The following is a 288,358-nucleotide window of genomic DNA, read 5'->3' as shown; positions in this document are numbered from 1 at the left end:
TACAAAACCAACAGCAAGCACATTGCTTCTGTTTAGGAGGGACTCTCCATGTGATGTAGATGCAAGAATATTTCCCTGCTTCAAAACACACGCTTTATCTATGCAAGATCATGGTCCCATAATTCCTTGCAGCATTTCAATGGCACTTACATAGAAAATGGATTGTTCACTCACAGAACAAGCAAGACCAGGAGGCTAACTGCACTGATTCCAGGCAGTATTTTGCCAGTGCAAACTTGTGAACTGTTCGCAGCCAAATGCTCTTAAGATTTATTCAAGCCAGAGAACTGCTACCTAACAGTTCAGGTCGTGTTTTTTCTTCTGTTCCTCTTTAAATCATGAGCTTCCACGGGGCCAAGTTGCTTGCATGTTTATTTTCTTTAACACAGCAAGCCTGCAGCTGGCAATAATTTTTTGGATTGTCTGGCTGTGAACTTCGTATTTCAGCTCCTGTGTTGCCCACTGTTGTTTCTAATCAATGTAAGTCAAAACACCAAAGTGTGTTTCTGCCATCTCTCAGAGCGGAACTATTCTTATGCAGACCTCTAACAGTACAAACAATGCAGCAATAATAGTTGATTAAAAAAAAAAAAAGTACTGCTATAAATACTTTATTGCTGGCCTAGATGATTTACTGCCCACTTAGTTAATCCCTATAAAATAGCACAGCTGAACGCCTTTAAGTTGCATGCATACAGATGACTAATTAAATACACAGTTAAATGCCTTGACCTGGCACAACTCTGACCATTAAAATCATTAAAGAAATAGAACTTGCAGTTCCCTCAAGGCAAATTCTTCCAATGACTAATTTTTGTTTTGCAATGGCTTGGGGCAGTTTGGGACGAACACAGTACTCACAAGCCAAAGAGAACAGACAGCACCTTGGGAACTGGCTACCTGAGCCCACCTCTCAGCCCACGACCCCAGCTCCTTGCTTTGTGCCATGGAGACCAGGGCAGCAGGACACAGGGGACACTGGGACTGGGGCAAAAGTTAAAAGAAACAAGCCAGAAAGACCAATTAATATTTTTACAAGGTTCCAGCTGAATGCGAGCCTGTTGGTATAATGCCCTGGTGCAACTGCAGTAGAGGACTAGCCAGCACTAGAAATACAAATCTCTCTGCTCCTGCCCCACAGCCCTTGGTGCTTCCAGCAGGACCTCAGGGACAGGTCAAGGGCATGATGTGGTCCAGACTGGGGCATCATAGCTGACCACACAGGATCCTCCACCAGCACCTAACACCTTTGCAGACTAAGCCGTGGCCCTGGGCTGAAACTTCAATCTGGCTTGGACTATTTGGATAACTACATTCTGGTGACAAGAAGGAGAATTTCATTGAAACAGGAGCACCTTTGAAAGGATGTCAGTCTGTGCCTTCATTGGAAAGTTTTCTCTCCAGTTTCCATCCTGAAGAGTCCGCAGCTCACCCTCATGTTCACTGCTGCTGCGTTCATGTGCGCTAGGCTGGAGTAGGCATTTTGTTGTTGCTAAGTGCAGTTTAGCCTCAGAAATTACTGTACTTCTACTTACTTAAACAGACCTAATGCTTTAACAGAGGTACTATTTCAAGAGAAGCACTTTAAAAGCTCTGTCATTGTAGCAAGGCATCTGCTTCTACCAAAATTTCGTTTCACTTATCATTCTTCTTGACTTTCTGGAGTAATTTTTGAGCAGGCAGGTTTTTTTTGTTCTACTAAGATCATTTCTCTTTGAGAAATAGTAGTATTAATTAGACATGTTCTTGTGTCTTACAGTTTGTAAAACCAAGCTACCTTTAAATTTGTGACTTTATTTCAAAGGACAGCAAGGTGAAGTCCTCTCATTTTCACACACTAATTACCAGGGGAAAAGAAGTATGACATGTAAAAATTTTACTGAACTTAGACATAGCAAGCTATGCCATGGTTGCACGGGTGATAATGGCATTAATATAGACTAAGCCAAATAACAAAGCTATTGTAGCTGTAGCCTATATAAAGCATGGGCATGTAGGGGGAAACAAAAGCAAATGGAAGTCTGATTTATGTTTACTGAACTCAGCAAGAAGTGTTGTTTTCCTTTCATATTGAATTCACTCTTTTTGCAAATAGTCACACTAATAAATGAGGCATTGGATGGAAGTTTGACTGACAGCAGCTTGCTGGGATTCTTTGTAAACAGAAGACACAAGGAAATGTGACTACATGTTTAGTTGCTCACATTCCTATTTATTCACCTGCCTGCATGGCTCAGGTGGTGAAGCCATGGGTGGATATGCCAGCAACCACCACCCATCCCATGTCTCAGCTACTGATGAAGACAGACATTGCGGACATACCCCTTGTCCTGCTCCACTGCAAGTAACGACAGTGATTGGTTTTCATGGGGATTTGGCAGACACAACCTCCAACATAGTTCTGAAATCAGTACTTCTTTAAACATTGATATTCCATGAAATTACGTGCTAAACCACAGCCAGCAAACATTTTCTTCTGCTTTCCCATTTCAGGATAAGTCTTCTATTTCTCTCCAGGGGAAGGGTATTGACTCTAGACATTTCAGTGACTGGCCAAATGGTGGCCATGTGGGCAAGGTGCGCGAGGAGCCTCTCTGAAATGTTTAGCAGTGACACGTCAGGTGAGGAGAGCCCACGGCAGTGGTTTCTCTGCACAAGGGCAGAGCAACAGCAGCTGCAGCTGCAGAGTCACCTCAGGCCAAAAGCACTGAGTCTATTACAGACCACATGCAGCATTTTGACTTACAACCTGAAGTGAGCTGACATCCAGCATAAAGTATGTGGAGCCTCGATTCTTTTATGGGTCAGCCGTTTTTACAAGCATCCACTTACTCCTTTAAACAGGAAACCCTGTCCTTGATGTTCTGGGCACTGCACAGCCAAAACATTTATTTCTCCCAGCTTTACTGCTGCTCTGATAGCTCCAGAGACTTTTTTTCCAAATGTGCTCAGTCTTTTCTCAGAAACATAATAAAAGGTACTTTGTGGAAACTATTTACCTCTGAAACAGCCTGGGCTAAAGTAAGTAACAGAAAAGTTGAGAATGAGAAGGGAAAAACACCTTTCACCAGCGTCACATGAGGCCACGGACTCATCAGAAGGCAATGGGTTGGAGCTGACATCGATCTCCCACCCAATGCCCAGTCCTCAGTTTATGAGCAGGAATTAAGGATACTGTGAAAGGTTTCCTCTGAACACAAGAGTGCCATGGAGCAGACCTGGAGGAAGAACTCAGTGTCTGCAGGTAGAAACCATACTCTGCAGCCTCCCAAAGAAGATAATTATATTACTGACTAGCCAGCATACAGGAACAATATCTCATTAGCTACATGGCCAACCGCAGCTATATATCACATCACAATGGCATGCCCAGATAATGACCAGAGGCATCTGTGTGCAAAACCTTGTGATTCACTCATTTTATATCAGTCTTTCCTTTCACCAGAGTGGTTGAACATACGTAAATAAATGAATCACATTAATGGGGATGTTCACAAGGCATCGATGAAGAGCAGTCAGTAAATGTTTGCAAAGGCGTTTGCACCAAAAGCGGCCTTCTGTTTCTTGTCTGAATTGTAAATTAATTGAATGTTTATGAATATTAGCTGATATTTCATTAATGTAAACAGACTATATGTGATGCTCATCATCTGGTCAAGAAGCTGACACAGTACTGCACTGCTGAAATGAGAATAAATGAATACCAAATATTCATACCTGTCCTTCTTTGGAGGTCATTCTTGGTTGTGTCTGCATAGAAGGTGAAAAACAACCCCACAAAAACCTGACTTCACTGGGGATAATTTGCAAACAGAAATTAGACTGCATTTTTTAAATAAGTTGTGTCTAGTTCAACTGTGAATAGTTGCATGACTCTAATAATAACTGGCCAACAGAGATCAAATAGCAAGTATCATATTCAGTCATTAATCCAGTCTAAAAATAATACCCTTAAAACCCTTTGGGAGTAAACTCCAATACATTCAAGGGAATCACAATTGTCTCCTGGACAATCTAGGAGAAGAAAATTGTACAAAATGTGCTGAATAAATTGTTCGCTGTGAATTGTCCCCTTGCCTCTAACTTTGACAAGATGCTTCTCAGGGAAGTTCCTTTTAAAATACATAATGTAGAGCTACATATCTGAAAATGGGGTCTGTCAAGAGTCTTCTTTTAACAATGAAGAGCCCTGAATTTTCTGCAGACCTGAAGTTTATTAAATGACTATTTCAAGGGATGATGGGGAGAAAGCAGAACTGAAAAAAAAACACAGAGTTTTTTTTTCACCTTATAATCTCCCCCTTTTTCCTTCTCACTCACTCACAGTGAGTGCCCTATATTATTGGTTCCAGATTTGGGATAGTTCCAAGTCATAATTTCTATTTGATGTTTTTGTTTTTCCCTGTTCACATAATTTTGCTGATTGTCCTCTCTGCCAGTAGATTTGGGCTTTTTCCAGAGTATTTCTATTTCCCAAATTTTTTTCCTACCAGTTGAATTTTAGTATAGTCTCACAAGTACAATCACAAAGAACAAAACAAATGCCACAATTTATTGCGAAAACATTTTAAAATTTTTGCCACAAAGCTTTAATTCCATCTCAAAATTCAGAATTTGAAACAGCATCGGGTTGAATAAAGATTGGAAAATGTAACGTGGTGAAGAGCTGACGCGGAGTCGTGCCTCGTTAACAAGTCTTCTTATAGTTACGTGTGCTTTTTATGCCTGTCACGAGGCTCGGGGTTCCATGCGAGGGAGGCTGCAGTGGAGGGAACTGCCACCGCGGGTGGGACCGAGGCCTCTGGCATGTGTTGCGCTGGCTGCTGGAGCGACAGGCATCCCACGCACCTGCCCCGTGGCCGCGGCACGGTGCGGGCCAGCGCTGGCACGGTCCGGCTCGCGGCATACCGCCGGCCAGGGGAGGCACGCCAGACGCCGGGTCCCCTGCCACACGCCCCGACCGCCGGGGCCCCCGACCTCCTCCTCAACTTCCCGACACCGCCAGCTGCTGACAAGACGCAGGGGTAGATGGAAAGCTCAAGCGAGATGTTTTGTGATCTTTCACCTACTTGTCAGTTCTAACTTTAGGAAAAAGAAAGTGGTAGGCTGTTAACCTAGACTATAAAATAATTACATTATTAATATGAGACGTGCTACTGAGGATACTGTTTCCACAGAATCACCGAATGTCAGGGATTGGAAGGGACCTCAAAAGATCATCTAGTCCAATCCCCCTGCCACAGCAGGAACACTTAGATGAGGTTACCCAGGAACGCTTTCAGGTGGGTTTGAATGTCTCCAGAGAAGGAGACTCCACAACCTCCCTGGGCAGCCTGTTCCAGTGTCTGTCACCCTCACTGAGAAGTTGTTTACTCTCATATTTAAGTGGAACCTCTTGTGTTCCAGTTTGCACCTATTACCCCTTGTCTTACCATTGATTTTCAATATTCCAGTTGCATATGCCAGTCTCTTTTAACACCTACTCTTGACTTTTGTGGAAACATTTCATGCATGTTATAGAAAGTTGCCTTTGAACTTGCTGTACCAATGGCCCTGGAAGGATTTAGTGTGGTGCAGAGCTGCTGGACAGCTCAGGCTGCCGACACTCGACTGCAACATGGGCAAAACACATCTGTCTTCCCAAGGCTTCTCCTCGCCAGGGTTGTTACTGGTACAAGAACTGAAGAAGTCTTATGTCATATGTGGGGAAACATAATTTGGGAAAGAGATTTTGAGATTTGGCTCTGAAAAATCATATTTTTTAATTATTTTTTTTCCCCTAGCCTTAAAAAAGTTGCTTTTTTATTAAATCTTTGGGGCTGATCTTCAGACAGTAATCTAGATTTTGACTCTGTTGAACGCCCCTGAAATGGTAAGTCATCTGAGAGCAAACACTAAGAAGTACTGTGAGTAAATAATGGCAAATTTAGCAAAACTTTGATGGTGTGTATACAGTTCAGGTTGTATGAGTATGACTGTCTGCACCTTACTATATCCAGGCTCTCAGGATCCTCACTTTACATGCTAAAAACCCGTTAATTGTTCTGGGTCTGTCTGTAGTGTATAACGTAATGCAGCTTACTATTTTAGCTTACTATTTTATGGTAGTAGTGCAGCTACTTCAGCCTCCATTGGGTGAACAGTGTGGTTGGTGGACAACACCACAAAAGTCATGTTAACTATACAGGAATTGCTGCAGTTCAGTCATGAGATTAAACAAATCAGTATACTAAGGCCCCAAGCCCACACATGTTCAGGGGAGATGTGGAAAAGTCTGCCATAGGAGGAAATCATGGGAAAAGACAACGTGTTCATAAAAACGTGTCCAAATGCAGGAGGAAGGTAGCAGTAGAAGAACTTTTCAAATTGAACTTCTGGTACTACTCCCACAGGAGCACCAGCTCACCTGCCTGCATCCCCCAAAGAACAGGAAGCAGCTCATTTTCTGCTATGCTTATTTCTAGGGCAAAAGGGATATAAGAGCTTCCTGTATCAAAAGAGACTCTTAGAAATGCCAGACATTGCCCAACCTCATTCCTGCATCCTCAGCAAGGAGAAGGCGAGTCCTGCCAGGGTCCAGCCTGTTGCTTGGCAGCCGGCAGCTGCATCCTCTGCTGGAGATGCACCCACACCAGGTGCCAGAAGTGTCATGACACTCATCTGATTTCATCTCAGCCCTCGCCTGTCTAACTTTTATTTCTTGTAGTGTATCAGATTTCAGTAGACCTGTAACTAGAGGAGAAAAAATGTGTGGGTTTTTGCCTAGAAAAGCCATTCTGCATGAAGAATGAGAAAGGTTGTGTGAATGATAGGGAGGTGGATACTGTGGAGCTGCCCACACCTCACCCGAAGGAAGGGCTCTCTCTATACGTTACTGACCAAGAGAGAGGGGGTCTGCCGCTCCTGTAGCTGGGACCCCAGTACATGTGAGGTCCTTAATACCTCTGGTTTCTTCTTTACTGCAGTACTGAGCTCACTGGAACAATCACTGGTGATCTGATCTGGCCCAGGTGTTCCTGCACAGCACTGCATTGAATGCTCAGGGTTTTTTTCAGTTAGTTCTTGTATTCAGTTAATCCTTTTTCCCACCTTTGCTGTACAGGGACTCCTCTTGCACCTAGTAGGACACACCATCTAGTTAACCAGAGAAGAAGAGCAGGCTGGATTTTGTCCCTTGCTTGTGACAGTGCCGTAAGTAGCTGGGTGAGACAAAGGATGAACTTCAGCTCCTCTTACAACAACTGTCATAATTTCATCCTCTATTCCAGAGCCACGGATTTTCCCACAGGCTGGCGACAGAACAATCTTGCAGCAGCAGGTTTCTGACACTGTTTGTTTGCTAGAGCTTGGTATTCGGGCGTCTCAGCTAAATCCTCACCCAAGACAAGCCTGCAAGTCCTTCTGAATAACACAGCTAAATGGGGAGCCGTTTTTAATGCAGTGAGAGCGATGACGGCTGTGATGTGGGAGAAAGTAGTTATATATGTTGATTCTCCTAAAACAGACCAAAAGGACAAGCTGTTCAAGACAATGCTGCTTTGATCTATAAAGAGATAAATTACACCCAAATCTGCTTTGGCACTGACAGAACAAGAACATTTACAACCCTTAATCTTCTCACTTTGAGTTACCTGAGAAGGTACCAGATGAGTGTCCACAGCCACCACCCTTCTTCACCCCTGGCAGCACTGCCAGATGCCTCCAGCACACAGTCTGTCTGCTGACATGAACATGCTGGTATATACTGGAAAGCCAAGTCCTGACCCCTGTTGCGTACAACCAGCCCCCAAACAAAATTCAAAGTTGCTGGGAAGCTCGGAGGCAGATCAGTGGGATGCTGCCCAGTGGACATTGCTGCATGTGAGAAGCTGGCTGCACGGCACCACTCCAGCTTGGTTTGGTGCCTCTGCTGTCTTTTCCACCCCACTCTGGCTGGAACAGGCTGGCTTTGACCCCAGTACTGACACCCTGCAGCCCCTATGGCTCCCCAAAGCCCTGGCCATGCCAGCAGCAGGACCAGCCATCACTTGTCAGCTGATGTCTCCTGTCCCTGAAGCAAGGACATGACTCCTATGTTTCTCTCCCTTCCCTTCCACAGTAGTATACATTTTTCATGCAATCTAATTGTTATTATTTTTAAATGACCACTGGCTTGCCTGTGAGCTCATTGCTACTACACAGACATTGCCTTTCTTCGCTGTTTTTCACAGCCATATTTCTCTGAAATCACATTCTTTATTTCTTAATCCAAAAAGCAATATCTCAGTGTTATTACTTGAAATATGGCAAAACATGGTGCCTCAGCTGTTCACAGCATATGACAAGCAAGAGAAAGAGAGGAAAGAAGGCAGAGGGATTTAACTTGGAAAGCCAAGGAAATACAGCTAAAAACTCAATATTTTATATGCACCTCATCTCTCTGGAACAGCCAGAATAATTTGTCACACTGTCACTATCAGCCCAGATAACCTGTATCCAGCAGACCATGTGAGACCCACCAGAGGGGACCCCTGGGCATCCCACAGCCACCCTGTGGGACCAATGGCCTCCCTGCAACACCCCTATCTCCTTGCTCTGGCTAGAAACAAAGGTCTTGAAAACAGGGGTGTCCCAAGGTCAGGGCTGCAGCTGCTGGGTAGCTTCCAGAGTCCTGGACAGTGTGCTTACACCCCCAGGATCAGTCAGAAGAAAAGGAGACCAAATGCCATTTTTCTCCATTGATGTGGGATCTCCTGGGATGAGAAACGCATGTGGAAATCAGTGTCCTCTCACTCTCCCCAGGTCAAATGTCCAGGGAGATCATGTTGTGTCCCAGGAAAGATCTGAGACATGGAGTCTCATGGGTATTAAAAAATAAATAAAATAAAGATGAGCTTGAAATGACAAAATAACATTCTTAGGCTCTCCATCTCCTTCCTCTCTTCCCCTCCCACATACTACTCCTCTATTAGGTTTTCCAATAAAATCAGATCTTTTTCATCCCCTGCAGCCCAGATCTCCAGACACAACACTCAGCGTTTCTGATGATCTCATAGCAGTCTCCAGAGAAAATTATAATTGCCACAGAATTCACCATTTTTTTCTAGAATCATTCCCTTGTCATTCAGCATCAGAGAATCAAATCATGGCTCTGAAGCAGCACAAGGACCTCGGAGATGTCCCTCCTTTCATTTTCTCTTCCAGGGCTGCAGCTTTGTCACCAAAAGGGCAGGGCCCACTTTTTCTCTCCATCTGCCTTTATAGCATTCCATCCCTCCTGGTCCTGCCTAGACACAAGCAGCAGGTTCAAAGCTCTTTTTAATATTTTCATGATACAGAACCAAATCAGGGACCTGCCACCTTGAACTTTGTGGGAACACTGATACAAATCCAAGAGGCTTCATGCCAGGAGGTATGAATCCAGGCTAAACGTGACTGTCTATCCTGACTGTCAGTCCATGAGAAAGTCAGATCTTCAGAAAAAGTAAAGAATTTACAAAAAAAAGCTCTGCTCAACATATCTCAGCTTCCACAGACTTCATTTTCTGAGACAAGAAAGCAGTATGTTGATATGCTTTGAACTGCATCAATTTAGTTACTATTTTCACTAATTACTAAAATAAATTTTACGTGCCCCAGGATGTGCATTATTCAATCAATGCCAGATAAGTCTGACAGAGAAACTCTTCCAGCTCATTGACACATTAATTATACGTTTTCAGACTGCAGCAATTTGAATTGAATTTTTTTTCAAATTTAAAAGTTGTTTCAAAATAGACATTTCTGAAAGATTTATTTGTCTGATATTCAGTAGAACAGTAGGAATCTTGGGTCAGATCTGTAGTGTTTCTGTCTCATCTCTCTTCAGCCACAGGCAATAAGGAACTGAGTAAAAGAAGACATGCTGATCACAAGGAAATGACTGGGAAGCTACCTTGGGGAATACGCCAATTCTCTAAGGAAGTTAAACAGGAGTACTGCATGAACTGGTTTTTTGCTTCATTGGCCAAGACAAGAAATTAGGTCTGGCTTGACCCAAAATATATTTATATTTTTGTCCACTGAAATCAACATTTAAAAGAATTATTTCTCCTGGACAAACCAATGACTTTGATATTGAGCATGTTGACATTCCTGTGGTTTACTTGGGCTTTTACAAGCCAACAGAAAGTGGAAATCAGGGTTTCTGTCGCACGGGAGGAGGATGTTGGTGCATCGTCCTCGGCTCCAGCCGGTTCTGCCGTGCCGTGGCCTGCAGGCCCTGCCACATTTCCCCACAGAAGGCACACAAGCTTCTCCATGTTATTTCATTTATTTCATTCAGTAAATGGAGCTAAGTTCCATTACCTTTACAAGGTGAACTTGGTGTTTTCATCAGCGCAAGCATACTGCTTTTTAAAGGTGACAAAGGTTTTTACACCAAGAGTGTGCTAATGACAGGGCAGGGACTTGAGCTAGGCAAGGGCTTCATCCAGCAGGACAGTTTTATATTCGAGAACATAAAGCAGAAGAAAATGGAAACTGAACACCAAAAAAAAGATTCAGTTGATACTACGGCAAGCCTGGTCCCTTGGGTCAAAGGAGTGTGGGTTAAAATATACTCTGCATATTAGCACAGGGAATAGCAGAAGGATGGGATACAGTATGTAGATGTTTTACATTTCACTTCTCTGTGATGCTATGAAATCCTTATCTGGAACAGTTTAATAGGCCAGAATTAATATTGCAGTTTCCCACAAAAATGCAAGACCAATTTCCTTGCTAAGGTTGTTTGAAAAAGAAGAACTCCCCCTGAGCAAATCACACGAGACAGCAAAACTGGAAACTTTAGCCGCAACATTGTCAAAGTTTAAAAGTTAAATAACTTCTTTAGGGTTTTTTTATGCCGTATGTCAAAGATGTACAAGGCTTTTCCTCAAAATAGCTTGCCTGTACTCTTTGTAACACATGCTGGAATTTCCCTTCTCCTCCTCCACACTTATTTCATCTCTAAATTTGCACACTGATGAGCACAATCTGTACAAGACTGTGATATTATAGTAATACTTTGGATAAATCTGTTGTGTAGTTTAAAAATATCTGTGTTTTAAAAGATACTTAAATGAATGTGGTAGATTTGCAAACCACCTTGTGATGTATATTGCCTTCATTGTGTTACAGGATTTTTAAGTTTTTTAGACAAATATATTTCCCAGTGGTTACAACAGGGTAAAATCATGCTGCTGACAGCATCTCTCATTCATTTAATTACTTAAAGGAACCTTTTAAAAATCCTGTCTCCCATTACTTGGACCTTATTTTCTTCAGTCCCCTTGGTAACCAAAGCCAGAGAGCTGCAAATGACACACAGGCCAGAAAACAAGAGCATGTCTTTGACTGCAAGCATCTAGCAGACCCTCTGACTTACATTTTTTCATTTTAACATTATGGGTCTTTATAGCCATTTTTATTTTATTACAAGATCCTAAATTTCTCTGAAATTAGAACAAGTAATACAGTGTTAGCTAGGATGTATTGCACAGTTGCAACATTACCTATGAAGTCTAAGGTGATTGTCCTCCTCTGTCTTTGCCTGAGGTCTTACTCTGTTTGTTCTTACAGTTACAAGCTTTTGAGCTTTCCTTTGTCCAGACAATTTTTACCTGATTGTTACTTGTTAAATTGTTCCAGGGTCATCTACTATTAGCAGTCTTTGTCTCAAAAAACTGTCTTTTCTCTCTAGCTGGTGCCTTGCATAGCAGTTGCTGTCTGTTTAATCACACAACTGTTATTAAAGTAGTCTCAAGATTTAGTTGCTTTGACAAGCCTGTCTGCATCTATAAATGACTGTAGAGTTTTGAAAGACATAGTTTGTATGTATCTTCCCTTAAATGTCGCTGCCATTTGCACTTCGTCCATCCAGGTACACAGAATTCTTTTTCTTCCTTATAAATATCACTGCTTCTTTCGACGCAGTCACTCTTGCTCAGCACCCGTGTTGTATCAGCGCCAGGCATGCGGATCCACTCCCAACCTCAGTCCTGCGCTGCTGCAGATAAAAAGCTCCAGGCATGCAGCTACTGATATCAACCACCAAACCCAGGCTGCCATCATGGCCCATCCTTCAAGCTGTGCTGAGTATTTAAGAGATAAGGGCTAAGCAGTCAATGTATTCCCCAAGTCCTAGTCTCTCTGCTTCAAGGATTTGCAGTAAAGCTACCACTTATTGCCAATATTGATTGACTGTTTTGATACTGATACCCACTTAGGATCAGCTACTGCCTTCATGTAAGTTGTCTCAAGGCACCAGGAAGAAATGTCAGTCTCCGTCAAACTGGGCTGGCTAGTAACCAGTAAACTAAATGTAGAAAACTGCATGTCCTGATGACTCAGCCTGTGTGCTGCCCAGGTCCTCAAAATAGCACCTAAATGTGCTGGGTGTTTAAAAATATACCATCTCATTTGGGTGTTTGACTGGGCAAGGGCATTTTTCCCAATTAATTTAGGCCCTTCTGATTTAAGACTGATTTTAAGGTACCTTTGGTAAGCTTGCATTTTTAACACATTACTTTCCTTAATATGAATAGTCATGCTCTCAAAGAGAGACTGTTTTCTTCATGGCTACTGGACTTTCAGATATTTCCTCTTAGTTAAAATAGTGGCCAGTGAGGAGACAAAGTGGATTAAGCACTCCAGCTAAAGCTCTTTTAAGACACTTAGCAGTGTATCTGGATCACACTAAATCATACTTGAGTCAGAATATTTCCCTCCACTCCAAATAACCATAATCTTAGTAGGAAAATAAACAATAATGTTGCCATGTAGGTCTGTGACTGTATACAAGTAAAACCAGGATGTGCATTGGATTAAGTTATCTGAGTTTCAAAAAAGCTCCACTCTAAATCTCAGTCAGATAGTTTTCTATATGTGTGTCTTATTTTCTTTATTCATTCATTCACCTACAGTTCTTGTTAATTTAGACTATCATTTGCAGGGTTTTGGAAGCCATCCCTAATTACACATCCGTTATTCTTGAAGATATGTTATCCTGGTACCTTCAGTGTTAGCAGCCACCTCGACATCAAAGGCTTGGATTTGGCACAAGCAACTGTGAAACCAAACGAGTTGCTTAGAAATCACAATAATACCAGGCAACACTATTAAAACTGCTGTTGGATACAAAGTTTGTGAAAAGTTTTGGAGCAAACATTGCTAAACAAAAGAGCATTGTCATAACACTTAACTGGGAATGCAAACACCGCTTACGTGAAAGCTTTGAAAGCAGCTGATGTGGTCGCACATTTACATAGCTGTGGTCTGTTAAAACCTCCTAGTAATAAGCAAAATAAAATTGCTAGCACAGTTGTCTTAAAATAATATTTTGTAGTATTATTATCACTATCATAGTTCAGAATGAATGTGAGCCTTAAATCTCCTGGTACAATACACGGCGATCGTACTTGCATGACCCTCCCTGGCAGTGCCAATTATCTGAGCTCACAAATTTGATGAAGTACCCATTGGAAGGCCATAAGCTTGGACTTCTGCTGGCTTTATGAAAATGATTATTTTCTATTTTGGAGACTTTATGCTGCACGGAAAAGACGTGCATTTCATACTAGAGTCAACAGAAAGTCTGTGCATTCTGCTGTACATAGGGACTTTCAGGATGATATGATTTAACCTGCTGTTCTCGTGGAGCTGCATTAAATTTGGACTTACTTGTGTCTCCTTCAAGGCACTGTACATCTCCCTTACTTCTTCCTTCTCTGCTACCCAATTATTTTTCTGATTCTCCCAGTGTACATTTTAATCCATGAGGCCTTTGGCTGTTGCATCACTTTCTGACTACCCTGAAATTTTATTTCATCAGCCTTTTACTGAACCAAGAGGAGTGTGGAGCAATGAGGCTGTCCCTTTCTCTCAAGCCCATTTAGATCAAACAGACACATATTTACTTGCACTTGCCAGTTCAGGTTCTCTGCTTCTATTATTGCTGACTGCACTAAGCACCACCAGGCAGGAGGCTCTGTCTAGTTTGAGGAATGTGCCTTATGTTGCCATTGCTAGGTGAAAGATCTGAAGTTTTTGGAAAAATCCACCTGAGCACCTTTTCTGTCTCCTCCTGACCCTGCTATACAGCATTGGACAAAGCTCTACAGAAGGAGAAGCAACTCCTTTCCATGACGCAGAATGAATGCTGATCTGCACTGCCACATGTGTGGGAAAAGGATCCATATTATCCAGCCATATTTCTAATAGCGTTGTGCAACTGAGAGGAAAAATTCCCAGCACTGTGATACCAAATACACTGAACTGCACATATCTGTAACAAACATAGCATCTTCACAACACTCTACAGAAACCAACATAACCTTTTCCATTCACCTGTTTCCTCCTGCATGCACAGGAGAGAAGGTGGGTCTTGCAGGCTCTCTGAAGGCCTGACATCTGTGACACCAGTGAAGGAGTGACCCCAAGGTCAGTGATGGAATGCAGAGAGGCACTGTCCAGCACTCCTCCCCTCTTGACTTGAGCTTGAGCCTTCAGTTGCCTAAACCATGCATGGCTCCCAGTCAGCTGACATGCTCCTTATCCTTTCTGGGCTGCTGGTGGAGCTGGTGTGTGCTGAGGAAGGAGTCAGAGACCTACTGAGATGTGCAGCCAGACCTGTGACTCTGGAGTGATCCTATGCTGACCAGTACACATGTAGGAACATCCATGTAGGCACAGAGCCTTAAATAAACTGGTCCCCAGGTCGCTCGAGGGTTTGAGCATGCGCACTGGCCAGCTGGTGCATATACGCTTCTCCACAAGAGTTGCTGTGTGGTGAGGCAGGGACATGCTGAGAAACAGCCTCTCTGTCAGGGTTATTTACCCTCAGAAGGAATCTAAAATTCCCAGAAATCTGTGCTTTAATAGGGGCTATTGTGAAAGGGAGATCGAATTTGCAAAATTAAATTGGAGGAATAAGGATATGCAATGGTTTTAGTACTGTATAATTCAAAAGATATCAGAAAAACATAACCAAACATAAAGGTTCCTGGTCAGATTTGTGAAGTCTGTTAAGCAATAGCAGGCATTTCACCCAGTGCATAGACAACACAGAGCAGGAATATTACAACACATTACACCTGTGTTGTTACTAATGCTTGGGTCCACCTTTTTGTCTCCTGAGATGCTGTTTCCACTGCACCTTCTGAACTGCATGGCTGTAGATGTTTACATTTAATGCAGAGGAGGGCTGTCAGAGTCGTGTGATGTTTCTGAGTTTGACAGCCTGCACAATTCACATCAGGATTTTCTTTTTCTGTACAGTAGCTGCTAACAAGAACATAACAACCTCCTACTGGTTTCGTGCATGTTTAGTCTCTGAACAGCAGGAAGACATTGATGAGTGATGAATACAAGTTCCTTTGCTATTGCTCTGAAACTTCATTGATGTACTTTAAGTCACGGAACAGAATTTTTTCTGGCTGATACCCCATGGTTAGGGAACCTGAACGTGGGATGCAACATAAATGGGAGGAGCTGTACAAGAGTTAGATATACACATTTCCCATGCTATGAGTTTATTAGTGAGGTCAAAAGCATGACACCGTATTATTGCAGCTTAATTTTTAACACTTAAAGCTGTCAGGCACTAAAAAAACAGGGGCACGATGTGTTTCATCTATCTATAAAGAAGTGGGCAGTACAGAATCTGTGTAGTTTTGGTGCCTAAGCAGGAGTCATGAGGCCAACCCCTGCAACCCAGTCCCAGACATACTGGCAAAGCAGGTCTTCAGAAAAGAAAAAAGATTTCTCTTGCTATGAACAGAGTATCCAGTAATATTCAAAGGGTGCATATAGTCTTTTCTGGAAATTAAAAAAATGCATGTATAAAATTATACAAGGTAAATCAAACTAGTTGTGATAGCTTGGGTTTGGATTAGATATCTCGTCATCTGGTCTGGGGTTTGGGTTTGGTTTGGGGGTTTTTGGTACCAAAACCAACTTAGTTCTGATCTTAAAACTGGACAAATTTATTAAATTTCACGTGCTCTGAATTAAGTGAATTCAAGGAAACTAGCTAAAATTGTCATTTGATTTCCTCTTTTACACTAAACACTATAACATAAACTACAGTTGTTTTGTCTTCAACTTTTACAAAAATTCTGAGAATAGTTTCCCAATAGCAATTATAAATTCACTGAAAAACAGTAGGGACTGAATCTCACCTGTAGGGTCCAAAAGCCTCTTTAAGAACACTCACAATCTTTTTCTTTGTGCATCAACCACCAAAAGTTTGCCAAATTTATATCAAATAAGATGGCAATATGCTCGGTGTTGGGACTTTTTAACTTCTTTGGTTACTGTAAGGAGTGCTGAAAATAGGTTCATACCTCTGAAAGCTGCTCTGAAGTCCCTTTAATTCCCTACAAATACAGTGTCTGCACTACGCGCTGTGTCAGTGGTGTCAGCTGCTGACAGTGGTGCAGGACAAGGATGCAGAGCTGGAAGAAGTGGGCTGGGAGAGACCCTCACACGAAACCTCTTGTCTGTAGGGCTGAGGGTAAGAGGTTTTGTTCCCATCTTCAGGCCATAACTGAGCAAGGAAATGTGGTAGTGTTTTGATAGAGGGGTATTTTTCAGCTTCTACTACAAGAAAATAGGATCTAATTTTTTATTTTTTATTTAACTAGTGAAGTTTCATTAATTTCCAGCAGTTGGGTAAAAATTGAAAGGAAATTTATGCAAATGGAGGCTCATCTGCTTTGTGTTCCAGTGGTATCTGGAAATTAGAGGTTTAAGCATTGCAACCTAAAGGGAGATAAGCAAAAGTCCCCATTCTGGAAAAGAAAGATAAATCCCTGCATCTAATCATTTTTACTCATCAGTCTTGTCTGTGCCTGAGATGGCATTTTGAGTATGACACAAATACATTCTGAACTTATTATAAGGCTCTCTGCTATAATAGGCTTTGATATAAATCTGTTCTATCATGCTTTCCTGTGCCATTAAAACTCACGACATCCTTGTTATAACAACATTGTTTACACTGTTCCAAAGTAAACTGCAGATTTTGCTGTAAAGAGATGTTTGCCATTATTTTCATGTTCTGTCAGATTGAAGACCTAATGTGATTCTGGTCTCTAGATATCTGACTAAAAAAAAAAAAAAAAGGCGGGTTTTCGTTTTATTTTTTAATGATTGAACATTATTTAATTTTTCAAGTCAGATTCTTTCACACAATTCCAAAAGCCATTGAGAGAGAATGGCAGAAACATCCTTATCCACATCAAAACCTGTAAAGCTTGGTCATTTGTATCTGGATTGTGCCTCCTTTACCTATGCCCCACATGTAAGTAACCTCATCTGCAGCACAGGCCTCCGCCCCCAGGATCACCAGCCCTTTGCAATCCCTTTGAAAATCAAGCTCTCTTGGCAGTGTCTCCCACCTACACACTGCTCATTCAGCTACAAATCCTGAAGTCTTATTAGCCCCCCTTTATACCTTCTTTTATACTTAGCCCAAATAAGATCAAGATGCAGAAATCCAAGTAAGATCCAGAAGAAAGAAGAGACAATACGTTTTTGCTGATTTTGAAAGCCTTTCCATGGAAATTTTGTGGGACTGACAAATCTTTTTTAAAATGCGACCTTTTAAGAATTCCAGGGTTTATTATGGGAGGGAGAGAAAACAGGTGCCCCAAAACTCATGGTGCCTGAGAAGAGGAACAAGAGTTTTAAAAGACTGGGAGAAACCTGCTTCCTTTAGTCCTGCCTTTTTTCTTGTGGAGAAAGCAGGGAAACAATTCTGCTGCTTCTCCATTTCCCCTCCCCATTCTGTAAGTGGCCGCTGGAAAAAGGTGAGGATCTTTTGGAATACTACAGGAAAACAAAGTCTATTTCTTTAAGATAGACATCTTCTTGCAAAATCCTTTCTGTGTGCCACAGAGTTCAGTGTTGGCCAGCTGCAGCACAGACACATGAAGCACATGAGGGAGGAAGGACAGTCACTGTGCAGCATTTCTCAGCCCTCTATGAGCCTGAGAAGATCCTTCTGAAGCAAACCACTGGCCACCTGAGGGTATGTTGCCATGGCGGTTTTCCTTTGCAACTAGATGTAAACGCATTTCATGTTTTGAATGCTTTCACATTTCACTTTGATTGTCTCCCCCGTTTTAGGGAGAGAGGATTATCCATGCAGGGTTTGATTTAGCTTTTTTTTTTTTTTTTTCCCAATGGTTGCATGAACAGGTTTTTCAGATACAGATGTTACAGATGAAGCATGGCTACCCTTTGGAAGGGCATCTGCCCTCTGTAACCAGCTCACCTCAGCCAGGGGGCTGGAGGTGCCCGAAGCCTCACGCTGTGATGTGGGAGTGCACCCTTGTTTTTGTTTCTCAGGGTACCAAGCCAGCTCCTCAGAGAGACAGAGCAGCCTTGCTTGTCTCCTGTTTCATCTTTCTCATCTGGATGTGACATTCAGTTAAAGGGGTCAATATGATAGTGCAGGGCCAAGCAAGCTCCATAAACACCCTATTATGTGATGCGTCTGAAGAAGGGTAGAAAAAGACTCCTTTAGACAAAACATGCAGAGGACTGTGCACAAACGGAAAGGCAGTGCTGGTAAGGGCACGCAAAAGGTGGGACTACTCATGCATGTTGGTCCCACCAACTTGTCGGCATGCTGGGACCTGCAGGCAGCATCAACCTCAGCCAGAACTACGTGGCTGTGCTGTACAAAAAATAAAACACAAAAGGGGATAGATAGCACCTTCTACTTGACCTGATCACTTTGCTCAGGACATGGTGCTCTTTAGAGCTGCCATGGCTAAGCTTGGCATCTCCTAGCTGTTTTCCATATGACTAGCTACTCCAAACCCAGTTTCAGAGACTGATCAGGTCAAACATGTAAAAGTGCTGTAAATCCCCTTGATTTGTGGGGGGGAATTAACAGAGGGTAAAACTGGAAAGTCCTGTTGAGTTCCTTCAGTTTTTCAGCTGCAGAAGAGAGGCTCCTGGGCAAAGGTGTGTCTCCAGCTGGATGCAGCCTGGCAGGTACTGTGGCTGGCCAGCCCACCCAAGGTTTTCTCCATTGTACTCAAAGTGCCTCACGAAAGCACAAGGTAGGTGGTGAGCGCTAGAGAAGAACTGGCACCACTAAGCTAGTTTAAAATATGCTGCAAATATTTCATGAAGTGTCCAAAGTGAGATTTACAGTCGCCATCCTTTCCAAAGTATATATAACAATTCATCCAATGTCATACACTAGAAGCTAGCATTTTTTTCAGAGGAAATTGGTCTGCTTTTGCTCAAAATCTGTGGACTGCTTAAGATCACAGAGTATCTCATAAACAATTCATTCCAATGTGAGTCCTGTATGCTGGAAATGATTTATTAAACCTAATTCACGGTATTTTGTGATGCAGAAAACAGAAGAGTTTGGTGCGGTTCTTCTTGCTGATTTTTCACATGTTAATAGAGCTGAGTCTGCAAAGACATATATGCATATAGCGTAAGTATGTATATATAAACATATGAGGCCCTAAGCAGGTCTTGAAATATTTAGGAAAGAACCAAAAGCATGATCGTTCACTTTCAAATCTGCATAATTTTCTTTTTTATTTAGAGGTCATGTTCTAGTTCAATCCCAATCATAATCAATCAACATAAGCCCCAGATAAGGGCTGCCTGACAGCTGGATATTAGAAGAAAGCTCTTCTCCATGCATGTTTTAAAAACTTCACCATTAATCTTGCCGAGAAATCTCAGTTAAATAATTGCAGAATATTACATCAAAGTTATCCAGTGATCAGCAATGTGGCTTATTTTCTGACAAGTACAACTTTGTCATTTTTATCTGATGGTCATCATATTTTCACACAAAAATAGCTCTCCTTTTTTCTTCACTCCCTTTTTTCCCCAAGCTTGACTACAACTCATATTTGTATTCTTGGCATTCTAATCCTGTTTGATGAGTTTTAGGAAAGTCCAATTGTCGTTTTGTCCCCAGAAGCAAAGCAAACACTGCCCTAAACTGATAAGAACACAATTTAGCTGCCCTATAAACAGTCATTTTAACTCCATGATACGTGGCTGCCACTTCAACATTCAAGCAATGGAAATGACATCATTATCAGGCAAGTCTAGATGATGAAAAATGGCCTATATTAGGGTACACTCTGAACCTGAGAAATCTTCAACTATCAATCATCACCATTATAATGTATTTGCCTCTATCTGCAAATTTAGACCTTGGATGAGGCTGAACTTGCAAGGGAAAGAAATACACTTTCCACAAGTTGTTTGTATAATTGAGCAGATAAATCACCTCAGAGATTCTGCATTTCTGAGGAGGATCTTTGAGCAGGGGCCTACAAAAAATTGAAGGCTAAGAGATCTCAGCCATGCAAGAAATTTAATGTTCCCTGAGGAATATGGTCCTCAAGATGCTCTGTGGCTGTTAAACTAGAAATTTGGGGTGATTTTTTTTTTTCAGAATGAAATGTTCTATTTTACGTCCAAATTTTCCCACTGGTTTCCTGTGTACCATAAGCAACAGGTTGAAGAGGCGTTGTGCAGCGGAAGCCTATTCCCTGCAGTAGCTCTCATTCCAAAGGTAACGCCAAAGTGTAAGACCTCCCAAAACCAGAGCTGTAAAGGAGAACGCTATCAAAGGCAGGAGCTGAGGAAAAGCTTGTATGAATTGTGCTGAGAGCACACAACAAGACTTAACCTCTCAAAGAGCTACCATGCACCTGGGAGGACTGTAGAGTAAGGAGGGGGATTTCAAACTGCGCCCAAGAGCTGGTTGGCTCAGGAGATGGTGCATGAGTTCTGGGGAGAGAAGGATGATTTCTGAGTAGTGAGAGCTAGATGATGACAGAAAGCAACATCCTGAGATTCACCAACCTGTCTAAAACTACTCCTGTGCTACCTATGCTGTGAGCTTGTTGCTTCCCAGCTGTGCCTATATGGGACAGAGGAGGAGAAGCATTGAGGAGAAAAGAGAATGTAGCCCTCAGAGCATCTGCCTGTCCAAGACAGGGAACCCTGGAAAGACAGAATGGTCTGGAGTTTTAAATCAGTGTCCCCATGTTGGTACAGTAGAAATGGGACTTTGGAAATCTCTCAGTAACTCAAGCGTCCATATATATTGCAGAAATATTTTAACTATTGAGTGGTTTAGGGCAAGGCAAATCAAAGAATCCTGGTATCTGTGAGAGCAGGAACTTGCTGCTGTTTCCTTTGCCCTGTCCCGCTCTCAGGTGCTTGTTTCTATATCCACCTGCAGTGTCAGCTCTCCTTGTTCTATGAGACCAGGATTAAGTCTCCAATGTTTACCTTTCTGTGACATTTCGCCTCCTGCACAGACCAGGGGTATTTGAACACTCTTGTCCTGCAAGCGATAGGAGGTCATGTTAACTCTTTTCTCCTTCTGGCCATCTTTTACATCACAGGAAACAAATCAAAACTTGCGTCTCTGCAGTGTCTAGGTATTGTACCTTAGCTAAAAAGAAGTTGCTCTAGGGTCAGCTGTGAAGGGGTACAACGAAAACTGGGTGATGAAATTCCATGTCTCCTGGAAGGACATTATTAAAGCAGCTCTGGACACCATTTTTCAAGGTGCAAGGGATGAATCTCTTTCAAAATGAAAGGGGAGAAAGAGACATTTCCCCCTTTACAAATATTAAATGAAATATTTTGTCAACATTTTCTGCCATATAAATATAAAGTCATTACCGTCAGTCTTAGCAACTTGTTTAGGTGCCAACATAAAAGTTTTTCACTAATTAAATGGGTCTATGACCCTTCTATGAAGGGTGCCAATAACATCTTATTAAAAAAAAAGTTACGTAGATTTCAAAACAAGATTGTTTCAGCTATTTCCTTAGAGAAACTACTTATAAATTTCAGAATGTTTCTTCCTTCTACCTTCCTAATAGCTTGAATGGGACTACTGTATAATCATGAAGTGCAGGCAAAGCATAATTTCTGTGCCATACCCTGCTTCCACATTCTTAGCACATCTTCCTAGGTTTTATGTTCTTAAAGTTTCTCTACCCAAAGCAGGAAATTACAGTGGAATTGCAGTTGTCATTTGGGTTTTGCTTTGTTTTGTCTCTTTAAGAACATTTCAAGAATGTCTTTTATCCCCATGTTTATTAAGAAAAGCTTAAGAATGTGACTCATAGTGGTTCAGAAGCTGGCAATTAAATAAAAGGAAACAGAGATTTACAGCTCCATTATTCCAAAGCCACTGCTGTGCATGGTGAGATGGGACAGGAGGAGGTTGACACATGGTTTTTGCATGCAGGAGCTCTAGCTGGGGCTTCACTTCACAGCCCAGGGCAGGAGTCAAGCATAACCCGAGGTTCTTGCCCAGGGCCAGCGCCAGGGCTTGGACTCCCAAAGCTGAGAATAGCCACAAACACAGGAGCCACAGCTTGGCCAAGCACTTCCAGAACAAACCCTTATGTTCCTTTCTCCATATTTAATTTTTCCTCTGCCATAAACATGGGCAGAACTTCTGTCATTTGTTCAGAAAAGTAAGGATGTGCTCCTGCAGTCTTTACATGCTGAGCTTTAATATGGAGTTTCACCTATTACGGCCACACTTAATGGTTCTGTAACCTCACCATTGCAGAGTGAAGATACCTCACAGAGGGAGCCTGAGAAGCAGACGGGGGCTCAGTCATATGCCTAATGAGGGTTAATCCAGGTCTGCTGACTACTGTTTGGTTCTACCCTTTGGCTGTAGAGGGGACTTCTAGGAAAGAGTTCGGGCAAGTGCTTGCTTCTCTGCCTAAATCTCTGATCTCCTAGTTGTGACACTGTTTGGGAGAACAATCAATAGGGCTGGCTAATTGCAAGCCCAGGGAAGCCTTTTCCAGTGGTTTGGATCAGGTTGAGCACCATGGCAGAAGTACAGCCTCTCTGGGTAGGAAGGTGTGAAATTCTCTAATCACTATGGCTTTCAGCAAATATGAATAAGTGAGACAAACCTGGACTGTCATGTATACTAGCATGGAGGAGAAAAGAAATACAGAGCAGTGAATGCAAACAGGAAGAACTGTCTGCTTAGTAAAAATACTGAGACAGTAGCAAATGGTCAGAAAAGGATTCACAGGGGCTGGTAGAGAGGTGATGGAAACCTCCTCAGCTTCATGCATTGAAATGATTGTTCCAACTGCTTTCTTGATCCATTATGGGCTTTGAGATTCCCATTGGAAATCTAATGCTAGGAAATCTTTCAAAGGGTGAAGATCTTAGAAAACATTGCTTCCCAGAGGGAAGGACTCCTGACTGCGCCTTTGGTCTGACATGGTGTTTCTCCCAGAGAAAGGTGACCATGTTCCTGACAAACTGGAGGTAGCTTTGGATGGTGGGGTGCACCCAGAACAACCACTCCCAGGCTGCAGCTCACTGCATATTCCTCCATCTGATATTGAACAGAATTTGAAAATTTGCCAAGGCTTATCTTGCTGATTCACCATCTCCACTTAATAGAATCATGATGGAGGAGCTACTGGCCATGAAGAAGTGCCTTTGATAACATCTCCTAACCCCCACAGCGGGGATCGCTACTCCAGGCTACTCACCTCGCTTCACCTCACCTGTAGAGCCCAGGCAGCTCACATGTCCAACACTGCTGGGAACAAGGACAAATGCATGTGCTAGAGCTGTCTGGCTATCAGCAAGGGCAGAGGCTCCCCTGTCAACCAGTGCAGCTCATGTGATGTCTCTCCTTTATCTCCCTCGTCATCTTTCCTCCATGCTGCTGAAGTTCCTAGGCAGGTATCAAAACAAACGGCCAAGAGGTGCGAAATGCTTTGTAGATAAAACAAATGCTCCACTTTTAAGGGTGCTGCAAAATGGTAGGCTAAAGCCACACAGATCCATGGAGGTTTTGAGCCCAAACACTTAAAAGCCTGATATTCCCCTGCCCTCTAAGGACTCATATCAGTAAGGTCTTGGTAGTCAAACTCTCCTCCATCTCATTAATCAGAAGGAAAAGGTTTTCAACTTGGTTCTTGAAGCTATAATCTATCTGTCATTAACAAGAATGAGAGTTGGAATACATTTAGGTATGCATAGAGTTAAACAGGCTTTGGGCTTTAATAGGTTTCAGCAAGGAGGCATTATTGAAGAAGAGTGGATATTAATGCATACTGGCATATAAGCACTCATGAAGCTGATGGAAACAGGGAATTCTGTGAGCAGAAATACGAAAACCATTGACCGGACCACTGACCACAATGGGGTTATGACAATATCCAGTAAGTAAAGAAGACCCACAACTCTGTGTTAAAAAGACCACAATTTCCTTCTCCGATTTATTCTCAGACCTCCTATTCCTCATAGCAACAATAATTCCTGTCCACAAGAATAACACCAGCTAATAGGTTTTGTGGCTGGTCTGTTCTGAAAGATAATAAGAAGGACAGTAACTTGAGTTTGCCACATGCTATCAATATTCAGAGAGAGCAAGGATCCCTTAACTGTTAAAGCTATGTCAAATGCAAGTGAGGGAAATAAAAACACAGGGTAGATTTCTTCAGTGACAGGCAGAGAGCAGAGATTCAAAGCTTAAAACTCTTTGCACAATCTCTAAATGAGTCACAGAAATCCAAAATAACCAAGAAATCATGTGAAAGCTTTTTTTAAGTTTAAAAAAAAAAATCATCTGTAGGAAACAATCTCAGGGAAATTATTCCAGGAAAGAATTTGTACACTATACATACAGAATTATATGTCACATGGTCTAATTATAGGAATGAAAGCAACATAGGAATTAGATGGTCTTTTCAAGCCTGTAAGGAGTGTGAACAAAGAATATAATTACACATCGAGCCTGTTGATTAACCAATTACTAGTTAAAGCAGATTTAGACTTTAAATTAATTTGGTTCTGAATTCTGGGGATTTTTGGGCTAAGATAAACAGTGTTTGAAGATTAATTATCCTTGTCTAAGATGAAGGAACTCATTTCAATTTTGTTAGCGTGTCAGAAGACTCTGGCTGCTGCATGGGAGAGGGCAGACTGCAAATCTCAGCAGTATTGAACTGACTGATTAAAGTGAATTCTGAGACTCCTAATCACTCTAATCCTCACAGAGAGTGGCGATATTACACACTATGTCGTGCCAGCCCAAATTAATATTTAAATGAAAAGCAGACCAGCATTTACCTAGAGGAGAAAGTGCACTGTCTCTGAAGGACCAAAGTCTGGCCATCAAGTTACGAACCCAATACTGAGGAAAAAGTGGAGTACAGCTCTCCATGCACCTTTGCCCGAAGAATAATAACAGGGAAACCAAAGGTGTTATTGTGGCACCTGCCATTTTTCTGTACTGTGGCAGCAGCACACCATAGCATCCTGATTGAACTGTGTGGGAGTGGTAATATGACATTTTAGTTCTCTGTCAGTAGTCCAGCTATAGCCCCAGGCAAGCATTTGAGAAAGGAAAGACTTCACATTTCAATAGCTGACCTGGAGTGCAGATAGGTTTCCTGATCAGCATGCATAGCAAGGTACTCAGCTTCCAAAAGTCCCCTGGCATACAGGGCACCAGAGCCTCCCTGTTCCCCACCTGGGCTTCTCCACTAAAGGTTCCCAGTTTGCCTCCATCAGGGGTCAGCCTTTAGCTTCATGCTGGGACTATGTTGGAAAAGATGGATTTCCACAGCAAGAAGGAGCACAAACCCTAGCCTAAATGCCAGCTTTGTGTGTAGGTTCGTAATTGCAATCAGTAAAGGTCACCTTTTGGGAAGCCCCTGCTGAGCACAGTTGTACCACTGCCCACTGAACACTCACTCCTCACCAAAGTAAAGCATTAGTTTCACTAAACTTTGGTGCAATCCAGTAAGATTATTCCTTATGGCCACGCATTCCTTATGCAGCGAATTTCCCATGCAATCAGTGTAAGGCATTGCAGTTTACGAAAACAAACAGAAGGGACAATAAGATTTTTGAAACACAAGAGCTCACATGAGGTCTGGACCTCCTTGTGCTATGTGCTGTAGCAGCACAGGGGGAGACAGCCTGTACCTCAGACAACACAGTAAAATAGATGCAAGATGGCAGAAAATGATGAAACAGATCAAATACTGCAGATTGCCTGCAGAACAAGGGAGGTCTGATGGAGTTTCCAGAGTCCAGAGAAGCAAAGCAGAACTTGCAAAAGCTAGGACTGCAAGGATGAGGGAAAAAAAGCATCAGCCACTGTCACTGAATAATGTCCCTTCATGTCTTTCTGCTTCCAGCTCAGGTTGAGCCTGACTTGCACATTTCCTTCTGCAGGCCAGCAAGTGGCTATTGGCCACCCAGAGCTGAGCTAAATAGGGAGATGCAAGCCTCACCCAGGTGAAGGTGAAACATCTGCCCTGGAGTGGAGTGCACTGCCCCTCTTGTCCCATTTTCTGCATGAGTTGGGTTGTGGGAGTACTGACAACTACTTCTACTCATAAAACGTTCAGTGTGGAGGGTCCAGGACTTTACCAGTGAAATATAAGTATGTCCAGTCTCTTGCCACCAAAACCCTTTCCTTGAAACATTTGGTGCTTCCACGGCCAGTGCAACCAAATCCAGCAAGCATGGAATTCTGCAGCATGAACTCCTGCTGGTTGTAGGTAAACTTGGAGCCCTGGATTTATTCCCTTTAAGGTTGACTCTGCCTTTCAGTCGCTAGAAGATTAATGATGTTTTAGGCTTGTGACTGTGTGTGTGTGAGAGAGAGATAAGATAAAGGCACAAGAAATATCTGGTGTGCAAACTTATGGAGTCTGATGTCATTTTCAAATGATGGGTGACTTAAATGTACCCTTGGCTAAAATTATTGATTTTTATAATATTACCATTTTTATTTCTTCAATTTCAGTCTGACTAGGAGCTCAAACTTGGAGTAAACCTCGTTTTACTAGGTGCTGGACAAACACATGGCTACAACATCCCTGACTTATTGCACTGATGTCCCTAATTCCCAGCTGGGGGGCAATGCACTTACTTACCCCCCACTTCCAGACCCCAGAAGTAGCTGCCTTTTGGTCATGCAGATGTGATAAACATGAGAGATATATTATAGGCTTCAGGTGAAACCTAAACTGAGCTGCAAAATGGCAGAGATTTGTGTCTTTGTGTATGAGAACATCTTCAAAAATAGGATTCTGGGCAACTACTGTTGTATGCACCCCTCCAGTCTGAAGTTTGATTGTTTCTTAGCACAGACGCTGTTGGGATAACACATGTATCTTACATGCAGGTTTCACTTACGTCCAGAAAATTCATCCTTTTTAAATAAACCCTGTCTCTGTAAACCCAAAACCTTAGATCTTCAAGAGTGAGCTAAGCAAGCTTTCTTTCCCAAATAATTTTCAGAAGTAGAGGAGCCAGGTTTTTTTCCTTCCTCCTTCTCCTTTCTGAGTCACACTCTGACATTCCCTCTAGTGCCTGCTGGCTCCCACGCTACTCAGCCAAAGGCAGTGGAAATTAAACTCCTGTTTCCAGAAGCCCCTCTGCAAGCTGCAGGACTCACCAGCCCTGGTGTCCCATGGGCAGACATACTGCAGCAAAGCCTCAGCTGCCCCTTTTCCCTCTGATTTTAACTCCCTTTCAAAATCTCCTCCACCACTTTCAGTCCCTGCTGGTGCCCCATCTCCGTTGGGCTGGTAAAAAACCTGTGGCTGGGTGTGGAGTAGGGCCATGCAGCTAGTAGGTGTGCACAGATCGCTTACAGCAAAGACAAGGAAAAGAGATAATCAGGGCAGGAGGAGCGTCAGGTGGATCAGAGGTACGGCAGGAGTGGGGAGGCTGTGCCACGCTCCCCCCATTTCCTGCTGAGCGTGGGTCTGGTGGGCTCAGCGCAGCTGGTGCCACAGGAAGCCAGGTCTGCACAGCTTCAGGAGGTCCTACCTGAGCCAGGGTGAACAGGGCTTGCAGCTTGGGTGGGTTTGCACAGGAAAGGTGGAGTTCCCTGTACTGATTGCCTGCACTCCCATTCCAGAGTGCACAACACAAAGTTATAGCCAGATTTTACATACACATGTATATATACACTCAGTTACATATGGATTTTTTTTTAAAGTATTTTCCACTCCCTTCACTTCAAGAGACAGACATTGTTTTGGATGAAATGTAAATAAAACAGCAGCTTGAGGCAGATACACTTGGCAAAAAGAAGTGCAACTAGAAATAGACTCCTACAATGGAAAATATTGTGCAGGCCTCCTAATGGGATATGCCACCAACTCTGCCTGAAGCCAGGAATTACTCATTTCAGCACTTATATCTGAGCTTCACGGGACTGGTGGTACAACACCTGATGGGGAATGGTCAGGCAGTGGGTGCCCTGAAAGGTTGTCAGGTACTTGATCACTAGGTGATGGTTTTGGATAGGGAGGCCCAAGGGCTGGCAGCTGCAGCTGCCCAGCTCTCACAGCCAGAAACCTCAGCAGCCTGCAGCAGTGGTGGACAGCACAGCTCTCCCTCAGCTGAAGGCATCCAAAGTATTTATTCGATCATTGGCATGCAGGTGAGAGCCATCATGCCCTCAGAGGCCACAGTCTGTGCCAGGGGCTCAGAAACATACATTTTTCCTCCATGTTGTATACCAGGGCTGACACTTCTGCTTCACTCGCAGCTGGTTGCATTGCAGCATCTTGTGGCTTGGGTGTGCTCAACTCTTCCAAGTACCCACCAGAAACATGAAATGAAAACATAGCTTGTCAGAGCATCGCTGCAGGACCAGGAACAGAATCTGCTTTGTGAAATTAAAGGAGTGCTCAAAGGTGTCTTGAGCTGCTACTGTCACCGAATCCTGCCTGCCAAGGACATGGGGTCTTGGGAGGCTGTGCTCTGCTCAGTCCTGGGGCTGCTGCCCTCAGCACTGCTGTCTGTAGCTGCAGCTGTGATTTATTTATTCTGCAGAGCTGGAGCCGGGTGAGTCACCCTGCAGAGGAGTGAGAGGCCAGGCCCGTCATTGGCAATGCCCAGGTATACCCAGGAGGTCTCCATTGCTTTCAGGCAGCTTCCCTGGCAGCCAGAAGCCATCATTTCAGTGTCATGCAATAGGGGAAAAGCAACCATTCCACTGACAGCCCCTTTCTGGGCACCAGAGGGTGCACAGAGTGTTCAGGTGTGAATCACTCTTGTCTCAGCAGCGAGAAACTGGAAGCCACTGAAACAGTGATAGTAACAGAGAGTAACAGACATTGCAACATTTCGCATTTCCAGACACTCTGCACGCAACAGCACAGAGCTCCCAGACCCCTCTGTGGTGGCTTCTGAAGGGCTTTGCTCTCTGGAAGGGGAAAGTGGGTGGATCGGTGTGCTGAGTTACACTTAGGCACTGCACAAGAGCAAGACGGGCTCTCCACAGCTCCAAAGGAGGAAGGTTGTCCTGACCAAGCACGACCTCAAGGTCTCCATCACCCCCTCGCCTCACTCCACATTGCAGCAAGTGTGTGGAGAGGCAGGGAACAGCCTGCTCCTGCACGTCAGCAGCCCTTCACCTTTCCAAGAAGATATCTATGCTGTCTTGCTACTCCTCAGCTGGCTTTCTCTTAAGATGATCCAGAAAGACAGGAGGTCAGTAAGGAGGAAATTCAGGCACAGAGTGGGGAGTGGCTCAAATTCCAAAGTTAGCACCAGAGACAGTGGGGACAGTCAGTTCCAGCCATGTGGCACACCAAAATCGACTGTGAGCATGGGCACACCTAACAAAAGACAGTAGAAATTTCACCTGCAGGATCATTGCAGTGGAGGCACCTTAAAAAATATTTCTCAAGGTGCCTTCAAAGTTATAGTAGCTGATGTTCTAAGTTCCCAGGGAGCAAAGACAACAGTAATCACTTTCCTTTGTGTCTCAGTCATGTAGAGTCCAGGCATTACACAGCTGTCTCTTTAACCAATAAGATCAGACCTACCAAGACACTGAGGTGCTAACTTCCTACTGAGTTCAATGCCAAGCTGGATGTGGAAACAAGAAAGTTTAAATCCCAGATTCCTTTTTGGATCTGAGTTTTAGCTTTGGATGTTGTTATTCCAATGTTATTCCATTTGCTTCAGCCTCATGTCTCTGGAGATCTTATAAATAAAAACTTAGAGAAGAAAAAAAACTTGGATCCTCTCAGCCAGTTGTGCAGTGGTCCCACACAGGCACACCACTACCCCAGAGGCAGTCAGTTGCAAGACTGTAGGGTGAAATCCAACCCTGAATTACCTTAGCGCATCAAGTGGTAGCCAGTGGTGATCAAATTAGCCAATGTTTTTTGAAGATACATCCATACATGCTTGACATCGAATGCCTGTATTAGTGAAAACCATAGGCTGTCTATTTAGAGTGCAAAACAATATCCTTTGTAATTCCTTCTAAATTTGTTGCCTTTAATGTCATGGAGACCTGTTGTTCTCGTACTCTGTGATAGGGTCAGAAGGGAGGAACTGACAAGTTCTTGCTGTGCCCTGAAGAATTAGGAATATCTCACTCAAATACTTTCTAACTCCGCTCCTTGCTTGGCTAGGAAGACTTCTCTGGCCACAACTTTTGCAATTTCTCATCCTAAGCGCGCTAGTTCTTCTTCCTTAGCAGATAGCACTGGAACAGGCTGCCCAGGGAGGTTGTGGAGTCCCCTTCTCTGGAGACATTCAAAACCCACCTGGACATGTCCCTGTGCGACCTCACCTAGGCGTTCCTGCTCCAGCAGGGGGATTGGACTAGATGATCTTCTGAGGTCCCTTCCAATCCCAAACATATTGTGATACTGTGATCTCACTGTATCTTTGAAACAGGATTAAGTGGCTCCTAGGCCTTATTACTCCTTAAGGTGGAAATGAGAGACTCAGTGCATGGGCAGCCTTTGAGACGCAGAAATGAGAAGCGTTAGAAGTACAGTAAAAGTTCAGGTAGAAGAGCAGGATGGCAGGACTGAACCCCAAGCTCTCCTCCAAGCAGTGCTGCCAAGAGAGCAAGGCTACACGGCACATGTCTGCAGCCGTGGCACATGTCTGCAGCCCTGGCACACAGAGACCCCGGGTAGCTCAAAGAGAGTTTTAGCATCAGAGATGCCAGGGAGGCCACTGCACCTGGGCTGACTTACCCAAGGCTAGGCAGTTCACCACACTAGCCCTGTACTGTTCTGGGAATATATTCTTTTCCTTCATCTGCTAGCCCAACAGAGACTACCCTCCACCAAATATTAGGTTGCAATAGGAGGGAAGCTTCCCACACCATACCAATGCCATTGAAAGTGCCACTTGTAAACTCAAGGCATTTCTACACCAGGCAAGATGCTTCACTCAGTACTACGTAACATAGCTGTTGAGATTAATTAGGTGCACAAAGCAATAGGCTCACAGCAGATTATCGGGGTACAGGCACTACACTGGCTGCATCTGTGAACACCTCTGGGACAGAAGACAGCTTGCCAGGTCTTTTGGCTGAAGTGGTAGCAGTAGCTGTAAAGATATGGGATATGGGTAAACAGGAAAGCAGTATCAACGGATACCCAGGGCTCCAGGACATCCTAGACCAGTTCATACTGTAAAAACAGAGTTTTGTTACTCCCTGACTCACCCTGCGCTGATCAGATATACAACATGTTGCACTCAGTTTATAGCTGTAGATATATCACAAACCTGGTCCTGTGCTTCTCTTTCCTCAGCTCTTATCAAAACTAGTCCTATGTGGTTGACTCTAGCAGCTACATTGTTTTCTATGTGGTTTCAAGATAACTGACATGCGGCAATTTCACAGCATGCCCGGGTGCTAGCTGCAATGGTCTTAAGTCGTGCAGTGCCTCCTTTGCCAATGTAATCCTGGTCACTGAGTTCAAGTCAGCTGGGACTGCATATGTATAAGTATGCATAAAGGCAAATGGGAAAAGCCAAAATAGGTTACAAATGCTTCAGTCCTTATACAAAACTTCGTCTTCAGGGTAGTTTGGTTACTTACCCCTGGAAGTATGAGAGGTCCCATGTTAGAGTGAAGGTTAAACAACTTGGCCCAACAGTCACATGCGGCTGAGGCAAGGTCAGGATTAGAGAGATGGGTCCCTGTGTCGCTGGCCCACCAGCAGGCTGATAGGCCATATTGATGCTATAATTATACATTCCCCTTTTGCCCCTAGAGATTTTTGCTAGAGCAAGATAATTAAGCTCTCCTTCTGGCTATCCTCTTTTAATGAAATGGTGCACATAACACAGCTTGGTATTTATTAACGATAATGAGTTTTTAAAACAATTTGAGGTAGCAACTCACCTTTCACTTGTGTGGTTGTTGCACATGTCCGGCATCATTCCCAATTTAATGATGCCATGCGTCTCGGATCACTCTCCTTTAGAAGGCAGTCTGTAACATAAAACACAGCAGCGTCCATTTGCAGTCAGGTCATTCTGAATGAAAAGCAGGTCCAGGCTTGAACTAACAGGAACAGATGCCAGCTTCCCCCCCTCCTTTGAGGTACTGATGATGGTTTATTAATTTTTAGAACAAGGTCACAAGTTTATTTGCCTACCAAATCTCAGTTAGCAACCTTGCATCTCATAATCAAGTAAACACAAGCCTTTGATATCTGACATTCCCAGTGTTTCTTAACACGACAAAGCAAAAATGTAAACCTCAAGTCTACAAGAGCCAGCTGAGGTTACATATCAATACCTCAGTTGCTTGAGATGAGATGGCTTGATTAGCACGGATCGGCTCCCTGTCACAGACACCAGGGAAGCCAAAATCATGCTGGCATCTACCTGCCATGGTATAGGGCTGCAGTGCGTGAACTATCTTACCCATCATTTTTAAGGATTCTTGTTTTCAGTGCAAACACTCTTGAATTGACTCTGCTATTCAGGATTCATCCTGGGGAAGGTCTCCATCAGCTGACATGAGAGGCTGCAACACAATTGTTCTTTCCTGGGAGATCAGGTTGTGGCCCAGAGACCCCTGCCCTGACTGTGATGGGACCTCTGAAAAGTCCCTGGTCTGTGGTCTCAACATAGGAACTGGAGGCACAACCCCAGTCAGGGCTGGTTCTGGAAAACTGGAGGTATTTTGAAAGCATGTGAGGTCTGATTCCAATAATTTGACATTTGTGAGGTGAAGACACAGCGAAGGTTCATATATTGCCACACTATGGCTGTAGGGTGATGTGGCTGCACAGGCAGCCAAGGTGAGATCCTGCCTGGTATGGGCTGTTGCCATCTGCTCCAATGCCAGAAACCACCATGGCTTTCCCCAACTTGCAGAGCCAGACCCACAGCTTTGTCCTATCTCCAAAGGGCAGAGACAGCCAGTGGCAGCAGCTCCTGCCCTCACCCCACAAGGGTGCATGAGGGTTGCAGGGCCACAGCTCCAAAGGCAGCCATGTCCCTGGGAATCACCATGGTCTCCTTACCGCAGACCATGAGTGGGCCAAGGTGATGGTGAGACCCTCCAGAACATCCCACCACTTGTCCAGGGGCTGGAGTCAGGGCAGGCGCAGAACCCAGGCAGGGCTGCTCAGAAATGCCCTGCCTGGAAACAAACCCTGCAGCATCTCCCAGTACACCAGTCCCGCTGGCTCAGGCGTACTGAGCAGCAGGCTAGTCCTGCTGCTCTGGCAGCGTGGTTATTAATAAAAGACAAGAAAACTAAACAGGATGGTTTATAAACTGCATGGTCCCAAATCTGTCTCACCTTACTCAGGGGAGCAACTCCACCAAGGACTGAGGATTTGCAGTGGCTGAAGCCCAAGCTGAGCTTAGCACAAATACTGTTTAACTTTTCCATGAGACCTTAGTGAGTCTAATAAATCCCTGCACAACACCTTCATTAAGCAGGATTTACCGTAATATGCTATATACGCTTTATGCCTCACCTGCATAAACAGCCATGTTAACGCTATAAATTACAGTGTTACATATTGCAGGCACCTCAACCAAGGTGAAATGCTTAATGGCTTTCAGTAAGCAGTTGAACTGCAAGAAAGTGCAGAACAAGGGAGAGGCTTCCCCAGTAACTGAGGCAGACTGCACAAATGCAGTAAGCTTTACAAAATTATTCTTTAAAAAAATGAAAAACAAACAAACAAACAAAAATCTAAACCCCATAAGTTTTGTATATTGCAGAATTAGTGCTAGACTTCAAGCCTTTCTAACAGAAATTGGCTCTGATTTTTTAGATATGCATTACATCATACTCTTCTTTTAGGGCATTATGTCATTCCTGCTGAGACGCATTATCTCGGCTTGGCCCAGCATTAGCGATTTTTGCAGGCCTACTGCAGTGTTTCCAAAGCACTGCTGGGAACCACAGATTGAAATCTGAAACGTTTATCTTTTACAAAGCTGAAAAAGAGGGAAGACGTTAACATCAGGCATCACTGACTTCCTTAACCCTCTCCTGACTCTGCTTCTTACTGGAGCTTGGTTTTGATGCCTTTGAACATACTGCATAAATGACGTAACCTTTAAAAACTCACATTAGAGGGGGAATAACACAGTGTTTCTTTCCACTCTCTGAGAAGTGCCCTTGCAGCTGCCTGCATAACACCTCCCCAGTCTTTACAAGATGTCAACATGAATCAGATTATACCTACATACGCTGACAAGCTATGTTCCTGAGACATGGCTAGAACGTATATTAAGAATGAAAGGGGAAGGCAGTGAAAAACTTTATGTGACTCACCTCTTATTAGAATTTTTACATAGTATAGAGCAACCATTATATTCTGTTTTTCAGCATATACAGAGATCATACACAGCCAGAGGGATCCTCACATCCTGATCCTTCTGAGGACACAAAAGCAGAATTCCAAGAGGCTTATGCTAGAAAGCAATTTTTAGACAGGGAACTGAGCCGATATTATGTCTTCCAACTTCAAGCATGAAATTAGAAGCCCATTTTTTCCTTGCTGTATCCAGAGTAGTATTAGCGGCTGTGTCATGGAGGGAACAGACAGGTGCATTCAGGATAAAGCAAAGAAATTCCTGAAACCCCAGAGAATCCCAGCACCTCTCTCTCCACAAAAGCACAATTATAAAAAGGAGCTGTGAACACTGAGAGAAAATGGGAAACATTCAACCATGACTAAATTACAATTTCCTCTCTTGTTATAAACTAACACTGTTGATTAGAGGGCTTTAATTTGTCTGCTCCATTTTTTACTTAGATTGTGTGTTTCAGTGAGTTGTCACATTTTGCTGCTTTAAGACTCTCTCCCACAGCCACAGCATATTTTCTAGAAAGATTGCAGTGGCAACTGTTTCCGTCACAGAGGAATGATTAGCAGCATAGCCAGAACTCAAGAGGCAGGGTACAATTTAATCCTGCCAGAGATCTCTTTCCCACTTGGACTGAAAGCTTTTCCTTTCCTTCATTTCCATTTGGATCACAGAGCCTGAATAACAAAGCATCAGGAAGGAAAACAATTCCTCACATGTACTTGACACCTGCTCTCCCCATCTCCATATCTGCAAGGTGACTTTTCTGGCCCTGGCAGTCTCCTTTCACAGGGAGAAATTTTATGGTTTGGGGGGCAAGTGCTTTTAATACTTAATGTTCCCAAAGGGCTGCACATGGCAAGTCCTCATCCTGCTACACTTTGCAGGTAATGTCTCATTAGAATGTAGAACTGCTATCCACAGGAGGGAAAACCCAGCTTGTTTTGTTAGAGGAATGGTCATGCGAGGTGAAAAATATGGGTTTATAGCTATTTTCACCAAAAATACACTCATGGGCTTTTTGGCAATAATTTCTTTCACAAAGAAAAGGTGATGATGTGCTATGATTCCTTATCCAAGGAAAACACGCATGTCACAACAAGACAATGAGTTGTCCACCACCTGAAGTTGCAACAAGTCAGTCCACAGACAGGTGGGCCTGCTGGCTGCTGAGCCCTTTGAAAGGTCAGGGACTAATTTTGTACACAACACAGTGGGAGCTGCTAGATTCACTGAGGTGAAATGCTATTATAGGCCGGTACTTTATGGGTCCTGTATGCCTTGGGACGTTAGACCACAATTCACCGACAGAGGAGAATACATTGATCTGAGAGGTCCACTGTTCTGAAAGATGCTTTATTTAAGGTATCACAGCAAAATGCACTTGGAGTTCAGAGGAAGTAAATAAAAATACTTTTGCTCTGCACTCCCAGGACTAGTAAAACTGCAGCCACGGAATTATAAAGTAACAGGATCAAACTCTACTGCTAATCAGTGTAGCATAAATCTGCATTATACCTTGGCCTCTAGTGGAGCTACTTTAGTTTTACGCAGGTTTAAAGAAAAGCATCGTTTGGTCAATGGCATCAAGAAATGGCTTAATACCAGACTGAGCTTATTAGGGGCGACTCACACAGGTTACATGCACCCTCCTGGCTGTGCAAAGAAGCCTTCCTCTAGCACAAGGTGCTGGATGGTGGCTGGTGCCAGCTGGCATCACCCCAGCAGAAAAACAGCACCTGTGTGCACTGGGGATGCTCTAACCCGCAGCTTCCCCGCAGATGGAGGTCCACCCAGTCCCCTGCTCCTGTCCTCAGCGGTTCCCTCTGCCCACACATGACCCACAGCAAGGAGGTGCAGGTCTGGTCCCATACCCCATGGACACCTTTCCGTCCCCAGCTGTCTGTGTCTGCATGAGTGGCAGTCTGCAGCATGCACACCTGAAGCACCTGCGATGCCAGCCTGGGACTTTCCCCTTGCCAGCACCCTGCCAAACATCACAGGCAGCAGGGAGCAGCCAGGAGTCCTCTTCAGCACCCAGCCTGAGGCAGTGCACAAACTCTGCAGTGATTTCACACCCATCAAGCTACAGAGAGCCCTAGACCCCCCCATGCACATCAGGAGCAGACCCTGCATGAACAACTGCCCTTAACTGCAAGAAAGACAATGAGGCCAAAGGTGAGACACATCAGCTTCTACCAGGGCTAGTTAAGTTCCCCACCTTAAATATTCATTTGCCTTCTGTCCTTTTCACTCCAGCATCCTCAGACATAATTTATAGAGGGATTCTTTTGATTTTAATTAACTTTAGACTCCATTTTTTTCCCCAATGGTGTGAAATTAGCAGCCTATGCCTGATTCCCTGCTGCATGGCTCCGGTTTTACAGCTGCATAGCTCAACTGATTTTATACTTCCCTGAGTTATGAGGCTCACTGGTGAATTTATGTCAGGAGAAGACACCAGCCTGCTACAGCCCCAGTGAGAAAGCCTTAACTCACAGAGCTGCAGCTCAGAGCTTTAACTCTGGATTAGACAGGGAAGGAACTTTTTGCCAACGAGTGAATCTCTTAAACAGTTATTTAAAAAAAAAAAAAAAAAGCCAAACCTGAAAAGTTTCCAAGGGAAAAAAATGGCAGAAGTATATTAAAGCTCAAGATTTTTGTGGGTTTTAGCATGAGGGAATTTATTTTAGAAATGCTGCATCATTTTAATTCGACAGTGAAGAACAAAACTTCCCTACTCCTTATTTTGAAACACCATTATCCACTTCAAAACTAATCCAGGCCTCCCCCTAAAATGGGAAAAAGGTTTTGGAGAGTACTAAGTAAAGTCAAAATGAAGCTGAACTATCTTTAACAGGTCAGCCAGCCTTTGGACATTAATTTGATGAAATTCTTCATGCTTTCTTATTTTTCACTCGGTATTTTTCCCATAGTTTTTGGTTTTAATTGCCCACACAGTTACAAAGCCTGTTTTTCACTCAGCTGTACTGAGCAGGTCATGGGCAAATAGGCATTCATTCAGCACATCCAGTCTGGGCTGAAAATGGTGGGACTCAATGAAAGCCCAGGCCCTTACAATGGGCACAAGTGCTATAGGCATTCAGACCATGGGCACAGAAATCTCTTTTTGGGGTACTCACAGCTTTGGACTTCCCATGCACCTTCATGAACACGTTGTAACCCAGCCATGCCCTGAATCCCGAGGGACACACATACTCATTCATCCCCCATCCAATCTTATAGGTAATCCGGCAGAATTGTCTCTGACTGCTGAGCTGTTCTTATCTACTGAGCATACAAGAGTTTAGGCAATTCTTTAAATTTTTAATTTTAACCCCTCATTGCAGTCTAGTTCCTATGTTCACTGTCTTACGGGTTCCCCTCTTTACCCATTAATTTATTTTCAAATCATGCTATTTATAAAATAAATTCATCTTCTGTGCAGTTAGTCCTGATTGTGTAGGGAATCTGTGTAAAGTCACTGGTGGCCATCTATGGCCAACACCTTCATTTTGTCTTATTCACATGAGAATCAACATGCATCTCTCTCAGAGCCCACTGAAGCCATTCCATCAGTCAGCCTGTCTTGAAGAGCAGGCTCTCATCTGCTCTACTGAAGCATTACAGGTTTGGGTGTGGTCTCTTTTTTGGTGAGGCTTCCTGACTCCTAGTAAGGGTAATTTTAAATTGGCTGCATGTGAGCAAAATTACAATTTTGTAAGTTTACCTGTGATGGACTACATCTGTCTCTCATTTTATAGCCTTGCAACTTAAAGACTTTTAATTTTCAGACTATCAAGGAAAGTTCACTCCAACTGAGTGTTAACACAGTCCAGTTGTCCAGACTGAGCTTCCAAGTCCTGGTATAAGGCTTTGCGTGATACTGCTCTCTGCTTAGCATGACATATCTAGACAAGGATGTTCTGGTATTTCTGTGGCTATCCTGGAGGCAGAAGTTGCTGCAATATTATATTTCAATGTAATACTTACCGTTAAGTAGGCATGTGTTCCCTGTTGCATCAGCTTGCTGTTGGCACAAGGTAGGCAGCCAGAGCTACAGCAGAAGGTGAATTTGGGTGATACTCAGAGAGACAGCACTGAGGACCTGGTGATGCAAAGCCTTGAGAGCCTTGCTCTTTATTAGGAAATCATTAACACATAATTAGGAATAGCTGTTTGTAGTCAGTGGCAAAACATGGAGAATACTCTCCACTCTTTCTTATCTCAATTACAGGGAATAGCAAGGGGATGTTGAGTGATACCACAGATAGATACAAACAGGGACAGGCTTACACCTGAGAGAGGGAAGGGTTCCAGGCATCCTCATGATGTGCAGAGATAGTTAACAAAGCACAGTGATATTTAGACTCTGTTGCCGCCAGTAAACCTGCAAGTTCAGTGGGCAGCCAGCATTTTCATATGCTCAGTATTCTCAGGGCTGCAAAAGGACAGGGAGAGGGAGCAAAAGGAGTATGTCCCATGTCCCCAGCTGCACTCCACTCCAAAAAGGGTGCCAGATTTGAAGCAGGTGCTGGGGCTTTGGGGTGATATATCAGGTTTTGAAGCGCTGTCTGGGACTGCCTTGCCCCGGTGCCCAGGTCCCACACTGCTGCTGCAAGGGCTGCTGAAATGCCAGGAGGTCAGGCACTTGCTGCATTGCCCAAGCTTCCATGGCAGCAGAGACTGCACCCTTGCCCTCCCCGGGGACACAGAGAGTAATTTCAAAGATGGTGGAGGGGCCAAACTATCATGCTACAGCTCTTGTCCTGGCTGAGTTGCCTTGTTGCAAAGTCTGAGAGATGCCCCACTGCTTTCTCCTCTTTACATCTGACAACCTGTCCATCCTTGCTCTGGCATCTCCTGAAAAGGAGAGGCTCCAAGAGTATATCTGAACCACAGGGCCAGAGGAGAGTCACCTGGGTGCAGCAGCACTGGGGCATGGCTTGTGGGAAAGAACAGGTCTCAGCCATGAAGCAAGTGACAACCAAGGCCTGGCTCTAAAGGCCAATGCAAGCAAGAACCACATGTAGCAGTTTCTGGAGATTCACAGGTCCTCCTTGAGCAAAGGAGGATCAATAAAAGGTCTTTTTCCTCATTTTTCCCTCTATCTGTGTGTTCAATGGCCATAGTGCATGCCCCCAGCAGAGCTGCAGGCTGGCTATATGGGACCAGAGTGAGCTCAGCTAACACAGTTTTAAAAATGAACTCAGTGAGGTGAAAAGATCATTTTTCTCTCCTGACATTTTCAAATGCTTAGTTGCTTAATTATCTGTTACCAGAATATCTCCCTATAAGCACCTGCACAGGACAGGTTCCCAGTTGGAGCAGGCTGACTTAGCATTATTTACATTAACATTTTACTTTTATATTTAAAAATCAATTTGAAAAGGACATATATATGTATATATTTTGTTTTCAAGAAGGAGGACTTTGTTCCTGTTTGGATGTTCTAGCAACCACATACTCTTTTGTCATGCAAATAATTTCAGATGCATATGTGCCTAGCCCATATTCTGGCTATTGAGATACACATTTTTAGAAAGAGCAGAGAGTAGAATTCCCCTGAAATATGCAGGCTTAGAGTGAGCTTTAAGGAAAGCACCTTCACATTACTTCTTCCAGCTCCAAATATACGTAACGATTTTTAAAAAGATAACTTCTCATGGTGTTACATCACAAGCTATAACTACACTGGACCATTAAAACTTGCCAATGAAAGATTCATACTACAAATGTGATATTGTAATTAGATATATTTCATCACCTACAGATAAAACATCCATCTCCCTCCAGAAACTAAGCAAACAGGTCCTATCTTTCAAAGACTGCGCAATAGAGTAAATTCACTGTTTCGATGTTAGGAGTTCCTGTATTAAGAACAGTAGAAGACTGAAAAAGAGGGCTGACATATATTTTAAAAGAAAAGAAAGATTCTTTTGAAATGTCTTCAGAAAAAAAAAAAAATAGAGAAGTCCCTTTCTCTGGGTTTTACCTTGCAGTTTTGGTGAGGCATTTGTAATCACATCCCCAAGAACTGATGTGTCTTATTTTAAAATGGTTTCAACTTTGTGCAAGTATGCATCAATTCTATTGCTAATTCACAAGGTTTCCTTTCCTAAGAACTGCTTCCTTATTACAGGAACATAGCCCTTTTTTTTTTTTTTCTCCTTTTTTTTTCCTTTTTTTTTTTTTTTTTAAATTCTTAGGCCTCCAGAGATCTTCATGTGATTTCAACTAAGGTCAGGAGCCACGTCTGTGCTCGTGTCTGTGATTACAGAGCAGCTCCTCGCTGCCATTGCCCGTCGGGCAGCACGGGTGAGACAGAAACCGGCCAATGGGTGTGTGTGGTTCCAGCAGAGAAACATGAGATAACTGATCAGATGTCTCACAGCCCGAGGTGCAACCTAGCCTGACACACTTCTGCCATTAACTGTTTCTGCACATCATGCCCGGGCATCTGAGGGCGGCCACCGGGTGTCCGAGACCTGCAAGATATTCAGTCCCTGCACTGCCCAGGGCAAGTGCGACACATGCTGCCCACCACACGTGTCTGGTTGCCACGGCACAGACCTTGCATGGCTTCTGGGAACCTGCCTCCACCCTGGACCATTCTGCAAGACTGCCTGGGCCATGTCACCTCTGCAGCCAGCTGAGATGCTGAAGGCAAATATAGATTTTAGAATTACATTTAGGCAACTACAGAAGCAGACTTGATATTTTCTACCAACCCCTCCACAAGGTACTTAACAGAAGATTCAAGCCCACCCTGCTGCCTTTACGGCAATAGCTGGAGGAGCTTAGCCTCCACCCAGAGGCGGCTTCTCTTTCAGATGTGGAGGAAAAAAAGTCCAGGGAGGCCATGGGCACACAGAAAGAATAAATACAAAGTCCGGTAAGGAAGATGGTAAGTGTGAGTCCACAAGCTGCTCTCCTTAAGAAGCCACCAGAGAAAGGCTCCGTGGGATCAGCAGTGACCTGGAAGGAGCATGCCTGGCTGGTGCCCAGCCCCGGAGATCCTGGCTTGTTCCAAGGGAGTCACATTATTCTGGGTCTTCCTCTCCAAGTGTGGTTCAGTTGCCTCTAAACAGGACATTCACACTATTAATAACCACTCACTGAAGGTTATTTATTTACAAGTGGCCCATGTTATTTTAACACTTAATGCTGGGAGTCTCTCTGTGTGCCCTGCCTCCTCTCAGTGTCAGCACCAGGGTGAGCATAACGCAGGTGTAACATGGAAGCAAACAACACTTTTCCATAGATTAAAACTTTTAGGTCTCACATGGATTAAAACTTTTAACAGAAGGACACAGTGCTTTCACTCAGCAGTACGGCGCATGCACATGGCGGCCTTCTTTATTTCTAAGGAAAGTCACCATTTCCAGATGGATGTGCAAGATTATGCACAGAAACTGTGAAAAGCAGCTCCTGGAAGCAGCACTTGAGTGTAGAAACCAGGTTTTCAGAATAACCAGTAGCTAAGTAATGCAAGCTAAAGAAAAAGAGCTCATGTGCCTTTAAGGTCATGGTAGCCTTTAAGAGGGAGTACATAAAGAGGCATGGTTATAAATCATGAGCTGCATTCCTTGTACTGGTTACCTGAAAACCTCTTCCAAAATTTAAAAGATTTCTTCTGTTTTGTTGTTGCTCCCTGAATATAAACATCTTTGCTCACAGTGCAGTTCTGTCTCCCTTTGGCATTCACATTTCTAAAAAGATGCTGAAAACCTGAAAAAACAGGAAAAAGCTGCATAAACTATTTCAAGGCTGGAAGAAGAGTGGTACAGGGAAAATCTTCAGGAGTTTGGTTTGCACACTTTAGCAAAGCAAAATGCTTTGCTGTGGCTCCTTTAGGCAATGAAAATGCTGAGTCCTAGAGGCCCTTTTAAGCTCAAGGAGAAAGGCACAAGCAAAACTAGTGGGTGGAAATTTAAGAAGGAAATGCAGTTAAGGAATAGGTCACCATTTTTAACAAGTGTAGGTGGCAATTTTTGGGCAAGCTACCAAGGAAAATGATAGCTTCTAATCAGGAGCAGGTAGCTTTACAGAAAGTTTATTTTCATCTAGCAGAGTCAGAAGAACATGTGGATAGCATGTTACGTCCCTCAGTGTAGAGGAAATAGAAGAGTCTGGGGAAAATAGCCATTTCTTGCTTTAACGTTTGCAATTAAAAAGCACATGTTCTGCAAATGTGAAAAACAAGTTCGGACATACCTCCTTAACATGTTCTTATGCTTACTGCAAAGCCCTGGAAAAATTCATCTAGTAATGCCTCTGATACACTGAAAATCATCGGGTTTTGCACCAGAAAGGAAGGAAGATAGTTTTATAAAGGTCAAATACTCATATCTGTCTGCCACAAGCAGCCTCATCTGCTCATCTCACTTATTATAAGAAATTAATAAAACCATTACCTCATAAAGGCTGCTCTGGACAGATTATTATCATGCTAAATAGATGGCTTAATACAGCAGATCGGCTTCATGCTGAGGCAGGAGTCCAGAACACTTTTGATCTCTCATCCAGAAGCTGCTGCAACCACTTTCCCTCCCTTCTAGGAATAGCAGGACTTTTCTGTTCAGTCAAGTTATGATGGAAAAGATTGTCCAACAGAAGCAGGCACTTGGCTCATGAGTAAAGTGGACATCAGCTACTTCTGCCGCAAAAATTAGAAGCTACCACACCAAATCTGTGATTTAGGACCACCAAGAGGAGATGTTCTTTCTTTGTTTTTATAGTACTTTAATGATCACAGGCAAGTACAGTTGCAACTATTTTCCGTTGCTGTTCCTTGGAACTATTATTTATAGCCTGTTTTTTTGGCAATGCAAGGAAGTAGCTAGGCCAGGAGTTAAAGATTATGAGATAAGCATTTATCTCACTTGGTGCCATGTCGGCTTGTTCTACTTTCAAATATTATTTGCTCTTATGCATGCTGTTCTTCTGCCAAAGCTGAGGACAAATTACTATTATTTTTCCAAAAAAGAAAGCACTGTGACTCGATTCCAATTAACAGTGTGGGTTTTAAGTATAATCTTTGTATTGCTCCCCCTTTTTTTTTTACACTCCCATTTATCACTATTGCATACTTGTCATCTGTTACTCTGTACCCTTCCAACTTTTTCCTCATGTCTGAAGATATACTTGTGGCAGAGACATCTTGAGCAAAAATGAATGTTTAGGCTCTCATCTGAAAAGACAGGGCCCCAGCGGTTATATTGATTTCTCTAGTGTGCTTATGCACAGTCAAGAACTGTCCTACTTACAAACATTTACTAAATAGCTTTTCTCTTGCACTGTACCCTGCATTCTTTTGAATTTGTCCTTAAGTTTCATTTTTTGTTCTGTATGATGGAGCCTCAGGTTACTGTCAGGCGGCCAAAGCTGTTTATTGCTTCACAAGTGTTGCTGTTTGCTGTGCAACTGGAGATGGCAACAGTGTGAAGGACCAAAAAAAAAATGTAAGTGGGTTGAACGAAGGATCAAAATGGAAGGTATTTTTCTCTATAGAATACTTTCTGCTTTAAGATAATACTTCTCTCCAAAGTTAGAAGTTGACTGCAGAGCCACTGTCATATGCAAGACATTATACAGCAAAACAACGTTCAAGCAGTATATCCCATAAACCACCTGTGTTTATTATTTGGTATTTGACTGAAAATTGGAGTTTGGGTAAAACTCAAAAGCTGAGATATTTAGATTGCTTGGTTCTTTAATATATTGAATACGTAGTGAGAAATGCAGAATACAGGCAGGTACTTCCCCTTGTGAAGATATTAATCAGAAAATCCATTAAAAAATTAAACCACTCTAAGTATCCTCATGCTCTGTCTTTCCTGATCAACGCCTTCCAGAAGCAGGGTCCACCTTTGTTTGGGTTTCACAAGGAAAGGGGTGTTAGTCCATAGCTTATATTTTCTTGTTTCACTGATCTGTTGTTTCTATAAGATTAATTCTGGGTTCTAGTCTACATTTTGTTTTGTTGTACTTTTATACTGGCCAAATGAACACATTTTTTAATTAAAAAGAAATCACTTTTGCTGTAACTAGATTTTTATTCTTACTTCTATATCTCAACATATTTTACAGACGTTAATTAACTCTTCTAACTGGTATTCCTGGGACATGAATCTAACTTTTTCATTTTTCCCTTGGCATTTAACATTTTCTGCAGTCCAAACTGAACAGTAGTTTATGGTTTCAAGTTTTCAGTAGCTATGATATTTACCCAGACCACTACCTCCACCAGCCTCAAACAAATACTGGCTAAAATTTCTTCATCAGGTTTTTGCTCCTGGGTCATCAGGTAACATGATACAGATGGTAAAGTCTGCTAGTAACTTCACTCATTATGCATTCATCAAACCACAGTACCTACAAATATATTAAAATCTGCAGAATTGGATTAACTGTTGTGACTCATAAAAGAGCGTTCCTCAGAAAATTAACTTGATGTTTAACTCCATACACAAATTTGTCAATCCATTAATCCATGCTTATGTCTTTCCAAAACTGGATAATAAAGAGAATGTGCTTTGACTTTTGCAGCAAGTGGAAATCAGAATGAAAAATAAATAGTAGTATTTCTAGTAATGAATGTCAAACATTTAGAAACCACAGCAGATAAAACCATTTTACTAAGAGAGGCTATGTACTAAATTATAGACCCTAAAAATATTTTTTTTTCCTTTTTAATTTCCTCTGAAAAAATAGCAATAGGAATCAAGGAAATCATCTAAATTTCATCGCTCGTTTGATAAAAAAAATCTGCTTTAGCTAGTTTTCTGCCTCAAGGTGTACCATCAAAAGTAAAAAACACATCATAAAATCTCAGCAAGAATATAAGAAATAAGCACATCTCACTGCTATTTATGTCTGCTTCTTCATCCCCTCTTGCTTATACGATGATGTCTAAAATAAGAAAATCAGTTGGCTAGAAATGTTGCAGCTTATTCTTACTTTTTAGGAATAAATAAAACCCTCTGAGCAGCTAGCATTTTGCTAGTTGTACCCGGAGCCACCGAAGGGTACGCTGGCTTCCTTTTATTAACTAAACTTCAGGATGAGTCAAAACATTGAAGGCTTATTTGCATAGGAAAGTAATCTGTAAAGACAAAGCACATTTCACCCAAATCTGCAGTATTCCCTCAGCAGAGAGTGGGTTTGTACCTGTGCAGTGAGGCACTCCGCTCACAGCAGCACACGAGCACCCCATGGATGTGTGTTTGCGGATGAGTCTATTAACTGCTAGTCTGAAAAAAAATCAGGCAATCAAAGAATGGTTGGTGTTGGAAGGGACCTCTGGAGATTATCTAGTCAAATCCACCTGCTAAAGCAGGTTCACCTAGAGCAGATCACACAGGAACGTGTCCAGGTGGGTTTTGAGTGTCTCCAGAGAAGAAGACTCCACAACCTCTCTGGGCAGCCTGTTCCAGTGCTCTGGCACACTCTAAGTAAAGAAATTTCTCCTCATATTCAGATGGAACCTCCTGTGCTTCAGTCTATACCTGTTGCCCCCCGTCCTGTCACTGGGCGCCACTGAAAGGAGTCTCGTCCCATCTTCTTGACACCCACCCTTGAGACAATTACAAACATTGATGAGATCCCCTCTCAGCCTTCTCTTCTGCAGGCTGCACCGGCCCAGCTCTCTCAGTCTCTCCTCATAAGAAAGATGTTCCAGGTGCCTCACCATCTTTGTAGCCCTAAAAATGTTTGAACTTAGAGAGCAGCATCTAAACTGCCTGACCTACCAGCCTGTCAAATGTAAGGTGCCTAACAAAGCAGAATCTGGAAGCCAATACCCATGCTCTGTGGAGCAGACAAAACAGGGCTGTGGAAAGCCTCCATGAGCAGCCTGCCTGCCTCAGCCCGCACTGTGGGCAGGGAGCAGACACTCAGCGAGTCTGCTTCACTGGGGGCCTGAAGCCTCAGTGTGAGTTAGGTGCCAGAGCCAGACACACAAGTTAGCACAGGTCTAAGCCCAAGAGGTGAATGATCTGTTATGCCCGTTCTTCCCAAGAGTTCAGGGCCCTGTGGCACGCCGGGCTCCCCTGCAGCCTCTGTGCAGCACACGCCGCTCACACAGGCTGAGCCCAGGATGCTTTTTCCAAATGCTGCTGAGCGCAGAACTGTGCGACCCCTTCACATGAGGGTGTGTTTTTTTAAAGGCATCAAGGAGATTGTCCCCTCAGGACTGAGGAGCACAGAGTCACCTCGCACATGTGCGTTCCAGCCATCTGAGCCTGAGGTGAAGGTGTATTAGTGTATCAGTGATGGTATACCGAAGGCATGCAGTGTCATATTCTGCTTCAGACTGGCTCCAACACTCTGATATATATACGTGCTGAAGAGCTTTCTAGGTAGACACTTTTGCCATTCTCTTTTTAAAGAAGCTCCTTGTAATATCATATAATCCTTGCATCAGGCCATCAGACCCAGCTCTGCTGCATTTGTCAGTGGCTCATGTCTGTCATGGACATGGCAGACAGTGACATCAACTGTCCACTGGTGCAATCCCAGCTGGTGGAGTTCTAGTTCTGCATTTTCTCCCCAAACTTTCTTTCCTTCTGCCTAATGCTTCTTCTCTGTGGTAGCCAAAGCCTGAGACAGGAGGTGGCAATGGAGCTGACAGTGCACGACAAAGCATGTGGCTTCCACTGTTGCACTTCAGTCAGCCCAGAGTCACCATGGGATTCAGCTCTGTGCACAGCATCCATTCCTCATGTTTGAAGCTGCATGGGTCACGCAAGAAGACACAAGTGTGGCCAATCTTGTCAGTGCAACCATCTGTTAATAAACTTCCTTCTTCCATGAAATGTGCAGGAACCTAACCTCTTGACTTCCTGCAAATTTGATTTAAATCTGCAAACTGGTTCAAAAGTCACCAGAGTGACCGACAGAGGCTGAGACTGCATAAGCTCAGGAAAGTAAGGTAAACAATGGAGAAATGAGAGAGAGAAAGAGGATAAAGATTTTGCTGGGACCTTACAGATTGAATATATGTAGACCCTCATAATCATCCCGCTGAGCAACATCAGTCATCTGTCAGTAAATGGATTCTGACTTCCATAATGCAGAGAAAGGGTGCTTAAGAAACCCTGAAAATCCAAAGGATGCCCTAAAAAGATCACATTTAACACCAACTCTGAGACAATAAATGGAGAAAACAATACTGTGGTACAAGGAAATTATTATTTTTATTATTATTATTAATAATAATAAGAAGAAGAAGAAGAAGAAGAATGCCAAACATCCTTCTGCTTCTAAAATAAACTTGGACTGCTTTTGAAGTCTCTTTCCATTTCCCAGACCCAAAAATGAACAGAAGGGAAAATATGCAAATGCTAAGAGAACATTTATTTTTAAAATTGTCTGGCTATTTGCTACAACATCAGAGAACTGAATAGCTAAATATTGTGTGTCAACCAAAAAAGGAAATGACAACTGAGCAAAAGTTATTTTTGGTGGCAACTATATGTATAAACAACAACAAAAACAAAGACCTGTCATATCGAAAACAGAGTTTATTGTGTTTTACCTTCTGACCCAATAAGGAAAGCAGTTCTGTTTCCCAGCTGTTTAGTTAGCCCGACCTACCACCTAAGTAGATGACAGAGCAAGCTGCAACCATTATACCATCTTCTGGGAAGGATTATTGTCACTGCAGAAGAAACAGTGGTAAAATACTGAGAAGCAGTGATGAGGTTTAAAAAAAATAAGCATAATTATTTTGTACACTCTTCCTCAGCAATCAGATATAATCCTTCAAAGCTGAACAGCTTCCCTAAGCAGAGGACAAACCAAACTCCATAACCCATTTGCCTACTGGCTCCCCTCTGCGCTTCCTCCCCTTCGCTCTTTCCAGGATGTGACCAATGTTGCCAAGAATGGCTGAGACTAAAGACAGAACACGATAAACTTGTTTTTCCATGTACCATGGAGTGAAGACACATTTCCATCTGGCCAGCTCACGACGCCATTCCACAATTTTTGGTTCAAAACTCTCTATGACCATCACAGAAGAATTATTGCACTCCTGTCTCACTCCAGCACCATGTTCGAGCCTGCTCTCTCTGCTGCTAAGGGCCTCTTTCTAAGAAGTCCTCCCGCCTTCCTCTCTTTCTCTTTCAGACAACATGAAAATCTGCAAGAGAGATGGTGTGAGGTCCCAAGAGCACAGTAGTTCACATTGGTGTGCACATCCTATTCTGTGTGCAGGTAACAAACTCTGTGTAAAACACTTCAGTGTGTTCTTCAGGAGGATATTTCATCTTTAATTTTCTTTTTCTCTTCTTTCTTAAAAAAAAAAAAATACAAAAGAAAAAAGAAAAAAACAAACAACAACAAAACTCATCTGCTGTGAGGTACCACCACCTGAGGTTTTCTTCAGTCTTCTCCTTTCTATGGCTGGTTAATGAGGTTGAACCTCTTCAGGTTCTGAGCCAATACCACATCTGATTTCCCGTCTTCCAGATTAGGTCAAATGGTGAGTATGGCACTACTTTGGTGGGAAAAACTAGAAGCTGCAAGGCAAAAAAATAATCAGGAACTAACCAAAAGAGATGAAATGGAGGGAGGTCTATTTAATGATGGGACTAGTATTGTGAAATGAAACTAGGTCAGATGTGGAGACCCAGACAGCTATTTATATCCGCACTTGTTAAAGCAGATGGAAGCAACCAATAAGGCAGCCACATACAGGCTGCAGCCAAGACATGGGGATTTGTACAGACTGTTATCAGTACTAACTATGTGCCTTCCGCAACCCAAATCTCCTGTGCCTGGACAAGTAAGCCTGAGCTGTATCTCAAGCTAAGCATTTTCTAAAGGTCCTGGGGTTTCCAGGGCTTTCTCTAAGTGGCTGAAGCTCATTTAAGTCAGAGCCATAAGTTGACACAGAGCCCGAGCTGAACATATTGAAGTAAAGGCTTCATATTTTTGCTCTGCAGTTCCTATAATCTACTACCTCTGTCCATATAGCAGGCAGCTCCACATTGCCCCAGCCAGAGCTGAAGAAGAGAGAGGGTCCCTGACACACGTTAGATGAGGGTGAAGTGGTTCCGTTACAGCAGACGTGGATTCAGAGGGCGCAGACAGAGGATGCACACAACAGGCTGCAGGAGGAGTGCTCACAGTGAAAAAAACCTGCAAAACTGAGAGAGGAAAATTGTACAACTACCTGGGTTTACAGATCACTTGGATCAGAGAGAAGAAAAGCTGAGTATGAGAAGCAGTACTGTTCCTCTCTTCCTTGCCTGCTGATGTAGTTAGTGCTCCTGAGGTATCAGCCAGGCAGGGAGCCTGAGCAGGGGAATTGGTAGAGATTCCTCTTCCCCACACAGGCAAGAATTTCTAGGTTTGAGCCTGGCCAAGGCAAGGGAGCAGACAGAAAAAGCTCCTGTGAAAACAAGCAATAGCTGGAAGGCTCCTCAGGGAGGAATCAGCAACAGTGGCGAGCTCCAGTGGGTTTTAATGAGAAGCTCAGGGACTAGGTGTAATTTGTGACTGGTCTGGACACAGCTCCCTCAGCACTGCCCTGTACCAGCCCAAACCAGATTTTTCTGATTTCCGTTCAATATTGCAAGTGTTTTCACATGATATAAAATCTTTAAAAACATGGGAAGGAAAGACAAAGGCTTGAGCCAACTTCCCACCCACCAGATATCAAATTTCCAGCAATCTTTTTCTACTTCCAAAATTGTTCTCCAGTGTGTTCAGAATCACCTTTAGTGCCCAAAGCCTGTTACTAGTGCCTAAACAACCAGCAACACTCATTTGACACACTGGTGTTTAAATGTGTGTGTTGGAATGTATTGTATTTACCACTGTACTTCTGCTGCCAATGTCCAGCTTTCTCAGCACCAATCATCTGCAAAATATGAAAGAAGAATCATCTACATGTAATGCTTTAAGCTGATAACAGGTTCAGGGTCAACAACTCTTAACATATCAGGATTACTGTGCTGATCATAATTGCCTTTAGGTTTTTTACACTGCTCTGCCAAAATTATCCTTTTTCTTTTTCCTGATTATTTGACACTGATCTAGAACCTTCGGCACCTAATGTTTTTGTTGCCAGAAAAGTAACAAGAGGTACTGCCTTATTACTTTACCACTTTTGTTGTCCAAATCAAAATATTCTGCCATTTCCCACTAGGAGAAATAACATTACAACACTTTCCCTCACAGTTTAAAGAGGAACTTATATCGGTGCAGTGCTCATGTACCTACTCCATGCAAAACAGGAAGGACTATGTTTGAGGTATGTCTTTATATAAATGTACCTTGTGTCCTATGTGATCTCATATGTACGTGGGTTGAAACATAGCCATGCCACTGTTCAGTTGCCCACAACTAACCTATGTAAAGCATAAGGATGATATCAGGTTCTTAGCTGATAAAAACCACCATCATTCTGTCGTCTTCCATGTTTTTTCCATCATCCCCACTGTATGCACCTTAAGTACAGAGAAGGAAATCTAGGAAGGGTCTGCCCCTTCTAGAAGCCTCATATTTCCTTTCCCAGTGATGCTTCTTCCATTGAATTTCTCATCCCTTCCTACCCAAAACACCTGTTTTGAACTCCAGACACAAAGCTTTGTTTCAGAATGAGATGGAATTACACCTACAGGAAGGCCTGGTGGTTTGCTGTGCTGCACAACATATAATTAGCATTAACAGCAAAAACAAAATTAACCGAAGGACAGTTTATTCTGAGTAACTACGTATCTGGTGGAATATGAACTTAAACATATTGAGTCTAAGATGGATGTTTTTAACACTGAGTTTGATTGCCTATGTAACAATTTATCAAAGACTGCTATAGATTCACTATGACTTGAAGTCTTTAAAACATGATAGGATAGTCTTTGCAAAGTCATGCTACAGCCAAGCATCAACTGCTTCATGCAAAAAGCACTTTGTAGCAGTCTGTATTGGCTGTATATGAGAGGTCTGACCCAAAGGTCAGCCATGGTCCCATCTAGTTTCAGGTCTACAAACCGATCATGTGGAATGCCCCAAGCTGGATTCAATGCCATTGAAGACTTAAACCAATAGACACTCTGGCCCAGAGAGTGAGCTCAATATGCCCAAGTCCAAGATGCAGTTAAGATGTGTGGAAAGGCTCCCTTTGACATCTGTGAGTTTTGAATGATATCCTGAGAGGGTGGGTGCAGTGCAGACAGTATGCAATGACCAGGCATTTCACTTCTAGCAAGTATTAGGGGACACTGCCCTCAGACGGTCAAGATGGAGTAGGTAAACACTTCCTAATTCTTAAAACACACTTTAAGGCATGGCTTAACAACTAGCTAAATACATTTCAAGTAATGCACCATAAATAAATTTCTCCGTCATACTGGACTGTGGAGGAAAATGGTCATTTCTTTGTCCACAGCCACCAGTAACCCAGAATGCATATATTTGACCTTAGAAAACATGAAGACTTACAACAAAGGTCGAATGCATATACTTGACCTTAGAAAAATGAAGACTTACAACAAAGGTCAGGGTGAGAGACAAGAAGCCCTATCACTCTGCCAGCTTCTTGCCATTTTTGCTGAGTTCAACCAAGCAAGGACAACAATGTGCACTACAGAATCAGGCCTTCACCTGAAGAGGAAGAACGGGGAGGAAATAAAAAGGAAAACTCCTGCTCCACATAAAACCTTTGTACCATAGCTAAATTTGTCTAAAAAGTTAACGTTAGAGAAATGAAATGGGCACTGAAAATTCCTCCATTAGTTGAGAGAATATGAATTAATATCAGATATAGAATATAATTACATTTTTATAGCATCTTTTATGCTCAAGGTATGAGAGTGCTCTGCACAGTGTGATACTGAGGATGCAGTAATAGGTTATGCCACAGCTCAGTGAGAACACAGGGCACTGGGGAAGAAGTCAAATTAGACAAGGCTACAGGAGCAGATTTAGGCTCCTTCTACAGGTCTGGTATTTATACATTTTCTGCATAATATATATTGTTGTGTCATTCCAGAAACAGCAACACAGTACCTCGAAGATGCATCAGACCAGGTATCTCCTCCCAGGCTGTCGTGGCAGCCACAGGCTCCCACAGCCACACCAAGGAGGGCTGGTGGCTCTGCCCATGGGAGGGGGACAGGATCCCACCACCCTTGCTCAGCCACCAGCTGAACTGGCAGGACAGCAGCACCTGACCACAGGATGAGCTACATCACTGATCCTGTCCCAGCTCCCAACTGGCAATCCATGTTGACAATCTTGCCAACCTCTGTGCCCCCAGCTCCTGCTCTCCACCAAAGGGGATGGCGAGGCCCCCTTCCTCATGGTGGGCTGGAATGGGGTGCTGGGCAGTGGGCAGGATGGGGGGAAGACCCACGGCCAGGTCGCCAGGGACATCAGAGCTGTGACCACTCTCAGAGGACTGATACAGTGTGACACCAACATTTGGGCCAAACACACGAAGTATCCAGAGTTGTCTAAGCTGAGACTCAGGCTGCAATTCATCTGAGCTAATCTAAGTTTGTACTTCAAGATGGGATGAATCATGCTCCCAGAAGCCCCGCTCACCTCCCCTGGCTGTGCATGAGCCCCAGGTGAGCAATTCAGACAGAGGCATCTGCACCAGTACGTCGAAGTTAGAGAAACTGTAGACAGCTGAGAAGTTACCAACTCCTTCAGCTCTATTTAGGACAATGTAAGTTAGAAAGATGATTCACATTTCCTAAGATAGGGACCAGGAACTCCTCCACACAGGTAGCAACGCAATGGGACTCTCCTGAAGAGCTGGGTTGTTTAATCTGCAGTGGGAGAGGTCAGAAACAAGCTCAGAGGGCACACTGCACTGTAGTAAGGAACCAACATTTTCCCTTCCTTACTGGTAAAGTGTCCCTCACTACCTTCCCGCTTGTCCAGTCTAAACCAAAAAGATGTTTCAATCCTCTAAATTTCCGTGGAAGGTTTTAATACAAACCTAAGGAAAACCAAGGCCCAAAATCCTTTTCATATATCTTCTGAGAAAACAGGTAAATAAAATCTCATCTTCTGCTTAAGCATATTTATGGTAGAAAACATGGTTGATGACAGGCAAAAAGCACCTCTTTCAAACACTCTCTATAAGGTCATTAAAGGAAAACTAATCTTCTTCCACTAGATAACAGGCTTAGCTAGGCAGTGATTTTACTAGCTTAGACAAAGGTTCTCAGAATTCAAAGATGAAAAGTTACAGTGATTTCAAAATGCTTGAAAATCACGAAGTAGAAAGCACTTGGGGGAAAAAAATAACAACAACAACAACACACACCAACACCTTTTTTCTCTCTTTCTCTTTCTTTTTCAATTGGAAAAAAAAAATTAAAAAAAAAAAAAGTAATTCCTGAGAGAAGGACATTTTTTCTACGTAGACTTTCTGCTATCACTGGTTGTATGCTGGTCTGTCATTCAGAGACTGAGCCAGCTTTTGCAAGCAGCCACTTGGAAAGTATTACAGAGGGGCAACTGTGCAAAAGACACCATGCAGGATATAAACTGGCTGTTTTCACAAGCTGTCCTTTCTGTTGCAGTGGTGCCTGCTTTGGCTGTGGTGTATTGAAGAAATTCTGAGCTAGGCTGCAAAAAATTCCAAACTTTCCCAATGCTAAGCAAATGCCTACGAACCTTCTTGCAGGGGCTTTTCACCTAGTTTAATTGACCGAGAAATATAAAGGACAAACAGCCTTCTCATTAAAAAGACAAAATGGTTGATTAAACTGAAGAAGCAATGCCTAGTAATTCCAGCAGACTTTCTTTGTGACTTCTGCCACCTCTTTGGAACAAAAAGTTTAAGACTTTTCTAATCCAAATGCAGATTTAAGGCAGAAATATATTTTCTAATGTTTGAAAATTATGGTCTTGGTAAATCCATTCTTCAGCATCTCTGTGATATAGGGATCATAGTCTGTCTCCCACAGAAGGATTATGGCAATGAAACAGTATATTATGTTCCAATGCACTTGAAATCCTGGACAATTAAGAAAACAATTGTCCCTTGCAGAAAGCCCCCCTCCTTAGGTTTCTCAGGCAGCTCTCCCCCATGCACTGCCCCCACACAAAGACATATTCACGCCATCACCTCCAGTGCTGCCATTTGGCTACTGTTGGCTCTCTTAACCCCAGCCCATGCTGGCCAGGCTGCTGTGGTGCTGGGCTGGTGCTTCCCAGAGGGAGATAAGCAGTCTAATAGGAACAGCATCACATGAGCCCAGACCCTGAGGTGCCAAGGATGGATCTCTATAGCAGATAGCACTGCCATGATAGATCCTATAAACACACCTGAAGGCAGCTCATTTAGCCAAGCCAGTTCAGGTATTATTGCAAGCAGTGTAACAATGCCCAAATGCCTTTTTTGCATTTCTACGAAGGTTTCTGTGCTGAGCATATGTTGCTTTTTGTCAGGTGCCCAGCTGTCATTTTAATGTAACTACAAAATGTAAAGCCAGATTGTAGCTGGCTCCTGCCCCATGACTGATCCAGCAACACACATGCAAACCCAGAGATACCACTAGCAGTAATGGCATTTTACCAGATCCATGGTCATGGAAAATCAAAACAGAATCTAATCTGTATAAATTGCTTCTTAAATATTGTATTATTCTCAAAGTTGGAAATGTGTTACACAGACTCCAGTGAATTTATTCCAGATCTAACAAAGACCAGGATCAGTGCCTGGAACTCCTCTCCTGCGAACTCATCCAACTCTATTCAGAAAGCTATTATCCAATGTGTTAATATTTTTTCTTATCTTTTCTTCAACTGATGAGAAATTAGAATGCTTTCTCACTCTCCTATCTTTTATAAGTTAACAGCCTGCAATATGGTTTTGTATAGATAGAACACCATGTACATAGGCAGTGAATTATTCTAAAGCAAATGTTGAAATGTGGAACTCTAGTGAAATATAACAAGGTTTACCTTGTAAATTAGTTGAATCTCTTTAATGTAACCTGTGACAAAACTTGTAGTGTGTTGAAGCGTGGTTCTACAGCCCACAGACTGAATGACATGAAGGAATTGTGTTTTCCAGTACACCCATGCAGTCCTATGAATTTATCCTCCTACCCTATGCTTGTTAGGCTTTGTCTTTTCTTTTTTAACTCAACTAAAATGTAACAATGACATGAGAAGGAAAATTGCATTTTGAAAAAGGGTAAGCTGGCAATTAAAAAAAATAAATTAAAAAAAAAACAGCTCCTGATATCAAGTTATTGAACAACCCTTTAAAACAAACCTGCGCCAGTGCAATCTTGCCAGCTAGGAGGGTGGCTGGTACTGAGTTTGATTAATGATAGGTAGGTGAATATATATGTGAGGAAAGAAGAGAAAATACTAGGTTATTCCTTGGCTTGGCTAACACAAAACTGCTGACTAGATTGGCCATAGATAATACTCATGATCTCCCTTGGTGATTCCAAGCTTGCTTTTAGGTGGCTGGTCTCTCCTGCTGTGTATTCCATTTAAAAGCAATTTCCTAAATGTTTCTGCTGAGTATCACCGTCAACAGTGGCAGCTATAGAAAGCAGCAGCTGGGACAGAGACTAACCACCACAGACTACCTCTGTACCAGATCATGTACCCCACATACCTCTGTTTGAGAAGCTTTGAAGTGAACCCTACGGTCTAAGTTGTACTCATCATCTTTTCATTATATTCACAGTGAAGGCTGAGTAACTGCTGCTCCTAAGGCTATGCTGGGACATCTGATCCACGTATCTTCACCTGATACAAGAACTCGGACTGACGGAGAAAGATAGCTCTAAACCAAGATCTTTGAGTTGCTTCAGCCTAGTACAGCTCATAGCTGATCTTTGACCAAGGTTTTTTCCCTAGCCAAATGCAGCACCTTGGCAAGGGCAAGGCAAGAGGTCTTGGCTGCTCATGTGAGGAGGCTGCCCAACGAGGGCTAAGTTTCTGTGTTCTCCCTAAGTAGGGAAGGTGAGCAGTGAAATTACCATAACGGTATGCTTTCCCCCTTAATTGCCCAGGAAGGTCTCCTCCAAATAAAAGGACAGCCAAGAGAGTGCCCTTACACTATTGTGGCATGCAAGGGCCCTCTACATCTTAGAGCCTAAAACAGCCTAGCTCTCAGGCTATGCTCAGCTGGGCTTTAAGCTAGCACCCACTGTTCTTGTAACTTCCAAGTGCTCTTGCTTCCAGGTTTTTTACTCAGGCTTGTCAGAAATTTGTCCTAAGTGTCCAGACAATTGTTATATACTATGGATTTGGAGCTATATTCTTGATTTCATTGCAGTGATATGTGCCTTCTCTAACCTGAGGACCTTGCAAGTTTGTTTTGTTTTGTGGGAAGGAATGAGGGCTTTTACTTAATAGCCATTTTTAATGTCTTATTTGAGTACTGGTTTTCTTTCAGATTTGCAGACACCACTGGAGCCCTAGTAAATAAGCAGTCTGAGCAGTACATCAGCAGACATTTACCTGATCTGGGAATCTCAGTTTTTGCAGTTTCTGAGGGGAACTTCCCTATTTCAAAGCCACAAGCCCCAGGTGCAGAGCAAATGCTTGTAGTTTGATCTCTGCCTTCAAGCACTGTGCCACTAGCTCTCACTGGTTTGCAACATGCAGCAGCACACTGATGGGCAATATAATAGATAGAAAAATGAAGGAGCAAAACATATGCAAGGCTTCAGTGGCGGTGCAGAGAGTTGGAAAATACCTTGTATAGTACATCATTTGACTGGAATTTCTGATTTTCAGGACATTGGTTCTAATATTACTGCAGTCATGGTGTTTAATGTCCCCATAGCAGAATTCCAACTTTAAAAATTGTGCCAGGAATTTGTACCTTACTGCTTTTGACCAGGCTGGTTGTTTTGGGAGCTACATCTATCATAAGAAAAGGTCTCCTCCATACAAATTCACACTTAAAAATGCTGTTACAGATAACAAAAATACTCTTGAGGGACAGCACATATTGCTTAAAAATTTTGCCTCTATCCTTTCCTCTTTTTGTATTTAGCTACTGTGAAGTTGTCATGGCTGCAGGAAGACTTTTCTTTATGAGAGGCAGACCTCTCAGTAGCTCCTCAGACCAGCCTGTTAATTGCAACTCATTCTTTTTATTTAGGGACATCTCTGCCTGCATTGTCTCTTTATGCATATCCTTATCTGGCCAGTATTAATTGACGTTGGTCTGCTGTGCTGAGGCTGGTGCTGTACATCTTAGGGGGATGTTTAGAAGGGATTCAAATGACACACTCATTCTGATTATACCATTTTCACTGTTGTAAATGGGCTTTGGAAAACCAGGCACCATTATCCACTCCAGGAAGCACAGCTTCTTTCCCACAGCCGCTTCTTAGACAGCACAGACTATTACAAACGCTTTGTGAGCCTGCAGGGACAAGATAATGCAAAATGTCAAAAATAACTGTTCCTGAGGATTTCTGTGGATGTGTCATCCCTCTCCTCAGGAACACATCAGGAGGCAGGTAGAAAATCCATGGATGAGGGTTTCAGCTCCACCACTAAACCATTGGATTTGCAAAATACAATGTTTTGTTCTAAGTTTCAGTGCTCCCGTATGCTTGCCTCAGACCTGCTGCTGTGCCTCAGCTGTTTATGAGCATATATCCTGAGGCCATGGCTGATTCCCACCCAGAAGATGTCTAGCAGAGCTACAGACCTAGTGTCAGACTCCAGGAGAAGCTCACGCTGTTGGTCTGAGGAACAGGTGTCTCCAAGGCCTTTCTGCCAGTTCTCCTCTCTCTGAACTTGGGAGATGTCTTCACCTGAATAAAATCAACCTGTTCAAAAGACAGAGCAAACTTAGTTTTGCCCTGCCTTGTGCTGCCAAACAACAGATGCTGAGGAGATGAAGTAACAAGCCATAGCATGGTAGAAGTGTCTCCCGCCTACTCCTCATTGTTCCCCTGTGCTGGGGACACCCTATACCATATGGTAAACTTAGGAGCCAATACAACTATAATCCCACTGCCAGCACTGTGTAGTGCAGCAAGCAGTCTGGATCCTCAAACGCTGTCAAACTGCTGTGCAGACCAACCCCAAAAACTCCTGCAGAGAAGACATATGCATCCCTCCCCTCCTGTATCAGCCTGCAGGTTCTCATGCTAAGGAAAACTTTGTGTGCTTGCTCAAGTTAGTATTTAAGCCATTCTCCTCAGCTGGATTTGAAATCTCACGTATGACTTAAGCAGTTGTTATTTTTGTCATTGTTTATAAAATCCTTATGTATTTAACTTGAGCCTGATCAGGGAGACCTTCACCTGAGCAAAATGCAAGGGTACCCAGAGGCTCACCCTGTTCATACCAACACTGGTGCAAAAAGTTATTCCTTCCACATCCACTTGTTTGATTTCTAAAATACAGAGAGTAGCTTTACCTGTTCAAAAAACTTATGAAAATTCTTCAGTACTTGGAGTAAAATTTTCCTTTATCCTGGATGTGGACTGAAAAAACAATGTCATGAGATGCAATAAATATTCAGATACCAGAATATCCAAGGGGATGGCTTGTGGGTCTTTTTTTTTTTTTTACAATATACTTTAAACCATTTAACAGAGCAAATACTTTGGCACAAAGTATCTCTGTGTTTCGGCAGTATTGCTCTTTATTATGTTCCATGCAGACTCACCTTAATCTAAAACAGAGAAGCTCAGGCAGTTACAGGAGGGAAAGTACTGAGGACCAGAGGCAATTCATGTGAGTGGGCAACAAGCATCTAAATATCTTTGTCTGAGCCTCAAAATGGCGATACCAACTTTTGGAAGAAAAAAAAAAAACAAGTGTCCTGATGGAGCAGCTGAAGGGAGGACTCAGAGACCTGTGCTGGGATTAATGAGAGGCATCTGTGCCCCTGCAAGGAGCTCAGCAGTGCCCACAGGGGAGAGACCTCATGCAGTCCCAGATCCACAACACACTGCAGGAGGAAACCTCCACCAACTCCTTCTCACACGTGCAAGCCCACCTGGGGCTTTCTTAACCCAAGGTCACTATTATGCCCATTATCACCAAATAATGCAATGTGTGGGTCTGTGCAGGGAAGGAGCCACGCAGACTTTTAGCCAATTAATTTCAGAATTGGTTCTTTCTGCTGCTGGCATCCTCTACAGCTAGCAGGGCTCTTCGCTGCAATCCAGTACAATGCACACACCTTTGAAAAATGATGCTTTCAAGCCTGCCCTGTGGTGCAGTAAATTTGAAAGTGTTCTTAATAATAATAAGGATCAACATTGACTTTAATGGTCTTCAAACCCTTCGTGTAATTTCATTAGCTACCCAACACAGATGCAAGCAGGGGTGATGTCATACTTTTTCCCTCGCTCTGAAACCTGAGTCAGGCGCCAGAGATGGAAACCAGTTTTATTTCCTGTAATCAGATTAATGTTTCTGACGGCTGGTGATCGATAGGTGTTTGCTGGAGTAATCTAGAAATACAGAAGGTTCTTGTGAAGACGCAGCACAGCTCAGACTGGGGCAAGGGTCTTGCAGACTGCATGCAGAGTTGTGGATGCCATCAGATGTCTGTAAGCACTTTGAATCAGCACGGTTATTTTGGCATTTAATAGCATTTCTGCCAGCGCAAGCACCAGAAGATGGTGAGTTTCACAGCATGGAGCAACCTGTGTTTTCACAAAATGCAAAGCCGCAAATGCATTCACAAAATGCAAATCGGCATAAATACTTCATGTAAGTACTATGCCAGCTTCACATGATCAACCCAACACTCACCTGTGCATGCAAGTTCCCTCCTGAGCCAAACTCATATTCTCTTCCTCTGCATGGCATAGTGAACACCACTGAAGGTCTGAGTTTGTCGGCACCTCACTGCAGGCTATCTTTGCCGAGAACAGGAAACAATAGTGAAGCGCAGAAATTACTTTACAACCTGTGACTGTAAAGAAGGTATGTATTTACAGTGCACTGGACACATAGGGGAATAATTCCACCTAAGACATGTGTGAATTTCCCGTAGCTGTGAGCTTGGTTAAATGCTGTAAAGTATTACATATTCACGAAAGTTCTAGGAACTCCTATACATATTCATAACCTGTCCCTGAGAGGCGGTTCTTATTACAATGAGTTCCAGGAGACTGTTTCCATAGTCTCCACCTCCAGCTACTCCTGGTTGTGCCTGCGCAGTGATCGTGAACTGGGGTCTTCTTCACTGTACGCAGTCACCTTTGGCCTGGTGTGATGAGTTGGCTGGGACTCAGACTGCTGAGTTGGTTAGAACTGGTGTATCTCCTGTCCTGTGCCCAAGTTTCTGTTATCTAGTTCACCCAAGAATGCACCCAAGGTTTTTTTGTCTTTGCAAGGCCTGTGAAGTCATCAGCAAACTCCTGTCTCTCATACAAGTTACACAAAACTAAGCAAAGCTAGGCAATTAGTTAATTCCCTATATCAATAGTGGTAACCTTGTGATACCTGTGGATGCAGAGCAATGCCATGACCTGCACCACACCTTGCAGAACTCAGATTCAATGGATTAAAAAAACAAAACCAAACAAACACACAAACAAACAAACAAAACCAACAAAACAAAACAACAGAACAGCAACCAAAGGGAAATGAGGAAGCTGTATAAGTCCATGAGCACTGACTGCTTTAACAAGACTTTTTCAATAAGCTGATAAGATGCAATTACCTCATCATCTGAATATTGCAGCAGCAAAATCAATGCTACTCAAGGAGTCTGACAATCAGTTGGGTACTCTCTCGATATTTGTGAAAGTCAAGACAAATCCGTGTAAAACATTGATTCATGAAGAGATATCATTAAAGCACCATAATACTAGTCCCCTAATGGGTACCGAGAAAATTAATTTATTCCAGCTATGGAATTCTGATAAAATCAGACCTCTCAACCTTCCTCTTTGACTGAATAAGGTTTTTTTTTCCCTAGGTGAGAACTCTTCAACGATATCATTGGTGTCAAGTAAGATATGTTCACACAAGACCCAGCACATACCTGCCTAACAAGAAGTTAGGATATAGAACATCTCTCTGGATGCGCTCATTGTATATGAACATCATTATCCAGTGCAAAATGCTACACAATAGGATTTTGGCTTTGTCTCAATGTATCTGATTAGCAAATAGACCTGCAAATGTGTAACAAATGAAAATCAGGGTCACAAATACCCAAATAATCAAAATTATCTAAGTCCCTAATGTTGTTTGATAGGCAAAAGAGACAGGCATCCAGCTGCCTTTCAGCATCCCTGAATGTCCTGTGATTTGCATACACTACATATGTCAAGCAGGAGAACAGATTACTGTGAAAGGATGTAGAATCTCCATCATGCATGATTTCTCCAGAGCAGATTAGGCAAACACGTGCCAGGAATAACCTAGATATCACTGGTCATGTGTTCCAGGCAAGAAATGGGCTGCACAACCTCTTGAGGACCTCCAGCTCTACAGCCCTAAAAAAGCCCCTGATACTAATGTTGTGGTTTTCTGATTGTATAGAAAGTTCGTCTGGGTTTTTATAGATACTTAGTTAGTAAATCAGTATTAATTTAGTCATAACAATCATACCTAGAATAACATGGATCATTCATATTTCTGTCATGATTTGACTTCCTGGTAATTATATAAGGGATTAATTTAGTTCAGCATTTGGATAATCAATAATCTATCAATGTCTTACATTAATGTGCATATTGAGTGATTCTACCATCATTTAAAACGGTGGCATCACTAATGAGACCATTAACTATAGAGATCATCAAGTCACATTGGATTCATGTTTTCATTATTTCTATCTAAGGTTAGTTTTTAGCTCAGTCAGTTAATAAATGCCAGGGTGATGCTGGCACAGAAAATATGCATCTCTTAATTTTCATAAAGGTGTCATGAAGAATGGTAGCAAACAAACAGATGTGACTGCTCTGTATCGCAGGGTCCTGCTGGACAGAGGAAAGCTTAAAGGTATATTCTCATTTAGAACATGATACATAGCTGCTTTTCACATATTATCTTTCAATTTATTTGAGCTGTACCAAATTCAGAAGCTAATTAGGATCTAGTTCTGGAAAACAGATAAGCTCCTGCTGAACTTTAAATAGACGGGTAGCTTCACTGAAAACAATTTAAGCTCACACCTGAGTATTTGCAGGGTAGATTACCATACCTCCTCAAGTGTGATTACAAACACAAATTTTATGCTATCTCCCCAACAAATTAACAGAGATTTACAACCTTCTCAAATTAAATTTGGGTCAGACAGAATTCCCACTGGAAGCTCCATTTCAGACTAGTCAAACATCAGATCAAACCATTACAATTTTCTTTAATTTGGGGCTTCTTAAAACTCAAACTTTAAGACTGACATTGTCAGCTGGCACAAACTGGAATGCAGAAAAAATTATTGCAAAAACCTTAGTGAAGTGGAACTTTTAGGGCAAGATTTAGAAATGATGTCATTTGGGGATGGTTTTGCTATTATGTCTCTAGGAAAAATGAAGTAGACTTTGAAAGATCAAACTGACACCTCAGTGCATCATATTATGTGCCAGACTGGCAACATAGAGTCAGATTATAACTAACTGGGCATCAGGCCCATTCTCCATTGACACTCATAAAGAATAAATATTAAGAGATCAAGAACACAGCAGCAGTCAAGATAAAGAACAATCTGATCCCTGCTGCACAGGGTCGTTCTTGAAATACTCAGAATATATCCCAGTAGTCACATCAGCCAGACCAAATGAAGTATTCTCTTCAGCCAACTAAAGAAAAAATATAACCACAGCTGAAAAAACATCCCCAAATAGTAGGGGCAGCAGTGGTCATTGGTAGCCATGCATCTGTTCAGATTCAGACTCAGTGAAGTGGTTTGCACCAGTTGCAGCCATGTTTTAGGCCTAAGCTTGCCTCTGGCTTATGCCAGCTCCTTCCTCACCATCCTTGGTCCCCTGCTTTTCTACTGATTTGCTTTCCACTAATAAGGCCATCTAGCCAGCAAACCTTCTCTCATGTTTCCCTGGCCCACACATCCTTGTGTGTTCTCCTGTAGGATGAAAAATTACAGGAAAGAGGTTGTACTGATCTAGAGAGCAGCAGTTCCAACACCGTCCAGGGTGTATTAGTGTGAAAAAAATGAGAAGACAGAAATAGGGTGTCCTCCAGCGATTTTTCTTTCCATTCATGTTTTTCGATTCTTGTCCCCTTTTTCTGACTCTCATCCCCTTTTGATGACCTCTGCTGGTAATGAATCAACATGAGCTGACTGACACTGGGCACATGGGTAGAGACTCTGGGAAGAATCACTTTCTTTACTTCCTTGCCCTGTCACAACCTCTCAGTGCAAGGCACAAGTTGCTTGTTTTATCCCAAATCCCATCCCCAGAGACATTTTGCAGTGATATGCAGCAGGAAAGTCCCACTAATGAGCAAACAGATTCCTTGTCCTTGCTATTCCTTCTGTATGCTGCACTGTAAGTCTACATGGAGCTTCATTGACTGGTAAAATCTGAGATACCTAATATCTTCCACTTGTTTTCACAGATGGAGGTGACACAGGCCCCCATGCACCCCCCACAGCCTCACTCCTTGCTGCAGAGCAAGAAGATCTGGGGGAAGGACCCCCCTGTTTGGTCCTCCTGAGATATGAAGAAATCCTGTGTAACACAGCATTGTAGATAACAACTGGGTGAGTAGTGCCCTTCAGCTGGAAAACATAACACCTCAAGCTTTCATGGCATCCTGATTAATAGTCTTTAAGCCTAATTTAAGAGTGCAGAGAGCAAATGAGTGTTACTAGTTACACTGTTTACACAGGAAAGTGAAACTGTCCAAGTGCTAGTACCTTGTATAAAATTAATTGGCTTATTAACATCAAACAAGGTCACATATAAGAACCAAAGTGTGTACATCTTCCTTACTTGTTCCTGCAGAAAAGTGACTGTTCTTGATAGCAGGAGAGATTTAAGAGAAATGTAGAAGATACAAAGTGAGAGAAGAATATCAGTAGGTAAACCCAAGTGGGAAAACATGAGAAAGTGCGATGTCTGTGTTGGGGGGCACACTGACTCCCCTGCTGTGCTGGTGGGGACCATGAGGGTGCACCAAAACATCCAGGCTCTGCTGTTCCAAAGAGAGTTTGGATAAGCCTTAGAAAAGCCTGATGAAATCATAGATTTATCATCTCTCATGGTGCCTGGATCTCACCTTCAACCCTGAGGTACTTATTAAAGCCCATAAGAGCTCAAGATCCCTTTTCTTGGGCTTTTCCAGGGAAGACAATAGATAAACAAGCTAAAAAGCTACAGCAGAAGAATGATGTTGCTCTGCTTCCTTAGTGACTTCAAGAACTGGGTAGTAGATACAGCCAGACACACCATGCATTGCAGGATCTTCCCCATACACAACACAAAAAATGTTATGTAATCTGTCAGCAGGCAGGTGATCCACTGTCGGTGGAGTTAGGCTTACTCCTGGGTTCATCTCCTGGTCTCTTCAATAGGGCAGAAGCAATTACCTCTTAGTGTGAGCAATTTCAACTATGGAACAAAGAAGCATTTAAAAATTAAGACTTCAAATATGGAATCACTGTAATAAGGTCCTTTCATGTCCTCATGATGCTCAGACTTCATCCTGGTGTGTGTAAGTGCACAGAAGGTAGCCTGACTCTGCTCTCAGTACACTCTTTAATGTTGTTACATCTCACACCATATGCACGAAAGGACAAGACAAGAGAAATATTACAATTATACAATTATTACAATTGCTGGACAAACTGAAATTCAAAATGCTGATAGCTGATGCCCAGTAGTAACAATGAAGTCCAGCAGGGAGTGATAATTGGGCCATAAGTAGCCATTTCGGACATGATTAGCGGACGTGTGCTCAGATACTGGGTAAGAGGAAAATCATAGGTTTGCGTGGGCTGCTGGCTGGGCAGCACTACTGAGCAGAACCACCTCAGCACCATCACAGCAGCCTGACAGATCCACAGGTGACCATTCTCACCCAACCAAGGAAAAGCCAGGGTCTGTGTCAAAGGGGCTTTCCATCTCCAACATTGCACTGCATGTGCCATCAGACAGCCCAGGGCTGAGAGTGGGAAGTTTATTAGCAGTGGCTGAAAGAGTTTGGACAGCTGTTGCTTTTCACTGCTTTTCTGAAAGCCTCGGAGCACCCAACATGTGGAGGATGTTATCTCCAAAACACTGATCAAGAATGCATCTGCAGGGAATTCAACTTCAAACACATAAAAAGTTACAGGAAAGAGGAATGTTCCGCCTATGTCCATGGTGGAACAAACCAGACAGAGTGGGCGTACTGCAGCAGGCTAACTGGATGTAAGCTAGACATTGTGAGAAGCTCTCCAGGAGCGAGGATGGCAAAGCCCTGGCACAACTCATTTGCAAAAGCTGCCTGCAAAGCCTCCTATGGAGGGGTGCTAACAAAAGTAACCCATCCTGTAACAGTGGAAACAGATGAGCTTGGTTAGCTCATGAGGGTCTTTCCAGACTTGCAAATTTCACAGGTTTCACAGGCTGTAAATCCACACAAATATGAGTGTCATAGCATGTTAATAGTTGCACACATCTTCATTAAATCAGACCAGAAACAGAAAGTTTGTTTCAGAGAAGTTGCCCAGAATGCGTGTGCTTGACGTCAGCGTATCTCAAATGGCTGCTGTACCTCTACCTCTGAGCAATATGCTGAAATACTCCTTTTCCCTGGTCTCTATGGAGTTACTAGATCTCTCCTTCTGTGTCCATGGAGGCTCCAGCTAGCTTGGACTGCCAGTGCAGGCAGCTTCAAACCTTTAGCGGGTATTGAAGAAATCTGGCAGAGTATTTTGCCTGGACTCTGTATTCCCCTACAACTCAACGGAGACACCTCAAAACCCTGTTAGTATCTCTTTTTTCCTTTTGGATAAGAAGCTTTCATCTTCCGATGAACAGCACTAGTGATCATTATCAAAGTAGACCTATTGGCACGTTTTCAGAAAGTACATAGCAAAAATCATTCTGTGGCAGGACATATTTGAGATTTGACTTTATAAGCAGCTGGAGTTGAGCAAAGAGTCTGAAGGGAATGCTGTGTCCTAACACAAGGCTTAAATATGGGAGAAAGTGAGAAGTTTGAAGCAAAAAGGACTTCCAGGGAAAGACCAGAGACAGTGCTAATAGGAATCCCTGGAGGGACCAGGACCAGCACAAGGCACAGCAGCCTTGCTGAGCTTATATATCTCAGTTTCCTTGAAAGGTTGGAACAATCCTTGACCAGTTATATTTTTAGAGAAAGTCTTTTTAATTGAAGCCGTTTTTTTCCAGTGCTAATGAAAACTCCTTCATGATTAATTCAGTATCATGATGTTTGAAGAGCACTGATGTTATGGCATTATACAGCTATCACAGAAAATTACCACTTCAGGACAGATGGTGCAATGGTGTTGATGATTAACAATTAAGCCCAGTCATTAAGGGCTCTTTCGCTTGTTGAAGACATCCACTGAAGACATGTATATGAAATGTAGATGTGACTTTTTTTCTGCCAGCAATATCCTTGTAGACTTTATAGAGGACCCTTTTCTATCTTTACATGAATTCACTGAAGGGGCTGTATTTGAATTATGACTTTTGATTCTCTTTCCTAAGTGTTAAATGGTTTTAGAAAAAGTTCCATGTCTTACCTTAGAGTTACATAGTACTTGTAATCATTGAAGACCGATCCATTTCAACTCGCTTTTAAGTTTCTAATTTTGAACAAGTACATGAATCAGATCTTTAAAACTTTGCATCAAATGAACTCCACAAAGTCGCAAGGAAGACTGTCCCAACTCCACCCCCAAAAGGTACAAATATGTTGTTATTTCAGTGCAATATAATTCGGGTAATCTGTGAAGCAAGGTGAGTAGCATGGATAGTTTAATGAGCAAGGGCATTTGGTATTTTCTCAATAAAAGAAGAAGAGAAGGATGATTGAAACGTCCCATAAAAGGGATAACAGTGATTGGATACAGACTTAAACACAGTAGGAGCCAAAGTCTAAGAGCAGATGGGTGACAGATGTCTCCTTGCCAAGACAAAGCTAGTTGGTCTGACCTCAGCCTGGTCAAAATGGCTGCCTACACCATGCAAGTCTTCATTTACCTTCTCTAATACACCTCTCAGGTCCTGCCCTCCAGCCACACATGCCGGATCAGTAGCCCATCCCATTTTCGGCCCATGGCAGGATTCCCTCCATATGTTGCATTCCCTGCCTGTCTGGAGTCCTCTGAAGGAAAGGCCTGGTGGGAACACGGAGAATGGTCAGCGTGCTGCGTCCCTCACTGTGCAACAGCCACAACTGACACTGGGAGCAATGGTGCAGCTGATCCAAACTCTAAGAGGGTCATCACAGTCCATCACCTTCACCAGGATCTGCAACAAGCCAGGTAGCTGAAGGGGCAGCCAAGGCAGTGGTCTCATAGATTATAACCAGAAAAAATACACGTGCAGAGGGAAATCGCTGAACTTTGTTGTGGTGACAGGCTTGAAATCCAGCACACGGACTGAGGCCTTTGGAGACATAGTCTCCAAACAAGACACAGCCAGGAGCCCCCCAGCGAGACAAACACAGCAGTGTTGCAGACTGTAGTGGCAGCATATTAAACGGGTGCACTTGGACAAATCTGCATCAGAAGACAAGAACTGCTCACACTGGGCCAAATGATGGAGAGCAGAGCACGGCTTTTGGTGGCTTGCACAGGGCTTGGAGGGAAGAGCAGATCCTAGAGGTCCTGGGTAGAGATGCTGGTGGGAAGACCAGGTTCAACTGCAGGCTCTCTGCAACCAGGTGCCTTAATGAAAGAGACAAGTTTACACTCAGGGGCTCCTCTGTGCCATGTGTGCTGGTAATAACACAAAATACTGCTGGAGGAAGACGTGAATACAAAGCTGCGTGAAAAAAACATTCAGATATTTACAGACTTAGAGCAAAATCATGATTGCTTCATAGATTACAGTGACTATTCATCCCGAATTTTCTGATATGAACATATAGCCTACACCAGAGTCATACTAACACATTCCCCTCTTCTCCCAAGATAAAAGAATGCAGGATACCAAGGGTAGAGAAAGCACAGGTTAAAGAGCTGACTTGCACCTTGCTATTATCCTCCTCCTTCCTACATAATAACCTCCTCTTCTCTATTTATATTCACATCTATATTTAATACTCAGTGAAGACTTCAGACTTGTGTTTGATGTTCAGCTGAAGACATGATTCATCACAATCTTCATTTTTAGTAATGGAAAAAGGATGTGTTAGAAAAAAACAGATGAGACTGCTTTTCATCTCGGTAGCCATGTAACCTTTATGTGAACTTGGGAAGTCATACAAAGAATGGCAGCCTCAGCCTATCGCGGGTGATTCACAAAGTTTTTTGAATGCCGCATGATCTCCCCTAGCAGTGTCTGATCTCTTCTTCTTTAAAGAGCGCTTGTTAAAAATAGACAGCAAATCACCCATTCCCTGACCTACTATTTCTGCTGTTGTTTTTAACAGAGATATAAAGAAACATTCTATTGATTATAAAAAAGTTTTTTTTGAAAAACAGATGTTATCATTTCTATGTCTGTAGTCCTAAGAATGAAAAACAAGGAGCACAGGTCAATTATTAACTTGTTTTTCATGATCTGCACTGCAGCCAGAGCCACCAGTGTTGTGACTCCCAGCCAGGTGGCTGGAGGGGAGCATGGCACTCCCTCCCCAGCTACCAACAACAACCATCTGACAACAACCTACTGCGGGGTCACTGCAAACAGACTGCAAACAACCAAAGAGCCCCTGATACCAACTCACAACAAAAAATATCCTAGTGCTCTTCCTTACAAGAACAACTGGAGCACAGGACCATTTTGTGTCATGCAATATACATGCTTAGACTCTCCTATACATCCTCACATGGAGAATGCCCGTTTTGTTGGGGTTAAAAATATTCCTACGCACAGAAGCTACTTACTAGCTATCATTCAGCCACAACTTGATAAAACTTTGCACAGAAAATAGATTTACCTCACTCTTTTCTAAACTACCTAGTTTGACTTAAAATAAGTGACATTGGCCTATTAGAGATCAGACAGAGCTGAGTTAGATGACACTATAATTTAAGGAAATCATTTAATGCTAACTTTTAATACCGATGTGTAAGATTGAAATTCCACTGGAATAAGTTGAATTCATTAAACTGAATTTATATTCATTCTTCAGAATGCATTCTTTACAGAAATAAGAAATAGTATTAATGACCTCCAAGTTCACAGTTGCTGTTAGAGATAATGCAGTTTTGTTTGAATTAAAAACTCTTTTAATTTCTGGAAAAGAAAAAGCATGCATCCTTCATCTCTCTAATTCCTGCCTTCCTCAAAGGAGCTTCAGTCAAAGGGGCAGTTATGGTGAGCAACTAATCCAAAGACATGGCTGAATCTGTTCCTGCATGGTGGTGAAGTCAAACCAGGAGATGTGGTTTGCAGGCCTGAAGTGCTACCCCTGAAAGAGCAAGTGACTGAGACAGGCTCATCTGATAACTTCAAACCATGCCCCAGCACCATTTGTTTGCCAAAAATTATTCTTCAGGTCCAAAACATCCCAAAGGTGCTCCCATGTCAAGGAATCAACAGCCAGTTCTCAAACGCAGCTCCTCCTGGCAGAGAAGTGGAGCAGAGCCTCATCCCTGGACACTGTGGTGGTGACGGGGCAGGGCCGAGGGCAGCATGGGTGCTCGCTCAGGCAGACCACCCTGACATTGGGAAGGGGCCGTGCCCAGGAACATGAAGAGCTGAGCACCCATGCTCCTCACACCACCGCCTGGGAGCATTTTGGTAAGTGTGCCCACACAGCCTGGCCCTTCAACCTCGCCATGTGTCCCCCTCCTCATAGCAATTCCCAATTTGCAACATCCACAGATGTTCAGGTCCCCCAGAGAGCCAGCCTGTGATGGCCCTCTGGCCCGAATGTCCATCACTGGTAGTCGTCAGTAAAAGCCGTTTCTGCCCAACATGTAGCCCTCGCAGCTCCTGATGTCAGTGCCAGTCCCAGCCACACTTTCCTCGTCCTGCTGAGGCTCCCAGCCCTCGCACAGCCTCTCACCTGCACCAGGGCAGCTGGTTGGGATGGGCACAATTGGATTGTGAGACCAGCCTGACTTCAGCTGATCCATTTTGCTGGGCTGTGTGTTGGGGCGCTGGTTTTGTGATGCCCTGCTGGCCAAGAGAGCTGAGACAACAAAAGCAGGAGGTCAGAGTTGCTGAGCTGGTTCTGCTGCCAAAAGAAAGCCTTGTCCAAGTTTAGCCTCAGTGATACCATTAACTGGGATGTTTGGGACTGGGTGTCTCATCCAACTTATTAATCTGTGTTGCCACTTACACAGGTGCTTATAGCAACAGTGGAGGATCCTTTTTGCATGCATATGCTGTACCTCCGGACTTCTTTCTAAAGAGAATGCCATTTGCCACCTCTCCTCTCTCCTTCCCAGCAGCCTTACCTCTTCCCTTCACCTTGCCATGGCTGCCTGCGTGCCTGACCGGTGGGGCATGGGAGCTGGCAGCCAAGCAAGTGCTGCGGAGAGGCCCAGCAGGGCACCTGGGCAATGCAGGACAGCACTGAAACGGCTGTGCTAGAAAGCAGGGAGGTCACATTCTACCTGTGAAGACAATCACCACTCCCTGTCCCACTCTTCCTTCCATCAGCATGGGCATTGCAGCACCGCAGAAGAGGAAATCTGGCCCAGGCACCCCAGAAAATCTTCCCCCAGATGCATGAAGAGACTAAAACTAGAAGGGCAGATCAGGTGCAGCTCTGTTTCCTACAACCCCTATCCCTCATCACATCCCTATTAAAAAGCTATGATTGAAACCCATTTCCCTCCTTGTTATTCCTGCATTATAATTGTTTGTAAATGCCATTTTTTCTTTAATTACCACTTCGTACATATACACTAGAATGATAGTGTAAAGAACAATCCAACTTTGCAATTGAATTAAAAAAGCATTGCACACAGTTGTCCTATTAGCTTCATAGCAGTGATGTGTTATAAAATGCAAAGCACAGAAAAGGGGGTAGTAATTTGTTTATAAATATGTTAATTAGGTTGAGCAAATACCTATTGCCTGAGAAAAGAAAATCGCTGATTGCAAAGTGTGCCTTCTAGCATGGATTTCACAGGGCAAAATGTAGTTAATAAAACTACCTTTATGCTTTGTATTACAGCTTTTTAGCATAAATACCCGATAACCAATTTACATTAATGGTATTGGCACAAATGTAAATTAGCGTCTTTTTGTTTGTATTGCTGAAGTGCAATTCTATTGCCAGATGATTGTATTTGGCCATTTCATTAACTGGAGAGATCTAAGAAACAGATACAGTTCCAGGGCCTGCCCAAGGGATATTAATATGGAAAAGAAATTGCACCACACACCTGGTCACAAGCACAAGTTCATGTGCTTTTCACACCCAAGCCTGTCCCTCCATAGCGCACATTGGCATAGAGAGACCACATCTCCATCAGGATGGTACGATCTCAAATCAGGTTTGGAAACAAGGCTTTCCAGTCTCATGTGGCATTTCAAGGTTTCGGTTGTTTTCCTGTCCCGAGTCACAAGCAACAACATCTTTCTTGGGAAGATGGTTGCCACCTGCCCTAACAAAAAGGGAGGGCTGGAAGAGTGTGACAGTAGTCTGGGGTCATTCGCTTAAAAGAGGGGGAACTTGCCGCTGCAGGCATGGGAGATGCACTGGGGGCAAAGCCAGAAACATGTCAGAAATGGGGCTGTCTCCTCCCTAATGGGGCTGCACTTTCTGGGTCTGCTTTCCTCTGCCAGAAAATACTCCTCCATCCTGACTGATTTAGAGCACCCTCCACCTCGTTACAGAGAAACAGCTCTCCTGTAGCCGAGAGACACACCTTGTATTTTCCCTGGAACAGTCAGTGATGTGGAATCTTGCATGGGATTTACACCACAGCTCCTCCCCATTCCCCAGGTGATGGCTTTCCTGCTTGATACACAGAAAAAGGGATGGTTGCAACATAATGATTTTTGACAGTTTAGATGGCAGGTGGAGAAAGGAGCCTCTACAGCCTACAAAATCAATGCTTCTGCTAGCCGAAGATCAAATGGAAATGTTGGCAAATTACTGGCAAGACATGTGAATGCCACACAATCCTGTCTGCTATAGCAATAGAGGTTTTCCATTTCAGGCCTCATTCATCTGGGACCTTTCATATTCACAGGCTCCTTCTTTAGTCATGCTATGTAAGCAGCTACTGTATATACTGAAAGCAAATTTTCCCATATACCTAACTGTGTTCCTGGAGGAACAATAAATCACGAATCTATTTCCAATTTCATTATGCTTTGTGTGATATTGATACCAAAGCATCCTTTCCCCTCACCTGCTTGTTTCTTAGATGAAGAGTAGAAAAAGGCTTCTTCTCTTCATACAAATTCACAGTTAGCTGTTTTCCTTCTTTCAATACAGAAGGCGACAGATATTTTCTACAGTAAAAGGAATTGGGAAAAGGGATGCATGTATTGTTTATGTGTTGTTTTGCTTCCGGGAATGCAATACACTGTGCTAAATTTTGCTGCCATCGACACCAGTATCACATCTCCAGCAAATCCTTGATGAACACATTTTTTCCTTTTGAGCATGAACAGCCATTTTAAAGAACCATTATGTAAATCTTCATATATCAACCACAGCTCCCTCCCGTCCTCACTGTGAACAATGCCATTCTAGCAGATCAACAGAATTACGGTAAATCTCAGCCTTGTACTTATGCTGAGCAGCTATAAATCAAGAATAATTTCATTAAAGTTCATCAAATTCTATTGAAGCGACTCCAGTGTAAATGAGGTCAGAAACAGGCTCCATGACCTCTGGGTCCTCCTGCTCATGACATGCACAGAACATAATGAACTAAGCAAACATAGTAGGCAAGAAAATGCTACTCCTGTAGCATACAAAACATTAAAAGCAATTAACAACATCAGCATTGCAAGATGGGTGTTATGAATGGCCAAGACTTAACGAGAAGTAAAAAAAGATAATTACTTCTCCGGAGACCCGGCAGCAGGAGACAGAACTCATCATGTGAGGTCAGTGCCCCAAGCTTGTTCTTGCTCGGTAACTACCTTAAGTAGTTACCATCTGATTGCAATTAGGTGGACTAAGTGAAAGACTTCATGATTTCAGTTCCATTCTAAGCAACAAGACCTATCCTCTAGCTGGCTCGTGTGGCTCTCTCGGATATTACGAGCCATACAAATACCAAATTGAGCTAATTATAATTCCTGTTAAACTTATACCATTCAATCCAAGTCCCATTTCACAAAGATTCCCAAGGGGTTCCACAGGTTTTGGATCAGATCTGCAATGAAAATGCCAAGTTTGTAGGGCCAAAACGAGCTGACTACACCAGCATGATTTCAGCATGTCTATTAAAATCAATGGGGCTACTCTGATTTGTGAGAGTCTGAGAGGAGAATTTAACCATTACTGGTTTGCACTGGAATGCAGTGTCCTCCTCATTTTATAGTAGCCCTAAACATTTTGCGTTTACTTTACTTTAAAAATAGAAATTTAAAGGAAAAAACAACAACAAAAACAAAAAACACCACCACACACTTAATTATTTTTTCTTTCAACTGATTTTTCAGAGTTAAGATATCCCATTTCCTGAGATCATGATTCCTTCCAGTAAGAAGGCAAGAACGGGAGGACAAAAAATCACCACAAGAGCTACAACCTGGTGTGAAGCAGTGTGTTTATGAGTATATGGCTATTATATAAACTCATAGGCTGGCATTTCTGCATGAATAATGTCTCGAAGCTTTATGCAGTGGCTGCAGCCCCAGCTCACATTTAATGAGAAGGCACCACCTGCTGCTCTGAAGCACTGAATGGGCCAAAAAGCCAGATAAAACCATGTTGGGCTTTCCAGAAACTGGCTGGTTGAGGCAGCTCTGATAGCTGGGGAGCTGATGGGTGGTCCTTCCCTGCTGTTGGTGTCAACATCCCCGCAGGCACGGAGGAAGAAAGGGCGACAGCGGGCTCCCCGTGGGGTGCAGCAGCCACCTCTACGCCTCCCGACACGCAGAAGTCACAGGTAAACAAAGCTGTCTGGGAGGAAATGGAGTTGCCGTGTGTTTTCTGTTTACAAGAAAAGGGCATGAAATCACGCCAGTCTTCCCAAAGAGGCCCTATGGACAGGCAAAGCCCAGCAGAGTTTGGCTGCTGATTTGATGCTTCTTACAAGCACTCTGAAGCTTGAATGCCTTGGTGTCATTATTAGGGGATCAAAACTGCATATTCCATAAACCTACCTTAATCTGGCAACGTTAACAAGTGTTAAATTCCCTTTTAAAAAGGTATTTAAGAAAAGGATCAAGGCACAGATTTAATAGCTTGGATTTAGTCGGTCAAAATCAAGGGCAGGTACAGAATAGCTATTAAAAAAGATCAAAGCACATGCCCATCACAGGCAGCGGAGGTGGGTGCAGTGATATATGGTGCAGTTCAGACTGCCCCATTTCCCTACAGTCATTGTATTGCCAGCACTATATCCTAACTTAACTGCTCCGTAAAAGTGCTTTGCAATAAAGAAGTGCGAGAGGAGCCATATAAAACCAAATTCTCTTCCATTCTATTTAAAAGTTAAAGGCACCAGTAAAAAGAGAATAAATATCACTCCTCGCTTTATGCAGATGAGAACATCTATCACAAAATGACTGATAAGACCTATTGCAAAGGCAGCCTTCAGCATGCTGCTCTGTGCCCACTCACCATGGCACCACGGCACCTCCTGCCCACTCTCCTGGGCAGTTCTGCCTTTACCTGCTGACACTCTCATCTGCAGCCATAACAGGGCAACGCAGGCACTTTGCAGTGCCCCTGAGGACCGAAGCATCACCAGACGCAGCCCCAGGTGACCAACAGCATTGGGCACAATTGAAAAAAGTAAATTACTTGGGTAAATACCAGACTGAAATAGTGTTGAATTTTGTGTCTGTGTTACCCTTAGCTCCTGTCAAACGTGATGACATTTTCTTTGTGCTAGCTTGGGCAGCCAGTGCTGCTGCATGCTGCTAGCCCTCCTCCTTGCAGGGGGAAGCGAGCCTGTTGGACCTGCACACCCAGACACATCCCACCTGCACGCATGGGGCACGGCCACCAGCCTGTGCTCACCCCTGACCAGAGGCTCTGCTCCGGGTTCAGCTCTTCCGTTCAGGAAGAAGTTTCTGGAGGGTCTGTCTGATCGCTGGCTGATGAGCTGACCCCTGCTGCATGCTTTTTAATCTCCTCTAATTGCTAGGTGGTGGAATATTTAAAACAGCTTATTTTGTGACTGGTTTGTTGCCTGCAGCGTACATTTTGGTTGCATTGTTTGTGTGGGGATGTTTACTTCTAAACTTTATTGTTTTCTACCCATGTCTGTATATGGACTGGTATAAAAGAAATCTCTTATTCGATGTTATTTATGGGTATGTTTGTTAGAAATGAGAGTGATTAAAGAAACTGACCCCATATGTGTGCCAGTCTTGAAATTAAAATCACAACCATAACAAATTAAACTCATTGCAAGTTAAAACTCAAAACATAAAAAGTTAAAATACATTAAACCACACACATTACGAGTTTAATTGATAAAGATGCCAAATTATTTCTTGAGAGGCTCCCTTCAAAGTCGGAAGCAGGGCAGCAGCCCCAGCAGACCAGCACAGTGAGTTGTCACCTGGAGGGACGGTGAGGTTGGTCTGTGCAGGGCACCATGCAGGATGACAGCACAGCTGCCTGTGGTTGCCACATCTGGCAGATGGGATGTTTGAGCAGCTGCTGGGGTGCAAACAGAAACATTGTCCGTTAGAGGATGTGTCTGAGCAGGAACAGATACAACTTGGTTTATAAAAAAAAGTTGTACCAATTTAATTTGAACCATCTTCTCTACAGAGTATGCTAGGCAAGATTCATTTCACTACCAGTAAGTCCCCAAGATCCTCAAGGTAGTCAGATCCTCCACTTCACTTCTCTGCCCCACAGAGCCCCACAGCTGCATCTGACCAAAGAACAGCTTGTTGTGGCCTGACTGAGACGTTTTGGTCTGCCTGGGTATCCAGTCTTGGTATGAAAACATCAGGACACCCATCTCCTGCTTCCATGGTTTACTCCAACTATGCCACCCGCCCTGCACTACAGCTCCAGACAGTTATGCCTTTCTCTGCTACATTAAATACTCTTTTAATAGCTACTACTCTCTCCCCACAGAGGCGTAAGTCACCAAAAGTAAATCACCTCTCTGATAGATAACAAAGACAGTAAATGCTTTGATCCCGGATTCTGCAAGCACTAAAGTGAGGGAGCCTGTTGGGAACAGCTTCTCCGTAACCTTTTGAGTAGATTAAGTCCTTCAGGTGAGCCATCTCCTTAACTTTGCCCAGGTCAAATCTGGTGTCTGAGATGTCCCGTTTGGTAAGAAAGGACATCAGCCCTCTGCCTTTGATGTATGACTTAGATTTAATACTTTGAAACTTACTTGGTTTAAATGGATGCACTTCTGAGCGTGCTCTTCTCAGGAGTAATTACCAACCCTTGTGGTGTCCACTAATCTTTGTGGTGGCATAAAAATTTAAAAATAAGCTATTTTACCTTTGGAAAAAGGGTTACTGATAAAAATATTGAATGTTGAAAATGTTTAGGACAGACCACAGCATTACAGTCACCACAACTTGGGAAAGTTTCCCCATGGCCAACCACTCTTCCAGTCCACGAGCTTTCCAAATATTAAAAAAAAAAAAAAAAAAAAAAAGCAGGCGGCTTAGAAGACTTTCATGAAGTGTGAAGTCAACCTATATGTGCTATATCTTCACAGACAGGCCTCACTGCAGAATCTGTCCTCTCATCCAAGGACTGTCTCAGAAAATCTTGGTTAGACCCAACTCTGGCAATCGGGTGGTTGTGACCATTCAAATTGGTGACTACTTCTGCTACTTCCCAATGAGAGATGGGTGAACAAGCACAGCTTTGTTTGCTGCTACAGAATTATCAGGAGGTAATAAAAGTGCAGCCAGCAAATATGATCCAATGCATGGAAAATGCCTATATCTCACACCTGTGGCTACAAATAGTCTAGTGAAAACACACCAAAGCTCTTGTTGCTGATTGTTGCCTCCAATCACATTTCCTCAGAAGCAGAACCATGGAGGAAAATAAGTTTTCTTCCACTGAATGGCTCTGTTCAAGAGCTGGAAGCACTGCCCAAGGGCTCAGCCAAGTCACACCAGTCCCACAAGGCAAACACATTCATGTGTTATCAGCCTGTTGGCAAGGCTGTCCCTCACTGTCGGAAAGTGTCTCTTTACACAGTCTCGGAGGAAGGATGATATAATTGTTACCATATGCATTTCGGATTTAGGATTTCCCAGTCTACAATAGCTCTGTGATCTTCAGCAAGTCACTTAATACCTTCCCTGCAATTCTTCACTCTTTAAAAAATGTAAGGATAAAAATGCTTCCCTATTTGCAGCAGGCTGTGAGGATAAACACAGCTCAGAATCTGGAGTTCTGAGATAGTTTGATAATGTATGTGCCATAAAAAGGAAATGCCTCATGAATACATTGAAGAACAGAGAAAACAGGTTAGACTTCAAGGAACAGCATATGTCATTTCTAGTAAGGTACAGTCAGACACTTCTACAGCTTTCTCCTTTTCTGATGGGAAAGACTAAAACCATGGCCCACTAGCATTATCTGTTTGCCATCAAAGCAACAGTGCTCAGTCAACAGCATCAAAAGCTTCACACACGATCTTAACTGTGCACTAAAAATTAATAGTAAAACCTGCCTGGTGCCTGTGTAGCCAGTTACACAGAATCAATGGTGCGTGGGGAACCATTTGCAACAGAACTAACTTTGTATCGTGATCTCTGACAAAATCTCAAAGTCAAGAAGGTGCATTTGTTGTGAAAGAGAAGACTACCCAAATTTATCACAAAGGTAAGTCTTTCTGGCAAGTCGTATCTGCTTACCATAATGGCTGGGTCCAAATTTGGCTTGGCTCTGGGGAAAGGTTTAGGGCTTGTTTCAAAAGAGGAGAAGTGCTGGAAGGCCACAATGTTCTAGGCAGCCTGAAGTAAAATGGGTAATGCTGGTCAAAAGCAACCTCAGGTACACTCTCTTGGAACTTTGTGTCCAAAAATTACCTCCAAGTGTTACCCACTCAGGTTATTCTTGGCCCCTACAGTGCTGTACATAGTCCGCCTAGGGCAGTACCTATAGGCTTGGCCTCTACAATGCAGCATCTCTACAACTTCCTAAATTGCCCTTTTTGCTATGACCTTCACAGTAATATTGATATCAAAATTGTTGTCATGGTTGGAGATAAGAGTCATGTTCCCAAACAAAACAGTCCGTGACAGCTTATAGTATCAAAAGATAAATAGAAAGCCTAAGTAGGGAAAAGAAAAATTTCATGAACCCGTAGCAGAGCTTGGTACTAAGAGGCTTGTAAAACCTTCAATAGAGGTACAGAAAATAAGTTCTTGAAAGTTTCTGGGATAAGCCCAGGAAAAAGACAAAAACAGTTTTGGGATAAACATGATGACAAAATTGGATGGACTGAACATACAACTGATGTTAGAAGAAGAGTGTATGAACCAGGAAGAATAAAAGATAAAAAGCAAGATCAGAACTGATACTCCACTGATACAAGAATGTCCTTCTAGGAGCAGCATTTAACTGTCAGAATTTTACCTAAGTGGAGCAAATCTATGTGTTCGTTGTCATGAAAACCATGAGGAAGATAAATACAATGAAGAACAGCACAGAATAGTGGGCTGCACAGTCAGACACAAACACCTACACCGAGGCTGTTCCTGCATCTTGATCAGGGCAGGAACTGAATTCCTCTGGATAAACTAACCCCATGTTATATACTGATGTACGGCAATACTTTTGCCTGCCTTCTGTTTTTATCAGAAATACACAAGAAAACAGACAACGCCCTCAGACACTTGGTGTGAACTGTGGGGCTGTCATATGCAAGGACTGGAGTTGGACTTAATGATCCTTGTGGGTCCCTTCCAACTGAGGACATTCTGTGATTCTATGACTAGCAAAACAACAAATCTTCTGGAAAAAAGTTTTCTTCTGATTCTCTGCACAGAAAAAGACAGTCGTATTCTCTCGGGAAGCAGATATATTTGGATCACACTTCTTCTTTTTCTTTCTCCTAAAGAGGAGAGGTGTTTAAAAATAGTACGGCATCATTTAAAAATAGATTCTATCATCCAGTTTTCCTTTAGGCTTTTATAGCTGTGGAACTATGATCATGGGGGGGATGCTCTGTGCTACGTAAAGAAGGCACCTCGCTGGGGACCCAGGCATGGCCGTCTCCCCTGCCCACGCCTCAGGCTCGTGGCTTCTCCCTACCAGAGCACTCCAAAAACTTACAGTCGTGGTTACCTTTGTGCCTTAATTTTCAGAACAAAGGTTGAAAAATGCGAACAAATGACCTCCAACCTTAATTCACACAATGGTCTGGTTTTACTTTTCTGGAATTTTAAAGGACCTTTCAAGGAGATTTGTATCTAACATTCGCTGCCTTTCCAGCACACGCTACTGTCTGGAGCCTTGACTTAACAAGACTCATTATTTGTCCATAAAGATGTCTTTCTAAATGAGCTTTTTGATCTTCTTGTCTGTGTTTGTGATTGAAAGTGCAACATCCTCAACTGCCAGTGTAAATCATTAGAGTTTAATTATCAAAACTGTTTTCTCCTCCAAGTAATCTTTAGCTAAGCAAGTCAATGTGACAAGCAAAGAAAGCAGGAGCTTTTACACCCAGCTTGTACATACCCATGTAATGTGGACGGTGTGTAAGGTTCTTATTTCAGGAAGCTCTGCAGGATCAGGATAACATCCTTCATACTAGAACAGGAAAAACGTGGTTCACAAATGCAGGCATCACTCCTTTGTCTTCAGATGAATGTTTCAACACAGGACCAACAAACAAACTCACACAAACTCACACAAACTCCCACAAACTCATCTGCATGAGGACGCTCTCAAGGGACAGCTGGATGCAGACTCCCGCGTCCACAGTGGAACTGATGACAACATATTTAACTCTGTATGTATGTTATTCAAGAGGTAACGTGGCCCTGCAAGAAATTCAGCAGTTTGGATCTGTGACCTTGACAGACTGACGTGCTGAATCTCTCTGTTCAGGCAGTTAAAGGCCAAAAATGTGTACATTTGCCAGAACTGTAAGAATATTTCCAGTTAATAGGCTGCATTAATGTCTAAAAGTTAAATTACAGTCTTTACACTTTCTCTCTCTTTCCTCTGAATACTCAGCTCCATTTGTGCATGTACAGACAAGAGAGATTTTGAATTAATAAATGTGGTATTATGGCATGATTCTTTAAGCAACTGAGAGATGAAAGGCTGATTTTTGTTTCAGTCCTAAGCACGCTGACATCAGGGGTAAATTTGGAGCTTGATGCAACTGACATTAAAGCTGATAGGATCCACCAGAAAAACAAAATGACATTCTCTTCCTTGGACAAGAAATTAAATACAGATTGCAACTTATTCAAAGAGTTCAAAGTCAATTACTTTTTCCAGTGAAATCAATGAGAAGGACTTTCAATTTCAGTTCATCAGACTTGCTGCCCGCTGAGAAGAGTGACTTTATCTGGGATCTTTATCACCATTTGCTTTCCTGGGTTGCTGGGTTTTCTTCTTTCTCTCTTTGCCTGATTGATGGTCGGTATCATACACAGAACATCCATTTTTTTTCCAAAGGCAATTCCACCACTCTCAATAACTGGCTAGGATTTTGAAAAATCACTGGTATTTTACTTTAAGACATTGTAAATGCCACAACGAAGACCCATATTAGTCAGATGGATAAAATATCCAAAGCACACATCCCATTCCCCAACAGTCTTGTTAAAGAGGGGCTACAGATCTGTGGAGGCACTCTGACTAGAATCAGCTTTCATCCAGTGACCTCTTTAAAACTAGTGTGCATATTTTGACTTGGTCTTCATTTGTCACTGTTCGATTAAGGTGGGTTTTACTTGAACGGATTTGATCTTTCTCTGTCAGCAGTAGCAGTACGCACAACCAGACACTCACTTATAAAACCACCACAGAACATGGAGTAGATGTGCCCAAGGGAGATAAAGTTGATGTCTATGCTCCATTCATTCAGAGATGTTAACTCTATCTGCTTACACGTACCGATCCCAAATTTTGTTCTAGGGGATTTGGTGTAGGCACTGCAATCTCTGAGATCTGTCTGGTTCCCAGACTGACAGCTGTCATTCATTCTTAAAACCACAGGTCCACACAAACATATCTCTTCCCTTAATTTTCCATAGGAGGTTTGTAGCTGATCTGGCACCGGTATAAAATTAGTGCACCCTCCCAGCTATGCCAGCCCAGGCAAGCTGAGGATCTGGCAGCCAAATCACCAGGGCCCAATTTCTAACATTATTTAATAACCATCATATCATTTAGCTGCTAAGCAGCCAAAGTGATTAACCACATCGCTCTCGAGGTCCCATGCCCCATAGTTATCTTGCTCCCGATGGCCTTTGCCCCGCAGCCTGGCCAGTGCCCATAGCGATGTTTGTGCCAGATCACACAAGGCCTCTGCCCACCTGATTTCACCCCTGGTCGTTTGTACCCCAAGTCTGTGCTTGTGAAGATGGATGTGCAAGATGCAGCAGGGACACACATGCTGGTGGGCCAGGGCTGGGAGCTCATGGTGCAGCTAACACCGCCAGAGCTGTGGTGGCCGTGCTGTCCCCGAGGGAAGGGACATGGGGAAAAGGGGGTTTGTCTGCATATACTTTCCCTCCCCCTCCTTGGTACTACTATATCTAAGTTCTAAATATATACAATGTATGCAGGGCTTGCTATCAGTTGGCTGAAGGAAGCTCTTATTTTAATGTGTTTAAAGGATTGTTCTTCTCATGGTGGATTTGTTTTACTCTTGAATTACAATTTGCTGCATAAGGAAAAAAAAAACAGATCTATGCTTTAACTAAAAATCTTGGTTTAGACTAGGAGAGAGAGAAAGAGGGAGAGACACAGATTGTTTTGGAGAAAGAGCAAAGAGCATGAGATATCCCAAGTGGACAGGCAACATGTTTATCACCATGACTGAGGCATTGTACAATAACAACTGTATCTGCCACCCAAACAAAACTGCTCAAAATGTTTTCTGAGAGCCAACATTGTGATAAGAGGTTGCGTCTGTCATTTAGCAAATACCCATGCGGGACACATGCTGGGCACCAGTATCAGGTCTCCACCAGTTCCGGAAAGAGGAGCTTATCTTGCTGGGTTGAACTGTGAGCCGCAACCAGTCCCAGCCAAGGGCCACCCGTCTGCCAAGGGTGGGCTCAGCCCCAGTGCCACCAGCACAGCCCTGCTGACCATCTGACAATGCTTACGCTCCGGTGAGGCATTTTTTCAAGGCATCCAAGGCAGTAAATTTCACCCCAAATGAGAAGCGATCTTCCTGATTAAGTGGTAGTGGGCGTTTGTTTGCCCATAGGCAGGGAATTGCCCGTGGCAGGGAACTGCCTTCCCATCGCAGGAACTCGCCACTTCTGGTGTGCACCCAAAAGGCCTGGATGCACCAAGCAGCCATGAAGAAACTTTATTTTGATCATATTGTCTGTGAAAATACAGTGCTTCCAAGCAACAGTGGTGATTACACAGGTTGTAGGCATCTAATAATCATGTTTTGGGCACCACACAGCTGTCCAGGACAGCCTAGTGCCTTACAGGCTGTTATGGGGCATTAGAGACATGAGTCTTGCTCAGCCACAAACTTCCTGGAGACAAACTCCTCAGCCTGATCTGTGACTCATCCTCCACCCATGCAAACAGAGCTGCTATCTCACAGGGATGTCCAGGGACCTACACCAGTGCTGAAGGCCAGGAAAGCCCCCAGAGCTCCCAGCCTCACTATGCAGCCAGGAACTGGTCCAGAGCTGACCACCACCCCTCAAAGTTCCAAGTATTTAGGCCTAGTTATATCCTGACAGAGTTTTTACATGTGCTTGTACAGCTGAAGTTATAATACAGGTTCTGGTATCATTAGGGCAAGTTATAACATCATTAAAAATACATTTAATTTCATTGCTTTTCACATTTCATAAATAAAAATAATAAAGTGATTTTTTTTTCCTGAACTGTCAGTTTAATTGATAAATTAAATTCCTGTTGTTCAGCTCCACTCTAGATATAGTCCTGCATGTACCAAAAGGATAAAGAGGACGGAAGTGGAAATCTGTCTACACTACAAACATGAAAAGAATAAACATTGTGATCTCTGCAAACCCCCTGAAAACCCTAGTTTTTTTCATTATTTTGTTTCTGCTCTGTATTTTTAAGAACTCGGTTGAAATAGCAAGAATCCCACCTTCTACCACTGGAAAAATCACTGCATTCCATAAGATATAAAACAGATGTCCTGTTTATATAGAGAGTTCACACAGCTTATTTTTCGAACAGATTCATATATATTCACACAGATTATTAACCTGTAATCATTTGAGATCATATTCATGTGCATGTGCCTGTACATATGCTTTTCTTTCACTATTTATATTATCAGCAAATAGACATGTTTAAGTTACAAAAGTACAACAGCTGGATCACAACAGAATCCCAATATCCACTACCTCATGGGATTTTTATAGGGAACTATTACAGCAAAATCATTTGCAGTGCTTAATATACCATCAACAGTGCAGCCAAGAACACGAAGAACTGCCAGAAGCAGTGAAGGCAAGGGAAACAGCCCTCCCGCCACACCAGCAAGGGGCAAAAATACAACTACTCCAGTAATAAAAGCTATTCACAGACAGTATTTAGTGTTTGCAGTGTGTTAGCATCAGTATTTACTGTGAGAATGCAGATGTTGCATCTGAGCACTCAGCAAAGAGCAGGAGGTGCTGAGTGTTGGGTTTCCATCAGAGGGCTCGATGGGGGAAGAGAGGAGACCCCACGCAGGCCTCATTTCCCTGCCTGCTGTGAAGAGAGGCAGTCCCGGGAGCCCTGGGGACAGGGTATCTTACCAGGAGTTCCCAGGGGACATCACTGCTCCCACTGCTGCTCGCTGGGTCATTTGGCTCTGGCGGGTGAGCTGCTGGCTGCAGCCACCCTGTCACCCTCCCTCAACTGTCCATGGGACTTGTGCTTGGCAGTCCTCTCCACAGGGTGCTGGCTGGAGCCCAGGTCAGGTTTGGAAAGATTCCACCCTGCAATGTGTTTTCCAAAATCCTGCTCTCCATTCCAGCAGCAGCCTCATCAGCTGCCTTATCCCTGGCGTGCAAACCAGCAGGAGAGCACTGGTCCCACAGCCAAGTGCTGCCCCACACCTCCCCAAGATGTCCCTCATGAAGAAACAAGACCCCTGGAACACTCAGAGAGCCAGACCCCACATCGACCCTGCCTCTGCCCTGAATTCTGGGGATATGGACAGCTTCATACCTTCTCTATCCTCTTGTTTCTAAGCTTTGTGGTAACTTTGGCAGAGGCGGGGGGAGGGGGGAAGAGAGCCCTCTGCTGGTAAATTAACTTCTGTCTGGAGAAGAAATGACAAAATTTAAAAGTTTGGCTTGTGTAGGGTTTATGCTCTACCCTGTCAGCAGATCTGTAAGGTTATACAGAACAGTGTCCTTTCATAACTGCATTAAAGGAACACGGACGTCTGAAAACCTGTGTGCTTGGAAGACAGTAGTGAACGAGGTACACAGGTTAGGGAAGTGCAGTTAGGACAGTTTGCTGCTGATTTCCAGTGGCAAATACAACTATTGATTTTAAACCCACCAATATTAAAGGTGACATTACAATGTAAGTCAAATGCTGGGAGCAGAGAAGGAGAGGGCATGGTCCCCATCCCCGTCCACACACTTATTACCCAGGTGCATTAAGTATGAGATGAGTTTGAGATGAGATGAGTTCTCATGCAAGGCACACATCTGTCCTGCCATTTGTGCCACACGGTCTGTCATCCAAGTGTTGGGTATGAACACTGCTCTCCCCAGTCTCTGCATTTCAGCCCTGCTACAGCAGATGTACTGATGTACCAATTCCGTCAAGACAATACTATCACCTTTGAAAATGCACTTGGCATTGAAATAAACACAGGGGAGAGCAGAGAGCCGATTAGGTGTAGGTTGGTGGCAGTTTGTGGCTGGAAGGCAATCAGTGCAGGGTCCATCTGCGAGCAAGGACGATCATATTCCAGGGAAGGAGGGCAATTCTTCCTTCCCTATGCAGCTTTATCATAACCCTCCCTGGGATTTTGCCATCAGTCCTGACCATTCGGTTATCCATGATGGACAATACAGAAAGAGAAAAGCACAAAAAAGCACAGGTGAGGGATACAACACTTCAGGTATTTCTATTGCCTTTCTCCATCAAGTCCATTCAATTTTAAAAGTGCCCCCAGCAGCCTTTTTCCCACTCCAGCCAATGGCTGTGAACACCACGCCATGGTGGACGTCCCTTGTCACTGGCCACATGTGGGAGATAGCAGCACATCTGTATGGGACTGCCCCTGAGGAGGGAGGGACTCCTCAAAGCCAGGAGTCTGTGAGCCCCTTCAATATTTATAAGATGCATTAACCCTGAGCACCAAATGTTAGGATATTGATCTAAAAGCCACTTAACATGCAGAGAAATACTATATTGACTATATATGGCAAGGGGAAATACATCTGAGAGATCATGACACCTTGTTGCAGTTTGAAACAGCAACAAAATGTGATTATCTGAGGTAAAAATATGGTACTAATCATTTGGTGAGAGGTCGAGCATACTTCAAATTCGTGGTTCCCCTGCAAAGCCTCATAATAAAATGCAGAGGGAACAAATGGCAGGAAGGCTTTTTTGTCACCAAGATCAGCTTTTTATGTTGATCTATTGAATTTTTAAACAGCCAATTTGGAGAGGGACCCTTAATAAACTGACCTATTCTCTGCAACACTGGTTTCATATTTTTCATTTCTTTCCTAATATAATCGATAATAAAGGAAAGATTGGGCTGTAAGTAAAATTGCTCGTGTGGGCAGTCAATGGCAAGCACTGAGAGGATGCTTTAAACACTGTTAGTAACAATTAACATCTTGAAGAGGGTGTTGCAGCCATCAGCAAGGCCAGGGTTAGTGTACTGTCAGTGAGAACCGCTTCTGTCAAACTGCATATCTCTGTCACACCACAAACTTCTCAGTTTTTTGGAAAAATGTAGTACACAGGGTACCAACTTAGGAGCAGTTCACTTCTTTTCTCAGGGAGAGTACAGGATGCCCAGTTCTTTCTTCAGAGAGGGAAGCTGAGCCCCACTGTAGAGAGGATAGGACAAACGGGACAGAAGTATCAAGTGGACCCCAAATCTCCTGTGTCATGAATATCTTTTGCCAATGGAACCCAGGCAGGGTGCCTTTCCTGATCATCCTCTGCCGAGCACACTTTCCCCTTTGGTGGATTTGTGAAGGGGTCACCAAACCATCAGAAATTATCTCCTGATCACCAAAGCTCCTGGCCACTGGCCAGCAGACAGGTTTGTTTGATACTCCAAGCAGGCACAAGGTTACTTCATACCTCCCAGGAATGCCTGCCGCACCTGGCAGGAACTGCCCTCCAGGAAAAATACCAAGAGCCTCTTTTTACATGTCTATGCCAGGAGTTCAGAGTTCACCTAAGTACGATTTGCAGGTAATCAATTTCAATTTCAATCAATTTTTAATCAATCTCATTCCAAGAATTACAGTTCAGACCTCAAAATGGATTTTATTATTATTATTTTATTTATTTAGTAAAATGTAAGGTTTGCATTTAAAACAGAACACTCTCCAACTGTCAGCTATTTCATGCCAGTTCTTTAATCATAATCTTGATATTAATTTTTCAGATGTTAAGCTATTGTCCAGTAGCTGGTTGTGACATTTCAGAGAAGAGGGAATTGGAAATGAATGCTTTTGCAGTGTGACAGACTCACTGTACTGGAATTGCAATTGCAATTACCCCTCACTGGCCCACACTCCTCTTCTGCAAGGTGATTTCTTGGACCCAGTAATGCACCGCGACAACCTCCTTTGCACCCATTTGTCTACCAATGCATGTGAAAGGGACACAAGTTACAAAGGGATTAGTAGATCCCTCCTGTGGAAGCTGGAAAGAGGTACTAAATGACACCAGACTGGAATCAGGTACTTCCACAACCTTTTAACTGTGCCTTGAGTTACGAGCAAGTCGGGATTTGCGCCATCTAAGCAACAGTCAATCTCAGTAACGTGCAAGGAGTCAGCCGGGCTATGGTTTAACTGTGTCCCAAGCCCTGAGAAACTGGGAAGGTTTCATGCAGACTCTGCTAGGACCAGAAGCACTGTGGTCCTGTTCTGCACCGGCATACCTCTCCGTCCCGTAGCTTGGAGAACTCAGTTCTTTGCCTGAACTGATGTGATCCGAGATTTCTTTTCACCCTCACACCTTCACTATATATCCTTGGGCTTATTTTCTGTATAGCTTGCTTTAGCCAGCTTGTTTCAAACTACCCTCTGCTCCAAGTGACAAAGAATTGTCACTGAAATAATGACACAAGAACAAGGGAGGAGATATTCAAAAGCACAGATGAGCATGAGAGTCTGTCTTCGAAAATTCCTCACATTAATATTACAAGAGTATCTTGATAAGGATGTCTGATCACGGCAGCCCATATGGTGAAAAGAAAGGCAATGTTCAAATAACAGGAGACATATTTGCCAAAAGCCAGCACAGAAGCATCACCAGATTACAACCCAGGTGTTAGGTACATTCCCCAGACACCCTCTGCTCATACATCCTTGCTGTATGTCAGACCCTCTTCAGCATCTTCTTCAAAGAGAATAAATAAAACCCTTTAGAGAGTCTGGTGAGACACCCAGAATCCATGTTGTAACACAGCACCCACTTTGCAGTGCCTCCCAGCAAATGTGATATTCCTCTTGCTTTCTCATTCTGGTTTCTACTTGTTTCATGAAACTAACATCTTGTCTCTACACAAGCTTTGCTCTACAATTCACTCTTCAGTCTCTGTTTGAAACAGACCAGATTCCAGCTATAAACTGCTTGAAATATTCTGAGAACTTTTGCAAAGCACAATGCAAATTTGCAAAGTTCAAGCCTGGTGCTAATGCAATAAAAGAAGGCGAATATGATTCCAGATATACAGTTGGTGTAATGCCTTTAGGAACTGCTCCATCAGTTTGATTTAGAAAATGATTGTATTATGTTAAAACAACTAAATTGGATAAGAGAGAAAGGGATTTGTTGACCCCTCCAAGTAAATGCAAATAAGAAAATATATAAAGAGAGAACTGCCAATTTCCCTAGAGGAGATCTTTTTTCAAGGAAGTAAAAGTCCATATTGGAAATCAATCCAGTTGTTTATAAAGCAAGAAACCTCTATTGGAAGTCAGCAGGAAGGAACATTGGAAGCAAACCATCAAATAGCAGAGAACAAAGGGAAAAAATACCAAAACTATATATCCCAAACCTTTTTTTTTTTTTTCAAATAATGGTTCTGATTCTGTCCTCATCTGCAATAAATCAGTAATAACTTGGCGTGTCAGCCCAACATCACCAGCTCAAAGCAAACAAAACACAATAGAAGAGCAATCAGGAATAGGCCAATAGCTTTAGTAAGGGTCACCGTGAATGACCAGCACAGGGAAGAAACAAGGCAGGAATGATATTTGGCAGCAAAAATTCTTTGGATATTTTGCATGGACATGACATGGTGTGCTGGTGGCAATCTTCAGCCTACCAACTGACAATGATAGCTATTTACTTTAATATTTCTCCTGCCAGAAGAGGCTTGCCAAACAATATCAGCCTAGAGGGAACAGGGAGCCTGGGCAGAGGCCAGGGTAGGACATAAAGGATTTGCCTCCCTTCTGTTTTCCCTTGTTCCCACAGCTCCTCAAAATCGGGAGGAAGGAAGGCAGGGGATAAAGACTGCTGGAGGCACCTTTCCACAGCCAGCTGTGCTTTCACCAATCGATTCATCTTCCAGCCCAACTGTGTTTGTCCCCAACCTCCTGCTTAAATAGGTAATTGAATATTGTTTTACTGAATTGAATAGAAGATCTGGGAAATAAGTGCAGCTTCATGCTGTAGAAAGGGTGAGAAAACTTATTGATACAGATCTGTGTAATGCTGAACAGGTGTTACAAATCTGCAATGACACTGTTACGCATCCCCATACAAAATTCGTGCCCTGTAACCATTGCTGTTCCTTCAGCCATTTGGTCAGCAGGGAAATATTTGCTAGGTGCTGAATTAACTCATTAAGATTATTCAGAGTTTAGATTGCTGAGCGATGGCCAAAGGCTGGTTGGACACTGTCCCTCTGCCCACAGGCTAGTATGGCCTCAACAGTCACTCGCAGCCCTTTGTCTGGGCAGACAGCGGTGGCAGTGCCAGTGACAGCTGCTGCAGGTGAGGGGGACATCAAGCCATGCTTGGGCATTGGCTTTGGGGAGGCCGATCCATTTTAAGGGCTGCCAGCCCGGAGGTGCCTGGATCCCAACCTCAACTCACCCTTAACTTGAACCAAGTCATCATGCAAACAAATGTGAGTAAGATAGTTGAAAATCCCAACAGACAGCATGGTCGCAAAGCTTATTACAGACAGAGGCTGAAAGAAACAGAAAAACTCATGTTTTATCTCCTCCTGTGCAGAGTGAAATCGCAAGGGCATCTTGTGCTTGCTGCAAAGCCACGAGGCCTTGGTGACTGTGGGGACAGGGACTTGTCCCTGGGCTGGCAGCATGAGTGAGCCGGCCCTGGCGCCTCTGCCCACCCAGGCACTTCTGCTCCTTGGCCCGTTTCAGCCTCTCCCCAGCAAGTGGCTGCGCTTGCTTCGCCAGAAATACTATCATTTCTTGGCAGACCGGGCATACTCATTTTTTTGTCCCTGTGGTACGTTACCACCTGCCCTAGTGCTTGACTAAATCTAGAGCACATTACTGATCCGTTAAAAAAGTAAAATGCTCTTTCCTGCTCGGCACATTAACGGACTGCCTGAAAGCCTTGCCGTACGCTGAATCGGACATGGTTTGTGACCACATAGACCAATGTCCATATATCAGGGGTGTCAAACATTTATACAGTCCTAAAATTACTTTTGGCCCTTTGAAGGCAACTGCGAGGCTGATGTTGCACCCGGTGAAAATGAGTTAGACACCCCTGCCATATGTTGTTTGGGCATTTAAGTTAGAACAGTGATGCCAACCAGGATCACCTGTTCCACCACCAAGACAAAATAGAAGTGTGCATGGCAATCCGCTTGGAAGAGTCTGATCCCACCCTCATTTATCAGGAAGGCAGGGGCAATTATTCTGAGAAAGCAGAAAACAGCAACAGTTCCTTATCAGCTCATGCCCTTTCCATGGGCGAAATAAAGAACAGCAACAGAGAGGGTCTTTTCATTCTCTTTTACTGACATAGAGCTTAGTCTTCAACAAGAGGGCATGTCCTCACGCCAGGGCTCTGATCCCATGGGGACAGGGATGTAGGTAAGGGCCAGCACTCCTGGCTACCGAACTACTGGAGGAATGGGTTTACGCATGGAGGAGAAAGCAAGCTGCGAGCCTTCCCTTGGACTTTGTTGTTTAAAACCAGGAGATCCTGAACTGCTGTATGACTACAGCATCTCAGCCCAGGAGAGGTCGCAGGTTTCCTCACAGGCAGGGCTGCAGAAAGTAATGCAATCAGCAATCAAAAAAATCTCACCTGCCATTTGGCCAATATTTATCAAATAAGAACTCTTCTCCTTGAGAGCCAGTTCTCACTGATGCTTACAGTTATTCTTGCATTGTCAGTTCATATTTTTGTGATCCTTCCCAAGGGACTGAAAGAACCTTATTAGCATTAGATAATTTAGTCTTCCATTACCCTGTTTAAATTGTGGCTGTGACATAGCATGAGGGGCACAGGTACAAACTGTAAGTGCAAAGGAGCCGCTAAGTTCATTGGAGATCTCACCTCTTGTCTTGCAGAAATCCCTGTGGAGAGGCATCATCTACTGCTACCTCACTGAAAAGGCTTGTCACTCAAGCCATGGCAATTCATTTTGCATCATGGGAGAGGGAGATGGTTGACATGGCATCATCACAACTCCATTTTCACCCGGAGATAAGCTTAGCCTCCACCAGCACTTGTTCTCAAACCTTACCCTGCTCCTGCCTGGTACCATCCTGATGCGACAGTCTGCTTCCACTCCTGCAATGTCCATAGTCAAAAACATCATGGACATGTCTCTGAGATGTCAAAATGCCTCTCCTTCCCCTTGGAAATCCCTAGGTTCACTGTGCATTGCCATCACACTCCTGTAAGAAGGTGAAAAACACGCTCATCCAAAAACCCCAGGTGCTAGAAAGAGGGGGTTTCATCCTAAAATGTCCTACTGCTGCCCCTGCTGCTAGTAAGTGCCTGTGTATGTCCAGCTTTCAGCCCTGATAGTGGATTATTTTCCTAAAGAAAATCAGGAAAATCAGAAATAGGAATAAGACATCTCAACTCCAAATCTTACACTTCAATCACATGGCCATTGCCTTCCTCTTTTCCCTTAGCCAATCTTGTATTGTCCTGCTTGCAAAAACATTCGTGCTTTATCAGCGCCCCTCTCCTCCAAATGAAAACCAGAAGTCACCACTGGTTTAAAACAATGAAGCAAACAAACTTTTCAGTGACTCTAACCATCTCTCAGAAAGGACCAAAGCATTCCAGGCACCTACACTGCATCAGGTTCCTACAGCAGTAGCTGTTGTATTCAGGCTGTTCTGCTTCGCCCTGCCATTTCCACCATGAAAAGCCAAAGTCTTATATCGCACTTTACTCAAGAGCATATCAAGACCTATCATTCTGTACCAATCTGGGGAAAATACAGAGGGGGAGTATAATAGCTATAACGACTATCTCTATGTGTGTGTCAGCCATACCTATACTGCTGGACAAATATACCATATGAAAATCCCTGGGAGAAGAGCAATTATAGTAGCAGTGGCTTATCTGCATGACATTCGATTAACTGAAAAGGAGCTAAACAAGCAGTGATTTGGCAACCTGTCCTATTTCCTCCTTGAGCGGTGGAGAACTGAAAAAGATAAAGCAAAAATCCTATTTTTAGACACAGCAAGTTCTTGCCAATGCTACATTCCCACGCCCTCCGAATGTTTGGGGAAGGAGAGGGTCACAGCTGCTGGGGGGCTGGTAGCCCATGCCCTTACCGCACCATACACAGCACCGCAGCCACCGCAATGGGGGCTTCAGAGGCAAAACCCAGGTCTCCTTGAATTCACAGCAAAACTTCAGCCAAATTCAGGCGTCATCCAGAGACTTTTGTGGCAGACACCTCTATTTCTGACTTCATTGACTGCAACAGTTAATTGAATACATTTCAGCTAACATACACAGCAGTGGCACATCATGTCGACCTTGCGTGGCACCCTGGGTGAACCTGAGCACAGCGTTTCCCCCCAGGGACAAGGGAGACTCTGCCTGCAGCCTGGGTGGAGGAGTCCGCACTACAGGAGCACCCGCATGTCTGTGTGAGACAGGACGGGGAGTCCACAATGGCAGAAAGATAATTCAGTTCTCCTCGAAAAAAAATCCCTATGGAAAACACTCAAGTTCATATAATTCACACCTGTTTTTTCACAAGAAGCCTTGCCCCAGGGCATGTCTAATGATGCAAATCAGAAGACTTCTAATTTGCAGAAATTAACTGCACAATTTCAAAAAAAATCCCCTTCATGTTAAAGACATGTTTCGCTCATAAAATTGAAAAAAATCCTGCTTGGATGTTAACTATTTTGTAGGCATCTCAGACATTATATTATTTGCATGAAGATGGGGATGGCAAAACTTGTCGGGGGAATCTCATACAGATAGTGCAAAGATTTCCTCTTTTTTTAGTTGTTTTTTTTTTTTTCCAGTTTTCTATGCGTAAAACAGAATGGCTTGTTTTTGTCTTTTCTCAGAGAGAAAAAGTGATCCCGATTCAAAGCAGCACTAAAATACAAGGCACTGCCAGATGTTACATAAACGATGATGTAATGCTGAAGTATTTCATTACACATGCAGCTCTGTTCTTCAGCCCAGTGTGATTTATTACATTTTGTCAATCCCATTTTATGTACCTACATCATTTTTACGCCATTTTTCTTCATGACATTGTTACATTCTCACAGAAGCACATTGAGATAACATCGTAACAGTGCAGGCAATGAAGTTAGCATTTTACAAATAATGTTACTAATAAATAAGTATACCGGTGAGTGGGAAATGGTCTGTCTGAGAGAGCGAAAAGCAAAGTTACCTTTGAATAATCTGATGGGGGGAAGAGGCCATAGGTCCAATAAGAAAAGTGAGTTTGTATCTTCTCAGTGCATATTCTGCCTTCATGCAGAACGGTGAGGAAATGCTGTTCTTCCATTTTTTCAGTTTAATCTCACATTCCCTTTGTTTTGCTCATGTGTTCTGCGTGCTGCTGGCTAGATCTCATACAGCGGCTGCTCAGTCAAACAGATTCATCAGCAAGAGCCAAAAGATCAGCACTTAAAATCTATTTTGACCCTGAAATTATCAAGCCATCAGGTATATTAGGCTTTTTTTCCTGATCTTGCATCAAGGTTTGTTAGAAAGTCACACCCAGCAACATCGCTTCTTGTCAGGAGAAAAAGAATACCAGAAACTACAAGCTGAAAATATAGGAACATCGTGTCAAAATAATACAGCAGGATGCTTAAAAGATGCATTCCTATAGCAATATGGTTAAAGAAAATAACCCTTCTAACAAGCAGGATGCCATAAATCCTGTTAGATGACTGAAACAGAGAAGTCCTCTTTCCTAGCAGACAGCCCTTAACCTGCATCATGCAAGATGTTGCAGTGAGAAGCTGCAGTTGATAATAATTTAAAATTTCCCTCTTCCAAGGAGCACGGGGCTAAATTCTGGTTTTGCTATGTCACTAGAAAATCAAAGAAATATGCTATTCTACATGGCATGCCCCCTTGGGCATACAAAAGGCATATCCCTGTTCTCTGCAGGTCAGTATTTGTTATTCAGTAGTTAGGGTACAGATCAGCAGAAGACTCAAGTATATGCTTAACCCTCATTAATTTCAATGGTTAAGCACTTGCTTAGAGATTTGGCTAAACCAAAGCTTCCTTCTCCTGTTGTTCAATGTATGTTTGGGCTCTCTTCCAAAGCTTGTTAAAATTTGTCTGAGGCCACCCACCAACAGCACTTTATCTGGGATTTCATTGCAGAGCACTCATTCTACTCTGAGATGTCGGTATTTCACAGAGACATGCTTCTACACTTACAAATAGCTGAGTGCTTCCCCAACCTGGATGTCAAAAACAAGCAGTCCAGAAAGGAAACTGCTTTCTGCTCCAGGACATCTCTGAGTAGCTGTCTGTTCTACAGACTGTCTAAAGTGAGTGAAGAGACAAGCTGGATTTATTTTGACCCCCTTCATGGTTTCAGACCCTTCGTAATTTATCCTCTAGTTGCATTGGCAGGTTGGGACACCTCTCCTGCTATTGTTTGTGTTCTCTGGCTTGTGACTGTAGGCTTCTCTTTCCACCAAAGGTAAGCAGATAGCAGAAGTGGAGAAGCCTCAACATACCACAATTTCTTCCTTCTCTAGTTAACACAATATCTTGCCAAGCAGAATCATTTTTTTAAAAAAATACACCATCTTGCCTTTATTGTTTATTTACTTGTGGAGACTCAACCTGCCACGGCACTGCAGTAAGTCACCTCTACTGCCGCTATGCAGTGCAGAAGAGGGGTGTGTGGGCAAGGGGAGGCACAGAGAAGAGAAAAGACTTACCTGAGGCCATGCAGAAGATGAATGTCAGACTCAGAAACAAAGCCAAGTCTCCCGAGCCTCAGTCTTCTTACTGGACCTCACTATCACAGTGAAATGCCAAATAAGAGCAGAGTTTCATCTTGTTTGGGTAACTTCAGGCAAAACAATTGTGGTTAGTTTTGGAGGTTCAGTCTCCCAACTGGCTCACATCTCCAGGGTTGCTCAGCAGCAGGTGTGATGCTGAGTGAATGGTGGGATGGCACGTTTATGAGCACCCGGCCTGGCTCAGGCATCACTCACAGAGCCCATCAGGCCTCGAGGACATTCCCATGGTTTGGCTTAGAAGCCAATATTGCTTTTGTTGACGGGGTAGGAGGAAGGACTGGGTGTTCAGTTGTCTCACAAAGACCAAACCATCTGCCAGCACCCCAGCAACACAACGTCGTCATCCTGTCAGCCCTGTCCTGTGTCAGGATACAAGGAAATGGAGAAAGAGCTTTTAAGGTTCCATGGCACACATGAGGATATAACCCCTTGGTGGGTGCAGGCTGCTTTTATCTTCTCATCAAAATGGGAAAAAAAAAAAAAAATCTAACTAGCCATGAGATTTAAACTGGGGCAAATAGGAGTTTGATTTCTTTTCAGATAAAAGAGACGTTACAAATGAGAATTTTATCTTGCATGGAGGTGTGACAAAGTATGAGACAGAATCCTTCTTGATTACAATCTTCCATCATTTTTATTTTATAATTACTGAATGGAATCAATCAGCTTTCAATTGTTACCTTGGCGAAAGATTAAAACATCATTACTTGTCATACATATTTCACACTTTAGCAAATTTTAATAAACTGAATGCATGAGAAATGGTCATATTATCTTTCACAGCACTGGGATGCTAATGACATTTCTATTGATTTTAATTCACATTTGTTGGTCAAAATAACTCAGATTCAGGCAAGGCATAGACTCTTATAATCAACACTAACAAATGAAGACTGCTGAGCACTGAAATGGCTAAAATGGAACCATTAATCAGAAATATCATAAAATAATTTCCAATGAGCTAGGGAGGTCTTATCTTCCTACTGATCATTCTTTATGGTCTATTGATCCGTTTATAAGGGTATGTGTTGGTGACCTCGCCATGAGAGGGTTAGGAAGGAGGTAAAGGAGAGCACCACAGAGCAGGTGACTCAAGACAAGCAGGGGAAGCCACCTCAGAGACAGCTGCCCATCAGCCATGACAGCTGTTTTCACCACTGCAGTATTTTGGTTGGAAGCTGGGATGCTTCCTCAGGAATCTAGCCTTGGAATGCTGTGGCAGAGAGCCTTTCCTCATGGTGCCCATCACTCAGGTCAGCCAGGACGAGCCCTTTGGACCCATTCAGCCTTTACAGCTGTGGCAGTCAGTCCCTGACATCATTTGTATGCCTGGTCTCATTCTTTCTGTGCATGCCCAGTCCATGCAAGGTAGCAACACTTCTTCCATGAATACAGTGATGGGGAGCAGGTTTGGGCCATTTTTGGTGGGTTCTGGATACCTTTAAAATACAAATTACAGACAGTTTGCTTCGTTCAACACAGATACCATGAGAAAACCAATACTCCAAGTTATCCAACTAACCTAAATAATCCCATCCATTAAGACAAGCAGAGATACTTACTACTCAATATTCCTGAAAGTTTTAGAAATCTAGTGCAAACAGCACTTTTTTGCTGATCAAATGTTGTTGTTTGAACTCATACTGGTGTTTTCTTTTCTACTCCTAAGCACGACTTAATAGCAAGATGATGTAATTGGATTCTGAATTACTCAGACTTCATTACTATTATCAATACATCACAGAACATGTACTAATATCCTCTGAAATGTTATAAATAATTAAAACTTAAATACATTTGTTGAATTAATACAGCTAGTTTTGTGATACATTTTTTTTCTTCTTGTCTTATGGTCAGATACTGGGATGCTATTAGCCTACAGACCTGCAAGCTTTTAAAAATCAACTCATCTCAAAGCCCTCGAGGAGTGTCATTTACACCAACAGAGCTAGACCTGGCTTTAAAGTTCAGTGCATGCAGAAGTGTTTGCAAGACCAAGATTTAGTTTTCCTGCCTACTACTGATCTCCTTGAGCTCCCATGTCAGTCTCTGGAATAAGCAGGTTTACCATCCCATAGGGCAAACCCAACAATACTGCCTCAAGTCTTTATTGTTTTGATGGATACACTCACAGACATATGCAATTCATAGATTTAGAGCAGAATTTTGCCAGTCATGAAGCACATTAGTGAAACCCTAACTTAGGTGAATTACCAGCCAGTCTCTACAATTAACACCAGAAACCTTAATTGTCTCTTTCTTTGTCATTGCCAAACATAAACATGGGTGGGTATGAGTACTATATGTCATGGTTTTAATGTGTGTAATGCAAAGCACAACGTTTACTAGTGCCCTCAAACAGACTGTATTTGTCATAGCGGTGCTGTGCTTTTTTATTTCAGAAGTCTCCCGCACAGAAGTAGGGATGTAGTGTTGCATCTCTTTAGTAAACGCTATGATTTAAGACCTGGCTTTGCCAGGTGTAGAGAATGTATACCTACTGTGGTAACTCTTAGAAACCACGTCCCGTCCTCTTAAACAGCATATGCACACACGTCACCATTCAACAGTCCCCACCCTAAAAATTGCTAGTGCATTTGCAATGCATCATACAATAGCAGATAAAGTGGATTATACATATAATTCACTGCAAGTCATTTAACTACATTAAAACAGTGAGTTATAGGTACATAGAAAACAAAAGATGGTGTGTTCTTTGGTATATTCCTGCTGGGAACAAAAGACTAATTCCCTGCATTCCCTCTGTCATAAAGATTATCAGTTACCCGATGAATTTGGCTCCCCAAGAACTGTGCTGTGAGCACAGACAACCCAGGGTTCTAGACCCACTTCTACACTGCACAGTACTGGATGAAATCCAAAGATATCAGGACAAACAGGGAGGGAGGCTCTTTAGATTTTGGCATGGAGGAACAGATGTTTACAGGCAACGTGGACTGGAAACATAAGAAAGAGCTACACAAAGCTGCATCAGCCGAGAGTTTGACTCTCAAGTGATCTAAAAATATATCAAGGGTGAGCACATGTCACTGGGTCATGTTACAGGCTTGGGCACCACATTTAAAGACTAGGCTGCTCAAGTCAATTTTTCCTGATAGTCTCCCTCTTACTATTAGACGCATCTGCTAGGTTAGCTAAGGCATTCTCATCAGCAGAAGAACCACCGCAAAGCCAATATTTATTTTAAGATCTAGCTCTTATAAAGGTAAAATACAAATATATATGCCAGGAAATTTGAATTGAGCTTGGGGCCACAAAGAAGGGAATCACAGAAGCAGAGAGTGCTCTGGACCAGCAAGGCCAAAAAACAATGGATTGTATACATTAATCTTCTTCCACCTCAAGATGATAAAATATGCTTCCCTTGTCCTCCTGCACCTCTTCAAAATGGGAGACATTGTAACCCTCAAATGCTTTAGCAGAAGCACGTACTACACTGTTTATTTATGCTTCTTTATGCTTAAAAACCTCTGCTCCAAATAAAGCTGCTCATGCACTTGTCTTTAGTTTGAGACTCCAGGAAACCTCTCCCAAACAATTTGTTCACATCTATAAAACCAAGAAATTCTGGCCTCTGAATTTCCTTGGCAACGGGTGGGCAGCCAGCAAAACATCCCCTGGTATCAGTCCACAGGACTCCACATGGTCACCAGGAAAACATGGTACCAGGAAAACAAAGCCACACTAACTCACCAGGAAGTCAGCAGCATTTTTCTCCTGATTATAGCAACTCGGGAACAATCGAGCGCTGTCCTTCACATCCAAAGGCATGAGAAGAGACACTAAGTTTTATCTTGTTGATGATTTGTTGATGAATGGCTTCCTAATAGTCGAGGTCATTTACTGCCTATCCAACATGACTGATGCAACACGCTGTAATAATCGCAAATCAGAGGGACATCCAAAAAGAGCCTCGAAGACTGAATTCTTCCTTTCCTATTCCCACCTAATGGCCATTTATAAAGCTACAACAAGCCTCAAAGTGCACCTTGAAACACCAAATTTAACAAGAGGACCCTGACTTGCAAAGTAAAATGAATGCAAAAGAGTTCACTAAATATATGTTTTAGCTTTAGAGGCCTCTTATGGTATCACTGTTTAAAAAAGAAATCTATAAAATTATGGCAGTGACACAAAACCAATAAACCAGATAAATTTGGAGTTGAGAAATCACTGCATCAGTCCTTAAGAGAATAAAATATGTTGCTAAACTAAAGCCTCGTTAAGATGTCATGTACTCTTCCTGTTTCCCTTTCCATGGTCACTGGTTACCAGGGTTTCTCCTTTCTAATCAGTTCCCTTTTATTATCTTGCTCATACTGGATGAATTATTGGCTCTGGAGACAGTGTGAGATTTTCCATTTACTTCAGCAGGACCAGGACCTCAGATTCGGATTTTATGGTGCCTGTGGCTTAGCATAGCCCTGCAGTGTCCCTTCTGCCCTGCACCTCTGCCTACCACCTGCCCTGCCCAGCCCTCTGCCCACCAGATAACCCCACAGCTCCATCAGAAGCAAAAAATTCCTGCCTGTTACTGAGCACGTGGCTCATATACATATGTGTATGGATATTGGTACAGATATGGATATGCATATGTATGAATGTATATCTCTGATTCTAAGGAGGGAAAGATAAAGTATATAGACCTAAGCTAGAGATTTTGAACATGCATAGTTTGCCCCGCAATAGTAGCTCACACAGTTATCCTGGTCAGGGATCCAGCTGCACAGCCCAGGCCACCTCGGAGTAACAGGACACCAAAGAACTGTCATCTCCTGGTCCCCAAGTTTTGCCTGCCCTTTGCTCTAAATTAGGTGGGACTTGGACTGTGGTTCCTGCAGGTCTGATGTGCCATCAGGGCCATGGGGACGTTCCTGTCCTCCCTTTACTGAGGGCCATGGTGCTCCTAGGGCTCTCATTTCATGTAGTTCTCTGCTTGTCTGGCCAGTGGCTGACATGGGTGAGACACCACTATGGGGATGAGAAACACACGGGTTTCAGAGCGTGGGAAGGGACTGCAGGTGAATGGGACTCTCTCTCATAACTTTTTGATTTTGCCCTTCCCTGTTTTAATGATAACATGCTTTTAACATCTTTATAGATGTATATGGAAGTGTCAATTCTGTCATTGTTATGTATTGTTAAAGAAGCTATAAACGCCTTATGACTCAAGGGTCTCCAGCCAGAAGAGAAGAGCTTAAAAATGGAGCAAAACTGCTATCCATAATTTAAATGGGCAGCTTTCCCACTGAAAAATGCTTTTCAATTTAAACTCTATTAACAGGAAATTAGGAGATCTCCCATCACAGTGTTATTGTTTATTTTAAAATGAAAACTAAGAACATAAAAATACTATCACAGAAATGTTTGATAGACCCAGAAATAAATTAAACCATTTTATCACACTTTTTACCCCAATGTTTATCTTATTGTCTCTGGCAATTTAAATTTAATAGGCAAAACTATTAAGAAGGTAGCATAAATTGAAATTTTGGCCCAAGTCCTCATTGCTTTGAAATCAATGACAGAACTGCCATTAATTTTCATATGATCAGGATTTAGACCACAAAAGGTAATTGGTCAGCAGCCTTGACTCTTAGCACGACCAATCTTCCACTAGTGTCAAGAGAAGAACACCACAATCATCCCATGTAAAACAGAAGTATCATATTTGCTGTCTGGATTAACTTGTAAAAAATATATCTAGATATACATGTGATATGTATGCATTTTAGGGAAAGATGCATGCACACATTTCTGTGTAGCTGCAGGTGTGGCTGTGTATACGTACGTATGTCAGCATAACTATGCGACTGAACTGCCAAGGTGGCAAAGAGACTGTAATGTAAATGGGAAATTGTCACTGGGAATTTAATCCCTGTTAAATAGTTACATATGCAATGTAGTGTTAACCAAAACAGGTAAGTCAATATTCCAGCATATGGAGTCCTGCATTTTTTTTTTGCAGAGCATCCAGTAGCCTAGGGCATAGTTTTCAAGTGTCCAAAAACTACCTGTTGTAGAAAAATTACATCATATGCCTTTTCTTCCATGAAAGGTTCTGAAAATTCCTCATTTCAGTGTGGCAAGAAATACAGTAACACCAATCTTTCTCATAACACTTTTTTTTTTTTTTTTTGGTGCTAATATCTGAAAACAAGAAGTGTAAATAAATGCAAAAAGGAGAACAGAAAGGCTAGCTATAATTTTGCAAACCTCAAGAAGAACACAAACTGTAATTGCATACACAATTAAAATGTTCCAAATCATTGCAAGACAGCCAAGAAAGCTCCTGACTCTATTTCGTTTTAGTATTATTTTTTATTTTCATATGAACTGTATTGGCTCAGTCATTCCTTGACCTAGTTTTCATCAAAGTTTGCTTTTCCCATATTGTGTTTTTAGCAAAGAATTTCCACCTGTTTACAGTAAAGAAACGTGACTTCTTGCAGTATGAGGCTGCTTGTTTTTCTAGCTCATATCCCTTATCATATGCCCTGAGGGCTTGGTCTCCATGAATCAACAAAACCCCAAAGAGCACCAATAAAACCTGATAACAACTAACAGTGTCAAAACATCTAGACAAATGGGACAATGCCCTTCAGTGAGCTACACATTACAGGAGCACTCCTGAAGAAGGAAACGAGTCTGTTGGATGGGGTTGGCTCTTCCGTGACTCCAGCAAAAGCTGCTCCAAGCCCTGGGCTCACCCCTGGCCCTGCCCTCCCTGCCAGCCCAGCTCACAGCACACCCTTGACGTGGCAGCATGCTGCAAAGGAGGAGAGATTTTCCACATAGCTCAGCTCCTCTGGTGCCAGCCAAACCTGTTCTCTGGTCTGTACATCTGGTAAAGGGAGCAAGGGATGAAGGGAGAAGTAGCACTGGGCTACTGGAGTCTGGTTCCCCACCGCTTTGCCCCTCAGGCTTGGGCTTTCTAATTGAGCGTAAACTCCAGGTGAAGCTTTCTTCTATAAGGAACATCTAAAATATCTCTTTCCCATGCAGGTTTTCTATGGGGTTCAACAAAGGATGAACACAGACAAGCACCAGCCCCCCAAAGGAGCCCTTCATGGAATCTCTCCTCTCTATCCAGGCCATCATTTTCATGACAGTTATTTGACATCAGTGCTTCTACACCTCTAGCTTAAATTAGCCCATAGGTCCAGGTGAGACATGCCAGCATACAGATATAGATGCACTCTGCATGGCTTCAACAGCCCACTTTTTTTTGTGGGGAAAAAGGGAGAAAAGGATGGGTCTTGGCCATTATTGGTACTGATGCCAAACCTCCTGTCAGGTACACGTACAAGCAAAGGCATGTTGGTCTCTTGGTGCTGCAAAGAACATCAAGCCATGAGATGTGTCAGTTGTCCCAATTAAATCCCTAGGCTTTTGCTCAGACCCTCTTGTGCAATGTGACTGCCATGAGAGCTGAAATCTCTCTCTCGTGGCAGCTCAGGAATCTATGTGGCTCTGAGCCCCGTCACCCTCCTCACTCCATCCCCTCTGCAGCTTGAGGTTCTCCAGTGGCTGCATCTCCAGAGGCTATAGGGTCAGCATGTCTCCTCAGAGAAGGTGCATTGCTCCTCTGACATCCCTGCCTGCATGGGGAAATCTGCAGCAGCTGCCAGGCTGAAGCCACTTTCACACCATTATCATCCCAGACACATTAAACATGTCTATGGGGCAGAGCAAAGGGAGGAACAGGACTGCTTTGCCTCCCTGGGAGGGCGTAAGCCATGCCATCTTGGGAAGCATGTGGCCAACAGTAGCCTGATGCTGAGCTGAGTAACTATCCTTCTACAGGCATGTAGCACACACTTGCTCTGGCTGAGCCTCCCACCACAGCATGCTCAGGCTGGGCTGCTGGTGTCTGACCAGCTCTGGGTTTGGGCAGAGATAGCACCATCCCTCTAACCTGCCCTGTGGCTGTGTTTTAGAGGCTGTGAGACTCAAGCTCTCCATGTCGTGGCACATTTCAAGCGCTTCCGTTTGCTCCAGACATGAGAAATATGAGCCTTGGTAATAGGTTGCACTAGAAGGACTGAGACATGGCATCTCCCTCAGCTCATAATACAAATCATTGTTTATCAGGAGACAGAGAGAAGCTTGACCATGTCCATTATGGACAAAATATTTAGCCCAGTGCTTGTTCCTGGGTTCTGGTAATCTCCTTCTTCCACATCCGATCTGTCTTTACACTCACTACCAAATCCAGACCTGGGACAAGAGGCCACTCTGACAGTTTAATTTGACCAGCACTTGTGAATGCCAGTGGCAGATCTTGCCCTTCATCATCCATGATCCCACAGGGCTAGCCATCAGCTGCTGCTCTCTGAGTGCAGACAAAGCAACCACTCAAGCAGGAGCATCCTCTCTGAGTGAGCTCAGTGAGCTCGGGCTGTCCCAATAACCTTGAACAAATCTTTTCTCTTTTTCTTTGCTAAATCCACCTACTGAAAGAAAGGCCACTTCAAAGGGAGACTCTCACCCTGCCTGACATCATGGCATGTTGAGATAATTCAGAGCAGTTATGATAAATGTTCTGACTACTGGCACCAAGAAACAAAAACGGGCTCACAGCAACATAAGATTTAACATGTTGCCACAATTATCTGGGGAATTGTCGTGCTGACCATGTTCTTCTTGCTATTTTTTACTGACCAGAAAAAAAACAGAGAACATTAGAGGGTTGTGTCAAATACAGCTGCAGTGCTTTAGACTCCCCCCCCCCCCCCCCCCCCCCCGCAAAGAAAACAAAAGGCAAGGAAGCTCTGGTAAAAGCAGGTTTTCACTTGTCAGGTATGGAAGGACATGTTTGTAGCCTCTGCACCACAGGCTCTTCTTAGCCCATTTGAGATGTAAGCGGTGCTGCTTACAAGGGCTAATTCTCTACTGCTGGGAGGGTAATGCTGCACCATCAGCTCGGTGGAGGGAAGCTGCACTCAGTCAGGAAAGAACAAGCCTGAGTGGCAAAAGCCAAGAGGATTTGCAGTGGGAGGAAGCACCGCCTGCCAAGCCAGAACGCAATGCAAGCCTTGATCCCAGCCACCAGCTGTGCCAAAGAGCCTGGCACTCTGTAGCCCAGCCATGAAAACACTCAGCCTTGCCAAAGAGCAAGTGGGAACAGATGGAGCAACAGGGGGAGTACAAAAACATGAGCTCAGGGCTGTAGGCAGGACCAGGTTATGAAAGAAAAAGAACCAAGAAGTAGTTCATCGGAGCACCTCCATCTTAATTCAACTTAATTCAACTGCTCCTTTCCTTGTGATCCCGCCCCGCTGCACTTCTTCCTTTGTATTCCATTTCCATTTTTTCTCCAACAAGGACTTAGAACGAAGGTTCCCTTCCTTCCACAACACCCAGACAAGCGACCTCTTCCGGCAGCCAGCATCTCAACACACCTTCCCCCTAGAGCCAGCCAGCCAACCTCCATTGTACCCTGTCCCCAACCCACGAGATCTCTCAGGGTAAATCAGCTGTGAGTAGTCACGCTGATGAATTTCCCTGGGGTGAGAACCAAACACATATCCCAATACAGCTAGAGGGAACCCACTGTCCACAGCCACATGTGCCAGAAGCCAGTCAAACCACTTCACAACCGCAGTCCAGTGTGTAAGCCTGTTCATCCTTTAGCTTGGTTCACTGCTGCTGATGTGTGCTTTTCTACCAGCTTTCTTCCCTAAGCATTGCCTACAGCTAATTTCATTGGCGTCGCATTCATCTCCTTCTAAGCTATTTTTACTTGTTGGCCAGCCTTAGCCACGGACAGACCAGTAGAGATCCTTGAGACATTCAGTTCCCAGAGTTTTGTGAAAATTTGCAGGCAGGTGGAGGAGAGAGACCTAAACTGGCATCCCACTAGGGAAAAGTCTTCAGTATGAGTTTAACGCAACTATCAGACAACAGAGCATCCAGATAGATTAAGACCATTCTAAATGCCTCAGCAGACGGTAAAGTTTCATTCAGGCTTAATTAATGATTCAGTGGTTAGAAAGTAATTTCAGATAACCTACATATCATTAATAGCTACATTTTTGGCAATAAAAATGTTCCTTTGTTCACAGTGCCTTTTTTAATTTCTCTTCCCCCTTCTCCTCACCTTACCTGCTTTCATAAATATGTTTTTTAAGTCAAAAAAAAAAAAAGTATTTTATTTAACCTTATGTTCCAGTATGGGCAAAAGTGTATCCTCAGCATAAGCCCTGGTCTGCAGGGACCAGGTCCTATTATACATCTTGTCAAAGCAAGACCTGAGGAATACCAGTATGGATGTTAACAAGTAACTGTATGGGGAAAAAAGCATGATATATCACAGGAAAACATAAAAGAAAACAACTGCCTGTTCAAGCAGTACATATACATACAGAAAACAGCTGAACAATGGTCAGAAACCCTACGCTCTGCATCCTGATAAAGCAGACCAGCTGTCCCCCAGGGGCCTGCAGAAGAGGAGATGAATGTGTAATGTGAATTCTGCCTTCAATTTATGGCTTAATTTTAAAATAACTGGAAATAAAACATGAAGAGGAATATCACCCACAGAGAGCAATCTGAACTCTGCTTTCTATCACTTTCTTACAGCTCCCATATATCTCTGTCAGCATGGAGAGCTTTCTGAATACATCTGTACTATGAGTTACGCAGCAGGCCAGGCCTGTTCCCAAGGCTGGGCTTGCCCACCATCCACATTGTTTCAAGCCCATACATTTGCAGTCTTGCACAGCCAGGAGCCTGAGGTCCAGGCGCTTCCTCATGGGCCATACACAGCTGACACCGGCACAAAGCCAAATAGGGTGAGGCACAGTTTAATAGAATGTAGCCCAAATATAGAATTTTCAAAGCACATTTTATTATCCTTTTCTTTTTTTTTTTTTTTTAAACACATGGCCAGGAGCTTGTTTTTGAAGTGTCTAGGCTGTATCTGGGGCCAAACAGGAGGGTGGTGTAGTAGGTCACAGAGCTTAGACCATCTGTTGCCTTGAATTCACCCCTTCCCCTCTACTCTGCCCTGGTGAGACCACACCTGGAATATTGTGTCCAGTTCTGGCCCCTCAGTTCCAGAAGGACAGGGAACTGCTGGAGAGAGTCCAGCGCAGGGCAACAAAGATGATGAAGTGAGTGGAGCATCTCCCTTATGAGAAAAGGCTGAGGGAGCTGGGGCTCTTTAGCTTGGAGGAGACTGAGGGGTGAACTCATTAATGTTTACAGATATATAAAGGGTGAGTGTCATGAGGATGGAGCCAGGCTCTTCTCGGTGACAACCAATGATAGGACAAGGGGTAATGGGTACAAACTGGAACACAAAAGGTTCCACTTAAATTTGAGAAGAAACTTCTTCTCAGTGAGGGTGACAGACACTGGAACAGGCTGCCCAGGGACGTTGTGGAGTCTCCTACTCTGGAGACATTCAAACCCGCCTGGGCACATTCCTGTGTAACCTCATCTGGGTGTTCCTCCTCTGGCAGGGGGATTGGACTAGATGATCTTTTGAGGTCCCTTCCAATCCCTGACATTCTGTGATTCTGTGATCTCCCCTGTCCACAGTACCAGCTCTCTTCAGTTTTCTGGTAGTGCTAGAAAACGTGGGTGGCCTGGTATAGACCAATCATTAATGTTTTCACATCATCCAGGAGGTTGAAGAGGACAATGTTTTTGTTGGTAACGTTCACATGATTGCGAGTCCATAATTGCTGCCTTCAGTCATGCTGGGGCAGGGGGAAATTTGAGGGAAAAAGCTGTTGAAAGAGGTTTCTGTGGTTCACCTTCTGAGCAGCATATGTTCCTTGTTACTCAGGACTCTCACAGGAGAGGGAAGGCAATACAAAATAAGAGTTAACTGAAGCTGCTGTTTTCAGACAGAAAGTTAGCAACGTGCATTTGTCTCTGCTCACACTAGCCATGCTTCATGGGCTTCCTAAAGCAGAATTCACTCTGTCAGCAAAACAGAACATGTGTTAATTTATGTCCTTAGGAAGGAAAGCAGTGAATCATTTCTAATGGTTCAGGTGGTCTACTCATAGCACCTAATTAATTTTGACTGGAAAGTTGCAAAAAATTCTCTGAGACAATTTCAAGTATTTATTTTAGCTTTATTATTAAATAAGTCATAATGAATGAGGAACTGACCTTGTGGTTAAACCACTGACCTAGGACTGAAGTTCAGTCCCTGACTCAGCTCCCTGTGGAACCACATCACTTTGTTGGCCCTAGCTGTACGTGTTCCCTCCACTAACTTTTTAGCAAACCACACACATGACCTCGGGAGACACTTGGTTCTCAGCATGCATCGCCACCACCACCAAGGGGGACATGGAAGGCAGGACTGGTCTCTGGGATTTCTTGCTGGTCTTGAGGAAGGCCCAGGTCAGATGCAGACTGGCTGTCTGCAGGGCCACGTACCTGAGAGTGGAGCAAGGTGAAAGAAGCTGACGGCCCTCCAGACCAGAGGTGCCAGAGCCAGACAGATCCCACCATCAGCCCCAGAACTGCACTGGGAAGACGGTGTCAGAACTGCAGGGATCACCACTGCTGGGTGCCGCCAGCATGCAGCGCTGACAGGAGGGAGAACCATCACCAGAGACCTGTCCTAACAAGTCCGAGTAACAAAAGCTGCTTATAGCTAAACAAAAGCTTTCTGATAATGCAAAATTAAACTGACAGGAAGCAATACACATGTTAGGATACAGTCTAACAGACGCTTCAGCATTTGTTTTATGTAAATTTGAACAGGCACCATCCTCTGTGACCTGTTTGATAAGGAACACGACTCTCATTCCAGAACAGCAACTCTGTGTATGTTTTCTCAACTTTTATTTTCTGCTACGCTGACCTCAGCTACAAATTTCCCAGCAAAAACACAATAGATGTTTTATGTCACATTACAGGAAATCACGAAAGCCTCTAAAGTGACCCTGATTTTCAGGCGCTTTTCTGATTTCCTATCAGTCTTTTTTTCCATTCTCATGCCCGCTACATAGTTAATATTGGAACTCTAAAAGGAAAATGTCATTTTTTAAGTCACAATAAGGCTTTCTTGCTATGTCACTTATTTTCTCTGAATTACTACAACAGAGGCTTTTTTTTCACTTTCTCTTCTGTCACTGTAATTTCACTAGTTTACAGTGATACACACAAAAATACAACAGGAAGAGACAAAGATTCACAGTAATCCAAGTCATTGCATTATTTCAGAGACTGCTGCCCTCCTTTCCTTGCTTCCTCAGACACCAATCCTGAAATTTTCTGCAAATTGCTGTGCGTCAGTTTAGTATCTTGACTGAACTGAAATCCATGGACCTCTGATGTCTGTGCACTTCCAAGTAATGCTGCCTTCTGCTCCGTTGTTCTTTGTTAGATGAAAAATGAAAGAGTACAGCCTGCATTAGAATCAGAAGAAATGCAGAAACCAAGTTTTAGCAAAGTCACCGTCCTCTCATACCTAAACAGAAAGAAAAGACATTTTCTGCCATTCCAATTATTTAGTTAATCCCAGTGAGCTTTTCCTGGAACAGATATCTGTGTTGCCATTATATTAAGATATTTTCTAAACAAAACTCTTAATGAAAGCACCATTTTGAATAAATAAATGCCTGTCAGCAGCACAGCTCTGCCAGAGCTCCCCAACCAGGACATTCGCCACTGTCCCGAGGGTGCTGCCAAGCAGGACCGAGCCCAGAGCCGGCTCCAGACACCGCTCCAGCCTCCTGTGGCACCCACACACTTTGCTTCCTTCCACTTGGGTGGAAAATGCTCTATCTTTCTCGACAGACCAAAAGCCCAAACTTGAAATAACTCTGCAGCTCTTCATGGAGCACAAATTTAAGTACTTTTGCTTTCAGAGGGAGGAGGTTTGTTTGTTTTGTTGTTTGTTTTGTTTTTTTTAATCTACCATAGTTAAGTGTAATCTTGAATAGCAAAAAGAAATACCCTACTCAGAAAGTGGCATGGCTCGTTTTTTGCTTCAATTGCACCAAGATCTCATTTAGTAGGAAAAAATAATCCTCCTAAATTTCTCCCAGCCTTCCTCTTCTGAGTTTCTGTTGGTCTCGCTAGGTTGCAGCAACAATCAGGTTTATTGTTTCATTTCTTAGGCATATGTTCTCCTACTTACCACATCACACTTTTATTGAGGAGTAATACAGATACCCTAGGACCACGGCTAACACTGCCCAAAGCTCTAACCTTTTAAATACTCTGATTTCACAACTCAAGTCTTCAGGAGCAAGCAATATTTAAGCAAAAAGAAACACAGGCTTCGCAAGGCTCCTCAAAAAACAAACAAACAAACACACACATACTAGCTTAGTACACATTTAGAACTGAAAGAAACAATCAGTGTTTCTACATGATTTTATGTCTTGATTTTCTCACAATTTCTGCATGTTTTGCAGGGTTTAAACAGAAGTCCTTTCAAACTCTACCTAAGAACCCCATATCCTCCTGTGTACAGCTTCTCTTTTCAATCATACAATCTCCAGGTTTGGGTCTATTCTTTCTGAGTGTTTAGCTTCTGTTTTCTTCAGCTGTCTCTGCAGACTCCAACTTTGTGCTAGTTAACAGTCATTTATTTTCACCATTCCCTTGAACAACCATAACCAGTTTCACCAGGTGGTTTTTCTTCTGCAATTTTGTTCTTTAGCTACCTGCCCTGTCTTTCCAACAGGGCAGTAGCCCTCTTTGCGTGCAGTGGTGCTCCACTGCAAACCATGAACATCCCCTTTTACCAGCCCTCACACTGACCACGCCACCCCTTCAGCCCAGGCCACCCAGTGCCACCAGCAGACAAGGAGATGCCACCAGCATGGGCGCTTGAGATGTGTGCGGAGGAGGTGCCCAGCGGGGGCCAGCTGAGGGAATCGGCAGGCCAGGGACCGCACAAGCCTTGTGTTTGTATCACCACCCAGGAGTCACAGAGAAGCCACTGCCAGGCAGCAGCCTGTCCTGGCATGCCACATACTCCCACCTTTGACAAGTGTTGAGGATCCACGACTGCGTCTCCTGGTTTTTGCAAAGCTGTCATTTAACTCACACCTCTTTTGTATTTCTCCCAATTTTGCTCTCAGAAAGCTCTCCCTGTGCCTCTCCAGCCTTCTTGTCTTTTCCCTTCTGCATGGCTCCGAGCCAACAGGCTGATTCTCACCCTTTGCCCGCTCCCACAGCACTTGGTATCCCTACTCAGCTCCTGGGCCACCCACTCACCCCTGCCCGGGCGTGCAGTCCTCTCCCTGTGCTGTTTGCCAACATCTCCATCTCCCGGACACAGCATACACGGCATGTTAACTAAACATCCTTTTTTAATTATTCCTGCCCACAAATGTTATCAACATCTTCTGGTTGATCCACGGGCTTCAGGTAACTTGAAGCTGTGAACTGACAGCTTTTGGACAGAAGGCAGAACCTGTGGATTAAACTTGGAAGGGATCTTCACAAGGTGGCTGAAACAGCAGGGCCAGCGCTTCTCTAACAGGCTTATGCTTGCCATGTGGAGGTCTCCACCTGCACTGGGAAAAATTTGCTAATCTGCAAATAACAAAACAAAACAAAACAAATGAACAAAAAATCCTTTGATTTGTGACCAGAGAAATTCTGAAATTTTCATTTGCCAGCAGCCACACTCCTCTGTGCTCCCATCTCTTCATCTTTTCCCAGTTAAACTCTAACCATGCTCGTTACTTCAAAGAAATCCAACACACAGCTGGCCATTGCCAAAATTCATTCAAAACATGATGCCAGCTCAAGCAGACTTGAAATAGGCAAGGCCAGTAGACAGAGCCCCCTTCTTCCCACCTCTCCAGTCTCTGCTTTGTATCCCTTTTCCTGCAACATTCCTCCCACACTCCACCTCTCTTTACATGAGTTCATTTCCAATTTCTTTGTCCTGCCTCAGTGCTGAACTGAGGACCAAAACGATCTATTCAAATGTCACGAAACCAGAGAGTTCAATACATGGCTGGAAGAGATTTGCTAGCTCACGCTACAGACATTTCCAACCTTTTGTCTTGATCTTCCCATTAGTTTCAGCCGGATATTTTAGTCCCTCTCCTCTTCTGTGGCACCTCCGTCAACCGTTACAAACTTTGTGTGTTACCCAGAATTCTGCTCCACTTTACCTGTGAGTGAAGCGATTCTTGTGCAAAGACCCTGCTGGTACACTGGAGGTGGGGTGAAACCAGCTGGGTTCCAGGCACTCCATCGATAAATACCGAAACTCTCCACTGTGGAGGACTTCCCAGCATCGTGACTGTTACCAGAAAATCCTAAGCAACCCAGTGCATGCGTGAAGAAACAACCATGCAACAGCTTCACAAGCAAGACCAGGCTTGGGTAGAAGCACGGTGATGCTGATGCCTTGTCCAAAAGGTGCGGGTATCAAGGCAGGGAGGCCAACTGCTACTGCTGCTACAGGCAGAAGCACCAAGAATCGGTTACTCAAAGCAATCAAAATGCTCAGGCAACTCACAAGGCACATATGCTGAGGTTTCTTGTTCATTCACCAAACCACCAGGCTGCTGGGGGTGGACTCCATTTCAGTTGCTATGTCTTAAATAAAAAACCTGACCCCAGCAATCTGTGTAATTATAAATTCATCTAGGAAACTCAGACCACACCAGACTGCTGAGGTGAAAGGAAAAAAGAAAGACATACTCAGTGAAGGATGTGCAGCAATCCTCCTGAGAAAACATCAAAGACTGGATGTATTTTTGGTGGAAACACGTACAGGCTTGGAGCCATCAGCAGGGAAATCCTCTCCTGATGGCCGTCAAGACAACAAGGCTTTGCACATAGTATTATTTAAGAGACTCCCATCAAAAACAAGCAAACTAAAAAAAACCCCATGCAATTCCATGGTTCACCTCTCCTCCTAACAGAAACAAGTTGCAAGGCCCTACACATTGACCCGACTTCTTCAGACAGAAAGGGGTGACACAACACACTGCAGCCAGGTCCTGCTGCCTATTCCATCCAATTCCTATAGCCTGCAAAAATCACATTCTGGTATTTATCATCATTTATTAGATAGAACAGCTGCAGTGTACTTCTGGCACTGTGATTCAGCCCCATTTTCAGACACCTTCTTGCTCTACAGCAACCTACATGAACCACCATGAGGCAAGAGCCGCACGCACCATGGACGAGGTGACCACAAACACGCTGCCTTTAACCACAGCAATGGAGAAAATTTCGGTATGGGCTGGGAGAGCCAGTCACGAAACGGGTGGCGAATCCCCCTGCACAATATGTGCGGCGTATTTTACCATTTTCAAAGCTCAGTTTCACCTGCACTTTCACAGAATGACAGAATCACAGAATGTCAGGGATTGGAATGGACCTTGAAAGATCATCCAGTCCAACCCCCCTGCTGGAGCAGGAACACCCAGATGAGGTTACACAGGAATGTGTCCAGGTGGGTTTTGAATGTCTGCAGAGAGGAGACTCCACAACCCCCCTGGGCAGCCTGTTCCAGTGTCTGTCACCCTCACCGTGAACAAGTTTCTTCTCGTATTTAAGCGGAACCTCCTGTGTTCCAGTTTGTACCCATTGCCACTTGTCCTATATTTGGTTGTCACCAAGAAGAGCCTGGCTCCATCCTCGTGACACTCACCCTTCACATATTGATAACCACGAATGAGGTCACCCCGCAGTCTCCCCTTCTCCAAGCTAAAGAGACCGAGGTCCCTCAACCCTTCCTCATACGGGAGAAGCTCCACCCCTTTCATCACCTCTGCGGTGTTTGTTCGCACCTGGCACCCAGGCCGGGCACGGGGCAGGACTCACCGGGGACGGACAACCCCGACCCCCAGCGGCGGGCAGAGCCGCCCGGCACACGGAGCCCCGCCCCCGCGCGCGGCCCGGCGATAACCCCGCCCCCAAGGGGTGGGGGCGCCCCTCCCGGGAGGGGAAGCGACCGCCCCCGCTCCGCCCTTTCCGCGCCTCTTCGCCACTTCCGGTGCCCGCGGACGTGACGGACCCCGTTTCCCCGCCCCGTCGCTGCGGCGCCTGCGCACTGCGGCCGGCGCCTGCGCGCAGAGCGGCGGCGGCTTCCCCCGGCTCCGTTCCCGCGGTGGCGGCCGGCGGGCCGCGCACCATGAGGTGGCGCCGCTGCGGGGCGGTCGGGCCGCGCCGCGCCTGAGCGCTCCACCCCTTCCCTCGCACTGGCGCCGGGCCGCGCCCGCTCCCCCGCCCCGGCATGGAGGAGAAGTACAGCGGGCAGGCCTTGGCCGGCGGCGGCATGCTGGGGCCCGTGGATGTGCCCAGCGCCCGGTAACGGCAGCGGGGGGGAGCGTCCGCTGCGGTGGGTGAGGGTGCCTCGGGCGAGCCCCGAGTCGTGCTCCTGTCGCCGTCCCGGCCGGGGGACAGCTGACGTGGCTCCGCAGGCTGCCGTGCGGGCCGCGGGGAACGAGAGGCGGCGGCGGGGCCGGGCCTGTGGCCGGGCTGGGCCGGGCCTGGGGCTGGGCCGGGCCTGGGGCTGGGCCGGGCCGGGCCGGGCCTGGGGCTGGGCCCGGGGGCGGCGTGTGCGCGGCCGCGCGTTCAAAGCGCCCTCTCTCCTTTTGCAGGCTGACCCGGTACATCGTGCTGCTGTGCTTCACCAAGTTTCTGAAAGCCGTGGGGCTGTTTGAATCTTACGACCTTCTGAAAGCAGTCCACCTCGTGCAGTTCATCTTTATAGTGCAGCTGGGGTGAGTGTAGGGGCTGGAGCCTTGTCCACTTGCTGCCGTGGCACGGTTCATCTGTGGTGGTCTTTGTCAGCACCAGGCTTGTACCTTGCCTTATGTTATTAGAGGTTAATTGAGGAGAAGGCGTAGCAGTGGATCCAGGAAATACTCTGTTCATAGCAGTTTGTCTTTCACATCTCTGCTCACTGTGATTTTAGAATCATGTCTCAAGTTGGAAGGGACCCACAAGGATCATGGAGTCCAACTCCTTGCTCCTCACAGGACTACCTAAAACTAAACCATATGACCAAGGGCGTTGTCCAGGCGCATGTTGAACTCTGACAGATTTAGTGCCATGACCGCTTCCCTTGGTAGCCTGTTCCAGTGATAGACTACCTTCTCCATGAAGAACCTCTTCCTAATTCATAATATGACTTTAGGCTGATGCAGCTTTGACCGATCCCTGCGTGTCCTGTCACTGGTCACCAGAGAGAGGAGATCAGCACCTCCCCATCCCCTGCTGCTGGTGAGGAAGGTGTAGGCTGTGATGATATCACACCTCAGCCTTCTCCAAGCTGAGCAAACCAAATGCCCTCAGCTGCTGCTCCTCATTCTTGCCCTCAAGACCTTTTTTCATTTTGGTCACCCTGCTCTGGACACACTCTAACAGTTTGATGTTCCTTGTTATACTGAGGTCCCCAAAACTGCACACAATACTGGAGGTGAGGCCGCACCAGTGCAGAGCGGGACAGTCACCTCCCTGCCCGGCTGGCAATGCTGTGTATGATGCAGCCAGGACACAGTTCCCTCTTGGCTGCCTGGACACACTGTTGGCTCATGGTCAACTTGCCACAAACCCAGACGCCCAGATCTCTTTCCATGGGGCTGCTCTCCAGCCTCTCATCACCCAGTTTGTATGTTTAACCAGGATTAGCCTGTACCAGGTGGACAATCCCACACTTGCCTGTGTCGAATTTCATGCGGTTGGTGATTGCCCAGTTGTCTAGTCCATCCAGGTCTCTCTGTAAAGCCTCTACCCTCAAGAAACTTAAATGGTTTTTCTGCACTGATATTGTTCATACCATGATAGCACTGATCACAGGAAGCTCAGGCATGTCCAAGTTGTCTTAAGAAGGGTATAGAAGACAAGTTTCTTCCTTATAGTTTATATTCCTGTAGTTCTTATGAGCTTCAACTGCTCTTTTTCCCTGATGGAGAAAAGTGTAGAAACTGATAGCAAATCTATAGAAACAACCTTTGCAGACACAATCGTGCTTCATGTTTGCCTTATATGTTGTGGAAGAGGATTTCTGTAATAAACCTGTCAGAGTTGGAATATTTGTAACCTCATTTTTTCCTTTTATTTCAAATTCGTTTGCATTTCTGGGCATCTGACTTGCATGTTCCCAAGCACCATAGTGTTCTTCCCCATCATTTACTCTTTATCCCAGTTGAGAAAGATGCATGGTGTTTCTCACCATTTCTAACAAGACTGTATTCAGCATTCCATATGTGAGTAAGCCTTTGGGTAGATGTATTATTTCTCCTGAAAACGTCTGAGATCAGTTACTTTGATTTTAGTAAATCACACGAGATGTCTCGTTAGCCATTCTCTGAAGAACTTGCATTTAAAACTGACCAGAACTGAAGTTCACTTACCTTTGTACTGGTATCTGACACATGTAATGCAACAGGGAAAATAAAACCAGTTAGTGTGATCAATGTGGCTTTTTAATGTAAAATGTAGAGGAAGCAGTTTTGTCAGCTGAGCCTCGTATGAGATACCTAGTTATTTAGAGCTGATTTGAATAAAAAGCTGACTGCTAACACACTAATAGAGAACTTTTTTCTTTTAACAGGTCTGCAATTTTTATGGTTTTGTTTCAAAAACCATTTTCTTCCGGAAAAGTTGTAACAAAGCGTCAGGTGAGTTGACATATGTAATAATGGTTCACATCTTTGTAGATAATTCTTGACAACATGGCTTTTGCCACAGAACAAAGTTTGCTTCGCTTGGAAGATGTGGTTGCAACTTCCAGAATTGTGCAACTAGCTTCATCTCTAGTGCGCTGTAAAAAACAATCAGCATTTTTAGCTTATGTCAGCTCCTTTTGAGAGTATCGTGAAAAGCTTGGTCCTTGGCTCCGTACGAGCCTCTGTTTTGAGGACTGGATTTTCAAAAAGAGTTTAGTCTATTTAGCCAACTTCGACAGATTCTGAGGTTGAATTCAGGACTACCGGAATGTTCAAGTGCTTCGGTCATGTCCTTCCTGCCAAAAGAGTGCTTTCTGCATGGTATACTGTAATGGGGAGTTAGTCTGTGCTCTTCAGACCTCTCTTGAGCTCCCAGTGTCTCAAGATGTCAGAGGAGGGCCAGGTTGGAACGTACTGCTTTATAAGAGATTAATTTTCTTCACCTGCTCCATATTCATCTTGGTTTTATGTAATTATGTGCACAAAAACTTGGCGCATGTACGATGTCATCAGTGTGTGTGCTAAGTCGAGAGAATCTGAAGGATAGCCTCAAAAATGTTCCAAATGTCAACTACTTTAAAGTGTGAACAGGAATAAATTTCGTCTTTGATTCATGTTCAGAAAAATCTCTCAATTTATGATTTCCCTCTTGCTAAAAAATTTAAAATTCTGGATTTTGAAGATGTGATTTTTGTGATGGGCACTTTTTCTTCTTTAATATATTTCCAAAATGAATTACTCTTCTTCAAAATCTTGCATTTACAGTTAATAATGTATTGAATAGCTGAATTATAACCTGCTTCCTGAAGAAAAAATTTAACACATACATAAGTATTTGTAGACTTAAGGTCTTGGTCTCTTTATCTTGGATGTTTTACCTAGTTCTACATATGCTTGTCAGATATATAAAATAGATTACAAAATAAACAGCGTCTTTGACAGATAAATGGACTTGCATTTTTTTCAGCATTTTTTCCAGGCCTTTTTTTAAAGAGATCTCAGACTATGCTATATAATCTAGTACTCTGCTAGAAAAGAAATCTAGTTCATAATGTGTCCAAACCGTACTTACTGGAAAAATAATTAAGAAGATAATCACACTCAAAATTTTGCAGAACTTGCAGAGCATTTGGTTTCCCCTCTATTTCTACAGCTACTGTGTTAAAGAATGCTTATAATGGGGTGTTTATTTTGAAACTGTGGAGAAAATGATAATGAAATACCTTTCTTTTGTAGTGGATCAAAATTTTTAAGCATGCTGTTGTGGGATGTATCATTTCGCTCTTGTGGTTTTTTGGCCTTACTCTTTGTGGACCACTGAGGTAATTATTTATTTACTGTAAAGAATGTTTTATCTTTTTAAGATTTTTTTTGTGATCTTTTCCTGTCTTCCTCCTTTGTTTTTTGTTTTGTGTCCATTAGTCCATAAAGCCAGCTTCTTGCTTTATTTTTTGCAATTTTAGTTGAATCTTTGCTTTTCCCTGTGAACTCGGTTGTGCTTGGGAAAAGGTACATAGAATTTTGTGTAGAACTTGTAATTTTCTTAATTGATTCTTTGACAAGATGCCAGTAAAATTCTTGATAGTGCTTAAACAATTGATGTGAGTGATTTAACAAGCTCACTGACTGCTGTACTAACTGTCATTTTCATTATTTCCCTAGTCTTATTAATGTAAACCACATTTTTTATTTGACTGTTTGAAGTCCATGGCTTGACTGCTGGTGATAACCACTTATATTCCTGTGCCAGGGGGCCATAATAAATTTCTGCATTTGTGACAGAGCATTGCTTTATCTGGTTGTATGCCTGTGCTGTGTTGGAGTTGGGTAGCATTAGTGCGTGTACTCCATGTAAAATCACTTTTGCTGTTTGTTAGCAGTACTGACTGACTAACTATGAAAGAATAACATTAGACTTCAAAAAATTGAAGTTAATGTATTAGCATCTTTCATTAGAGAGGGGAAGGTGAAGCCTTAAATGATACATTTTTTGATACTGAAGTCTTGTCCTCTATACAGCAAAAGGCATACCTGCAAGTAGCAGATTCCTTAATTCTGTATTGTGGATGCTGTCAGTCTTCCCAAACAGAACCAAGAACATGGGCCATAGCACATTGTGTGGCTATGCAGAGAATGGCAGAACCATTTGGTAATCTTGACAGGAATTGTTATTTTCATGTTATGCTCTGGAAGGCTGTCAATAAAGCCTATTAGTCAGTCTTTTCTGTCTGAAAGAGATAGTGTACCAGTTAGAAATTCTTACTTTCAGCAACTAAGAGGTTCTGATGTTGTAGACCATCAAGATCTCAGTAAACGGGCTGTAATGCAATAGAATAGGACCTTTTCTTTCTGTGAGCCAGAAACTTTGGTTTAGAGGGGGTGATGTAATGGTAATAATAATTTCATCTTGAGCAAATTAATATCTTGTTGTGTTACTAAAAGAAAGTACAATTTAAAGTAATCTATAAAAGAATGATTTTAATCTGTTCCTTGAGTCAGAACATTCTCTGTTTTGTGATATGTCTAGTTGTCCACAGCTAGATCTGTTGCTGGTGAAGGCAAATAGATTTGCATTTATCCTATTCAATTATTTAAACTTCCTGTTGAAATCACAGGATAAATCTTTGACTACTGTGTCATTGAATTTTAGGTGAAATAGCATGTATCAAGCTTGTGAGGTAAGTAAACTCCTAGTAAGTGGACATAATTGTTTATTTCACTTTTTTATAGGACATTGTTGCTGTTTGAACACAGTGATGTGGTTGTGATATCACTCCTTAGTGTCTTGTTCACAAGCTCAGGTGGAGGACCAGCAAAGGTATTTAAAATTTATTTTACCAAATGTAAAAAATACTGAATGTAAATTCAAGTACTTCTTTACCTCGAACAAACAGTGTTTCAGACCTGTGTTCATAGAAACTGTGTTGTTTTTTTAGCTTAGCTAGTGATGAAATGAGAAGATGTACTACTTGAAATAATAAATATGACATTAAGAGGAAAACTGGGAGGAGTTGTTGGAGAGCCATTGCAGATACCTGAGAAGTATTTTCTATTTGTAGGCACAAAAGGATCTTGAGAATGATATTTGCACATAAGGAATTTTAGGGTCAAACTGACAAAAGGAGATGTGTGCGTTGTAGTCATTCTGGTCTTTAGGCGCTGAAGTCCAGCAATACAGCGTCCAGATCCTTGCCTAGTCTCTTCAATATCTGTAGTTTTTCACATACTTTGGGTTTTTTTCTGCCAAAAAGCTATCTAAGTACTTTAATGACTGCAAGAGCTTATGTGTGCTGAATGCATGGGCCCAGTCCTTCACTCAGTCAGAGATCCACACTTGAGACATCCTTTGTTCAAGTTGCGTTACACACAATTTTGGAAGGTATTTTCTAACTGTGCCTAATCACCCCTGAACGGAATGAGCTCGTCCCACCACCTAGTAGTCTTGGCCACTTTGACTCAAAACCAGTGGTAGCTGGAGGAAGATACCCAAGGCCAGAGTACTTCCTGTGTAAGAGGAAGTATGGCTTTGGTGCCACCTCAGGCTGTGAGTTTTGAAATTTGTCTTGTAACTGCTGTTGGAGTCCCCTATTCGCTTTTAGGGTGGCCTTAGAGTGAAAAGCAGTCATCTCGTCTGACACTACACACGCCCTGCCTCAAATTGAGATGCTATGGGCATCCAACATGAAGCTCCTCATCTAGAAGGCAAATCTTTTATCCCACCAACCACCCACAGGGTAGATGTGGAGCTTGAGAGAGGTTCTGTATCTTAGTGTGCCATGCTTGGAAGTAAAGCTGAGTATCTCAAGTCCACAGAAACAAGGGAGCAAAACCCCTGTCCTCTGAATGTTTCAGCTTAATGAAGTGAACTGTGGCAAAGAGAAGTCAGCTGGCATTCCAAAGAGGATGTGATAGCTGTATTTTGCTTTGGAAGATGGATTGTAGCAGTATTCTTTAGCTGTAGAGCTCAGTGTCTTGCCAAGATAATATATACCAAAATTGTAGTGTCTTAAGTCAGGGTGGTGAAAGCTCTGGGAGCTGTTATTTCGTAGCTACCTCTCTGCCTTCCTCACAAAAGCACTGCAGAGCTCTTTATACAGTGCTCTAGTGTTTACTTTCCCTAAGGCAAAATTCTACAGTTTGTCCAATAGATCTTGTTTATAGTTCCTTAATGCTACAGGATATTAAATCATCAGGCTTAAGTAGCTGTGCATTTTGACAAGCAGAAACACCACGAAGAAGGAAGCAATCACACTTGAACTTCATAACATAGGGGCTTCTAGCTTGTTAGAGCAGTGATTTGGCCTGAGTTATCTAGTAAACCTGAAAATTAGAACAAATATAAAATTATATTGTCAAGGTCATTTGAAAAAAGAATGGGTATTTTCCTCATCCTTCATACTGAACTAAAATATGCTAACATTGATCAGGGAGGGAAAACGACTTCCTGGATTTTTTTTTTTGCATTAATCTGTTGCAGCACATTATAAAAATATTTGAGGTGTTTTTTTTGTTGTGTGTTGTGTTGTGTTTTGTTTTGTTTTTTACAGACAAGAGGTGCTGCATTTTTCATCATAGCTGTCATCTGCTTACTGCTCTTTGATAATGATGACCTCATGGCTAAAATAGCAGAACATCGTATCCTTTCTTGCTGCGTGTAAGAGCAAGTGCCTGTTATTACTGGACCATACAATGATAGGACAAGGGGTAATGGGATCAAGCTGGAACATAAGAGGTTCCACTTAAATTTGAGAAGAAACTTCTTCTCAGTGAGGGTGACAGACACTGGAACAGGCTGCCCAGGGGGGTTGTGGCGTCTCCTACTCTGGAGACATTCAAAACCTGCCTGGACATGTTCCTGTGCGACCTCACCTAGGCGTTCCTGCTCCAGCAGGGGGATTGGACTAGATGATCTTTTGAGGTCCCTTCCAATCCCAAACATACTGTGACACTGTAATGTGAAGTTCAGTGCACATAATTAAATAAGCTTGCATTTTTCTTTATAGGAATGTTATCTTTTGAGAATATTATAGAATAAGATTTTATTTTTATATCTAAATACTGATGTTTACACCAAAAGAATGGCATTGCTTACTTTGATGGCTTAGGACACAGCTATAGATTTTAAGTTGTAGTTAAAGGCTCCCTGCCCATTTACACATATCAGACCACTTAGGATTGCTAGAAGCCTGCGTACACATACACAGGCACGTCACAAGAAGAGCCAGAGGCCACAAATGCATTGTGAAGAGCAAGATTTATTTTAGTTACCTCTATACTGGGGGATCTCTGATGCCACACCTAAGCTCCCAGGCAGAGGTGACAAGCGTGGGACACAGGCGCTGGTCAGTTCAGCCCTGCTGGAAGATCGCCAGGCCTGCTGAGCTCGCCTGTATTTCAAGGCTTCAGGCAGGTGCAGCCTCCTGCTCTTTCTCACAACAAGGCAGGAATCTCAGACATAGTGATAAGGTGCCTAGAGTTTCTCACAGGCCTACGTTATCTAACACAGAGGTTCTACTCATCAAGCACACAAGGTCGGTAAAACAATTAGTGTGGTCTATGTGCTTTTTCTACACACAGGTGCAAGTCACTTGAGCGGATTTACATTTAACTAATCTCCTCGCCAAATCTTCTGCTATTTCCCCATACAAAGCCCTTTTGATAAGTCTCCTTTTCTTTTAGGAATTCTAGACGTAATGGCTGTAGCCTAAATGTGCGCAGTAAATGGTTGACAGCCTGGCTGGCAGTCTTTTCTGTATATCCAGAAAGATTCATAGAATCATAGAATAGTTTGGGTTTGAAGGGACCTTCAAAGCTCACCTAGTCCAACCCCCCTGCAATGAGCAGGGACATCTTCACCTAGATCAGGTTGCTCGGAGCCCCATCCAGCCTGGCCTTGAATGTCCCCAGGGATGGGGAATTGACCACCTCTCTGGGAAACCTGGGCCAGTGTTTCACCACCCTCATTGTAAAAAATGTCTTCCTCATGTCTAGCCTGAATGTCCCCTCATTTAGTTTAAAACCATTACCCTTGTCCTGTCATAACAGGCCCTGCTAAAAAGTCTGTCCCTCTCTTTCTCATAAGCCCCTTTTTAAGTACTGAAAAGCCACAATAAGGTCTCCCCGGAGCCTTCTCTTCTCCAGGCTGAACAACCCCAACTCTCTCAGCCTGTCCTCACAGCAGAGCTGTTCCAGCCTCTGGTCATTTTTGTGGCCTCCTCTGGTCCCTCTCCAACAGGTCCATGTCTTTCCTGTGCTGAGGGCTCCAGAGCTGGACACAGGACCCCAGGTGGGGTCTCACCAGAGCAGAGGGGCAGAATCACCTCCCTCAAGCCGCTCAACATGCTCCTTTTGATGCAGCCCGAGATACAGTAATCCCTTCATCCCCCAGCCTGGATTGATACTGGGGCGTTGCTCTGACCCAGGAGCAGGAACTTGTGAAAATGAACAAGGGCCAAGTAAACTTTCTGGAGGAAGGATGAAAACATGGAGTTACAGATGCAAATGGTATATTAGTATCAATTAACCCCCTGAGTTTTCAGTGAGTAAGTTCATTGTTCAAGTGACTCTCACAGTTTTTCCAGAAGCTATCATTATTTTAATATTTGCTGCATTGTGCTTGTAAATTACTATTTTTTTTCTAAAGTTTAAATAATTAGAAACTGGAAAGATATAAATATATTTCAGACACCTGACTGTTTTAGTGCTTTTAGTGAAAATCAATCTAATTTTTAAGGCTTTTGAGTATATTTTTTGAAGTCTGGTTGCCAAAACCAACATAAGACCTATATGAAGACTGCTGTTAGTATTTAAAAGTGACTATGTTCTCATGTTTTAAAACACTAATTTTTTCCCCTCAATATTTTTAACTATTTTCTGTGGAAATATATTCATCTTTCCTGAATTTTGAGGATCTGGCAAAACTTGAAGTTCAGTTTGCTTACTTCTACTTTCTGTGGTCTTCTGCTACCTCTGCCTTTTCCTTGTTTTAAAAAAAAAATCAATTGAAACTCTTCCTTAATGTTTTTATTTAGCTGAGGGGCATCATGACAGTGCTCTTACCCATGTTTTGTATACAATCATTGCTTTCCTTGGTGTTGCAGATCACAAGGTAAGTAACTTTGTTTTTAGTAGGTTGATGTTTATTTAAGTTTTGTAGGTAAGAATTTCACCACCTCAGAGCTAATCCAAGCCTGAATCGAAATTTTCAACATCCCCTCCCCATATTGGAACTGAACTATCACTGATTTTTACAACCTGATTATGAGCAGCTTCAATACAGCAAGCCAAACCATACAGTATTCAAATTGTGTAGCTGACAAGGACTTTGCAATGCGTAACCTAAAAAGTCTCATTAAAATTATCATGAAGTTTTCTGTCATCTAAGCCATTTCTTGCTCACTTTGGGGGTCTGTCTTTTGTTGCTGCTTCTATATCTTTATCCAGTCTTGCCTTTATGTTAGGTGCTTGTATTTGAAGATATGGTTTCTGATAGTTCTCAGTAGTATAGTCCCATTATAATAGGTTACATGAATGACTTGTGTATCAAAATCTTACCATATGGGGTTGAGCTGGCTGATGGAATTGTTCTGTTAGCTTAGTCTTGTTGCTAAAGTGGCTGCATTGATGACTAAAGTAGGAAAAAAAGTATATGGAGCAGCGGAGAAACTATTAACATAAAAATAAATCAAATGTTTAGACAGACGGGTTAACTGTGCGCAAAGCAAGTGTGATCTCGGGGAGATGAGGTGCTGCTTGTCTAGCTTGTGGTTCATTTATAGAACAGTTGTGAAAGAAAATATTGTGAAGAAACATGGCGCGATTAAAGGTAAGTGAAGGTAAAGGATATGCAAGGATTAGAGACCAAGATGACGTTACACTTTTGAGGTTTACCTATACTTTCAACACTTTCTTAATAATGGAAGATGGGAAACCCAGTTTTGTGTGATTTTTCTTCTTCCTCGTATGCTATTCACTACCAATTCACACTTTGAGGATTTTAAACTTCAGGTCATATTAGGCTGTTGTGAATAGTGCTGAGGTGTAACCATGTATGCCTAGTTACTGTTTATAACTAGAGTAACAATTAGAGAAAATATCCTGTCTTTGGCTTTTCTTGATAACTTAGAGAAAGCATGTTAATCTTCTTTCATGTAAGTGTCCCTTTGTTTGGAGTGAGGTATTTAGCTGTCAAGAAGGGCTAACGGGATCCCTCTGTGTTTCCAGGGAGGAGTGCTGCTTCTGGTACTGGCATTGTGCTGTAAGGTTGGTTTTCACATGGCTTCCCGAAAACTCTCAGTAGATGTAGGTGGAGCCAAGCGTCTTCAGGCTTTGTCTCATCTTGTTTCTGTGCTTCTGTTGTGCCCATGGGTCATTGTTCTCTCTCTGACAACAGAGGTAAGATAGCAAGTATAAAAATAAATAATTTTTTGTATTGCTTCTGCTTGTGAAGTGCAGTTTAAATCTTTTCTTCATAATAGTGCAGTTTAAATCTTTATGTTGTGATAGCTTTAAAATTACCAGAGTTGCCTTGTTTATTTTTCTAGTAAGCTCTGTTTGAAATTTTTCTTCTATATTTTGGCGTATATCTGTGTGGTACCATAATACCCTCTTTTGTGTGATAACTTTATTTCATCTTTCTGGCTCAGATGTATCCTACATTCATATACTAACATTGCACAAGTATTAATGAATTAATAAATACTGGGCTTTTTTGTTCCTGAGGAGTGGATTATTGTAATTTAAAAATGTGTTCGTTATGCCTTAGGGAGAGTAGACCATTGCAACCATGGCATTGTGTATGGCATTGCTTTTAAACACACTAAAGTATTTAAAATAAGGTACTGTAGTACATATTCGCTTTATGTGTCTTTCTATAGCTGGAAAATTGGTTTTATATTAATACATTGAAAGTGTAAAAGTATTAATGTTTCAATGGATAGCTGAAAACATTTGTAATGAAAATGAACTAGATTTAACGGTGTATGTAAAATCACATCTAATGGCAAACAATTCTGTTTGAAATGTGTTTTCTGTTGCAGAGTAAAGTAGAGTCTTGGTCTTCTCTCATCATGCCTTTTGTAACAGTCATCTTTTTTGTTGTGATCCTGGATTTCTACATGGAATCAATATGCTCTGTCAAGATGGAAGCTTCCACGTGTGCCCGATATGGGTCCTTTCTTATTTTCGTTAGTGCACTGCTTTTTGGCAATTTTTGGACACATCCAATAACAGACCAGCTTCGAGCTATGAACAAGCCACCGCACCATGAAAGCACAGAGCATGTTCTTTCTGGAGGGGTGGTAGTGAGTGCTGTCTTCTTCATTTTATGTACGTACTCTTATTTGTCTTTTAATAAATCTATTGTCTGTGTGACTAAGAAGCCCATCAGAAAATGGATGTGTGCAGAATTCTTTTGGATGAGCATTTATGGATTCTTTTGAGTAAAAAGGGCCTGTGACTGTTTGCTCCTTTACTGTCTGTCTACCAAAAAAAAAAAGTAATCTGTTCTATTGTGGCAGTGATGACCTAATCTTGCATAGCAATGACATCTAATTATAAACTCCAAGATAAAGCTGACAATCACTTTGCTGTCTGCAAATCTCATGTAAGCTTTGATTGCTGCTAAAACGCATTATAAAATAGCTGTGAAGCTTAGAAACAGCAACAAAAACTTCAATACTTTCCTTGCAGCTGCCAATATCCTGTCCTCCCCCTCCAGGAAAGGGCAGAAGGGTACCCTTATTGGCTATTCCCCTGAAGGCACCCCTCTCTATAACTTCATGGGTGATGCATTACAGCAGAGCTCTCAGTCATTACCTCGGTTTATTAAGGAGTCACTGAAACAAATCCTTGAGGAGTATGATTCCAGGCAGATCTTCTATTTCTTGTGCTTAAATCTGGTAAGTGCATCGTTTGTTTTTTGTTTTTTTTTTTCAGACCGAATCACAGTAGTACACACACAGTACAGTAAGAAGAGTTATTCTTTAAAAGGTTTCCCTGGTTGATTGTTTTTAAAGTGACCCTTGATGGAATAGATGGAATGTTAAAGTAGAAGATTCCTGTGCTAATCTTACAGTGGGTGGCAGGTCACTTTGATTTGTAGTCACAGTGTGGCAGTGTTTCTGTGTGTAACAATTATACCAGTAGCTAACTGCTTGTATGATGGTATATTTAAGATTGAGATATCTCAATATTACCAGCAGATGAGCTGAAACTAATAAGTCCTTCAAGGATGGGGACACCAAATAGTAAGTGTGGGACTGAGTAGCATCATTTTGGAGTCGGCCAGTTTTATTTCTAGCTTCACTCTTTCTCAGATAGGAAAAGATCATTCAGTAAGCAAGACTGGTAGAACCTCATTTGCAAAGATCTGTTTGTTCTTTGGCAATTATCCAAGAAATTATGGAAAGAAACTTGAAGTATCCGTGATGACTTTAAGGAATTCCATTATGAGTTATGAAAGGTGGGAAACAAAGTTTATAGGCAGACCAATTAATAGTAGTAAATTGTGCAGGGAAGATTTAAACAGTCAACCTACTGGTTGTTACACTGCTTAATAACAAAATGCTTAAAACTTGTTTGTACAACATCAGTTTAAAATTTTAAATTAAAAATCTGTTCCTTTTGGGGGTTCTTTTCTTAGGTCTGAGGCTTTTGTGGTGTGTAGGTTCAAAAATGTCTCTTCATAGACTTGGAATGTATCGGTTATTTTTGTTTGGTCGGAGAAGAGAGAAAATGGTCTAGAAATTCTTTGAACAATACCTTGAAAAACTATCAAGTGTCCTATGGAGTTTCCTGCTAGCTGCCAAGACATTAAATTACCAGTTAATGTTGAAGGAAAAATTCAAACTCTCTTTTGTTTTAGGCTTTCACTTTTGTAGAGCTTTTTTATGGAGTATGGACCAATAGCCTTGGTCTTATTTCTGATGGATTTCACATGCTTTTTGATTGTTCTGCGTTAGTGATGGGACTTTTTGCAGCTCTGATGACAAGATGGAAAGCAACTCGCATATTCTCCTATGGGTACGTATATTAGGTTCTTTAAGGACTGTCTGAAAATTATTCTACTTGCTCATTTTCAAAGTGCTCTGCCGTAAAGATATGTTCAGGTTATTTTAATGGTGCATGCTTCTGTGTGTTTTTTGCTGTGTGTCTTTTCTGCTCCATTTTTGTTCATGCTATTCCCCTCTTACCCAGCAAAAAAGTGCCTGAAATGTGATTTTCATTTACCTCCACAAATAAAGCTTTTTCACTGTTAAATTATGTAAAGATTGCCTTACTCTATGTATGTGTGTGTCTGTCAAACAAAAATGTCTTGCAAGTCGGTGTTTGTATGAGGATTTCAATAGTGCTAATATAATCAATATTTGTGTGGTTAAATTGCGTGGAAGTTGAGCAGTTTGAAACCTTGAATGTGCAGTATTTGTTTTTAAAAAATAGATTATTATAGCTTTGCACGGTTGCTGTGTGGACATTTGCAAACTAGCTACCTCTTGTTCAGAAATAAATAACCCAGAAATTAAGGCATGATTTTGTGGTGTTGAGGAAAAAAATCAAAGGAAACTTAATGCTGCATTAAATGTATTGTAACTTTATTTATTATGACTTTGCAATTTGTTCAGAGTACCAGTTGTTCATTCTCAAAAGTACATGCTTGCTTTCAGGTATGGACGTGTAGAAATCCTCTCTGGATTCATTAACGGCCTTTTTCTGATGGTAATTGCGTTCTTTGTCTTCCTGGAATCAGTGGCCAGACTGGTGGATCCTCCAGACATAGATACAAACATGCTAACGGTAAGTTTAGCCATTCTGTTTGAATGTTGTTCAGCAGTTAATGGTTCATTTATGTTGGTTTTAATTAAAAAAAAAAAAAGATAAGGAGACTAAAGTTGGGTACTCACAAGGTCTAAACCGTGCCTTGACTTTTTAAAATATGAAAATATACAGGGGTAAGTATAATTTAATTATAACAGTTAAATTGGATTTTTGTTTCTAAAATGTTACAACTCTAATCGCTTTAGATGGTGATCTTTCTTTTCTTCAAACAATTTTTTTAGATGGGATTCTGCAAATCCAAACCTTCATCTCTCACATTTCCAGCTTCACTTGTTTTCTTCCCCACATACGCTTAAATTTGTGCGCTCGTGCTCTCTTCAGTAGCAAAGAGAGAGATTTTTATGTAGCCACAAATAGAAATGCACATTGCTGGAACTGAGGCCTGATTTCTTTTTTTTCTCTTTAACATGCAATACTCACTTCATTTTCACTACTGATTTTGTTTCCTTGTGGTAGGAGGGGTTAATCCCTCAAAAGAAGCAAAGTCTGCATAGGAAAGGTCTAATAACCCCCAAGCAGGATTGTTTTAGTGCCTTAATTAGCTGGAATTACTCTTACACTTTTCTCATTTTTCAAGAGAAGAGCAGAAAAATATACAGACAGATAGAAAGCACGGCTCAGCCAATAAAGCAGTAGTTGCTGTCTTCACTTAAGTACAATTTTAGATGAGTGTATGTGTCCTAGATACAGTACATAAACTTTTTTTTTCCAATAAAAGCAAAGCAAAACTTGCATTTAAACCACTCCATCTCTTTTTGAAAGTAAATAAAACCAATCACCGCTTCTTAAAACTAGATTTCCTATTTTGCCCTGATTTGTGGATACTAGGTTATGCATTTTGGTGGTGGTTATTACATGAGGTTTTTGGGAATGTTAGGGATAATCACTTTTTTTTTTGAGAGAGAGGCGAAGAGAATTCCTCTGAAATCAGCTTTCATACTGAAATGAATATGATGAGGAACCCATGTTAGGATAATTGTTCTGTTGCTGTTAATGCTTCCGTGTTTTTTCCTTTATTAAGCATACATTGTGTCTGGTTACCATGTCCTGGAAAATGAACTTGAACGCTTGGGAAGACTTATGATGCTAAAGACTTCTCTCCCTCTCACAGCCAGTCTCTGTTGGAGGGCTGATCGTAAACCTGGTCGGTATCTGTGCCTTCAGCCACGCGCACTCCCATGGGGCGTCTCGGGGAGGTTGTCACTCGCACGATCACAGCCATTCTCACCACGGGCACAGCCACAGCCACGGGCACAGCCATTCCCACGCCGACCATGGGCACAGCCACGGGCATTCCCACGCGCCTTCTGGAGGAGGCATGAACACCAACATGAGAGGTGAGTACGGATTGCTGAATCAGAAATGATGTCTGTGGTTCCCAGCAGACTTTGAAGATTTTCAGAATCAGACCCTGTACTCTGCATAATGCTTAAAATCTCCAGAAGTCATCTAACAGCCATTTAATGTCATATATGTGAATTGCTCAAACTGTTTCTTCATTAATAGTTTAACTTGAAGAAACAGAACTTGAAATACTTCTTTGCTTGGCTTTCTCAGATGTGGGTAGTACCCTGTAAAAAGCATCAATTTGCATTCTTCGTTAACATTAATAAGCAGTCATTGTAAGCCTTATTGAAAGAACTTAAAAGTTCGTGGTTCTAAGTTCCATCTGGAAATGAAAGTACAAGATCTCTATCTGTAAAGATATTACCGTGCTTCTAGGTATTATGTGACAACTGGTGGTAAAAACACTGAGGGAGGCAATAAGAAAAATGCAGACCAACAGTCTAGACTATGCTCCTATTTGTGTTTCAAATTTAAAATCAGAATCTAACTAAGAAGGATAATTATATTAAAAATTTCAGCGTAGCTACTACTTGGAGTTTTTTTCCTCGGCAATTAGAAGGTTGTTGATCTACCAGCTGCCTGGCATATAAAAAAATCTATAAAAGATCCCATTTTTTTGCGTAAGCATGTCGGAGCATAAGCTTTTTTATTTCATTCGTTACTTTACATCTTAATTCAGCTGGCTGCTCTTTTTCTGGCATTTTTGTGAAATCTGCCCATATTCTTAACTATTTCAACATTCTTTCAAATCCTGACACTTAACGAGCACTAATCCTACAAATAGTTAGAGGTTATTTTCCTGTGCCCTTTGAGTTTACACTGAGAATGCTACCCACCATTAAAACAGTATAAAGGAATACTCCCAGCAGTAGCAGATCGACAACCTTCTTATAAAATTGGAGCAGAGTTGGCATACAAAAAACAAATGTTGCGTTAAAATCTGTCCACATTAGCAGGCCAAGGCATTTTCACTGATCTTTTTTTATCTTCTGTTAAGGATCAATGAGTCCCTCCCTATAGAGTTAAATGATTAAGCTATATAGTAAAAATCCCACTAACAATTTAACAAATAGTCACATTTGGTTTAATCTGTGAGTGCCTGCCTAGATCGTGGCACTGTAGAGTATAACTTTTTTTTTCTTGTGTTTGTGTTTGCTTTGTTTTTGTACATTGTTTTGTAATTGAACATTGGAAAAACTCTGTTTTGTTTCATTTTGCACCCAGTTAGGCAGATAGTTGCCTCTGTGTTTAGCTTGAGGGGTGTTCATTATATTTCATGAACCTTACTGTGTTTCCTCTGCTGAACGTGTACACATATTTTAAACAGAACTGTTCAACCTAATCACTTGGTTTATTTTGTTTTCAGGTGTGTTTCTGCATGTGTTAGCAGACACTCTTGGCAGCGTTGGTGTTATCATATCCACAATATTTATTCAGCAATTTGGATGGCTCATAGCTGATCCGCTCTGCTCTCTCTTTATTGCTACGCTGATATTTCTTAGTGTTATCCCACTATTGAAAGATGCCTGTCAGGTGCTTTTGTTGAGGATTCCTCCAGAACAGGAGAAAGATCTGCATGCTGCTTTAGAAAAGGTCAGAAAAAAAAATCTAAATGTTTTCATATACAAATATACAAAGCTATAACTGTTCTTGATAATTATTAAACTCAAGTAGTTCAGTCTGACAGCTTCCATTGTCTTAGATAACTTCATGGCTCAAGTTTTTTTAGATGAGTTTTGCAGAGATGAGACAGGTTTAGAATTTCCACTAATTAAAGTTGGTTTGCAACTGAAAAAAAAAAACTTGTACTGTTTTTTGCTGTTATGGGTAGCTCAGGATTACACACAAGTATGGTGACACTGTGGGAAAGGAACTTAGTACTAAGAAAGTAACATAGCAATTCCCAAAAGCTTGTGCCATTTTTAAACTGGATGTGTGCACTTCAGGCTACAGGATTGTACCTTGAGCCTGTAATTGCAGGTTTTCTTACTTGTTCATAACTCGAAGGGCATGCTGGTTCACAGTAGGTGAGGTGACAGGAGTAATGCTGTTTTTTCTAAATACTCTTTCATTCTGCTGCAGTACGGTGTCTGCTTTCAGATACCCACCCAGAGAGGGGTTTGAAACTAGATCATCATTAAGGTCCCCACCAACCCAAACTATCCCATGGTCCTATGATGTGGTGTGGGACACAATATCCCTCTGGCCAGCTTGGGTCCTCTGTCCCAGCTGTGTCCCCCCCCATCTTCTTTCGCACTCCAAGCCTGCTCACTGGGGTGAGGGCAGAGTGGGAAAAAGACAGCCTTGGCAGCACCCAAGCACTGTTCAGCAATAGCCAAAATACCAGTATGCTATCAAAACTGCCAGGCACAAGCGCAAAACACAGAACCTCACCAGCTGCTGTGAAAAAATAGTTAATCCATCCCAGCCAGAACTGCTACAAAGATAAATTTCAAAAAAATGATGTTATGGAAAGATACTATGTCTCTGAATTTAATCCAGCTATGATAACTAAACAGCTGCATATCCTGGATAGTCAGGTAACATGGCCTAGAAGTGTTTAAATATCCAGCAAGCTTTCTGGTTGGTCTGTCCATTGATTTTATTGGGATATGTACACTGAATGGTTTTGGTTTTTTTCTCATCCTGTTTTGCATTGCACTCTGCTGGGTTTTTCATATAGTTTGACTTTTAGTTTCTAGTCTTTGAGAGTAGTAGCAAGGTGACCTTTCAATACTACGTATTTCTGTATATGCCTTAGCTGGAAGGCTACTTCACTATACAGCTTTGTTTCCCTGTTAAATATGTGCTATCAATATCAATATACATACACAAGTTTTAAATGTGTTCTTAAATTAGTTGTTGTTAATGTAATTTATTTACAGATTCAAAAAATAGAGGGAGTCATATCCTACAGAGATCCTCATTTTTGGTGTCACTCTGCAAGCGTTGTGGCAGGTACAATACATGTGCAAGTGGTATCGGATGTGATGGAACAGAGAATTGTGCAGCAGGTAGGTGCAAGGTTTTTAGACCCTAATGTCTTCGTTTCTCACTCTGCAGCCGCTTTTCAGCCACAGACTGAAGCTTGAAGCTGCTGTTTGTGATTATTTCTGTAACTGCTAGTTACTGTCTCAGAGCTGGTCACTAATGCTGTACTTCCCCTTGCCTGCTAGCCAGGAATTAGTTGCCTAACGAGTAGTCTGCTGAAACATCTGCCAAAACAAAACAAAAGTCTGTTTTTTTCTCATTGTTGAAAGTGGCACTACGTCTGCTCTGAGAAAAGGAGAAGGAGGTGAATTTCACACTGCAAAACAGGCAGTAAACATGGGGGATATCTGGATGCTAAGCATGGGTTTACAACTGGCTTACTGATACCAGTCTGCCTTGGATTTTTCTTTTCCTTAAAGAGATAACTTATTTTGCTTATGCAAGACACTGATAATTACCCAGAAGTTGCAAAGCCATGCCATACCCTCTGAAGCTGGTCTCTGCTTTCCAGAAAATGTAGTCCTTTATGATGATATATTTTTAAGCTACAGTATCTCAGAGTCAGAATATTCCAAGTTACTGTGAGGTGCATATAAGGTGTGATACTAATGTTAGCCCTGCTGTTCTGTTCAGGTTACAGCAATTCTGAAAGATGCCGGCGTCAACAACCTAACTGTCCAAGTGGAGAAGGAGGCTTATTTTCAGCACATGTCTGGACTCAGTACAGGATTTCAGGATGTCCTTGCGATGACTCAGCAACTGGAATCCATGAAATACTACAAAGATGGTACTTACATCATGTGATGCAAAAAAAGGAGGTGTAAATGGTGAAGCTGTAGGATTCCATATTTGTATTACTTTTTCGTCAGAAGATCTTGCACAAACATGTACAGAAACAAATGTACTATATATTTGATTTTTTTAAAGCATACTTTCTTTATTAAAATTTGATCAAGATGCTTTTATAAAGGAAATAAGATGGACTCGAACATTTACTGTATGTGTGAAAATAATGGAAATCTTAAATACTGTACTTGGTCTTTATTAAACGGAAGTCTTGCAACTTGTGAATGAGCAGAGATGTATTCCATACTCTAAGTGTGGAACATCATGATTATGATTTCACGGAAGCAGTGGGAAATGGACACAGTTTATACTGGAATGCAAACATAAGCCGCTGAAAAATATTTTTTTCAAACATAGCTTGAAGACTCTTTGCATGAAAAAAAAATACACCTTTATTGTGGGGAGTAAAAAGCAACATCTAGTCATGTTTTTTTGCACACTTTATTATCTAATAGAAATACAGTTTTTATATTATGTGATTTCTAAACTTAATGCATCAGACCACATACATATTATCATTTTTAACCTAATTGGTTTTCTTAAGGAAAGAAATCCACAGGTGAGCACTGAGAAATTGTGAAGGGAAAAAACTGCAGACACTTTTCTGTTTCCTGGGAAGACACAGAATCAAAAATACACTATGTAAAATACTTTTTTTGTTGTTTACTTCTTGTATGAATAACTACAAATGCAATAATTTGAAGCTTAAAGTAATTAATCAGTGGTTATCCTCACACTCAGCTAAACTTCACCTCAGGCTTTTCTGTCACTTGATTCTTTTTTCATAATCACATAACACAGCTGCAGGTGTACTGTAGCCAGCAGTACCTTTGTGTATTACCCAAGAATGCGGTCCAGGTTGAGAATGCCAGATGGTGCCAGTAGTCTAGGACTTGGCAAGCTGCTGAAACAAACTGTAAATTGAGACTTCTAGACTGGAAAGAGAAAGTGTGTTTAACAAGGAATTAAGCATAAACAACTCTGTGTCTTCAGGGAAGACCTGTCAACGGGGTAATAACGTGTCTTCTGAGGCAGTTAACCTTACATCTGTCTGCAGTCTTCCCATGCCTCCCTTTTCTTCTTGTCTGAATCTTTTGAGTATTTTCCTTGGAGTTCAGCAAATCGATTCAGTGGTTAGCAAGAATAACTATGTCTTTAATCATTCCATGCATCACAGCGGTCTTATTTTGTCAGACTGTTTTCTTGTTCTGCTATGTGGGATCAGTACTTGAATAGAAATACGATTTTAAAGACCAGACTTGATGTCAGTGGAATTTGAGGATAGAGTGATGTAGGAATTAGGTTATCAGAATAATGAGCAACACAGTGTGAAATGTCCTTAAGCAATTCTGCTTCTCTTGCAGTAGGACTGTACAAACTGCATAGTTTCTTTTGTAACTGTTAAACAAGTTTCCATTCCCTTATCTTCCTCGGTGCTGTGTGAAAACACTGACTGCAGTGCAGGGCTGACTTGAAAAACTCTGGTCAGAAGGTCTCTGAAAGATGCATTGCTGTTACATGGAGTGATGAAAATCGACTACACAAATCACAGTCCCTCGTTTCTCAGGACAGCGCTGCAGAACCAACCATGTTCTCAAAGTTTGACCCTGTTTTCTTCTGATTTATGTCTTTGGAAGTGGTTTTCTCACCTTGCCTCCTCCAGAAGGCTCAGGTCAGTGCAATAACAGTGCTACAGTTACGCTCAGCCTATAAACAAGGTGGTGATCTGGTTCTGAAAACCATTTTCAAACAAAAATCTTCAGTTATTTACAGATGCCATGCATAGCTGAGGTGATTGTACTGGAGCTGACAGCATTTCACCAAACTGAGCATTAGCCCTATCGTGACAGGTAGATGAAAAGGGGGGTGATTCTTTTCAAACCAAATTAGCTTAATAGAGTTGAAACGCCTTGATGCTTGCCACAGCTTGTCCTGAGTAAAAGCTTGTTTCATACTCCAGCTGCTAGCAACAGGACCTGAAACAAGGTGGCTGGGACCACATTTGATGGTCATGGCAGTGACAGTCAGCTCGTACCTGGATACTTCACAGGCAGGTGCAAACCTGCATTTGAACACGCACTCTGCAGCTGCTTGTGTGTACCCAACAGATGTGCACCCTGTTTTCCTGGCTACCCTGGCAGGAAGACTATGGCAATAAACATCTGCCTTAAATTCATTGAACAAGAATGCCGTATCTGGCAATAATCCTCCCGAGAAGGGTTCAGGCTTCTGCCTCTGCAAGAACTGTTAAAACTGTGCTGTAAGGGAAGGGTTTGAAATCACAGGTACAGGCAAATTTATTTATGTTTTAGTGAATGCTATGGTAGGGGAGATCTTAGTCATTGGATTTGTATGCAGACAGCTGCAGCAAAACACTTTCAAAGATGAGACTAAGACTCAAAACAACATGGAGTAATGGTTTTGAACTGAAGGAGGGGAGATTCAGGCTAGACATGAAGAAATTTTTTACAATGAGGGTGGTGAAACACTGGCCCAGGTTGCCCAGGGCGGTGGTCGATGCCTCATCCCTGGAGACACTCCAGGCCAGGCTGGATGGGGCTCTGAGCAACCTGATCTACTTGAAGGTGTCCCTGCTCATTGCAGGGGGGGTGGAACTTTGGAGGTCCCTTCCGACCCAAACTATTCTGTGATTTTATCATTGTACATCTGGCAGCAAGCAATATATGTGTATACAAGGAGGGGAAAATAAACGTGTTTTTCAATAACTTTGTGTACTGCATCTTTTCTGGTTAAAAAAAACAACTGGGGTGCAAACAGGAAAGTCTGTCAAGAAGCAGCCGGTACCGGCATAGCCCCGGCACGGCCGCGGCACAGCCCGGGTACAGTCCAGGTACAGCCCTGGCGCAGCCCAGGTACAACCCCGGCACGGCCCGGATACAGCCCCGGCACGGCCCGGGTACGGCCCCGGCACAGCCCGGGTACGGCCCGGGTACGGCCCCGACACAGGCCGGCACAGCGCGGGTACAGCCCCGCCCCGGCCTGCGCTGCCGCAGTCGGGGGCAGGAGCCCCAGCCAGCCTGCAGCTCGCACACCTGTGGGTCACACACACCCTTTTCGAACACTCGTGGGCGTGCCCCGTCGGTCGCCACGACAACACATCAGGCGGGGCCGCCAGCAGCCAATAGGGAGGTAGCGGGCAGCCAATGAGCGGCCGGCGTTGGGCGCTCTAAAGCCGAGGCGGGTGGCGGAGCCCGCAGTGCTGTGTGATGACGCTCGGGGGCAGAAGGGTGGGTGTGGAACAGCCGCGGGTACCGTGCCGCGGGGGGGGGGGGGGGGGTCGCTGTGTGCCCGAACCTGGGGAGCCGGGAGAGAGAGAGGGAAGGTGGCCACGTCCTGCTCCCTCTTTCCCGAAACGCTCCCGCTCCGCGGACAGCGGCGAGCAGCAGGGCGGCCCTGCGCGGTTCTTTCATTCCATTTCTTCTTCGGGGGGAGGGCGGTGGCGGGTGTGCACGTTCTCCAGGGGTAGTCCCTCGGCTCCCCGACTTCACTCAGTCCTCAAGTTTGCAACCCGCCAGGTCCGCACCCGTGACCCTCCAGCGTCGGGGCGGGTGTAGCTGTGCAACCCTCCCTCCGGTTTCGGGTGGCAGGGTGGCAGTGCGCCCAGCCTTTCCCCGGTTCCTCTCCGCCAGCTCCGAGGTCCCGGGGGTGCAGCCGTGCGATCTCCCCCTCAGCGTTCGGGCTGCCGGGGGGCAGCCTGCAGCCCCCGCCGTACCCGCGTCGCGGTGCCGCTGACCGCCCGCCTCTCTCCCCGCGGCGGGGTCGTGCGGCAGCCAGGAGCCGCGGGGTGCCCGCCGACAGCTGCGGGCCGGCGGCGTGCAGGATGGAGCTGCGGCCCCGCACCGCCCCGGTGGACATCGGCAACCGCGTCGCTGAGCCGAGGACGCGGTCTGGCGGCAAGAAGGTGGCGGGTGCCCGCGGGCAGGAGTCGGGCACCAGACCCGTGCTCGCCAAGATCCCGGAGAAGAGGACGCGGGAGGCAGCTGTTAAGAAGGTGTTGTCGCCAGTCCCGGAGACACGGTCCCAGCCCGAGCCCATGCAAGTACCGACCGCGGCCTCCCTGCGGCTGTATGCACCCCCTGCCCTGGTCTGCACTGCCCCTGCGGGGGACACGGCTTCACTCTGTGCCCTGAAATAGGGCGGTGAGCCCCAGGAGCACTGCCAGTGCTGCAGGGTTGCTGGGTGCAGCTTTCCCCATGGAAGCCTTCACCTGGCCCACTCTGGGCTGTGAGGGGGAGTGCTGCCCACTGATCCCAAATTTTCTTGTAGTTGGAGCCTCAGTCTTCAGCCCCCATGGAGACATCTGGACGTGCCCCATCAGGTGACGTGCTGTGTCAGGCTTTTCTGATGTCTTGCTTGATATTGAAGACGTGGATGTGAAAGCCAACGCTGACCTGAACTCCTGCAGCAGCTACGCGAAGGACATCTACAATTATCTGAGAGACCTTGAGGTTGGTGGTAGTATGTCATAACTGTAAGTGGCACCTGCTGACACAGTGAACCTGTCATTGTAGATGTGCCTTGGACCTGCTATCCGCTTTCACCTATTGATTTTCCTTCACTTAAAAGGCAAGATTAAACTGAGCTGATAAGCAGATGCTGGTTGTTAGATTAATCAACCAGTAGTACTAGTGCCATGCTCATTCTAGCCCATCTCTAGTGAACACAGAAGCCTTGTGCCCTGTGGCTTACACCTATGGGCTATGCCAGTGCTGAACTCTTTGATAAGCATTTACATGCACCAGAGGTTGGGCACTGCAAATGCTTCAGCTAAGTGGCTACATCTATTGACACTATTCCTTCTCACAGGCAAGTCAGCCTGTCAGACCCAAACACCTGGATGGCCAGAAGATCGCTGGGAACGTGCGTGCCATACTAATAGATCGGATTGTGCGAGCAGAAATAAACCTCAAACTCCAGCAGGGGACTTTGTACATGACAGTTGCTATCACTGATCGCTTAATCCAGGTGAGTGTCTCTTGCCCAGTATCAGGTAATGCTTTTCCACTAAGCTAAAGCACAATGAGCACTGATCAGTAACACCACACATGGTTAGATACGTTACCCTTAACAAAATATAGCTGACCAACAAAGGGCATTTGGTATGTACCACGTAGCCCTCTCAGCCAAGAACAGTGACTTGATATATCAAAACTGCTGACTCCTCTTCCTCGTTTGGTCTCTAGGCCTTCTAATAACCTTGCAGATCCCAACAGAGGTAATAGATGGTGTACAGTTATTTTGTACATGCCAGTACATCCTGCCATATAACAAACCTTACATTGGCTACCTTGAAAAGCTGTGTCCTGAGCCAAGTAATTCAGATAAATCTCTAAATAAATAAATATCTTCCTTACTACAGGACAATGCTGTTACCAAGAGGACATTACAGCTGGTTGGTGTTGCAGCTATGTTTATTGTCAGCAAATATGAAGAGATATTGAGCCCAGCTGTTGAAGACTTTGCCTGTGTAACTAATCACAGTTACACAAAGCTCCAAATCTGCCAGATGGAGATGAAGATCCTGCAAGCCCTGGGCTTCTGTCTGGGTCACCCTCTCCCTCCACACTTCCTGAGGAGGGCTTCAATGATTGCAGAGGTAATGCTGAGAGCAGATGGCACTGTTAGCAGTATCTGGAAAACACAATGCCTGACCGTGGCAGCTTGTTAAAATGGTTCTAAATTTGTGAGTACTGCAGCAGTTTAGCAGCTGTGCCTGGTTGAGACCTCTCTCATGTAGAAACAGGTCTTGTTTGCCTGCCTTCAGCCACATAAGCCTAACCCACTCAAAACCAGAGTTAACCTGCCTGGTACTGCAGGTCACTGCTAGACTGCCATTGAAAGGGAGTGGTCCTAGAGTGTGCACAGCCTAATACAGCTCAGAACTGCTCTGTGATTAAACCACTTGAATTTCAAGCCTATAGGCCTGAAAATGTTTGCTAAGGAAGTATTTCTTCCTGCTTGACTAAATGAAGGCTTTGACAGGACACTCATGCCTCAGGCATAGCCAATGCTCTACTGTGACTTACTGCATGTTGACTTAGAACAGCACATTCTAGCCAAATACTTGATGGACTTGTCCATTGTGGACTATGATATGGTTCACTTCCCTCCATCCAAGATCACAGCGGCTGCTTCTTGTTTATCTCTGAAACTCAAAGGACACAAGTGGGTAAGCTACACTTGCCGGACCACCTCTTAGTTTTGGACTCGCTGTGCCTGTGCACCCGCTTAAAAGGCTGCTCTGGGCCAAGTGCATGCGTTCTGCTTCCCTTGTGGTATCTCAGCATGTTCCTGTCTCCCTGTGGTCCATTACAAGGAACAGAAGTTGGGCGGTAACTGTTAACCCTTCCCTGTGAAACAGGAGACTACAACTGCCCAAGGCCAGCAGAAGGCAAAGAATACAGTGTACTCAGGTTGTTCTAGCAGGCTTGTCTAATTACTACTTTTCCTTTCAGATACCAACTTTGCAATACCACATGTCTTACACAGAGAGAGACCTTCTGCCAGTTATGCAGCACATAGCAAAGAACGTAATTCTTGTGAATGAGGGCATTACCCAGCATGTGGTAAGAATCTCATGGTGCAGGCAGGGAGTATGCGTGATTAAGTGTCAGTAACTGGTGCTCTGAAGCTGCCTTGGCTGAGACACTGCCGTCAAACTTGGATCAGACCTGCTTATGGCAGCTGAAGATCTCTAGCTTGCCAAAGTGGCATAAGCTGGCTATGAACTGGTCTTGTGTGTTAGGGTGGGCTTGGCTTGACCACCAAGCCTCAGGTGAGCTGGGATAGCGTAAGTTTATGAAGTTTGAACTTATTTTTCTGCAGGCAATCAAGAAAAAATACTCCACGAACAAAAACATTGAGATAAGTGGCTCTGAAGAGCTGAAGTCTTCTATCACACAGCATCTAGCGCAACCTTTGATGCAAGAGTTAACTCCTCTGTGAGCTCAAGCAGCATCTTGGGACTATGTGCCCCTGTGTCTATATAATGTAATTTATTTGTGTGTTTTTAAAACAAAGTTGTTTTACCTTCAAGCTGTGTTTTCTGCGGTAGGACAGTTGTCGTCCACCTAGCGCTGAGCCAGCCCTGTGGAAGCCGTGAGCAGCGGAGGAGTGTGGCAGCCCGGGGGCAAGGCAGGCGCCGTGGCACAGGCAGCATCTGCCAGACTGGCCCCACTAGAGTGCAGCTCTATTAACTATTAATGTAGCATATTTTTGTTAATAACCTAACAACTATCAGCTTTTCTCTAGGGGAACGCCCAGCGACACACCAACGCCGCCGCGCTGCCCGCGGAACCCCCGTGTGTGGCACCGCCCCCGCCTGGCGGCCGAGCGCCGAATCGCCGATGTAGGAGAAGAGGCCTGGGATTGGCCGGCAACGCGCGGGCAACAGCCAGGAGCAATCGCCGGCCGCTCTGCCGAGCGGCGCGCGGGAGGTTTGAACAGGCGGCCATGGAGGCGCGGCGGCGGCGGCGGCGGCCAAAGGCGGTGGCCAGGGGCGGCGCGATCGCCGAGAACCGCCCGGTCGTCCGGTTGCTGAGGGCGGTGGATGTCAACACGCTGCTCCGGTCGGTGCTGGCGGGACGGGGAGCTGCTGGGGTGGCGCGAGGGGCGTTGCCGCCGTGACTGACCGTTGTCGCTTTGCTGTGCCCAGGCTGAGGAACCGCATCAGGCAGCAGCTCCAGGACTGCAGCGCCACGCTTCATATTGGTAGGTTGCTCCCTGCTCTGGCGCCCTCCAGCAGCCCCCTGCGCTTCCTCCTGGTGCCGTGTTGCGGTAGCGAGGGCTGGGAAGTGGTTCTGTCCGCCGGGCACCTCGCTGCGTTTTCTAGACGCGCCTCGGGGCACCTTTGAACTCTAACGGAGCCGCCAGGCGGGCGGTGCCGCCGCCTTTCCCCGCCCGGGGCCCGGGCCAGACCCCGCCCGGGGCCCGGGCCGGCCCCTCCGGCCCGCGGTGGCGGTTCTCAGGGCCTGACCACGGAGGCTGAAGTCTCACCAGATGTCTGCCGAAGCGATCGGCAACAATGCTGATTTAAGGGGTTTCTTCCTGTTCCTGGCTTGTCTCCGTGACTCGTGTCCCCTTGTGCTGAAACAGCTAGCAGAATGTCCAGAGCAATGCTGTGAGCCAGCTTTGGCGTGTCAAAAAGATGCTAAATTTAAGTATTTTAATGTCTAATCATTTCTCCAATGCAACTGATTGATAGCGTAGTCTCACTAACAGTGGAAGAAATAAGGTGTGGCTGTAGGAATACAAAGACTTGTCAGTATAGCCATTAAACTGCTTATCCTTTGTACTCTGTAGATTGTATTTAAAATTCTCTTGTGCCTGTTTTTTTAGTGACATTCTTTCTTTGCAGATCAAACACCTTGCCTTGACCACATCATTGAAGAAGAGTTTCTCCAGGAGTATGTAATTGGATAACTTCAAACATTTGATGTCTTTTAAAATATTTAAAATTTAAAATAAAGAGGTGAAGGGTTAAGAAATGAGCTTGGAGGTTCTCTTCTAGTCATTCCTCAGTAAATCTCTGGATCAACTATTAGTACTTTATAGGAGTCTGGTGAAAACAGAGAAAATCGAGAGAAAATATAGTAGCGCAGTATGTTTGGGATTGGAAGGGACCTCAAAAGATCATCTAGTCCAATCCCCCTGCTGGAGCAGGAACGCCTAGGTGAGGTCGCACAGGAACATGTCCAGGTGGGTTTTGAATGTCTCCAGAGAAGGAGACTCCACAACCTCCCTGGGCAGCCTGTTCCAGTGTCTGTCACCCAGACAGAGCTATTTTACTCATTCTCATAATGTAGCTCAGTATCTGATGTGGCTTCAAAATTTGCAGTCCTTCTTGTGACAGCTAGAATTCACTAATGTAGTTCCACATGTTAAAATATTCCTGGCCTTAATTTGTGGTTTACAGGAAAAATTCTTACTGTAGACACATAAAGAGCAAGTTAAAAGCGCGACATTGCTTTTACATTTTTTGTTATCTTCACACAGTTTGGGGTTGTATGTGGTTTTGTTTTTGTTTTATCCTTCAGTGCTGCAGACGATTTGGAAAGAATTACGGAGGAATTAAAACTTGCTTTCGAGAACAGGACATTAGCCTTGCAAAGGTAGGATTTTCTTCTTGTTTATTTGGAGGTTTAATGTTTGTTTCTGTGCACACATATCTGCACATATACATAATTCTGATTAAGACAGGATTTCACAGTGATATGGTGTGTGTTACAAACATAAGACATTTGAGCCAGTAGCAATGCAGATGGAGATACCACAGAGAACAACAACAAATTGCAAGTTAAAATGTGTAAACACACGGGTTCCTGCAAATTTGTGAAAATCTGACTATATACAGTAAATTGATTTATTGGCAGTGTTTTACAAATGCATGTGAAAAGACAGAGTTGATAGGTGTTATATGTCTCCTGTGTTACATGGCTCTTCAGTTGAAGTCCCATCTTTGCCCAGTTTGCCTTCTGCACCCTGTGGGTTTAATGGCGTCTGAGTGTGTGTGTGGCAAGAGAGAAAGGAGTTGTCACTCTCACAAATAATCATCGATAATGCCTTTCTTGTCCTGAGGGTTAAGCCCCGTTATTTACAAAATGTGATATTTAAAAGGTACTGAGTATTTTATATATATAATTACACTATGAAAGTGGATATAAATGGAACCTTGGAAATATCTCTTTTCTTACTTTTCTAAATCTCCTTATTTCAGTTTCTTATCCGTTCTCATCAATTACATTTCTTCCCCACGCTATGCAGGATGCAATTTGGGTTTCAGCTGAAAATCAATGTGAAGCAACATGATAACGAGTCACGGTGAGGTATTCTTGGGGAAAGGATGGCTAGAGAGGAATAGACTTTACACAGTTTAATGTGACATGTTCCTACATTACGTTATTGTACCTTTTTTAAAAGCAACCTTCCTTTTTCCAGTTTTGACTGAATGATATACAGTCTGCCTTCTGGCTAGAATCAGCATGCTCAGACCTCTCATGCCCAGAGTGCATTTACATTTGAGCTCTGAATTAACCAGCCCTTGATTCCAGAGATCATAATTTTTGATTCGCTAGTGAGAACTGTTTGTAGTTAAAGAGTTTTTTTTGTCTTCAATAATGCATGAGTAACCCTGAACTTAAAATAGCTGGGCATGTAATCGGACTTGTAACAGAGCCTTGCTTCTGCTGCCTTCATTGATTAATCATGTAGGAGTTTAATGTCTTTGAAAAAGAACTGAAAATTTCAGTCATATTTAAAATGAGATTTCATTTCCTGACCAATATTAATTGGTGCACACTTACAAAGTGTAATATAAGAAATTTAATTTCTTTCAGAAACACAGCTAAAAACATTGCATTTTCTTTGTGTCCCTGCCACACACTGGAATTCAGGAGCTTCAATTCTTAGCCATTCTCGAGTAGCTAGGCTTCCCTGATGCCTTCCAAGCTCTGTGATCTTAATTGTTAGACAGACTCAACTGAAACATTAGGAAAACCAAGAGGGGAATAAGGATACTATTTGGCCCCTACAACGATACTTACTATAATAACTGTAATAAAGAAAAGGTGCAGTTTGTTTTATTTTGGTTTTATGGGAAATGGAGATTTTTTTCTTTAATCCATGTAACTTGATTAAAACATTTATGCTGTTGACTCATAGTAATGCATGTTTCCTTCCTTAGCCTGATCATAGGAAGAATGAAACACATAACAATGCTCAGTGGGACAGTAATTGCATATCAGCAGGTAAGTGTCAGTTGTAGTTTCTCTTGCAGTTGTGCAGATCTGCCAACCTCAGCATGGCCAGGAGCACAATTTGAAAGTAGCAGGGTTGCACGAGTCATTTGAAGCTGAATACGTGGGTGGGGTTTCTACTGGTGTTAAAACTACTGAAATGATTACTTGAAGCGAGCATGTAAGAAAGTTAGCTGTCCTTAACTGCTTTATTAATTGAATTAGCATCTTTCCATATTTTTTTGACCCAAGAGTCAAGGAAGTACTTTTTTTTCTTTCAGCAAGCACGTGAGAAGGAATGTAAGTTGATGGACCTTAAAAGGAAAAGACTCAGTAAGTGTGTTAGCTATATTGACTTTGTTTTATATTTGAATGTACATTTCGCATTTTAAAGTTCTTGTAGCAATATTAATTTACATCTGAAGTAACTGAGAAACTCAGCATAGTTATGAAACTTCTGAAAGAGTAGGAAGTAATCTAAAAATAAGATGGTGTGTTGTCTACTAGAGCATGAAACTGATGTGTTAGAATGAGAGATGCAAGGAGATACTCAAAAAGAGCATGGTAGCGTTCTATTACTTAGTGTAAACTCCCCAGAAAACTACACATTATTTAGTAATTTAAATCAGTTCTACAACAGCTACAGTTTTGTTTGGTGGTGGTTTGGTTTTTTTGGTTCGGTTTGGTTTGGTTTTTGTTTTTGTTTTGTTTTGTTTTTTTTTTTGGTCAGACTGCACCTTTATGAAACGTTTGCAGAATATGGGATGGGATTTGCTTACAAAAAACTCTTACTGGCATGTATGTCAGTAGGCTTATTAGAGTGGGTCAAATTTAGAAGTGAAGTCATCTCCATAGGAAAAATGAACATCCCTAATATCTTTGGAAATATGTAAAGGAATGCTGTATGAGTTGTCTCTAAATGGTTTTATTCACTCTTGTTTTCAATCTGGTTTCCTATAAAAAAACAGTACTGTTCACTGGTGTTGTCCATAAGTTCCTTGTATGACTTTGGAATTTGGTTTTGATCGAATTTGAAAAACGGGAAAGGGCCTTAAACACCCTTGACCTTAAAAGTTGTGACAACCAAAGATGGGGTGTAGGACAGATGTTCAAATTGCAGTCCATGTCTGATGGAAATGCAGACGCATACAAAGTATTTCCTGTTTTGCTAGCAGCCAGGGAACCAATTGATGTACTTTGATACCAGGTTGCCACAGCATTTGTTGCCTCTTGTGTGAAAGGAATATCTTGAAACATGTTGGGGGGAAGGGATGGAATGTGAAGTTAGGGTTATTGCAGTGGAAGTGGAAGATGTCTGTGAGGGAAAAAGCATGTATTTAGTTCTACTGCTCATCTAACTACTTTGTAACACTTTTCCTAATAATGGAGCAGCACTGAAAAAAAACGGAGAACAGAAAATGCTGCAAATTCATACCATGATAAAAAAATTAAAGGAGAAACAAGGACATGGGAAAGAGAGCAGAGTGCTGGAGAAAATCCATCATAACATACAAAAAGAAAGACAGAGGATTGTACTACTTCAAAATGTCTTCCAGGTAACGTGTTGTAGCTTTCAGGAGCAAGTTTGCAGTTTTGCATTATAGTCAAAATAACGTAGCGTATGGTAAATACAACTTCAAACATAATTGTGTTTTCTAAAACCCTTAAGTAAGAATGGTAATGGAAAAACTGCTGTGTGAAAAGAAAACTGTGTTGCTTTAAAGGCTGAAAGCATGAAATTGTCACAAATTTCTTTGGAATAATTATTTACGAAGTTTAGAGATAGTCTATCAATCTGTCTTTATTCCTTTGTTCCCTTAAAGGTAGAAAAGTAGCAGTGACTGTATTTCCTTACACTGAGAGTCACCTCTCTACACCCCCCCAAAACAGTTCCCCAATCTCACGATTAGGAAAAAGAAGTACATTTTAATCCTGCGATACCGGTGAGCCAGACAGCTGCTCCTCACTGCCCCAAGTGTGGAGTCACACAGAGTGAGGGAGAAAACCTCACGATTTGGGACAGGCTGGAGGGGCCTCCTGCAGCATCCTGCGCCCAGCGTGCCCAGCCTGGTGCTGGTGCTCTGCCTCTGCCGTGCAGCCTGTGCTGCCTCCTGCCGCCGGGCCCCACGCAGCGCTGACTTCAGCTCTCAGATGGGAGGCGTGAACAGTGAACAGACCCAGCTGCGGTGCGCTTGAGTCTATCTGCAAATGGGTTACGAAATCCCAGTCGAGATGCACACGGTTTGTTTCGAAATGTAGACTGAGGAAGAGATAAAATATATTGAAGGGCTTCAGGTAGAAGACAAGAAATATAACCATGCTGTGAATTTGCACGATCGGGAGAATTTCGAGGGCAGGAAGAGAGCCACATGTTTTTGTATTGCATGCTATTTTAACTACTAGTGTGCATTTATAACAAGGCTGCATCTCAATTTTAGAACGAGAAATTAAACATGTTAGTGGGTTTTAGATTAGATTCCTAGAATTGTCTCCTGGTTTTGCATTTCTGAAATCTAATCTTCTTCAGTTAAATTTAATAATTCCCGTTTTCAGTGCAGAATGGCAGGGTGAGAATGTTAACTGTGTTATCTTGTGTTTAAGGCAAACTTTATTTCATGTGTTTAAAAAAAAATCAAACAACACCACCACAGAGGAGAAAACCACATCCTCTAAATTCATATGTTTAAAATAGAGACGATGTGCAAGCACCTTTAGGAAATTCAAAGCACGTTTTTTTGTGGTTTTTTTTTTTGCTTTGTCTGTGTATTGACAGTAGGATCTAAAACAATACTTGCCTTTCTGTCGCCCCTCGCCCATCCTGCCTGCTTCAAACCTTGCTGTGAATTTCAAGGGCTTCCAAATTAAAAGTTGAAAACCAGACAGCTTTTGAGATATTTTACCAGGAATAATCTTTAAAGGCTTTTTGTAACCAACGATCTTTCTTTCTTCATTACAGAATATCCTAATTGGGAGCAGAGTTAACTGGGCGAAAGATGCGTCTTTGAAGGCCATTGCTCTACAGCTTGAAAATAATGTCTGTTCTGCGTGAGCAAGGAGAAATTGCGTTTCATTTTATACAGTGTATGTGGTCATCGTTGTGACCTCTAGAGACTGAGAACCTGTCCACACAAGTCGTTGAAGTGAAATTTAACCCTGCTGCACGACAAATGTTTGAACAGGTAGCATAGGTGCTGAAGTTAGATGAAAACTCGCTTCATAGCTGTCCTGAAATAATAATAATTGATACATAAATAGCATAGCTTTAACAATTTTATTGTGTAAAAGGTAACAGTGGGCTTACACAAGGCTCTGCTGTTGCTGTTCTCTTCCCCTGGGCGCCAGTGGAGCTCGGACAGGATGCGTGACACTGCTCTGCCCATGGGGAAAGCTCAACCAGTTTGGTTTTTATTCTTTTAAAAGCCTTATGTATAATTTTAGTCTGAAAAGCTTTACATTTTATTGTACTGTAGAGGGCTTATTTAAGCAGAGCATGCTGCAGTAGATGCAACCCATGGATCCCATCTCCTGCAGCAAAACCCAAGGCAAACCTCGGGTAGGATGGAAGAGGTGGCACCACGCTCTCACTTACGCAGATAAGCAGTACTTTTAAATATATTATTAAACGAGCACTTGCATTTCTGCTTTGTGTTTGAAGAAAATTGATCAAGCTGCTAAAATTGTTAAGATATTGTAACATTAATGAGCGTGTTTTCCCTCAATAAAAATGAAACGTTTCCAGTTTTTTCACACCCTTCCGCGTGGCTCTTTTGGCGGGGGGCGGGGCCAGGCCTGCGGGAGGGGGGCGGGGCCAGGCCCGCGGGGCGGGACGGGGTCGCCATGGGCAGTAAGATGGCGGCAGCCGCCAGGGTCGTGCAGGTAGGAGCGCTCGGCAGGCGGCCCGGGGCGGGGGGAGGCGCGGCGGGGGCTGGCAGCCCGGCTCGGGCCGCGGGCCTTGCCCGCAGCGCGGCCGCCAGGGCGCGGGGTGGCTGGGGCCTGGGGGGCCGCCGCAGAGGCCGGTGTCCTTGGCGCGGGGAAGGAGGTGCCGGGGGGGCCCGCACGGTGCCGCCCGTCATTTGATGCCGGTGCCCGGTGCTTGTGCTGCCGAAGGGCGCTGCAGGGCGGCCCGCAGCCGTGTGTGCGCTCCTGCAGAGGGGAGGGCGCTGGCCGGCAGCTCCTTTCTAAGCCATCCCTCTTCAAGGTGAAAGTGAGGCGCGGAGTCTTCTTCTAAAGGCTTGTTTCAAAAATAAAATCTGTGCCTACGGCTACTAAGCTTTATAATTAATAGGGTTTTTTATCTGGATGGGATTTGCCAGCCCCAGCCCGGCCACCCGAACGCTGAGTTACAGGCAGAGCGCAGCTGACCGTTCCCTGTGCTGAAACTGCATAATTGCATTTCTGTTGGTGTGGCGGGTGTTTCTGCACACACACACAGACTGGTTGCCGAGAGGAAAGGAGGGGAGTAGAACCAGAACCCTTTTCCTGCTCAGGACACCACGGTGGAGGAATGGAATGCCTTTAAGGCAACACTTCTGCGTAGGCTGACATACGACGTTAATAAGCGGTAGTTGTATCCAGGTAGCGGTGCAGAAAGCAGTAGTATGCAAGTGGTTGTTTAATACACCGTATGTTCATTTTGTTATTGTGAAGCTGACGTGTGTCTAGAAATACATTTCACTGTGCCTGTTTCTCCTGCTACCTTGCCCTGTTTTAGGCAGTCAAGCCGCATACTCCGTTAATTAAGTTCCCGGACAGAAAAAGTAGCCCCAGACCAAAAAGTAAGTTGTGTAATCTCTAGATATAAGTTGCACCAGCTTTCTTTGCGTTAACTGCTTTATATAAGAATGAGCACACAATTTTCCTGCTTCAACTCTGTGTCTCAGCTGATTTGGAGCAGACTTTCTGCAACACGGTGGCCTGGTTTGAAGGCAACTCTGCTTTTTCAAGCTCTGTACAACTGTGGGATTACAAGTAATACACAAATGTCTTTATTTCTTGGTCAAGGCAAATCTCCAGAGATTTCCAGTGTTGTTTTTCTACTTACATAAAAAGCCTAATTTTTCCCAATACTGATATTTGCCTGAAATGATTCTGCCTAAGTCAGTTTGAAGCAGTTTTAGGTACTCAGTGATACTTGCAGAAATGATGTTGCATTTCCCTCATCTTGTCTTATTTGAAGTGTGTGATGTCTGCCATATTTAAAACCTTGATTATAGCTGGGAGAGCTGTTTCACTGTATATTTTAAGAAGTCTTTCCTTGTGCTACTAATTAATGCTGAGAAAAAATAATTTCATTGCAATCTTTGACATTATTTTTTTATGCCTATAGCTGTGTTGATATAGGATTCCAAATACCATTCCATTTAGACATCAGAGTTATGTAAGTGAAGTGTTGTTTTAATATTCCATTTGAGTCACCAAAGCCTTTGATACTAAAGTAGGACATGTCTTAGGAAGCTCTGATATGTTATCCTGACCTTTTTGGAAACGGTACCGTACCATGTTATTTGCCACAGCATTATCCTACTTGTGTTTTAGCTTTAAGTTTACTTTATCCATTAATATTACAGAGTATCTACAGGGCACATTAAGTGCCATGTCTGACTTCTCTGCAAACTCCTCAGAAACTACTTTTTGCTATGACTTTGTATGAGAATTCTGTATGTTGTGCACAGTTCAGCCAAACACACCACCTCTCATGCCAGTTAACTGTTTTTTCAAAGGCTTAAAAACATGTTACTCACCTCTTGTTATCTCTGCATCAGGAGATTTTTGTGACTGTATCTTTTACGTATGTTAGACTTTTCTAGGTTAATCAGGTTCTGTCGTCTCATTAGTAAATTGCAATCTACCTCATCATGCTTGAATGCTGTAGCAATAACTGCCTTTCCCTGTACCAGACTGTTGCTTCTGTGTAGCTAAACACAGCTCTGCAGATCTAAGACTAAACTTTAGGGATGTGAGTGCTTGAAAGGCCAGCCAAATTCTTTTACCATATTACTGCTGCAACATGGTGGTCTCAGACAGGAAAGGGAAAAATGTAGTAGAGACTGTATCTGATCTAAAGCAACGGCAGTATTAAGTCGGGTACATTTGACTTCTGATGTTTTTAATTGGCCAATACATCTCTTTCAAGTACACTTCAGACTTTGAAATATCCTGAGACATTTTTGTGGTGCATGAAACAAACTTGTAGAAACTATTTCTTGTTTTTCATATATAAGGTTTGTTATTTTTCAAAACAAAAATAGTTTGTATTCATTACCTGCCAAAACTGTTTCAGAGAGTCACAGAATGTTTGGGGTTGGAAGGCACCTGTGGAGATCATCTCGTCCAACCCACCTGCTAAAGCAGGCTCACCTAGATTAGATCACACAGGAATGTGTCCAGGTGTGTCTTGAACATCTCCAGAGAAGGAGACTCCACAGCCTCTCTGTCCAGGGCTGTGTCACCCTCAAAGAAGATTTTCCTCATATTCAGATGGAACCTCCTGTGCTTCAGTCTGTACCTGTTGTCCCTCGTCCTGTCGCTGGGCACTGCTGAAAAGAGTCTGGTCCATCCTCTTGACACCCACCCTTGAGATATTTATAAACATTGATGAGATCCCCTCTCAGCCTTCTCTTCTCCAGGCTGAATAGGCCCAGCTCTCTCAGTCTCTCCTCATCAGGAAGATGCTCCAAGCCCCTCATCATCATTGTAGGCCGCCTCTGGGCTCCCTCCAGTAGTTCCTTGTCCTTCTTAAACTGGGGAACCCAGAACTGGACGCAATACTCCAGACGTGGCCTCACCAGGGCAGAGTAGAGGGCGAGGATAAACTCCCTCGACCTGCTGGCCACGCTTTTCCTAATGCATCTTCTTGTCCACTAGGGCACGTTGTTGGCTCATGGTCAAGCTGTTGCCAACCAGAACTCCCAAGTACTCCTCTGCAGAGCTGCTTTCCAGCAGGTCCACCCCCAACCTGTACTTGTGTCCAGTGTTACTCCTCCCCAGGTGTAGGACCCTGCACTTGCCCTTGTTAAACTTCATCAGGTTCTTCTCTGCCCAGTCGTCCAGCCTGTCCAGGTCTCTCTGAATGGCAGCACAGCCTTCACCTGTGTATTGTCAGACAGTTGACAAACAACTGTGTCTTTTGGTTTTATCTTCTGTTCGCTTTGTTTTCTGCTCTTAAATTTTAAAATTTCAGCTCAATGGCATGCCCTGTGTTCACAATATGCTCCTTCTGATGGGATCTCTTCCTCCTTGCTCTGGTTTGGACCTTCCATTGTTCCTGAACCACCCGATCAACTTGGGACTTTCATATACAGTCTTCTGACTGAGAACCTCTGGATGTGCCTCTCAATGGTGCCTTCTTTTTTGCCAGCGGTGGTTTGATCACATTGCTGCAGGTGTTTGATGTCCCAATCCTGTCATCGACTCAGACTCACTATGGCTAAAACTGGCTACTCTCCTTTGTCCTCGCTGACGTCGTTGGGTGTAAGAGGGAGATAGGTGGGCAAAGCTCTAGTATTTTAACTCATCACATGCTTATTTTGTAATCATGTAGTCCCTCTGTCCCAGGTGTTTAGATGCTGCATTTGTCGTGCCCATTTTTCAGGAGCACTGAGAAGGGTTTCCTGTGGAAGCATTCTGCTTTGTCAGGTGTTTTAAACTTATACAGAGAAGTCAGAGTGCTTGTGAAGTAAACACATTGCTGTGAGACTCCATCCTGCCTGGTGGGGTAGCTGCGTATTTCCATTGTAAAATCAGCCATGGTGGGGCAGACCTAAGGTTCAGAATTTGTACTTAGGCAGCACTGCCCCTTTGTCTGTCCCGCTGTGCTCAAGGCACCTTATCTAGTGTGAATTCCTTAAGTCTGGCTCCTGGCATTCACTCGTGAAATATTTCACGCATGCCTTGGTCTCTGTGTTTCATTAACATTGGTTACTGATGCCCAACATTTGGTGGTCATTCTTGCACATCGGTAACAAAATTTTATATAATGCCATTTTGTAATATTAAAAATTTTACAACACTGTGTTGCACATCGTGGTATGTCATAGTTGAGAGCTTTATGTTTCTGTAAGCATCTTAACTCCTTTTCACCTCTGTCTTTACAGTCACAGTAACCAAAAAGCATCGTTTCAGTGGATCTTAGTTATTTATCTTATCTTTCTAAATAATTGCCGCCGTACACAGGTGTATGATACTTTATGCTTTTTCTGTAAGTACAGCTTCCCAGTGAAAAAGCCTTTGTTAGGATATATGCTGTTTATCTTGTCTATACATCAGTGTTTCTGCCAGTCCGACGTGCTTTTTTCAACTGTCAGAATTTTTTCACTGTGCTCTTGACATATTTGACAACAATAAGAACAGGCTGTAAGAAGTGGAATGTCTTTAATTCTTTTAAGTTTTTTTTATAATTGAGGAAATTGTCAATAACTGGCAACTTTTATTGGCTGCTTATTAATTAATTTTACATTCTTGTTATGTCTCTTTAAATGTTTTTTGCAATCTGGGTTTCAGTACAGGAATCTCTACAAGCAAGTGAGCCATCTCTCCATGCTTCAGCAGCACAGGAATCTGTAGGAGGCAGATCACTGGCCTTTCAAAATATTTCACCTGTTACTAGAGTACAAGGTACACCAGACACTTTTGAATTAGCAAGAACCTTACCTCAGAAATACAGAAGGAAACTTATGTCGGATGAAGAGATTGAACTTATTCAAGTAAGTTTCATTTATTGGTGTGTATTGCCTGTATTTACCTACCATTTAGCTTATTTCTACAACTTCTTCAAAGTTTCAAATCTGGTATTACAATATAATTCTGCAAGGGCGAAAATCATGGACTCCACACAATCCAATGTGAATCCAAGCAAAGCCGTTTATTGCTTGTTACAATTCTCCTTAAGTGTCTTTTTGCTTTGTCCACGCGTCTACAGGCTGCATGTGATTGGAGACTAACTACTGTCCACGTGCTTAAGGACTGCATATAATTGGATAACAACTACTGTCCACGTGCTGCAAACTAACAAGGGATTGGATCTTTTACAGTTAGCACGAGCTCTAACATTCAGCATTACCTCTCTACAAAATTTCTGGTTTGCTGACTCTTTATTTCTTCACTGGACACACTTTCTTTTGTTCTCACTCAAGGCTGCTTGAAGTCATGTAAGGCATGTAGGCTGCTCGACTGTTGCTCTCTTGCTGGACACATAGTCCTCAGAGGCCTGTTCAGTTCAGTTCAGTTCCATATAATGTCCGTTAGCTTCAAGAAGATCCCTCAAATCTCCCACAATTCTCCCTTTTTGTTTTTCAACCAACCATAGGCCTTTCATGGATTTTTCTACGGTACATTGTACACATTGTAAGACACAAGGGATAAGCATTAATATCACTAATACAACTGACAATAGAACTAGACCATTTTTTACTAGATCCTTAATCCGTCCTGTAATGCCCCAACTCTTTAACCATTTGTCTAAACCCCAATCTTCATAGGTTAATTTCCTGGTCATATTGTCTAACCTTCCGATTGCTTTTTGAGTTAATTCAGAATGATCAGACAAATTAATGCAGTGTATTCCATCGAAGTCTTCACAACCATGTCCTTGCGCTAACAACAAGAAATCTATGGCAGCATGATTTTGAAGCGCAGCATACCTAACTGAATCAACATCTGCTAAAAGCCCAGACAATGCTAAAGAGGTAGCGTTAGTCTGTTTTTCTCACCAGCATCCTATTTTGGTAAGCGTACTCAAAGCCTGTGCTGCCGCAACTCCAGGTGCAAAAGTGGGAGCTGATATAGTTTTGCCTTTTCCCCAAAATTTTAGATTATCCTTACAGTTTTTGTCGAAGGCATGAATACTTCCTTTTCCTCTCTTATGCATTAAAATGGTTGATGTATTTGAAGTCAATAGGGTCAATTTCCCTAAAGAGCATGGTCCTCCTTTTATGTAGGAAGGAATTCCTTGCCAGGCTCTATCACCACAAATTAGAAAAATGCCTGGGGGTAATTTCAAAGGGATGTTGGTAGCCCTACATACATTTGGACTGGTATAATTACACCAAAAACTCTAATTACATATACAGTTGATGAGGCGTTTACCACTTGCACAAGAGAGGTATTTTTTCCCTGAATAATTGAAATATAGACAGAAATCCATTTTTACTGATTCTAGTAACTCAGTTTCTTGGGATTCCACACCACTTTGTGGTAAGTCTACAACCCAGCTCTCCCAATTATTTGTCACATTTTGACCACCAGACAACTGTCTCTTGTTTTCAGGAATAGGCCAGGTGTCTAGCGGAACACCAGCCAAACACGTTGAAAAAGGATTGCTTGGAGATGCAGTAGCTAAACAAATAGAGTCTTGACCTGTCATGTTGGCTAAAGTTATCCAAATGTTAGTCTTTGACTGAGAGGGAAGCCACAAAGCATTGCTTATGTTTAGCAATATTAGAATGATGCCTACTATGCATTGCAAAATTTAGAACATCATTGAACTACCCTATGAATAATCAGAGCGGTTATGTTGTGTTGTCCTAACGGGTTTTGACTAGTCAGTCTTGAGTCACCCCCCGCCCTGTTTTTGTTGTGTAACTGTATGTCAGATATCTAATCAGCTTCACCACTAGATGACATTTCTGCTTCATGTGTCTTATTGTTCTTCTGGACTTCTGTGCTCTGGGCAGTGTTTTCTAGCTAAGGTTTGATCCACTTTGCTGGAACGCACCGCCATCCTGATCCTGTAACGACACAGGCATACCCCCGTTCCCACGTTATCAAATTCCATGGACCTTCCCATTGTCCTGTAACTCCAATTTTTACCCAAACTTTTGCTTGTCCCAAGCCTCCCGTTAAACTTGCACCGTGAGTTACTATTGGAGGGACTTTTTCCCCTTTTGGTAACCGAAGGTAGTTCAGAACATATATTGGTTTTTGTAATCGCTCTTGAGGTGCAATCTCCCCCTTTTTTTGTTTTAACAACAGCTGTTTTAGAGTGTGATGTGTACGTTCTACAGTAGCTTGTCTCGTTGGTTGATGTGGTGTGCCTGTCATATGGGTGACACCCCATAAGGATAAAAACTGATAGATTGCCCGAGCAATATAGCCAGGGCCATTGTTTGTTTTGATTTCTTTTGGAACGCCAAGATCAGCAAAAGCTGCCCTTAGGTGTCTTTGAACGTGTTTACTGGACTTTCCCGCCTGAGCAGTAGCCCAGACAGCATGAGAAAAGGCATCATCCGAGACATGGATGTATTTGAGACGTCCGGATTCTGCAAAATGCGTGACATCCATTAGCCATACTTCTAAAGGCCCAAGACCCTATGGGTTTTCGCTTCCTGAGAACCCACCAGCTCAGTTTTGACAATCAGCAGAGCAGAACAATGTTGTGTGCATCAGTCTCAGGGATGTGAAATTGTTTCTGTAAAACGCTAGCTGACTGATGAAAAGATCATGCAAACGACCAGCTTGAGCAAACCTGTCTATGGAGGGACCAGTCCAAGCAGGAGCAACTATCTTATCCGTGCACTGCTTGCCTTCAGCTAAGCTGCTAGCAATCCCTGTATGACTTCTGATATGAGTGATAAAGTAACGATGTGTTCGTTGATTCAGTAAATCCCATAAAACCTTAAATAGCCGGTACTATAGCAAAGTGTCAATGTTCTTCAACACTGCTTTTTCTAACCGCAATACAACTCCTACAACATACAGTGAGTCACACACTACATTGACAGGTTGCTAATCCGTATCTTAAAAACTTGAAATACTGCCTGCAGTTCTAAAAGCTGGACTGAACCTTCCAAATCAGTTAACACAAGATCCTTTCATTCTCCCGGTTCCTGCCATGTTATTGCAGCTTTGTGTGAGCAGCCTCACTGTAAAAACAGTGGTGCCTTTTACCGGGCTTGAAGATAGAAAAGGTATCTGTTCTATTTGAAATGTCGGCAACCACCCCATAAGCTTATATGGAGGATAATGTACTCAGATTGGTCCTGCATAGTCTAACATTGCAAATTGCAGTGCTATAGAATTCTGTAGTGCCCACTGCAGGTACTCAGCTGTCAAAGGTATCACTACATAATCTGGTTCTCTTCTGCTTATTTCCACTGTTCGGGACCGACCTTTTATTATCAATTGTGCAAACGTTTCTGTTCTGGTAACTATCGATTGTTTAGGTTGAATTGAGAGAAACAGCCACTCCAAAATATGGAGTGGATCAGGCTCTTTTGCCCACTGCATGATCAGGGCAAAGGATGTTCGGGGTTATTAATAATCATTAATCCAATTTCTTGATCCGGATCCCATCTATAGGTATAATGATTGGATTTTTTTTTGCATAATTTCTACTAACGCTCACTGTACTTCAGCATTTGCTGAGCGTGGAGCATCGACCCCACTTCCGCCCTGCAATAATTTAGCAATTGGCAGTAGATCATCATTTGTAATACCGCAACAGGTACAAATCCAATTCAAATCACCCGTTGCTTTTTCAACATCACTCAGGGTCTGAATGTCAGTCCGAATAGTCAGTTTCTGCGGATGAACTGTAGCCTTAGTAATTTCCCAACCTAAGTATTTCCAGGGCTGTGTTTGTTGAATTTTCTCTGGTGCAATTTTTAAACCTCTGGCTCCCAACTCTCCTTGTAGCTCTGCAACCATCAGTTCTGCTTGCAGTGACTTTCCAGCAATTAGAATATCATCTATGTAATAGTAAATAACTAATTCCCTGTGTTTGTCATGTAAAGGTGCTAACGCCCAAGCAACATATGACTGACACATGGTAGGTGAATTTTTCATACCTTGGGGTAGAACAATCTAATGATACCTTTCCATAGGTTCCTGCTTATTGACTGACAGGACCGAAAAAGCAAATTTTTCATAATCATCCTCATGCAACAGAATTGTAAAGAAACAATCTTTCAGATCTACTACTAACACATCCCATCCTTGTGGAATCATGTTGGGGGATGGCAGACCAGGCTGCAGCGCTCCCATGTTTTCCATTACCTCATTAACTTTCCTGAGGTCATGAAAAAGATGCCACTTCCCACTCTTTCTTGGAATTGTAAAAATTTGAGTGTTCCATGAGCTCATGGAAGGTTAAATATGTCCTAATTGTAACTGTTCTGAAGTTAAGTCATTGATTTGGGCGATCTTTTCAATTGATAGCAGCCACTGATCATCCTCTGTTTTCCATTTTAGTTTAAGGATTGGTCGCCCCTCAGTGGATGCCATCAAAAATTTTTTACTCCAGTCGTGATTACTGCTCTTAATTGACTAAGAACATCTCTTCCTAATAGGCAAATAGGAAGCGGCATGACGTGGGGTTGCACAGTGCAATGGCTGCCATCCTCCAACAGCACTTGAATGGGCTTTGCACTCACTGTCATAGCCTGTACACCACCCACACCATGACTGGCAAGCTTGGAGTTTCTAAAGGACAATTAGAGGGCCATTGTTCTAGGCTTACAATAGTGACATCTGCACCAGTGTCTATGAGCATTGATACACAACATTTTACTCCATTGGGATATGACAATGTCAGCTGTTGTGTAGGTTTTTTCTTTTGAATTTCCAGTGCCAAATAGAGTTCAGGAAGTCCGGTAGAACCAAAACTTCCATCACTGCGCTGCATACATCGAGCGTTTGGAACAGCCAGATAAAAAGGGACTAACTGACCAATTTTGGCCCCTTTTGGAATATGGACTGGGGGAAAAGGCGTCCGTACCATAATGGAAATCACTCCAGTAAAATCAGCATCTATTATTCCCAGTAATAAAAAACCTCATTTTCTGGATGTGGAAGATCTCCCTAGCAGTAGGGCACTCAATCCCCGACCCAAAGGTCCGTGCATCTCCATAGGGATGCAGCAGACCTGAGAGTCCACCAGGGTTGTCTCTACTGCTGTTGAGACATCCACTCCTGCACTCCCTGGGGTGGCGGCGATGCTGTCCAAGCAGCCTGCCGGTGGGGGCTGCTGGTTTGTGTCATCGCGCTGCCCCTCCCCGTGCTCAGTGCTCTGTTTCCCAAAGGCCTACCATCCTTGGTAAACTTTGATTTACAATCCACAGCTTTATGCCCAAACTTTTGACAACAATAACAAACACCTGCAAAATTTGTTCCATTTGCTCGTTGTCTTGGCTTGTTAACTTTGCACTGTACCTTTATGTGACCTGGTTTTCCACAATTACTGCACAAGAGTCCTGATCCCGGTTTTCTCTTTTGAAGCAAAGGCTTTATGGCTGCTGCAAAAGCGCTATCCATGAAACCAGCTTGTTGTTCTGATGTGCCAACTGTCAAACACGCCTCTAGCATATCAACCAGGGATGCGTTCTTTGGCAATGCCTGTAAAATGCGCTTACAAGCAGGATGAGCATTTTCCACTGCTAAGGACATGAGCAGTGCTTTGTGAACTGGATCGGTCAGTTGTGACTGTTCCAACACATTACACAAACGATCTAAAAAAGCCATGTAAGATTCATTTTGACCTTGTTTAACAGTAGTATAAGGTGGTATAATTTTCCCGTCCTCAGGCAGTGTTTTCATTGCTTCCCTGGCTAAAGTCATTGACTGGTGCAGGATTGGTGTATTTAATCTGGCTTGGTTTTGCACATCAGCAAACTCTCCCTGTCCTCTAAGCATATCAACAGTCGCTGTCCGTAGCGATCACCATCCCCCCTTTTTAAATTTTGCACTACTGCTTGTCCCGCCAGATCATACCAATGTGTCCGGCAAAGTAACTGCTGCATTGGTGTTAATATCATTTGCATCAACGTGCGTGAATCTAATGGAGTCATAAGATTAGTAGTAAAAATATTGTCAATAAACGCCTGAGTAAAACGTGACTATAACTCATGTTCTTTTACCAATTTCCTTGCTTCTTTGACTAATTCCCAGGGAAAAGGAGCCCAGTAATTAGGCTTTTGTCTCCCGTCATTCCCAGTACCCCCCAGCATTACTGGATATGCAGGCGGTAAAATTTCCCCCTCAAATAATGCATTTTTTATGACACCCTGCCACCTCATGGTAGGATTGCCACCTGCATCACCCCCCATTGCCCCCCCGGAACGTTTATCAGAGATATTCTGTTCTAATCTATCTATGTCCTCTCTACATTCTTGGTCTGCTTGTTGAATCCTCTGTTGTCTCTCCAAATCCTTCAGCTTCCGAATAAGCTCTTGGGCCCATTTTGGCTTATCCGGAAACCCAGGATGTGTTGGAGGCAAATCATGAGTAGGCGGTGTAGATGGCTGCAAAGGAGGATAAAATAGTTTCTTCTTTGTTGGGTTGGACGGCACATTTTGGTCAATTTCTGTATCCTCATTACACTGGTCCTGTCTTTCCAATGATTTTTCTTCCAGGAGAGGCACAGATGGTTCCTCTGACGGCACTTCTGGGAGCAAATACTTTGTTGGGTCAGGGGCAAACACTTGCAACTTAATTGGAAATTGAACTGGAAATGCCTGTTTTGAATCACTGAGGTTCATAACAGTCTTTTCGTCTTTTAATTTTTCATCTTTTAACTGTTGCAATGTCGGACTCAATGCCGGGAACCCACCTTTCGTAACAGTCTTTTCAGCTTTTAACTGTTGCAATGCAGTAGTTATCAATCGCCAGGCGGTTGCAAGGCCATTAGTATCTTTTTCACCACAGCTAATCGCCTCCTACAGCGCATTTCCCGCTTGTTCCCAAGTCTCTGTTTGAAAGGCTCCTGACTGGTTGGCAGGAAACGCATTGTCCCGGCACCAAATTAATAATCTTTTGAGGTTACTCTCCTCATACTTCACCCCTCTCCTACGAGAGTAGCTGCAGAATCGCCCTTTCTTCATTTGATACGTTCTGCCCTGTCTCACCCACGGCTACTGACCTTCTCTTCGAGTCCTCGTTGCACAACAATGTCAGATCCTCTATTTTCCTTGCAGCTCCATGAACTTCAGACCGGGTCACGGCCCAGCCGAGGCTCGTTTCTCACAGCAGTTGTCCCTTCGTCATAAATTCTCCTTGCGGGTCACATCGGGGTCACCACTTGCAAGGGCGAAAATCACGGACTCCACACAGTCCAATGTGAATCCAAGCGAAGCCGTTTATTGCTTGTTACAATTCTCCTTAAGTATCTTTTTGCTTTGTCCACGCGTCTACAGGCTGCATGTGATTGGAGAGTAACTACTGTCCACACGCTTACGGGCTGCGTATAATTGGATAACAACTACTGTCCACGTGCTGCAAACTAACAAGGGATTGGATCTTTTACGGTTAGCACGAGCTCTAGCATTCAGCATTACTTCACTACAAAATTTCTGATTTGCTGACTCTTTATTTCTTCACTGGACACACTTTCCTTTGTTCTCGCTCAAGGCTGCTCGAAGTCACGTAAAGCACATAGGCTGCTCAACTCTTGCTCCCTTGCTGGACACATAGTCCTCAGAGGCCTGTTCAGTTCAGTTCAGTTCCATGTAATGTCTGTTAGCTTCAAGAAGATCCCTCAAATCTGCCACATAATTCTTGGTAAGGGTACACTCCTAGCTTTCATAGCTTTGATGCATAATACCCAAGCCACAAATTCTTAATACAGAAGGTACTCAGCTCTCACTAATTAGTAGCTTGCAGTGTCAATGAGTGGAGAGATACAGACTTAAAACAGACGTGCATGTAGCTAGCGATAGTCATAGCCTACTCTCATCACCGTCACTACCTGTTTTGTAACAGCTGTTTAATGTGTGATTTGAATGTGCTGGACAAGAGCACAGGAGGCTGCTCTTAGACAAATGAAGGCTATTACCAGGTGTCTGAAGTCCAAGATATTTCTCAAACTGTTTTTTCTAAGTTATTGATTAGTAGGGTAACTCTTTTATTTGTAGCAGTGGAAATGTTTTATTAAACCTGATAGAAATATTTCCTGCAATATTTGCAAATGTGGCCTTGTACATGAAAGGCAAGAAAAACCTGCTTTTGAATTGTAACAATTCTCAGTTGTAAACACTGAGGCTTAAAAAGAGAGCACGCACAAAATTTGAAGAAGTTGTGGGATGGGCAAGAGTTTGAAATGAGAAGACGCCTGCATAGCTTTGTTAAATTATAAGGACACTTACGGTGTAATCATGTTAGTAGAGGAAATCAATTTTCCTGCTGGTATGTAGGTAGGGTATTATAATAGAAATGAGTTATATCCCATAGCAATACACTTCTTGACCTCTATCATATACATTTTCAAACAGTGGGGTAAGTTGTAAAATAATTTTGTTGGGAAAATAATGAATGGAATACCTTTCTGATTTCTCGTAAATATTGTAATGGCTCATCTTGGGTTTGTTTTCAACTTTGCACTTTGGAGTTTGGGCTGTGAAAATAGTTCTAGAACTTGTGTTTACTACTGCTGTGTTTCGTCAGACCTTTCTAAAGCGAGTAAGACTCAGGTTTCCTTGGAGTGGGAGAGCTTGAAGCAGCTGTAATTGTAGATTGCATGTGTTGATCTTTTGGCATTCTCCCCTGGAAAAAATGAGCTGTTACTTGTAGATGCCGATATTTGACACTCTGTGCTTGTTTTTATATAGATTAAAAATCAATGTGTAAACCAGAAATTAAAACTAGAACTCTGTCTGTTGGCCTATAATAACACAAAAGAAGATTGGATCTCCATTTCCTGTTCTTTTAGTGGACTATCTTTAATTGTCTGCTTTTCTTTTACAGCGTGGAGGTCCCGAATAAGTATGGAAGATAGTTCATTGGCCACTGTTGAAGAATGAAGTGTTGCATTCACAATAAAGGCATTTCCTTAATATTAAAAATGATTGTATACCAATAGCTTTACTAAAAACCCATATGAAGGGTGCGAAGGTTGACACAACACACTATACGTTATATTGTGATTGAGGAGGATTTTCTGTGGATGGCCAACAAGCAATTGAATATATTTGATGTCCACACCATTGAAATATTTTTCCAATTAGCCATGTGCAACCTTGACAATATAACTGAGTCATTTTATTTTTCTGCTTAAAAAGGTTCAGATGTCTCATCAGGCATGATTTTTTGGCTGTTCTCATCGAGGCTTTGTGGCTGTTAGTTACACAGCTTCAGCTTGGCTGTTGTGCAGCAGGTGGAGCCAAATAAAACCAGCTTCTTCTGGGATAATTTAAATAATTAACTGTTTCAGCACACAGCCCTTTCAGCCCAGTTACAGCGGGGAGACCGCAATATGCCTGATCTGAAGGCTTTATTTGTAACAAAATGGTAGCACGTAGGTGTGTGACGTGTCACAGATGAGTGACTTGGGGCCCCGCTTGCTGCAGTGCTCGTGTCACTTAACAAAAAGTGCAATCTAGCAGAGTTAAATCCATGATGATCTGTAGCTGCCTTTGTTTTCATTAAGTAGATAAAAAAGTTTGGTGAATATGAGCAGAACTTTACAAACTGCAGCTTAAGAGATCAGCAAATTCAGCTGAGTAGTGCAAGGCAGACAGTTTATTAAAATTCACACGACTTTATAATTCGAAGTGATTCGTTCTATTCAACACACAGTTAAATAATTTCATAGAATCACAGAACCACAGAATGTCAGGGATTGGAAGGGACCTCGAAAGATCGTCCAGTCCAACCCCCCTGCTGGAGCAGGAACACCCAGATGAGGTTACACAGGAATGTGTCCAGGTGGGTTTGAATGTCTCCAGAGTAGGAGACTCCACAACCTCCCTGGGCAGCCTGTTCCAGTGTCTGTCACCCTCACTGAGAAGTTTCTTCTCAAATTTAAGTGGAACCTCTTGTGTTTGTACCCACTGCCCCTTGTCCTACCATTGGTTGTCACCGAGAAGAGCCTGGCTCCATCCTCCTGACACTCACCCTGTATTTATTTGTAAACATTAATAAGGTCACCCCTTAGTCTCCTCCAAGCTGAAGAGCCCCAGCTCCTCACCCTTTCCTCATACGGGAGATGCTCCACTCCCTTCATCATCTTCGTTGCCCTTCGCTGGACTCTCTCCAGCAGTTCCCTGTCCTGCTGGAACTGAGGGGCCCAGAACTGGACACAATATTCCAGATGTGGTCTCACCAGGGCAGAGTAGAGGGGAAGGAGGACCTCTCTTGATCTACTGACCACCCCCCTTCTAATACAGCCCAGGATGCCATTGGCCTTCCTGGCCACAAGGGCACAGTGCTGGCTCACGGTCATCCTGCTGTCCACCAGGACCCCCAGGTCCCTTTCCCCTACACTGCCCTCCAATAGGTCATTCCCCAATTTATCTGAAGCTCGTGTGTGGCTCGCAGTCGGGGGGCACACGGCGGGAGAGCTCTGCGCGCACGGCGCGGTGTCCGTGTGCGGCTCTGCTGCCGCGGGGCTTTCCTCACCGGGCTGCGGGCCCGGCTGCAGGTCAGGCCTGCCCCGCCGCTGCAGCCTGCGCCGAACCGCGCCCGGTTTGCTGGGGGTGTTCGGGTGCCCCGGCCACGGGCAGGTCCCGCGGGCCCCGGGGGACGCGGAGGGAAAGGCGGGACCCGCGGCGCCGGCACGAGGGGCAGGACCTCCGGCCGTTCTCGCGAGGCGCCGCCGTCTGCGCGCGCGGGGGGCGGGGCGAGGGGGCGCGGTGACGCCGGCGGTTGCCAGGCGGGGCTGGCTGGCGGGCCGGAGGCGGCGCGGGCCCGGCCCTGGCCGTTTTTAAAGCCCCGTCGCCCGTCTCGCCGCTGCCGTCCGCGCTCCGCCGGCCCTGTGCCTGTCCCGTGCCTGCCCTCGCCCACCCCGTGCCGGCGGCCATGGATGCGCGGGCGCGCGCCAAGCGCTACGAGAAGCTCGACTTCTTGGGGGAGGGGCAGGTGAGCGGCCGTTACGCCGGGGGAGCCGGTGTCTGTGCGAGCCCCCTGGGCTCGGTCCAGCCGCTCCGTGAGAGCCGGTCAGGCGGCCCCGGCGCGGCCCTTTTTTTGCCTGGGAGGGCCGCGGCGGAGGCGGCCCGCCGCCTGGGGTTGCCCGCAGCCGGGCCCGGCCCGGCCCGTCTCGCCTCCCGCCGGCGGCGGCAGGGCCCCGCTGTGAGCCGGGTGGTCGGGGAGGCGGCCGGGGAGGCGGGTTGTCCCGCCGGCCTGCGGGCAGCGGCGGTGCGTGGCCGCTCCCGAGGGCAGGCCCGGCGCGGCCGCGGCTCCAGCCCGAGGAGCGGGGCTCGGGGCCGCGTCTGCCGAGCGCCAGGGCTGCGCGGCCCGGTAGTCCTGTCAGCCTCTCCCTCTCTCCTTAGTTTGCCACGGTCTATAAGGCGAGGGATAAGAACACCAACCAGATCGTGGCCATTAAAAAGGTGAGTGTCAGAATGTTTTCTTTTTGTGCGATCCAGTGTCTGGTTGCTCTTGTCCCCCCTAATGTGGGGGGTTTTTACCTCATGGGTAGTGGGAGAGTATGTATTTTTGTTTCTAGACTATCTAGCTAGCGTGTCTTTAATACTTTTCCTTCCCCTTCTGTCTTACTACATTTCTGAGTTTCTGAAGGGTTACCTGGCCTGTAACTTGAAATTAGTTATTTGCTAAACGGATTTATTTAAAAAAATACCACCACCACCACCCCAAAAAACCCACATCACATTTCCAAACTTCTGAGTTTGTTAGTCCTTGATAGTGGCTTTCTGAAAAAATCTTTCATCCTACTGTGCTGAATTTCCTTTAGTCCAGGAATGTTACTCTTAATCAAGTTCTCCAGAATTGATGGTAGGGTTTTTTTTTGACAAAACTTGAGAAAAGTGAGCTTACCTGTTTGAATACAAATGTTGGAAATGTCTGTGTTGTCACAAAGTGTTTCACTTCGTGCTATCTGAAGAGGTTGCAGGATGTTCTTGTCCTAAAAAGAGGACATTAGCTGTGTTTTGTGAGGGCTGAAAAATACACATTATACTGCTTGGGTTAATTAAAGGGCCTTACTTATTAGACAAATTTAACCATATCAATATTAAGTAATTTTCTTTGATACACTCATCTCTTTTAGCATTACAATACTTCTCCTTTATGGTTGCTTCTAGTAGCAGCTATTGTGAGAAGTGTACCTGTTTGAATTGTAATATTTTCTTAACTTTTCTTATCTGGAAGTATCAGTAACAAGATTCTAGATTTGAACATTTCATGGCACTAAGGGATTGACTTAAAGCCAGCCCAAATTTACAGAATATGCTAATTTTACTAGAGTCATCTAAGATGACTGTCTATTCCTTTGCCCTCATATCTCCCTGGAGAGAAGCTTGTTAATGGTATAATAATGCTTTGTGGCTGCAAAGCATTTTTATGCTGCCAGTTTGCATTATGTCTGTTTTCAGTGCTGTCATAACTATTTTTAAGCTTTTATAAAAGCAAATGCTGCAGAGACAATTATTTTTTTTGAAGGCGGAAAAAATCCAAACCAGCCCTAGTTGATAAAGAAGAGTAATACCCCTTACTGCTGGGACAGGTGCCTTAACCTTGTGTAATATGAAATATTTCATTTCAGATTAAACTGGGACATAGATCAGAAGCTAAAGATGGTGAGTTTTAAAACAAATTTGTGCTGCAGAAGTTGTGCTTTGTTCACTTTGTTTCTGTAAATTAGTACTTTAATTTCCTGCACCATAACTTTGTTAAAAAAAATGAGCTCAGCTCTTACAGTGTAAGGCTTAGTAGAGGATTCCTTCCCAAACTGCAGGGACAGAAAGAAGCAGCAGAGATATCTGTATGCATAGTATATGTCTAAATATGAGTGTGTAACTGGCTAGCTTCTCAATTTAAGTAGAATACAGACATGAATATGGCATACAATAATAATCTTTACAGCCCTGAGTTTGGAATACATGTTTAATCGATACATCTCTGCCTCTGTGCCTTAAATATTTAAGACAGCTGAGAGTATTTATCTCTGTTTTCAGATATTTCCCTTGTTCTATTTTCAATTTATGCGGAGACAAGAGTTGCTAAAAGCACTATCTTAAAACTTATTTTGCTGTGTGGATTTTTTTTATGTTGAGAAATCGGGTCCATGTAGCAGTGTCTTTTGATCATGGTTCTGACCGGCCACTTGCCTTTTAGGCATAGATATTGTGAGTAAAAATTCAATAATCCTGATCTGTGTGTGTTCAGGCTGCTCTGCTTCGGGGATCCTGCATTAGGTTACCAGCTTTCCAGTGAAGAATCTGTGCTCTCAAATCTCCAATTCCGTTTTAAGAGAAGAATTTTTAAAGAGAAACTGAGCACTTATCCCTGAGTCTCACCATTGAGCCTGCTGCCAGAGCTGTGATCCCTCTGGCCAATGCCTCGCTATAGTTCAAACATGTTATGAAAAATAATGATCATGTCTTTTCCCTGTGCTTTCTGGTAACATGATGTGCTTTTTTTTTTAATCTAAGGCTTTGCCTACCTGAAAGCAGCCATTGTCAACCTGATCCTAAAATAGGTAATTAAAATAGGAGAAGCAGGAGTGTAAAGTAACCCATGTAGCTTTGTCCAAACCTTTGCTAGGGTTTTACATGTTGAATCACATCCCGGGTTTTGGGAGAACACTGTTTTTTCAGCTCATGCACAACTGAAACACCCTGTGCAATGTACCACAGGAGCATTTGCTTGCCAGTCGGTTTCCATACAAGCCATACATACCAGCATTTTGAAAGGAGGAATTGTTACCCTGCAGTAATTGTGGTTTGATGCAGTGCAGGCAGTGTTCCTGCCGAAGTGCACTGTCTCCTCGTTGGTTTTTCTTTTATAAAATCTAGCTATTAAAGGATTCAAGCAAGGGTGAGCAGGTTTTGGCCACTGTATCTTTTATGCCACAGCATGAATATAAAAAACCCCATGTGCCTTGCCTTATTTAATATTACTATGTCAAAAAGAAGAGAGATGTATTCATGAGGTTTGTCAGTGTACCTCCCCTGGAAGTGAGACACACTGAAGAACTGATATTTGCAAGATGTAACTTTTCTTTAAAATAGAACTGAAGTTTACAATACCCTCAAAAAGGTGATTTATTTTTTTTTCCCCTAGGCTTTTGCTAGAACTTAGCCTTTTTGCCAAAAGGTGGACGTGTTGCTTCATAATTTGATTATTGTGGTGTAGAATGTATTTGGTGTGGAAGGAAGTGTACATCCAGCTTTATTCGGCAGCAATCTATCTATGGCAATGTACTTGTTATTTAACAAATTGAGTGGTTATTAAGTAGTTGGTAGTAAACCATCAGTAAGTAACAGAATGATAATTTGCTTTGGCGCTTCATCCAAAGTTTTAAATCTTGTTTTGTCTCTCTTTTATTTTTTATTTTTAATGTAGGAATCAACAGAACAGCCCTCAGGGAGATAAAATTGTTACAGGAGCTAAGCCATCCTAACATTATTGGTGTAAGTAAAATAAATGCTACTTCTAGAATCTGTCCTTAGGTACTTTTGGTACAGGTTCAAACTGATACTTAGAATTATTTGGGTCATGGAGATGCTACTTAATTTTATTTGAACTGTTTTTTCCAGCCCAAAATGGGCAGTAAAACAATTGTATCAGCAAAACACCTATTTCAGTAACAAGGACAAAACAGTTTGTTTTGAAATCCTCTTACTTTTCTGCCTGAGGCTATGTGGACGTTTATGGTGGGGAGAACTGTGGAATTTTAATTACCTGATTTTGCATCTCTGATAGACTAGCAAGTGAGTGCAGTGCTGAATTTACCTGATTGCTTCACATGGAACTGGTGACAGCCAAAAGCAGGTGTTTGTAGCCAATGGTAAAATGGGATTCCTGCAGCTCATTCTGTTTTAGTGCTGATATCTAAAACTTCTGTTGGCAGGAGTAAAACTTGCATCTTTTCAGTTGCATTTAGGTTGACTTCCAGCTGCAGATACCCAGCTGGAACTAAAGATATTTTAAAATTACTTAATAGTGATAATTTGAAAGTCTGCCATAAATATTACAACAATTACGAATTTTCCAGATATTTCATGTAATTTTTTGTGCCGGTTTGGCTGAACTGAGGTAATTTGCCATGAGTTTAGTTAATTTTTTTGTTGATAGTTAGCATGGTCCTGTGTTTCAGAATGTAGTTTGAGAATAATAAGATAGCACCTTAGGATGCAGTTAATGTTTTTTTCCAGTATTTAGGACTTGGCACAAATGAATATAAGAAGTCACTGATGTTGATAGGGAAGCCAGTTTGTTTGTTGCCACGGGCATTGTAGAAGCAGGTAGTAGCATCAGCAGTTCAAAAAGGAATTAGACAATTTCATGATCAGCAGGTCTGTAAGCAGACTGTACCCTTCTTAGCAGTCCTGATAGAACTGTTGTGGATGTTGCAAGTGTGAGGAGCATAAATTACAAAAAGTGGCCAAGCCTGTAGGGTCACCTGCATTGTTTCTTATTACCGTGTTTTCTGTAGAGGAAGAGGGTGAGCACAGGCACTGCTGCTATGAACTATGCAAACAACTATCTTACAATTGGGTAATACACATAGTGATTATACTGTGACTGTAAGGAATGAGACATACCATGGAAAGCACACCTTCCTGATCATGGGAGTAGAATACAAGGCTGGATGATCTGTTGTTCTTGCTCAGCATCACACTTGTGTTATCTCGAATTAAAAATTAATACTGTAATTGCACAGCTTCATCTTAAGAAAGGACCGTTTGGATGTTCTCCAAATAGGTTTATTTATCTTAGAAAGCTTGCTACAAAGATGAATACACACCTAGAAATAACTTCAAAGGGAAGATAATAAGCCTAACACTTAGAATTTCTAAATATTGCATGCTTACATATGTAATGCGGATACACAGCTGAGTCCATGTGAAAACTTAGTCTGGTCTTAAGAAAGGGTAGGAGTTTTGTAGAACAGCAAAGTTTGGGAAGAGGACAAAGTGTGCATTAAATTATTTGTTGCAGGGAACATGGTAAAGTTACTTTTTTGTTGTTTTTTGAACTCCAGGAAGGAGGGGCAATTGTGTAAAATGTTATTACCATGCTTAATGGGGATTTTTTTTTTTGTCGGGGGGGATGGGGGACTGACTTAAGAATCTAAATTGAGTAAGAATTTTTGTATTGCAAGTTGAAAAACTTAAACCAGTTCAGCAAGCTGAAAATCCACATGCAGATTACAATGGTGCAGAATTTTAGAAAACAGGAAGAATGAGAGTAGGCTTCATCATATTGTATTTTGTTCTACAGCTTCTAGATGCATTTGGACACAAGTCTAATATTAGTTTGGTGTTTGATTTTATGGAAACAGATCTTGAGGTAAGACTTTTTTTTTTTAAGGCTCTTTAATTTCAGTATCTTCAAATGTTCTTTTAAAAATACTACTTTAACAGTCTTACATTTCCCCATGTTAGAAAGGTGACTTTTATTATGTCAGTTGATTCAAATAATGTCTTAAAAGTAGTTTGGATAATTTGACAGTTTTTGAGTTATCAGCTGATAGTGCCTTTACTTTTAAATAGTTATCAGCATGATCTTCAAGAAACAGATTATGTTTACCATGGAAGTTTTCCAGGACTCAGTCAAAGTGTATAACCTCAGTCATAGATCAGCATCTGAGAGTGCAATTGCTAATCATAATATCATCAAATCTGTTCAAGTAAGTGTAATATCAAAGTATGACAAGTGATGAGCTGGTACTAGAATCACATGCACCCAAACCATTCTTTTAACTGTAATAAGGGTAGGTGTTTGCAAATCAGCATCTTACAGATGTTTCATTGTCCAAGATCTTAAGTCGGTTTGTCTTTGCGTGAGATATCTTGATGCAGGATTCTTCACTTTGGAAGACTGTCCTAGATGGCAGTTCTGTGTATGTGCATGTAACACTACTACTCTGGACTGAAATTAATGTAGTTTTTAAGCTAGCTCATTACACATATGCTGTTAAGAACTAGGGATAGCATTTAAAATGTTAAAAGAAAACAGGCTGGCTGAAGGCTAAATGAATGCAAGACTGAAAAGGGTAGATCGGTTTTTTGCTAATAGAAATTAAAATAATGAGTGGACTTTCTAGAGGATTCATTCTGTTAACTTAGTAACTAAGCAACATTTAGAGCTGAAGAAGACATAGTATACAAAGAGGAATTAAATTCACTTGTACAACATAATACTGTGGTACACAGAGCATTTATCTGTGTTGTGGTATTACTTAGGCCACCATTTGGGACTGCAGACTGTTGTGATTAGGCATGTGCTGCATACAAGAAATTTTGTGTGGTCTTCAACTTAAAGCTTAGGAAAGGCTGAACTTTAACAAGCAAGTTTTGGATAGTATTGTAGAAAATACTTTCAGACAGAATGTTTACATAGAATGTAAAAATCAAAGAATGTAGAAAACATTAGTAGATCTGTTCAAATACAGTAAAGTGGCCATACCTCCTTGTTTTGGAAATAGAGGAAGAAAACATTGCATTTATGAAGATTGCATGGAGAAAGAAGGAATAAGTGGAAACATAATTTCAAGTTTACTGACACATTTATCACTTTCATGTATACATCTTTGTCTTGTAATTTTGGGTATCAGTGTGGTACTGAGATAAAATAATAAACTCGTTTCCCATGCATTTTCTTATTTGCTGTTTATGCAAAGGTCGCGTAGGCTATCTGCAGTCCCCACTTCAATTTCTGATCTCCATAACAGACCTATTTTTCTGGAAAAAGGGTGAGAACGGTAGAGAATACGTGACTGCCAATTAGAACTTTGAGTCTTAAAGGATGAAATAACTTTTGAGCTGCAAGAATGGAAGTTAATGTTGCATGGTAAACTTTACTGTCAATCTAACACTTTACAGGTTATTATAAAGGATACTAGTATTGTATTGACGCAATCTCACATCAAGGCATATATGCTGATGACACTTCAAGGATTAGAATTTTTACATCAGCACTGGATTCTGCACAGGGTAAGCATGTGCTAAAGTGATAGCCTTTATGCTGTAACAGAAGTCACATTTGATAGAATTTCAGTCTAAATTCTAATGAAGATAGTTTTGAAGTTCAGGCATTCTTAGTCCATAAGCATTCACGATAGCTGTTTTGGAGAGACAACAGCAGTACCAGAAATGTTAAGAATTACTGAGGTGGTTATCATTTAGATATTTTATATAAGTGTCTCAAGTTACATGTGACTTTGATTGGGTCTATGTATGAACGGGACCTGGCTGGGATGGATTTAAGTTCTTTCACAACAGCCTGCGTGGTGCAGTGTTTGGGATTTATTTTGATAACACCCCAGTGTTTCAGCTTTCTCTTTTTTCCCACTCTGCCCTCACCCCAGTGAGCAGGCTGGGGTGGGCAAGAAGCCGGGAGGGGACACAGCTGGGACAGCTGACCCAAGCTGGCCAGAGAGATATTGTGTCCCATATTCCATCATGCTCAGCAATACAACCTGGAGCAGAGGACCAAGTTGGCTTTCTGGCTTCCAAGGTGGCTGTTGCTTAGGGAGTGTCTGGGTATCAGTCTGCTTCTGGAAGGCCATGAATTATTTCCATTGCATTGCTTCTTTGTTTGTTTTTTTTTAATCTTCGCCTGTTAAACTGCCTTTATATTGCTCCCAGAGTTTTTTTTTGCTTTTGCTTATCTTGTTCTGTCCTTCTGAGGGTGTGGGATGAGAGCAGACTGAGCTAGTGGCTGTGTGGGTGTTTTGCTGCTGGCCAGAGGTCAACCTGCAACACACTGTTACTGTGATTTCTATGTTATTTGAAACATTTGCAGGGTGGGGGTTTTTTTATTCGTTTGGGAGCTATGCAGTTAAGACAGTACTGCTGTTCCTGCAGCAAAGCTAAAGCCTATCAGGAGGCAGGGCTTTTTTTAAACTCTGCAGCTGAAATATGATAATATTCAAATTTCTGTGGTTCACTGTAATTTTCATGTATGATGAAATACTTGATTTCCTGGCTTGTTGTTTGAGTTGTGGTTTTTGTTTGTTTGGGGGTTCTTTTGTTTTCCAGTCACAATGTAGACTTAAATAGAATCAAAAGTCTGCATTTTATAATACTGTTATGGCATACCTGCCAGCACGTTCATTATATGTTTGTCTTTATCAACACTGGGAAAATTCGTTCTTTGCTTTCTACACTGACAGGATCTTAAACCAAATAATTTGTTGTTAGATGAAAATGGGGTTTTGAAATTGGCTGACTTTGGCTTGGCAAAATCTTTTGGAAGCCCAAATAGAGTTTATACACACCAGGTAGTAACAAGGTAAGACATTCTGTTTTGTTTCTTACATAGCGATTGTGTAGCTGTTTTGCAGTGTCTATTATATATGTGAAATCAACATGTTCAGAGTTTGACATCTAGGTCATGTGATATGGCTGTAGTGGCAAGAGCCTCGTAACAAAATACAAGAAAGGAGCTGTTTAGCGAAGCCTCTGTAAGAACTGCTGGAGTATCCATCCACTGGGCTTGTTCTGGGGTGTGACACTGTCTTGTAATGCATGGAAGTACAATGTATCTGCCTACAAAGCCTGGCTTTCAGAGCAAGACAGCTGTTACTTTCTGTTAATAGTGAAACCTAGAATGTTTTTGGGTTTTTTTGTCTTGGGTCGTTTTTATTTTTGTAGCTAGTCACTGCAACTATTATGAGACAAAAGCTTGAACCAATTAGAATATTTATTAATGTTATTTTTGGCATACCTAAGGTATGCTTTAAAAAGCAGGACTGCAAAATACACAAGGTATTTTCCTTTTGTCTGCTGTTAATGCTGCTATTCAGGCAAAGCTGGTTTGTGTTGACACCTTTATTCAAAAGGAGAAACAATACAGTAGTTTCAAATGCAGCATGTATCAGATCAATGCATTAACTTGATTGTTCTGAGGCAGAGAAAGTAACTGTTTTAAACAACGGCTGGCAGTGTTCATTTTGCATAAAACTAGTTTCCATATTTAAGTCTGTTGGTATGGAGATTTTTTGGAAGCTGGAAGGAATTTTGCCTTTCTGTCATTTCTTCAACATAAAGCTTAAGGAAAATTTTGGTTTATAACATGCAAACCTGTCAAATACTTTTTTCGTTTGCACATGTATGTTTCTGTTGCTTTTTAATCAGCTCTGTTGAAACTGTAGTTAATTTGTGGTTATATGACCCTGTGGTGAGGAGTGCACAATTTTGTTCAGTCTTTCTTAAACAAAACACTTTGCTGGGTAGAGAATAGCTCTTCGGTGTCTGAAAAATATATAGGCATGAGCAGCATCCTCTCTGTAGTTCTTGCATTGCCACAATATACAGCACTTGACGTGAGCAAAGCTGGATGATTTTTCCCAAAATGTGTTTTCTTTTCAGGTGGTACCGAGCCCCAGAGCTACTGTTTGGTGCTAGAATGTATGGTGTTGGTGTTGATATGTGGGCTGTCGGTTGTATTTTAGCTGAGTTGCTCCTCAGGGTAAGTCTTCAAATGTAACCATTTCATATATTCTCTTCAGTGCATTACAACTTTGTGTGTGGGCTTCCTCTCTGCTGCCAGCAGCAGCAGGCAAAGGCAGTTAGGCTGTTAAGGCAAGGAAGAAAAGGAGGAAAAAAAAGCTTCCAAAAGCTTGCTAACTGTAAGGATAGTGAAGTTTTGGAATAGACTGAGGTTCCATAATCATCATAATCATTGGAAGTCTTTCAAAATGGCTGGGTAGAAAAATTGCAAACTGTTGCAGGCTGATCTTGGGGAAGGTTGAGTAGGTAACTCCTCTGGTCCTCTGAGTGTTATCCTTTTATGCAGCCTTCTATCTGTTTTCATTTGCTATCCTTCTAGAAAAGTGACATCATGCATGCTTGGTCCCTTATACATTGTTCCTTGATGACTAAATAATTAGCACCAGTACCTTACTTGTTGGTTTATTTGTAATGAGCAGAAGACTGATATTTTTCTAAGATGTGGTTAGTTGATAATACTGGAATGAAGCTGAAGGTTAACATCAGGCTAATCCTATGCCACTCCTGAATATGGTACATAGATGGAATGGTGCTTAAGTATGTTTTACTGATGTGGACCATTTATTATGCAGCCATTTGGAGAAGGCATGAAAGTGTGAGGTGGGAACTGGAGGTAACGGGCACAGACATAGCTGAAAACATAAATTATACTGCAGGCTACTTTGTCTTCCATGACTAAGTGGGTTCTGCTTGGTTTTTGCACTGTGCTTTATATGCTTGTGTGGCCTTGTATGGGAATATAGTGCAAGATAGGTGAGGAAGTTACTTAAATGTAAATATGTTCAAGTGACTTGCACCTGTGTGTAGAAAAAGCACATAGACCACACTAATTGTTTTACTGACCTTGTGTGCTTGATGAGTAGAACCTCTGTGTTAGATAACGTAGGCCTGTGAGAAACTCTAGGCACCTTATCACTGTCTGAGATTCCTGCCTTGTTGTGAGAAAGAGTGGGAGGCTGCGCCTGCATGAAGCCTTGAAATACAGATGAGCTCAGCAGTCTCAAATTGTTGAATTCTGTTGATTCTTTGGTTTCTCACTAAACAGAAAATGGTTTACAGTTCATTTTTATCACTTTAAATGTATCTATCCTTTTTCTTGGCTGTACCAGGTTGAAGGACAATGCAACTTCTGGGATCTTTACAAAAGCAGTTTTTGTTCAAGGGGCTTTCATTAAGTCAGAATTTAGTACACTGCCTTGTAGGGATGTTCGTTATGGTCTTTCTGTGCTGACTTCAGGGAACAGGTAGTGGAAAGATCACTGCAACTAACTGACTATAAACTGGCAACTGAGATGTAAGAACTTCCCTGCATCAGTTGTTTTATGTTAATGTGGTGGTAGTTTAATCTTATGTTTAGCTCTCTGTTGTCAAGCCTGGGTTGCAAGAAACCTTCAGAATCCATTTTGAACATCACTACAAAACCTCGGATATTCAGTGTACCTCTTTGTGGGCAGCTGGTATACGAAGATGTTTTGCCGTGCAATTTTGAGGGATAGCTTATAGCTCCTCTCTAGAATTGGAAGTTCAGAAGTTAATTAAATCAAATGCTCTTGCCTTCTTCCAGGTTCCCTTTTTGCCTGGAGATTCTGATCTTGACCAGCTCACAAGGATATTTGAAACACTGGGCACTCCAACAGAAGAACAGTGGCCTGTGAGTCCTTTTTGTTTAACAGACTGTTGTTAGTTTTACTTTATACTGCCTATTTTCGCTGCCTGCATCTGAGATTTGTTTCTCTTGGAAAACCTCTGATCAGTATATCAGTGGTGTTAGCATTAAGCAACAGTAATGAAACTTCTTTCTCTGTGTATCCAGTTTCCCATGGATATTGGTGTGAAATTACGGTGGTTGCTTAATGTTTTTGAGATGCTTGATTAATTAGTCTGCTTTAACCTGAAAGGCTTTAACTTTCAGAAGTAGGAACAATTTTTAGGGACTTAAGTTGGCCTGGATAAGTTATAGTTTTGGGATACAGTAAGAAACACCAGACAGACAGCTGTAGGGATAAACAGTTTATCTCAGAGTAGTGGTACTGTTAACAAATACAATTTAGTAGTATTATTATCTCTGAGATTACAGTAAATTCAGTAATTCAGTAACCCCAGGCCAAGCTTAGTGTCAGGGCACACAATGACATACCTAATTGTGGTTATCAGGCACACTGACAGGACGCAGGGCATAATTTTTGATGACCGACTTGGACCAGCTGACAGGCATGGCGAGTCCTGAATTCTCTGATCAGACTGTTCTTTTTTATAGTTGAGTTGTGGAAGCACCCTCTGGACTTGCTAACCAGCCATCACATCCCCCCTCTGCCCTCCCTCCGTGCTAGTTTTCCTTTGTGTGAACAGTCCTCAGAAGCTGCATTAAAGAGTGTGCAATCACCAAATGGAGCTATAGCTGTATAAGACATGTGGTCACCATATAGAGGAGATGCCTTATTAGGCAATACTGGCCCCAGATTTTCAACCCTTGCTTATGAAACTGGAGGGGGGAAAGCGCAGTTGTCTTATCATGCCACCATAAGCCCAAAGCCGATGTTGACACTTAGCATCTTGCTGGGAGTGTCAAGTGTGGAGAGGAGTCTGATCATGGGGTGATGAAGGGTTAAATTGAGTCAAATAGTCAGTAAGGTGGAGTGCCAAGAAACCCATCAGAAGAGTGCAAGCCAAAAGCCAAGTACAAATCTTTAATATGACAACTAAAGCAAGTAAGAAGCCACTCAAAATAAGGATAACAACTGGGTAAGGAAAAGGATGTGGCACAATGTGGGGGTTGGGCAAGACCCAGTAATACTGATGCTGGAACTCTGTGTATCTCCTGTTCAGGAATGCTCGGGGCCAAACAGGCTTTCCCTTTTTCATGGTGCTTTGGGGTCGGGGACCTTTGAGAGAGGTGTAGGTTTTATTTAACTTACAGTTGCACAACAGGGTTTGGTGGTAACTATAGCTGCATCTTTAGGGAGACAGGAAGAAAACAGAATGTGCGCAGCAGGGACTGTCTTGCGTAATAGCAGGTGCTGTGTGGGGCTGGGTGCTGCACCTGTAAGTCCAGCACCTATTGACGTTAAATGTCCTATGAGTGGACCCTTTTTTATCAGTAGGCATCACTGTGTCTCAGAGGGATGATAATAGGTTGTTCATCTGCCACAGGGCCTACATCTAAAGCATGATTGATAACCAACCTAGTTATGCTCAATTCTTATCTGGGGGATTGGCCAGGAAATAGCAAGAATCCTCAGTCATCTTGGGGCACTTCTCTGTGAACAGAAGCTGTCAATGCCCAAAAGCCAGAATCTGTATTTTCTGCTGGAATTTGTCATCTGATTCCAGACCCTAAAGCAAGGGTGTGGGATTCTGATACTGAAATTTGGATGGTATCCCCGCCCACCTCATATTTGCAAGCCAGGCTAAGTAATCCACAGTAACAGATCTGTGATAGCACTTGCTTAATTTGGCTAGGTGTATGTTTGTGAAAGGGCATGCAGAAATACTTGTGGTGCCTCCATTAGCATCATACTCTGTTTCAATAATTGATGGTATTTGTAAGTCTGGTTGAGCATCAAGAATTCAGTGTATCATCATTTGAATCCAAACTGAACCAGATATTTCCTTTGCAGTCTTCTTGGTCAGTATTACAAATCTTTTTGTATTTTTGTTGCAGAAACTCCCTTTTCTGTAGCTTCCAGCTGCCAGTCATGTTTTTCTCAGGCAGGTACTGCCACTAGGGGGATCATGAAGTCTTCTTAATTTATCCACACAAGCCCAGAAGCTTCTAACATAGGCAGTGGCAAGAGTCTTGTCTTCAGATGCAGGCTGAGTATCCTGCCAGGTTTGAGCTAATTGTTTTTGCAGGTAGACAGCTTGGGTTTTGGCTGCGTTCAAATGGTGCTCAGCATTTCTGAGACAGTGAGCAAAGAAAAATAGGCAGAGTAGCTTCCCCTTAGAGTTTGTGTCTTTCTGAATTTCCATGAAGTAGCTAGGGAAAGGGAACAGGTACTTCTCTCTGCGAGAAAATCTGGTTGGTTTTGGCAGGGCAAAACAGCCAAATAGGGCACCCACTACAGGGTTGGACAGTTAATAATGCTGTGTACCATATCCCAGACAAGTTACGGGTTCAGGGTATGGTAACAGACACCAGACCAACAGTTTTAGGGATAAACAGTTTATCTGATAATAATGCTGTGTTTTGCCAGTATTAATAGGGTCAACAGGGAGGATACAGCCACCAGCAAAAGAGTACACTTATTTTACTGTCTGTTTCAAGGTATTAGAGGAAAAAATATGATACCTTTAGTTAAAGCAATGAAGCTCATTATACTCTAGTTTTGAGCAGCAAAGACAATAAGCAAGGTAATGCACCTAATCTTTACTACATAAGGTTAACTGTAGTGATTAAGATACATCACCAGTTGCCCTAATACTTTACAGTCATCCAGATCCACAGTTGCTCGGGAGCCCTGATTGCAGGGAGGATTTGGAGCCCCTGTCCCAGCAACTCAGAGGTCCTATGCAGTGCATCCACTCATAGGTGAGGTTTCCAAAGTTGCTGCAAGAGAGGTCCAGCTTTTCTACAGTGAAATAAACATAGTACAAAACTTCAAGTGCAGAAAGGTCTGGTGTCATCCTCCCTGTTGGATTCCACACAAAGCCTGGCCAGGGCTCAAGGAGGAGCTCAAAGGACTTTATCTACTTTAGCTTTAGCCACGTATTTCTCAACAAGGCCAGACATCTGGCTTCATGGCCTTACAGCATACCTCTGAATAAGGCCAGGTCTCCAGTGTCATGCTTTACCACATGCCTCTAAGTAAAGATTGTTTTGCTGGTTATCATTACACAATAAGCATTAGAGCAAAGCTTTTATAGATTGGCATCAATATATATATATATTCATACTAAAGCAGATCAATAATACATTACATGTGCAGTTAATACTATGTATACTAGATATATTGTTTGGTTGGAAGGTTCATATACAGTTTAACTTCAGTTAAAGGCCTACTGTTCAGGCCTCAGTACTTCATGGTACAGTAACAAATATAAATTAGTAGAATCATTATCTGTGTCAAGATGGCAGTAAATCCAGTAGTTCACTAATAACTGGGCCAAATTTAATATCAGGGTGCACAGTGACCTGTGTAGCCATGGTTGTCAGGCAGGCTGACAGGAATCAGGCCAATGAGCGACCCGAACCAGCCGACAGGCACAGGGTCCTGAATTCCCTGACCAGATCATCATCTTTTGTAGCTGGGCTGTGCAAGCACCCCCTGGACTTGTCACCTCTGCTCCCTCTCTGTGCTGCTTTTCCTTTGTGTCAATGGTACTAGCCCCACACAATTCTGTTGTTGTTCTGGGATTCTGAATGAAATACTTGAAGATTTTTGCAATTATGTTGCTATTTTCTTTGGAGGGGAAGAGCTAAGATAAAGGTGGGGAAAGGATGCAATAGGAGACTGGCTAGAATGACAGATGATGCATTTCCAAATTAATTTGCAAGCCCATACATTTCAAGAATTGAAAGCTTTACTGTCAAGATTATAACTGGTTGAGCACATTCTTGAGCATTACTATTTTATTTTGCTTGGATAAACACACTGAAGTGTGGTGACTAGAGGTTTAAAATACTTAAAATGCTATTAAAATACAGTGTTTGGATAATAGTCTGTAAAAAGGTCATTTTTTATTATATATTTTGTATGGTATTGATTTCTTACATACAGGATAAGAAAATTACACGATTAAACTGTTTAACTGCTCGGCATATTTTCCTTCTTTCCCCCCACTCCCCAGATAAAAGTTTATCAGTTGTATGTTTCAAAAATAGCTCAAAACATACATGAAGATAAGCGGACTTTGAGGAGGAGGACTGTATCATTAACCTTGGAGAAAATGCAGACTGGCTCTTTTGTGAATCTTGTCTCCTCCACCATGTCAGTTCACAAAAGAAACAAGTTTTATTTTATTTGTCTGCACCCACTCTAAAGTTCTTTCATACTTCCTGTCTTTGTTAGCGGTTTTTCCTTTTGTACTGGTCACCACTAAAGCACAAGGGAAGGATAGATTACTTGGAAAGTGTGAAACAACTTAAACAATTATTAAAAAAGAAAAAAGTCATTATGACCTACTGTTCCTACACTTATTTCAGTGACCAGGGTCTTTTGAGAGGTAATTTGCTTTTCCTGAAAGACTGCTGTATGAAGTTCCCTTTCTGTGGAAAGCTCAACTCTCTCTGACTTGAAAAACATACATGCCATTTTTGTCTTTGTAGGGAATGAAAAGTCTTCCAGATTATGTCACATTTAAGTCTTTCCCTGGAATGCCTCTTCAACATATCTTCAGTGCAGCTGGTGATGACTTGCTCAATCTTCTGCAAGGTTTATTCACATATAATCCTTGTGCTAGGGTTACAGCTACTCAGGTATAGTATGTTTGCATGATGTCCTAATATTCATTAACCTACTGTTAATATCAGATAAATGTGCTTTGAAGCAAGCAAGCCAAGTGTGAAATGAAATGTAATATATTTCTGTCTGTTAAATACTAGAAACATTTTTCTGGTGTTCAATAGAGAGAGCTCTGAAAGGCATGAACAATGCTCATGATCATCTCCATTTCCAATGTGGAGCAACGGTAGACAGCTACAAGGTATATGAGTTATGGCCTTCAGTCATTATATATGACATTCAAAATTCAGTCACCTAGAGCTCGAAACTTCAATTTTGACATAGTATATCCCATTCTCTGGTTTTGAAAGGTTTTCATCCTTAATTCATGCATTCTGTTCTTCAATTTCATTTAAACTTCATTGATTATTTTTTAACATGAAATTCTGTGGCAATTTAAACCAGCATTCTGGTCTGAATATGATTTTCCATTATACTTGGATAAAACTGATCTAAATTTCACTCCTCCTTGATGGGGAGAAATGAAGGGCTTTGAATGAAAATCTTGCAGAATGTTCTAGTTCAGAATATTGATTTCTGCTGTGAAGAAGATACAGCAGTTGGCAGTTTCAAAACTGTATTTCTGTGACCTTACACTGTTAGGGAGGCACGTAAGAAATAGAGCTGCCCCTTAAGGCCAAGACTTCCTCATTGCTTGTTAGACAAGGCAGATCCCAAACCATGAGATTAATGCATGTGTTACTTATCTTTTTACTAGAAGACTTTTCAGAGCACATTCAGGTTTTTTTGGTCACTATCTTTAAGAACTTTCAGTATAAGTTCTGCTGTGCTTGGGACACGTTGTGTATGAGTTTGTGTGTATGAAGTCATTTTAGAGGTCATATTGTAGGATGGTGACTTGAATATTGATTATAGATTTTTTTTTTCTAGTGTAGCATTTTTAATGACAATGACACAGTTTAAGGCAGGAAACAACTTGTGCTTACTGTATTAGTTTTATAGCTGGTATTGAATACCAGGTAATGGACATAAGCAAAAGCAATGACTACCTAAGAGACAGCTTAGCCTCATTTCCTTAACCACGGTTTATGCAAGCTGTGGAACTCCTAACACTTAAAATGGGATATGTAATTCCACTACATGATATTAACCCTGCTTCCTTGTGTTTGTCTTCAGCTCTAATTCAGACTACATTTTTACCATGGCTTACAGCACAGTTAAAGAAATTTTGGAGAAAGACTTATTGTAAAAGCTAGCAAAATAGGTGGTGTCCAGGTCCTGGATCTGATCAAGGCTTCAGAGATATTATTTTAATCTTTCTTCATTCCTACTTTCTTCTTCATCATCTTGTCTCATCTGTCTATATGTAAGAATGTAAGGTCTCCAGAGCTCCTGCAGGGTAGTCTAGAACTTTGTTAGGATGTCTCAGCATTAGTTAAAAAAAAATTAGTTAAAAATAACAGTACATAATTACCTCCCCTTACAAATTGAAGGGCTATGGTAGTCACTGAGAACAGAATCTTTATTTGCCCCAAGGCCACCTTCTGGTATAAAAGTGTCCAATTGCAAGTGCTTTGTTTAATTATAACCTCTTTATAGGTGGTGTTCTGACACTTTATACTAATTACTTGTTTATTCTTCCTTCATTATCATTAAGGCATTGAAACAGAAGTATTTCAGCAACCGACCAGGACCCACTCCAGGAAATCAGCTGCCAAGACCCAACTGTCCTGCAGAAGCTATAAAGGAGCAACAGAATGCATTTATAAATTTAAAAAGGAAAAGGACAGAAGGAATAGATCAAGGTAACCCCTTAATGTTTCATCTGTTTTAGAACAGGAGCTACATGCTCAAAGGGAATGTAATGCTTCCAGTGTTTCAGAACAAAAACTCTCTGAGCAGATTACATCCTTGGGCACCAGCATCAGCTGAAGCCCTTTGATCTATGTTTTAGGAAAAAATGCTTTAGGGTGAGAATGACTTAGCCCTGTGTGCTCACAGTACTGGTACAAAAAAAGGCTCTTTTATGATGATTACAAATCTACTTTTTAGAAGAAATACCTAATAAACCTGTTTGTTAGTTTTACTTTATACTCCCTGTTGACATAGCACTCTGGACTTTAGCAGAAGGGACCAAGTGATTCCTGGTAGGTACCCACTTATAAAATGTTGGCACCAGGAACTGGCTGCCAGAAGGAATTTATGCTGTCCCCATAAGTGCTGCTTTTCCACAAGGACAAAACCCCATAGCCTTTGGGGTGTGTTCACCAAACTTAAATGTGCAGCAGCTGTACTTCTCAACAAACAGCCCCTTAGTTGTCAGGGGAAACTCACTAGATGGATGACTGCCTGTGAAAAGTATTAAGCGTGCATCATTTCTAGCTATTGCTACCACTTTTTTCTGATCAGTGAGGTATGTGGAGACACTGATGCTGTGACATCACTGTCCATCTTCTCCACTCAGGCAAACACTTTAGTGAAAAACAGCAATCCTTTCCCAGAACACCAATTTCTAGTTGCATTAATCTGCATTTCTGAATTAACAGAGTATAGGGAATCTGTGTATTTTAAGAACTGTTCTGTGCTTGTTTTGAAAAAAAAAATACCATTCTGTTCATATCTAAAGTTAAGAATTTGTATTGTTTGGGCATTTGTTTAAAGTTCATGGGTGTGGTTCAATGTCAGAGTATTTTAGAGGAGGCCTCTGCCTGTAGGGCAGGCAAAAACATCTGGATCCTTTCATAGTAAGCTTCACATCCATCCCAGAAGGCAGCTATGGTTTATTCTGCCTACATTGTAACTAAGTAGCATAGGAAGAAACGAGAGGACAGGATGTGGAGTAAAACCGGAGAGGTACTGCTGCCCACATCATAGCTACAGCTGATACTAACAAACGCATAGTTAAAGGATGAGGCAGAGACAAAAAGCGCCATTACTTCTTGCACAGAGCATATGGCTGAGTGGTGATAGCTCAGAAGAAAAATCATGAGGAGTGCATGTGTGGTGGGGCTGGGTTAAGGGTCAGAATTGCTTGCCCTTCTTAGGTTTAAAGTAAAATCAACTGTCTGGCTTTTTATACCAAATAAGGTAAACATTTACATGTATCCCAAATGCAATTAACACCTAAAAGCTGAACTTGGGACTTATTTGGAGTACCCTTACTAACTCAAATGGGCTTTGATTCTATCACTCTTTCATAGATTTACTGGAAATAGTCATGCTTTCTGCTGCAGCAAACAGCTCAGAGTAGATGTATCTCAAGAACAGTATCAAACAAGTAGTAAAACCTTGAGGAGGGCGCTGAACCCCTTTACTTTGGTAACAATGTGATTTACACTTTTCAGGATTACCAAAAAAACTGATTTTTTGATTGCGGATGGTGGATGAAAATAAGTGAAAATGGCCCAAGTTGCAACCATGGAAAAAAATGCTGTTATGATCACTGGATGGTTATTTTGTAATATTTTCGTATGTAAAATATGAATTTAAGGTTTCCTTACTGAAACTAAGGTTTCCTTAACATTCTGTTCTGAATAAAAGTATTTTTAAGAAGAGAGATTCCTTTCTCTGGCTTGCTGTCTCATTACTTGGACTCATGCTTTGAGGTAGTGCCTGTCAAAACTGTTTGCTGGCTACAGATTCACACAGACTAATTTTGCAGAACCTTTATGCAGCTATCCTGTACAGATGCACCCAGGAAAACTGTAAATACAGCCTTCTCACCTGGAGCTTAGATGTACATATGATTGCCTGCCAGCCCTGTAATAAATGTTGGAAAAACTGTGTCATTATAAAGGAAGGGCAGGGCGCTTTTTTGTTCCATTTAATACACCAGTGTAATAAATGTGTTTGCATGTGCTCTCTGTGGTCATGCATTCAGACTTTCCAAGGAGACAGTACTGGAAACGGTGGGATACAGATATTGAATGTGAAGTGTTGGAGGTTTTCTGCAGATTCCAGTCTTCCAGGAGAAATTATCTGAGAGCATATACATACTGTTTCTCTCACAGCCTCAAGGTTGCAATAAGAAATGGAGGGAGATGCAACTGGGAAAACTATACCAGCCCTCCTGGCAGCCTGTGGCTGTTGAACAGTTCAGAGTGCAGATACTGGGCTGAGTTCTGCCTGATTCCCGGCATGGCTGTCCTGCAAAGCTGCTGGGCAACCAGAATTCTGCAATGGAAAGAAACAAGCCAGCAGGTGCTGTTTGTTGATGTGGCTTAACCACATGTCCACCCCTGTTGTGCAGTGGATCTCAGGGGTAGCCACTGGGAAAATGACAATGGCTCACCTGTGAACCGCTTTCAGCATTCTTGTTTCTAATGTATGTGGCAGGTGTATTAGTAGAAGACTTTGAGGATTGCAGAGGATGAGCAACCATCTTTTTGGTCCTGTGATACTTTAGTTTACTCCTACCTTGAGCCAGTGCGATGTATGCTGGCCCTGTAAGGGAGAACAGTTACGAGTCTCCCAATACCCTACTATTTTCTGTATTGGTTGTTGGCAGTTGAAAATTAAACATAAGTTTCCTACTAAGATCTAATTGACAGTGTAGAGTAAATGCTTATTAAATAACATCAGTTACAGCAGTTTTGACTCTTTGTGCAATCAAATGACATCATCCTGATTGCAGGCTGGGGGATTAACAGAACTGCATTCCTACTTCTCATGGGCGTGTGTACAAAAATATGTTAATCTGAATAGGGAACAGAGAGCTAGGAGTAAGCTTTTTTTGCATTGGACTTACCAAAGGCAGCATTCTGACTGCACTTCAAAGCCTGGAAACTTTCAGCCCCTAAAACAGATATTCACTGAAAAATCCAGTCTCCTAAATACTTGCTATAACAAAGTTTGCGTGGCACTGACAATGTAAGTATTCTGCCAGCTCTGCTTTGAGAGTAACAGGATTCCCTTCTTGTCAAATGCTGCTTGTCCCTAGGTGACACCTTCCCCTGAAGTAAACCTTTTACAGTATCATAGAATCATTTCAGAAGAGACCCTCAGGATCATCCAGTCCAACCATAATCTAACCTAATACTAAACCGTGTCCCTAAGAACCTTGTCTAAATGCCTTTTAAACACCTCCAGGGATGGTGACTCCACCGCTTCCCCAGGCAGCCTGTTCCAATGCCTGACAACCCTTTCCAGGAAGAATTTTTTCCTAATATCCAATCTAAACCTCCCATGGCACAATTTGAGGCCATTTCATCTCATTCTGTCACTTGCTACTTGGCAGAAGAGACCAACACCCTCCACGCTACAACCTCCTTTCAGGTAGTTGTAGACAGTGATAAGGTCTCCCCTCAGCCTCCTTTTCTCCAGGCTGAACAGCCCCAGTTCTCTCAGCTGCTCCTCATCAGACTTGTGCTCCAGACCCCTCACCAGCCTCACTGCCCTTCTCTGAACTCTCTCCAGCAGCTCCATGTCTTTTTTATGATGAGGGGCCCAAAACTGAACACAGGATTCAAGGTGCAGCCTCACCAGTGCTGAGTACAGCGACACAATCACTTCCCTAGTCCTGCTGGCCACACTGCTCCCGCACAAGTAGCAGTCCTACATAAACTCCTGCTGGCAAAACTTGTGGAGTAGGCACTGAGACAGATGGGCAGACAGTGTTTGTACGTACAGAGCACAGTTGCTGTGCTCTGTAAGAGTGGATTTGAAGAGAGAGGATATTCTGTGACCGAGGTTACCGTCTTGTAAGCTTCCACTCTTGTTTATCACAGCAGATGCTTGAAAAAAAGCAAGGCTTCTATATAATACAGGTTCAGGAGCTGTTCCCTTCCAGCTGCCACACTGCACAAACTCAGCAGAGAACAAGACTTAACCTCATGGTCTAGACCAGGCCCCAGCCTCACACAGTTGGGGCCTGGTCTAGACCATGAGGTTAAGTCTTGTTCTCTGCTGAGTTAGTGAATGAAGCTGCCTGTGTCAGGGACTAAAATCACCTTGCTCTTAATAGTGGTGGTGAGCATAGATAAAGTGTATGTACATCACAGACTAATATCAGAAAAAGAATCAGCACCATTTTTTTTTTTAATCTCAGGCTTTTGGATAGTTTAAGTTCAGTGACTTAGGTCGGAACTCTGACAGGAGTATTTGGGACTCCAGGTGACTTTAACTTAATATGTGGTCATATGCAATTAGTCACCTAAATACTGTTTAATTTATGACTTGCGTACCTTGTAAGCTTTATATCACGCTAATCGTGCTTCAGCTTTGACAATCTATTTTTTATCACACCAGCTCCTTGAATATACAGCTGCTGCAATCTACTTGGCTTCTTTTCAGATCCGCAACAATAAAGGATGGTTTGTCTTGAGCCTGCAATGTGCATGCTTTTGCAAAGGTCTAACTGGACACTTGTGCAAACCAGAACATAATCTAAATGCCTTCTCTTTTGGGTTAAGACAGTTCTGCCCATAAGACCTTCTTATCATGAGTTACTGCTGTTTCTTCCTGAAAGGCTAGTCGTCCTCTTTGCAAACTTGAGGGCTGTTGCCTCAAGACTTAATGGAATCTGAGTGATGTCTGTGCATTGTACTGATATTGTCTATATAATTTAATTAAAACTTTGGGTTTCTCCTTCCCCTTTGCCACAACAAATGCAGCAAAACTCATTGTATGAGCACACAATACAGAAGGGGAAGTTGCGCTCTGTTTTAAACAAAACTGGTTTCATTTTCTCACAGATACCAGCATTACTTGTGGTGGCAGGGAGAACAAGGACAGCTAGCTCTCACGTCCTCATCTTGTCTCCCTGGTTCTTGATCGGTACCAACACTGCGTGATCCTTGCAGCCTTTTTATTTTTGTCAAAGGCTCAGAGCCAGGTTGAGTTGTAACATACAGCTGTTGCTTTGCATTTGTGGTGTGCTCCTAGCCATGGCATGGCCTTGATGCTGTCAGCACTCCAGGCAGCACTGCCAGTTCTTTGCTTTTACCTGTGTTCATTCTTGGCTTCTGTGACTGTTCTTGTTCTCTTGGCTTGCTATATGTCTCCTGTTGGCTTAACTCCTACTCAGCCATTTCTTCTGGTGCACAAATGTTTGTGCTCCATGTGCTCCAGTGCAGTGATTCCTTTACAGAGCAGGTTTCACCTGTGGCCACTCGATACTCATTTGCTTCTCAGAGATAAGGGAAGGATTGTGACAAAAAAGGCTACAATTAGGCCTGCTTTTCTTTGAATCCCTCTGTTCCCCCTTGCATTTCATATTAAACTATGCCAACTTTGTCTCTGAGGTAAGGTATTCATTCTTTCCACATGACTGTAATAAAATCATAGGATAAAACAAGGATAGGTCTGGATTTAGCTTGTCAAGTTGAGATAGGGAAACTTCTTGGAGAACTAACCAAGTGCTTTGAGCACTTTGGTAGGCCGTGTTTTGACATACACCTTGCAGATATCACAGAATCGCAGAATGTCAGGGATTGGAAGGGACCTCAAAAAATCATCCAGTCCAATCCCCCTGCCAGAGCAGGAACACCCAGATGAGGTTACACAGGAATGTGTCCAGGTGGGTTTTGAATGTCTGCAGAGAAGGAGACTCCACAACTCCCCTGGGCAGCCTGTTCCAGTGTCTGCCACCCTCACTGAGAAGTTTGTTCTCAAATTTAAGTGGAACCTCTTGTGTTCCAGCTTGATCCCATTACCCCTTGTCCTATAATTGGTTGTCACCGAGAAGAGCCTGGCTCCATCCTCCTGACACTCACCCTTTACGTATTTATAAACGTTAATGAGGTCACCCCTCAGTCTCCTCTTCTCCAAGCTAAAGAGTCCCAGCTCCTCAGCCTTTCTTCATACGGGAGATGCTCCACTCCACCATCTGTGTTGCCCTGCGCTGGACTCTCTCCAGCAGTTCTCTGTCCTTCTTGAACTGAGGGACCCAGAACTGGACACAATATTCCAGATGTGGTCTCACCAGGGCAGAGTAGAGGGGAAGGAGAAGCTCTCTCAACCTACTGACCACCCCCCTTCTAATACAGCCCAGGATGCCATTGGCCTTCCTGGCCACAAGGACACAGTGCTGGCTCATGGTCATCCTGCTGTCCACCAGGACCCCAGGTCCCTTTCCTCTACACTGCTCTCTAATAGATCATTCCCCAACTTATACTGGAACCTGGGGTTGTTCCTGCCCAGATGCAGGACTCTACATTTGCCCTTGTTCTATTTCATTAATTTTTTCCCTGCCCAACTCTCCAGCCTGTCCAGGTCTCTGGATGGCAGCACAGCCTCTGGCGTGTCAGCCACTCCTCCCAGCTTGGTGTCATCAGCAAACTTGCTGACAGTGCACTCTAGTCGCTCATCCAAGTCATTGATGAATATGTTGAACAACACCGGCCCCAGTACTGACCCTTGAGGCACTCCACTAGATACAGGCCTCCAACTGGACTCTGCCCCATTGACCACAACTCTCTGGCTGCTTCCCTTCAGCCAGTTCACAGTTCACCTCACTACCCGATCATCCAGACCACACTTCCTCAGTTTAGCTGCGAGGAAGCTGTGGGAGACTGTGTCAAATGCTTTACTGAAGTCAAGGTAGACCACATCCACCCTTTTGCCATCATCTCTCCACTTGATTATGTCCTCATAAAAGGCTATGAGGTTGGTTAAGCAGAACTTTCTGTTGGTGAAGCCATGTTGACTGCCCCTAATGACCCTCTTATCCTTGATATGTCTTGAGATGGCACCAAGGATAAGTTGTTCCAGTAGTGTGAGAGGCTGGAGAAAAGACATGCATGGCTGCAGTCTCTTTTTGGCTCCAAAATACAGCACTGCCTAGGAGAACCTTCTGTTGATTCTTATCTTCCTGAAGACCTGCTGGGAATCAGGTTTGTTACTCCTGTAGCCCACCACCACTAGCAGGAAGGTTCCAGAAGCAGCTCTGTTCTTGCTAGCTTGAGAACTCTGCTTAGCCAAACTTTCTTCATCCTATAATGCAAATTTCTCATTTTCAAACTTCCCCAAGTAGAGCTGGAATAAAATCTCAGTTTTTATGCTATTGAACTAGCCTCATATCATCTCTGTGTTCAATTCTAGTATTTTAATTTTTTTTCCTTCTATTTGTGAGAAACTCATTAATATTTTTTACTTATTCCTTTTAGAAACATGTTCTTCCAAATAGAAGGATAACGAGTTGGTGGGAGGTGGGTATCTTCTTCTTCCCAAGAATCAAATGCGCAGGCAGCCAGGTCCCATGAGGAATTTTGGAGACACTTGCTGTGTGGTCATTGCAGAGGTCACTGGTGTTTTGACCATTTCCTCTAGTGCTGTTGGTTCAAATTGTGCCCAGAAACCTTCATACAGAATGTTCTGCAGGTAAGAGAGGAGGAGGAGGAGGGAGCATTTCACTCTTAGCTGAAAAGCATTAGTGGAATGTGGTATATTGCCTGCTGCAAGAGGTTTGTGACACTTCATTAGGGACACTGACGGTTACACAAAGCTGTCTGTGACAACGGGTTGAGAGCTGTGTACTTTGGTTTTGGGAAACCTGCAGTTTCGGTCAGGCTGGTAGGCAAGTACCCTCAAAGAATACTTAGGCTGTCCTGCACGGATTTGCTTTCTGTGAATCAATATCTCTCTTGGATTTTTTTTTAAGGAAGAAGTTCACTGGCCAAGAAAATTAACAGATAATTAATGAAGTATTACAATCTGGTAATTCTGAAGAAGTCTACTACTGGGCTGACAAATGTAAGACTGTCTTTCTCTTGCTGCTTGAAACTCACCCATACTTTCAGGAGCTTGCTTTGGTTTTGCCATATCAGCTTCCTCAGGAAGTCAGTGGTGCAGAAAGACAGTGCCACCATGTTTTTTATCTTTATTTATGATGGTAGAAACTGATTTTAATCTATCAGTCACACCTAACTGCAGGAGTTGAAGTGCTGATTTACATACAAGTGGATCAGCTTTCCGGGTCAGTAGGGGCAGTGTGTGACAGAGAAATGAGGCAGATGGTCAGATGTGGTCTTAACCTAATGCTTGTCTCTCCATGAATCGTCACTCTGCCAGATTGAAGCTCCTTGTAAGGACAGATAACCAGTAGGTCTCCCAGCACGCAGCCTGAGCCTGCTGAGCTTCATATTATCCTAGAACTTCTTTAAAAAGACCCTTTATGTTAACCCTACCTAGCAACACTGCTGTCTGCTTTTCTCCCAGAGTAAAGTTTCCTTAGTCTTGCCCAGGTTAAATGTCTGTATCAGCTGTTTGTAAGGTAAAGGTATTAGCTGTGATTAAGAAACCTGAGATATCATATAATGAAAAGCCTGATTTAGGGATGAAAATCTGTACTGCACACAGTCGCTGAGAGGTCAGAAAGAATGACATAGTTGGCATTACATGGTATTGTGTTAAAAAGGGCAAACAAAGAGGGTGCAAATGCAGCATCTGGAGAGCTCAGTGCACAGCTGTGTAATATTACTGTTCTGTACTTTGGTTACAAAAATCAAAGTACTCAGAAAGGTTTAGTTCATGTATTTCCTTAATAGGTAATGCAAATTTTAATCCACTTTAAATTAACATTGGAGTGAAAAACAAGTATCATTCTCAAAATAAAAGCTTTTTTTTTAAGCAAATTTGTCTGGAAGTACTAGCCTTGCGGGTTTTTTAATACTGAAATCTTCAAATACTATGAAATCCTTTATTTCAAGTCCAACAAGTGATTCAGAACATTTCATTTGATCAGAATCTGACCAAATTTGACTACTTAAGTGCATGGATTTTTTTTTCCCTTTTGATTTTTTTTAATTAACTATTACTAGCTAGAAAAAAAAAATCAGTGTGAATTAGAGAACACTAGTAAAGATATAGGGAAAAATACCACCATGTAGTATTGTGACCAACTTGATATTCTGGAAGGGCCGGTTACACGTGTGTGTCTGGCCCCGTGTGCACTGACAATCTGTGTTTCTCCACATCTCAGAGATGTATAGTTGCAGCTTGCTCTCGCCTTACACTGGCAGATCATTCATTGCACTCTTTGCTATTATATTGGTTCTGTGTGCTTCCCTGCACCTCCACACGCAGTCTCGAAGGTGATCATCCCATTGTAGCAGCAACAAATACTGCAGTATGTAAGTCTGTTACTAGATCCCAAGCTAACCGATGCTCTTCCGAAAGCTGCTGCTGGGAGATGTAGTCTCCAGCCCCGGGAGAGCCTGACAACTGCTCGAAAGCTTAGATTCTAAAAGCTCAAACATCAAAACATGGCATAAAAGTTACTTCATTTTTTTCCTGTCATTGGACTGAAACGGAGAAATAAACTTGGCAGCGGAGTCAATTATGCTGTTGAGCGGCATTCTTTATTTTGTCAGCGCTGGGGAACACTGGGGATCATCCTCTGTAAGTGCTCCAAAGACTGGATGCTCTTGCATTGCTTATATCCACATAATTATTATATATGCAATACAGTTTTTGAAATTTTGACATACATCTATACTAAGAAATAATTAATGGTGTTAGTTAAAATTGCTTAGTTTCTTACTTACAATACACCTATTTGTTATTAGTTAAATATAAACTACGCACTCTGCTTCAAAACAATGTATCACTTAATCTTCTGTCTCCCTCTTGTCATGCAGAAGGATCTAAAACTTGAAAAATATCCCCTCGTTTGCAGGTGGTCAGAAAGCATTTATCATGTCAATTGGTCAGTGATGTCTAGGTCTTTTGTAACCTAATCACAGTGTACATGAATTTGGCAGCTTCTCTTCGGGACTCTTTGCAGCTGTTATTGTAACGTTCTTGTTTATTTATTTATTCTGTTGCTCACAAGCAGAGTAGCAGCCAAGGAAGCTGCTCGGTGATCCTGGCAAATCCTGGAATGGGCCCTGCCCTTGGGCTCCCTCCACACATCCAGGAGGCTGCGGCTGCGGGCGGTGCAGTGCGCCTTTGTGTCCCAGCCAGCTGGTCCCACTCGCTTTTTGCCACGTCCGCAGGTGGGCTGGACTGTGCTGTGGCAGCTGGTCCTGCTGTGGTTCCTACACACACTGGTTTTTAGAAGATGTCCAAAGGTTCTGGAAGGCTTTGGCTACCCAGGAGGATTTGGGGAGAAGTGGTCCATAATCCAGGTGCTGGTGCATACTTAGAAAAACACCTGAAGGATGCCATGAGTTTATTATGGCCTGCAGCCACCTAGACTGTGAGACGTGGGTGTGCAGTCACACGCAAGTAAATCTCCTAGGTGGTAAATAAATTATTTTTACTGTCTGATCACACCTTTGCATGTTGTTGCCCTTTACTGGAATACCTTTTCCACAGGAAACTATTTCAGCAAACATCACAGCAGTTAGGTCATTACCTGTGTAAGAGTTTCGTTTTGGATCCATGGGGTGGTTTTGAGAACACGTGCGTGCACATGCACAGACATTTCCACTCCTTCCCATAACCACGTTTTTACCGGTGTCTAATTGCTAGGCTCAAGCAAAACATACATTTACCCAGAATGCAATTTCACATTTTTTGTACTTTAACCAGCATATAAAGTCTGAATTTATATCATAAAAAATGAACTAATTTTATGTAAGCGGCCACCATGGTGTGTAACGATCTGGTTTTGTTTTCTTTCTGATTACATTTACATTTGGCAATATTTTCCGCGTTTAATTTCACCTGAAAAAAACCAGCCAAGTGGTAGATTTCTCCTCATTGGATACAGATTTTTTGTGCTCTTCTCTTTGTCAGTTGGCACAAACCAAAATCCTTTCATTACTGTAAAATCCTGAAACTACAGAACGTTTACAGCAGCATTGCAAGTTGCAGCTTCCTTTCAGAAAGTGTGAGCAAACTGGCACAACTCCCAATATTCTTACTTGAAAATACACTGAGCTGGTTCATACTATGTGAGTACTGAGAGAGCACAGAGTCCTTGAGCAATCCTGGTAATTATGATTTCCCTGTGCTATGCCAAAAAGCTCTCTGCTTCACCACTAACTCTTGAGTTCTCTGCAGAGGCTGTAACGCTGCATTCTTCTCACAGTGAAGGGGAGCAGTGAGCACACAGTATCACAGTGTCACAGTATGTTTGGGATTGGAAGGGACCTCAAAAGATCATCTAGTCCAATCCCCCTGCTGGAGCAGGAACGCCTAGGTGAGGTCGCACAGGAACATGTCCAGGTGGGTTTTGAATGTCTCCAGAGAAGGAGACTCCACAACCTCCCTGGGCAGCCTGTTCCAGTGTCTGTCACCCTCACCATGAAGAAGTTTTTTCTCATATTTAAGTGGAACCTCTTGTGTTCCAGCTTGATCCCATTACCACTTGTCCTATCATTGGTTGTCACCGAGAAGAGCCTGGCTCCATCCTCGTGGCACTCACCCTTTATATATTTGTAAACATTAATGCGGTCACCCCTCAGTCTCCTCTTCTCCAAACTAAAGAGACCCAGCTCCCCCAGCCTTTCCTCATACAGGAGATGCTCCACTCCCTTCATCATCTTTGTTGCCCTGTGCTGGACTCTCTCCAGCAGCTCCCTGTCGTGCTTCTGCTAGAAGAAACCGTGCAGAAATGAGTTGGGAATGAGTAAAGTGGATGCATATCAAGGTGCCACACTTGCAAGTGAAACTGCAGTTGGGACCCAAGGCCGATGGCTTTCCCGGGGCCCAAGCAAAGCTGGTGTGCCACGGACGGTCACTGCCACCTGTGGATCCAGGCCAGGTGTCTCGCAGGCAGAGTTTCGCAGGCTGCCTGAAGGTGAGTGTCTCAGTGACTCACCCCCAGGGCTTCAGGTTCTGCCGCTCTGCTCTGCTCTGCCCGTGGCACGCTGAGTGGGGAAAGTGGCTTGCTCCAGGGTGAAATAAATAACTTACGCTTTTTCTATGGATAAACAACGTTTAATCCAATTCCTTAATTGTATTCTTTAAACACGTGTTCATTAGAGCATAAGCAAAACAATAAGAGTTGTGCTTAAATACAGTATGGTATTACATATTCATAATGACCCCAGGAACGCCTATACATATTCATGACCTTTCCTGCTTTTTATTAAAATGAGTCTCAGATAACCATTTACATATTCCCCTCCTTGACCCTCCCCTGTTGCGCCTGCGCAATGTCACTTGGTGAATTTGAGGAGGGGTCTTTAGTGGTCTTTGGATGAAGGCTCCTTCAGCTTCGTCACAGCGGACTTTTTACCTTTGGCTCATTAGGAGGAACTGGCTGGAACCCAAGCTGCCAAACCGACTGAAATCAGACTGGCGCCCCCTTTTTGCTGTAAATCTTGGCTATCTTGTCTCCTCAAGGTTGCAGCTGGTGCTGTAAAAACTTCTTATCTCGGCATTTAATGAAGTCCTGCTTTTTTTAGCACAATTAGTTACATACAGCTCTAAACTAGATATTAATTATGTGGTTTAAAATGTTAGCTTGTTAGTAGGCCCTTATTATATAGTTGCTTAACCCTTAAAATGTTAGTTCCCTCTATCAATATAACTTCCTAAACAAGTTTCATAACTTTTTACATAGAACTTCACCACCTTTCCCTTTTCCAAGTTCAGAGTCCGTGCCTCATTTGGTTATACCCATAAACATCTAACATCTTCGCACAAATCACAACTGCATTTTTCACAAGGGCACAACTGCTTCTACACGGGTTTTTTTCTGGGAAGCAACACATGGTTACAAGTAACCAAGTGCTTCCCTTCCTTCCTCATTCCCCAGCTCCTGAACTGAGACCAGAGCTTCAGCTCCATTCCTGGGCTGTCTTACTTCACACAGACCCACTTCTTGCCCTGTTCTGCCTGACTCATTGCAACTCTGTAAATCTTAAAATTCCTTATAAAAAGCAAGTCCAAAGCATCCTGCCTTTTTCTCCTGATGCGACAGCTTCTCTGCCACTTGAAAGCCCTAATCCAGAATTAGCATCACTTCAAACAGACACTCTTTATCCTGCCAAAAGGAACAGTCTGATGCAGGAATTACTGGTTGAAGATTTCTGTCTAGTAAATCAGATTAGGGGAACACAACAGCCTTCTCTGATTTCAGAATATGTATTTGATGGGTAAACCTTATTCTAAATGCATGGGTAGTTTCAGACTGACAGTTCTTTCCACGCAGTAACATCTGCTCATTGCTTTGCTATTAGCCTGCTTAATGCTTGCCAGCAACACAGCAGGAAAATGCAAGCCTTCCTGGTGACAAATCTTTCACTCGAAAAGCCAAGGCACACATCCCAGGGCTCTGGCGTGCTCTTGCTGATTGGAAAGGCCATTACAGAGCTCTGCTGTTTTCTTCAGTGCAGAGGCTGGATTTGTGTCAGCGATAACAGCGCAGGCCGGCATTAACAGACCTGCATGGAGGAGTGAACTAGTGGTGTCACCTACCCGGTGAATGCTTGTGCTATCGCAGACATGCTGACATGCCGTACAGCCCCTTGTACTCTTCCATTGTGCCCATATGTCACCTTCACCAGTCTCTCTTGGCAAGACAGCTTCGTTTTTAAATTAAACCTCAGATTCTCCATCATGTTTTGAGTTGATTTTGCAGATGTGGAAATTGAGCAAAGCCTGACCAGTCAGCTTCTCGTGATTGCATAAGAAGTCTGGAAACAGAAATAAAAGATGAACGCAGTTTTGCTGAGTTCTTACTATGCTGCGATGCTCGTGTTCTCATGTCTTGAACACATGCTTCAGGAAGCTGACTGTGTTTCAGAGTTAAAAACACCAGTGGTTTTCCATTGCCCGTTTGCTGGCCACACCGCTTTCCTGTCCCTTGTTCAATTCTTGATGCTTTCTCTTCAGCCCTGCTTCTAGGGAGAGGAGCTGTAAATCGGAGGAGTTGTGTTGAGACTGCAGCCCCCAGTCCTGGCCTGAGGAGCCTTCACCTGCGTTTGGGGCCTTCGCTGCTCCCACAGAGCAGGAGCGTCAGCCACGTCAGAGCCTGAACCGCGGTGGGGCTGATGTCTCCAGTAGCTTTGATGGAGTTTTACAGAAGGTCAAAGCAGACCATAAAACAAAAAATATGATTCAAACAGAACAGGAATTGGTTACTTATGAGAGGAACTTGAAGGACAAACCCTGAGATAAAGCTTGAAGAATATGCAGTTAGTATCAAACAATGAAATTTGGCAAGGTCTAGCAGTATGTTGTGAACTTTGGTGAACTATGCTCATTATACACTCATTTTATTACAAAACCACACCTCCTTGTTGAAAGCTACCCACCTCCAGACGACCCGTACTCACTGAGCATGCATAGAAAATTTTATCTTCACTGTACTTTTAAACCGAAGCGAGGAAAGTTTAGACCAATGAACTTTAAGTAGGCATAAATATGTATAAGATGTTAGGAGTGGTTAAAAGTTGAAATGTATAAATACGTAACTCATTCTGCTCCTGGTATGCTTTGCGAAAGATTGCCCAGCACCTTTTTCTGCCCCGAACTGCAAATGGAACAAATACCTCGACCCTGTTTGTGAATTGCTATCTACAGGCCAAATAACGATCCCACCTTTTAGGACACCACCACTATCAGTGCCTTTGTCTGCAATAGCAAAGAAGCTGAGAGATCCTCTGCCACTGCCGGGTACTGCCCTCGGCTCCTTGCAGCTGCTGATGCTGGAGAAAGTATTTTGGCAACACCAGGGAAGATCTCGGCTCCTTGTAGGAACACAGGGCCCTGAAGCCATCCTCTGAGCGCCACAGCCTCTCCAGCAACATGTGGGCAGTGCAAGGGCCGCGGGCCGCGACAAGGCCATTGAAACTCAAGGTTGGTGCGTTGCGGCGTTAAACTTACACTTCATGCCTGGTCTTTTAAGATCCCTATGTTTATCTTATTCACCGAGTTTGTTAAATTGCAGCTACTAAAAACCGGGTGGTTTAGAGGGCGTGTGAGCAGGTGAGTGATCTTAGCAATGTGCTTGACAGGAGCAAGGAGCCATTGAAGGAGGAATGTTGTTTTTACAACTGGTCTGGCACCTGACCCCAGCGGGAGGGCGCGAGGAGGAGACATCTGGCTATGAATCTGTAATGTAAAACAGTCTCCTCGAACTAATCCCGAAATGCAAACTGATTACTGTATTTAAAAAGTTGAGCTAGGGGGAAGGATAGCCAGAGCGCCAGGAATCCATACTTTGAATCAGTGAGGGGAGGGGGTTGTTAGATGAATGAGACAGGTAAACTGAGGCAGGTGTCGGGTAGTCTGTAGACCCTGCAGTACCCAACTAGTAGGGAATAGGTGAGGAAATTTGCAGCCGTGATTAGGGTGATATAAACAGGGGCTTTTGTCCGTATTCCATGTGCCTTCCACTAGGTAAGACACCCGGTTTTGCACTATCATTAATAAAATACGCTTTGCCGAGAGATCCTGCCTGGGCAAGACGACGTTCGGTACCGCGGGGCAGCCTGCGGAGCACGGCCCCGCACGGGTGCACTGCCGCTGCCGCAGCTGTACGTGGAGCCGCCACCTCTGCTGGCCCGGGCAAGCGGCATAGGGAGGTCCACACCTGCTGCGCCTCAGCCGCGGTACCGCTCCCCGGCCCGGGCGGGAGGACGGGTGCTCTGCCCAGCGGCCCCGGTTCGGGGGCTGTCCCCTCGCCCGGGGAAGCCCGGGCTGGCGGAGGGGCTGCCCAGGCCCGCCGGAGGGAGCGGCAACAACGGCAGCGCGGCCCTCCCGCGGCGGCCGGTGCGCGCAGCGCCAGGCCCGGGCCGCCCCGCCGCGCCGCGCAGGCTGACGACAGCGGAAGCCGGGCGGAGGGGCCGGCGGCCGGGCCGGGGCGGTGCGGCTCCGGGCAGAGGCGGTGCCGGGCCGAGGCGGTGCCGCTCCGCCCGCGGCGGCGGCGCCGCGCTGCCCTGCCCTGCCCGCGCCGCGTGAGCCAGGCAGCGGGGAGCCAGGCAGCGGGGACCCAGGCCGCTCCGCGCCGCCGGCATGTCCGCGCCCTGCTGCGCCGGCCAGGTGAGGGCTGGGGCCGCGGCCGCGGGGAGGCCGGCAGGTGTGCGCGGCGGGGCGCCGCAAGCCTCCCCTGTGCCGAGCGGTGGGGGATCCGTGGGGGGACGGCGGTGGGGACTCGCCCCGCAGCTCCGCCGCGGAGAGCAAGGGCCCGGGGGTGCGCTCCGCCGGGCCGGGTGGCGACGGCCCAGCGCGGGGGACGGAGAGCCCGGGACGGGACGGGACGGGGCCGGTGCGTCCGCATCGCTCCGCTGCGTCGCGGTCAGCCCGGGAGAGCCAGCCTGACGGGGCAGCCAAAGGCGTTAAAGTGACAGCGGCACCTGCGGAGGGGGAGCCGAGTGCCGCGGGGCTGCCCCTGACACGGGGCACCCGAGGTGTTTGCCATGGCGGGTGGCAGAGCCCCGGGATGAATTCCCCTCGCCCTTCGGGAGGAGCCGCAGCCGAACGCCGCCGTCTGCCCGGGGCGAGGGAGCGGAGAGCGGCTCTGCTGGCCGTGTCCGCACCAGCAGCTGCGCTGGGGCGGCGGGCGTGGGGACGAGACTTCCCAAAGGCCTGTGCTGCAAGGAGCCGTTCCCAAAGGGGTGACAGGTCACTCAGAGCTACGAGAGGTGCTTAGGTGACTGCTACTGGTTCTTGGTGGCGTTGAGCTGATACCCACGGTGTTAGAAGTCTGTGTGGTCTTAACTTCTCTCTTAGCTGCTGGCTGCCTGGCACTTTTCAGACCCTGTCACAAACTGCTTTAAATTGTGTTTGTGGAAAGATTGACCAAGTTCAGGTGCTAGTGGAGGAAGTGAGAGATGAGAGCAAGTGGAGATGGAGGGTGTGTGCCCCTGAGCGTGCATGAGGTGAGTAATCTGTGCTCTGCATCTTCCTGCGACGCACCTGTTTTCCTGATTGAATCTGAGCTGATGAGTGGAGAGGACTGTGGAACTGGAGAAGGATGGTTGCGAGCTTCTGTCCAGATCTCCTCCTTGACTGCACGCAAGGAAAGAACTTCTGTTCCTGCCGGTGGTGTTAGAGCACATCTCCCTCAGGCACTTTATTTGGTGCATCATTTTCCCAAATCTCCACTTCTGCAATAGAAAACCATTACTACTTGTCCTGTCCGCAACAGACTAGTCAGTGAGCTTATTCCTATTGGTTTACATATTTAAATGCCTCGTCCTAATTCTACTGATATTTCCTAATTGGTCACTCTGCACTCCCTGCCACCCCCCACCCCACCATCTGATTATTCTCTTGCTTTTGTGTGAAGCACCTGGAAAAAAAGAAATCAGAGATCTTTCCTGAAGGGTGGAATCCTAGGCTAAATTTGGTCTTCCAGCTGTGGTTCTTTCAGTCTTCAGTGGGCCAGGAGGGATTACTCAACGTGTCTGCACATGCCTGGCCTCTGGGAGCTCCCCTGCGCCTCACTGTGCAGCCTTGGGTGGCTGTGGGGGACAGCAATACCCGTGTTTGCTAATATTCCTCTTAAAGCAGAACAGCAGTACCCGCGTTTGCTAATATTCTTCTTAAAAGCAGAGAGTCTCCCGACTGCTGCTTTGTGTGCATTTCAGCAGCACCCAAAACAAGTTTTGGAGAAGCTCAACGAAGCGCTGTTAGTAGGTGCTGTCACTGCAGCGGTTCATGGCTGTTTGCGTTTTCAATGTTTGGGTTTTTTTGGTGGAGTTCCTACAGAAGTAACAATACCAAGAGGATGAAACTGTTGTGAGACTTGTTTGGCGAATGGCATGGCTTCAGCGTGACTGAACTTTGAGACGTTATTAAAGCGACTATTCCTATCGCACGTGGTATTATCTGATAATAATGTGTTTTACTGGCACTGATGTGTTACTTTGGAGTATGTAAATAAAACGAACCCCTTAGTGACGCTGCAGCTAAAGCAAAAGCCCTCAAGTGGATGCAGTCATAGTGCCAAAATTATGCAATACCCTGGGGAGATGTATTCTGCTGCCTTAAGCACTTATCTGTGCTAAATACAACATATTCCTGGAGTTATACCAGCAAACTTGGTGTGGATAACCTTTTTATAGGCTAGAATGGTAAATGGCGTAGACCATGTATCAACAGCATACAGTGTAACTTTTTTTAAGAGGAAAAATGGCCTTTGCCTTTATGACTTGATTTATTCCAACCTTGATGAAGGGATGTTTGTTTAACATTATTAATACACAAGAAAAACAAAAGGGATGGAAGTTCTTCTTTCTCCTTCAACCCAGCTTCCTCAGGCGTTTTATGAGTACTGTTAATCAAACTGAGAAATCAAGAAGGAATTTGGCCTCTCCTTGAATGTTCTCCCAAAGGTGAAGTTAACCCTGTCTCCAGAAACAGAGACAATTTTCTTGAGGAAAGATAAAACTTTGTATGTGTCCCAAAATCAACACTCATGTTGCATTCCTCCTTTTTATCTAAAATATACTAGTTTAATGGGTTTGATATATGGGGTAGGGTTTTTTTGTAGGAAGTATTTTTGCCTTGTGTATGTCTTTTATCTGCCTGTCTGTCTCTGTCAGTCTGCTTTCCTAGAACTGCCCAAGAACTTTGGTATTGTCCATCTGGGCTGTGAAAGTGCAGTTATTGTGCATGGATGTCTAGCTGATATCAAAGTTCCAATATGAGTTAATGCCAGCAAATTTTCCCAGTGTGGAGCAGACAATAAGCGATCAGTACTTTTGGTTTTGGGTCAAACCATGCCAAACATCTAGTTGATGGTGCCTGTTGGAATACATGCATTCAGGTTTTGTAGACCAGATTCCTGTTGTTAAAGGATAGAGTGGTAAGCTGCCAAACTTCAGTGTACTTTGGTTATGCTGATTTTGCACTCAAAAATTATTTAAAATAATCTTAATCAACATTACTGTGTGACTTGCATCCTTGCCAAGTAGACCCTGGGAACTTGCTTTCAAGGAACTTGGACATTTATAAACCTTAGTTTCTGCAGTTGGTTTTTACCATGCAACATACAACATTGTTTTGAAGAGAACTGCCACTTTCAGGTTTCTGAACTGTAATAAGCTTGCTAAATGCTTCTTCTTTTCCTGGTGTTCTGTTGGTAGACATATTTTGGGAGTGCGGTGAGAATACAGTTTGGCTTAGGCCTCCACAATGCTTTTGATTACATGAAAACATCTGCTTAAATTGACAGGAAACAGGATTTTACATTTGGCTTTTCTTCAGTAGTTATCCTCAAGAGAATAGAGTTGAGATCATGGTTAAGAAAAGCAGCTGTTGCAGAAAATCTTTATTACAATGAATATGTTTTTTTGAGAGTTAAATAAATGTAATTTAGATAGTTAACATTAATTTGGGGGTAGCTGGGTTGTTCAAGGAGATGGATTTTTCAATTAGTACTGGTAGTTACTAAAGTTTATAAAGCTATTTTTGTAGGTCTGTTAAATCTTGAGTGCTTTCTGTAATACTGTTCTGCACTCAGAAATCATATCATGTAGTAAGATGTGCTGCAAGTTAGAATATCGGATTTTCATTTTATACCCAGACCTCTAATTCAGAGGGGTTTAAAAAGAAAAGAAAAATGCTTTATGAGGTTGACCTCAGCTTTTTGGGGCGAGGGAGGGAAGGCCCCTGTGCGTTCTGGGGCTGCCTGCCTCTCTGGCACTGCCTGTTTGCATCTGCAGGTTGAGAAGGGGGCTTGCAGTCCTGCCCTCATGATCTCATTACGTGGTGAAAAGGGAGGCTCTGCCACCCTGGTCTGGGCTGGTGTCCTCTGAGGAAGCCAGGGCGCTGCTGCGTGGTGCGCGGTGTGAAGTGCTGGGGCGTTCCTGGCTCAGCTCCATGTGCTGTGCTTCCCAAAACACGTCTCTCCTCTTGCCAATGGTCTTCCTGGGTGAGAGGGCTTTGATTTATTGTGTTTAACCTGAGCTGGGCAGGTAAAAAAAAAAAAAAAAAGAGAAGTTTAGCTGTGGGTTTTACCACCTCTCACAACTGCCTTTCCATATCCCCGCCACCACTATTAATCATGATTGCAGATGAAGCTAGATGTCTGAGGTCTGATGTGGAGTTCTGTAGTGTGTTCCACTTAAATACAGTTAGAAAAAAAGAGACTGAGGAAGGACTTTTTTTCCCTGTTTGCAGAAGCATGGCATTTTTGTTTTAAACGGAGGGTTGACTGAACATCTGAATTAGCAAAGCCTGCTTTTCTGCAGCTTTGTTCATTGAGGTTGGTATCTTATGTCAGTTCTCTTTCTAATAATACTGAACTTGTGTTGCAGCATTTTCCTTGCTCAAGGTTGAGATCATTTTTCTCTGCTAAACCTTTATCTGTTTTCAAGGAAATTTTAAGAACGTAATATCTTTGAGGCCCCTATCTGTCTGCCAAAGCTGGATAGATTTGCTGCTGGATTCAAAACTGATTAGAAAGGGAGGGAAAAGCAACCAAAACCAGTGAGATCCTGTAAGCATTGTATCATTTGACACTTGTGTCGCTAGGTTGGAATCCTTTCCCTGGAAGTGTGTAAGAGGCAGAAGATACTCTTTCTCATTCCTGCATATTTCCCATTGCTGCCTAATTTCTTTTAGCCTTTCTCTCTAACATCTGACAAGTTGGTTACCTTGTGGGTTTAAACACACAGCTTGAATACCCATGGCTGTAGAGCTGTGAAAGCAGTGTAAGAGCAGGACCTTTACTTTTAAGAGCAAGGGGATACTTTTCTGCAGAAGGATATAAATCCTATTGCTGCTTTTGTTTTAATTTTTGCAAGTACAGGTATTCCAGGGTGTCTTTGTTTTCAGTTTTTTGTTTGTTTGTTTGTTTGTTTTCTGTTCCTGAGATTTTCATTGTGACGAATGCACTCTCAGTTGCGGGTGCAAGACATAGTCGTGTCAGGGGAGTGGTTGGGTGCAAGCCTGAGCTATGACTGAAGGAAAAGCTGAAGGTCTTGTCTCGAGCTGGCAACAGCTGTCATCCCAAACCCGTGCTGAGGCTGCTTGGTGTTCTCAGCTTAGCCATGTGAAGACACTTGGACCTTCGGTTGCTTCCAAGGTCCTTCTCCTGCCCAAGTTAATGGTGCTTCTATTTCTTTTTCACTAGTGTTGGGCTCTAATATGTTTTGACATGTTAGGTGCCTGGCCTCCTAGATTTTTAGGCTGTGATTGACCATTTTGCCAGCTGAATCTGACCTGGTGAGTTGTTCAGGTCACCCAAGAGATGGACTTCAACACTGGTGTGTGCTACAGCGTGAGGCGGCGGGGACTGCAGCGCTTACTGTGACAGCAGCTGTGGGAAGATGGCCCCGTGTTTGATTTGAAGGGAGTCTTGGTGCACCTAGTGTTCTCATCATCAGTTTAATTAGTGATAACTGTGCTGGAACTAATGTTTGGAAATTCCAAAAGTTAGAGACAGCGTATGTTCAAGTACTTAAATGTATACATGTTCACAGTCTGAAAATGGAAAGTTCTGTCTTTCTTTCTGTCCAGCAGGACTGATCCAAAAATGTGTCAGCCTGCCATCTCTCGCACTGAGTTTTAGCAGGAACAGCTCTTAACATTTTTTGAAGAAATCTAACTTGTGTTTTTTCCTTGGCTTTTTGTATTACAGTCACTGGCAAAACAGTGTTTCAGGAATCCTATTCAAGGTACTTCTTCAGTAGTCGTTGTAATTGTATTTAAAAATGCTCATCAAGAAGTAAGTAATGGGAAAACGTGAGCAGGCTCCATTTTGAACCTGCCAATCTGGGAATGCATGTGAAGTTGGCTGTTGTGACACTGGTGTAAACTGGAACATATTAGCAATGCTATGAGCAGTTATATTTTTTTTCTAAATATAATATGGTGAGAAATAGTTAATGTTTGTTGCCCGTAGTCAATTTATACAAAGTGTTAATGTCATTTTTCCTCTGTCTTAAAAACCACTCGTACTCAGTGTCCAAAGTACCTTATAAAGACACATCTTTGTAGAACAGCTCAGAGCTGTCGGTTCATTCAAAAGTGAAGCAGCTGTTCCAGCTATGTGCTTTGAAGTCAGTGCATACAGAAATTTCACTTCTTCTGCTTCTTCACTCCCGTGGTGCATGTACTTAAGCAGTTACTGCCGTACGCCGTGTTCTTAGTTCTGTCTGTCCCCGGTGAAGCACCGTGTTGCATCCGTGTGTGCCATTCTGCCTCTAGAGTCCTGGTCTCGAACGTCAGGGCTAACCTGGAGAAAATCTTGTTGTAGGAATTGAGGACCTCAAATTGTCAGATGTTGCCATTGCTGACTTGTGGTGCATGGAGGGCAGGCTGGTCCCACCGCATGGGGTGCTGTGGGGCATTATCTCACCTTCTTTTTGGCTGTACCTGGGGTAGAACAAGATGACTTGCTGGGCTGATGGTGCTGCCCAGTTTTTGTAGGATGGGCTGGGGAGATCTGAAGGGATGCAGGAAAAGAATGCAAACAACTTAGGTTGCAGGGAAGAAAAGTCTTAAAGCCTTCGATTGAGACTGAGGGTAAATGGTTTGGGTTCTTTTTGATGAGCAGGGAAGAAAGACCGGATAATTAAAAAGCTCTCTTAGCTGGTGAAGAAAGCCTCACCAAGAACCAGGGTCTGGGAACTGTAGCAGACAAATTAGAAGTGTGTGGGGTTTTTTTCTCTTTTAAATGGTAGATGTAAGTAACCAGAGAGACAGACAGCCCATCGCATACTGCTGTCAAGTCCAGATGGTCTAGCTAATGGAAAATAGCTGTTCTACTGGGGAACCGGGTGATGTGATACTGCGAGGCTCAGGTCAGACTAAACAATTGTCTTTATTTTTCCAAAATCATCAGGATAAGAGCAGTTGGACAGTCTTTAATTTAGACATTTTGCAGTGATGTTATTTTCTAATGCTGAGCTGAGTCACCATGTGGTAATATTTGAGCACAGAGACAGAACCTAATCATACTCAGCTCAGCTTAACTTCAGCTCTGCCGGTGCCTGGCAGCAGCTTGCCCACGTTTCAGCTCTCGTGGTTCTCCTTGGTTTTGAGCTGCTTGGTGCTGTGTGGCAGTTCTGCCCTTTGCTTCAGAACCTCATCTCGGGGCAGGAAAGCCGCACTGGAAAGCAGTGTTTAGGCAGTGTCTATGCTGGCATGACTTTCCTCTGAAGTCAGTTTTAATTTTGCACAGTTTGCAGTATGAGGTGTGCTGCCAAAAATAGGTTGCCGGTTGATTAACTAGTATGCCGGTCAGAAAACCTCTTGGCTTAAGCCATGTTGTAAGTCTGAATATTAAAGAAGCAGCAGTGAAAAGCAGTTAAGACAGACAAAGGACAAAATAAAGTGTCTTAGGTGAATTTAGGTACTTCATAGGAACAAACCACTGTATAATCATGTGGCTGGTTGAAGAAACCTTTGCAAAATGTGTACATAAGAGTCAGGGTTTTCAATAATAGTCTGAGCTCAGCTCCTAATGCTTGGGACACCTGGCCTCAGGTATGTGTTGTTTTCACGAACCAGAGCACTAACAAACCCTGGATGCTCTTTCCTGAAACGGAAAGTTGAACGGCAAGTGTGCAGCTGCTTCAGGACATTATCCATGTGGGGCTGACTGCTTGGCCCCTCCATCCTGCCTGGTGGCTGCGTGTTGCTGTGGGAGGAGGTGTTTAGGTGTTACTGATAGACATTGCAGTTAATAGCTCAGTGACCGTGTTATCTGCAGATCTTATGGCCCAGATGATGTGGTAGGAAAGTAATCAAGCAGTGCATGGAAAACTAAGCTGCTGTAGGCCACCATGAAAAGAGGCTTCAGCAAGGCACATTCCTGTCTCTGTGGAGAGACCAGAAGGCATGTGTGTGTGGTCATGCCGGCTGGGCAGTAGGAGGAAAGAGATGAAACCCTGCTAAGTCTTTGCTTAATTTAAGTATGCTTTTTTTTTTTTTTTTTTTTTTTAATGTGCTCTTCTTCCCTTTGATTTTTACCATTTCTGATGAAGTCTCCCAAAAGGAAGAGTGCTTTGTTGTGATAAGCTTGATACTTCCTTATGGTCTGTATATTTTAAAAATACCATAGGCTGTTTTGGGCAGTGATCCTGAAGCTCCTCACTTTGTTTTAATGGTGATGCCAAATATTTTGTACAACCTTTGAGGTTTTTTTGGAAACATCTCTGGAAAATACCTTTTAAAAATGTCACTGTCTCTACAAAAGCAGTAAGCAGGCTACATTCACTTCTCAGTCTTGTATGTAAACAGTTGTGCTTAATAGTACTGTTGTACCTCATTCAACTGATTTGTCAGATTGGATCACAGCTTGCTAAAATCAAGGCTTGAGTGTGTGGCAGGTGTTAATCACAGAATGGTTTGGATTGGAAGGGACCTCTGGAGATGATCTAGTCCAACCCACCTGCTAAAGTAGTTTCACCTAGAGTAGATCTCACAGGAATGTGTCCAGGTGTGTCTTGAACATCTCCAGAGAAGGAGACTCCACAGCCTCTCTGGGCAGCCTGTTCCAGTGTCTGTCACCCTTCAAGTAAAAACGTTTTTCCTCATATTTAGATGGAACCTCCTGTGCTTCACTCTGTGCCCATTGCCTCTCATCCTGTCACTGGGCGCCACTGAAAGGAGTCTGGTCCATCTTCTTGACACCCACCCTTGAGATATTTATAAGCATTGATGAGATCCCCTCTCAGCCTTCTCTTCTCCAGGCTGAACAGACCCAGCTCTCTTAGTCTTTCCTCATAAGAAAGGTTCTCTAGGCCCCTCATCATCTTCGTAGCCTGCTGCAAGTGTATGTTGGTGGAGTATTCATTGGTGGGAGCTGATAGCTCATGCACAAGTTGATTAATCTGCTTTTACCCTGTTTTGTTAACCTAACTCCTGTTAGCCATAGGTACTCGCCAGGCTGGCATAAGATGAGAGTGTATGTCTAGGCCTGCCTGTACTTGGAAAAGTGGTTTACATGGACTGGGGCTGTTGTATTGTCTGCTTGCTTCTGTTCCTCACTGTGTGGTTGTAAAAATTATTGTTCCTCTGCACTGACAGGAATCTACCACACTTGAATCAAATGAGTTGGTAGGAAAATGCTACTAAAATGCCTGTTCAAAGAAGGGTCAAAGCATGCGGGACTGCTGTGTGGCGCTCACCTCTGCTCTGCCCCCCCAACCACGCACTGTGCCCTCACTTGAAATGGTAGAACTGTTTCTGCCGTTGCATGATAAATCAGCAGCTGAGAAAGACTGACAAGTAATTTTTCTTCCTTTTGTTGCTTTTTTTGATCACCCCTAGCATCAGAAACAACTGCCAGGGCCACTGAGTGCTGCTGCTAGGGTAGGAGTGACTGAGTGGCCACAGAGGAGAAGGGCTGGGGGAGCCAGTGGCTCTTAGGCCAACCAGGCTGGCAGAGGAAATGTCTATGAAACTGCGCTTTAAATAGTTTTTTAACAGAAAAATTTCCCACACAGCTTTCCACAGCTTCTGTTGTGAAACCAGTCAAGTCAGCTGTCATCGGGGTAGTTCAAATCACGGCACAGCCTGTTTTCAAGTACTGCAGGGTTTCAAGTTTGGGGATCTCAGGTGAGCTGTCACCGCACCCTCCTCAAGCTCTTCAAGGGTAGCACTGAGGAAAGCCGGCAGCTGGTCTGCGTCGTGGTGTGTTAGTGTGAGGGGGCCAGCTGATGATAAGTATTTGTGGAAAGCATAAATATTTGTGTAATGCTTGTAGTGATTGTCAAACTGTGGCGTTCACCCAGTGAGGAGACGTAGAGTGGGGTGGCTGTATGTCCTGTGTGAACTGAGGGAGCCTTTGGATGAGAAAGACTTGAAGTCAGAACCTGCTGCAGTGTGACAGACCCCTGCTTTCAGAGGCCATTGTGCTGGGCTCTTGGGGACCCAGGAATTGGGACGATGACAGGAGCTGAAGGGAGCTCTGTAGATATTCTCAAGGTCTGCTTGCTGGCAGCCATTGCAGACCTTGGGTTGTCTGGGTTGTTGCTGTCCTGAAAGCCACACAGTGCCTTTCTTCTGCAGAACCCATCCTTTGAAGAAGCTTTTGTTTAATTATAAGCTAAATCTGTAGAAGATTCATTGCATTACTTGCCTTTTTTTTGTTTTCACAGCCCATTTTTAACATGGGAAGAATTTGTTACCACCTAGCACTTCTGCACGGGTGGGTCCTAAGCCCCTGGGCAGATCCTCGCTGCCATCGAAAGGCAGAGGTGAGGTGAGGTGAGATGGGCCATGCCCATGGTAAACCTGTGGCATCGGAGGGAGCTGCGCGTTGACCACAACCTTTTAACAGAGAGCTTGTTGTATGTGTCAGCTTTGAAGTTTGTCACCCAAAGATAATATCTTTGAAACCTCATGGTCATAAGGTTATGGCCAGCATCTTATTCTTTGGACAAAGACTTTTTTTCATTTATTTTTGGATAACATCTCTACCATCGTGGCCTACTCTGGAATGTAGTCAGTCATAACCAGAGTTTTAAAAGGAAAAGAAAAAAAAAAAACACCAGACACCAAATTTGGGACTGTGGATGAATAACCTAACCAACTTTCCACTGTGTTTAAAGGTGTTGAAGATGTTTCTGTGGTGTTAAAAGAGTGCTTACAGGAGTGCATCTGAAAAAAGATGGAGACACTGGTGTGTTTCACAAATATTGCCAATTTATAGGGTATGTGCTTAGTATTAGAAACTATCATTAAAGTTTCTGTAAGTAATGTGGAACAATGCATAAATGAGCTATATATTCTAAGTATTTGTTGTTTTAAGTAACTGTGCAGGTTTTACTGAAAAGTTAATTTTCTTCATGCAGCTAGAAAGCTTTCTTTTTCATAGCTAGCATGGTCATTAGATTGCATTGCATGGTCATAGCTAGCATAGCACTTAGATTAAGAACAAGAGATAACACCCCAGCACAGAGTTAATGTTTTTAGTTGTTCTGATCTGAGAGCCAAGGACTGCTGTGAATGCCCTGCCCACAGGTGTGAGGAACGAGGAAGGGGGACATGGATGGGGCAGAGCTTGACTGACATCCTGACTGATCAATGAGAGTATTCCGTCCCATTAGTGCCATGCTACAGATTTAAGGGGAGTTGGGATTTTCCAGCTGAGTTCTTTCCTCATTCGATCGGAGCCAGGATGGAGACCTGTTGGGGAGTTTGTTTAGTTCAGCCTTTTGCCATCCTGCTGTTCTGCAGAGGCCTCTGGGCCTTTCTGCCCTTTTCTCTCTTCTCTCTCTGGGATCGGCTGTTGGGACCAGGTGCTGCTGCCTGGGACTGGCTGCTCGGTGTGGACCAAGTTTGTGAGGAATTGCCTTGAGTATCTTTTATTTTATATTCTATTTCTGTTTTATATATGTATTTACTAGTAGTGTATTAGTATTTTGTTATTTTATTAAACTGCTTATCTCAATCCAAGTTTCTCCCTTCCGTTTCATTTCCCTCCCCTATTTAGGGGAGGAAGGGAGAGGGGTGACTGAGCAGTTGTGGTGGCTGTATTGCCAGCTCAGATTGAACTACGGCAGTATCAGATCCAGGGACCCAGAGCTGGAATAGCAGACACGTTGCTGGACATAGATGAGGTTTCATTGGCAGAGCTCTCTAGCACCTGGCTTAGGAAAATGTTGTTCCGCTTACAAATGCCAAAGCTACATACCTTTTTAATTCTGTACTGTAGTTTTTAATGTTATGGTGAGTATGGCCAGCAGTTGAAGTTCATTATAAATATGTTGGATCTGGCTGATACAGATTGAAAGGACCTTTAGTCTTAATATATTTCCCCCCCCATAACTGTGAAGTGGATAGATTACACTTTTCTGACTTGTTTTTGTTTTGAAGTGTTATTATTCCATTTGTTTGCTGAATTGGTAACTTGCCATAGGTTCCTAATTTCTTCAACTTGTAGTTGATGCTGTAAAAGTTAACTTAATTTCACTACATACAAAAAATAAAATCACCATTAAGCCACCACTGCCTTCTATTTTGAAAGTATATTTGCACGATGTGCTTGTGCACGTAGTATTTTTAATTTCCAGCTTTGGTGCCAACATGAGCCCATTCTGTTTATTCCCCACAGTGGGAGCTTTGTGTGTTTTGGGGAGGATTTCTGTTCTGCAGCAGCAGCAATTTTAGCAGCTGTGTGCTTTGAGGCCCCCGTCTCCTCTGGCCTGAGATACAGCGGTGAACTGAGAGAAAGGCAGAGTGGAAGCCAGGTTGGACCGTCCCCAATTTATGTGTTTTGCAAACCAAAGAGCCGTTGCTGAGCGAGGCAAGGTCCCGTCTGCTGCCCCCTTTCTGTGGGGCAGAGGGCAGAAGCCTCGGCTGGAGTGTTGCAGCAGATAGTTGTGGCTAGGAAATTATAAGCTGGGAGTCTTTTCAAGGAACTTCTTCCAAATTATTTTGGGCTCTTTGATCAACAGGTCTGATTGTGAGACTCTGTGGAGTTACGTCAGGTATGTGTGTCTGCGGACACACAGGTGAAGCCCCCTTCTCTGGGTCGGACAGTCATTGATGCTGGAAGCATCCTGGGAGAAAAACAGCGCCTGGAGGCACGTACAAAGAGTGAAGTTTGCCTGGGTGACTCAAATGTGGCACTACTGCATTTTGAATCCCTTGCCAAGGGATAAGAAAAGCCATCCATCTTGTACAACTGCTTGCCAAGAAGCAGGGGTATCCTCTGAACATTGCCGCAGCCCCTCCGGGGCCTCAGGCAAAACCCAAAAAATCAGCTTGGGTGTCCCTGAGCCCCTGGCACTGGCGGTGCACACAGCCCCTGTGCCACACACGAGCCACGGGGACATCCTCGAAAATGCGAGTCTGAGGAGGGAGGTTGCTCTGGGTCAGCAGCAGTGGTACCTGGAAGAGAGGTTCTCTGCTCCTGGCTGCCTGCCCATGTCCAAAAACCCCTTCTGTGGTCGTGGCTGCTGGGGTAAGCATGAGAGCCAGGTGAAGCTGCTGCCTGCTGCAAGGAGAGGCCTGACCAAAGACACCGCTGACATATGTATAAAAATAAGGCATGTATTTATATTTTTTATATATGACTTTTCTGAAAGTAGAAGCCAGGGAAAGTAAATCCACCTTATTTGAAAGTTAATAATGTCCTTGACAGCAAGGAAGTAATAAGCATCAAATACATTCCTTTCAGGATTTATTCAGTACCGTTTACCGTGTTGAATAAGGCAATTATGCACTTTTTGCTGTGCTTCTTGGCTTTTTTATCTAGTTGGACCCTCAGATAGTTATAAGTATAAAAGAATTAAAATACATTAAGAATTCTGTCTGTAATAATGATTAAACATTGGAGACATTGTCGGCTAAAGTGCGATATGGTATTATTTTTCTTGCAGCTGTGGATTTTTTTCCTTGTATCTTGCACATGGAATCACTGCTTTCACCTTTGCAAAGTGTGTCAAAATAAGTCTAAAGTTATATTTTCTTCTCTGGCTTTTTCAGTACAAGATGGTGCCATTGTATTTTGGCTCCTTCAGCCTCAGCTATCTTTTGCTTTGTTTGCAGTAAGCCAAGTATTCCCAGATTCTTTCTCTACTGCCCAAAATATTTAGAACTGTTAATGTAGTTTTTTGTTTGTTGGTTTGGGTTTGTTTGTTTGTTTTTGTAGCTGTTGTCCGTTTATAAAGCCTTCAGCAAAACTGTCATGAAGGGTGGCGTAATTAGTTTTTGCTTCCCCTTTAATTTGCTCAAAATGTTTGGTATCATTAAAAGTTCCGTAGCAAGAGAAAGAAAAGGGTTTTGTCTGTGTACCAGAAAGGACACACTAATAAACGACAGTGTGGTTCTGGTGAATTGAAATGGATCTGTACAGCTTGTTTGGAAACAAATCCTCCAGTTTCTCTTGAAAACAAAATAGTTTTGTCTATATGTTAAAAGCAAACTATTTTGGAGGCTGTGTCTTTCTTGTGCATATTTGTTTTTTCGCTGTGGAACCAGGAGAGCGTATTGCAGGAAACAGAGCCTCACTGGTGCAATGCTTGTTCTGCTGGGTGGAACACGTCACAAACGTGACCTGCACAGAGATAGCAAACAGCAAGATTAAGAAATCGGGAGCGGTTCCTCCTCATCCTCAGTGTGTGGGAAGGCTGGAAATCGGTGTGCTTAAACCTAGTGACTTTTGATAAACAAGACAGTCTGCTTCCACTTTAAATGCTGCTCAGCTGGGAGGACAGGACTTGAGAAATTCTGGAGCTTTACAGGAAGTCTCCCGGCTTCCCTGTCTGACTTTTGCAACAGAAACTGAAGGTGGTGATGGAATGACTTGTGCTTTTTGTCTTTCTTTGCAGTTGGCCTGCTGCTGCGGTACTGCCGCTTGTTCCTTGTGCTGCAGATGCTGCCCCAAGATAAAACAGTCAACCAGCACCCGCTTCATGTATGCGCTTTACTTCATCCTGGTGACTATCATCTGTTGCGTCATGATGTCAACAACAGTAGCTAACGAAATGAAAACACACGTAAGTAAGAAAGATGAACCGACTGCTGCCCCTGGAAGGAAATGTTCTCCTTCCACAGCTCTTCATGTACGGGGTGCTCCCTCAGAAGACGCAGTCGATTCCCTCCATTCACCCACTTCCAAACGCAGACAGGGTGATTTTCCGTGCTATGCCTCTCCCTGTCAGTTGCTCACCCATTGAGTGTGTTTTGCAACAGAAGGAGTGAAGGATCACAGGACTAGCAGCCTACCTTCCTCCTCTTTTGTCGCGTGGAAACCTGCTACAGTGAACCCATTCCAGGTTTTCTGCACAGGTGGTGTCACTGGGGTCCATTAGGGGAACTTGTTACAGTAGAACAAATCAGTCTAACGTTGAGTTTTTCTCTGACAACTTGTTCAATAGCTGAAGCAGCAAATTAGAAAATGACTCTTCAAGTGTTGCATTTGTAATTTCAGTTCTGTGTTCTTGGTGCTGTGCGACAGACTACTACAATGCACAATGCTGCAGATCCTTTACAAGGGATTTTCTTCAGTGTGTGTTGAGTCATCATACTCACATGGCCTCTAACCACAGCAGATATTGTTTGTCTCTAATTGTCTTTTTAATTAAAAAGCTTCAAAAGCATGAAAGGAGCTGTGGCCACAACTAGATTTTAAAACCCAAGTTTCTTTCAGAGTCTTAGTATAACTTTCTGAAGCTGAATGCTCACCAGCCTGCTTGCCGTCATACACTAGACCTGTTGTGCCACATCTTTGGTTTGGTTTCTTAAGCCACCCAAGTTGCTCTTAGTAGCACGAATCCTCTCTCCTTCTACAAACTACAAGAAGAAAAGTCTGTTTTTAAGTAAATGGTACAATGGCTGGATTGCTTAATTCTTAAAAAAGAAGTTTCTGCACCAAACTCAGCAATGGACCCGCTTCAGGGTTGTGAATGTGCTTGCCCTGGAGGTTCAGAAGGCTTCCCTCAATGCGGGCACCTAATTGTTTTGCGTTTTCCTCCCAAATGGGAGTGCTGGTGGGTGCGCTCTTTCCTTGTTTAACCAGTTACTGGTCCAGTTGATGCCCTGCTTACCTTCTGTGCTTGACTTTGAGTTGTCTGTGAAACACTTTGCTCTGCAGCAGCCTAGCTCCAAGAGCTGGTGGTAGCACCCCGTGCCTGCAGCATAGATCAACCAGTGGGCTGATGACGTTGCACGTTTGAGGGGTTCTGTGCTCTGCTGCCAGTGACCTTTCTTTCCTGCTGCCCGTTGTACCCTCTTCGTATCTTCTGTCCTCATTTTCTTTCATTTCATAGCACTTTTATTGAGTTATCCTAGTGCCACCTTCTTACCCCTGGCCATCAGAAGTTGCTGACAGTCTGTAAGGGCACCCAGTACAGACATGATGCTTGCCTGTGAGTAGCAACTTTAAAACTGTTCAACATGTGTGTGCTGAAATTGCTTGCCAAGAATTAACTTTGACTTACTAGGTGCTTAGCTTGGCAATAAAGTGAATAACACAAGGAACTCAAGTGTGTGGGAGACAAATTATGTACTCATATCCAAATTTCATAAAGTCATTTTCCATTGGTATTATGGTTTTAATGCAGCTTGTATCCCTAACAAAAAATACTTGCTCTTTATCCAACAGAAAAGTGATTCAAGAAGCCTTCAACAACATGCTTTTCAGTATTGCCAAATTTATTTTCCAGTTCATAGTCTTGAAAGCTCAGTGTGGGAAGAAATGGCACAAAGAGTAGCTGTTACTGTGAAGTGGAAAGATAATCACCCTCTTAATTTAGAGCAGTTGATGTCTTTGAATGGGAAATGGACCATCTGAAAGTAGGCTTTCTTCATCTGCTCTCTAATTTAATAATTATGTTTGGGCCTGTTAAAAGTTGAAAGACTCCTGAAGCTAATTCAGCCCAGTTGTAATAGAGTGCACCTTCAGAATATTTATTCAGACTAACCAGACTTAGCTTCCCAATGATGAACTGTGTTTTGACAGTGCTGTGCGCTTACTGATCCTTCACTTTTGGCTGGATCGTGGAACACTCCTAGTTCCTGAAGCCAGACTGTAAGAACACACTTTGCTGGATTCTTCTAGGATCTCGCCCTCTCTTGTCTTGAGAGAAGGTGGGATTTTATTTAACTTTAATTAGAATTTTTTAATTTCTTGTAGTAAAATACAAAAAAGAAAAGGAAATTTTAGTGCAATCCTTTAAGAATCCATAGTATTGGCAGGGAACCAGTTGTCTGCTTTACCAGTTTAGAGATCAGATATTCATGCTCATGTTACATGGAAGGAATCTCTCCCTTGTTAGTGAGAGGGGATTTTTTTGTTGTTGATTTGCTATAAATTCCCATGTAGAAAATAGTTATGAAAGTGTTGTAGCACGTGGTCCTTTGGCATTATTTTGAGAGGAAGCAACAGCAAATGTACATCCCTTACGGACACCTTAAACAGAGACTTAAAATGTATTTGTTTTGCAGTATTCATCTACATCCATGTTCATTTATTCTGTCTATTAAAACATGTTTAGGACAGGTTTTCAGTTCCTGAGGTGCCAGAGTCTGCAGGTGCCAGCCCAGAGCTGAGGATCTGCTCCGTGTCCTGCAGCATGGCTGGAAAAAAGAGACACTGTCCCAGGGAGCTTCCACATCCTCATCAAAGTCGGCAGGGCCAGTGATGGGGACTGAAAGAAAAGACCAATATGGGTTTACACAAAATGGTTTAGAGACTTGACTCTGTTCCAAAATGAAGCGAAGCAGGACCTAACTTAAAGAAGTGCCTTGATCTGTGTTTTTTTTTTTCCCCAGTTATTCTGTTTCTTTGAAAAACAGGTAGAGCTTTACTCATAAATGTTCTGTTGAAGCAAAACCTTGCAGTTCACAGGCTTTGAAAGGATAATTGAGAGAAGGGAGATAATTGTTTTGGTCTGTTGAAGTAGTTTTTTGGTTTGTTTTTTTAATTAAATTTTTAATGTTAAACCCATTTCAAAACTAGTGGTTTCACCCTGAAAATATTCATGCCCTACTTAAATAATGAAAGGAAAAATAAGAAAGATGTTTTCGGGCAAAGACCAGTGGAAACCAGTTCAGCTGTGTCAAAGCGTTTCAGTTCTAGATGGTTACTTGTTCTGGCAGAGCGTGCTTTTAGGCTTGTTTCCCCAGATAGGTTTCTGTCTTGGCCATTAACTGCATTATAGTATGTTAAAACCCAAATTTGCTACCTTATGCAGCTTTAAAAGTGCATGTACCCATTGCCTATTTCTGAATTTAGCCATAGATTTAAGACAGCATGTGTTTCGGTCGGATTGTTTTTCTATATCGTTTCTCCACTGCTCAAGACAGGTGGTTTTACCTGGACTTTTCCCTTGTTTCCCCACCCACACAGATTTTCCCTCATGCTTCCTCCATTTCCAAAACAGAATTCATCCGCCACATTCTTCCTCTGCTCAGTGGGAACATGGAGACGAAAACAGGCTCCCTTGGGCTCTTCAGGCCCATTTCTACACACTTCTTCCTTCCTGTTCCCCCTCTGACGCGATTTCCCGTCCTCCTGCATTCACGTGTTGGGGCACAGATGCAGCCAAGCCCCAGCGCTGGAGCCGGTGGCAGCACAGCCGGCTTGGCTCGCTTCTCCCACCGCGCTTATTCGGGCACCAGCAGCTCGCAGCGAGGGGAAGCAAGTTCAGGGCGGTCTGCCCCTGTTTCTCTAGATGTTGCTATCATCTCAACGGGTTCCACTGTGCTTGGAAAACTACTGACTGTGCTGTGATAACATCATTGCTTGCACAGGAACCGAGGCGTTTATGTTATCTGAGCGGATACTGGGTTTCTGCAGAAAGAAGGCCAAAGAATTTAGCTTACCTTTTAGAGGTATAAAAGTAGCTATTTCACAGTATCAAACTTGGCAAATAGCTAATCCATGTCTTTAACAGCTGGCAAAAACAGTCAGCAAATGGAAAGTCAGGTAAATCAGGCTAGGCAGGCTGCTCAGCAGCTGTATGTGTTTCAGAGTTACAGAATTTAAAAAAAAAAAAAAAAGAAAAAAGTATTTTTAATTTTCAGTGAAGAAGTCACATAAGTCTTGATAAATTGTTCCCAGTAGCAGAGCGTCCTCTCACGAAAACGTGCCCTTTTCATTACATCAGCCCTTTTGTCACAAGCGTTGTGCTTGTGATTATTATCTGCTGAGGTCCCCCAGAGTTTGGTTTTATTCTTGTTTTGTTCCTTCAGGATCATGGGTGTCCAAAAGGGGCGTTCAATCGCACACAACTGTTCCTGTGGCCATTGCTTATTATTGCATAGTATTACGCATACTTCGTGACAGCTGAGCTCTTTCTTGCTTGTGTAGGCACAAACTGAGCTATTGTTCTTGTGAATCCATCCATTTTCTCTCAGCCAGATCCGTAAGGAAATTACTACTAACCAGAGAAAAGAACATATAGGGTCAAAAATCCCATCAAGATCTCTGTAGAAACCTATGCAATTAAAGACAATGCCCATTTGCAGTTACCCAAAGATCTGTTTGTAATTTGCTAGTTGATTAGTCAAGTCCCATGGTATTTTTTGGTTTGTTCTGTAAGTGTCATAAGCAAAATGCTGCTTGGTGCCAAGTACAGGTCTTACAGAAATCCTTGATCGGTGCAGTTGTCTATATCAAACAAATATCTAGTTTTCTCAGAAATATTGTTAGTTAAATATTATGCATCTTTTTAATCTCTGCTGACTGATGGTATTACATGCAAAGAACTGGAGAGCATTAGTTGATAGCGCTCTTGCTTTCCCTGTCATTGCTGTGGCATTGATAGGTCTCTTAATTATTCCAGTCAATCCGCTTGTGGGTTTTGAGTGCTGGCATGTTTTCCCTGTCTGACATTTCATTGCCTTTCAGGACCTGAGAAAGGCATCGCTGATGCTCCAGATGAGTTCTCAGGAGTTCTCTAAAAACTCCTGGATGCGACTTAGCCACAGCTACGCGTTTACCATCCAGTTTCTTATGCAGTGCCTATGCATCTCTGAGATACTTCTGAAAGAGCATCTCGGAGTGGCCCACCTTGAATCTGTTCTTGTAACACCATGCAGATGCACTGAGACCTGCTTATCATCTCCTTGGCTGGTTCTAGCGCACTGAGGATCAGCTCACTGCCACAGTTACGTTTGCTGCCCTTAGCCGGCATTCCTGTGAGCTGCTAAAATATTTGCTCATTTTGGGAAACTGCTGGGAGGGTTGTTGGGCTCCTGTCTGGTTTGGGTTGCTGGCACAGGACGGGCAGTTGCATACCCTGCTGAGGGAAGCTGGCTGTCAGAGCCTGGTGCTGGAAGCCGTCAGTTTACGTATTCATCCCTTGTTTCCTGCATCTTGGATGGCTTCCTACCCAGCTGGGAACACTGCCTGATCGCTTGCTCTCGGGTCCTATTTGTTCTTTTCGTGTCCTGGTTTTGTGTACTGACCTGCCTGCTGAAGGAAGTGGGGACTCCTGTCTCTGCTGATTTCTTGCAAATGTTCAAGGATGCCGGTACCCTCAATCTTTGTATATTTTTCCTAAGCAAAACCTGGCCTGGCTGACTGCTTGCTGAAGCCTGGTTCCCATTTCCTTTGCCTGAGTTATGTATTTATTTTTGCATGTTTTGTCCTGGCACACATTGTCTTCTGTCTCCTCCAGTTACCTGTGCAGGTAGCAGTGATCTGCTCCAGAGGCTGGGATGTGTTGCTCAACTGGTCTTGCCAGCCTTAGCTGAGTGCTGTGAAGAGAGGCCTTTCTTTCTTTAAAATGCACAGTGGTTCTCTAATTAAATGCCTGTATTTCTGCGCAGCTCAATGGCTCCCTGGTTGTGAGGGGGGGTGTCTGCATGGAGGCACCCCACAGGAATGGGTTCTGGCCACACAGACCTGCTTTTTTGAGCACCCAGCATCATGTCTGCTTGGTGAAACTGAAGCCAAAGTGTGCAGCTGTTTGCTTTCCCCTTGTGGTGAGAGCAAGGCCTCAAAAGCAAATATTTAATGAGTCAAGAGAAAGAAGGTGGAATTTTCCAGCCTCTCTGTTAATTTAAAACAAAATCAGGGCAACTGGCACAGGTCCCTTTCAGAGGCTGTGATGGAGAGGAGGGGGCTGCTGCCCTGTGCCACTCAGGTGTGCTTCAGTCTGCATTTCCACTGAGGGCAGCACGAGCCAGAGCTTCCTGCCCTGCAGCCCCTCATGCTCCTTTGGCTGGTAAAGCCACCCATATGGCTCCCGTAACCCAGGTTACTGAAGCCATGGGTGAATTCTGCTGTAAAGCACGGGAAGAAGGTCCCCAGGGTGAGGGGCTAAGGAGTAAGGGGCAGCAATGGCTTAAGCCAAGAGAGCTGAAGAAAGGTAGGTGGACTTGTACCCCAAAGCATCTGGAAGGAGCTGAGAGTGGAGGCTCTGGAAAACTCCAGCCCCTGGTTTATTAAATTTCTTAATGTTCCTAGAACTGTTAAATCCAGCTGAGGATTATCAAGAGTGAAAGGTGTTAAATGAAGCCATTGAAAAGCTGGTGGTACTCAGAGACATGCTTGGTTATGAGGAACCCTGTGTCCTATCTAATGGCTTGTAACATGTTGTGCTTTTCAGATTCCCTTCTACAAGGAGATGTGCAAGGGTATTCAGGCGGGTGAGATGTGCGAGAAGTTGGTGGGATACTCTGCGGTGTACAAAGTCTGTTTTGGAATGGCCTGCTTCTTCTTTTTGTTCTCCTTGTTCACCATCAAAATTAACAGCAGCAAAAGCTGCCGAGCATACATTCATAATGGGTAAGTATTTGGTTGCTTGATTTCCACTTCTCTTTACAGATTTGTGCTGCCTCGTTTCCAGCTGGGTGTAGTACCAGGCAAAATAAAACAAAAGTTGATTTTACGGCTTTTGTTGGAAATAATGCAGTTAGAAAACTAACCAAAGTGGCAATCAGTCATCAAAGGCTGTTTTTTTCTCTTGCTGGGGTTTAAAGAGAGATTTCTCATGGTACTTGAGTTGAAGACCTCTAATTCCTATTACAACTCGGTGATCTGTTTTTTTTCTCTCGTCCAGATTCTGGTTCATTAAACTTATACTTCTGGCGGCAATGTGCTCAGGAGCCTTCTTCATTCCCGATCAGGACACTTTCCTCAATGGTATGTCCTTGTTTTGTTATGCTCTTTGTTCTGTGCTGTCTTGTGAGTGGTTATAAATCCTAAAGGTCTGATGGGTGCAAATATTGCCATATTTCTTCAAGTAAAGTCAGTATAGTCCAGATGCAAAAGGAATATTTGGAACTGTTTGGAGGGAATTCTGTGTGTACAGAGTACATGGTCTTCATGTGAACATGCAGTAAAAAGCTTGTTGGTTTTGTTGGTTTGATTTGGGTTTGATTTTTTGGGTTTTTATGTAGTTTTTTGTTGTTCTTTCTTTTTTGTGTGTGTTTTTGTTGTTGTTTTTTTTGTTTTCTTTTGTTTTCCTGGCCAAGATCTGACTCAGTTAGTAGGTATAAATATCATTGCGTTGCTGTCTTGCAAGTCATTTAAGCAGGGAGCTGTAATGGTGCACAAGAAATTCTTCACTGGAGAACACAGAGCCGCGTGTTTGGCTTGCGCAGATAGCTCTGCTGTAGCGCAGCAACCGGGGACTGTGCAGAAGTGCCACTGCTCAAGGGGACACGGTCACCTGCTGGGCACTGGTGTTTGCTGCCTGGAAACCTGCAATGCAGCACAAGAATTTGGGATGTTGTTAGCTTTCAGACTGGTGGTATAAAAGCAGTAAGGTAAAATTGGACTTCTTGGGGCGTGTTGCGAGTGCTTTTGCTGACAATGCTGTGGCTGAAGCATTTCCAGTTTTGGGAGATGCCTTGGTGTACTGCACGGGCACACTGGTACTGTCCCAGTGCTTAAATGCCAGTTCTAAGGGTGGCTTCTCACAGATCTCCTGTGGGCTACGAGCAGAAGTCCCAGTGATACTGAAATGAGTTTGTTGCCTTTGGTTTGTTGGGTACTTCTAAGCCTGTAAGCTGCTGAGTCTGGGCAGGTGGAAAGAGGTGGGATCAGTAACCCAGTCTTGCTTCCACCAAGGCTAGCTTGGTTTCCTGTGTTTTCAACTCTGATCTCCTTTAGCCGGGCTGTTGAAAAGTGGAAGAGGAAGGAATAACATGGGGGAAGATAATACAGTGGGCAGACATTCTATGAACACAGTTCTCTGGGAAACTAAGGTAAAAACCACTTCAGGTAAACTACTGATAGGTGTAATTCAGATTCTTGTTCTTACTAGCTGTTGGTTTGGTCCCAGTTCACTTTGTGCCCCAGATGTGAAGGGCTCTTTATCATTCTCTGAAATCACAGGATGGCTGTATATTCTTGCCACTACTGTCTAATCACTGTTTGGATTAGAAGGATGTAGTGGTGCAATGCACTGTACTCATGAGCAACTGAGACTGCCTGTCCTCTTTGCAAGTGACCTTTTTCTTGTGAAAATTCATCAAGAAATGAAGCGTTTCGGGAAAAGGGAAACAGAACTTTTTGTGCTGATTAGACTGCTGTTTCTCAACAGCAAACTAACCCAGTGTGGAGATACAGTATAACAAGCTTTCTTCTCCAAATTAGTTATTGACTTTTCTGTCTAAAGCTGTATTCTGCACATTCTGCTAAACTGTCGTCCAGTCAGCCCCTGAATTTGAGATTTACAGATGGTTTGGGTATTGTGTTGTTTTGTTTTCCCTTTTTTTTCCTCCCGTTGAGAAACTTACCTGTCTTGTTCTTGTTGTTTGAGCTTTCTCTCAGTTTGACTATTTTTTCTATTAAAAAAATAAAAGCTCTTGCCGTGCTTTGCATGCTTAGCAGTTTGTCAGTGGCTGAGGAAGAGTATTACGTGCAAGCACTACGTTTGTGTGGGCCAGACTAACCTTATCTATGACAGATCCATAAAACATCCCACAGTGTCCTGCCTGGTTTGTGTTTTGTTTGTTTGAAGAACAATTATTGAGTACATACATTTAGCAAAAGCAGACAAATTGCATTTTTGCCTGCTTTCAAATAATAAGCATATAACAACAACAGAAAAAATCTCTACATCATCTGCTAAGGGGTGACACGCCCCAGCTGTTTTGTTCTTCACTTGTACAAGCTTTTTTTAAAAGCAAAACACAATGATAGGATATGTCTGAACCCTGCTGATGCATTTCCTTGGTCTTTTCACTGAAATCAGTGGCACACCTGCAGTTGTTTGTAGGCTATGCACTGCACAGCAGCACAAGCTGTGTGTGCAGCTGGATGTTTGAATAGGTATCTGTGTTTCCTCAGGGACTTCTGGTGTTGCACACAAGAGATCTGTTGTCGAAAGTACCCAAACACCTACCCAAATATGGTATATGTAGGTCAACGATTAAGTAGTCAAATAACCTGTCTTAAAGCTAGTCAGTGAATACCAAGTGTTCTTTGGGAGTGGCTCGGGACAGCATTTGTAAATAGGTAAGCCCCACCTCTGTTTTTCTGTGGTAATGGAATCTGGATGGGAAGGAATTGCCCTTTTTAGTGATGGGTTCCAGTACCTTGCAATTTCAGGGTTTCGATTCCTGTGAAATGTCTCCACACCACCTCCCTCCTGTCAGTCACAAATAAAGGTTTCAGTATTTTCTGTCTGGATATAGTAACACATAGTCTCCACAAAAATTTTCTAGGTTAGGGAAACGCAGTAAATGTCCTAACAGGCTCATTTTGAAAGTATAGCAGGTTGCAAGCTGTATTTGTCAGAGAGATAATCCTGAGTTAGCTGAGCTGGCTGTTGAGCTGAAATCTCTCATCTCCTGCTACATCTGTGGCCTTGAGATATTCAAACTGTGTAATGGCTTCACTGCATAGACAATAATTCCATTTTATGTCAAGGGGAAGGGGTCTGCAGATTGACCTATTTTCTGTCTCTCTGCCTTGCAGCTTGGCGCTATGTAGGAGCATCAGGAGGTTTCCTTTTCATTGCCATTCAGCTCATCCTGCTTGTTGAGTTTGCACACAAATGGAATAAAAATTGGTATGTGTTGGGCAAGTATTTATTTGCATAAAATTCTGGTGGGCTCCCGAACAATACATTTCTCATAACAAAGAATGTAAAAGTATCATGGATGTAATTTCTGAAAGAAGACACTTTAATGTCAGTATTTAGAACTGTTCATCTTTGCTTCATCCACTTTCTCCTGTCCCAGCAGATATGTTTCCTCCTTATTCATGTCCACTCTGCTCATTCATTCTTAATGTGAATTGCTCACCTTCTAATAAGCAGTAGCATACTGAGAAAAACCTCTTACTTTAAGTCATTTTTTATTTTATATTAAAATATACCTGCTAAGAAACAGAGCGATGCAAGATAATAAAACTGGATTTGTAAAAGGTAACAGTGAAACTGTCTGCAGCAATGTAACCTGGTAAATATTGGGGTTTTCTGTCAGTTTAATGCACATCTATTATTTTTTCTCAACATGAGAACTGCTACTTTCTCTTCAGCTTGCTTGCTTTGATCTAAATATGCAAGATTCCATTATCAACCCATATATACCCCATTTTGGCATCGACTTCGTTTCTGCTTTAGGCATATTTGCTGTTATCTTCCTAACCCTTAGCCCATCATAAATTTAAGATATTTAAATTGTCCTCCCATATACAGGCAGGAACTCTTGCCTCCACCTCCAACCTTTCTTCCTCTACAAATATTTGCAGTCCTCTTTTGTTCTGTTTAGCATACTGACTGCTTAGAAGGAGTTTTAGCAAACCTTTGGGCTTTGTTATATACTTGTTTTTGCAGGGAAAGAGGTGAGATCTTATTATACCACAGATACTTTTACTGCTAATTGCTGTAGCTACTTTACTGTGGATGAAAGATTTCCAGCCACAGCATTTAACTTTAGCACTTTCTACATTAGATATTCTTTTAAATTATGTTTCCTCAAAACAAAGAAACAAAAAACAAACCTTCCATATAGCAAAAAGTCCTTTGTGGCAAAGCAACTTATTTAGATCCTACTCCTAAAAAACCCTGTGACTTTTGCAAGAGGAGTTTGGAAGGTTGAAGAGGGGGAACAAGATGGACCACACTTCAGCAGAAGGAGGTTGGTGGAATAGACCCAAATCAAAAGAAGGCTTTTTGAGCGAAATAATAGTAAAATTGTCAAGGTAGCGCAAGGGGCAGAAGAGGGGCTGTGCCGAGCAATATGCCTTTGCTGTCCTTGTGTGAAGAGCACTGCTCGCTAGTGGAGCCTGGGGCACTCTGCGTTCCCACTGAAGAAACCCCTGAAGTATTGAGCTGAGATGCACTGACGGGCTTTATCCCAGAGACTGGGAGTTTCAGGAGTCACGCTGGGCTGTAATTACAGAAACAGCTGGGCAAGATAATACCGAAGATAAACACTAATGCTATGCAGTATTCCCCTCTGTTTTGTGGGAGAAACCTTGCAAGGGCCTGTGTTGGTGTAGTGATGTACACATGCTTCAGTAGGTAAGCTCTGTCTTTTGTGCTTGAGGATGTGAACTAATCAGCTATTAGAATGTTTTTGAGGGGGAAGGGAAGACAAAGATAAGGTGCTTGTTTATCTCTCCCCAGGACTGCAGGTGCAAACCACAAACAGATGTGGAATGGTTTGCTTGCCCTGGTCACTCTCATCCTGTACTCCGTTGCTGTGGCAGCCCTGGTCCTCATGGCTCTTTTCTACACACGTGCTGAGGGCTGCATGTACAACAAGGTCCTGATTGGTGTTAACGGCAGCCTGTGCCTCTTTGTGTCGCTGGTGGCCATATCGCCTTGTGTCCAGAGTCGTGAGTCCACTGACGTCTTCTTCTGGGTTTCTGGTGCTGCCACAGTTGTGTGTCTGGAGGCATGAAAGACTCCTGATAGTTCAGAGCTGGTGCTGCTCTTGCCTCTGTCCTTTTATTTACACTATGAAGTGCTGTTTCTGGTCATCAGCTCAGCTGCTAAAACTGCAGAGGTATGAGACATTTTGGGTGTGCCATCAGGCAGTCATACTGTAAGGAAGGTTCACATCCTGATGGCTGGTAATGTGTTGTGTAGCTCACACAACTCTTGCAGTGGTAACAGTTCAGGTAATAGCTGTCAGACTCATTCACGCTGTTTTACCATTTACTTTCTGACTGCTCGTGCTTTACCACCTTTAAAGCTTGGGCCTGGAGGAGTTGACAGCAGTATTTCATGCTTCAGTATATTTTATGTGTGCTGTTAGTATCTTGCATGCATTGGACCTGGAAATAGTAATTTGAGTGACTCCAACATAAGTTTTATGAGCAAATAAAACTGTTGTGGCAGCTTGTCAATAGCCTTTGGAAAGCTGGTGCTGTTGGCCAGAGCAGAGGGGTGATTCTTTACTTACGTGGGAATCTAATGGCTTTCTAAAACAGCCACAGAACTAAAGCACAGGCTCTTTTCTCTTTACGTGATGGTGGAAATGTATTTAAACTGCCTCAAAGACTTATAAACTGCTTTAAGTAGAACATAAAATATAATTCTATCTTCTGAAAGACAGTAGCATGCTCTTCTTTAAAGGATATGAATTTCTTTTTCAGCTTGTTAAAATGTCTGCAAAAATAATTTATTTTGCTATTTCTTGTAAAGGTCAGCCCCATTCTGGTTTGCTTCAGTCAGGAGTTATCAGCTGCTATGTCATGTACCTCACTTTCTCAGCACTATCCAGCAAGCCACCAGAAACTAGTAAGTTATCTCATGCTTTATGTAATTTCTTTTAGACATGCCATCTATTAAAAGCAAAAATTTAGCAAACCTGAGTTAACAAATTCAGGGATATCAGAGTGCTGCGTTGGGTCTTTTCTGGCTTATGCAGAAGAAATTGCAAATACTAAAAATATATCTGTGCAGCAGAGAGACTGTGCAAGGGGCACTTTCCATATACCTTAATTGCTTTGGTCCAGGGGAGCTTAACTTACCTTGGGTGAGTTGCATCTGTTGCACCAGGGCAATTCCGGCCTGTTTCCTACAGACAAATTTCAGAGTCTTGTAGCCTGTTCCTCATGTGGCAAGTGCATGTTCTTGTACAACAGGACATGACTTAATACATTGTGTTTGGTCACGTGATGGGAAAGGGGTTGGAACAAATGGATCTTGGATGCCTCTGGAAGAAGCTGGGTGATCAGCTCCCTCCAAAAGTTTACTCGGTCCACCACTAGTTAGTAGGTGCTGGCCATCAGAGTGGATACTAAAATCACTTACTTTCTTCTAGAATTGGTATGCTCGATAGCCTTAGCTCTGGACTCCTAATGGAGCAGAAGCTTGAGTACCACTCATCTTTCATTTTGAGTGAAAACATTCTGAGAAAGGACGTGGAGTTAGGTTGTGATAGTTTGAGGTGATGATGTTCTGCAGCAGAGTTCCAGTACTCCACTTGCATTCTATTCATTGGCATTGCAAGCCAGGAAAATCCCTAGAGTTTTAAGTTATTTATGCTACAAAAATAAAAAAGACTTTACAAGCACAACTCAAACTGTTTCCTTCTTCCAGGTAACTATCAGATTTACCTGTTTGGACTGGGAGAATTCTTTTGACTTAAATAAGACTTTCCTGGTTCAAATTAGTAACTCTCCTTTATTATTGCTCAACTTCTAGTGTTGAAACAACAATAACTAGAGGAAAATAAGGCTGTTGGCAGGAAGGAGAAGTTTTTACAGATGCCTCCCAAGAAGAAAGGGGAGGGATGGGGGAAAGAATCTTGCTGTCACACTTGTGTAGGCACAGGCACACACAAATGTATTCCAGAGCTAAGAAGGAAAAACAGACAGTACTTAGGTGGAGGACTTACTTACGGAGCTTAAGCAGTGTTTTTGAATGAACGTAGAAGCTGATTTAGAAGGCAACTGAATTACTTATAAAACTTTACACAGTGTAAAAAGATTAAAAAAAAAAAAAGGAAGAGAAAAGGGAAAGAAGGTGATGTATGATAATAAATCATTTGTCTTGTGTTATTTCATGCTTGTGGCAGTCAAAACCTTCAGCAGTTAAGTGAGTGCTCTGATTCTTCTTGTATGTGTTGCAAGTATGGTAATTGCATTTGTCAGAGTGTGTGTCAAGCATAGTCTCTCAGACCTCCTGAATCAGATGCTCATCATTGTCGTCCCAGGACAGAGACCTCTCATGGTTGCCGTCGGCTCTCAGAGATGTTCCCTTCTCCCCTAATAATGTGATAGGGACTCTTGTACTGGCCTGTGCAGCTTTTATAGTGACATGTGCCGAAGAATGTATGGGGTGCTGGCACTTACTAAGGGGTCTCATGCCCTGTCTCTCAGATTTGCCATGAACATACCTAATGTTGACTTATTCCTCAAGGAGGGACTTTCAAATTGGCCATCTCGCAAACTGGCTACCTTACAAACCAGGCCTGAAGAAAGTGCAAGTTACAAGTATTTATTTGCAGCACCCAAAAAGCAGAGTTGCAAATGTCTTTAGAAGGAATGGGCAAATAAAAGGTAACGTCTGTTGAACCTGTGCTTATCACAGTGTGCCTTAACTTTTTCATGCCAGGCTTAGCTAAAAGGCCTCCCAAACAGTGGACCTGCCTTGCTGCAGAGTTGTCCTTGATGGACACAGGTGGGGGATTGTGTCCAAGTTGTTCCACAAAGGCTCGTCACCCCTTCTTTTGCTCCCACTTCCACACGGTCCTTGCTGTGTGCTGGTAAAAGCTGTTTGTGCAGCCCTGCAGAGCCATGCAAAGTCCTCCTCTCCCAGGTCAGGGGCCTGACTTTGAGTTTATTTTTAACCTGGATGTCACCCTTTGCTGCATTTTGCCCTCTGCCCCTACAAACAGTTGTGCTGTCCCAATGGGCCTGCAGCGTGGCTGCTGGAAGGAAAGAGGAGATAGGAACACAGTTTGCCTTAAATAGTTTTGGCTTAAAAAGCTCTTGATATGAGATAAAGTGTAGCTTTAATCTCTTGCCTTGGGGTGATGCTGCAGGCTACTGCTCTGCCTTGCCTTGACTCCAGGGAGAGCCATAAAGCCAGATGCATCTGGGAACATCAGGGGCTGAATTGGTTTCGTTTCAGGGACCTAGAAGTACTGTTTGCTTAGATGTTAAGATAAAATCTTGCCTGTAACTGGTGCATCCCCTTTTCTTTGGTCTGTATATCAGTCTGAGAACAGGGCAACTACATAGCATGTTTTTTCACTGAGTTTTAGTTTCTTAGTTGTCCTCAAGGCACCCCTTCTATCAATTAAATTTATAGTCTGAGATCTGTATTATCTTGGTCTTATATGTTTATGTAGTCTTGGATGAAGTGTTAGAATACTTACAGCTTTTTATTTCTTAGGTCACCAAACAGTCTTTGTCCTTGTTTGTCTGCTCTGATCAAACAAGAAGTTTTAGTACTCTACTAAGTTGTGTTTTTTCTTTCACAGAATCTGCCAGCTCAGATTTAGAGATTTTTTTCCTGTAGTATAGTCTTTTTAAAAGACAGATAGAAACAACTGAAATGTACCTACCTAATGTCTGAAGTAATAAAAATATTTTGCTGAAAACCTTCACTCTGAAGACTACTTTGAAATGCAGTGAAATAAGCATTGGTAACTGTTCTTTTTGTTTGTTTTGTGTTGTGAAGTCCTGGATGAAAACAATCAGAACATCACAATCTGTGTACCTGAATTTAGTCAAGGCCTACACAGAGATGAAAACCTGGTTACTGGCCTGGGCACTACCATTTTGTTTGGCTGCATTTTATATTCTTGGTAAGTCTGGGTTTGCCGTTACCTCACGGTAAATGCAATATCGTGGTAGTGAGGAGAAGTAGAATAGAACTGAGCTGGAAGGTTCATATTCACCTCAGATTCAGAATAGATGTTTTAGCCAAAAATGTTCAACAGATAGTATAACTTTTGAAACAAATACATTTTATTACAACGTAATAGAGCAGTTTACATCTAGAGGTGGAAGGAGAAAATTTCCAGCTGTCCATGATCCCAAACAGTCTCAGGGTGCTTTGATTCTGTATTTAGTCTTCCTATGAGAAACACTCTATGCCCTTATGTCTGCCTAAAAAAGGTATCTGAAATTTCTCTAGCATCGTGTTCCCTGAGGGTCTTTGAAACAAACAAAACTGTTTGGGAGGGCTTAGGGCTTCTTTTGATCGAGTGATGGGCACCATACTGCCATAAAGATTTGCCAGTGGTCTGCTCTGAAAGAGTCTGTGCCCATATGGTTGTGATGCTCACCTTGTATTAATTGCAGCTCACATCAATAAATTAAGTCATGCTCTGGGACGGGAAGGGGGAGAGTTGCTGATGATTGGAAGGTGATTTATCACTTCTTTGGCTGTGCACATTGCCAGGAGACAGCACTGTTGTTTGCTGCATGGTTTAGAGCAGGTTCTGGCTCTGAATCAGTCCACTTCAAAATTCACATAATGAAACTCCTTCATTTTGAAGTGAAAAAGAGAGACTTTCTGAAGAGGTAGCACAGCTACTCTTCTGCTATCAAATGTGTGTATGTGTTCCATATATGGATATCATGGATCTAGTTTACATTATTAGAACAGCATTTCCAGTGCCTCAGGAAAGTGTTTGGGAATGCAGACAACCTTCATGTAGCCTGCAGGGGAAGCCAGGAAGATAAGAAAGCCTTTAAGGGGAATGTTTTGTAGTGTTATTTACTAGGGTTCAATGAGTACAGCAAAGCAGTAACGGCACTCTCCCTGTGCATAATTGGAAGTTTGCATTACACATCCTGAAAGGGGAAGACTAAGCAAGAAGTGTTTCTAATCAGAAGAAACTAGAAAGGATTCCCCCCAAACAACTACAGTCATTCAAGAAAGTGATTTCCAGCAATTGGTACACTGACAGCAGTAGCTGGTAATTTACTTTTGAAAACTGCTTTGAGTGACCTATTACTTTGCTAGCAAAGCCTTTACAGAAATGCTGAGCAGAAGTGATGGCTGTGAAGTTAATATAAAAAGCACTGGTTGTGCACAGCAGGGGAGATTTCTGAATTGCAAATTGGAGAGCTTAGCTGTTTGCTGCTGATGACTTCACCACGTTTCAGGAGTGACCTACTTTTAAGCCCATGATTCAGCCTGAGTTGGCCAGTGGCTGTCTGTTAGGCTCTTTAATACTTGTGCAGAACAAACTTTCACATGCTTAGTGCTTGATGCTATACCCAGGCAAATGCTTAGCGTAGATATGGGAGTATACTATTTATGTTTGCTGTGATGCTGAAAAATCACCCTGTTGGGCTTATGCTGAGGGTTTTGACACTGTTTTCTTTTGCTCCTAGTTTGACCTCAACAACACGTGCAAGCTCAGAGGCACTGAGGGGAATATATGCAACAGCTGAAACTGAAGTGAGTTCTTGCTTCCTCCCACAGGATTTCTGTGCAGACTTCCTCATATGCTTTTCTTGCTGTTGTTTTCATGGCTAGCTAATCTGTAATTAGGTGAAAACAAAAGCTTGTTCATAGCATCCATGGTATGTGCCTCTGGGTATGGACTTCTTGGAGCACTTGTCCACAGTGGCCCCTCTGCAGGTCTTGCTGGTTCAGTGGAGGTGCCTTTATGTACAGAAATAATTTGCTGCTCTTGCAGTTTATTTAACATCCTGCAGACTTCCTGTAAATCTCTTTGTGCTCCAGCCAAGCTCATGTCCTCTCATTTAAAGGAAAAGTCTGCTGGGAAGCTATCAGAAAAAGAAGTGGGGGTGTTCTTGAACATTTCCAGTCCTGGTTGCCTTTGTTCTCATAGGAACTGACTATGATCCCAAGTTTCTATCTCTTATTTCTATTTCCACACAAAAGTACTTACTATCTTTTTGACTGTAACTTCATATCGGCTTATAGTACTTGTCCCTGTTACAGCAGTACACATTTCTTCATTCTGCCTGCTTGTTTTTTTTGGCCTTCTTATCCCTCAAACAACCAGAAACACTGGGAAACGAGTGTTTTTTTGCTAAGCTAGAGTTACCCCTTACTTAGGCCTGCTAGTGTCACTCTTCAAATGTATGTATGTGTCTGAAGGATGAATCTCCATCCCTAGACTTCTTGTAGGAAACAATTACCTTGCAGATAAGCTCAGGCAGGATCTCCCAGCAAATCATATTTTAATAATGATTTTGCAAGATCGGGTGTTCTGCCTAAAGGTAGACACACCTAATAGGGCAAAAAGCCCCTGCTTATGTTCCCCCAAATGCCAGCCGCAATTTCCTGCCCCTGTTCCCCATTGGTTTACAGGGTTTACAGACTATCCCGACGCCTGCCTCCGTTTACATATTTCATTCATCTAATTAGAACAATACCCTTCCCCTTATCAACCTATTTAAAATATGGGTTCCTGGCTCCTTGCCTACCCTTCCCCCTAGATTTACTTGTAAATACAGGTATCAGTTTGCATTCTGGGATTAGTTTGAAGAGACTTTGGTTTACATTAAGGATTCATATTCTGATGTCTCTCGGTCCTTTCCCACAACTGGGGTCAGGCACCAGCTCCTTAGTTTTGTAAAAACACCATTCCTTCGTTAAATGTTCCTTACATTTCTCTACAGTGGTGTTACTTGCATCTGCAGTTTTAATTTCTATTTTTCAAGTCTTTAATCAGAGCATTCGTGAGACTCAGAAATCCCAGCAGTATCTCCTGAGGCACGTGGTGTTAGCAGCACCTGGGCCTGGGGAAGCAAAACACCTGTCGTCGTCGTCGTGAGTGTGCGGGTGTTGGAGGAGCTTCCCTGGGGCAGGATGGTGGGGCCAGGTGCCCGGAGACCCCTCGCAGGGCACCCAGAGGGCCCAGCCCACCCCGGGCAGCTGGGGCACAGCCTGCACCTGCCAGCCCCGCGCTCAGGGAAGCAGACGGGGAGAAAAGAGCTGCTCTTCAGGCCCACCTGCCTGCCCTCGCTGCGCTGCTCAGCACGATTATTTCCAGACCGTTTGGTTTTAACAAGCGGTACAAGAGCCGCTGAATATAAATCAAAAGAAAATGGCTGCTGAAGAGCAACTAATTGCGTTCTGATTGGCATCCCTGTGGCAACGGGCTTTTGACTCCTGGCCAGGAACATGTACATAGTTCTGCAGTGGTGTGTGGTATAGAATCATGGAATCATTCTGGTTGAAAGAGACCCTCAAGATCAATTCCCACCATAACCTAACTCTAGCGCTAAACGGTGTCCCTAAGAAGCTCATCTGTAAGCCTTTTAAACACCTCCAGGGATGGTGACTCCACCACTTCCCTGCTCCATGGCTTCACAACCGTTTCTGTGAAGGATTTTTTCCTAATATCCAATCTGAACCTTCCCTGGTGCAACTTGAGGCCATTTCCTCTTGTCCTGTCACTTGCTACTTGGGGGAAGAGACCAACACCCTCCATGCTACAACCTCCTTTCAGGTAGTTGTAGACAGCAATAAGATCTCCCCTCAGCCTCCTTTTCTCCAGGCTGAACAGCCCCAGTTCCCTCAGCTGCTCCTCATAAGATTTGTGCTTGTACACAGGGTCTGTTGACATCTGTGCTAAAGACAATTGAGCGTTAGGAGGGGCTAGTGGTATGTGTGCCAGCATTGCTAATTTTGTCACTCTGTGTGTGCAAGGACTTGATTGTAACTGATTAAAATCTTCCAGGGATCCCAGCACCTGCCTCAGAACTCAAGTGTGGTGCAAGGGGAGCTCAGGCTGGTGCTGTAGGAGACGCTTGGCACAGCAGTAGAAAAGAGGCGTGGAATAAGGGTTTAATTTAAGCTCTCAGACAGTCTCTTAAAAAAGAATGAGCTTTATGGCTTTTCATGAGATTATGAGCCCGATATGTACATGTAATCCTGGATATGCAGGATAGAAACTGCTATTTAATGTTTCTGTTGGACACTTTACCTTAAAGTCTTACTATCTGGTTGTTGGAGGTGCTAGGAAAACTTGCAACTGACCCATGCCAACTGAGGAGAGAGGCTAGAATGCCAAGTACAGAATTCTTCAGAGCACGTATTTATTCATGTGCATGAAGTAACAAGGTGGATGGACGATGGCAGAGCGGTGGATGTGATCTACCTTGACTTCAGTAAAGCCTTTGACACAGTCTCCCACAGCATCCTCACAGCTAAGTTGAGGAGGTGTGGTGTAGACAATAGAGTAGTGAGGTGGGTTGCAAACTGGCTTAAGGAGAGAAGCCAGCGAGTGGTAGTCAATGGTGCGGAGTCTAGTTGGAGGCCAGTATCTAGTGGAGTGCCTCAGGGGTCAGTACTGGGGCCAATATTATTCAGTATATTCATTAACGATTTAGACGAGGGAATTGAGTGTACTATCAGCAAGTTTGCTGATGACACCAAGCTGGGAGGAGTGGCTGACACTCCAGAAGGCTGTGCTGCCATCCAGCGGGACCTGGACAGGCTGGAGAGTTGGGCGGGGAATAACCTGATGAAATTTAACAAGGGAAAGTGTAGAGTCCTGCATCTGGGCAGGAACAACCCCAGGTTCCAGTATAGGTTGGGAAATTACATATTAGAGAGCAGTGTAGGGGAAAGGGACCTGGGGGTTCTGGTGGACAACAGGATGACCATGAGCCAGCACTGTGCCCTTGTGGCCAGGAAGGCCAATGGCATCCTGGGGTGTATTAGAAGGGGGTGGTTAGTAGATCGAGAGAGGTCCTCCTTCCCCTCTACTCTGCCTTGGTGAGACCACATCTGGAATATTGTGTCCAGTTCTGGGCCCCTCAGTTCCAGCAGGACAGGGAACTGCTGGAGAGGGTCCAGCGTAGGGCAACGAAGATGATTAAGGGAGTGGAGCACCTCCCTTATGAAGAAAGGCTGAGGGAGCTGAGTCTCTTTAGTTTGGAGAAGAGGAGACTAAGGGGGGACCTCATTAATGTTTATAAATATATAAACGGTGAGTGCCATGAGGATGGAGCCAGGCTCTTCTCGGTGGCAAACAATGATAGGACAAGGGGTAATGGGATCAAGCTGGAACACAAGAGGTTCCGCTTAAATTTGAGAAAAAACTTCTTCTCAGTGAGGGTGACAGACACTGGAACAGGCTGCCCAGGGAGGTTGTGGAGTCTCCTTCTCTGGAGACATTCAAAACCCGCCTGGACATGTTCCTGTGCGACCTCACCTAGGCGTTCCTGCTCCAGCAGGGGGATTGGACTAGATGATCTTTTGAGGTCCCTTCCAATCCCAAACATACTGTGATACTGTGAAGTTTCCCAGCCAAATTGGGGCACCCCAGATGTGGTTTTATACAGGGCTCTTATACCCTTTCAAGCTTTCAGGTGTAGCATGATTTGACTAATCAGTAACACACACCCCACCGATTACTAGTGATAGTAAAACTTTGCAAAGCAAAAGTCTTTCTGCAGTGTTTTTGCTGCTTGTCTATTGATCCAGACATCCCTGGAGTAATTCTTGTGATAGTTACTTAACTGTGAGTTTGGGAGGGTTTCACAGATGTGCTAGCAGGGCTAGGATGATGGTGTTATCTTGGTTGTCCAGGTGTATCTTTCACCTTTTGTGGACAGCTCTAAGCTTCCAAGAAGCCGAAGTTCTTATTTCCAGGGCCGGGCTGTGCTTTAGTTTTATTTAAGGATGAACACCAAAGTCGTCAGTAAAACTTCACTACCTCATTACATTGCAGTGTATACAGTGGACTAAAATAGGTGAACAAAGTTAATAGACACTCATATTATAATGGCTGATTGATATGATAGTTAGGGAAGGGAATTTTCCTAACAGGTTTCGTTGTCTTCATCAGACCACAGCTGAAATAAATCCCAGAGTAGGATTTTATCAGAACAAATAATGTTGATAATGCACTACAGAAAGTACTGACTTATACTGTGGTTAGGTGCAAAAAATGCATTTATGTGGATATTTGTTGGAAGGTCACCACCCTTTTACCATTTCAATTACCACTTAATGCAAGAAGTGTCAATTTCAGCTTTCCTTTTTCCATCAGTTAAAAGAAAGGAAAATCTTCATTTAAATAAAGCAGTAAAACCAGCTTTGTGCTTTTACTCAAAGTGTTGTCCCAAAAGCAGCATTCTTCACCCATTGTGCAAGCAGGCAAATATACACATAGAGTCAAGATACTGTTTTATTACAGGTTTGCACAACGTCAGGTGCTAGGTGACAAAACCGCAAAGCTGCTACACCTTCATTGCTATATTTACATCATTTATACTTCCAGTTTTGGTTAGTACCTCCCCAGGTTTTCCACCCGCTTTCGGGGATTGGTCAGTAATTCACATGTGGTTGCTCAACCATTTTCTTGTACTACGCATGCTCATGAGTTCGTGTCTTGTCTTCAGTAGGGGTCTTCATGCCTGTGGGTGTGATTTTTAGTGTTATAACAAGCTTATAATAAGCAAAGTTCATCTAAAGGACACTCTGACAGTCTCAAGATGTACGTTAAACAAACACGATGTTCAAACTGCAAGGACAGCAGCTCCTGATAAGGAGCTCTTCAAATCACTCCTATATCTTTTAAAGGAGCAGACTGGCCTGAAACTAGTCCACTGCTGTGTATTCTTCTGACAGGATTTATGCATCCTTATGTTGGTAATAGCTGATGGGGTTAATAATTTTAATTGGTAAAGACTACAGTTCTGCTTGTTCTCATTCCAGCTCCATTTCAGAAGAATCTTGCAAAGATAAGTACATTTCTGACTCATGCTTGTGCAGTTGTGATTTCCAGTCCATGCAGCAGGGTTTTAAAAGTTCCTTATACTTTAATTTCAGTAGAAAGTTTTTTGTATAAAAGTACTTAGATGCAAGTCTGAAGAGGTAAGTCCCATCTGAACTACTAATGTGCAACTGCTTTACTGTAGCTCTTCCACTGTTTTGTCATAGTTATTTGCACCAGTGCTTGAGCTTGAGTTATGTAAGATGGGTAGAGTAGTTCTTAAAGAATGGTTAATTTGTTCCAAATCTTACTGAGTAGGTTTTTTCGAAGCTTAGAAACTGTTGTTGTGATCTACTTGGCAAATCTTAATTTGAGTTTTGTGCTGCTTGGAAATACAAACGAGACTCTTCTACATTCATGTCTACAACATAGACATAACAGACCTTCCTTCACCAGACTCTTACCCTTCCTGTTGTCTGTTCTGCAGGTGGCTCGTTGCTGCTTTTGCTGCATGCCTGATGGAGACGGTAATTACATTTGCACTGCACAGTTTACCTCACTTGTGGCTTTCAGACCAAAGACAAGACAGTAAGGACACAACTGCAGATGTAGAGCTGCTCGTATCCTCCTTCTGTAGCAAATCAAACCGAAGCAGCTGAAGTGCTCCAAGTTAGGCAAGGGAAGGAAGCAAGAGGTGTTACAATACCATTTTAAAATAACAGGCTAGTTAATAATTCTTTAAAGGACATTTCATTACTGCAACATCCAAAGAGTAATCTCTGCTCTTTGCATGCTTGTGGGTTTGACTGACTGGTGGATTTTTGGCTCAGCAGCTCTGCAGGAATTGCAGTGCTGGAGTGCAGTCAGGGTTATCAGCTTGGACCTGCCAGAAGAATACCATACCCGTAGAGCAGTTTAAATGGCCCAAATGCTTTAAAACTAGCCCGCAGGCCAGGAAGCTGATACAGGGCAGGATTTCAGTGGTAGTCAGATTTCTTTACTGAAGGCTTAGACCCATGGCCTGAGGGCAAGGGAGTGTTCAAGTGTTGTTCTGTCACACTTTCCAAATCACACCATTGATGTTTTGTTGTGTTGTTTGTGAAGCCAGCTGCTATTTTCAGTTCTCAATAAATTTGCAAAACTGTCTTGTTTCCTGTATCTTACAGCTGATGCTGACGAGCACATTGAAAAAAGGGGAGGCCAGACTGTGATTTATGATGAGAAGAAAGGCACGGTGTACAGTTATGCCTACTTCCACTTCGTTTTCTTCTTGGCTTCACTCTACGTGATGATGACAGTAACTCATTGGTTCCAGTAAGTGTATTTCTTTAAAGCTGAGAAATTCATGTGTCCCTGTGTTCGGAGGGGAAATGTGAGCAGGAAGTTCTGCCATGAGTTTGTCTCCTAAAGTGAGATGCTGGAAGAGATATTGCAGATCTTTGCTGAGCGATTCTTGAGCAAGATCTTGCTCTATAAAAGGCTGCTCTCCCCTGCTTCATCTCTTGGTTAATTTAGTGGAAGTCTGTGACCCACTTGGAAAAACAGGGGATATTGCAGTCTGAGATATGTATAGTGAGTTTATTCATTCATTGATTCATTCATCCGTTTATTTGTTTATTTATTCCTTAACAGTTATGAAAGTGCTCAAATTGAAAAATTCTTCACCGGAACCTGGTCCACCTTCTGGATTAAGATGGTCTCCTGTTGGGTTTGTGTATTTCTGTACCTATGGACTCTTATTGCTCCGCTGTGTTGCCCAACCAGAGAGTTCTTAGTGTGAACACTCAAAAGGTCCTTCTCGGTTTTTTTCTCTCTCTTTTTTTTTTTTTTTCACCTGTTACAAATAAAATACTAGGGTCAGTTTTTAATGAGGCAACGCCTGTTGCCCATTTATCATAATGTATCAGCTACTAACTTTTTAGTCAGACTAAACAAATGATTGAAGACTTTTTTACCTTTTTTAATTGTCATGAACAGGCATTGCCCAAGGGAACGAATCTGTTCTAAAACTTTGTAACACTGATGTCTGCGGTGTAGGAGTTGTTGCATAAACTGGAATAAGTGAAATTCTTTTCAAATCACTGACAATCTTTCTCTGACTCCATTGGCAAGAAAAGACAAAAACATGGTGCAGATGTATCTCCTTCCTTCTTGTGAATGTTGTGTATCTTCTAGCAAATATGCATTCCTTTTTATACTCTTTTAGTAACTGTGTCTTTTACAGGTTGCAGTGATAATTTGGAGTGCTGTTTTGTACAGCATGTAATTCTTCGAAGTAGTATCTAGATAATTTCTTCTTAAAACATACCAATACTTTTGTAGAAATAGAGGATATGTAAGAATTTGACCGCCAAAGCATCTTCTAAAAATTGTTTGTCTAAGTATTAAATATATTAAATTATTGTATACCTAGATTGAGAAAGGAATGTAGCAATGATAATAGAGTATTTATTCTATTATAACTTTAAAAGGCACCTGAATATTTTGTGCAGTTCAGGTGTGGTCCAGTTGGTAGCAGAAGGGGATTTCTACACACAAATTCTTAAATTCTGAATTTTGTCCAACTTTGCCAGCTCACTTAAACTGCAAGTTGTGTGTACTACGTGGGGATTTAAAATACAGAACATTCTTTATTCAGAATGTTTGCTGTTGAGAAAATGCTAATTACAGGAGCACTGCCAGTTGCTGTTAAATTTAGAAGTGGAGTGCTCATTTACTTTTCTACGCTGCTCTTTCAACTTTTGTCTGAAGGTTTCCCAGGATCTTCAGTTCTGTTTCCATTACTAATTTTGTAGTATTTTAAATGCATTGGTGGTCAGAAAAGGACTACAGTGCGTCATCTTCCTTTTCTGCCTGTGTGTCGGTTGGAAAGTATTCTTCTTAACTGCTATATTTTTATACTCCTCTGTTGATGTTAGTTTTGCTGTTGGGATGGGACTTAGCCAACCAGTCCATTAATGGAGACTAAACTTCTTTTGGAGAACTTCTGTTCCAAGCAGTGGAGTAAACATTCAGAACAACAAAACCAGATGACACAAATGTAACGGAAGCTGCCTTAGTACAAATGACTGACTTGACAGTATTAAACCCTATAATGTCACTTTTATTTGCTTTAAGCAGATGATTTGGTGGTAGAACAACAGCTCAGATGCCCTAAATGATGAATAAGGTTGAACTCACTGTGGTTATCTACATCCTAGTGGGATGAATTTATGACTTGTGCTAGTCTCAAGGGTTTTGTTTTCTTCTCTCTCCCTATACATATATATATATATATGTACAGTGTGAAATATGCAGGATATAAACAAAATCAATCCATTTAGCAGTTCTTTTTTTGAAATATGATTGAGCCTTAAATCTTCACCCAATGCTTTCTGCAGAACAAAGAAAAGCACAACATAGAGGCCAATGAGATGGCAAAAATATTTGCCTGCCGTCTTTATTCTGTTGCAATAATTGATGGCCAATGCACACCTGGTGAGTAATCCTGACATAACAGATCTCAGTACTGCTCCTGTTTTCATTACCAGTTTTAGCTGCCTTGTTGCTACGGTATCTAAGGGCTTCTGTCCTGCTTGGAGCTTCCTAGAGGTGTGATCTTCCCGGCCCCATGCACTCTTACCTCAAATGAAATCTACAGGTCTTCAGTCCTGTATACCTGTACCACCTACCCCAGTGATTAGGGGCCTCAAAATACATGTAATGAGAACTGAGGGAAGGAGTCATCTGTCCAGAGATGTCTCTTGCTGCTCTTCTCCTTGTTTGCGCCTAGGGTAAAAATCAGTTGAAACTTAGCTTTGACATTGAGTTAGAGAAGCAACAAATAGCTCTGGAGAGGGAGGCAGGGTTTTTTCTTTCCTTTTGCTTGTGCCGAGAGATTCTGATCTCGCCAAGAGCTCTGCTAGCATGGGGGCCCGTCAGCATGTCTCTGCCTGCATTTGGAGTCCAGCCATGCAGATCCTTCTGCAACAGAAAAAGCCCTTTGTTAATGCTTTTACAGTCTAGAGACCTTTATCTGTCCCATCTCTAAGATTAGATCTTATGGACTGTGCAATGATGACTAACAGTTGTTGCGCTGAACTCATAGCAGCTATTCTGACAGTCTTGAACCCGTGCTAGAGCTGTGATCTGCAGCTGGTTTAGTCCAGGCTCTTGCTCCTCGCTTGGCAAATGCTGTTCCCTGAAGTACAGAGGCTCTCAGGAGTTACCTTCTAGTGCTATATGTGTTGTACTATGAGAACCCAAGCATGTTTTTTTAAAAATTAGCAATGTTTTTTATAGCAGAACAATCTGGGCAAGGAGCTCTACAGAAGGTGGCAGGCACTCTGTCAAGTTATAAGGTAGGGAATGGTAACTGTTCTCTGGTTATGATAGCAGACATCCCAGTCACAAACGTGGATGATCTTAATACATTTCTTAGCCAATGGATGTTCTTATTTCTTTACGAAAACACTTAGTTTACGTAGGTAGTATATGCCTGCGTAAAGACTTCCTGCACCTCTTTGTGCTCTTTTTTTATAGTTTGTATTTAAGGAAATAGGTTTTGCACAGAGGAAACAGGGTTGTAAAAGGAAAGTCCACAATGAGGCATGAGTCCATTCTTTTTACACAGCGCTCACCTTGTTGAGTTGCTCCTTCATCCTTCCCCTCCACCAACTATTTACCTAAAGGATCTCAGTCTGCAGGTGGGGATGGGGCAGTGCCTGACTATACTGCTTTATCTACTTCTGAGAAAACATTGTGGGAAAAGACCTCAAAAATAACTTTGAGGACCTGTGTGTCCATGCTGTGGCCCCAGACCCAGCTATGGATCTCCAAGTCTTTCTAAAGAATCAGTAACTGTTGGCACCTGGGTGTGCAAAGCCTCTAGTTCTTCCGTGAGGCATAGCTTCCTGCTGGCCAGGCAAATGTTACAGCCTTAGTGTTTGCTGTAGAATCTGTACTGTGAACTTCCATGTGCAACTACTTAGTAATATCCTCAGCTAGGGCCCAGTTCACAGGCTACAAACAGTTAACACAAACAGCCTTGTAAAACCTTTTGAAGAAGTGCCTTTATACCTACTTGCTGTGATAGTTGATAATTCAGGTGGCACTGGAACTGGAAAACCTGACCTGAGCCTGTGGCTGGGTGACATTGCCTTGTACGTTACACCACTGTCTACAGGACACAGACCCGTGGTGCACGTGGAAGACCAAATAATCTGTGCTGACAAACCTCTGGGGATAAGACTGATTCAAATATTACTGTGCAGTGGAAGATGAACTGGGAAAACTCACAAATAGCCTGATGCTTTTGTAAATAAATGAATAGTTGTTGCTTGCATTTACATTTAAACTGTAAATAGCTAGCTTTCTCTTTCCATACCTGGAAGAGCAGGTAACTGCTCTGCTTGAGGTGACTAGCTTTGCGGTGTCTATCCTGCCTTGTGCCGCAATTGTTGATTGAATTTGTTCCCAGACATAAGTGAGCGCTGCAGCACTTCTGGCTCCTGGTATTTTGGGGCTGTGTGAAGTAAGGAAGCTGTTGTTACAAAGACAGGAAGACTAGAGTACATGTCCTGTATTGTTTCTTCTAGTTAAACTTGATTTTGAACTAATGCTATCGTTTAATGGACTGTTGGAGGAACAGACAGTGTTGGCAGCGGTCAGTTTTGTTGGGAAGGTAAAACAATTTTATCAGCGTTTTCCTACTTTTCCAAATTTGTGGTCGTAAGAAAGGTCATTTGGAACCTCAGTGCTGCACTGCTCTCTGAGACTGGAACGGTTTTAGGTTTTTTCACGAAAGCAACTGAGAGCTGGAATCGTGACTGGTTCTTGTTTGGGGTAAATCAATGGGATGGACTCAGAGAGCAAGTCCCTGAATCCAAATAGCTGGACTAACAAGTGAGACCACAACACCGTATGAAGAACGTGTGGAAAGCAGATGGACATGCTTGTTTGCTGTTTACCACCTAGTTCCTCAGAGTGTGCAGCTAGCCTTTGCAGCTGGAACTCCACTGTGATCACACATCAGAGTTACTGCGTGTTTGTGATACCCTTAGCTTTGTACTTTGAGCATTTCCACGAGGTTCAAAATGATCATACCTGCCTGGCTAATTCAGTAAATCCTGGCTGGGTTGGGCCACCTTTGTCTGAAACGGGTAATTCAGTATTGCTAATGTATGCGTAGTCCAGAGAGAGGGTTTGTCCCCTCACACAATCATAAACACTGCATGTCTATTTATTTATTTATTTTGTGTTTTAGCACCTTTTTACCAATCTAGAAGCGCTTTGAGACTGTAAGCTATGCACATATAACTGCTTTATCAGCCACTGGTGCAGCCATTTCTGGGCTAGAACATTGCTATTAATGAAGCAGCCATTGCACTTGCAAAAAAGCTGGTTTTTAGCAGTTCTCTGGGTTTGACCAATGCATCGGGAAAATTTGAGAACTCAAGATAGTACTGCTTGAACTTTGGCCGGCAGCCCACAGTACCACGGGTGTCTCTGAGCAGGTTGGTAACAAAGTGATCCACTGACTGCTCTTAAAACACGCGGTAAGGATTTTATGCTATAAACTATTAGGCATTGCTTCTAAAGTTGATGAAACATAATACCATGAGCTGTACCTGTGTGGTTAGATGAGCAAGATTATCTGCAGCTAAAATTTTGCTCTTATCTTTCCTTCTGAGCTTTAGAAGCAATGTCTTTTGCTTGCAGGCTGTATCTCCTCCTCATTTTATTTGCGTTTTTCTCCTCAGATTTGTTTTTTAAAGGCATTGTAAACCTGCTTTGCTCCCATTCTGCTTCTTGTCAAGTGTGATGTCTTTGGTGCTGGAAACCAGCAAATACTTCTTTGCCAGGTCTTGTTGGTCCTTTCTTCTTTACAGCAGGACAACCTGCAATGTTGAAGTGAAGTCGAGGATCATAGCTTATTGTACAGACCAGTTTTCCTCTGTGAAATCTTGTTTTCTGAAGTGGCTTACAAGTTCTCGTGGGAGGAAAACACATAATCAGCACCGTGACATTTTACTTTGCATGTTCAATTTTGTAAACAGTGGTTTGAACTGTTTCACATGACTCTACAAGGGAATGCCAGGGGTCAAGTGCTTAGAAAGCTTTGGCTTTTTGTGCTCGTTAACAGGATACGTAGCTTGCGAACTGGTATGTCTCTGCATTTCCAACACCCTGATGGCAGAATGCCCGAGTGCCCCCGGATGGGGGTGCAGACACACTGTGCAGTGTTTGAAGCAGAAACTTTGGGAGACTGGCATGATGGCTGCTTTCTAATGCCCAGAGAAACTCCGTAGGTTTCAAGTAGGCCTTGAATGCGGTTTTGTTTTGTCAAACCCAGTTTCAACTCCTTGCACACCCGTTCCATAACGTTGTTTTTAAAAACTTGGAATTTATTTCAGATATAAGCCACGTTGGCTGCCCCCGTTTGCCAGTCTCCAATAGCTTCCAGTGCCGTAGGGTACAGCTGTTTGCACAGACTCCGTGAGAGCCACAGTCAGCTTTGAAACCGCTCCGGCAGCCGAAAGCTTCCAGGGCTTTGCTCACCAGAGCTGCGGGGTGAGCACTGCAGCCGCGCTTTTGCCAAAGAAGCCTCGGTGCGAAGCCAAGAAGAATTTTGGAAAGCTATGGGGAAATAATGTCTCATAACTCATACCGTAGCTTTATTTTTCCTCTTACCGACACGTGTCCAGGTGCTTAGGTTTTGTTGGACATCCATGCAAACTTCAAGTGAGGATAATTACTTTCAGAGAAAATTGTTCAACTTGTTATATACAAGCTGAGAAGATATTTACTAGGAACATGTGGATTCACTGTCTGCTTTTTGTTTACCACCAATGAGTGGGGTTCAGTATCATGTATGCCGTGTTTGAAAACTGGATGCAAAGTAGTCAAAATGTAAACACTTTTTCTTAATGGCGAGGGGATTTTAATTAGTCTTTTTCAAGGTTCTTAATATCTCAAGGGAACTTTTTTGGTGTGTATGTGTGGTTTTAGTTTATTGAGTTGTAGCCCAGTAAAGTGGAGGTTTGCTAGTTTATTTAACATTTTTTGCGAGTATTGTGATCTGTAATAACTGTAACGCTTTGACTTTTAAGGATTGGTTAAGATTTCAGAATTGTAAGATCTTAATTGTAAAATAGTCAACAGCTTTGCCTTTTTAAAGCATGTTAATGGTTTTTATGGACACTTCCTTTTGTATACTGCGTGAATGTATTGTTATAGATTCCATGTTTAATGGACCAATAAAGTTTTTCTTAAGTTTGAAATGAATTGTCGTGATATATAAGAGTTGAAAAATCAACTCATTCTAGGAGAAACTTTAACTGCTTATCTCATATATTTATATATTTTTAATGAGCCAGTAAAAGTAAATTGGTCGAACCTTTTTGTTTACGACGTCTGGATGTTGTTTAACTAAAAAAAACCCCAAATTTGGCCTGTGTAATATTACATGGCTTCGCTATCCATGTTATTTCTGTGTTCCTTCAGAGTGCGATCTCAGAAGATGGCAGGTTTCACAGATTTGTTCATGGCGTCTGCTCTGCACAACCCAGCCCTCTGACATGTGTCAGACGCCTTTGACAACGCAAATAAAGTATTTTCCAGGCCAAGTTTAGTGCTGAGGCCCCTGCAGTTGTTTGAAACACGGATCTCTGTTATTATTCTCCTCTGCTCAGATGGTGGGGTGGGCAGCTGCTGAATTTGACACCTACATCCACACCACGAAAAGTGCTGCGTCTCTGTGGGTCTGTGTCCCTTTCTCACCATCCACATTTGGGCTGTTTTGGAGTCCTGTTTCATAGAATCACAGAATGGTTTGGGTTGGAAGGGACCTTCAGAGCTCATCTAGTCCAACCCCCTTGACATGAGCAGGGATATCTTCAACTAGATCAGGTTGCTCAGAGCCCCATCCAGCCTGGCCTGGATGGACAGGGATGAGACATCAACCACCTCCCTGGGAAACCTGGGCCAGTGTTTCACCAACATCATGGGAAAGAATTTCTTCCTCATGTCTGGCCTGAATATCCTCTCCTTTAATTTAAAACCATCACCCATTGTCCTGTCATAACAGGCGTTCCCAAAAAGTCTGTCCCCATCTTTCTTATAGGCCCTTTTAAGTACTGAAATGCTGCAATAAGGTCTCCCCAGAGCCTTCTCTTCTCCAGGCTGAACAACCCCAACTCTCAGCCTGTCCTCACAGCAGAGCTGTTCCAGCCTCTGATCATCTTGGTGGTCTCCTCTGGTCCCTCTCCAACAGGTCCATGTCTTTCCTGTTCAAAGGCTCCAGAGCTGGACACAGGACTCCAGGTGGGGTCTCACGAGAGTGGAGCAGAGGGGCAGAATCACCTCCCTCCACCTGCTGGACATGCTGCTTTTGATGCAGCCCAAGATATGATTATCCTGCTGGGCTGTGAGTGCACATTGCTGGTTCATGTCCAATCTTTCACCCAACAGCAGCCCCAAGTCCTTCTCCTCAGGGCTGCTCTCAATCCCTTCATCCCCCAGCCTGAATTGACACCGGCAGTTTCCTTGACCCAGGTTCAGAACCTTGCATGTGGCCTTGTGGAACCTCATGAGGTTCACATGGGCCCACTCTTCGAGCTTGTCCAGGTCCCTCTGAATGGCATCCTGTCCTTCAGGTGTGTCAACTGCATCACTGAGCTTGGTGTCATCTGCAAACTTGCTGAGGGTGCACTCGATCCCACTGTCTGTGTCATAGATGAAGATACTAAACAATACCTCTTCCAGTACAGACCTCTGAGGGACATCACTTGTTACTGATGTCCATCCAGACATCATGCTATCGACCACTATTCTCTAGGTGTGACCAGCCAGCCAATTCCTCATCCACCCATCAGTCCACCCATTAAATCCATACTTCTCCAAGTTAGAGAGAAGGATGTTGTGGGGGATTGTATCTAGGACTTTACAGAAGTCCAGATAGACGACATCCATAGCCCTTCCTTTGTCCACTGATGTAGTTATTCCATTGTAGAAGGCCACTGGTTGGTCAGGCAGGACTTGCCCTTGCTGAAGCCACACTGGCTGTCTCAATCACCTCCCTGTCCTCCATGTGCCTTAGCACAGCTTCCAGGAGGATCTGTTCCATGATCTTCCCAGGCACAGAGGTGAGGCTGACAGGTCGGTAGTTCCCAGGGTTCTCCTTTCTACCCTTTTTAAAAATGGGTACAGTGTTTCCCTTTTTCCAGTCACCTGACTGCAGTGACTTCTCAAATATCATGGAGAATGGCTTGGCAACTGCATCAGCCAGTTCCCTCAGGACTCTGGGATGCATCTCTTCAGGTCCCAGAGACTTGTGTATGATCAGGTTCCTTAAGTGGTCACAAACCTGATCCTCACTTAGACTGGGAGTAACTTTGCTCCCCCAGTCCCCTCTCGCAGTTCCTTTTCCACTCGAGAGGTGTGGGAAGAGAGCTCGCCTGCGAAGACTGAGGCAAAGAAGCTGTTGGGTACCTCAGACTTCTCCTTGGCTGTTGTTACCAGTTTACCAGTCTTGCTCATCACAGGGGCTACACTTTCTTTGATGTTCCTTTTCTGGCTGACATAACCCGTACAAGCCCTTCTTGTTATTGTTTGTGTCCCTTGCCAAGTTCAGCTCCAGCTGCACCTTGGCCTCCCTGACCCCATCTCTGCACAAGCCAGCAGTGTCCCTGTGCTCTTCCAGCATCCCTGTCCCTCTGCCAGAGCATGTTTGACGAGCAGGTCTTGACTCAGCCATGCCGGCCTCTTGCCCTCCTTACCCGATTTCTACCACGTGGGGATCAAGAGCTCTTGTGCTCTCTGGAAAGTGTCCTTAAAGATCTGCCAGCTCTGTTCTGCTGCCTTGTCCCTGAGGGCAGTTTCCCAGGGAATCCACTTGACTAACTCCTTGAAGAGCTGGAAGTTGGCTTTCCCAAAATTCAGGGTCCTGACTATACTCATCACCCATCCCACATCCTTCAGGACTGTGAACTCTGTGTGTGATCCCTGCAGCTCAGGCTTCCTCCAGCCTTGATGCCACCAGTTAGCTCACTTGCACTGGTGACCATCAGGTCCAGTATCTCATCCCCCCTGGGAGGGTGGTCTATTACCTGGCTTAGGAAGCCTCCTGGATTACCTACAGCTTGTCGTGCTACTTTTCCAGCAGATGTTGGGGTGGTTGAAGTCCCGCAGCAGGACAAGAGCCTGCGAGTGCGATGCCTCCTGTAGCTGTAGTGAGAAGGCTCCATCAATAGTCTCCCACTGGTTGGGTGGCCTATAGTAACACCAACCACATTCCATTTGCAACCTGCCTGCTGGTGCCAGTTGCACCCGTGCCTCAGAGCTGACGAGACCTCTGCCAGGACATGGGTTCCCTGCCATTAGGAGAAACTGCTGCCTCAATTTCAAAGGGTCAAATGGCAGCTGATGTTCCCCACACAGCTCTGGTGCACAAGGGCATTCTGGTGCACGTAGCTGGGAGGCTGTTCCTTCCAACCAAGGTGCAAAGCAGGGAGCTGCTCCCCAGTGGTGCTGAGGTCTATGAAAGCTGACCGCTTTTGCTCAGCAGCCTCCCACCAGTCTGCTCACACTTGCCTTCACCCCACCCTGAAGCATCCTGGCAGGATGTTCTCTTCTGGTATTTCAAACTAGGAGATGGTCTTTAGGGAACGGAAGCATCCGAAGTGTGTTTGCCATGGTGCTTGTAGCACACAGGAAAGAGTTAACCTTTGGTGAGATGTTAGACTCTGCTGCAGGAGCCCCAGGACTCTCAACGCCAAAGCAGTTGCAGCTGTGGCTCCTGCTGAGCACAGCCTGGCTGCGCAGGCGGTGGGGGCAAGAGAGAACTACACATTCGGTTTTAGAGGTGTGGGATTGCAGTGTCTTTACTGGCCAGATGCCACAAACGGAGCTATGTCTGCGTTGCACAATAGTCCAACGCGCTCATTTGAACGCATACACGCAGGGTCTGCACAGTCTCTGGTGGGAATGTGAGGGGCAGGAGTTTTCCCAAGACTGGACTATGACCTTGGGACAAATCTTTGCGTGCAACAGCTGGACTTTGCAGTTCCTGACCTTGCAGGCTACCCAGCAGTTTGTGTGTCAACACAGCAGACGTAGCGCTCTCCAGCATTCCATTGTAAGGCCCCAATAGCATCTTCTGAAACGAAGTTCTGGCCGGCAGAGCTGTGACTGGTTTCTCTGGCTACCAGTTGAGCAAGTTTTCAGTTGGGGGAGGTTAAGGAGCTCACAGCTTCATCTAATTACCTGTGACAACATGAGAGCCAGAGCCTACATCCCATCTTCCAGACTCCAGTGGCCAACAGCCGTGGTGTAGGCTGGAAGGGACCCTGGAAGTGGACAAGCTCAAAGGCAGCAAACTGGTGTGGCAAACGGCCAGGGAAGTCCCTGCCAGGCCCTGTAGCAGGAGGAGAGGCTCTGGCTGCAGGTGCGAGGGCTGTGCGGAGCTCCAGAGGCTGCTGTCACATTTTGTGATGGAGCTGACGTGCTGTCATGCCCTGACCAGCACACACTGCAGCCAGGTCAGGGTGGGCCAGGCCGGTTGTCTCCACTGCGAGGAGACCACTTGTGCGAGATGCGTGGGCTCCTGTGTCCTCTCCTTGCTGTGGGGCTCTGTGGTCCCTCTCAGGACAGGTCCCAGGGCTGCACTGCTCTCAGAGCCTTGGCAGCTGGGAACACGTTTGTGCTGAAAACTCTTCCCATAGCCCAAGCCTTTGATAGCACCATAGACATTGACAGAATTTTTACTGTATTGAGACCAGGAGACATTTTGTTTGTCTGTTTCAATACTCTCACCTGATGATTTAACTCAGCATTTCCCCTGTATTCTTGTGCTGGGAATGAGCCACGGCTGTTCATTTTCTCAGGGCCATTTCTGATTTTGAAAACCTCACTGTATTTCCCCCTCTGTGTGTTTCCTCCCTCCTCCTTCCCCCAGGCTGAAATACAGTTTACCATTGTCCTTCATAAAGTAATTATCCTGCAGGCTGCAATACCCTTTTCTCCAGCTGTCCTTGGAGCTTGTCCTCCCTCTCTTTCCTAGCTCCATTTTCAAAAAAGAATATAATAGGAACGCACATCATATTCAAAGCCTTCTATACTTCCAATTATAGAGTGCATTGTGACACCATTATTTTGTTTTTTTATTTTCCTAATGCTTAAAGCAATATTTTGGGTTTTTAACTTCATGACTTCCGTACGGTTGCAGTCCCTGCTGAGAGAGCTTGGCTCTGAGTGGGGGCAGCTGGTCAAAGCCTGGCTTTGTGTATGTGGAAGTTAAGAGTACTTTCTCTATATAGGTGATTCTGCATTTATCTCCAAATGTCTTTTTTGGCTTTAGCCATATGCAAGCCCTAAGACGTAACTATAACACCCTGCAGTCAGATTTTTCGCTTTTACAGGATGTGATAGTGTCACTCATAGTTACCTGGGAGTGGGAGGGCAGGGCGGTCTAATAGTTGTCAGTGGAGATCTGCTGGAGGTCACCAAGTCTCCCCAGGAGTTAAACTGCTCTAAAGGAGATAAAATCTGTTCCTAGCAGGACTGGAAAGGTACTAAGAAGCACTTGGCTTGGCCAGACAGCTCCCAACCATTTCATGCCTGGACACAACCTGTTGTTTCTGACACGTTCCAGATAGATAGAAAAAAATTGCACTTTCTTCCCCACCCTGTTTAATACTGAATCCGAAACAGCAATAGATTAAAAACTGTCCTGAGAATGTTTTAAGCAAAGTGTCGTTCCTTTACATGCTGGTCCCTTGTTTTTAAGCAAATTTGAAAATAAGTGAAGCCCCAGTCTATTTTGTTTCCTTTTTATTTTCACTTTTATACAAAAAAAAAAAAACCCACAACAGTCTGACATAGTCACATCAATGAGAACAAGCTGCGGTGTGCACGCTTACAACAACAATCATATAAGGATTTAAAATATATTGTTTTATTGTTTGCAATAGCAATGTTAGTTGGCGTTTCCTTCTTAAATATCCCCAACGCCAAATTGCTGAGCTTGAAATTCTTGGAAGTCCTCTGGGATGGTGTCTGAAAACAAGAAAACATGCAGAAGTTCAGTCTCTTCTGACAAAATCAAGGAGCACTTTAATTAATGAATTACTCACCAGCCCTTGTTTTTTTTTAGGTAACATGCCTTCTCTTTTGTTTACACATCAAGAATAAACATTAAGATTTCGGTTTTAACTGTACACCACTGGAAAGCACAGAGAGGGTAACAAGACAGTGAGTGCTGCAGTACCAGCCCATAAAGGAGTCACGTCAATCGGCAAAATACATTTCCACACAAAATCTTTGTGGCTTCCAATCTTGTATTTTTATTAATAAACACTGCCCAGAAAGGCACAGAAAGGGCTGTCTTGTTCTGCACCCAAGAAATGTTTGTAGCGTCAGCGTCTCGCTCATGTCTCCTAATTCTACTTCCCCGTGTTGATTTCCCACGCTGCAAGAAGGGACAGAAACATTAACACAAGGACCAAGAGCAACTAGGAGAAAAACTTCAGAATTGGTGTGGGGAGTTGCAGATGGGTCCACGTCACAAGAGTAACGACAGCTCTGTCTGAAGCGCTGAGTTTGCCGTGTGCCTTTGCCAGACCCCAGAACGTTTTATCTGAGGAGCCACAGAGCTGACCGTAGAGCTGAAGCTGCGGCCAGACACGGAGCCACAGCACTGAGGCTCAGCTGCATTACCACAGCTTTACTCTGATGGTTTCCACCCTGATGCAGGACAAGTAACTCTAAACTCAAAAAATACACTAACTATATAAACACACACAATTTACAGAAAAAAAAGGAGTATGTCCTTTGCTTTTTACTGATCCCTACTTCTCGGAAGGCTCGAAAATTCTTTTTAAGCTTCTTCTACAAATGTAGGAACTTGTCTGAAATGAAATCAGGGGTTCTTGGGGACTCCAGAGACTTCTCTGAGTGGTTTTCAAAGACTTACTGCAGTGCCTGCAGCAAAGCCACTGTCTGCTCGCTGCCTGGAAACTATCTATGACTTCAGTGGCAGCTTTGAAACATGTTTTCCGGGAAACCACATACTGTTTGAGACTCTTATCAAGTAACTTTAAATTATAATCACCACTGTCTACAAGGTCTCCTGTTTAACCACGACCTCCAAGCACCAGCCTAGGTGCCCAGGAATCTGAGTCCGTCACCAGAACAAGCCACAGAGCCCAGGTCTGGCCATGCAGCAGCTGTGTCCCTGCAGACCTGGGGTTGGGCTTCTTGGATCTATTCCTACTTGGAAAACTATTCCAACTTGGCTGGTAACTCATCTTCCTAAGGCTGCCTGGTCAGGTAGGGGTTGATGCTGAAAGGAAGGGGCCAGCCCCTCCAACCCCACTTCAAGCTAGCCAAACAGCTTCCAGAGCAGACAAACCCGGACCTGATCAGCTTCTGCGTGAGTGACTGAGGTTTGAGTTACTCCACAGAGGGGGCTCAGGGCTAAGCTGCAAGGCTCTCACCCCTAGAGGAGTGAGCCAGCACACTCCCAAAGAGTCTGAGAAGGATTCCTCTGGGGGAGGAATGGCATTTTATGATCTCGTCCTCCCACAGACAGGAGAAACCAGCAAGTACACGAGTGACAGTGACGCCTGGTGACCGATCCCACTGGCTCTCCAGATTTATTTTGCTTTGTATTCAGACCCCAAGGCATCCTACATCCTCAGTATATTGTGCATGTACAACTCTCACAGCTGGCTGGTTTTAAATAATGTTTCTAATTCTCTGATGACAGCTATACTACTTAGTTGGCACAGTCTGTGCAGCAGAGCGACTGCTCTGGGAGGACCGGCTGTGAGGTGTTAGTTCCCGTCTGGCTGGGCTGCAGCATGCTGCTGGTGTCGGGGGACGCGTTTCACAGCTGTGAATAACTTGTAAATGAAAAGCAAAGCAAAGGATGCAAAATGGCTTAATCCAATAGCCACACTACCGGTTCTTTGTGGTCACTTGCTAGTTGTTAGCGAAAATGACGTGAGAGCAACATTACCATTGCAGCGGTATTTCAGGTTGGACCAAATAATGTTTTCCTGAGAGAAGCAGAAAACTCCAAGCCGTCCTCCACGCATCGTGGTGTCTATAGTCACACCAGAGTCTGCCACTAGGTCAGAGCCTTCATAAAATCTTGCCCTTAATGAAAAAATACAGAAGGTCTGTTAGGTCATCTCCAAGCCTGCAACATTACGGAAGTAACTTCATTATCCATGGTGACTGTAGCTTTGGGGAGAAAAAGCAGTTAAGATAGCTCCTCTCTGGGGCAGGAACTGGAGTCATGCTGCACACTGGCAAGAGCCGGGCAGGGAGGGTGTTTAGCTGCTGCTTGTTTTTTTTTTCACACATCCTACAAAAGCTTTGCAATGTTTTTTTCCTGCAGTCAGTCAGGCCGAGAGCTTTAACTCTTGACAATTTCCACAGTCGATAGTTATTGGAGAAAGGTGGAACCAGATCAGGTTGGTTGAAGAAGGCCAGATGGATAGTGTCTCACAAAGTCTGAAGCTAAACCTCTTTTTTTTTTTTTTTTAATAGGCAAAGTTTGAAACTGTTTGGAATCTTAAACTTGACTGTGATATTTCTTTAAAAATGTGAACGTGGTTAATTCTGGGAATAGTTTTGATGATCTGACATCTTCTTGTTAGAAAACCCATCGGCAAATTCCCAGGCAGCTCTGGGAACAGCTGGACCCCACCAGCTCCCCAGCACGTGCCTGTGCTGAGGGCTGGAGCAGCTGCAGCGCTGTCTGCACCACATCCCCAGCCCCGGGGACCCGGGTCAGCGACCCGGAGGATGACGAGCTTGGGGGGCCCCGGTTTGGATGAGGACACTGCTGGTCTGACGTGCAAGAAAATATAAAGTGGTGAAGGGAGAGAAAGTTCCTGTGTCTTTCCATAAAATAAGGAAAACAAAACAAACCAAAAACGAAAACCAAAAAACCCCTAAAAATAACCCTGTTATGTTTCTGAGCTTATTTCCTGATTTGCTGAGGTGTTTCAAAAGTATCTGTAACAATGAACAGAACTTGTTGTCTTTCAAATTTCTGTGGGAGAAGCTGGCTCAAGTGACTCTCTCCTAGGCTTCCTTGAAGCCTCAGAGAACCTTTGCTACACACATTATGGTCTGTGGCATCTGGCCTCAACAGACCGCAGCAATGTGTGGACTGAGAGCTGGCAGAGGTTTCCTTCAGGCCTGGCTGTCACAGTATCACAGTATGTTTGGGATTGGAAGGGACCTCAGAAGATCACCCAGTCCAATCCCCCTGCCAGAGCAGGAACACCTAGGTGAGGTCACAGGAACATGTCGAGGGGGTTCTGAATGTCTCCAGGGAAGGAGACTCCACAACCTCCCTGGGCAGCCTGTTCCAGTGTCTGTCACCCTTACTGAGAAGAAGTTTCTTCTCAAATATAAGTGGAACCTCTTGTGTTCCAGCTTGATCCCATTACCCCTTGTCCTATCATTGTTTGCCACCGAGAAGAACCTGGCACCATCCTCATGGCACTCACCTTTTATATTTATATTAAGACATTAATAAGGTCCCCCCTTAGTCTCCTCTTCTCCAAACTAAAGAGACCCAGCTCCCTCAGCCTTTCTTCATAAGGGAGATGCTTCACTCCCTTAATCATCTTCCCTACGCTGGACTCTCTCCAGCAGTTCCCTGTCCTTCTTGAACTGAGGGGCCCAGAAATGGACACAATACTCCAGATGTGGTCTCACCAGGGCGGAATAGAGGGAAAGGAGAACCTCTCTCCATCTATTAACCACCCCTCTTCTAACACAGCCCAGGATGCCATTGGCCTTCCTGGCCACAAGGGCACAGTGCTGGCTCATGGTCATCCTGTTGTCCACCAGGACCCCCAGGTCCCTTTCCCCTACACTGCTCTCTAATACGTAATTTCCCAGCCTATACTGGAACCTGGTGTTGTTCCTGCCCAGATGCAGGACTCTACACTTTCCCTTGTTAAATTTCATCAGGTTACTCCCCACCCAACTCTCCAGCCTGTCCAGGTCCCGCTGGATGGCAGCACAGCCTTCTGGTGTGTCAGCCACTCCTCCCAGCTTAGTGTCATCAGCAAACTTGCTGATAGTACACTCTATTCCCTTGCCTAAGTCGTTAATGAATATATTGAATAATATTGGCTCCAGTACTGACCCCTGAGGCACTCCACTAGATACTGGCCTCCAACTAGACTCCGCACCATTGACTACCACTCTCTGGCTTCTCTCCTTAGGCTAGTGTGCAATCCGCCTCACTAGTCTATTGTCCAGACCACACCTCCTCAACTTAGCTGTGAGGATGCTGTGGGAGACTGTGTCAAAGGCTTTACTGGAGTCAAGGTAGACCACATCCACCGCTCTGCCATCATCCATCCACCTTGTTACATTCTCATAAAAGGCTATGAGGTTGGCCAAGCATGACTTACCCTTGGTAAAGCCATGCTGACTGCCCCTAATAACCTTCTTATCCTTGATATGCCTTGAGATGGCACCAAGGACAAGCCGTTCCATTACTTTCCCAGAGATGGAGGTGAGGCTGACCGGTCTATAATTACCCGGGTCCTCCTTCTTGCCCTTTTTGAAGACTGGAGTGACATTTGCTTTCCTCCAGTCCTCGGGCACCTCCCCCGTTTCCCAAGACTTGGCAAAGATGATGGAGAGTGGTCCAGCAATGACTTCAGCCAGCTCCCTCAGCACCTGCAGATGCATCCCATCTGGACCCATGGATTTATGGATGTCCAGACTATTTAATTGCTTCCTAACCCAGTCCTCATCGACTAAAGCAAACTCCTCCACTGACCTGGCTTCATCCAGGGTCTCAGGGGTACAGGGCTCCCCAGGACAGCCTCCAGCAGAGTAGACAGAGACAAATAAGGCATTCAGTAATTCTGCCTTCTCTGTATCTTCTGCCACCAGGGCACCCTGTCTTTGGGGTTTGAAGGATTTTGTGACACTGACTTTGCTACCATTCCCAGTTGCAGGGGGCATTAATTAGGCTGGCAAGAAAGATTGCAACCACAGGCAGATTGCTCATGGAGCAGCTTTACAAACAGCTTGGTCTAAACAAAAGTTGCCACTCAAGATCTACTCACTACTGCCCTGTGGCTGGGACACAATAACTGACAGTATAAATCATGGAATCATAGAATGGTTTGGGATTGGAAGGGTCTTAGAATGGTTTGGGATTGGAAGGGTCTTAGAATGGTTTGGGATTGGAAGGGTCTTTAACGATCATCTAGATCCAATGCCCCTGCTATGGGCAGGGACATTCTTATTCCATTTTAGCATAAAGTCAAACCCACTCACTCCAATTATTGCTGAGGATGATGCTCTGCACCAGAACAGCAGAATAATTTTACCATCAAGTTACTGCATCTCAACTGCAGGGTATTGATTTTCTTGAAGAACAACTAAATGTATATCTGTTCTATTATAAGCTTTCAAAATCTGAGCTGTTGATGCCAGAGCAGTTAATTTTTTGCATTTTAACATCAACCTTATCCTACAAGTATAATTCCCGCTGATTTGGATGTTGCAGAGTGAAACTCTTCCTCCTGAATGGTGAATTTTATAAAATAAAATGGATTACACAGCTTTGACAAACTTTCTGCATATATGTTATGTAATCTCAAATCTATCACGTCAGGATAATTCCTGATCTTAGTTACGGTCACAACCTTTAAATGGACAACTTTTATTAATTCTGTTATCCCAGAACATGTAAATGAACTATCACAATTCCAACAAAAACACTCTAAAAGACCAATATTAAGAAATTTGAAATGCATTGCTTTTCAGATCAGTGGCTAGTAGTAGCTTGGAAAACAAGGTATTAGAGCCAGAAAAGGGTTTGTTAGGGTAGGGCATAACTACAACAGCCAGATGGTAGAAAACTTCAGTCACAAACAGGCTTAGCTTGGAATCATCTTTCCCAGGAAAAGAACTGCAGGCTGAATTTCAAAAGTCTAACCTGTTATAAGGCTTCATCAGTGCAAAGCCCAGAGATACAATAAATTGTCAGACCATCATCTGAATCTGGTGTTGAGAAACAAGAGTTTAGGCAGACATGTACCTGTACTCACCTTATCTATCCTTTCCTCTCTTACCTGATATAACCAATCTGGGGCCTGTGCTGCAAGAACCAGCGATAGGAGACTTTGTCTTTCCACCCTACATTTCGGGGGTCCTTCCACAGCAGCCTGACCTGATCACTGGTGTCCCCCGTGTGCCAGAGGGAGTTACGGAGATGCTCACCAGGACCTGTCTTGGATTTCACAGCCTGTAGAAATACAATTTTCCAATGCTGAGCACAGAGAAATGTCACTTTGAGGAACTCTTTTTGTAGTGAGGAGCGGGTCTGCAGAACCACCCTCCCTCCTTCTCACAAGCCCCTAACTTCTCTTGCATAACCACAGCCACTGCTTGCACGGAAAAGCAACTGAGCACCTGTATCAAGTAGAAGAGGTCCCATCCTCCCAAAGGCTGGGTGCCAAGAAGTTGGGACCAGACTTTTCAGTGGTGCCCAGTGATAGGTGAGGGGCAACAGGCACAGACTGAAACATAGGAGGCTCAAACTAAACACAAGGAGAAACATCTTCTGGGGTGACAGACACTGGAACAGGCTGCCCAGAGAGGCTGTGGAGTCTCCTTCACTGGAGACATTGAAAACCCACCTGGACACATTCCTGTGCAATCTACTCTAGGTGAATCTGCTTTAGCAGGAGGGTAGGACTAGATGATCTCCAGAGGTCCCTTCCATTCTGTGTTTCTGTGTGATTCTGTGAGGCAATTTGATCAATTACAGCCAGATCACAATGAGAGCAGAAACTAAACACTGCAGCTGATGTGCAAGGGCAAGACTGGAGATGAAGTTCCTTAAAAAACGGTGCTATTAGCAGGGCTGTGGTACAGCCGCCTGACTTGGCAGTGGTGACACTGGGAGAGCAGAGCAGTGGGGCAGCATGGCCAACACGCAGTACGATGGCTTGAACAACACACAGCACAATGGCTTGGCCCATGGCAGTCAGGTGACAGGGTGGCATGGCCAGGCTGTGGTGACCACTGTGTCCCCAGCGAGGAGCCCACAACCAGTACCTTTAGCTGAATGCCAGGCTCTGCAACCGCTCTGAAGGGAGTCGCTTGCCAGTACGTCTGTTCAGTCTGTTTCCACATCACCACATAAAAGCTAGAGCTGTCTTGATAACCAAAAATAAAGCCAGCGTAGTCATCATCTGTCACCGTGTTCACATGAAAGGTGCCCTCAAAGTCGACGCCATTAAAAGCTGTGTAACCTGAGGATACACGCAAGTTAAAAACAATTCTGCAGAAAATGCATTCAAATGCTGTAAGTTTTCTGCTGTAAAATTTGAATCTCAGAAAAGGGAACATACCAACAGCAAGGCCAGGATCGCTGTTCATAGTCTGCACAATTTCCATGCCCTGTAAGAGTAAATTCAGGGTGTTTAGTATGTGTGATGAGCTGGGCTGGCTAAGCCTGGCAGATTTATCTGGCCCCCCTCTAGCACCCCCTCCGCCCATGCCCTCTGTTTTTCCACAGCTGTGACACTTGTAGCTCTGAATTAAAATGAGAACTGTAATAAAATGTTTCAGTTGCTTGTGTGCCCTGAGACAGGCTGGATTTTTCTTTTCCCATTGCAGAAATGGCCATACTGGTACTCTGATACTTTTCCTACCCCAATATTCTTCTTGAAATCACTGAATCTGGCCAGAAGTTGAGGTATGACTTGGGGGGAGTAAAAGCACTGGGGCAGGGAAGAGAGCTTAGTTCATAGTTTGATCATGGAGTTCCAGATTAAACTGACTGTTAGGGCTGGGTTAATGAAGGTGTATACATCTCAGCTGGCTTAGCAGAGACTTTGGCAATGGGAACGAATTGCACATTCCTTGTGACTCAGAACACGTTAGCCTCCTGAAGGCTAAAATTTGTTAGTGTAAATAAGTTATTGGACTCCAACTAGGATTAAATGCTCTGCTATACAGCAGGTTAGACTTTCAAATTCTCGGAAGGATTCACGAAACTGCTTGTTACAGAAATATTTTGACACAGTGATACAACAGTGTCACATCTGCCTTCTTGGCAGCAGTGAAATCCACCAAGAACAAGATAACCAGTATATATTTTAGATTATTTGGAGCATCAAGCTATCATATGCTAGAAGAAAGTTACTCCATTATGGCTCCTGCAAAATAGTCAGCCAACAGCTTCCACTTTCCCTTGTTTGCCAGAAGTCCAGCAATTACAGAGACAGTTTTACTGTGGTTTTCAAATGATCTTTCTCAGACACATAAGAAAGATCAGATGTATTTTTACCTGATTCAGAACCACCCAGTTGGGATCAATCTGTGCATCCCCCTCTGGGTCCAGCACCACTGTCTGATAGGCTCTGAAGTCTGTCAAGGTGATCTCTGCATTCTCAGGGCACACATCGATCCGATCAATCACTGTATCCTGGTCAAAATCAGACTCGCAGATATCCCCAACTCCATCACCTGAATGCATCAGAGAAGTGAAAGCAGATTTATGGTGCCGCAAGTAATCACATCTGGGTCCCCAAGAAGCAGATGGAGTCTCAGCCCCGATATCCACAGTGCCTGGGGAGGGGACCTGGGGACATCCTGGGATGAGTGTATGCACACATGGTGACTGTGTTGGATCCTGGTGCACATGTGTAATGACTGGGGAGGGATGCAGTGTCTAGGCATCAAAATGGCTCCTGAAGGCCCATCTTACCATTATCGTCTTCCTGCCCTGGGTTGGGGACCAGCCTGCAGTTGTCAGGGCCTGGAGGCAAGAGGTCAGGAATGCCGTCATTATCATCATCCTCATCACACTCGTCACCCAACCCGTCCTTATCTGTGTCCAGCTGCGAGCTGTTAATGATGGTAGGGCAGTTGTCTGTGCTGTCCTGGTGCCCATCGCCGTCGCTGCAAGCACGGAGACAGAGAGAAATGGCATGTCAGCATCAGCTCCTGCCTCTGCACAGGGATGGCACCGGTGCCTTGGGCGGGACACACACTGGAGGCACCCCCAGAGCTGGAAACAGACCAGGGGCACCATGACCTGGTGTTCCTCAGCTGGATGAACAGAGTGGGGACACAAAACAGACTGTATGATAAGGTGGCAGAAAGATGAAGACTAAGCCTGGAGCTATAAAAATGCTTAGATGAGGAAAAGAAAAGAAAGCCTTCCATAGAGTGGGAATAGCTACCAGAGCCCAAGATCCCAAACAACATCCACTCCTAAAAGCCATGTAAAGCACATCCAGCAAATGCAGTGTCACCAATCAAAAGGCACTCAGGAGACAGAAAGAGCTCAACAGCTGGTGTCCCTTGTCACACGTTGTCCACAAGTGTCTTGGTGCTCATGGACATGTAGGTGTGAGAGTGAATAAAAAACTATGGGAAACTCCGCATGAGCACCTGAAATCAGACTTTTTTAAAAACACGCACCACTTTCACCCCCCTGCATAGCAAGTTCTGTTACGTTTCAGCCCCATACGTGAGGTGTGCATAAGCAAGAGAGGAGAAAGTCTGTAGCTCCCAAGCAGCCCTCCAGCCCATAGCTGTGTCAGCTGGTTACAGTGAAGAGTCACCAGGAACAGGGACACAGACTATAGAATAGGGTTTGGGAAGTTATGGGGTGGCTGCCTTGTTTCTGCATGCCAACAGCTATGTGCATCTTTGCAAAAGTGTGTCCTTAAGTCAGGTGTGTTTTGTATAAACAAAATAGTTTCTGGCAATAAGCAGGCATGCTTCACCTCAGTAGATTTTTGCCTAGCACAGGCAGAGCAGAAGTGGCATGCAGCCAAATGACGGCAGTGCTGCAGCTTATATCTGCATATTTCCACTTATCTCTCCCTCCTTAAGAAAGGTGCTTTAATTTTAGGTCACAGCAACTAATGTCTGCACATTCTTGAGATAAAATGCAACGAGGACCATGCACGTCTATCTGTTGCAAGGTTAACCTCAGGGAGAGTTAAAGCATTTCTACCATATGCTTCAAATACACTAGTTATGTCCAAGGGAAAGAAGGAACCATGTTCTTTTTTAAAATAGGAAAAAACAAGGCCATATCGACTTAAAACAGCTCCCAGCTTGGGGGCTTGGCAGCTACTGGGCCAAGACTGGGAATGCTCCCTGGGAGAAGGGAAATGGGGTCCCCACACTTACAGTCCCAGACAGCAGCACCTACCAATAGACCTGGGTGAGACTTTGCAGCCATCTACACCTGGCAAAATGCTGTGCCAGCACAAAATTTATCACTTCCCTCTCCTCTTGCTCTAAGTGAGGAGCCCAGGGAAACACTTGCACATCCTCAAAGTTGGTTATGCAGAAGCTGCTTCCAGCCAGGCATCAGCCATTCACCATGGGACGTGCTCCCCCAAATGCTCAGAGCATGTAAAAGCCACAGAGGAGCCTTGCCACTATGGCTGTGCTAAAGCAAAGGGGTCTGTCTGCAAATGGTTTACACTTGATAATAAAATCCTATTTCTCAAATGCTACATTCTTATGGAAAAACACACAGGCATTAACTGTGAAATTTCTGCTAAAGGAAAAAAGTAAAGAAAAGAGGAATGAAAAATAAAGAAAAGAAAAAAGATTTTACCTCACTAAGAAGCTCTGAGCAGTGCTCTGGATTTTAGAGCCAGAGAACTGCTCTGAATGTCACTTCCACAGGAACTCAGAGGAAGCCTGTGTGAACATGCGGCTAGAGGTGAAGGGCTCTATAACTGTACTGCCACATGGCCACGAACCAACTAGGCTGATAAATCATAACACTGTTTTTGAAGATGTCTTTGAGGAGGCAAGGGACTTAAGTCCAGGCTAGTCTGAGGGATGAGAGCTCTCCAAGCATCAGTAGCGTGCTTCAGCAGGAGGCTAGCCTCTGCCACTATCCTGCTGCTGCTACAGGCCACAACACAGCATACCTGTCCTGATTGGTATCGCAGGAGTCTCCAACCAGGTCGTTGTCAATATCCGACTGCAAAAGGAAACAGAAAGTTCCAGTATCAGCTGCTGAAAGCATCTACTAAAATGGCAGTATTAAACCAAAACACAAGCAAATAAAATTAAATTAAAATGAAAGAATGTGAAAACACTTGTTTTACAAAATGTTTTTTCTTGTTTGCATCACCTATCTAAACAAAAAGTCAGTTTTATTAAAGAAAAAAACCCAGACGATGAATAAACAGGCTTAAATTTGATTGGAGAAGTTCCAGCAAGACGAACAGTTCAAGCAAGATTCTTCTGCTGTTGGAAAAAAGTATCCCTCATTTCTAACTAAGGTTGATTTCTAAGCAGCTTTAAAAATGTCCCATGTTTATCTAAAGTTTCCAGCATTTTTTGTTAGTCACAAGGGGCTTAATCAAAATTCAAAACATGAAAAGTCTCACTCACTTCTTGCCTAGGAGCAGAGAAAGTTTTACTAAATGAGGACACTGGGACTTTGTCCTAATTAAAGAAATACACCTGGTGGCTCCCCTTTCCCATGTCAGGAGAACTTGAAGCTCCATAAACTTTCCTGAGTACCTACTGTTGAAAGATAAACACTGTGGCTGCATAAGCTGCCTCGTTCTCTTGCATTCTTTTGGACCTCAGCAATCCCTCTCCCTAAACGAAGATATATTTTCTTTCTGCCCGCTGACCTGGTTTGGGTTGCTAATTGTAGGGCAGCTGTCACAGGCATCACCAACACCATCGTTATCCATGTCCTCCTGATCTTGGTTGGGGATCCTCTGACAATTATCCAAAAGGTTCTTAATACCTAGCAAAAAGTGGACAATTCCCGTATTTGTTATTGGACAAAATAAACAGCAAAAACAGTAAAGACACTATTCCTTTTAGGAAACTACTTAATTATGCAATGACATTATAAACCTGCACAGCAAATCTTTCTTATTTGTGCATCCATTCATTTAACAGAACTTAGAAACATTTTGCTGAAGAACAGCTTTCAACCCCATCACACACAATTTATTACACACAATTCATTCTGTCCTGTTCCTGTATTACAGCTTACAGGATGGGACAGTTCATCTTCATTATTACATTTGATGGGTTGTGATTTTGTCACTTCTTGCAAGCCTCCTACAGCAATGAAAGTAAGACAGTATGTAGCTCTTGGGCACCTGGGACAGGCAGCAGCTGGGTACTCTGGGACATGTCTGCACCTTTAAGGAATTACCGAACAACCAACAACCTTAAATTATTCATGAAACATGGCTTGGTTTATCTGCTTCCAATGGAAGCTAAAAGATATATATTAACCTAAAGAGTAAGTATTCCAAACACAGGTTTAATGAACAAAGACAATATTAGCAGCTTGTTCAAGAGCATCAGAGAAGCTGGAAGTGAAGAATTACCAACCATCTCCATCCATGTCATCATCGCAAGCATCTCCCTTCCCATCACCATCTGTGTCCCTCTGGTCATTATTCAGGACATTGCGGCAGTTGTCACAAGCATCTCCAAAGATATCTTGGTCGCCATTTCTCTGGTTAACATTGGGAGCCAAAACACAGTTGTCCTGCAAGAGACAGATCCAAATCAGACATGAACCAGGCCCCTCATCTTTAATTTCTACTTTAGTGGATTTACATAACTCTTGTATTTATTTCTTCTTTCACAAGAATGGTTACTATGAGCAGTTCGATATTTTATGTGAATATTAGGTCTGGATCAGATTTCACTGGCTCCCTCAAAGCTCTGCTTTGAATCACATTGTGGGAACCCTAAACATTAACACCCAGTATCATAAGGCTTTATTTGCAACTTTGACTTCCAGCTCTCACTTTGGATAAGTCCATGGTGAATAATCCGGTTTTGGGTTTTGTGCCCTGGCTTCCTTACACATCCTTCTCAAAAGCTGCAGTTCAGAGACCCTGACAGGGTTTACAGATGCTCTCAGTGAAAAGCCATTGCCCTCTTCTGGTAGAGACTCTAACCAAAGTGGAAACACTTGGAAAATCAGGACTTTTTAATGCAAAAAGGTACAAGTCTCTCTCTCTGCCCCCCACCTCTCCACCCCATCCACCAATCTGCTCTTGGTTCTCTAAGACTCTCAGGAGGTATATGGAGAAAACGTTATTTCAAAGTGGTGTAAACTCTCCTCTCCCATCTAGCACACACATGGCCTCATTCTCTTGCACACACACAGGCAGAACAGAGCTTAGCAACCATACAGAAGATACTTGACTGTAAAGGCACTGAACCTGCACATAGATTTACAGTTGAAGGAGAATGTAACATCTTTCCTTACAGAACATTAATAAAACCAGTTGCTTCAAGCTACCAGAATTTAGGGTTGGCCTCTGTGGAAAAACAGCCTGAGACAGACCTCCTGTGATTGCTAGTCTGCCCAAGCTCCACACATAAATTTGTACTCTGGATAGAGTGTTCTTGTTGTCTCCCTTGAAGTGCATTCAGTAATACCACAGAAGGACATTAATACAGAACAACAGTGGGCACGTGAGGATACAGGGTGAACGTAAAAGGGTTCTTACAGTCTGAATTTATTCTCAGATGTATTCTGCAGTAGTGTACCCACATGGAAACTTATTTTGCTTTGAGAACATGATTTAAAAGTTATTCCAAGTTATTGGCTAGACACCCTTTGATTTCTGTGGGTTTTGGATCCCTCACAGAATATGATGTCAGATTAACCTGCTCTTCAAAGAGAAAAACACTAACGCAAGTAAAGTTCCTGAAGGCTATGCTTTGCAGAATGTGGCAGAAGGATACAAGTTCTGTATACAAAAAGCTCTATAATTCAACGCTAAAATATAATAACAGAACATATACTGGTGGGATTTAAGGCTGGGTGAGACAGCCTGGATTTTTTAAGTCTTACAAGACTGAGGATTATATAATATAAAAGAAAAAGACAGGATTTACAGAGCGGCTGACAATGGTGGGTATGGGATAATCTCTGGCACAAAGTAGTCAGCCAGATTTCAAAATCACTGCCTACTGCAGTAACATGAGTTTCTTCTGTCTGCAGAGATCCCTACAGCCTGATCTATATATAGCACCTGCTCATTGGGAATGCCATCTCCATCCGCATCGTCATCACAGGCATCTCCAATCCCATCACCATCGGCATCTTCTTGTCCAGAATTTGGGACAAATCTGCAATTGTCCTAGACAAAAAAAATGAGACGTGTCTGGTATTCTAAGGGTAAACTGGATACTTTCATAATTTGAATGACTTTTTCTATTATTGTTTTAATTAATCAATCAAATTAAATAGCATTTATTCAGAGGAATTCAATAACTCAAAAAAACATTAATACATCCAGTCATGTTTCTTCCATTTTTCCTCTTCACCTTTCAGCCTCTGAGCTGTTACAGGATTAAGAAATGATTCCTTACCTTTCTGCAGTTTTCAGCAGAACATGAGAGCTCTTCGTTAGGGTAGCCATCAATGTCAACATCTTTTCCGCAAATATAACCATCACCAGCCCAGCCAATGCCACACTATCAAAAAAACACCATGGTAGTACTACCAAAAGGTTAATGAGTCACTGTAGCAATATTCAAGAAGGAAACCCCACATCAGTCTTGAAAACGCTAACACACAGAAGGCATGGACAGACATTGAAGTACAATAAGGTACACTTTAGCATCCGCCAACGTGGAAAGAAAATCTTTGTTTCAGGCTCTCTGTATCTAGGCACAACTATAAAGAGCTAAGACTTGACGTTAAACGGAATGTGTGCCTGCAACACCTAATGATTTCAGTGCACCTGCACACAAGCTTCTCCTAGTCAATTAAATTGGTACTCAAACCAATGCCTAATTTGTGTTGTAACTGAAGATGCATGCAGAGAATTGCATGTCAAACTGTGGCCTCTCCTTAAAACGAGGACTTGCCTAACACAAGTATTTAGGCATCTTCACATCTCCCCATTACAACATGGGCTTAAAATATCACAGATTCTTCTGCTCTGAAATAGAGGTACTTAAAAATGAGACCAAGGAAAGCGCCAGCAAAAGCATGCACTGTATCCAGATTTAGGACACAGCTTTAGTCTCTTGCTTACCCTTGCAAGCTGGAAAAACTAGGTAATATACTTCAGTTAGACTCCTACAACGATAGTTCATATGCTACTTGGTGCTCCTCTGCCCCCATGGCTGGAAAGCACAGTACAGCCTACCTGCACCTAGAATCTGTGGTCTCAGTTGGAAAAATACCACCTTGATCAGCAGGCAAATAGAGGCACGTTGGGCATGCAGAGAGGATCCCTACTCACAGCTTTGTAGCTGAGCACCAGGAGAGGAATTTGTCCTTGTGATGTCTTCTGAAGAGTGACACTGGATGGTCTTTTCTCAGGAGACTATAGAAAGTCTATAAAAGCCATTCTCAAAAGATCTAATTACACAGACACAGTAGATATGGTACATGAGTATGGGTGCCTTACAGACATGCTGCAAGAATAGAACAACTGCAAGACAGACTCAGCCCAGTTATTTTTGTAGCCAGTGTGCCACAACCTGGTTAAAACACTCAACTGTATAAAACAACCACAAAGACTTCCTCAGTTACAACCTAAAAAAGGCTGGTTTTCACTGTTTAAATGCAGGAATTTATGAACTCACAATACATGTCACTTCTCCTCTCTTCTCCTCAATACAACGGGCATGGACACTGCATGGATTGAGGGCTCGATTTCTGCAGCTCCTCTCAGCCTGGCATCCCCTGACTTGATCTCCTGTATATCCTGGTTTGCACTGGCCACAGCGATAAGAACCCTGTAAGAACAAAAGGTTAGTAGCTGGGCTTTTAAAACAACCACATGAGCAAGATGCATGTCACACTGCTTATGCTGTGCAAGTGTAGTTTTTCACCCATTAAGGCCTCTTGGCACTGTGAACAAACTTTATTTTCTATGTGAAATTCAGGTTTGGCTCCCACAGTGCAGGCTGGAAAAAAAACCCACTCTAGTCTCACCTGTTTAGACTAGCCTGTTTTTAAGCCAAAGAAAAGTCACGTAGCAGCAAAAGCTCCTTCACGGTGTCTTGTCCCTGCCAGCATCACTCTGAACTGCTTCCAGGCGGCCAAAACTTTGTGCAGCACTGCTCAGTCATACTGGATGCTCTTATTTCTGTGTAAAGCAGACCCATTGGCTTATCTAAACTCACTAAACTTCTAATCAAAGACAGACGTGAAAGTTCATAATCTCTTTGCCCCATTTTATTTTTCTAACTTGAATGTTTTTAAGCCAATTTGAGCTAAATGTTGTACTTCAAAAAAACATTCAGGAGTTGAATATATGGTCATCCTCATTTACACTAAAATAAGAACATCCATGTAACTTTTTGCAGTGGTTTGCCTAGGTTTATACATGTGTGTTTTATATTTGTGCCATTCTCTCGTGTAAACAAATCCAAAGGAGCTAAGACAAGGAATCTCAGAGTGTGCTGGGACAATCACTACATGAGACATAAACAGATAAATGCTGTTAAGAAGGGGTCTTCTTTAGGCATGTCATGTGGCTTTTGTCTCCATCTCATGTACTTGTAGATTTGTAACCTATGACATAAAAGTTAATTACAATCAATCTTTTTTCCTTATAGAGAATAATTATTTTTCACATGTCAAGGAACAGAAACATGCAGATCTCTGACAAACTTGTGCATCCATCCCTTTGTGAAACTGAGGCACTTCACACAACTTCACTCTTCCCTTACAAAGCCTGTTGGAGGAACTGTCAGGATTGTCCCCATCCATCATGATTGAGAGATACATTTACTACCCAGCTGGCCACTGTATTTTAGTCTGTGCTGTCTGCATACTTTCAGCCTGAAGATTAAGACACACAGATGACTGAAGAGTAAAATAATCGGTGGGCCAGGCACATGATATGGCCTATATGAAACATACCAACCAATGCATTTTCTCCTAATGGAGGCAAGGGTAATATCTTTTGGAGTCTGCTGAATTTGCTCAGTATGGTCTGTCCTATATCAAGCTCTGGTATGCATTAAAATAGCCTTTAAGGCAGCACTTCCAGACCAAACTGTAAAGGGAGACAGAAGTAAAAAACCCACACCACTCTGTTTCGACAGGCAGCAGGACACTTGTTGCACTCTGCAAACAGGACCTGATGGCCTCCTGAAGAGGACTAGTCATGCAATAAGATACAAGTTGTAACAGACATGTTCTAGATGTAAAAAACCAAAACAAACAAAAAAACCCACCCACAACATATTGAACAGTGAAAGCAGCCCTAGAAAAACAAGGTTTTTCACAAGGAAAGCACACCACTTCGAACACTATTAGCAGCCTCGATGATACCTAGCTGCAAAAAGGACCACCTTACACCTGCAGGACACTTTTAATCTTTCTCTTGCTATGGATAAAGCCTGCTTTGTGCAGCCAGCTCTAGCAGAACGGTATTTGACAGTGGCAAGTGGCACATACAGGACAACCAGGTGATCAGGCCCATTTAGCACAGATTTATGAATGGTAGGTCCTGCTTCAACCACCTCGATCTCCTTCTATGACAAGGTGACCCACTTAGTGGATGAGGGAAAGGCTGTGGATGTTGTCCACCTGGGCTTCAGTATAGCCTTTGACACCATATCCCACAGCATTCTCCTGGAGAAAGTGGCAGCTCATGGCTTGGATGGGCATTTTCTTCACGGGGTAAAGAACTGGCTGGAGGGCTGGGCCCAAAGAGTTGTGGTGGACGGAGCCAAACCCAGTTGGCGGCCGGTCACGAGTAGTGTTGGGCTCAGAACGGGGGCCAGTTCTATTCAATTTCTTTATCAATGTTCTGATCTGGATGAAGGAATCAATGGCACCCTCAGTAAGTTTGCAGATGACACTAAGTTGGGTGGGAGTGTTGATCTGCTGGAGGGCAGAAAGGTCATACAGAAGGATCTGGACTGGCTGGATTGTTTGGCTGATGCCAGTTGTATGAGGTTCAACAAGGCCAAGTGCCACGTCCTGCACATGGGTCACAACAACCCCAGGCAACTGCTCGTTGCAGCAGTTCCCAGGTGGGAGGAGATGAGAGGAAGCAAAGGTTTAATCTTTCAAAGGAGGTTCCTTGCAATAACACACTCATAAATACACATAACTGGATGGTGTGGAGAGGAGTTCTTGCTGTTCCTCTGGGAAAGTGATCAGGATACAGCACAGATGGACACATTAATGACAAACCAAGTATTGGGTTTTTTTATTATTAGGAAAGGGGGAAAGGGTTCTTTGGCTTAGATGAAGCCAACAAATATATTATTCAGCTCTTCAATCAGAGCCATAAATCAATCCTAGCCTCAAAGAATTTTAAAATAATCGATTTTTTAAAGCCACGAATGAAAAGGTACTTACCAAAGTGTTTATGCAATGGGAATTTGGAACGCAGAGTCCAAGTCCACCATTCTGACATTCATCAATATCTAAGCAGATCTAGCAATAAAACAAATCAACATGTAAAAAAAAAAACCAACGTCAATTTGAGATCTGAGTTTGAAGAAAAGCCACTAAAATTTGAATCTAGAAAAGAGTGATAGCCTCTCCTGAAACCACTCTTGGAATGGCACAGATATACCCATAGGCTAGTGTTCCAGTGGATCTCCAGACACACCTAAACCCTGCAGAGACACTGTGATACAGGAAACTTCAACCTTAGGATGGACTTCTGGTTTGCCCACAAGAGTTTAGACAAGAACTATGTTCCCCTTGTGGAGCACTACAGGAACAAGCAAAAAATGACAGTAAAATAGGCCTTTTCTACTGTACCCTTCATGGTTCAAATCCAGTTTACAGAAATCAACAGAGTCCCTTTAAAATTGATTAGAGATACCAATAAAGACAATGACATTTTTTCTTGTCTCCATACCAGCCTGAGTATTGGGCTGTTAATGCTCCCTTTAAAGCCAAGCAAACACAACCCACATCTTCTAATTTAAAGCCTCTGAGCTCTGTCTAACTGCACAAGGCAATACAGAATGACTGAAGTATAAATAAAATGCAACACAGATGCATTGATATAAACGAGTGCCTTGCCATGGTAGTTACCACAGGGATGCTACCACTCACCTGCTTATTGTTCTTGGCGTAGCTGAGTCCTACCCCTTGCACGGTTTGTCCTGTGTATCCTGGGGGACATGTCTCGCATCGGAAACCTGGAGCAGTGTTCACACATCGTACTCCAGGGAAGCAAGGGCTGTAACGACACTGCAAAGAAAAAAATGAACCAAGCACACATTCATGCTTCAGTAACATCCAGGTGCTGGCTGTGTGCACAGACCTCTCTCAGTCAAAGGCAGTGCTCTCTGCAATGTCTGCTGGTCTCCTCTTCAGGGCTGGCTTACAGAGGAAACAGTCTCTCCATGTATTTCTGACCCCCATGGGTCTTCAGCTATCCCTGTAATTTAAGTAACATTTACAATCTTCCATCTTAGCCTGTGGCTGATGCCCTAAGCTCTGACTGCCACTCCTTCCCTTTGCTGGGCAGGTTCAGCTCCCTCAGAGGCTGAGAGTCCTCTGGAAGGGTCCAGACCACAACATCAGGAAATCTGTGTAACTCCAACCCACCTACAGTTGTGTTTTTTACACACAAAAGTGGCAGCAGCATTTTCCCTCATTTATATTTGGGCAAATCTCACAGCCAAAATTAAGTTCAAACATGAGCCAGATGAGCAGCAATGTGTCAGTGACACCCACACATTTCCAGGCAGAGGCTCACAGACAACCCTCAGCACTTCTCCCAAAATACCACATGCCCACAGCATCAGCCTTGGCCTGAAGGCATCATTCACTTCATTGCTTCATATAGTTTTACAGAACAGCTGTGACCCATTTCACCAGCCTTGAGGGTGCCTGTTTGGGAACAACATCCCACACTGCTGTCCCTCCAACACCAGCCGCTACATAGTATTTGTAAGAGTACTGAAAACATCAACATGTCATCATGCAGCATATGGCTCAAAGGCAACAATTAATAAGAAACGTAAGAAATATAAAAGAGTTTTTAAAATATGCCTTTTTCCCCCTTGCATTGCTAACAGAAAAGCATTCACAAGATGGAGGCAGAACAAGGCAGAAGATATCCACCTACGACAAACACACAACTTGCAACCACACACACACACAACGGAGTAAGAAAAGGTATACTGAATATCAAAGTGTGTTTCATGGAAAGATTTGTTAGAAGTAGGCTCACAAATAGCATCAGAAAAATGTAAAACCTAGGACAGACATTTTGTGCTCCTTATTTGCTGTGGACTTTTTATTGTAGGCAGCAGAGGGCACTCAAATTACACTGTACACCAAGCAGAGCTGCAGCTCCCAAGATGCAGGGCATCGGCATATTAAAGTAATGTCTTCAAACTGGTTATGAATAAGGGAGCATATTGCACAGATACTAACAGCCTCAGAAAAAGTGACAACAGCTCTTAGCGAGTAAGCATCCAGCTTTGTCTTTATCAGAATTTGTATATGAACTTCTTTTTAAATGGCAGCTATTAGAAAGTACAGAAGTAGTTTATTCAACACAAAGGTGCTCTCCCAGAAGAGATTCCTAAAGACTTCAAAAAAAAAAAATTACTTTCCCTCTTAATCTCAGCTGACTCAAGAAAACAAATAATAGGACCCATCCCCTCTTATTAGACAACGAAAAGCCATTGCCATGTATCATATCTTCCCCCCCCCTCCACAATTTTAAATGACACTCCAGCTGTCAAATGAGATATTTACTGGTGAACAAAACTACCTCAGACTAGGTGGCACTTTAGTAGCACTGTCCACCTCATATAAGCAAGACTGCATCTCTGTAACACCGTTTCTAATGGGAAATGAGGTCTACCACGTGGACCGGTGGCAGGAACACAAAGGCACATCAGTCTCCAGTGGCAGAGTCTGACCGCTCACAGAAAACCATGTTAATATCAGGCCACTACAGACCAGTCTCGGTTTGTTTTCACATTAGTGCTGTCATGGGTAGAGTGCTCCAACCCTGGAAATGGTAGGGAGGACATTATTGCCACACTTTTCCTCAGTGTGGGTATGGCTCAGGAGGTGGAACCCATCCGTAGTGGTGGGCCCTATCCAGGCTGGTTTGAAGTCTCTCCCCAGCCGTCTGTGGCATGAAGCTCGCACCACAGCTGTCTCAGTTTCACCTCTTGCATTCACATTTCAGAACTTCACCTCCATTTTTCACGCCGTCTGTTGCAGCAGACACTGTCCGTGCCACGTAAGACAAAACAAAAGACACCACCTACAACTCGGGAAACTGCGACACTCAACCCACTTTCTCTTCCCAGTGTTTGTCATAGACATATACAAGCTGGGCACAACACATCTCTGCTGACGGTCTACAGGGGGAAGTAAACCAAAAGAGCAGTTATAGCATATCCGTTGGCTAGGAAGGAGAAAAAAGGAATTTCTTTTGTTGTTTTTAAATCATTAGGCAGGTATGCTGGTAGTACTGTGTCATCCACAGGCACAGTTAATAACCTAATTCTCCTGGTTCCCTTTTCTACTACATCCAGGTGCTTTTCCATAACAATCACTAGAGTAATGGCAAAAATCATGACACAGGAAAAATTCAGTGAAGTTGTAGGTGGTTTTGTTATTTGTGTTCTGAGTAAGTGTCACATTCCAATTAACACAGGTTTTATTTAATAGTTTCAGATATTGTAAATTTATTAACTCAGTCCTCAATACAAGCAAGCTCTGACTTTCTAACATATAGCACAAGGAAAAAAAAAAAAAACAAAAACAGACTTATGTCAACATTATTAGCTTTCAACACAACCATAAAGAAGCAAAAGGAACAATAACAATAAATTTTTATTTTCATTCATAGACTTCTAAGGTAAGGCCAAAAACATGGCTTCAGTTTGGGTTGAAGGGAGGGCTTTGGTCTCCAAGGCTGGTTCAGGAGCACTACAATTTAAAGAACAAAGCCCATATTGACAAGAAGTGCTTATACAGTTCTGGCTGTAACAGAAACTACCGCATCTTCTTGTGGAATAGAAAAAACTACATCAAAAGCTTGGTTTGGTTATTGTTGTTGTGGGGTTTTTGGTGTGTTCTGTTTGTTCAGGTTTTTTTTCCAAACACCAAACTCTTAAAAGAGACTTGTCAACTCACCAGGGTATTTCAAGTTCTCACACAGATGACCTCCACAAAGTTGCAGCAACAGCAAAATCGGGAGGTAGAATCAAATCAGAATGAATTAATATTCATTGTGCAAGCAGTCAGCAAATGCTGAAGACTTCAAGCATCAGCATCCTATTGATATCTATGAAACAGTTGCTTTTTAGCTTTTTTTTTTTTTTGCCTTTTTTTTTTTTTTTTTTTTTTTTAATGCAGTGAAAGTCACTATTTTACCTCATCGATATCTGAGCAGGTAACTCCATTTCCTGTGAGCCCTTCAGGGCAGGGGCCGCACTGAAATCCCTCGGCTGTCTCCATGCACCTGACTCCCCTGAAGCAGGAATTAACTTCGCATTTGGGTTTACTGCGCCTAGGAAGCTGAGTTGGAAAATTCACAGTTCCCAAACCTTTAATGCAGAAAGAACAACAGTTTCAGCGATTGAAAGAAACATCCATCACGGCTTTTAGCTGGCAAGTGTTCTGAAGAGATTCTCAAGATGCCGCGCAGCAGGGGCTTCGTCTTTCAGCACTGTGCGGCTAACAGCTGTGCTGTGGCTGAAAAGACCTTATGTTGGGAACGGCCCAGCAGCTTGTTATGTCCCCAGACACGGGAAACTAAGGCTATTTTGTTAGGCCCACGTGCCTCTCCTGGCTACACGTGGGAGCCCTCCTGCTTGGTTAGTCCCAGCAGAGATCTGCTGCTGGGCAGGGGAGGAAACTCTGGAAGCCAGTGAGCTCAAATGGCCCAAGGGACTCAAGTGTGATGGTACAAGGCATTTCTCTGGCTAAATCGGCAACATCACCACTTAATAAAAAAAAACAGTGCCGTGGTTTCTCAAGAGTGTATCTGACAGTTTACAAATAAGAGAAACAAAAGCAGTGGCAGCTGGCAGCCCAGGAACATGCTGCAGGACGTGCAAGTACACTGGCTTAGGTGCAGAGACCAGGCCTGGGGAAAAGCGAAGTTTTCTGACACTGGCAGGTGCTGAATTTTGCTACTGATGCATGCAGGATTTATAGACTTTTTCTTTGGTGCTTACACATAAAGGTTAACCTGGCTGGAGCTCAACTTGTGTTTTGATGAGGCTGACAGACTGGGAGAAGAAATCAGCTAAAAGGCCTGATGACTTTAAGGCCTCCTGCGCAACCGAGTAAGGGAGTATTTTGGTTTTTATACTGAGTGCATGTGTTTCCTGATTGTCAGTTGTGTAGGAGGATCATGCAGTGGCATTTGGGAAAACATTTATTTCTTCCATTGAGTGAAAAGATGGAGACCACCCTTTGGGTCTTACTGCTGCTAACCAGTGACTGCCTACTCAGAACCTGATGACTTCCAGGTGGACTGCACAGGATCTTCCTCAGACTGACAATACCAGCCAGAGCAGAACATGATTCCTCCCTTGTCCTCCTACTGAGATTGTTCATGAGATACCTGGCAGTCAATGTCTCCCTCCCCAGAAACATGTGGCACAGCTTTGTGGCAGAGCAAGAACAGACAGCACAGGGTGTTACTGCTTTCTTTAGTGGGCTTTTATCCTCCAAGAGGTGATAGCCAGGTCTATGCAAACTCAAAGCTTTTTCACTAATGAAAATCTATTTTAAAGTTGTGTCCAATATATCTAGAACTTTAGACACAGTCTTTTTTAAAAGTACTTCTTAGAAACCACATAAAGCTGATGCAATCACTACTAGTTTTAAAATGACTGTACATCTCATCTGGTTGCCTTTTACAGGCAGCAGCAGGAATACTTACCACATGCTTGGCACTCAGCTATGGTATTTCTCAGAAAAGTTGTTTCTTTGACCTTGAGGATATAGAAAATAAACATTAGTTGGATGCAGGCAGCTCCAGTTTGCACTTGGCTGCCAGAAGAATCATTATCATTTTTCCCCAAGATGCCACTCAAACCATGAAACATAGGTACTCCATTTTGAAATGAGATGCTCTTTGTACTCCATAAAATTAAGGACAGTGATAATGGTTGTACTTCAGTTCAGCCTTCATTAACAGGACCTTTAAGAATAACATGTTTAACAAAAGGCATGCGCTACCAGCAATTCCAGTTCTGACACCCATGAGCAAGTGGAACAAACGTAATTTCAGTTCTATGCAACAGACCCACCTCTATCTAACACTGGGCTAGGAGAGGTCCTCTCCACTTCAGACACTAGATTTTCTCAGTCTGAATAAGCAAATCCACTACACTCCAATTTTCAGTTATCCTCCATAGCGAGCACAGGGTACAAAGACCTATATGGTTATTTCTTCTCCACTGTGCCATGCCTCTGAGGCAATGAACTCCATACAGGAGTTCATTATTCATTACATAAATTCTGCCCTGAGTCTATCAAAAATGTGGCAAGCTTTGGATATTTCACACTGAAGCCTTTATACAGTACCTGTTGTCTGAGAAGGTCTTTCACATCTCCCAGTATTTGGTTCATCTGCATCATCTGACCCATCAGCTGCCTGTTAAAATCACCTGCAAGGAAACAGTAATAGAAGAATGCACAATGCATAACTCTCCTTCATTTGCCATGATGATTTCTGAGATACAAGATGGAAACACCACAAAGAGCTAGGGAGGGCAGACATTACAGTTACTTAAGCCCTGTAGGAATCCTTAGAGCAATCACAGTATCTAGCTCCAGTTTTCATAATGATTTGTATGAACTTAAGGCTTTTCTGGACTGAACACTACTGTATACCACAGAAACAGGCAGAGCAAAAAACCTCACCACAGACAGAAAATCAGTCTGTCATTTTTCTACTATTATTTCGTTATTTCAGCATCAAGGCACTCTAGTAAGACCTAATAACACCAGTGACCAATGCCACCAGTGTTACTGGTTTCCCCCAAGCCTGAGGCCAGCAGCCCTAAGCACAACCTTAGTATTTCAATGCTGGGGTTTTGCAATAACCCAGTTGGGATAGGAGGGCAAGGCAAAGGCATGAAGTATCTGTGCATACATGAAGTCACACCACGTAAGTGTATTCCATGTCACCACCGCTGATTCCAGTATGCTTTCAAAGTGAAGTCACGCAGCTTTCTGAGTAGCCTCACTGTGCAGCTCCAACCATGCATCAAGAGTGCCCGCTCTGATGAGAGCAGTGCTCTTAATACCTGCGACAGTCATTTGGCTTTTCTTCTAGAAGGTGACTTGCCACGCTGTACACAAGTTTCATGGCTGCATTTGCTTGAGGGGGATGCAGAGTTCGTATGGACTCACAAAAAGTCTACTCGACACACTATCAGACCACACCAAAGCCATTTCTCAATACCAAGTAACAAATTAAAGGTCTCTGAGACAAGACCAAAAGTTACATCTGTAATAAGTTACAGTGAAGGACCAGAACCAACCCAAGATCTTCACATGAGACTCCTACCTGTTAAATGAAACATTAGTTTTAACCCAGTGACAAAGAAGAAGCAAAAAACATGTTTGGCACAGTAGCTCATTGTAGTTTCTGTTTGAAGCTCACTTCCTGAGTTCGTAGATCTCTGGAGCAGCTATTTGTTTACTTCTCTAAGTCTGCATGTCGAAACAAATTTCACAAATATATGCTCTTGTACTTCTACGCAGGCAGGATATTTTGATATTATGCCCAATGGCTTCAGGGAGGTTTATTCGTGTGTTACTTTTGTGAGTATTTAAATCTTACATGAAAAATGCTTTTCTTAATATTTACCTCATTTTTCTGTACTTCAAAGTATGTCTAACTGTTTCCAAACATTCTAGTGGGAATCACCCAACTCACCACATACTACATTTTCTTCCTTTCATATTTTCTTATCAAAACACTGAATTTAAAGACTTGGGAACTACCTGTTCCAGAGCCTGCCTCTGCTCTAGTCTCAATCTTGTCTTATTTTTAACTGGAAGGCAGCACGACTTAATATCATGGGTATTTCAGAATCCCAGAGTGGAACTTGGCACACAGGCTGTCAGGACAGATGCAGGGGTCTGTTCTTGGTTTTTTTTGAGGTTTTGTTTGGTTATTTTTTTCTCTACTCTCGTTATTGAAATCTGCAAAAAATTTTCGAGATTTCACATACTGTTTGTTGACTAGCATCTAAATCAAAACCAGATCTATTCTGTACAGTTCAGTTTTGCAGGCTGTTAAACTTGAAGGTGGAATAAACAGGTTATACTGCTATGAAGTACATGCCCTATTTGCAAATTGATACAACACAGCAGAAACAGATGACTTCCCACAGTTGTTGGTGGCTGTGTGTGTTTTGGGTTTATTTTCCCCTATTTAAAGCTAAGACCTACAGCAGGCCCTATCTACAGCATAATGACTGGTGATCAGCGGTGAGAACTCAAGAGAGGCCTTCCAGGGAGCTGTTGGTCCACAGTATATCCTGGGGTGGCTTTTCCCAGGAGTGAGTGGGGTAAGCAAAAGGTACAGCCTGAAGCTATACAGTTACTTGGTCCTACTATGTCATCTCTCTCATCCATACTCCACCTACTGAGGTGGCTCCGCAGTTCAGCCAGTCCCTAGCTCTATACTCTAAGCCAGCAACAACTTGAGTAACAGAATTCACTAGGTCAGGTTGCTCTGTCCAACCTGACTTTGAACATTTCCAATGATGAGGAACCCATGACTTCTCTGGGCAACATGTTCCAGTATATGGCCCTGGATTTAGGGCAGGCGACTACCTTCATTGCACAGGTAACTGGTCCAGGCAAGGCAAAGACACAAGCACTAGCTTGTGCAGTTGCCAGTCAGCATGAAATGCCTCATAGATAATTCTTCTAGCTCTCCTGGCAGCAGCAGTGGCTCAAGTACCTCACTTGCCTCCATTCAGCAAAGTCAGAGTCCTGAATTGTCATTCAGAGATTGTGGTTACTTGGCCATAGGTCGAGCCATGATTAAAGTACAGATGACGGCTGACAAGATAACAGTTTTCTGTCAGCCTGTAATCCTCCATCAAAGAAGTTGCTACAGAAGTTGCACATAGAACTGTGAGGAGGCTGGCTCAAAGTAAACAGAAAATACCTCCTCAGACATGTTCTGAATTTCTTGCCAGGAAACGTTCATGCAGACAGATGGACAGATTCATGGAAGGAAACATATACTGAGTACAAAACACAACGGCTCTACCTGAGTCAAGAGCTCTGTATGCCATGAACTGCTGGAAAACAGGAAAGCACCCAGGGAAAGCCACACTGTAACTCCACTCTCTTATACTCTTGCCCTTGGGTCTATATTGGCATACTGTCTCTTACAGTAGCTAGGTTAAAAGAACACTTTACCTGGTGCAACATAGCTATTCTTTTTGAACTACATCAGGTTCAGGTACTCCAAATGAACTAGATGACCTCCACAGGTCCCTTCTGACCTGAATGGTTTTGTGACGATGATCACATACAGCATACTGACCTCACCTATTAAACCCAGCCTATCTTGCTCTGTATTCTCCTACTCACACAGAAAGACCCAAATACAGATGTTCAACTTCCATCTGATCACCACATTCTCATCTACACTGCTTAGATGCCTCAGTCTCACAGACTGAACTTGGAGGGAATCCTGCTGCCACCATGGTGAGCAACAACTAGGCACAGTCAAAGCCACATACAGTTATTCAGGTACAAAGCTCTCCAAAGGATTTTCCAAGTAATATGAAAAAATATGCTTTTACCAAGATACACAGGTCTCGCACTCCTATATGGCTAAGCATTTGCAATCCAGCTTTTTCTGGCTGAAGGAAAAATTGTGGTTATCTAATATATTGCTCATGTAAAAGGGCAGCATGAAGCATATACAAAGTGCAAGGCAGCTGAGTTAATATTGCTGTTGGAACATTTGTGCCTTTTCCTTTGGTGGATTTGACTATGTAGATTTTGAATATATTAATGTGAGTTGTTATTATTATTATTACTAATATGATACTAATTTCACTTGAAGATTATAAGCAACTGAATTTGAGAGGCTCAGCCAGGCAGAGGCAGGAAGGGAGAGACTATATCTCTGTGTATTACTACCATTTGTATTACTGATTAATGAGCAAAAACAAATGAGAAAGCTGCAAGTCTGCAGTCTGGAAACCTTGGGCGCAGAGCTGTGAGCTTTTCCAGGAAGAAACAGTGAATTACCCTTCCCTTCTACGTGCAAATGCTTGTTCATTTAGGCAGAAAGAGAAACTTTTGATGGTAAAACTGTATTTTTTGCCTCAGTGTATATATGTTAAGGAGCAAGAAAACAGAAGCATATGCAACTGAGGATTTACACAGCTAAAAGGCAAAACAGATTCTGTTATCACTGCACACCACTGATGCCTGCATTCATGTAGTGTACCTAGGAGGCTCTCATTTAAAATGTATGTATCTTGTCTCTATTCTAATTAAAAGTAGCAAGGCTGCAGGGTTGGGTTTGGCATGGGAAACAGGTAAGGGTGTGAGAGAGAACTTCTCATGGATACTATTTCAAGCCTTGGCCTCACTTATTTTCTCCCTGTGACTGTCACGTTAACATATTGCACCTGCAGTGTGAACCCATTATTCTCCCTCACACCTGCAGCAGAAAGGCAGATCCACAGAGACTAGGAAGGGGTACAGATGGGGCGGTCTAACCCAGATTTGCTGTGTCAAGAGGTTAGAGAGAACCCTTACTCATCACAGGGCATTGCACCCAGCCCCTAGGGACCTGCAGGGATCCCAGTAGCCTCAGTTCCATCCTTTCCTCCCTCCTCTCAGCTCAGCCTCCACAATGCTCAGCACAGGCAGTAATGGAATTGGTTTTAGAGCAGATTTCCAGTCCAGCAGGTGACAAAAGCCTGGGCTAACTTGCAGCAGGACTAGTGGCTGCCTTGCAATGGCTTTTCCCTCATGGACCTGCAGGTTCCATGTCACAGCCGTAGCAACAAGACAATCTGCGGTCTCCTGTGTCCTTCTTCACACCTTGTTCCTCTCCTCTCTGGGACACTCCAGTGATCAACAGAAGACCAATACTGGCCACGTGGATAAGTACTTTGATACGTCTTGTCTTCATAAAGCCTGTAGCAGTTGATCACATTTAGGACTACTTACTGTCTGTAATTGTCTGCAATTTGAATGCTTAAAATGTTATTACGCTGACACAAACAGATCTGGATCACAAAAGTATGTCTTCCAAATTAGGCTAATAAGCCTCTTTTAATCATTACAGACTCCTCCTTCCCTAGGTCAACAACTTATTGCTTTATCACCAGCAGCAGTGACTGTTTTCTCTCCAAACTGAGCTATTTCTAAAACACTTACAGGAAACTATCATGGCTGTAATTTGGTCTAAGAATTGCTATTACTTGTCTACATAGCTTCTCTACCTTTTTAATATTCATCGCACTAACTAGCTTCTTTGCACTGGCACCTTACAGAACAATGTTGACTCTTGGTTGCAGGCCTTACCAGTATACTGAGAAACAGGCTCAATTTGTTGAAGAAAACAATCTTGCAGGTTCCCCACTTCAGCAAGTGTTCCTCCAGTCACCAGCTTCAGCTCATCTAGTGCCTCCTGGACTCACAAGAAAAACAAAGCTTATAATTTTTGTACAACAATGGAAAAATGCAAAATATAAGACAAAGCAAATTACTTTTTAGAGAGGTTGTCCACTTCCTAAGAGTGCAGGTCACCTATGCCATCCCCTTCAGGACCACCCAACACCATCTGATCTGTAATAAAATCCCCAATCTTTGTCTTGCAGATTTTCACATAGCTGTGGCTTTATTTCGAACTTTTTTTCCACTATTTCAATTCACATGATCTCACACACCAGAAAGTTCACATATTTTTATATTTGTGGCATATAAGAATTATTTTTGTCATTCCTGTTGAACTGAATCCAAAGCAGTCTCTTTTCCACCCTCAAACAGGTCTATATTCATGTCAGAAATGTGGGCACCTTACTGATTGTCCATAAAAAGGCTCATTTTCAAGCCTGCAACGAAACAAACCAATGGGGCAACCTTGGAGGCAGAATGCCTTCGCAGCTTCTAATGCATATTTTGCATTAATGATGATGGAAGATACTGCTTACATCAGACTGCTGATACAATGATGACAAGAAGGTATGACAACACCTGGCTGGCAGACAGAGGAAGAAAAGCTCTTGCAGTCAAACAGATCACGGTGGGACTCTCACATCATGTAAGCCTTCTTCTTTCATCTTTTTAGTCCATGTGGCTTATCATGAAAAGGAAAGCCACATGCACAGCCAAGCGTTGCTCATACTGAAGAGCTGTAAGCAGCTGACGAAGAGCTGCCCTTACCATCAGCTAGGGCCTTATAAAAAGTCCAGTTGCCAAGAAACACCTGGACTGAAGTAAGGGAGTTAGTAATTTTTACTTTTTTTTAATAAGCTAAAAATTATGTTTAAAACAAATAGCATAACTATTACTGGGTTCAATGAAGCTAGGATTTCACCTGTTCCACAGGGAACTTATATTTACATTTATTTCACAAGTTAACACTCAAGCATTACTGAATCACCATTGTACAGAGCTTGGCTGCTGGGAGGGCTGAGGTTTGGACTCAGTGATCTGGAGCATCCTGGTGATCCCTTCAGGTGTTCAGCCTGCTCACAGTTCTTCCCCTCACCTGTGGCTTCTCCTGGAAAGTTCGCAACTCTACTGCTGACGACCTCAGAGACAGCGCTGAAAATGCCTTTGGCATGTCCTGAACTGCCCCTACTTGCAGGCAGTCCAGATACAGCTCCATTGTGCTCGATCCCTGCTGCAGGCCACTCAGCCACAAGATAACAGCATGAGGCTTCCCATCAGCCAAGTGTATGTTGCTGAAGATCACAGAATTCAACCTCCCATCGCTCTTCAGGTAGCGCAGCACAACTAGTACAGAACACACAGAAGAGCTGTCAGAGGGCAGCAGATAACCCAAGGCTGATCAAGGAAGATACTATGGAAATCTGCAATTGCTATGGTATTTTTCCACATCAGTTTTTGTAAATGTGTCCCATGTGCAGATATAAATGGTAATAATAACTGGGATATTGACCCTCAGAGCAGGATAACCAGGGGTCTTGCACAACTGCCCATTTGCAAGGCACTACTGCTTGCAGAGCGTTTTCTACTGCTTTGTCCAGGCCTCTCTAACTGCCTTAACCAATGTCACCTTACAGGGCATAACATGCTAAAATACGAGTGGTAAATGTAAAGGGTGCAGTGGACAGCCTGCAGTCAGCACTTCGGCAAGTACATTTCTGATAGACCTAGAAATACTCTGCAACAGAAAGGTACACCTAGAAAAAAAAAATCAGTTTCAGCAATGGATATTGCATTCAGTCAAGCCATCTGACAGTGTATCAAAATGCATCATTAAAGAAATCAAAGGAAGCATGATTCCAAACCAATGACCTGCATTTCTCTGTAACAAATGGCAAGTAAAACCAAAATATAATGCAGAAAAGAGATATTCCACCTAAGGATGACTAAGCCCCCTCTCAGCTCTTCAATGCATTAGTGAACGACCTACTTCATAATACATACAACAAATCCTCATTTTATGAAGTAAAATGCCCCATCAAAAAACACAACAGCAGACAAACAAAACCTCTTACATGCTGTGTAATATTGGAAAAAAAAAATGTCTCTTTCCTAAGGAAATTAGACTGGTAAGCTAGGATCTGCAAGCTAAATCTCTTAGATCAGCTAGCTAGTTCTCTCCACAAAATCTCTCCCTGGCTCTCCAAACACATATCTGCGGAAGCAATGAGCTGAGTGCCACCAGACAGTGTATAACCACCCCACAATATCAGACAGAATTAGTTCCAAAGACCCTGCTGGTCACCAGCCTGCATGCCCCTTATTTCCTGCTGATGACAGGAGCCAGACTGCACAAACACTGGGCACCTGAACAGTGAAGTGCTGGCTCTTGCGAACATATGTTTGAAGTTCACAGAGGGCTGCTACTGCTGCATCAAGTGAGGGCTCAAAAATACTCTAATCTTCAAGGAACACCTACATTAACACGAGGTCAAATAAAAATTCTGGATACAGCAGAGGAAAACCTGTTATTAGCTTCAGAGCTAATAACACCTACTGAACTCATCCCATTTCTATTCATTTCACAAATTACCTTCCCATCTCTCAAGTACTAATGTACTTTGATGCTATCATACCTCTGCTGGTGACCTTCTGAGTTAACTGTGTACATGTTCCTTACTATTTTTCTAATTCCTTATTCTAAAGATTTGAAAAATCGAGATCTACACCAGAATAAACACGGCAGGGTATGTCTACAACAGCGCTAAAGTCCCAGCAGCTGTGATCAATATCAGGAATGTTTTCACTGTTGTCTGTGTCAAAACACTGCTAGAGTTGTGATTTCTGCAAAGGTACATGAGATCACCAGTAACTTGCTAAAAGGTAGTATTTCTTGGCAAACTCAAAGATCTGGCAAGACAGAGTATGCTGCAGACATTTTACTTATGCAAGTATTATGCACACCTGGTGGTAGGGAAGCAAAGTCTTTGGATCTGGGCCCCGCAATCGGTGCAACCAAATGCAGCACTAAGCTAGAGAAGGAAAGAGGAGGTGGTGGCACAGACTAGAACAGACCCTGCCAGAATATCTTCAGGATAAGGAGTAGTCTGGCTTGGATGGGGGATCAAGTATTCCTTCCTCAGTCAAAGCCAAATATCCCTCTGGTAAATTAGAATAGGCTTTTCAATGGAGATTTTCCTGGACCACAGTCTCTGACTCCTTAAGATTTAACTCATCAAGCCCCTGCATTACATGTTTGCCACTAGGATACTCTACACTGACATTCATCAAAATAAGTGTCTCATCTGTACTGTTTAGAAAACAGCTTTTCAATGAAACCACCAATCCTAACAGTAAATATTAACTGTTTCACAGAGTTGTTAAGTTACATCATGTTTAGGCACTTAGTGCTGTTTGTTCCATAAAAGAATCATTAAAAAAGGATAAGAAACCCATAGAAGCTGTTTGTCTCTGAAAAGCACATTGGTCTAACCAAAACAAGTTGATTAGTTTCCCAGTAATTCAGATCTGTGTTTTAAAAACATCTAGATGTTATGACCATTTTAATACCAGGTATTCCACAACAAAACCAGAACATGAGCAAACCATTTGGAACACTGCTCTCAAATGTGGCACTTCAAAGGCTAACTAAGGACTGCTTTCGGCTACTTAGATCAGATTTGGGTGCACAGGTAGAAATACCACACAGAGGAAGCACTATGCACATATGCACCCTCCTAAAACCACAGATCTTTAGACCCTGCATTTTGCTAAGATGTCGACATTGGCTCACCACTTAAGTGATAAGCTCCAGTCCTAAGATCCCAAATAGCCCCCACACTCCATACTTCCAGCTCACATTATGAACTCCTGGATGCAGTTTAACTTACTGTATGAAGGAGCTATATGGAACACTTAACGCTTCCAGAGAAACCACATGTGAAAACACTGCCAACTACTTTCACACTGCCACGTCTCCTAAACAAGGTGTTTTAAATAAGGAAGAGACCTCCACAGAACAGCCTTGCTGTGAAATGTGTCCCTCTGTTGGATCAGTCCTTTGTAACAGGTAGGTTACAGACGCCGTCCATCTGCTCAACACTGGTCACTCACAGAAGGAATTTCTTCATGCTGCCTACCTCTATGCCATCATCCTGTCACAGACTCTCCTCATATACAACACTAACATACTAAGGACAAAACCAAAAGAAGCCACATAACCTTCCACTAGAAAGTCTCTTAAGTCTGTATCAGTAACCATCAGGCATGCAGGTATTCTTGAAAATAGAGAGAAGAGTTTGATATGTACATAGATATATTTGTGTGTATATATATGCACTCCTATATATATGTATAACATTTCCACAAATCATCATGTGTGTGAGAGGGAAAGATTGAGTATGCGTGATCTATCATTTATCTAGCAATTCGGTAAGCCAGTGTTAGGAATTGTATGACACCTACTGATAAGGCTGTGTGACCATATGTTACCGACCCCCAACACACACACAGCATGAAAGTTCTTATTTCCTGACCTCAGAAAGATTTTGGCAGACCTGATAAAACTACCAATGCTTTATCTAACTCATTCCTCTATGTTTCCCAAGTGAAAGGTGTGCTTTTCTTCAGCATATAGAACAATCTTCCTATGTATAAACTGAAATTTCTCAGTCAGGTTTCTCAGTATGCAGGACCCAGCTGCCTGATTACAAGATTGGCAGCAGCAAATTATCTGAGCAGTGGTGGAGTCAATGGAGCGACAATAATTCACATCATTTGACAGTTTTTCACTGAACCTTAAAATTGCAATATATCCTAGATTTGGTCTAGAGATTGATGAAAGCTCTCAATTTCTAAAAGTCTGCTGAAGTTCCTACTCTGACTCCTGATTAACTCATTTCAATAAATGGACAACAAACACTTTAATTCACCCAAAATCCTGTAAGTGCTAGGAATGTTTGTCATGCATAGTCACATCTAAACTCCAGGGTCAGCAGAGCAAGAACTTGCCTTTCATATGCATGAGGCAGCATGTGCGTGTGTCCCTAACATTCCTGAGTAATATGAACCAGTGATTGTCCCAAGGGGAAAAAAGAAGAAGAAAAAAATTGACTCCTGTCTCCATACTCCATTTTTAGCTCCTTTCTCAGCATTGCTCAAAGTAAGCACCACAGCAAAGTGGAGATATCAGCTGTCAGGTCAACTTCCCTCACCCAGGAGAGAGCAGCATCCAGTCAGAGTGGGAAAGAGAAAAGGAGTGAGAAGGGATGTAACCAACACTTTTATCTTGTGAGGGAGGGCCTGAGCGGTGACAACATGCAACAGGAATGACTCAAGCACAAAGGTTAATCACAGAGTTTTCAACATCTGTGACAACAATAACTATGGATCCAACACTACTTTTCCCTTACATGCTCCAAACAACTCACCTTTATTCATCCGTCCCATTACTGTAAATTCAAAATACTTATTATTGTCAGCTGACAAATACAGGCCAAATACAGTGGCCGTGCTCTTCGGCTGCAGTTTGAATGTTGAGAGCAAATATACATCATCCAGCGTAGAGTCACCAAGTGCTTGTTGCAAGAAGTTTGTCACCATTCTCTTGTTGGCATAAGGAAGAAGGTCAAAAACTGAAAAATAAGCAAGTTTCAACAGCAATTTAAATATAATAATGACCAAAGAAGCATGTAGGCTGAAGCCATCCGTTGGAGATTGTATGCCCTTTACTATTTCCATATAGATACTTTAAAATGAACCCAAGTTGTCCTACTAAAATAAAAAATACTAAAATGAAAATTAACAATATGAATATAATCTTTAAAGATCACCTAGTCCAATGCCCCTGGCTGTGGGTTAAGCAACCTGACCTAGTGAAAGATGTTCCTGCCCCATGTCAGGGGTGTTATACTACATGATCTTTAAAGGTCCCTTCCAACCAAAACTATTCTATGATTCTATCAAAATATCATATAGATTTTGTTGCAACTGATCCTCTTTCAGCAATTTTTTAAAAAAGGAATTGTCAATAATTCATTAACAAAGAAATATCTAGTCTTCAAATTGAGGTACTCAAATATTTTTAGGGCAAATCTCTAAAATTCTTCTCTTCTTAAGATGCACTTCAATAGAAAGCTTTTTATCTTATTTCTGCTTTCACAAATTCAGATGCTTATCTTCACACTTCGAGTAGACTGAGGATCCAGCATCAACATTTTCAAATGGATTTCCACTGTACTTATCCTAAGAACCATTTTGATGGCAATTTCAGGGCACCAACTAAAATAGTAAAATGCCAGGTAAGCAATACAATGTTCATAAACTCCTTCTCACTTCATTGGCTTCTCAGAAGATACATTATATACAAAAGACTCATCTTTCCCTTCCAGCACAGATAACAATGAAGGACAGAAGTGACAAAAAAAGAATAACCCTGAAGGCACAGTGAAAGCTGTTTCAAATTCTTCTTTTAATTTTTACAGAATGCATCTGCAAAGAGTCTAACATTATATATATGTCAGCTACCCAGCTGAAACACTGAAACAAACAGCTCAGGTTTTCCTCAATATTCCTAAATCCGTGATGTCCCCAAACTCAATAAACTATTCCATTAGGTTTCTTGATGATCTCCTATTTCAACCCCATACTGTTCAAGCAGTGAATGTATTACACCCTTCCAATGAAGTCTGAGAAATGACTATGCACGAGTGTCGTTTAAATACAATGGCATATCTAGCCATTGTACACCACTGCCACCCCACAGGCTTAACAAAGCTGGGCTGTGCTTTTCTCCCAGACCAGCACAATCTTGTAGAGCTGCCACTGGAGAAAAGCCATAACACCATGAAGAGAGCAAAGGCACACGGCAGCACACCGCGCCTTACCTTGATTCAAGCCCATGGTTGTACCACTAAGTATAACTCCAAAGGCCAAAAAAATGGTGGACAATTGCAGATGAGTCTTTTCTAGCCAGCATAAGCTCAAAACTGTCATTGTCAACTAAGGTGATGGGGCCATCCTACTGATACAGTGTGTTTCCATAAGCTACAGGCAGAAGGAGACTGCGGAGCACTCAGAGGACAATCACAGAGCCACACAGACCTACCTACAGCCATGTGGGAAACCTTGTTCCCTTATATTAGAGCCTGGGTCTCTGCTGCTTCCATTGCTCATTCTGGAGTATCCATTCATCTAGCCACTAGTGTAATTTCCAAAAAAGAAGATATTTTTTTCCCTTCATCTCATGAAACCATCAACACACAGATCATCACTTGCATTTGGTCCAAGGATCCCGTGGCTCTGCTGAGAGTTCTCAGGACAAAAAGAATCAGGACCTTGATTTGCATGCAATTGTAATAGTTTTGTCAAACAACTAGGAAACGTATACGCAAGATGGACATGGTCAGAGGACTTCTCTTTCATTCCGTTCAGACTTACAGCATCACACTGAAACCAGTGACCCAGACAGCAGAGGCAAAAGGCTGGATGTTTCATCATGCTTCGCACACAGAGAGCAAAGCAACTGCCCAAGCAAGAGAATGAAACGCAAATCACTACTCTGTACAACAGCATTTTGCAGGTAATGATAATCCATAAAATAAGAGCTGTGTCTTCTCAGCCAGAGCACTGCCAATACAGTACTTAAGTCTTTGACAGCACAAAATATAGCTATACATTTTGTCCAGTCCTGCTAGGTCTATTGGCTGATTTTATCTCAATTCCCGTGAGACTAATTAATATCTGCCAGAGTCAGACACTTAAAAATGGAAGAGAAATATTATAAAATTAATGACTAAATACTGGCAAACTTCTGTCTAACCTCATGGAAAACATTTATTGAAATTTTTGAAATTTGCATATTTAAATGAATGCTCAAATCTGTTTGGTAGTTGCATTCTATAAAGGACATGGCCTCAAACAGCAGATGCAGTGTGTGATCAGATCCATCCTTCAGCATAAATTAACCACATGCTAGCAAAAGTGGCTATCAGAAGAGGAATGGGGTTATGAAAACTCATTTTACATCCTTGGTAGAGCTGGCAGAGAGAGAGAGCTTTTAGACCTTACGGAGACAATTACTTGTTTGGAAGGAACGAGAAAGAAAGATCCACATGGATTTCAAATTTCATTTTTAGAAGAATCTAATATTTTTGTTTCTATGCCTGGAAAGGCAGACTTGAAAACAAATGGATAGAAAAGAACTGCCAAAGCTGAGAGGCACAAACAGCTGGTTTCAATTTGCGCAGCACAAGTGAGCGCTTGGGCATGCCTCGGAGCGTGAGCGAGAAAACCCACTGGGCTACACTGAGCCCACTGGTGAAACGGACCAGGAATCCTCTCCCCTGCACACTTTCTGTTATTTTTAGAAGGGAGCTGCTCACCTTCCTATTGAAATGATAAAAAGGGATCAACTACACCCTCAGACAGTGGAAACCGCTCTTTACAATTCCTGCCAAAAACACCAAGGCAGGCTCTTCAGATGGGAGCTAAAAGACATGAAAGGAAGCCCTAAGAGGAGGAGGCATGAAATTAGTAGCACAGGAGAGAATGGAGATCAAAGTAAAAGACCCTTTCCTTCCTTTAATTCTGCCCCATGTCACACCAGCTTTTTGAGACTCCCCAAGGTTCTTCTTGGATCACAACTAACCACAATAATAGTAAATGTAAACATTGCTCCACTGCTGCTCAGCACTTTTCAAGATAATTAATGGTGACTTAGACACCTGGAGTGAAACCCTAGCCCTATTTCAATGGTTTCTGCCTGATGTAAGAAGGTGAAAATTTCACTGGCCACTGCTCCTGACAAGCGAGAAACCTGTCTCTATTTTTAAAACATGGCAATACACTACTTTTGAATATAACATTTTTCTGAAGTGTTTTTACATCAACAAGGACTTTAGTAAAGGCTTTTAGAAATCGAGCTAAATTAATCTGATTGGCTGTCTTTTGGATCAGCTTCACTTAACTAAGGAATAACCAATTAAAATGTCAAACATAATTTTACAAGACAATGGAGGGGGTTAAACATGCAGAGAGAATCAGAAGCAGCTTTAAAGCTCCTGGAGCAGCACCAAATTGCCCAAACTGCTGCATTTAGTAGCTGAGCTGGTCCCAGTCCCAACCTGCTACTGGAGAGCGATACCACTCGCTTTATGCAAGCTCACAAATAAAGCAGCTCCTGACTTACTACGTGTGTAACCTTGCCAAAGTAATGATGGTTTTAGAAGGTACCCGTTTTCCTATGCACTTTATGAGGTAGTTTTCACAACGAAATTTTGTAGCTTACCAATTCACTTCTCATTTATGAGAACTTAAAACTGAAAAAGTGCTGTTCAGACACGTCCAACACACCTACCAGCATCCTTTTAAAACCAGATCACTTTTTGCGGATTTTAGGAGTGCTGGCTGATGGAGCGGCTACGCCGCGACCTCCTCCGGTTCCCACCGCGAGTCCGGCGGGGCAAAGCTTGGGAACGGGCGCCCGCGGGGCCGGGGCAACCCGGTGGCGGAGCGGTGGCGCGGCCGCCCTCTGCGCCCCCCAGGCTGCGGCAGCCCCGGCTCCGCTCGCACCTGCAGAGCTGGCGATCCCCCAGCCATCCTTCGCTGCCAGCACAGGGCTGCCGGCGGAGGGGTCGGGACCCTGCAAACCCAACGCCGTCCCGAATAAGAGAGGGGAAAGAAGCGTTTGCTAAACCAAGGGGGCCCTTACCTCGGGGGGCGGGCGGGGCGGCGCGGCCCGGGCACAGCTGCAGTACGAGCGGCAGGAGCAGCAGCGCGGCGCCACGCTCGCACCCCATGGCGGCCGCGGGCCGGGCAGGGCGGCGGAGGACGGCGCGCCTGTCCGCTCCGGGTCCCGCCGTTTAACGGGGGCGGCCCCAGGTCCGGGGAGGGAGGGCGGCAGGCGGCAGACCATTGGCCGGGACTCCCCCGGCCCCCGCGGGCGGGAGGGGGCCGCGGCGGGGTAGGGCTGTTCCTGCGGTCGGGGTCCGCGGTGGGGCGCGGCCGCGGATCGGGGCGGGGGCGCAGAACGGAGCGAACCGTCGGGGCTCGAACCGGGAACGAGCAGCGTCGGTGGGAGAGCCCGGGCAGAGCCGGAGATCTTGCCGACGTCCAGCAAAATCAACACCTGTCGGGATCCCGGCTGGAGCCTGCCCTTTGAGGAGCCATGTGAACAG

The 288,358-nt window shown here is 43.4% G+C and overlaps 6 protein-coding genes and 3 long non-coding RNA genes across 12 annotated transcripts; 5 read left to right on the top strand and 4 right to left on the bottom strand.

Annotated features, from left to right (window-relative positions):
* Positions 1-17,113: 17,113 nt before the first annotated feature.
* LOC110361187 (uncharacterized) lies at positions 17,114-39,366 on the bottom strand. Its single transcript, XR_002417618.2, has 3 exons — positions 38,635-39,366; positions 32,204-32,293; positions 17,114-19,437 (listed from the first exon to the last, which is right to left on the bottom strand). It is a non-coding gene; the product is annotated as an uncharacterized LOC110361187 (long non-coding RNA).
* Positions 39,367-48,149: 8,783 nt separating this feature from the next.
* LOC110361189 (uncharacterized) lies at positions 48,150-52,169 on the bottom strand. Its single transcript, XR_010469245.1, has 2 exons — positions 49,610-52,169; positions 48,150-49,166 (listed from the first exon to the last, which is right to left on the bottom strand). It is a non-coding gene; the product is annotated as an uncharacterized LOC110361189 (long non-coding RNA).
* A 55,565-nt stretch (positions 52,170-107,734) lies between these two features.
* Positions 107,735-113,654, bottom strand: LOC110361159 (uncharacterized). 2 transcript variants are annotated; one of them, XR_002417573.2, is made up of 3 exons: positions 113,269-113,654; positions 110,865-111,185; positions 107,735-109,042 (listed from the first exon to the last, which is right to left on the bottom strand). It is a non-coding gene; the product is annotated as an uncharacterized LOC110361159 (long non-coding RNA). The 2 variants fall into 2 exon arrangements; XR_010469244.1 differs by having other exon boundaries at positions 110,865-113,568.
* A 16-nt stretch (positions 113,655-113,670) lies between these two features.
* SLC30A5 (solute carrier family 30 member 5) lies at positions 113,671-133,533 on the top strand. The gene is made up of 16 exons (XM_065047416.1): positions 113,671-113,927; positions 114,221-114,343; positions 116,179-116,245; positions 117,530-117,615; positions 119,024-119,111; positions 120,841-120,928; positions 123,325-123,401; positions 124,517-124,687; positions 125,332-125,620; positions 125,984-126,192; positions 127,158-127,315; positions 127,957-128,086; positions 129,240-129,465; positions 130,842-131,068; positions 132,361-132,489; positions 133,100-133,533. Exons 1-16 carry the CDS (start codon positions 113,854-113,856, stop codon positions 133,268-133,270), a joined length of 2,313 nt encoding a protein of 770 aa, XP_064903488.1. The 5' UTR covers positions 113,671-113,853; the 3' UTR covers positions 133,271-133,533.
* Positions 133,534-137,153: 3,620 nt separating this feature from the next.
* On the top strand, positions 137,154-147,815 carry LOC102092470 (G2/mitotic-specific cyclin-B1). The gene is given in 15 exon segments (XM_065046640.1): positions 137,154-137,372; positions 137,600-137,666; positions 137,669-137,781; positions 138,140-138,298; positions 138,693-138,929; positions 139,789-139,899; positions 140,585-140,901; positions 140,988-141,043; positions 141,690-141,738; positions 142,369-142,443; positions 143,096-143,152; positions 144,015-144,078; positions 144,348-144,399; positions 145,459-145,622; positions 147,023-147,815. Coding segments are annotated over 15 exon segments (1,833 nt in total). The 3' UTR covers positions 147,116-147,815.
* A 50-nt stretch (positions 147,816-147,865) lies between these two features.
* Positions 147,866-161,834, top strand: KGD4 (alpha-ketoglutarate dehydrogenase subunit 4). The gene is made up of 4 exons (XM_065047415.1): positions 147,866-147,942; positions 148,778-148,841; positions 152,566-152,768; positions 161,737-161,834. Exons 1-4 carry the CDS (start codon positions 147,904-147,906, stop codon positions 161,752-161,754), a joined length of 324 nt encoding a protein of 107 aa, XP_064903487.1. The 5' UTR covers positions 147,866-147,903; the 3' UTR covers positions 161,755-161,834.
* A 1,788-nt stretch (positions 161,835-163,622) lies between these two features.
* CDK7 (cyclin dependent kinase 7) lies at positions 163,623-183,367 on the top strand. 2 transcript variants are annotated; one of them, XM_065047413.1, is made up of 12 exons: positions 163,623-163,848; positions 164,259-164,318; positions 165,491-165,524; positions 167,293-167,360; positions 169,174-169,242; positions 170,778-170,888; positions 172,070-172,188; positions 173,268-173,367; positions 174,973-175,059; positions 179,674-179,823; positions 181,467-181,614; positions 183,154-183,367. In XM_065047413.1, the coding sequence occupies exons 1-12, from the start codon at positions 163,789-163,791 to the stop codon at positions 183,177-183,179; spliced, it is 1,032 nt and encodes a 343-aa protein (XP_064903485.1). In that variant the 5' UTR covers positions 163,623-163,788; the 3' UTR covers positions 183,180-183,367. The 2 variants fall into 2 exon arrangements, with proteins under 2 accessions (XP_064903485.1, XP_064903486.1); XM_065047414.1 differs by lacking the exons at positions 163,623-163,848; positions 164,259-164,318 and adding an exon at positions 169,446-169,582 and having other exon boundaries at positions 165,489-165,524.
* Positions 183,368-196,367: 13,000 nt separating this feature from the next.
* SERINC5 (serine incorporator 5) lies at positions 196,368-242,835 on the top strand. 2 transcript variants are annotated; one of them, XM_021292171.2, is made up of 12 exons: positions 196,368-196,501; positions 211,882-212,049; positions 218,611-218,789; positions 219,064-219,146; positions 221,931-222,024; positions 223,588-223,799; positions 224,611-224,706; positions 227,599-227,725; positions 229,266-229,332; positions 235,062-235,101; positions 235,741-235,888; positions 236,207-242,835. In XM_021292171.2, the coding sequence occupies exons 1-12, from the start codon at positions 196,451-196,453 to the stop codon at positions 236,352-236,354; spliced, it is 1,413 nt and encodes a 470-aa protein (XP_021147846.1). In that variant the 5' UTR covers positions 196,368-196,450; the 3' UTR covers positions 236,355-242,835. The 2 variants fall into 2 exon arrangements, with proteins under 2 accessions (XP_021147846.1, XP_064903484.1); XM_065047412.1 differs by lacking the exon at positions 196,368-196,501 and adding an exon at positions 197,525-197,686.
* Positions 242,836-248,366: 5,531 nt separating this feature from the next.
* On the bottom strand, positions 248,367-288,051 carry THBS4 (thrombospondin 4). Its single transcript, XM_065047410.1, has 22 exons — positions 287,893-288,051; positions 283,613-283,816; positions 279,283-279,530; positions 278,094-278,199; positions 273,099-273,181; positions 272,452-272,503; positions 270,933-271,105; positions 267,636-267,773; positions 266,925-267,002; positions 264,188-264,340; positions 262,961-263,065; positions 262,621-262,728; positions 260,957-261,116; positions 260,236-260,354; positions 259,519-259,571; positions 257,322-257,515; positions 256,902-257,080; positions 255,961-256,009; positions 255,665-255,861; positions 254,677-254,849; positions 250,572-250,711; positions 248,367-248,608 (listed from the first exon to the last, which is right to left on the bottom strand). The coding sequence occupies exons 1-22, from the start codon at positions 287,978-287,980 to the stop codon at positions 248,547-248,549; spliced, it is 2,862 nt and encodes a 953-aa protein (XP_064903482.1). The 5' UTR covers positions 287,981-288,051; the 3' UTR covers positions 248,367-248,546.
* Between the last annotated feature and the right edge of the window lie 307 nt (positions 288,052-288,358).

This window comes from Columba livia, chromosome Z (genome assembly GCF_036013475.1).
Source record: "Columba livia isolate bColLiv1 breed racing homer chromosome Z, bColLiv1.pat.W.v2, whole genome shotgun sequence".
Taxonomy (NCBI): domain Eukaryota; kingdom Metazoa; phylum Chordata; class Aves; order Columbiformes; family Columbidae; genus Columba; species Columba livia.
This window is presented reverse-complemented; position numbering and strand designations above follow the sequence as displayed.

Excerpts from the sequence above, each read along its gene's own strand:
- SLC30A5 (XM_065047416.1), top strand. The coding sequence starts at position 113,854 with ATGGAGGAGAAGTACAGCGGGCAGGCCTTGGCCGGCGGCGGCATGCTG. Across the intron at positions 114,344-116,178 it reads ATCTTTATAGTGCAGCTGGG|GTCTGCAATTTTTATGGTTT; the intron begins GTGAGTGTAGGG and ends TTCTTTTAACAG. Across the intron at positions 126,193-127,157 it reads ATTTCTTGTGCTTAAATCTG|GCTTTCACTTTTGTAGAGCT; the intron begins GTAAGTGCATCG and ends CTTTTGTTTTAG.
- KGD4 (XM_065047415.1), top strand. The coding sequence starts at position 147,904 with ATGGGCAGTAAGATGGCGGCAGCCGCCAGGGTCGTGCAG. Across the intron at positions 147,943-148,777 it reads CAGCCGCCAGGGTCGTGCAG|GCAGTCAAGCCGCATACTCC; the intron begins GTAGGAGCGCTC and ends GCCCTGTTTTAG. Across the intron at positions 148,842-152,565 it reads AAGTAGCCCCAGACCAAAAA|TACAGGAATCTCTACAAGCA; the intron begins GTAAGTTGTGTA and ends TCTGGGTTTCAG.
- CDK7 (XM_065047413.1), top strand. The coding sequence starts at position 163,789 with ATGGATGCGCGGGCGCGCGCCAAGCGCTACGAGAAGCTCGACTTCTTG. Across the intron at positions 165,525-167,292 it reads TAGATCAGAAGCTAAAGATG|GAATCAACAGAACAGCCCTC; the intron begins GTGAGTTTTAAA and ends TTTTTAATGTAG. Across the intron at positions 172,189-173,267 it reads ACACACCAGGTAGTAACAAG|GTGGTACCGAGCCCCAGAGC; the intron begins GTAAGACATTCT and ends TTTTCTTTTCAG.
- SERINC5 (XM_021292171.2), top strand. The coding sequence starts at position 196,451 with ATGTGGGCAGTGCAAGGGCCGCGGGCCGCGACAAGGCCATTGAAACTC. Across the intron at positions 212,050-218,610 it reads CTAACGAAATGAAAACACAC|ATTCCCTTCTACAAGGAGAT; the intron begins GTAAGTAAGAAA and ends TGTGCTTTTCAG. Across the intron at positions 235,889-236,206 it reads ACAGTAACTCATTGGTTCCA|TTATGAAAGTGCTCAAATTG; the intron begins GTAAGTGTATTT and ends ATTCCTTAACAG.
- THBS4 (XM_065047410.1), bottom strand. The coding sequence starts at position 287,980 with ATGGGGTGCGAGCGTGGCGCCGCGCTGCTGCTCCTGCCGCTCGTACTG. Across the intron at positions 272,504-273,098 it reads AAGACCTTCTCAGACAACAG|GTCAAAGAAACAACTTTTCT; the intron begins GTACTGTATAAA and ends TATATCCTCAAG. Across the intron at positions 267,003-267,635 it reads ACGCCAAGAACAATAAGCAG|ATCTGCTTAGATATTGATGA; the intron begins GTGAGTGGTAGC and ends TTTTATTGCTAG.